Genomic DNA, 288,358 nt, shown 5'->3' on the forward strand with positions numbered 1-288,358 from the left:
TTACATCTAAGTGCTGGATATGATCTGGGTTTAGCAACATTACGATGGATGAGCTGCGGTATCTGCGTGGGTTTCCTCCGGGTGCTCCGGTTTCCTCCCACAGTCCAAAGATATGCAGGTCAGGTGAATTGGCCATGCTAAATTGCCTGTAGTATTAGGTAAGGGGTAAATGTAGGGGTATGGGTCGGTTACGCTTAGGCGGGTCGGTGTGGACTTGTTGGGCCGAAGGGCCTGTTTCCACACTGTAATGTAATCTAAAAAAAATCTAATCTTACAATCTTAATACACGCCAACATATATATATATATATACATATATAAATATATATATATATATATATATATATAACATTGTGTATAACCATGCAAACAAGATCTACGATGGTCTGCCTTCTTATCGTCTTCTAGCAAGTGAATTGCTGACATCCAGATACTTGAAATAATAGACAACTTGACTATTTGTGTTATTAGGTGTGGTTAATACTGGGGCGATGGTTACCACCGCTTGCCGGCGCTTTCTGACAATCTGTCGTTCACTGAAACGTCTTGCCTTACTTCAGTAATTCAGTGAATGCAGCAGCCACATTGCGAAAATGTGATGCGAATTCCGAATAAAATCCACTTAATAATACGAGCGATAGCATTGCTTTTCTCGTCGATGGCATGGGAACTTTCCGACTCAGCTTTGTTTTTACATTCCGTGGGGGCAATTGTCTATGTCCAATAATATTACCCACGAAGTTGACTTCCTGGTAAAGTTTGGTAAAGTTAATGATAGCCAGTTTTATCACCAAGCCTGCCTCCCGAAGTCGTTTGAAGAATTCTGATACAGTTGGCAAATGTTTTTTCCATGTGCACCTAAAAATCACCAGGTCATAAATATTTACTGTGCAATTTGGTATGCCAGAAACGATTTTGTTGGTTAGTCATCGAAATGTGGCTGTGCATTATTCATAACAAATGGTTTGACTTTAAACTGAGACAGTCCATTTTGTCTGAGGAAAGCCTATACTATATTCGCTATTTTGGACAATAGTACCTGCCAGTATCCTCTGAGCAAATCCAAACAGAAATATCAATTGCTTGTTTAATCTGTCCAACATAGTCTTCCACATGTGTAAGCGTATCTGAATTAAACTTTGGTACTTCATTCACTTTTAAATAGTTCATTCATAAGCTTGATATGCATCTGAATTTGACACCATTACTATGAGTGAGATCCAGTCATAGTAACCCATTTTGACTATACCGTCTTGGTGCGTGCATTCAAACGTCTTAAAACTTTGCCAACATTAGAGGATTATACCGATAAGGATGTTGCTGCATCGGAACAGCATCTCTGATATCGACATCAGGCATAATTAGGTCAAATTTTCCAGCTTTGTTCTAACTGTCTCGCTTTGTAACAGTAACACACACAGGGTAAGCCGCCTGCTCAATTTAAACCAGCAACACGGAGAAGGTTTAACTCTTGCACTAATCTGTGAAAATTACAGAGTTCAACAACTATTTAAAGTAAGAATTCACATCTTTATTCCTTGTGGTTGAACAGAGAATACTTACCTAACAACTATTCACAACTCAACCCTCTAACCTATCTTTTACCTTGCCCTTCTACATTACTAATCTTGATAAACCCCCACGATTAAGATTTACCAATAGTTCAGGTTTTCAAAACTAGCCATCGATCTTCTTTTCTTCTTCGGGATTTCTGTCTCACAGGTCACTTTTCGATAAAGATACCTTTAAAAGAGCGATTATCGGGCTGCCTGCAGATGCTGATGGCGCGACAGTTCTCCTCCCAACTGTGCAATTTTGCCCGGTCTTACACCTCCAAACCATCTGATTGTGTCACTGGCTTTTCAGATTGCCAATATACTAAATTTAGATTCAGTTGGAGTTTCTTTTTTTTGTGGGGTGTATAATTTAAAATGATTGATCTAACTCAAGTCTATTTGGTCGTTTCCAGACAGCCAGCTACACAGTTACTGAACCACATGTTACATTATATCTTGTTCAGGAGTTTTTGTGTTGTCAGGTTCTTTGAACTCTCTTAAAGATACAGTAAACCCACATCTTCATACCGATGGCTATAAGTGCATGAGGTCTTTTGGATTTTCCACGAGAATGTAACTCAAAAAACTATCCCACGTTTTGACATCTTCCCCATTCAGTAACCTAACTTGGGGAGAGTCCAGTTCAGAATGTTCTGAACTTGGTTCTTCCTTCTGTTTTGCAATCAATAACACATTCTCCCCTAGTATTCCTACCCTGTGAAAATACTTCTCTGCTTATTAACACGATACACTCTGTGATCCTTCTTTCTGTCTGCATTTCTTATCAACTTGTACAGCTCACAATATACTTTCGATTTGATAAGGTCGAGTAATCCTTGGTTTTAAAGGTTCACCTGCCACTGGAAGTAACACGAACACTTGGTCTCCAATTGCAAAATTGCAGGGTTTTCGTTTTCGTGTCTGCTTCCTGCATGGTATGCTGTAAAAGTTTTAAATATTGTGTAGCCACTGCTCTATTTAAGTGTGCCCGAATATTTGATACATAGCCCTCAAATGTGGTCTCTGAATTATGTCTTCGAGTTTCACCAGACTCAATGTTATTTTTCCTCTCCCTTCATGAAAGAAAATGATTTCAAGCGGACAGAATGTGTTCAATTCATTTCATGCATCTCTGTTCACAAAACTACAAATGAAGTTACTTCATCACAATCATCTGATGAGTCTTCAATGTCAGCTCTGAACATGGTGTTTAATGTCTGACGCCACCTTTCCAGCCCTCTATGCAACTTTGTATGGGGCACACTGCATTTGAATTGTTTTATTCCTGAGCTGCCCGTAATATCCTTGAGTAATTTTGGTGCAAAGTGTGAACCTTGCTCTCTTTGTGAGTTCAGTTGAGCTGGGATATTGCGTAAAGAAGTGGCGCCTGCAAATCGCGTGGATACATCCACTTATGTTAACACATATTGATTCCCACTTTTTGTTTTACGTAGGCGATCCTACAAAATCAATTAAGATTCTTGTCAGACGTCCCTCAAATGCAGGAATAGTTATAAAGATGCGAATTTTTCTACTACCCGTGGTTTTCCAATTACTTTACAGGTATGACATGACTGTCAAAATTCAATTACATTCTTGGATGGTCCAAGCCAGTAAAAATGTTTTTATACATCAGTTTGAATTTTTCTTGCTCCTAAATAACATCGTAGTAATTCACGTGTTACCTGCAACACCTCCTTTCTAAAACTCACTGGCAATATAACTTGATGCACTTCAGACCATCTCTATCTGACTGAATAAGTGATGGCCTCCAATTTGTTGTTAAGGTACCACTTTTAAGAATGCACCACACGGAGATGCATCTAGAGTCTTCTTTGATTATACTTTTCGATCAATTCCTTCTGTTTCTCACCTTTCAGCTGTATCTCGATTAATTTTCCAGAGCTGAAGATCTTTCCTTTATCACCCATTTACTCCTACTTTCTTTCAAACGTCGAATCAAACAGGATATCTGCAAAATCCATTTGAAGGTCCTCATCTGTTCTCTTTGCTCTCTCCTTTTTCAACTTGTAATATCTTGTTACCACACAGTCAGCAAAAATCCTGGGCTGTGCTTGGAGAAATACTTCAACATCCGCTATCCCTTGGTCCAGGAACACCCCGCACACGATTGGGATACCACCCACGAACTCCAGCTCGTCCGTGGCTTTTGTTTCATCGGCCCAAAACACCACATCTTCACAATGGACATCTAGTTCCTGTAGACCTCTACCCATCACGGTAAAGGCCTGCAAGCCCTCCGTTTCCTTCCCTGCCGCTAACCCAACCAGTACCCCAATACCACCATGATACATTCATTCGATTGGCTGAACTCGTCCGCACCATCAACAATTTCTCATCCTAATTCTTCCACTTCCATTAGGCCAAATGGGTAGCCATGGCCCTACCTATACCTATCTCTTCGTCGGATATGTAGATCAGCCATTCTTCGGCAGTTACACTGGCATAATTCCCCATCTTTTTCCCACTGAAATCGATGAGTGGATCAGCGCAAACTCGTTCTCCCACGAGGCGGTTGACCAGTACATCAACTTCACAACCATTTTCCTCCTTGAACTCAAGTTCATCTGAACCAGCTCGGATACAGCCCTCCTCAACCTGAACCTCTCCGTAATCAATCCAGCAACTGACACAACACGGACATCTAATTCAAAACTGCGAACTCCCACAGCTACGTGGAGTACCCCTGCTCCCTTCTGCAATAACACTGTCCCTTTCTGATTCCTCTGTCTCCACCGCATCTGCTCCCACGGGGATCAATTCTACTCCAACGTATCCCAGACGTCCTCGTATCCCGAGTACCACAATTTCCTCTCTGACGGTTTTAATAATGCCCTCCAACGCATCTCCTTCACTTGCTGCACCTCCACCATTGAACTCCACTCCACCAACCACAGCAAGCATAGGACAGTCTTGGATACCTACCCACGTCCACACCCTACACATTCCTAATGAACGGCTTATACCCGAAAGTGGATTCTCCTGTTACTCGGCTGCTGCCTGACCTGCTGTACTTTTCCAGCGCCACACTTTTCGACTCTGATTTTCACCATTTGCAATCCTCATTTTCTCCTGATGTAAACAACTGTCTATTAAACCAGAGTAGCCAGCATTCCTAACTATGAACTAGCTATATGAGTAGCTATGACAGATTGTGTTCCTGGAACTGAGAATTTGTACCGTTTTTCTACCACGACTTCTCCACTCTTCACTTGACACTTTTGCCTCAATATATGTAATTGAACACTTCTTCTCTCACATTGAGTTCCCATGACTCTCATATAATCCGATAACTATTCTTCAGAGGTACGAAGGTTCTGATTTTTGATCATCAAAGATTGTGAGGATCCTGTATACCTTCATATTGTAACTTCTTTACCTGCTGCTACTATGCGAGTAAGTTTTAACTTGGCAGGTATATAGTTTGAAAAGATCTGACACTTCCTACTGATCCAAGCTAAAACTGGCTTGTACATTCTGGTGTAGGCGTTTATCCTCCACTTTGTCTTTCTTTATCACATCGACAAAATTCACTGTCTTACATTGTTTCCTACCTCTGGCTTCCCATGTTTTTTTCTGACCCACTAACATTGTTATTAACGTGTCCTACTTCAGTGCAGTGTAAATACGGGAGTTTTCCAACTTCTCTTTCAGTTTGAAGCTATTCCTTCATCCTGATTATGCTCACCGAGTTCCAAACTTTCCTTGCCACGCCAGATTTTCTCTTTTCATAATGTCTGTCCCTTATGGATTGAAATTGATGTCAGAAACCCAACTTTGATTTCTGAACCAATTCATAATTATCGATCATTTCGGCTGTGAATCTTGCCGTTTTATCTCTGTGCTCTTCCACATGAGTACTCCATACTCTTCTCCAACATAAACATTCCTCCCAGTTTTTTCACTTATCAAAATTACTTTATTTGACCCTTTCGAACTCAATGTCGTTTGCCTCGTTAGCTTCATGAAACGCGGGCACAAGCTCAGGTGCAGTTAAGATGGGTTTGTTCACCTCCTCATATGCACCAAATACACTGCATGAGTGATGCAAATTTCTCACTCGCTTTAAGTACCAGTTTTGTTTTGTTGAAGCAGCAGCGTTGGAACACATATACTGAAAGTAACATTAACACTTGATCTCTGTGAGCAAAATTATGAGTTTTATTTTGATTTCGAGGGTCATAGATTCAAAGAGACGCCCGTCGAGGAGGCAGACACTTTCACGCGAACTTTTTCATCCACGCTTGCACCATTTCCCAGCAAATGGCCCATATCCTTCTTAACATTCCTGTAATGCTTTTGCCCAAACGTCTTTTAAATGTTGTGAACATACTCGCTTCAGCAACGTCGTCTGGTAGCTCATTCCATATCCGTACCATATTCTAAGTAAAGAAGTTCTCCTTCAGTTCCTCTTCCTTTCTTTCTCCTCTAACATTGAACTGATGACTTCCCACGCTCACTTCTGGAACTCTGCGAAAACAAATGTGTGCATTCAAACTATCCATTCTTCATGGTCTCTCAAACGTCCTTAAGATCCCCCCTCAGTCACCTACACTCGAAAGAAAAATCCAACCCTGTCCATCCTGTCCATAGAGCTCAGACACCTGAGTTCCGGCAACAAACCATTTATTTCAGCGTTCTTTCCAGGTAAATAATATTCCTCCGATAGCAAGATGACCAAAATTCATTGCAATACTCCAAGTGCTGCCTCACCAACGTCCTGTACAACTGCAACATAATCTCCCAACCTCTATTCTGAATGCCCTGTCTGACGAATGCCAGTGTAGCAAAAGCCTTCTTCAATGCCCTCTCTACCTGAGAATCTGAACAAACATATTCTTTCTGTTCGCCTCCACTCCTAAAGTCCTACAACACACTATTCACTATAGGACAGCTACCTTGAATCGAATTTCCAAAATGCAAAACCTTCCACTTATCTATACTAAACTTCCTTTGACTTTTCTTGGCTTACTGCTCCAGCTGATCAAGATCCTAGTGCAATTTTTGATTACCTTCCTTTAGTTCCACTGTGACACTTATTTCGTGAGATCTGTAAATTTTCTATTCACGCCTTGTACGTTTTCCTTCCAATTCATATGAATAGCAAACAATAATGGGACCAACAACGAGGCGTACTCTGAGGCACTCCACTCGTCACAGGCCGCCAGTTTGAAAAGTATCCCTTCACTATTAACCTGAGTTTGCTAACATAAAGTCAATTGTGCATCCAATGTATCATCTCCGCCCCCATTTCATATGAACTCGCATTCCAGATCAACCGAGCATGTGCAACATTATCAAAATCCCTACCGGTTACGTGTACCAACCTGCCCTCATCCAGCTTCCTATTACTTCATTAAAAACCTTGATCAAATTTGTTGCCCTGATCTCCCACGCTTAAAACCATGCTAACCATTTCTAATCAAACCTTATTTTACCAAATGCATGTACGTCTTATCTCTCAGATTCTTCTCAAGTATTTCACTTACCACAGATGTTAGGCTTACAAGTCTATCATTCCCATTACCTTTTTTCATGTTGTATCTCTTGAATATGATCACAATATCGCTATACTTACTTTTTTTCTTGGAACCTCACCAGTGCCTAACGATGAGGGGATTATGGCGGCCAGGGGATCTATGTCGCCTCTTACTGTGTTCTTCGATATATATGGTCAAAACTCTATGCATTCTCAGACATCTAACATCCGCTCGACTGTGATATGAACTGTTCAAAATATCACAACTGACTTCCCCAAGTTCCCAAGTCTTAATGACATTCTCCACGAAAAACACAAAGGTGAAGTTCACATCGCGCACATGTCCTGCATTTCTACACATATGTCCACTTTGGACCTTCAGTACTCCTACTCTCTCCATATGTTCCTTCCCCTTTAATCTCCATAAAGGTCATACTTGAATGCAACCTACTAATCGTCCCAGCTATGTATGTCTCTTCTTCAGTCAACTACTGAATCCCTGTGTACCTCCAGGAAAACTCTTGATCCCAGCTGTCTGTGGCTGCGCTATACATTGCTCGTTTTTCTGATCAAAGCATCAAGATTTCTTCATATTCAGTTTGTATACTGCAGAATATCTTGCCTTTCAAACTCTATCTTGAACTCGACATATCCAGCTAATTCACGTTTCTGGGCCTTCCACTTGCTGGAGGTCATTTTATTTGGAAACAAACTTCTCTGATCAAGAGGCTTCCTGTTTCCTCATAGAATGTGTTTTTTTTTAATGTTGACTAGTAAACGCTCCCGTTCAATTTAACCGTTCCCTAAACTTTGCCGCAGTTGTGCAACCCCATTTTTCCACTTTCTCCACTAACCTTTCATCCCGTTGGCAATCAAGAAATCGCCTATCCCTACATAAGTAATACACTCAGTACCGTGTCCCCCACAGCCTTCCATGGCAATGGTTTCCACAGATTGCCCACTCTTCGGCTGAAGATGTTACTCCTGATTTGCATTTAAATGATATTCCCTTTACACTACGGCTGTGCCCTCGGGCCCTCCTCTCTCCAGCCAATGGAACCAATTTCCCAACGTCCACATTGTCAAGGCCGTGCAGAATTCTGTAAGTTTCAAACCGAGCCTCCCATCATCCTTCTAAACTCCATCAAACGTAGTCCCAGAGTCCTCAAATGTTCATCACATGTAAAGCCTTCCAGTCCTGGGATTACTCTCCTGAACAACGTCTTGATCCACTCTCGGGCCAATATGTCGTTTCTCAGAGATGCGCCCCCAGATTGCTAACAGCAGCCTAACGTGGTTTTATTGAAGCCTTATAAAGCCTCAGAAGTACATTCCTGTTTTTATAGTCTCGTCTCTCGAGATGAATGAATGTATTATATTTGCCTTCCTACCTCGACAAACTTGCAAATGTTAAATAACAGGACATTTTCTCATCCAATTTCTGAATTATCTGGCCATTTCGAAAATACTCCACGCATGTATTCTACCTATCAAAGTGCAAGACCTAACACTTTCCCATATTGCATTTCAAATGCCAATTCTTCTCCCACTCTATTAACCTGTAACGTTTTCTTGCAGCCTCCCTGCCTCCTTAATACTAACTGCTCTTAGATCCACCTTTACATCAGCTGCAAACTTAGCCAGAATCCCCTCTGTTCCTTCATCCAGATCATTAATGTGTAAAGAGACAACGTGTTGACCCAATACTGACCCCTGTGGTACACTACTTGGTAGTGTCTTCCTTCCTGTGAATGGCCATTTTATTCACAGTTTCTACCGTCTGCCTTACTAACAATCTTCGATCGATGTTCGCACGTTGCCTGTAATACAGAGCAGCCTCCTGTGCAGCACCATAACAAAGGCCTTCTGGAAGTCCAGGTAGATGGCATCCAATTCCTCTCCTTGGTCTCACCATTTGTTACTTCCTCAAAGAATACTTATAGATTTGTCAGTTATGACCTCCCCTTAATGTGCATTTCCCTATGTTACCATGCACTTCTACGTATCCAGAAATTTGAATTTTCATAATAAACCCCAAAAGCATAACAACGACTGAGTCAGGCTCAACGGACTAAAAAATCCCAATTCTTTTGCTTACTCCCTTCTGAAACAAGGAGATTTTTAAATCGTCTGAGACCATTGGGGCGGCACGTGGCTCAGTGTTTAGCACTAATGCCTAGGTTCGATTCCAGCCTCAGTCTACTGTGTGGAGTTCGCACCTTCTCCCCGGGTCTGCGTGGGTTTCCTCCAGGAACTCCGGTTCCCACTTCCAGTCAAAAGATGCGCAGGTCAGGTGAACAGGCCATGGTAAATTGCACATAGTGTACGGTGCATTAGTCAGAGGGAAATGGGTCTGGCTGAGTTACTCATCAGATGGTCGGTAGGGACTGGTTGGGCCGAAGGGCCTGCTTTCACACTTCAGGGAATCTCATCTAATCCCCCTGACTCCAGTGATACCAAATGATTGGAATTAAAGCTTCCGCTGTCTCTCAAGATATCTCATTCTGAGCTGTGTGCCGAGTGGATCCGGCTCTGCGCGATCCACCGATTTTCAGACCTTTCAATTTTGCTAGCAGCTTCTTCAACGGTGCTGGTAATCATTCCCATCTTTTCTCCCCACCCCACCTCAACCGACCCTCTTGGATTTCTGTGATATAACATATCTCTTCCACTGTGCAAAATGATTAATTGTGCTTATTCATTTCCTTAGTTTTTTTCCCCATTAATCCTCAATCATCTTCCTGTGATCCACGAACAATCTTTGCCTCCCTCTTGCCCATTATATATCCAAAGAGACACCTGCAATCTTTCCTAATATTACTCTCAAGCTTACACTCATATTTAATGTCTCCACCTTTATTTCTTTCTTCAGTGTCCTGTGTTGGTCTTTTTCCACTGTCCAAATCCAAGTCTTGCCAATAGCAGTCGCCAAATCATTTGCTTTGTCTGTTGCTTGTGAGCTGTCCCTGAATTCCCTCGTCAAATATTTGCATCATCCTCCCTTTAGTCTACTTGTTTGTCTCGGATGGAGTTTTGCTGTTTCTCTCTCAATTCTACGGGGAGCTCCTGTCATTGCTGTTCAAAAGTCACTCCTTGTGGTTTCATCTTCCAGTCAATTATTGCCAGCTCCACTATCGTGCAACTGTACTTGCCTTCTTTCGACTGTTATACTGTTAGCTCAGAATCCATGTTCTCCCTCAAGATTGCATTCTACGTTCCAGCATGTCATGGTCACTGATCTAGGAATTTCTTTAACTTTAGCACCCTTATAAAATCTCTGTCACTGCAAAACAGTAAATAATAAACTGCCTCTTCTGCATGGGATCCACCAAAAGATGCTGAAAGAAAACGTCTCACAGACGTTCCACAACTAAATTTTGATGCGATCCACGACCAATCTGATTTTGCCATTCTATCTGAACATTGAATTCAATCATTATTACTGTAATCTTGCCTGACTTGCCCAACCCTTCTGTCTCTTGGTTTATCGTATGCCCAAACTCCTGACTATGATTTGGAGCTCTGTAGATTACTACCAGACTAGTTTTGTTTAACTTTTCCGTATCCTCCACACACAGATTCTACATCACCTGACCTTACTTCATATACTGTTATAGATTTACCTTCATTTTTACAAAGAACACAACCCCACCTACTCTGCCCACCTGTCTGATTTTTTTTGTGGAACGTTACCCACAGATAATTTGTCACTTGTCCCGACTCCCTTTCAGCCACGTCTCTGTAACCGCCCATGCCTGCCAGTTTTGTTTCACGCCACAAACTCATTTACCTTATTTCGTATATGGCATGATTTCGGAAATCACACCTTTAGTTCTGTATTGATCGTACCTGTTCTGATTGTTATTCGTTAATCAAATTTGTTTAAAGTATAGTTTCTAACCCATTCCAAACACTTTGCACTATTTTGTGTGCTGTAAAATTTAATCAACCCTCCTGAGTTGTCCCGTATTTTCTCTTTTTTTCATACATGTCAATGTCGTTGAATTCAAAACCACAGATCTAAACTGCAGATTCGCTACCATTTGGGCATTACACGTTTTAGAGTTTTTCTCTGCCCTTCTGCTCATTTATTAGGTTACACTCCTGTTGATCACCCGAATTACCTTTTCCGCTGGAACACTGGCACCAACGCGATTTAGGTATCAGTACAGATCCCTTCTGTTCCAATACTAATGGCAGTGCCCCAGTTTGCAAGTCGTAACAACTTGACATACTATGATGGGTTACTTGACCAATCTGTAAAGATAACCTGGCTCTCAGACTTGCAGCTATGGTGGAAAAATATTGCTTGATATAGAGACTTAGATGGTGTGATTTCGTTTGATTAATTATAGAAAGTGTATCTTATCCAGTTTTACCAAGACAGCTGAAATGTTGAAGAAACATCACGAAGAAAAATAACTTGCATCATAAGGTGGAAATATTACGGTAACAGGTATTGATCCTCATCGTTCCACTGGGTCACTGGTGTTATGGTCCTCCGTGAAACACGAGATTGTGGGTGCGTTATTGCCTTTTGCTATGATCCTTTCAGGTAGTCCAAGGACCGTTGGTTCTATGAAGAATCGTTTGACTTAAATAAAATTAGGAATGGCAAGAAATTACTCAGGAAAGTGTTGTTGGTCCAACTGGGACAAATGCTATAAGATGCATTGTTTCATTAAATGGTTACACGTTGCTGAACGTCATGAATGTAAAAATGCCCTCGCAAATATAAACAAGCAAAGAATCCAATGAATTCAGAAACCACCTTTATTTGCCTCGATGGGGCTGTATTCTCAGAATGAATATAGGCAGGACACAATTCAGGAGAATATCCTCCTGATTACCGCCGAGCAACAACAGTTCCCCCCTCCCCCCACCAGTACCACCGCAACTCGAGTAAAACTTCGCAGTGACGGGAATTCGTGCAGATTACTGGCATGCCAATATCCTCACCTGATTCTACCCACCCCATTATGAGGAGAAAGCGAGGTCTGCAGATGCTGGAGATCAGAGCCGGAGATGTGTTGCTGGAAAAGCGCAGCAGGTCAGGCAGCATCCAGGGAACAGGAGAATCGACGTTTCGGGCATAAGCCCTTCTTCAGGAATGAGGAAAGTTTGTCCAGCAGGCTAAGATAAAAGGTAGGGAGGAGGGACTTGGGGGAGGGGCGTCGGAAATGTGATAGGTGGAAAGAGGTCAAGGTGAGGGTGATAGGTCAGACTGGGGTGGGGGCGGAGAGGTCGGGAAGAAGATCTCAGGTTAGGAAGGCGGTGCTGAATTTGATGGATTTGACTGAGACAGGGTGGGGGGAGGGGAAATGAGGAAACTGGTGAAATCCGAGTTCATCCCTTGTGGTTGGAGGGTTCCTAGCCGGAAGATGAGGCGTTCTTCCTCCAACCGTCGTTTTGTTGTGGTCTGACGATGGAGGAGTCCAAAGACCTGCATATCCTTGGTGGAGTGGGAGGGGGAATTGAAATGTTGATCTACAGGGTGGTTGGGTTGGTTGGTCCGGGTGTCCCAGAGGTGTTCTCTGAAACGCTCCGCAAGTAGCCGGCCTGTCTCCCCGATATAGAGGAGGCCACATCGGGTGCAGAGGATGAAATAGATGATATGTGTGGAGGTGCAGGTGAATCTGTGGCGGATATGGAAGTTTCCTTTGGGGCCTTGGAGGGAGGTGAGGGGGGAGGTGTGGGCGCAGGTCTTGCACCTCCAGCGGTTACAGGGAAAGGTGCCGGGAGTGGAGGTTGAGTTGGTTGGGGGTGTGGATCTGACGAGGGAGTCACGGAGGGAGTGGTCTTTACGGAATGCTGATAGGGGAGGGGAGGGAAATAAAGCCTTGGTGGTGGGGTCCGTTTGGAGGTAGCGGAAATGACGGCGGATGATGCGCTGTACATGGAGATTGGTGGGGTGGTAGGTGAGGACCAGTGGGGTTCTGTCCTGGTGGCAGTTGGAGGGGCGGGGTTCAAGGGCGGAGGAGCGGGAAGTGGAAGAGATGCGGTGGAGGGCATCGTCGACCACGTCGGGGGGAAATTGCGGTCCTTGAAGAAGGAGGCCATCTGGGTTGTGCGTTTTTGGAACTAGTCCTCCTGGGAGCAGATGCGGCGGAGTCGAAGGAATTGGGAGAATGGGATGGCGTTTTTACAGGGGGCAGGATGGGAGGAGGTGTAGTCCAGGTAGCTGTGGGAGTCGGTCAGTTTGTAGTAGATGTCCGTGTTGATTCGGTCGCCTGAGATAGAAATAGAAAGGTCAAGGAAGGGGAGGGAGGAATCTGAGACTGTCCAGGTGAATTTGAGGTCGGGGTGGAAGGTGTTGGTGAAATGGGCCCCAGCTTGGGCCCCAGCTATGCCTGCCTCTTCGTAGGATATGTGGAACAATCCATCTTCCGCAACTACACTGGCCCCAGCCCCCACCTTTTCCTCCGCTACATCGATGACTGTATCGGCGCCGCGTCGTGCTCCCACGAGGAAGTTGAACAGTTCATCCACTTCACCAACACCTTCCACCCCGACCTCAAATTCACCTGGACAGTCTCAGATTCCTCCCTCCCCTTCCTTGACCTTTCTATTTCTATCTCAGGCGACCGAATCAACACGGACATCTACTACAAACTGACCGACTCCCACAGCTACCTGGACTACACCTCCTCCCATCCTGCCCCCTGTAAAAACGCCATCCCATTCTCCCAATTCCTTCGACTCCGCCGCATCTGCTCCCAGGAGGACTAGTTCCAAAAACGCACAACCCAGATGGCCTCCTTCTTCAAGGACCGCAATTTCCCCCCGACGTGGTCGACGATGCCCTCCACCGCATCTCGTCCACTTCCCGCTCCTCCGCCCTTGAACCCCGCCCCTCCAACCGCCACCAGGACAGAACCCCACTGGTCATCACCTACCACCCCACCAATCTCCATGTACAGCGCATCATCCGCCGTCATTTCCGCTACCTCCAAACGGACCCCACCACCAAGGATATATTTCCCTCCCCTCCCCTATCAGCATTCCGTAAAGACCACTCCCTCCGTGACTCCCTCGTCAGATCCACACCCCCCACCAACTCAATCTCCACTCCCGGCACCTTCCCCTGCAACCGCAGGAGGTGCAAGACTTGCGCCCACACCTCCCCCCTCACCTCCCTCCAACGCCCCAAAGGAAACTTCCATATCCGCCACAGATTCACCTGCACCTCCACACATATCATCTATTGCATCCTCTGCACCCGATGTGGCCTCCTCTATATTGGGGAGACAGGCCGGCTACTTGCGGAGCGTTTCAGAGAACACCTCTGGGACACCCGGACCAACCAACCCAACCACCCTGTAGCTCAACATTTAAATTCCCCCTCCCACTCCACCAAGGATATGCAGGTCTTTGGACTCCTCCATCGTCAGACCACAACAAAACGACGGTTGGAGGAAGAACGCCTCATCTTCCGGCTAGGAACCCTCCAACCACAAGGGATGAACTCGGATTTCACCAGTTTCCTTATTTCCCCTCCCCCACCCTGTCTCAGTCAAATCCATCAAATTCAGCACCGCCTTCCTAACCTGAGATCTTCTTCCCGACCTCTCCGCCCCCACCCCAGTCTGACCTATCACCCTCACCTTGACCTCTTTCCACCTATCACATTTCCGACGCCCCTCCCCCAAGTCCCTCCTCCCTACCTTTTATCTTAGCCTGCTGGACAAACTTTCCTCATTCCTGAAGAAGGGCGTATGCCCGAAACGTCGATTCTCCTGTTCCCTGGATGCTGCCTGACCTGCTGCGCTTTTCCAGCAACACATCTCCACCCTATTATGAGGCAGACTAGCCTTCAGGTTTAAATGCGTCCCCTGGATATAGCATCTGGGTCGCTCACCGCCACCACTAATGCTAATGAAACTTTTAATTTCACTTATCTTGCCACATGTGTGCCCGGATCCTGATCGATGACATAGCTAACCTGAAGCCTAGATCCCCTCTGAGTTTCAAAACATGATTAATGAGGCTCCTGACCCATTGAGGAAGCCTGCGCCTTCAATAACTGGCTTGTCCATACCTGCCAAATTTAGAGACATCCTTACACGGGTATATTCTTCTTCTGCTCAAAGTTACATATTGCAATGCAATGGTGGCTTCTAAGGATTCTTGTCTCAGTCCCGGACATGGAAAATATTTATTGGATAGAGGAACCCAAAAACGAAGAGTGTGGTCAGGGAAACATCGCCAGAAAGGGTGGCCCCGCAATCAAGCTGTGCAGGCCACATAAAATGGGGTTAGGCAGCATCGTGTTTTTGGGGCGATCACTCGATGCCTTCATAAGAAAGGAGAATGTCTTACTGATTACGTCCACTATATTAAGGACCCATTCAACTTAACAACATAGAACATAAAACAGTATAGCACAAAACAGACACTTCACCTTTGCTGTAGTGCTGGCATTCAGTTCTGCACAAAAAAAAACAGATGAACCTACTTACCCTTTATTATACTAAATTCCATGTGCCTATCCAAGAGTAGGTTAAATGCACCTCGCCTATCTAATTCTACAACCACTGCTGGCAATGCATTCCCAAGTCTCTGGCTTTCCACTCTGTCTATGCCTCTCCTCATCTTTTACACCTCTATCAATTCATCTTTCATCCTTCTTCGCTCCAATGAAAAAAGGCGAAACTCACTCAATCTTTATTGGTAAGACATGCCCTCCAGTCCAGGCAGTATCCTGGTAAAGCTTGCTTGCAACCTCTCTAAAACTTCGACAAATTTGCTATTATGAGGCGAACAGAACTGGACACAATATTCCAGGTGTGGTCTAACTCGGACTCGAAAGAGTTTCTGCATAACCTTGTGAATCTTGAAGCCAATTCCCCCTGTTAATGAAAGCCAACACAGCATACGTCTTAGTAACAAACCAATCAACTTGCGTGGCAACTCTGACAGATCTGTGGACAGGGAATACACGATTCCTCTGTTCCTCCACGTTGCAAGGAATCCTGCCTGAAAACCTATAATTTTTACATTCACTTTCAAGCTTCCAAAGTGAATGACTTCACATTCTTCCAGGTTGAACACCATCTGCCACTTGTCCGCCCCGTTCTGCATCTTGCCAATGTCTCATTGTGACCACAGCAGCCCTTCACTATGTCTACTACTCTGCCAAACTTCGTGACATCAGCAAGCGTACTATCCAATCCTTTCACTTCCTCATTTGAATCATTTATAACAATCACAAAGAACAAAGGCCCCAGAACCAGTTTCTGCAGAACTTAGTTCGAGGCTGAACACTTTCCATCTACCACCACCATCTGTCTTCTGTTGACTAGCCAATTCTCGACCCAGCCAATTACGTTGCGCTGCATCCATGCCTCATTACTTACTGAATGAGCAAACGTCGCGGAACTTCATATTAGACCACCAGCACGACTCTAATTTCATCAACGTATTTTGTCACATCCTCAAATTTTTCAAGAAGGATTGTGAGGCATGACCTACTCCTGCTCATGATGCCTATCTCTAACCAATCTGAGGTTCTCCAAGTTATCGTAAATCTGTCTCTCGGAACTGTCTCCAATAATTTGAACACCACAGTCATAACATTTACTGGTCTATAATTATCAGCATTATCATTTTACCCTTGTTGAACATGGGAATGGTGTTTGCAACCGACAAGCATTTGGCACTACGCCATTGGACAGCGAGGATTCGAAGATTTGTGCCAAAGGCCCAATCTCTTCCCTCACTTCCCTTAGAAACCTCGGGTATATCCCGTCCGGTGGAGGGGATTTGTCTATCCTCGATATTTTCGAAATTTGCTGCACATCTTTCTTCCTAAAATCAATATTTTATTTCATGCAAGACTATTTCAAGCTCTCCTCACAAAAGTGAATGTCCCACTAAGTAATGAATAGTGAAGCAAATTATTCACTAATGTCTAATACTACATCTTCCGACTCCACGTGAAAGCTCCCTTGCTGTCGGAATCATTCGTGGGAGTTCCCCTGGGAACAAAACAAACATTGTATTGAGCGCCAGCTCGCTCCGGTTTTCAAAATTATCCATCTCATCTGGCATAGTCAGAATTGCAGGGCTGTTTTTAAATCTCTCATTTATGTGGACTGACATGGTGGATTTAATCAGGTGTCTTAGGGTCTGAATGCCAGTTTCTCCAACATACCCAATCTTGTCAGGAAGGCACCAAAAGTATTGCCCACACCAATTGGATGGGTTGGCAGTGGATGGTTTAGTCAAAGGATAATAAAGATTTCATTCGCTGTGATCAGAAGGATCATTGGGCAAGAGATTGTTGAGTGCAGTTGGCTGCTCCCCCCTGAAAAGGGCAGGTGTGTGGCCTTGCATTATGAGTGCCAAGAGTACCTGTCAGCTATGTAATGACGGAACAATGGAATATGTCTTAACACTCATCATAGTTTTATGTAAGATACCTTTACACCGAAACTCAAGATTTCCTTCACCTGTTTGCTCACCCTGGTGGGCAAGTCTTCTCCTCCTGGACCCAATATACCGGCCACTACAGCGGACAGCTGGAACTGACAACTGGAAGTGGAAGAGACAAACCAATATAAATGCCGGAGGAAACATCACAGAAGCGCTTCACAGGAGGCTCCCAAGCACTGAGGATGTCACCTAGACAGGCGACGAAACGTCTGCAACACAAATTCCCAGCTCGCCGAACAGAACCACAACATCTTCCACTCCTATTTGAATTGTTGGCATTCCCAAGAATTGGGCAAATTAGAAATAGTGTTGGAAATTGTCGACAATGATAGCACTGAAGGCCTGACCGAGAGCAATACTGAGCACGTCGAATATAGAACAGTTGTCCCTGTAAACCGCTTGGCCTTCGGTTTTCTAATATCGCAGAGGGGTGTGTGACATTTGTGCTGTTATTGTTGCCGAATGCTGTACCCGCTATCAGATAATTCAGAAAATCTATCCGATTTCGTGAATCACAGAAATTACGAAATTACGCTCTTGTTTTAATTCAGGATGGCTTTTGAACTCGCCTGGCTGGATAAAAGGGGAACTTCCACTCATTGGGATCGTCACCTTTGCTATCATATTCCGGATACTTTACATCCTACCGAGAATTACAGGCTGTTGTTGTGCGCAGTTTGTTCCTCCCACATTTTTTAGTCCAAATCCAGTGATCATCTACTGGACCCGACACCATCACGATTCCTACGATGAGAAAATATATATAAGTATGCTCCATTTTCCAGAAGGAAATGCGCTCCGTTTATTGGATGAATCGGTATTGTAAACTTAGATTTTGATCTGGAAGGTCAACAAGGAAGGTATTGTGGAAGCAGTAAGAAATTGACAGACTGCTGCATTATCGGACACTTGACCAAGATGGTAGGTAACCCGGCTCTCAGAATTGCAGCTGTCATTGAAACGTAATTCTGGAGATAAAGACTGACGTTGTGTCATATTATTTGACGAATTATGGAGAGTGCATCTTACACTCCTAATCTATCTGTCCTTGAGAAAAATCCAGTTTAAAAAGAGAAATAGCACTGTGCTTTTGGTTATGTTGAATTATTGCATTCTACATTACTTGAGTGCGGAATGTAATCTAAGTAAAGCAAGCAACGTTTTATGCATCATTGTATAAACATAGGCTGAGTGTTCAACTCGAGAAATTGTAGTAAGACAGTGAAGCCTGTGGCAGCCTTTCACGAAAAAAAAAGAGGTTTCTTGAAACAAGTCTCAAAATTTGAGACGATCTAATTTCCTCGACTCCCATAATAAGGAACCTCTCGTTCCTGCCTCACTTCTTGACAGCACACCCAAACCAAACCATAATTCATAAACCAGTCCATAATATTCAGCCATTTTAACTGCTGATGCTGCCGTTGTCACTCTTCTCTTCCTCGTGAGTTCTCACTGCCTCTAGAAGTAAAAATTTCAATGGCTCCGAAACCGTCGGCTCCCTTAAGAGTTACATATATGAATTTGTTTAATGTCTGTACTCATCTGTCAGCAATGTTTTGTTTGTTCCTTTCACATTCTATGTATGTTTAACCTGGTCCCTCCTTGGATTCAGATATGGTCTCTTCTATTTCTGCCACCAGCTCATGTGCATTTAAGAGAGCTTCCTTCACTTCAACAGACTCTCAAGATACTCCTGTAATAACACCATATGAGTTCGACCTACCAGTTCTGATTGGATCGACGAACCACCATAGTCACTGGCCACTGTGCTGTTTTAGTCGTTTTCTCAAATTAAATGAACAAGACTTCTGCTTCCTTTCTATCAAATTCAGACAATGCTTGGATATATATATTAGACCGATTCCAACCAGGCCTTTCACTACGCTGGGTTTGCTCATCCACACTCTCTTCCTCACGATGTGTACCCTACAATCTTTTAAGCCAATTCCTTAATTTCAAGGTCTCTCTATTTCTACCTTTCATCTCTCTGTTTTTCATCCTTCACAAGTTTTACCTCTTTCTTCAGCTCAGTCTTTCATCTTATTGTCTTTATGGTCGGCTTTTAACCGTAACTGAAATTGCATCATTTCATTTTCGTCTTTATGTTGCCTCGTCTGCAATTGAATTCTTGCCGTTTCCAAAGATTTAGTTGACGTTACCAGCAAATTTAACAAACAAGTTATTTTTATTATCACTTATCTTTTTTCTCATAGACGAAGCTGCGTCTACTGCATCCTTGTGCAGAGAATTCCAATGATTCACTACTCTCCCCTAAACTTGAGGCCATGTATCGAGTTCTAGTCTCACCCACCAGCGGAAACAATTTTCTTGCCTTACTCTTAACGATCCCTACCATAACTTTATATGTTTCTGTATGGTCCCATCTATTCCATTTAAATTAGAGCGAGTACTGCCTAAGGCGGCTCAAACTTCCCTGATAGGGTGACCCTCTGATCTCAGGAATCAGTCTGGTGAACCTCCTTTGAAAAGCCTCCAAGGCCAATATGTCCTTCCTCAAATAATGAGACCAGAACTGCAGAAAATATTGAGAGTGCGGCCTCACCATCTCTGTGTGCAACTGCAGCAGAAACTCCCTCTAGCAACGAAGCCAATATTCCCTTTATCTTCCTGATTACCTGTTGTATCTGCGAATCAGCTTTTAGGGATTCATGTACAATCACCTCTAAGTCGCTGTGCACAGCAGTATGCTTCAATCGTTCATAATTTAAATAATGCGCTGGCTTACTATCATTACTTTCAAAGTGAACAACGTTACTTTCACCAATATTGCACTCCACATGCTAAACCCTAGCCCAGTCACTAAATCAAAATCTCTCTGCAGCCCCACCACATCCTCTGCACAGTTTGTTATTCCACTCAATTTAGTTTCATTTGCAAAATTGGATACGTTGCACTCGATATCCACTTCCACATAATTTATATATACAATGAACAGGTTTGGTCTGACCATTGATTCCTGCGACACACTGGTGAACACTGATCTCCAATCAGTGAAACAAACATTTCCTGCACCCCTATGCTCTCTATTGATTGACAAGTCTTCCATCCATGCTTGTAAATTCCCCACAACTCCATGCATTCATATCTTATGAATGGGTATTTTATGCAGCATCTTATCAAACGCCGTGTGTATATCCAAGGTGACAACATCCAACTGGTCTCCCTCACCCACCGTCTTTGTTACATCCTTAAAGAACTTCCAGTAGACTTGTCATGAACGACCTTCCCTTCTTGTATTGATGCTCCGTTCTGCCTGATGGACCCTTTTTTCCAGATGTCTCACTATTGCCTGTTAAAAAATGCACTCCAACATTTTCCCAACTACAAATAGGTAGGAGGTTTAGCTCAGATGGTTAGAGAGTGCTGTAATAACGCCAAGGTCGTAGTTTCACTCCTCACACTGACCAGGTGTGTGTTTGGGATTTGCAAGTCATGGGTTCACACTTGCAGGGTATGTGTTTGAGGAAGCACGGTCACGCGGTCGTTAGCAATGCTGCCGCACAAAACCAGGGACCCGGATTCGATTCCATACTCGGACTATCTGCGTGCAGTTTGCACATTCTCACCGTGCCTACGTGGGCTTCATCTGGGTTCCCTGGTTTTCTTCCAGAATTCCAAAAGGTACAGGTTAGGTGAATTAGCCAAGCTGAATTGTCCATAGTGTTCAAGGATGTGTAGATTAGATGCATTAGTCAGGGGTAAAAATCAGGCAATAGGGTAAGGCAATGGAGCTGCGTGGGTTTCCCTTCAGAGGGTCCGAGTGGACGTGTTGGCCCTAAGTGTCTGTTTACACACTGTCGAGATTCTAAGTTCTAAAATGCTAATCTAACTGCCTTTAATTTACCTGCCTTTTACCTACTGACTTTTTTAAACAGCAACATGCCATTCATTGTCTTCCAGTCTACCGCACGCAGCCAGTGAATCCGGCAAATTAACATTAACGCTTCAATTACATTTCCGCCATTCCTTTCAGCAACCTGGATGGATTCTAGTGGACTTAACGATCGTTCGACCCTCAGGTTTGCTGAACTTTACTCCTATAGTGAGAACATTTGAATTGATAACCTGATTTCCCATCATATCCTTAACATCATTCTTTGACATGTGAGACATATTCTCCACTGTGAAGACTGACAGAAAATAGTTATTCAAGGCCTTGCCCGTTTCATCGTTGCCCAAAGTTAATTCCCCTTTCGCATCCTTCAATGGTCCGAACTCTACATTAGCCAGTCTTTTATGTTTTCATAATTACAAAAACGTTTCCTACCTGATTATTTACACTGTGTTAGTTCGCATTTATTGACTATCTTTCATTTCTTTATTGCTTGGTTCGTGTTTTTATTTTGTTGCTTTTTAATTTATTTTAACTAATCTTCCCGTTTCCTACGATAGTACTCTTGGCTACTTTGTAAGCCTGAGCTGTTAGTTGGCTGCCTTCTTTTAAATCCATGTTTAGAACATAGATTATAGAGTAGTACACCACAGTACAAGCCTTTCTGCCCTTGATGTTGTGCCAATATTTTATCCTGCTCTAAGTTCAAACTAACCTGGCTTTTATTGGTAGAGGAATTGAGTTCCGGAGTCCTGATGTCATGATGCAGTTGTATAAAACTCTGGTGCGGCCGCATCTGGAATATTGTGTGCAGTTTTGGTCGCCATACTATAGGAAGGATGTGGAGGCACTGGAACGGGTGCAGAGGAGGTTTACCAGGATGTTGCCTGGTATGGAAGGAAGATCGTATGAGGAAAGACTGAGACACTTGGGGCTGTTTTCATTAGAGAAAAGAAGGTTTAGGGGTGACTTGATTGAGGTGTACAAGATGATTAGGGGGTTAGATAGGGTTGACAGTGTGAACCTTTTCCCGCGTATGGAGTCGGGTATTACAAGGGGGCATAGCTTTAAATTAAGGGGGGGGTAGATATAGGACTGAAGTTAGGGGTAGGTTCTTCACTCAGCGAGTCGTAAGTTCATGGAATGCCCTGCCAGCAGCAGTGGTGGACTCTCCCTCTTTATGGGCATTTAAGCGGGCATTGGATAGGTATATGGAGGATAGTGGGTTAGTATAGGTTAGGTGGGCTTGGATCGGCGCAACATCGAGGGCCAAAGGGCCTGTACTGCGCTGTATTCTTCTATGTTCTATGTTCTAACCTACTGTGACAATGATGCACATCTGACAAAGTTATGCTGTCCTTGGCTTTTTTTATTTCAGAGAGGTTGGAAAAGGCACATACTCAGAAGCATCCAAGTTTGAAAGATTTTTGAACCAAATTGGTTATCGCACAGAAATTCTGCCTCATGGCAAATGGTTATCAAGATTAGAAAAGAACACTTCTACAATGAAAGACGGGCGTCCATTTCTCCCAGCTCAGCATTTTTCTCAGGTTTTATTTATTTTTGTCAAAATGGCGATTCACTGAAAGCAGTCGAGCGGGCAGATTTTGCAAACTGATGGACCCAAATATGTTGGTTATTGCTGAATATTTCTCTGACATCTCTCCTGTAATACCCTGCACTCCATTGCACCTTTTGTAACAATGACTATGTATGGGGATTGTTGCAATTACTTTTGCCATCGTCATTAAGTTGAGGTGGTCTGTTGGGTTTTTGGATAGTGTCTCATTCGGTAACGTTCTAAATAAATATGGTTTTGTTTCAAACTAAGTGGTTCAATCATCTGTATTACTCCTGCAATATCTGTGTTACACCCACTTAAAACAACGAGCAAAGTTACGGTCTGGGCTTATTTATTGAAATGTTTCAATGCGGTCTGTTCTGGTCCGAAACACTACATACTGGACATTTTACGATTATCCATACGCCTGTGCAAAATTGCTCCAATGTCCCGAATGTACCTGACTCGACTGCCACTGCTGGTAGTGCATTTTACGCATCCACCACACTCTGTGTAAAGAACCAATATCTGATGTCTATCCAATACCATTTTCCCAATCAACTTTAAATTATGCCAACTTGTGATTACCATTTTCGAACTGGGAAAGTGAATATCTCTGACTATTCACTCGGTTTATGAAGGTCATCATCTTGTCCATCTCTCTCAAACGTTTCTCCTAATACATGCCCTCCATTCCAGGGAGCATCCAGGTAAATCTCCTCTGCACTCTATCTTAAGTTTCCACATCCTTCCTATGATGAGGAGACCATAACTGAACACATTTTGCAAGTATAGACTAACCAGAGTTTTATAGAGCTACAGCATAGCATTGCGGCTCTTAAACTTAATCCCTCGGCTAAAGAAACCAACGCACCATATGCCTTTTAACAACCCCATCAGTTTGGATGGAAACGTTGCGGGACCGATAGATGTGGACCCCAAGATTCATCTTCTCCTCCACACAGCCAAGAATCTAAGATTCAACCCTGTAAGCTACATTCCAGTTCGACCTTTCAAAATGAACCACTTCACATGTTTCCAAGTTAAACACCATCTTCCACTTCTCAACAACATCTGCATTCTGTCAATGTCCTGTTGCAATCTGTAACAGCACTCCACATTCACAACGCCAGCAACTTTAATGTCATCCTCAAAATTACTCATGCACCCTTCCATTTACTCATTCAAGACATTTATACAAATCACAAAAAACAGAGGTCCCAGAACCGATCTCTTTGAAACACCAAAGATCACCGTGTACATGGCTGAATACTCAACATCCATAGAATATAGAAGACATAGCTGTCTTCTATGTCCCAGTCAATTTTGCACCCCGACAGCTATTGCCTCCAAACATTCTCATTGAGCCTACCATGAGGAACCTCATTAACTATGTGGCTGAATTGTAGATGCATCACAGACACTGCTCGACATTTGTCATTGTGTTTTGTTGCATACTCAAAGAATAAACTTGCGAGGAATGACGTGCCCATCAGAAGGGCATGCAAACTATGTCCACTCATAAACCCTGCCTCTCAGAATCCTCTCCTACAATATTGCCAGCAGATATGAAAGGCAAGCAGGCCTGCAATACACAATGTTATCCATAATCATTTTCTTGAATAAGAGAATATCATTTCCGCCCTCCAAACTTCTGATAATGCACCAGTGGATTGTGAGGACGCAAAGACCTTCGCCAAGTGTGCAACACGGTCTTCCATAACATTCCGTAGAAAACATTTATATCTGCCATCTGGCCCAGGTAACTTATCTGTCCTCAACAATCCAAGGCTGACCCATCCTCCCCTTGCTGTCCTTATTTCTAACAGGAGTACACTTTCCTTCAGCGCTGTGAAAAGATCTTATTGTATGTCCTCAACTGTTACTCAAATCTACTACAACATAACTTGTGTCCCTCGTGCAATTTGACCAGATCCTTCCTCATCCCATTATAGTATCCCATTATAGTATCCCATTATAACATCCTGGTTTTTAGTGATATTATTTCAATGCCTATTTGTGTCCGAAGTTCGACCATATTGTGAGCACCCTTTCCGAGAGGGTTCCTAAATACAATATCATTCTCTTTTCCTGTCTGGTTACAGAGGACCAGATCTAAGATTTCACGCTCTCTTGAAGGTTGGGTAACATGCTGTTCAAGATTGTTATCATGGATTTGTTACTTTCACTCGTCTTAATACTGCCTCAACAGACCTGATTTGGCCAATCAGTGTACATGTTGAACACCTGCATGACTGTTGCCGTTCCATTCATATTTGCGTCAGTTACTTCTTGATTGATTGCCTGTGCCATTATTGGGTCGGCGGCAGAATCATCCTAAGGTGACTTCTTTCATTTACTATTCCTGATCTCCACCCAAATGGATTCAACATATTTCTCATACATCTGTGTCGTCTCTCCCTTTTGCCCGAATCCCATTCTTAATTAAGGGTGTGACACCATCTGCCATTGTCCTGTCTGTCTTTGCTGATTACAAGATACCCTTGGATATTTAGTTCCTAGCCATCATCTTGCTGCAACCACGTTTCTGTAATGGTAATCCTTTGTAGCGACTTGCACAAGTTCATTGAATTTATTTCGAATACTACGGGCATTCTGAATGCTGCCGTTTTACTTATTGTTGCTGTCGAATCTAGCTATTCCAGTCTTTGGAACCATTTTGTCGCCCAATTTTACTTTTATTTCTTTTCTTACTTTTGCTTTGGTCTCAGCATTGCTTTCTTCTTCCTTTCTGCGTGGACTCACATAGTTTTACCATTTTTGACGAACCTTCTTCAAAGTATTTCTGTTTGTTACATCTGCCATCCAACCAAACGAGGAATCTTCTCACCTGATGCTATGTTTCACAAACACCCTCGCCCCGGCCAACCTCGTTTCAAGCTTCCTCAGCAGCTCCAGAAAACCTCCCGGCAAGCATACTCGTCCCCTTCGAGTTCAGGTCCAACCCAACTCTTCCGTCCATTTTAAAGTTTCCTCAGAAGAGAACGTAATGTTGCACAAATCGGAAATCCTGTCCCGCACTCCGCATCAACTCTTCAGCCGAGCATTTGCCTGCCAAATCTTCTTATTCTTTCCCTCACTGGCATGTGCCATAGCGAGAACACCAGCGTTTACTATTCTTGTGGTGCTTCTTTTTCGCCTCCTTCCAAACTCCTTAAATTCAGTTGCCATGACGTCATTCATTTTCCTAATTGTGTCACCTTAACCATGACTTCTTGCTGCTCACGCTCCCCCGACACAGAAATGCAACAAGCTGTGCCTGCCTATTTTGATGCCTCTGTCAATGACACAGTCCATCACTTTGCTGAGAATAACTTTTGCCGAATGAGAGATTTGATGTCGCTGGATAGGATAGTTATTTTGCCTTGTGTTATTCAAAAGAGGCCACATGCGGTATAATTCCCAGATTGTCATGTCGCTGCCAGTGATGCGCGGTGTATGACGTGTGTGCTTTTCCATCTTACATGCAATAACTTTGCATATTTGATACTGGAGACCGTGCAGTGATGGCAAATTTTCTAGTCGGATCACCAAATGCATGATGATTGGCTGGTGGAAGCTCGGACTATCTCTGCACTGTCAATACACGACCAGCAAACTCATGTTCTGTGGATTCACCATAGAATCTTATAATGGTTATCATATTCAAATAGTTTAATGAAAAGATGAAACATCTACTTTACTGACATTCTTTCGGGAAGAAAATCTATGGCCCGTATCTGATCAAATTTTTCATTTGTCATGTGACTAATTTCTAAATGCCCTGCAGGGCAGAAAGGAATGGGAAACGAATGTTGCTTCTGGCAGCAATGACTGCATGTCATGAATAACTGCTGTCGATATTATTATGGACCACGCCAGAACTTGTCAAAATATTTTAAGAAGGTGGACTACACAATAAACTTATTTTTTTTGTAAATGCAGATGCAGAGTGGATTATCCAGCACTGATGCAGCTGGTGAAACCACAGAGCTTTAAACAAAATGGAATTTATTAAACCACTATGAATGAAACAGGAACACAAGAAAGCATGATTGCGTATAACTTACTGAAAACTTAATTAACACGATTTCACAACTTAATAAAACTGTTCCGTTCTCTGCAACATCCCATGATCATACATCATGTAAAAGTATAATGCAAGCATAAGCGGTATCAGAGACATTTTTCTGACAAGACCACGGTTGAAACGAGAAACACATTTTTCAATGTGGCTGCTTCTCTCAGTCCCAGTAGATTTGTCGCTCTTCCTACAACTTTGGATGGAACGCAATGGATTTAGATTGTTTTGTTTGGAAGCTGTCCATAGCTTCCTTGAATAATTCTGATGTACGTTTGTCCCCAGATCGGACTGATTCGCCGTGGATAATCAATACTGTATTTAAAAAGAGTAACTCTTAAGCAATCTTTTGAGCTGTGACTTTGCATAATGGAAGAGCCTCTTTAAATCTAGTGGGCAAATACCATATAGTTAAGAAATACTGATTTTCCACTTTCTAATTCAGGGAGGAGTCCTACGCAATCAATTAAGACACTTGTGAAATATTACTGAAATGCAGGAATGGGTAGTCAAAGAGCAAGCTTCATTACTCTCTGCGGTTTTCAATTAACTGCTACGAGTAACATGTCTGGCAAAATTCAATTATATCCTTGAGCAGTCTGTGCCAGTAAAAATGATCTTGCATTTTATCTTAAGAGTTTTGAACCCGTAAATGACCTGCTATTTGGAGTCCGTGCACTATCCAAAGCAACTTCTTCCGATAACACACTGGTATATAACTGCATGAACTTCCACTCATTACTCAATTGTCCGAACATGTGATGGACTCAATTTCATCACTAAGACATCACAGAACACGGAACATAGAAAATAGAGCATTGCAGTTCTGTACAGGCCTTTTGGCCCTCCATGTTGCATCGACCAGTGGAACTAATCTGAAGCCTGTATATCCTATACTATCCCATTTTATCGATATGTTTTTCCAATGACCATTTAAATGTCCTTAAAGTCGGCGATACTTCTACTGTTGTAGGCAGTATGCTCCACATCGCTATTACTCTCTGAGTAAAGAAACTACCTCTGGCATCTTTCCTATATCTATCATCCCTCAATTTAAAGCTTCGTCCCTTCGTCCGAACTATCACCACCTGAGGACTGGGAATTATACTGCCAATCCAGGACAATCGGCACCACTGCCTTTCCGACCCCCCTCTTGACGTAAAAATAAATGACAAAATAAACTTGTGAAAGAGGCAATATCGTCACAGTATCAAGCGATGGATCTTATGCTTTTGTGAGCTGAACGCCAACGGAACAAAACTTTCTCGCCCAGGATTTTGTACACTCAATCTGTCCGGAAGAATTTTTGTGAAGGTGGTTTCAATGGAGATGGAATCACGTGTTAGTAAAAGGATTGGCTTTGTTCGTTCATCAGAAGTCCCCAGCTGCACCGTCCCCAAGAACCCAAGGTCTCTAAACAGGCTAGATCTCAGCCTCCACTGAGCGACCCAGATGATAAAACAGCATTGATGACAAAGGTAATTGTGGCATTAACAATTGCTAAAACCACAACACAGATAGAATCCATGATGTGCACTGTGGAGTCAAACAGTAACACACTCAAACTGACACAGGTATATGCACTCACATTCACATAAACACAAACTCAACTCCATTGACACACATACAAACAGACAGTAATGCCAGCACTCACTGCACTCACTGACTGACACATATGCATGCAGACACACACACACACAACACAAACATACACATAGTTACAGTGAGATACCCCCTCATGCGCAAAGAGACATTAACTGCAATAATATTAATTCAACACAGTGAGAAAGCAGATACTGGGACATCAGCTAATATTCAGCTGCTGAATGGTGTCTGTCAATGGAACGACTACTGTGGAGGCCAACTAATGTTTGGAAACACAGCAATATGCAACACGTTTATTGCCTATATAAATAAAATGACTACAGTAGTACTATATGTAATGTGAGATAACTCATATATGAACACTCAGCAGTGTGCAAAATGTACATTGACTGCAGTAGTACAATGTCTCGTGCGGGACTACTGAAATTTGCATGCTTAGCACATTAGAAACAGTGTACTGTGTACAGGCAGGCAATGGCTATTGTGGGAGACTGATACGTGCACATTCAGTTGTTCAACCCCAGTATTTAAAACATGAGCGCATGTGAAATACTGCATCATTTCCGGTCTTTGCATGAAAACAACGTAGCCTTTCTTGAGCGCTGAAAGATTAGATACAGCCTTATAGCCGGCGAGGTCCTTTTTCGAGGTGAATGTTTAACAAACCAATTTACTATCCAAAATGATCCGCGATTAGTACCCCACACATCATTGAACGTACAACGTAGCATGTTCAATATTGAATATTGAACATTACAGTGCAGTACAGACCCTTCGTCCATCGATGTTGTGCTGACCAGTGAAACCATTCGAAAGCCGATCGAACCTATACTATTTCATGATCATTCATGTGATTATCTAATTACCATTTCAATCCACATAACATTGCCGAGTCCATTACTGTTGCAGACAGGTCTTTCCACATCCTTGCTACTCTCTGAGTAAATAAATTGCTTGTCACAACTGTCCTATATCTATCACACCTTAATGTAAAGCTATGTCACCTCTTGCTAGCTATCACCATCCAAGGAAGAAAGGCTCTCACCCTCTCTAATGCTCTGATCATCTTGTATGCCTCTATGAAGTTACCTCTTATCCCCCTTCTCGCGAACAAAAACAGCCTCACGTCTCTCACCCTTTTCTTCTAAGACTTTACTAAGATACTAGGCAACATCCTGCTAAATCTCCTCTGCACGCCTTTCCAAAGTTTCCACAGACTTCCAATCATATGGCCGCACCAGAGTTTTGTACAGCTGAAACAACACCGCATAGCTCCAAAACTCAAATCGTCTGCGAATAAAATCTGAAAAACTAAACGTTTTCTGAAACAACCCTATCAACCTGAGTTAAAGTCATGGCTGCAGATGCTGGAGGACAGAGTCGAAAAGTGTGGCGCTGGAAAAGTACAGCCCATTAGGCAACATCCGAGGCTTAGGAAAAGCCCTGCAGCAGAAGAGACATTCCTGATGAAAGACTTATTTCCGAAGCGTCAATTCTCCTGTTCATTGAAAGCTGCCGAACAGGCTGTGACTTCCCAGCACCACATCTATCAGCCTTTGTGGCAAATTACAGGGATGCATTCACATCGACCCAGAGACCTCTGTGCTCATGCACACTGCCCAGAGTCTTACCCTGAGCCCAGTATGCTATATGTCTGTTCCTCGATCCAATATGCGTCACCTCACAATTTTCCACATTATACTCCTTTTGCCACCTCTCAGTCCAGTTCTCCAACTTTCTTATGTCCCACTGTCACCTGCAAAATCCTTCTACACTGTCCACAGCTCCACCTAGTTTAGGGTCATCGGCAAATGTTCTTACACATCGTTCGTTCATCGCACTTATCCAGGTCAGTTATAAATATGAAAATCAGTAGTGGTCCAAAATCAGATCCTTGCGGTGCATCATTACGAACGGAAATCCAGGCTCATGGAAAGATGAAACGTGAAGGCGCAGTAGTGCGCCTGAGTGTTACAAGCTAGCCAGGTAGGACCTTAAGAGGGAACTAGGAAGAACCAGAAGGGGACATCGAGATATTATCTGCTACAAACCGCTACATCATCCTCAATCCCATGCCTCTGCATTTTCTACAATGGCCCACCACAGGGAATCTTATCAAAAGCTTTACTGAAATCCACATATAGTACATCAACAGTTTTATCTTCATCCATCAGTTTCGTCACCTTCTCAAAAAACGCACTAAAGTTTGTGATGGTCGACCTACCCCTCAAAAAACCGTGTTGAATAGTCCTCATCAAATTATTACGTTCGAGGATATTATAAATCCTATCTCTCACAATACCACCGAAAACGTTCCAACAAGAATAGTAATGCTCACTGGTCGATTATTACCAGGGTTGTGTCAATTCCCCGACTTGAACAAGGGAACCACATTTGCTATCCTCCAATCTTCTTGCACTCTTCGTACAGACAATGGCGACATAAACATAAATATCAATGACAAATGATATGCTACCTCCTCACTAGGGTCCCAGATAATCCCAGGATAAATCCCATCCGACCCAGTTGACTTTCCTATTTTCATACTTGTGACAATTGATAACACCGTCTGCTGAAGAAGTTCAATGCCGTCTATTCTCGTATCTTGTGTCTCAGTGTTCCCCTCGACAGCATTGCATTATTCCTCTGTCATTTAGCGCTTTTTCTATCTGTTCAGATTCCACCCAAAACTTCCCACTATTTTACTTGATTGGCCCTAATCTGAACTTTTCATTTTTTTATTACTGTTTATACCGATAGAAAGTTTTCGGATTTCCATTGATTTTATCGGCCGAAAATTTCTCATGTCCCCTCCTGCTTCTACGTAGATTCTCTCGAGGTCACTGCATGCTAACTTGTAACTCTCAAGTGTCCTAACTGAGCCTTCACATCTCATCTTTAAAGAGTCTCGTTCTTACACTTGACAAGCGATTCAACTTCTTTTGTAAACCACAGTTTCCTCACTTGACCACTTCCTCTCTGCCTGACCGATGCATACTTATCAAGGTGACACTATTGCTTTTCCTTGAATAAGCTCAACATTTCAATTGTGCCTATCCCCTGCAGTTTACGTCCCCAACCTATAGTCACTAAATCTTGCCTAAACACATCATAGTTGCTTTTCCCCCAGCTATAACTCTTGCTTTTCAGTACATACCCGTCCCTTCCCATCGTTAAAGTAAACGTCACTGAATTGTGGTCACTTACACCAAAGTGCACACCTCACTTCGTATCTAACACCCGGCCTGGTTCATTATCCAGTACCAAAATCACTATGCACTCGCCTTTTGTTGGCTGCATCATTAAACCCTCCTGTTCAAATTGGGAAAACTGACCCATCAAAAGTACTCCAACTAAAGCGTTTCCAGTCAATATTTGGAAAACTATAGTCTCTCATGACAATTACCCTGTTACTTTCGCTCCTGCCCAGATTAATTTTTACAATCCTTTCTGCTACATCTCTGAAACTTTTCCGAGGCCGACAGAAAACATCCAAGAGTACAAAAACTGATCCATCTAAACTCGTCGAACTATAGTAGTCCCAGTCAATGTTGGGAAATTTATGGGCTCCCATAAACTACCCTGTTCCTGTCGCTCCAATCCAGAATCGTCTTCGTTATCCTTCCCTCTGCATCTCCGGAACTGATTGTACAACTACAGAAAACACCCAATAGGGTGACCACTCATTTTCTGTTCCGAAACTCAGCCTGTACTACCTCAATAGACGAGTCCTCAGCACCATTCTTTCTGCCAGAGTAAAACTGTCCTTGACTAACAATGCCACACCGCTCCTCTTTTACCACTTTTACTGATTTACTGAATCGTCTGAACCACGTACTCTGTTCCAGCTCTATACATGTCACCGAGATGGCCACAACATCGAAGTCCCAGAAAACAACCAAATTTCTCAAGTTAACCACATTTATTCAGGATGCTTCTAGCATCCCGGAACAAGGTGGGAGAACCAAATCCTGAAACGAAAGTGTTTCAGTTAATAGTTTCCATATCCAGTTTTTTAGCTTGATCTGATCACTGAGGAGAAATTCGTCTCCAATTCATCGTCATCACCGTGTTGCTCTTAAAGATTTTACAGTAACAGGCAAACCCCTGAGGGATGCTGTGATGCAAGGGAATTGCATCAGTCGTTAATCCAGGAGGACTGGATTCATAGCTTAACTCTGCTCGTCAGACCTCGGAAGCACAAAGCCAACATGATAAGTTTGGCAATTGTTCGTTTTCTTTTCAGAATTAAGAACGGTTGCTGTTTGCTGGAGCCATCAGTGGCACGGAGAAAATGAGATATAGTCTGTGTTTAAACTCATTGAAATTTTGCAGGGAATGTTGCGGTCGTTACTTTGAAAGTGACTGGGAGTTTATGCCGAAACCATCGCTTGTCTTTTCCCGATGGTTATGATGGGACCTGACTTGTCTTTTACATGTCTGCTTTCAACAGTGAATGGCATGATTAACCGAGCTTTAAGCACGTCACACGAGAGATCTGACCTGATTAGCTGATCGGAAATCTGTCCGAGATTTGAACAAAAAAACAGTGCAAATCGAGAAAAAAAAGTTAATCGATGATTAACTAATTACCAATTTAATTAACTAAGTAGAGACGGCTGTGCAGGCCATGTACTGTCACTGTGTGATGTAGGAGATGGCTGATCACATTTCGATTTGCATTGACCACATCTGCAAAATTGTTCTTTGTTTGAAGAAGTCTGGTTCATTTGATAAGCTGGAATCTGAGCTTCAAACGCTGCAGCATATCCAGGATCTGAATAAGCACCTGGACACTTTGTTTTAGGAGGCGGTCATACCTGGTAGATGAACTTTCACAAACTCTGTCGGAAGCCAGGAACAGTAAAGTGTGGCTGCAAGTGAGGCAGGTAGTGGGCTTCATTTAGAGGAATCCAGCTATAAGTATAAGAATTTAAGGATCAGGCAGGGCTCTAAAGAGTTGCAAGGCAGCCAGAACTGAACTGAAACCTGGACTCAAGACTGTTGGAACAGGAATAAGAAAGCTTTAGTGGGAAGCATTGGGGAAATCCCTAAAGCATTCTATACGTATGCGAAGAGCAGGAAAATGTCCGGATTGAGTATAGAACCAAACACAGTCAGTGGAGGAAACTTGTGCCTGTAGTTGGAGGAGGTAGGGGAGGTATGTAATGAATATTTTTCTTCAGTATTCATTGCTCAGGCGAACCTTGATGTTTTTGAGGACAGCGTAGAACAGGCTGACATGCTCGAACAAGTTGATTATATGAGTAACAATGTGCTTAAAAATGTAAAAGAAGCAAAAGAATAAAGGGAAATGGCAGTGTGGAGTTCCCTGGGCCATTTGAGATAAACCCAAAGGTTACTACCGGAAGGAAGGGTCGAGATTGTTGCACCGTTGGCGATGATTTTTGCATTCTTACAATCACCTGGAGTTGTGCCAGATCAGTAGAAGCTGAAAAAATTCATACCTTTGATTAAGAAAGGGAATATGGATAATCTTGAGAATTATGACTCCAGTCGATGAAATGTTGGAATGGATTCTGTGAGAAAATATGTATCATCATTTGGAAACCCATAGTTTGATTAGAGATTGTCAGTAGGCTTTGTGAGGGGCATATTATGTCTCATAAGCCTTATTGAATTCTGTGAGGATGTCACAAAACACACTGACGAACGTGAAATCGTCGACGTGGTGCAAATTGATTTTATTAATGCTATTGATAGGTTTTCTCATGGTAGGCTCATTCAGCAGATGAGGAGATACAGGGGAGTATGGCTGTCTGGATACAGACTTGACTGACCCATAGAAGATATAGTGTGGTTGTAGATGGAAATCATTCAGACTGGAACCCAGTGAACATAGGTGTTCCATCGGGTTTCGATCCACGTCCTCTGACTTTTGTGATGTTTATACATGAATGACGAGGTGGCAGGATGGGGCGAGTAATTTTGCCGATGGCATGAAGATTTTGAAGTGGTGGATCGTGAGGAGGGAATTTGTTGGGTGTAACAGGACCTTGACATAATAAAGACCTGGGGTGAGAAGTGACAGATTGACTTCAAGCTGTAAAAGTGTGAAGTCGTTCATTTTGGAAATTCGAAATTTAATGCAAAATACGGGGTTGAGGCAGGAAAATGGCAGTGTGGAGGAACATAGAGATTTTGGTGTCCACGTTCATGGATTGTTCAAAGTCGCCACCCTTGTTGATGGGCTTGTTCAGAAGGCGCATTGTGTACTTTCTTTCAATATCGGTATTATGTTTTAAAGCTTTGAGTTTATGCTCCAGCTGTATAGTACACTATGAAGACCACACTTCGAATATTGTGGTCAGTTCTGGTCTCCTTATTACAGGAAAAATGTGGAAGCTTCAGAGAGAGCACAGAGGAGATTTGCCAGGATGATGCTGAGACTGGATGGCATGTCTTATGAATAAAGTTTGAGGGGGATATGACTTTTCTCATTGGAGTAAAGAAAGATGAGAGGTGATTTGATAGAGGCGTACAGAGTGATGAGAAGCATAGATAGAGTGAATAGGTAGAAATATATTCAAAGGGCAGAAATACTTATCCCAAGTGGGTATAATTTTAAGGTGATTGGAAGAAGGTTCAGAGTAGACACCAGAGGTCAGTTCTTTTCACAGAGTGTAGTGAGTGCGCGGAATGCACTGCCAACGTTGATGGTAGATTCAGATGCATGAGGGACATGTAATAGTCTGTTGGATAGGCGCATGGATGATCGTAAAATAAAGGCAATATCGGTTAGTTTGATCTCAGAAAAGGAAAGAAGTTCGGCACAGCTTCGAGAGCTAAATGGCTGACTTTGCTGAACAGTTCTGTGTTCTATATTCCATGTTCAGCTGTTAACGTTGTCCAAAGGTATTCGTACCTATTCTTTACAATAGACAATAGACAATAAACAATAGGTGCAGGAGTAGGCCATTCTGCCCTTCCAGCCTGCACCACCATTCAATATGATCATGGCTGATCATCCTTGATCAGCATCCTGTTCCTGCCTTATGTCCATAGTCCTTGATTCCACTATCCTTGAGAGCTCTATCCAACTCTTTCTTAAATGAATCCAGAGACTGGGCCTCAACTGCCCTCTGGGGTAGACCATTCCATACAGCCACCACTCTCTGGGTGAAGAAGTTTCTCCTCATCTGTGTCCTAAATGGTCTACCCCGTATTTTTAAGCTGTGTCCTCTGGTTCAGCACTCACCCATCAGCGGAAACATGTTTCCTGCCTCCACAGTGTCCAATTCTTTAATTATCTTATATGCCTCAATCATATCCCCTCTGAGTCTTCTAAACACAAGGGTACACAAGCCCAGTCGCTCCAGTCTTTCAGTATAAGGTAATCCCGCCATTCCAGGAATTGACCTCGTGAACCTACGCTCAATAGCTAGAATGTTTTTCCTCAAATTTGGAGACCAGAACTGCACACAGTACTCCAGGTGTGGTGTCACCAGGGCCCTGTACAGCTGCAGAAGAACGTCTTTGCTTCTATACTCAATCCCTCTTGTTATGAAGGCCAGCATGCTATTAGCCTTCTTCGCTAACTACTCTACCTGCCTGCGTACCTTCATTGACTGGTGTACAAGAACACCCAGATCTTTCTGTACTGCCCCTTTACCTAAATTGATTCCATTTAGGTAGTAATCTGCCTTCCTGTTCTTGCCACCAAAGTGGATAACCATACATTTATCCACATTAAACTGCATTTGCCATGCATCTGACGACTCACCTAACTTGTCCAGATCACCCTGTAATGTCATAACATCCGCATCACATTTCACCCTGCCATCCAGCTTAGTATAATCAGCAAATGTGCTAATGTTATTACTAATACCATCTTCTATATCATTAACATACATTGTAAAAAGCTGCGGTCTCAGTCCTGATCCCTGCGGTACCCCACTGGTCACTGCCTGCCATTCCGAAATGGGGCTGTTTATCACTACTCATTGTTTCCTATCTTTCTTTCTTGTTGTAATGAACTGATCCTGCAACCTCTGCATGATACACAGAAATATCCGCCATTGTTCCTCCACTGTCATCCCTGCTACGGTATTGCACCATTGTACTTTGGCCACCTCCTCCCTCACAGCTCCATAGCTCCCTTTATTCAACTGAAAAATTGTCACTTCCGATTGTACCCTCTCCCTCTCAAATTGCAGATTGAAGATTATTGTATTATGGTCACGACTTCCCAATGGCTCCTTCACTTCGAGGTCCCTGACCAATTCTGGTTCGTTGCACATTACCAGATCCAGAATAGTCTTCTCCCTGGTCGGCTCCAGCACCAGCTGTTATAAGAATCCATCTCTGAGGCACTCCACAAAGTCTCTTTCTTGAGGTCCAATACCATCCTGATTCTCCCAGTCTACCTGCATGTTGAAATCCCCCATAACAACTGTCGTAACATCTTTGTGACACGCCAATTTCAGCTCCTGAATTAACTTACATCCGGCATCCAGACTGCTGCTTGGGGGCCTGTAGATAACTCCCAATAGAGTCTTTTTACCCTTCGTATCTCTCAGCTCTATCCACACTGACACACCCACTCAAATAACATTCACTTACCTTCCCGACCGGCTTTGCGCTCTGCCTTCACTTCCGCCCAGCTCCCGCCCCTCTCTGATGCGAAAAGACCGCTGGCGTCGAGGTAACTTCTTAAATAACAATCACTTACCTTCCCCACCGGGAAGGTCTGTATGACCAGAACAATCACTTACCCTCCCGACCGGCTTTGTCTTTGTCAGTATGAGTAGACAAGATGCAGGATGGATGAGCCAGTGGAGTATGGCACAGTCGGATAGGATGCCATTCAACTTGGGGGAGTATAAAGACAAGTGGAAAGATTTGAATTATAAAATACAAGCAGGTTTGCTGATGACACTAAAATAGGCGGTATGGTGGAGAGCGAGGAACGTAATCAGGAATTGCTCCTGGATCTTGATCAGCTGGAGAAGTGCGCCGAGAAATGAATAATGGAGTTTAATGTCAATAAATGTGGCTTGTCGTGAGTGTGAGGTCTTGCATTTTGGAAAGTCAAATCATGATTGGACTGTCATGTGAATGGCAGGGCCTTATGGAGTGTACAGCACTAGAGGGATTTAGAGTTCTGGTTCACAGTTCTCTGAAAGTGGAGTCAAAGGTAGACAGGGCAATGAAGAAGACTTTTAAGACAATATCCTTCGTCAGGCAGGGCATTCAGTATTGGCGTTGGGGAGTTTTGCAGTTATATAGTACGTTGATGAATCTAAAACTGAAGTATGGTGATCATTTTTGGTCATCTTCTGTGGGATCGGCGTTGTGAAACTGGAAAGAGTGCAGTAGCAATTTTCGGGAATGTTGCCTGGACTCAATGGTCTGGTGTATCGGAACACGCGAGGACTTTTTTTCTTCAGAGTATCGGAGAATGTTGGGGTATCATACGCATGTGAAAAAATCATAAGCTGCATGGAGCTGATGGATGCACTCAGTCTTTCTTGCGGGGTTCGGGAATTGAGGACGAGATGGCATGTTATTTCCCCAGTTTGTGGGGAAATAATAAAAAGGAAACCTGAGGAGCAACCGTTTCACACGGATGGTGATACACATGTGGAATGAGCTGCCACAGAAGTAGTTGAGGCGGGTACTTTAAAAATATTTTTTAAATCATTTGTACAAATATATGGAAAGAAGTGAATAGAAAGATATGGGTGAAGTGTCGGGGTCAGCGTAGAGAGATATTTTGATTAGCATGGACTCTTTTCGGCCAACGGGCTCGTCTCCACATTGTAGGACTCTATGATTCTATGACTTTATGATAGTTGCAGGGGATTCCAAATTAAGAGGAATGATAGTACCCTTTGTTAGCAGTATTGAGAGTCCCGCGTGCTGTGTTGCTATTCCGATGCCAGTGTGCGGGACATCATCGACTGCCTCGGAAGGATATTGGACAGGAAGGGTAACGATCCAATTTTACCACTTTTACTGATTTACTGAATCGTCTGAACCACGTACTCTGTTCCAGCTCTATACATGTCACCGAGATGGCCACAACATCGAAGTCCCAGAAAACAACCAAATTTCTCAAGTTAACCACATTTATTCAGGATGCTTCTAGCATCCCGGAACAAGGTGGGAGAACCAAATCCTGAAACGAAAGTGTTTCAGTTAATAGTTTCCATATCCAGTTTTTTAGCTTGATCTGATCACTGAGGAGAAATTCGTCTCCAATTCATCGTCATCACCGTGTTGCTCTTAAAGATTTTACAGTAACAGGCAAACCCCTGAGGGATGCTGTGATGCAAGGGAATTGCATCAGTCGTTAATCCAGGAGGACTGGATTCATAGCTTAACTCTGCTCGTCAGACCTCGGAAGCACAAAGCCAACATGATAAGTTTGGCAATTGTTCGTTTTCTTTTCAGAATTAAGAACGGTTGCTGTTTTGGACAGGAAGGGTAACGATCCAATTTTCATGGTCCATGTCTATGCAAATAACAACGGCAAGACTAGGAAAAAGGATCTGTTCAGACATTATCAGGAGGGAAGAACCAATTTAAAGAACAGATCCTCAATGGGCATAATTTCTGGATTCCTGACCAAGTCATTCGCAACTTGGCGTAGAGATAGGAGAATAAGGGAAGTAACATGCCGCCAATAGAGCAGAGCAGCAAAGAGGGCTGCCTTTTCATGAGGCAGTTGCATCAGTATTGGAAAAAGAGGGATCTTTACCATTGGGACTTTGAAGACCAGAACTGATTTGGAGCAAGGGTTCTGGCGAAAAAGGTTAATCGGGTGGTCAACAGTACATCAAACTAGTAATTCGTGCAAAGAGGAAAACTCCAAGAAGTCTAATAAGCAATGCGGTGAAAATCTGCAGGTAAACATCGATAAGGCTCGTTTCTGCATTGAAAAGAATATGACAAACATGAAAAGAAAGGATAGCTCAGTAAAACTTATTTAAGTCTCCAGTACAAAATATAGTGCAAAATATTTGCAACATGAAGAAAAAACTACTCAGTAACAGGTACAGCAAACGTTCATTGCGAAGGAAAAGACGCATACTAAATGGAGGATGAGACAACTATGGCTGACCATGGAAGTGAGGCACAGCAGAAAAGTAAAGGAGAAAGCATATCATCTGGCAAAGTGGAGTAGGAAATCAACGGAATGGGAAGCCGACAATGATTAACATCGGACAATGAACTAAGAAATAAGATGGTGGAAAATTAAATATAAGCAAGACTATAGTATTAAGGAAGATTTCAAGAGTTGCTGTCGATATTAAAGGAAAGAAAATGATTGGCAAAAGCTGGAATACAATGTGTAAAATTGGTAATGGGGCGCAAAGAAAAGGCTGAAGTAGTTAATGAGTAGTTTGTGTCGGTCTTCACGGTGAGAGACACAAGTAATATCCAAAGGAATCGCGAGACCTAATGGTCAGAAATGAGTACGGCGTCCATTGTAAAGCAGAAGAGGCCAGAACAACTGAATGGTCTGAAAGTTAATACATCAACTCAGTCAGATGGGCTACACTCTCAAGTTCTGGCAGAGATAACTGAGGAGATAGTGGACGATACAGTAAAGAAACTTTTGGTTTCACTGGGGACATGGTGGAGGATCCCAGAGGTCTGGAAAATTGCTAATGTAATTCCCCCCAACCAAATAGAAGAATAGACTTCGGCAAAAGATTGTAAATTACAGGCCGATTAGATAACTGTAGTCATTGTTAACATTGTTAACAGTTCATTGCGAAGGATGAGATTTCTGATTACTTGGAAATGCTTAGTAAAATATGGCAATTTTAACAATGGTTTCATCAAAGTAAAGTCATGCTTGACAAAACTGTTAGAATTCTTTAAACTGGCAACGAGCAGGTTATATCAACGAGTGGCAATAAACGTGAGCTGTCTAGACTTATGCAAAGACATTTGATAAAGTGTTACACAGGAGGCTGCTGAGTAATATGGCGTTACGAGCATGGACACATGCCTGGCTGCCTCTCAGAAGTCAAAGAGTGGAGATAAGAATGTACAAATCACAGAACACCAAGCTATAGTCTAACAGGCTTATTTGGAAGCGCTAGCTCTGGTTGTGCTGCTCCTTCTTCAGATGATTCTGGAGAATATGATTGCATGACATAGAATTTAAAGAAAAACATTACAGTGTGATGTAACTGAAATTATATATTGAAAAAGACCTGGAATATTTGTTAAGTCTCTCATCTTTTAGAATGATCATGTCGGTTTCAATTCGTTCATGTGTAAATCGCAAAACGATTTTTTTTTTAAAAGTTACCTTCCCAAGTGTACAATAACAATTGGTGTCATGTCGGCCCAGATAATGTATTGAAGGTGTTAGCTCCCTTTGAGTCTGTCTCCAATCGAAAAATAACGGATTTACAGAATTTTACATGGATTCATGCAGTTTTAGAACAAAGTAAAATGTAATTCTGCAAGTACAAATTCAATCCACAAACTTATATGTGTATATGTGCATGCAGCTGTATGTGGAGTGAAGGCTGGGGCTGACTATGAGTGTCTGTGTGAGAGTATGTGCACGTGTGTAACTGTGGGTGCAAAGGTGTTTAAGACTGTGAGAGGGCGTGTGTCGGAGTGTAGACGTGAGTATATGAGAGAGAGACTGAGTGTCTGTGTGTGTGTGTGTGTGTGTGTGTGTCTGTCTGTCTGTGTATAGAGTGCAATGGGGGCACCTGTCGTGTGTCATGAACTCAAGGTCCCGGTTGAGGCCATCCCCATTGGTACCAAATTTGCCTATCAGCTTCTGCTCAGCCACTTTTCGTTATTGCCATGCCGAAGTCCGCCTTGGAGGATGGTCACCCGAAGTTCCGAGGTCGAATGTCCCGGACTGCTGAAGTGTTCTACGACTGGGAGGGAACACTCCTGTCTGTTGGTTGTTCTGCGGTGTACATTCAGATGTTGTAGTAGCCTTTGTTTGGTCTCCTCAATGTACCATACCTCAGAGCATCCTTCCTGCAGCGTATGAGACAGACAACGTTGGATGAGTGACGTGATTACCTGCCACGTTGATGGTTAGAGGTGTCCCCACGCGTAATGGTGGTATCTGTGTGGGCATTCTGACATGTGACAGGCATCTACCGTGACAGGGTTGTATGGTATTGTCCTGAAAGCCGTGTGGTTTGATAAGAACAATGATCTGTTTGAGGTTTGGTGGCTGTGCAAACGCGAGAAGAAGAAGTATGGGGACTGTCTTGGCGAGGTGCTTCATTCTCATTGATAATGTGTTGCAGGCTGCAAAGAACATGGCGTAGTTTTCAGCTCTTGCGTGTTACTGGACAACAATCGGTACCCTGACAGTTGCAGATTGTGTTTGTCTCCTGAGGAGGTCATTACGGTTCCTTTATGTAGGACGTCGTACCTGGTGGTCCATGAGTTGAACATCGTACCCCGTTCTTATGAAAGCATTTCCTGAATATTTACGAGTGCCCATACTATACTATTCTTTGAAAAGGTGACGAAGGAGGTTGATGAGGGGAAAGCGGTAGATGTGGTATATATGGATTTTATTAAGGCATTTGATAAGGTTCCCCAAGGTAGGCTACTGCAGAAAATACGGAGATATGGCATTGAGGGTGAGTTGGAGGTTTGGATAAGGAATTGGCTGGATGGAAGAAGACAGAGGGTAGTAGTTGATGGCAAAGTTTCTTCATGGAGTGCCGTCACTAGCGGTGTTCCGCAAGGATCTGTTTTGGGACCATTGCTGTTTGTCATTTTTATAAATGACCTGGAAGAGGGGTTAGAAGGTTGGGTGAGCAAGTTTGCGGATGATACGAAAGTCGGAGGAGTTGTTGACAGTTAGGAAGGATGTGGCAGGTTACAGCAGGATATAGAGAAGCTGCAGAGCTGGGCAGAAAGGTGGCAAATGGAATTCAATGTAGCTAAGTGTGAGGTGATTCACTTTGGGAAGAATAACAAAAAGATGGGGTACTGGGCTAATGGTCGGATACTTGGTAGTGTGGATGAGCAGAGGGATCTTGGTGTCCATGTACACAGATCTCTGAACGTTGCCACCCAGGTAAATAGTGCGGTGAGGAAGGCATACGGCGTACTGGCTTTTATTGGTGGAGGAATTGAGTTCCGGAGTCCTGAGGTCATGATGCAGTTGTATAAGACTCTGGTGCGGCCGCATCTGGAATATTGTGTGCAGTTTTGGTCGCCATACTATAGGAAGGATGTGGAGGCACTGGAACGGGTGCAGAGGAGTTTTACCAGGATGTTGCCTGGTATGGAAGGAAGATCGTATGAGGAAAGACTTAGGGCTGTTTTCATTAGAGAAAAGAAGGTTTAGGGGTGACTTGATTGAGGTGTACAAGATGATTAGGGGGTTAGATAGGGTTGACAGTGTGAACCTTTTCCCGCGTATGGAGTCGGGTATTACAAGGCGGCATAGCTTTAAATTAAGGGGGGGTAGATATAGGACTGAAGTTAGGGGTAGGTTCTTCACTCAGCGAGTTGTAAGTTCATGGAATGCTCTGCCAGTAGCAGTGGTGGACTCTCCCTCTTTATGGGCATTTAAGTGGGCATTGGATAGGTATATGGAGGATAGTGGGTTAGTATAGGTTAGGTGGGCTTGGATCGGCGCAACATCGAGGGCCAAAGGGCCTGTACTGCGCTGTATTGTTCTATGTTCTATGTTCTATGTTCTATACATACGCACAGACAGACAGACGCACACACTCAGACCATTATAATACATGCACACATGCACTCGCACACATGAAATCTCACAGACTTAAACCACTTTACAATCACAGACATATACACACCCTCTCGCAAACACTCATAACCCTCCAGCACTCCCTGCCCACACACACCACATGCACACATACACACATATATTTGTGAGTTGACTTTGTACTATCAGAATTACATTTTATTTTGCTTATAAACTGCATGAATCCCTGTAAAATACTGTAAAATCTTTTCTTTAGGTTATAATCAATATGGCCATTGTGGCAGAGCTGAAACATTCAATACATTATCTGGGCCGATCTGACATCATTTGTTGCCGTTCAATTTAGAAAGTAACATTTAAAAAAAAAACGTTTTGAGGTTTACATGTGAAAGAACTGAAATAAACATGTTCATTCTGAAAGATGAGCGTATTAACAGAAAAATCCAAGTTTTTTTAAATATATATTTTCAGTTACATCACGCTGTAAACGTTTACTATAAATTCTGTGTCATAAATTCTTATTGTCCACAATCACTTGATAAAGGAGCAGCGCTCGAAAGCGAGTGCTTCAAAATAAACCTGTTGGACAATACCCTGATGTTGTGTGATTTTTATCTTTGTACACCCCAGTCTAACACCAGCATCTCCAAATCATGTCAAAAAATGGCCGTTCTCAGGATGGAAGTCAGTGACAGATGGTACTCACAAGTGATCGTGTTGGCACCATAACTTCTCCCTTTAATTACTGATGATCTGGATGAAGGAACTGTGGGTCGTCGGCTACATCGCAGATGATACAAGTGGAGGGACCAGTTGTACTGTTATGTCTGGAAGGCCACAGAAATATTTGCACAGATTGTGAGAATGGGCTAAGAATTGGCAAATGAAACACAATGCGGGAAACTGTGAAGCCATGCACTTTCCGAGAAGGAATAGAAGAATGGACTATTTTCAAAACGGTCAGAAAATTCAGAAATCAGGCGAAAAGTGTCTTGGACGTCCTCATCCAGGATTCTCTCAAGGTAAAATTGCAGGTTGTGTGTGTAATTAGGATGGCAAATGCAATGTTGCAAATCATCTCGAGAGGACGAGAAGAGAAATGTTGGCATGCACTTCGGATGATTTTTAAGGTTCTGGTCAAACCACAATGAGTGTATTGTGAGTAAATTAGAGCTCATACATCAGAAACAGGCCCAGGGGATGCACACGAGAATAATGCCAGAAATGAAACGTGTCACATGTGAGGGAAGATGAGTGACAATGGAATTGTACTCTGTGGATTATAGAGTACTGAGGGGTGATCGGACTGAAACGGACAGAACAATGAACAGCCAGGACAGAATGGAGGTTGTGATAATGCTTCCATTCACAATGAGCCGAGGGCACAACTTGAGAGTAAAGGTAAGACTCTTTAGAACGGAGATAAGAGGAATGTTCTTCAACCACCGTCTGGTAAATCTGTGCAATTCATTGCCACAAAAGATTGTGGAGGGCACGTATTTAAGATAGGCACAGATGAGATCTTGATTGCCAGGGGGGTCAATGTTTCCGTGGAGAAACCTGGAAAATGGTGTCTAAAACTCAAATGGACATGATCGAATGCAGAGCAGACTTGATGGGTCAAAAAGCATTATTTTTGCTCGTGTGGTCTTATGGACTTCGCATGGTTGTTTACCGTTAACCAACATAACACCGATTGGCCTCATATTCCAAGTCACTATCCTCTCAGTTCCCGATCGGTGTCTATCTCCGGGTAAAAGAATATCTTGCAAACTCAGACATTTCTTGGAACCAAGCCTTCAGATTTGCCGTCCCACTACCTCAGTGCTCGACCAGACCAGCCAATAATTTCCAGCGAACTCTGGGAGATAACGGTATGCAAATTAGCAGTATTGTCTTTCCTATTAAAGCACTCACATCACACATGATTCATGACATGTTTGCTCAACACTTTGAGACCGCCAAGAATTCTGGAGAGTGCTATCGATTGTTTACTTTATTTCTTCACCTTTTCGGATCTGTCACCTTTTCAGCAGCCCACTCTGCTTTCCCCCCGCTGGCCTCTGTCTGTACATCTTGAACTCGCTGCCTCGACCTGATCGCGTGCTCTCTCTCTCTCTCTCTATCTCTCTCCCTCTCTGTCTCTCTCCATTTCTACTTACACAGTAATTCCACAAAGTTTTATTTTCTATTTGTCCAATGAAATGGCATAAATCTGAAAATGTTTGTATCAAAACTGCTCAGAGTGTTCATGATATGGCCTCACCAGTAAATTGTAAGTTTGCAGTAAGACTTTCCAATTCTTATACTCCAAGGAGAAGGCAACGAGCTGGTTTTAATAACGGTGAACAGAGCCGAAGATAATGTTATGGGGCTGCAGGTTCGTTTCCCAACGTAGCATACGGAGGAACTTGAATTCAGTAAGAAACACACCTGGAATTCAGAATACCATGATGACTATGAATTCATTGCCGATTGTTGAAAACAAACCATCTGATTCACTAACCTTCTGCATGGTAGGAAATCTGCCGTCCTCACCTGGTGTAACATAAATGTAACTCCACACAGAACAATTTGAGTAACTGTCAATTGACCTCTGAAATGGCCTTACAAGCCATACTGGTGTACCAATTGCTACAAATTCTAAAACAATTGAAATTGAAAGAATCATTTGTCATCGACCAATGCACTTTTAAAAACAAACACCGAAGCAACCCTGTCGACATTGCAAAGTCCTCCAAAAACTAGTGCCAAAGTTGGGAGAACTGCTTCACAGATTCTTTTTCAGCAACAGTCTGACATAGTTGTATACAGGCAACGTCTCAGATACCATCATTACCGTCCCTATATATGTCCTGTCTCACTGGCAGAACAGACCCTGCAAAGGTGGCGGCACTTTGTTACACGGTAGAGCGCGAAATGTCTTGTGAGTCGTCAATTTTGGCTCTGAACCGCGTGAAAACGCATGGTTTTAAGGTGAGCAAGGCAAAGCAACCTCCTCCTGATTACTATGTATTGTTGCCCCTCAGCTGAACAATCGTAATCATCCATGATGAACAACACTCGGTCGAAGCACTGCGGATGGCAAAGGCACGAAACATACTCTTGGTGTGGGATTTCAATATCCGTCACCCGCAGTGGCTCGTCAGGGTTGAAATGGACAGAACTGTTTAATTGCTTGACTGGGTCTGTGGCAGATGATGAGGTAAAAAAAGAGGTAAAAACAGACTTGTACTCACCCTCATCAACCTGGCAGCTGGAGCTGCAACTGTCCTTAATAGTATCGGGAAGAGTGACTACCGCACCTTTTTGTGGAGATGAAATCCGAACTTCACGTTAGGACTAGCCTCCACCGTGTTGTGTGACACTAATATCGTGATAAAGTGACGAAATTCGAGCAAATCCAGCAACTCATAACTAAGTATCCATGAGGAGCTTTGGGTTATCAACAGGAACATAAATGTACTTCAGCACAATCTGGATCATCATGGCCCAGAATATCCCACACTCAGTCAAAGCCATCAAGCCAGGAGATAAACCCTGGTTCAATGAGGTCATGAACCAGGTCATGAAAAGCACTCGAGGTCATGTCATGAACAGCAACAGTCATACTTCAAGATAAGGTGCAAACGGAGTAAAGATACTAAACAGGACTGCTTCTATTCCAAACTGCATACATCGGAGTGATAGACCTTAGCGATCCCACGACCCATCAGATCAGATCTAAAATGTGCAGTCCTGCCACATCATGTCATGAATGGAGATGGACGATGAAGCAACTCGTTGGAGTAGAAGGCTTCGTAAATATGCCCATTCACAATGACGTAAGAATGCCCGATATCAGAGTAAAGCACACGTTTCAAGCATTTCCATCAATTCTCAGCTTGAAGTGCCAAATGGATGATCCATCCAGAATCTCGTCCAGTGGTCTCCAGGATTATAGGTATCATCCGTCAGCCAATTCAGTTCACTCCAGAGAATGAATACTCCAAAGGCTACTAGCGCTGATAACTATCCAAAAATAGTACTGACGAATTGCATTCCAGAACTTTCAGCTCTCTGAGCCAGGCCATTCCCATACAATGAGAATGCTAGCTTCGAGCAAACAATGTGCCTAATTACCCCAGTAACTTTTGTTTATATAATACAAATCATGGAAAATCCAATGTGGCCATTTACGGCCGCATTATTCTATTTTTGATCATCAGTAACGTGATGAAAGGTGTCATTAATATTCCAACAGACAGTACCTGCTCAACAAATCCTGCTTGGTGACGCTGAGTTTGGATTCCACCAGGATCAGTTAGCTCTTGGCATCATTACAGGCTGGCTCAAAGTCGGGCAAGACAACTGATTTCCAGAGGGGAGATGGGAGTGACAACCTTTGATGTCAAGGCTGCATTTGATTGAGTATCTCATCAAGAGGACCTGGCAAAAATGGAATCAAATGGAATCCAGTGAAACATCTCTGATGGTTAGAGTTATTCGTGTGACTGAGGAAACTGTTCGTGATTGTTGCAGGTCAGTCATCTCAGCTCCAGGACACCTCTGCAGTAATGTGCAAGATAGTGCCCTGTGCCCAACCATCTTCTGGTGCGTAATCAATGTCCTTGCCTGCAGCACAATGTCACATTTGGAATATTCACCAATGAATGCACGATATTCAGCACCGTTCAGATACTGAAGGAGTCCAAATACAACAAGGACAAGAAAATAATTGGGTTTAGGGTGAGAAGTCATAAATATCATTTGCACTACACAAATGCCAAGGTTCGAACCATCACCAATCAGAGACAACCCAACAAAGCCCATTTGTGCTCAATGGTGTTAATATCACTGAATCACCGACTGTCAACATCCTGAGGTTATCACTGACCAGAACCAGAAATTGACACACCACTTAAACAATTTCTGCCTGGATAGATGCAGCTCTCAAAACACGCAAAATGCTTGACAATTTCAGGACAAAGCAGGACGCTTAATTGGCACTATATCCAAATTCACTCCCTTCACCAACGGATCTCATCAGCAGCAGTGTGCAATTTCAGCAAAGACACTGTAGAAATTCACCAAATATCCTCAGACCGCACCATCCAAACACATGGGCACAACCATCGAGTGGAACAAGGGAGGCAGATATATGAGAACACCGCGACTTCTAAGTTTCTACCGGAGCCACTAACCATTCTGAATTGGAAGTATTGTGCCGTTCCTTCATTTGGACCCGAGCCATGTACAATCTACATTAACGATTTCAATACAGAAATAGAAGGGTCTATAGACAAATTTGCAGACAACACAAAAATGGGCGGAATAATAAATTGCAAGGAGGAAATAAAACCTTACAAATGAATATAGTTAGATGAGGAGAGTGGGCCAAAATGTTGTCGATGAAGTTTAGCGTGAATAAGTGCGGGGTCATGAATTTGGGTCGAAAATTGTTAAGGCGAGTTATTATTGTTGGATCATAATTTCTTCCCCATGGCATGGTGGTTCAACGCATAGCAGAAATCCAGCGGTTAAAGAGGAAAGCTCACCACCATCTTCTCACGATTAATTAATGACGTGCAATAAATTCTGTCGATCCCACGATGTAGCATCTTCCCAATGAATAATGTAAAAAGAAAAACTCTAAAGAACACCTTGCGTTCTTTTGTCCTGCTGCATTCTGTGCTTCGTGCACATGTAAAACAGTGTCCTGGTGTTGCAGCTTTCTCCATTTAAATAACATTTTGTTGTTTCGTTCTCCCTTCGAAAATGAACAACTTCACATTATCCCATATTTTTCACCATTTACCTTTTTTTGCCCACTCATCTGAAATATCAGTATCTTTCTATAGCCTGCTTCTGTCCCTTGCATAAATTGCATTTTAACCGGTTTGGTCGTCTACAATTCAGGTGACAGAACGTTAACTTTCTTGCCCCAAGTTATTAATATCATGCAGGTACTATCTTCTGAAGCTAATCCCTCGCCTGTGGTGTGATACATTTTGGTTAAACCACTATCAGCTGTCTGCCAATAGTTAAACATTTCTTATGAGCCGCTGACGTTTTCTTCACTGTTTGGCTCTGAAACGGAGCCAGTCGCCATCCTTCCTGGTATTCTTTCACAAGCTGCTTGGAAACTGTGTGGTCATTGTAAACTTTATTGCTGGAACAGCACAGCAGGTCAGGCAGCATCCAGGGAACAGGAGATTCGACGTTTCGGGCACAGGCCCTTCTTCAGGGCCTGTGCCCGAAGAAGGGCCTGTGCCCGAAACGTCGAATCTCCTGTTCCCTGGATGCTGCCTGACCTGCTGTGCTGTTCCAGCAATAAAGTTTCAACTTTGATCTCCAGCATCTGCAGACCTCACTTTCTCCTTGGTCATTGTAAACCAACAGCTTACTCACTGTCTGAGTTGCAGCAAACGTTTGAAGGCTATCGGTATGGAAGCCTTCATTGCAAGAGGTTTGAAGTTCAGAAGAGCCTGTGTAAGAGTACCGCTTCAGTACTGTGTGTAGTTCTGGTCTCTTTACCTCAAATAGTAGATTTTCAGCAGAGCTGGAATGCCCATTGAGAGGGTTATGTCAATGAAATGATGGTTGACGTGATCATCCTCACGACTGTTTTCTTGCCGTTTTCCCATACCATTCCTGATTAAAAATCTCTGAATTACAGCGTTAAGTGAACCTAAGGTCCACAGCCTCTGGCTGTAAATGACTCTGAGGATTTGCTGCCACCTGAGAGAAGAAAACACCTTTCATCTCTGCATGAAATGGGCAACCCCTTATTCTGAGATGTTATCCTGTGGTCGCAGAGTTTCTGACAAAAGGAAACAGCCTATCGTCATCTGCGTTGTCAAGTCCGCTGAGAATCTGGTATATTTCAATGTAGTTGCCTCTCGTTCTATGAAACGTCAATGAGTACAGACCAACAACTAAACCATTCCACATCAGATAGTCCCTCCTTACTTGTGATTAGTTTAGGAAACCTTTTCATGAGCATGGTGGGCAAGTAGGATCAGAGTGCTTGGGTGAAGTCCAGAGTATGCTCCACCCCTCAGCTACAGTCAGTCTGTACAGGAACCAGTTCTCCAAGTGGGACGTGTCTTGAAGACCTTCTGCGTAGCTTTTCAGGGCTCTGCAAGAGGCAACAACTGTCGATCAGTTCACTAAAGATTTGAATCAGTCATGATGCCCCTGAGAACCGTTCTGGTGGAACTGCATAAAGCATTGCTCAGGTGACAGGCTGAGTGGAGAGCGCAGTTCTGGAATCCACGTTTTAGGAGGGGTGTGATAAAACTACGATGTAACTTGAAGGTGGGAATCAGGTAGTGGTTGATAGAGCAGATTAGCCGTCGCGTTGCCTGAATTTAAGAGTTTCTGGTGTGAACAGAACTTGAAAAAACTGAATATGTTTTCACTGAAGAAATCATCTTGAGTGATGACATGATAGTGGTCTATAAAAGATGAAAACAATTGACAGGTCGCAGAAACAACTGTTCTGCCTTTTTGTGCGATCAAAGACAGGGGATATAGATTTACAGTAAAGGGTAAACGATTTAGAGGGGACGAGGAATTTGATTTTAGCTCAATAGGTGGTGAGATTCTGGAACTGTGAGGGTGGTGAATATAAGGTCCATAACATCCAAAAAGTATTGAGAAGACAGTACAGAGATGCATCTTGGATCCAAGTCCGTTGCTCTCTGAAAGTACCGTGGGAAAAGCCTAGCACCATACGTTACGAAGAATGTTTTGATCCTAGACGGCATTCAGTGCAAATTTACAATGACGATACTTGAATTTTGGATGTTTACACACTGAGGAGAGACGAGAGCAATTGGGCCTTATTACTCTCAAAATTACAAATTTAACGCTAAATGTTGGGCTCAGCCAGTGACGCCCACGTGGTAGTCTAAGAGTCAGGGGTAGGCCATTCAGGAGAGATGATAGAGAACAATTCTGCAGACAAAGAGTATTCGAGATTTGGGACTCTCTTCCTCAAACAGCAGTGGATGCTAATGCAAGTTTTAAATTTATACCTGAAAGAGACATGCTTATAAAATTTACCAAGGGTATCAAGGATATGTGCCCAGGGCAGGCAAATGTAGTTATCCACATATCAGCCACGATATTGTTGAGTGGCTGACAGGGGTCGACTGGTTGAATAACCACTTCCTGTTCCTAAGAAGAACTGATTTTTGATCTCTGTCATTTCATTCAATAGTGAGGTCAGTGTCTCTCTTACGTTTATGATCCATTTAAACTTAGGTTCCAGCTGTCGTCAGTCTCAGTTAGTAAGCTACATCTTAATAGAACCTGAAGTGCAGCCAGTCGCTATTGTGTCAATAATTAATAATACCGCAGTAATCTATGAGCTCATAAGAAGTGGAACTTTGTTCGAATCTAAACATTCTCACTCTCAGAATCACAACAGAGATGTGGATGACAGTGGTGTTGCTGCTTGGAGCTCTGGTGTTGATGGAAGCTAATGTTATTGGTACGTACATTTGTTAACCTTGCATGTAGAGGTTTGTGCATCTTCCGTCGGCAAACAGAGGAACCACGGGTTGGAACAATGGCCGCTGTGGTCATAAAGATTTTGCTTCTGTTCGGTTGGATCATGTGTGTTCCTTCCACCTGCCCATACAGTTTCCATAATTACGGAAAAGAAGCATTATTCCACTCAGAAAGTTACTGATTGTAATTCGCAGGCTGTTTTAACATTATGCCCATGCATTCTTTCTCATTGCAATCATTATTGGCCACGGAGCTGTTCCCTGCCATACTGCATCGACATACTGCTCTTCAGTAACAGCGAGTTCTTGTACACACACAGTGTCCCTTTCTCTGAGCTGGGAAGATCTTTATTCAGGTCCTACTGGATCCACGGGTGAACAATAGCTTCGCTGAAGAGGCTGATTCCAATGCAGCTTCGCCAAAATTTGTGACATATTCATGGTAACATTCAAAGAGATTGTTGGATAAAAGTCAGGAGGTAATCTAAAAGTCTCCAAGGCTCCTGTTATAACGCAGCTAGAATAGTGTGAACAATTTTTGTTCCCTTAGTGAAGGAAATGTAAATTGCATTTGGTGGCAGTCCATTGAGAGTTCATTCAGCTGTAATCATTTGTGGAGGGATTGTTTTGTGATGAGGCGTTGATCATGTTGGGCCTGCGCTGAGTGCAGTGCAGAGGAACGAGAAGCGACCTTATTGAAACATTTAATATTTTTAGTCGATTTGACAACGTGGCTGAAGAGCTGTCAGTACCCCTTCTTGGAAAGTTTCAGAACAGAGGGCATCATTACTTAATGAGGTGCCACCAATTAAACACAGAAATGTGAAGAAATGTATTCCCTCAGAGGGGAGTGAACCAGCGGCTTTGGCTGAAGGGTGGGAGTTTGTGAGTTATGGAGCACTCGATCACAGAATCAGAGCCTCTGAGAAACAGCACTTTGAAATCTACAACAACCCCATTAACCAAGGTCTGGCATGTAGCCCGAATGTTAAAATTCTGCAAGTGTTCATCCACGTCTTAGAACGTAAAACATAGAGCAGGTCAGCACAGCACAGTACAGACACTTCGGCCCTCGAATGTGTGCCGACCTTTTATTCTACTCTAATATCAGTCTAAACTACATACTTCATTGTAGTATCGCACATGTGTGTATCCAAGAGTCGCTAAAGTGTCCCTTAAGTATTTCGTTCTTTTGCAACTGAAGGCAGTAAATTCAACGCACCCATCACTCTCTTTCTGAAAAGGTTTTGAGGGTTCCTGCATCAAATATCCTACCAGACAATACATTGCAGGAACCCACTTCCTTCTGGATGATACAATTTACCCTCAAATCTGTTCTAAACATCGTGACGTTCACATGAAAATCGTGCTCCCTCTTGCATTAGCACTTTGACTTCGCCACTGCTTTCTATTCAACTTGTCCATACCATTCATTATCTTAAATAAATCATACAGACACCATCTCAACCCTCCATTCTCAATCGAAAACAACTAGAGCTGCTCAACATCTCTTCAAAAGGTAAATGCGTCATTGCAGGCTATGTCTTAGTGAATATCCTCTGCACCCTCTACAGTCCAATCACAGCTTTTCGGTGGAGAGCAGGACTCCGTCCAATACTCCACCCGGCGTGTCACCAAAGTAATGGTAATCGGCAAAAGAACCTCATTGCTCTTAAAATATACGACACTATTGATAAAGCCAAGTTGCCCCTTTGCATTCTTCGCTCCCCTATTATTCATTCCTACCACATTCAGGGATCTGTGGACAAGCAGATTAATATCCCTGTGCCTCTCTCAGCTTCCTAGTGACCCGCCTTTCCTTGGGTGCTCCCTTGTCTTGCTCCTGCTTCCAACGCGCATCACCTTACACTTCAGGTTTAAATATGACCTGTCACTGATCTGCTCATTTGAAAAAAAATATATATCCGCCTGTAATCGAAAGTATATTGTGTCTGACTGGTAAAATCAATGCATCTTTTATCTTTTTAAATTCTTTATTCTAGTTCCTATCGATTTATGTGATGGGGGCGGAAGGTTCTGCAGTAGACTACAATGTGAGGAACGAAAGGCAAAGTTGGTAGAAGGGAAATGCCCGTCCATGCGATGGTGTTGTTTACCTCTCTGACATCAAAGATGAAATGCCAACGCTGGAAAGCATCTGAGTTTCCGACTGGAGAGATCTGTCATTTCAGGCTCCATTTGATTGTGCTAATCCATTGAGACTGACACTCTGTTTTCTCAGCAATGTGAATAAAATTGTGTGAACATGAGAAGCATTGATTGTCTAGGTCTCATTTCACATTCAGATCCGTGTCTTCAAAAAAGTGACAGAGAGGAAGTTCAGAAAACAAACAACATAGATTGATTGCATTTTGCTTGGAGAAGCCTAGCTGCTCTGCTGGCCTTTGGTTCTGCCCAAAGTGGAGGACAGTGCAATGTTCTGGTGTGGAGGTTCTGTAGAGTGAGTAAAGAGATTTAACAGAGTGTCATCTGGATGGCAGAATATCATCAATCATGAGAGATCGCATAATGCTAGATTGTTTTTGCTGGGGTTTTGGAGGCTCATGGACGACCTGAGCAGTGTATATACAATTATGAGAGGCATGTATAAGCTATCTCGTCAGCGCCTTTTCTCCAGGTTGGAATGATGACATACTAGTGTTCTTCGGTCTAAGTTAAGAGGAGAAAGGTCTAAAAGGAAATAGTGAGGATAACATTTTCGCAGTCGGTGCTGGGCGTCTCGATGACACTGCCAAGTGAGACGGTGGAAATGGTTACTCACAGCAAAGTTGAAAAACATTTGCACATAGACAGAGAATACAGGGAGTCAGACCATGAGCAGAGTATATCCAATTATGAGAGGCATGTAAAAGTTATCTCGTCAGCGCCTTTTCTCCAGTTTTGAAAATATGAAATACTAGCGTGCTTAGGTCCAACGTGAGAGGGGAAAGGTCTCAAGGAAAATAGCGAGGAAATCATTCTCGCAGTCGATGTTTGGCGTCTGGATGACACTGCCATGGGAGATGGTGGAAATGCTTACTTACAGCAAAGGTGATATACATTTATACATAGTCAGAGAATACAGGTTGACAGGCAATGTCTAAACAGATCGGCAATGTACCATGACATTGCGTTTCTGAGAGACATGTTGGGCAGATGTGCTTCGTCTTGTGCTGTACTGTTCGAGTTTTTATTGAAGAATGTTTTTTTTAATGCAGAGAGGTTGGATATGCTCTGCTTGTTTTCTTTGGAGAACTGGAGGTAGGGGAGAGACTCAGGAGGTGAAAAGACTATGAGGGTCACGGGTTCAAGAGTGTGTTGCTGGAAAAGCACAGCAGGTCAGACAGCATCCGAGGAGCAGAAGAATCGACATTTCGTGCATAAGACCTTCATCACACTCTAACGTCTGACCTTCAGCATCTGCAGTCCTTATTTTCTCCTTATGAGGGAAACTGACAGAGTTAACATAAAACCCCTGCTCCACCCCAGATGAAAGGTTAATACCGTGTCACTACATTTCGGAATTGATGGGGAGAATGTTTAAATAAGAGGTGAATAGAAACATTTTCCAACAGAGGGTTTTGGGCATCCACAATGCATTGCCCGGTTGGTAGCTGAGGCGGTTAACCTGACAAACTTTTAAACGCCTTTGGATTAACCCCTTGAAATACCCTAATATTCAAAGCCGTGTGCGAACGTGTGGGGCAATGGGAATCCAGTGTAGAATTCAAGAATCATTTCACGCAGTAGACTTTCCAATAACCTTGTACTTTATGATTCTGTTCTCAAACACACTCAAACTTCAGCCTGCAGCCAGTCACTGGTTCGTTCTGCAGGCTTCATGGCAGAGGTGGGTGTAGGTGGGGCAGTGAGGGTTTGAGTGGGGATGGTGTCGAAGAGGCAGCTTTCTTTTCAACTCGAAGGGCACTTTGGGTGGAACAGTGGGAATTACCGTGGCCTCATGTTCTCAGCTCAAAGACTGGATGGAAATTGGGACTTACAGCGGGATAGAGCAGGAAACAAACAAAAAAAAACATTGCTTGTTGGCCAGCCACCTACACTGGGCTTATTTCATTACAATCCACATTGTTCAAGCAGGGAGTGAAATTCAACAATACATGGCTTTCATTAGGAGGTGAACAAACCAGTGAGTTGGCAGGATACACTAAAGTATCTCCCTGTCGCAAACACCATGTATTGGTAATAGAGGCCAGCAGACATTCTCCTTGAAATCATCTGAACACCCGAACACAGAACAAGAATAGTCCACTTAGCCCTTCGTGTCCAATCTGCCTGAAACCATCCACACTCAGTAAGATCATTTTTTTTTTTCAATTTTATCCTCAAATCTGCATTCGTGCCTTACATCTGGTCATCTTTGATTGTCTCAATCCTCAGGAATCTATCAACATCTGCCGTAACAAAAAACGTTTGCAAAGACTGTCTTTCGAGGAAGACATTTCCAAAGACTCACAACCCTCTGATTTAGAGAGAAACAAGTATCCTCATCTCTCTTTTACAATCTCTTCTTTATTTTTAACCAATAGGACCCCATGTTTCTGGAATCTGAACTATGTATTCACAACGTGGGTGAGAATATGAAACATATGATTATTAAATTGGCAGATGGCTTGAAATATCGTATTGTGGTTGATAGTGAGGATCAGATGTAACCAATTTCAAACAGAGGCGAAGAGGGATTTCTTTTCTTATAAGTTAGTTTATCTGTGGAATTATTCCCCGCAGTAGGCTGTTAAAATTGCATCCTTAAGAAAATTCAAAGTTCAGATAGATCGATTTTTAACCAGTAAAAAGGGAGGAACGTGAATTTGAGGACGATCAGGTCATTCACGATCTAATGAATGTTTCAAAAGTCTGGAAACACCGTGTGGCCTTATATTGCGCCTACATATGATGGTGTTAAGAAGGCAGATTGAAAAGGCTGACGAGGAATAACACATTTTGGCCAGAATGTAGATAATACTAAGAAGTAGGACAGTGCCTGTTCTCATCCAGATAGACTCAGGTATCCGAAGTCAGACAGTCGCCATTTTATATTTGCTCCAGTTACTTACATAACTACTCATTTCACCTTGGGTTTTGTAAAGTTTCCAGTTCAATAGCCTGCTTTTCTAGACTAACTAGGTTTCTTGTTGAAGGAAATGCCGAAGACGATTGCTTTGCATTCATTAGGAGATTTCCTGATATTTCAAACTGATTTTCGAAAAACACCGTTCATCCTTCAGGACAGGAGAGTAGTGATTAGTTAGAAGGGATTCGTCGGAGTATTCCTGTTGACCATGAACGTATTGATGCAGATTGATAGTTAATGGCCAGACCAGGTTACATTAAAACTGGCAATATATAGCTGATTGGTCCATTATTTCTTTGAATAAAGGATCTAATACTGCAGATTAACAGTTAACTACCAGGTTTGGCTACATTTGAACTGGGCATTGTGCTTCTGGTTTGTAAGGTCGATCCAATGGGAAGTGCACCTGTGGATGCAGCATGACATTTAAGTCTATGGATTTGTTACACGTAAATTGCAAACTATGACTCAGAGTGGTCAGGGTGATTCGTGTGAATTTTCGCCCATATTTGCAGATTGACCGTTATCTGCCACTCTTTGTCGAAAATTACACCAGACGGTGTGAATCTGATAGATGAGGAGGTTCGGTTCCATAGGGAAAATATCCATCAATATAGGCTGACAATAAATAGCAAATACCGTTTAAATACAAACCAGTTAGTGGGAATCTGGTTGGGCTGAGAAATAAACCAGTGAATGTCCATCGCTGACTTTTGCTGTAGTTGCTCAGGAGATTGAAGTTGAGAACGAATGTCGTCAGCATTCCCTGAGGTTTTGAGGTGATATAATCAGGCAAATACTCTCCTTTAGATTCACGACCTATAGTCTTTAATTCTAAATACATGCCGCTTTGCTGCAGTATGCCCCGTTTAGGTGCTGTTTTTCGACGAGACCAGGTTTATTTCGCTAAAACCTCAATACAGAATCAGGCCTTTCTCCCAGTTTCACAAACACATCCATTAGGGATTTTGTAGGAAATGGATGAATTTCGCCACAACGTCCAGCTAGCTGTGAAGGAAAATGATGTAAATGTCTGTTTTTCTTCCATCCAGTCCTGCAACCTTTGTTTTCCTCCATGTGCGGGTGGAGGTGGGAGATGGGAGTGGGGTGCAGTCATGCATTGTGACCACAGTACGTTAGAAGTCCACAGGTGAGGATTATTGGCACAAGGTTTATCAGAAAGACATACGTACGTATTGTGAACTTAAAATATTTTATTCATAGATAATATCTAATAAGACTTACAGTTTCAATTCTTTTTTGTTACACTGATAACAATATATTGGATAATCACTACAGTGCCGAAAGTGGCTATTCAGCATTAAACCTCTGCAGAGCAAAACACGCCCTCACCCTATCATCGCGTTTCTATAGCTAATCCATCAAGCCTGAACGTCCCAGTCCCTGTACGAAATGTTTACCATGGCAAATCCACCTGACCTGCACATCTGTGAACTGTGGATGAAAACCAGAGCAGATACAGAGGGAATATGCAAACTCCAAACAGGCAGAGGTGTGATGGTGTGGTCGAACCTCAGACTCTGTCGCTGTGAGCTAACCACTGAGTCACTATTTCATTTAAAATTATGTTCCAAACAAATGACCCAAAATTATTAAAAAGAAATAGAGAGTGACTATGTATTTTGCCTGGTGGATTGACAAGCTTGCAGTGTGCAGCTTGCAAATAAATGTTTCTGAGACGCGATGCAAGTATAGACCATTTCTGTCATTCTCCAGGTTGGTTTCTGATGTGTAATAGAGTGGACCAAATAAATTCTGATCGCAGGATCAACTCGTGAACAAGGGTCTCATCAGATGAACAAGTATGCACTGCAGTACACTCTATGATTTACATTCATGCAGGAACAAAGTAATTGTTTACATCAAGGATAACATGTTACACCACTTGGCTGTAAGTCATTTCCTGGAACAATGCCCCCCCAAACAATTGATTAGGTACATTTTTGAGAATACATTGATTCATTCTGGAGTCCATCCCTGTGTGAAATGTCCACATCCTTGCTTTCTGCAATGACTTGTTGTTTTTGCTGGTTCACCATCACTTTCACCTTTTATCGATTTGTGGCCTTTTGTTGCCAGAGGCTGAAACTTAAGTACTGATTAGGCTTCGCAGTGTCGGTGTGGACTTGTTCGATCGAATGGTCTGTTTCCACTCGAAAGGGATGGCAAAAACAACAAAAAGAAAACCGGTGACTGCATTTCTGGGAAAAGTGACTGCACTGAACTGTTTAACCAGCATTTTCCGGTATATCATGCATGAAAGCCCCTACACTTGAGCTTACACAGCATCTATTCACAGCAAAAATTCTCCACTACTTGATATTTGTGAGTCTGTTTGTTGTATATATATATGTGTGTGTGTGTGTGTGTGTGTGTGTGTGTGTGTGTGTGTGTGTGTGTGTGTGTGTGTGTGTGTGTGTGTGTGTGTGTGTGTGTGTGTGTGTGTGTGTGTGTGTGTGTGTTTGTGTGTGTGTTTGTGTGTGTGTGTGTGTGTGTGTGTGTGGATGGGTGGGTGTGTTTTTCGGTGTGTGTGTGTATCTCTGTTATTTAAATGCATCTCTGTGTTATTAGATCTGCAATAAATGGGACATAGGTTTCGGATGCATCAGTTAAAACTTAATGAATCAAAAGCTTCTGATTGTCTAAGCATCAAGTTATTACAGAGATAGATTGTACAAATTAGCACGAGTTTCATGCGCCAATGAACTTCATTTTATTGAAAATATCGAATTCTTGCCTGACAATATGCGGGGGAACATTGAGTATCTGTGTTTCTGTCCTCATATGCGTGTGCTTGTGGATGTTTCTAGTTCTGTTATTGTATGCATTTACATTTGTGTCTGCACATCTCTGATTATCTGTGTCTGTGTTTCTGTTTGGGATCAAGTCTGTGTCTCCGTTTTTGTTGGAATGCTGCTGAATGACTAGCTCTGCCTGCACTGGGACAAACCTGGAACAAATTACTTGAAAGGATCGGAGTGTGTGTGTGTGTCCATCTCACTTCCTCTCTCTGTTCCTCTTCTATTCTATTCCAATTTTGCAAGTTGAACAACTGAAAGGAATTTCTGTTTTCTCCCAAATAAAATGAGCTGTCTGTCCAATGACATGCACTGCTTACCTCCCTTCGTCAATGCATAAACAGAGAATTTTATTTTGGAGAAGGCATAAATTCATTTGAATGGCACAGCTTGCAAAATTGGAAAAGAATAGATTGGAATGGAAGTGAACAGCCTTTAATGTCACAATAACTCAATGCAAACAATGGAAATTGTATTTGCCACTAATTACAGAACCGACTTTTATACAATAGTCCAACACCACAGTCTCTTTCGTTACTAGATTAAGACAATAGAGAAATGAAATAGCCAGCATTTCAGAAAATCGTTCAGTACAGTCGAACACGGTGGCACTTAGCTTCCAGTCAAAACTGGGTCCTGGCTCCACATTGCACCACTAAAATCCCAGACTAGGAAGACGCTGCAGCAGGTGTGAAGGTCGTCACGCACACTAGGTGACCGCTGCAGGAGGCTGTTAGGTCTGATCGGGAGGCCGCTAAGCCACTCCAGGAGATCGCCACACGTGGGGACACTTTGAAAAAGGCTGATGCTGGAGGCCAAAAGATTGCTACGCCACGCAGGAAGAGAGACCACTGCGCTAGCCTGTGAGTCATCACTGCAGGGGTTGTCAGAGATATGTGATCGCCTTCAGCAACGATGAATCGTCAGAAGCCACAAGCTGAGGACAGTTGCTCAAAAAGGGCCAAGGAACGTCACGCCCCACCAGAGCTCGCCAGAGGCTGGAGTCGTCCGAGGAGGTCAGGAATTAACTGGTAAAAATAAGAAGAAGGAGATGGAAAAGGAAAAGAATTAAAAAAACACGAGTTGAATGAGAAAGATAAGAGGTACCGGCAAATAAGAACAGCAAAAAAAGCAGACGAGTGCCAGTTGATAATTCCTATCCTGCCGACATCTTGCAACATGACAGTCTTTCGTACTTCATGGTTCATGGAATATCTTTGGAATCTCAGAACAATTTTCTCCAATCTACTGTGATGTTGTCTTTGTGATATGGGCAGACCGAAATGAGCATTATAATCAAAGGGAATAAATCGTGTAATTAATTGTTATCTGATGGAACGTTGTCTTAATATCGACAATATTGATGATTTATTCGATGTGACTTTGCATATTCTTTTCCGGCTGCATCCCCAATGGATACCTGACTTTAATAAGAAAAAACGTTTCATGATTTAGTTGTTTAATTACTGCACACATTCTTATATTAATGGCATAACCCAGACTAAGTTCAGACATCAGTGGAAAGCGTGCTGAACTATCGTTTTCATCAAATAGTTAAATTCATTGAACAGTGATAAAACCAATATATTTACTGTGATCGAAACTCGAAGTGCCTCATGTGTTTCATCTCATATTATCACAACAGGAAACAATTCCCCTCCCAATCACTGGTTGCATATTCCATCGCTCTGCACTTATTTCTGTGTGAAGTGTCCACTGTAATAGGTCACAGCTTAGAAGGTCGCAGCATGTGTCCCAGTGGTCCTCTACATTGTGCTTGTCTCTCCGCATGTTCGTTCATTACTACGTTGGATTGTTTGCTCAATGTAATGTGCACTGCTCACAGGAAATGCCCCTTTGACGGTCGCGATGAACTCCCTCACTGAGGCACCGCTGTTCATGTTATGGCAAGCACATGTTGGAGTGATGTAAGGAAGCAACTTCCAGAGGTTTGTCCCATTAATGTGCAAGAGTAGTGATGTAGTCCGAACACTTGAGGTATTGTGGATGGAGGTGAGCTTCACGATATGACTGCATCTACTGCCTCTGTTATTCTCGTTTGCATAAATGTTGGCTTTCGAAATTGCTGCCAAAGAAGCACTTGAGAGTAGCAGCAGTGTGTATCGTACGTGATGTTGTTTGATGGAAGTGGTTGAAACTTTATTGCTGGAACAGCACAGCAGGTCAGGCAGCATCCAGGGAACAGGAGATTCGACGTTTCGGGCACAGGCCCTTCTTCAGGAATGAGCAAAGAGTGTTCAGCAGGAGAAGATAAAAGGTAGGGAGGAGGAACTTGGAGGAGGGGCGTTGGAAATGTGATAGGTGGAAAGAGGTCAAGGTGAGGGTGATAGGTCGGAGAAGGATGGAGGCGGAGAGGTCTATAAGAAGACTGCAGGTCAGGAAGGCGGTGCCGGGCTGGAGGGATTCGGCTGAGACAAGGTGGGGGGAGGGGGGATGAAGAAACTGGTGAAGTCCAAGTTCATCCCCTGTGGTTGGAGGGTTCCCAGTCGGAAGATAAGACGCTCCTCCTCCGACCGTCGCGTTGTTGTGGTTTGGCGGTGGATGAGTCCAATGACCTGCATATCCTCGGTGGAGTGGGAGGGGGAGTTGAAATGCTGTGCTACAGGGTGGTTGGGTTGGTTCGTCCAGGTGGCCCAGAGTGCTCTCTGAATCGCTCCGCAAGTAGGCGGCCTGTCTCCCCAATATAGAGGAGGCCACACCGGCTGCAGCGGATGCAGTAGATGATGTGGGTGGAGGTGCAGGTGAATCTGTGGCGGATATGGAAGTTTCCTTTGGGGCCTTGGAGAGAAGTGAGGGGGGAGGTGTGGGCGCAAGTGTTGCACCTCCTGCGGTTGCAAGGGAAGGTGCCGGGAGTGGAGGTTGGGTCGGGGGGGGGTGTGGATCTGACAAGGGAGTCGCGGAGGGAGTGGTCTCTACGGAAAGCTGATAGGGGAGGGGAGGGCAATATATCCTTGGTGGTGGGGTCTGTTTGGAGGTGGCGGAAGTGACGGCGGATGATGCGCTGTACATGGAGATTGGTGGGGTGGTAGGTGACGACCAGTGGGGTTCTGTCCTGGTGGCGGTTGGAGGGGCGGGGCTCAAGGGCGGAGGAGCGGGAAGTGGAGGAGATGCGGTGGAGGGCACCGTCGACCACGTCGGGGGGAATTTGCGGTCCTTGAAGAAGGAGGCCATCTGTGTTGTCCTTGAAGAAGGAGGCCATCTGTGTTGTCCTTGAAGAAGGAGGCCATCTGTGTTGTCCACTTTGATGGAAGTGGAGTGAGTCAATGTTGAATGTTGTCGCTGCATTTTTATTCAAACGGCCAACAGTCTCCGGGGAGAGCCATTGTTGATGGTATAGAATTCACAGCCTCTGACCTCCTGATGTTGCACCAGCATGAACAACGTTATTCAGATTCAGATGAATGAACGCCGACTGGATGTTAATAGGGCAGCATTCAGCAATGGGAACATCATTGACCATCAAGATGGTTATACGGCAGGAGTGGCTTGTTTCGTTCAGTTGTATTTAGGATTTTACTGATAACTATGTGACATTGATTACCTTCGTTCCTCGTCAGCACAAGAGTGTCTTCTCTGCATCTTGTTGCATTTTGACCGATAATGGTTCCAAGATCAAAGGTCCATGCTGAACTCAGCGCTCTGAAGTTGTCCTGTCCGGTCACCAGTCACCATCGAACGAGAGACACATGAGGAACGTTATAAAGAATGAGCTGACCGCGTATATGATCCTGAATTTTACTCCTACCTGTGCGGAAATACGTGCATTCTGAAATTACGATTGTCAAATTGCCATCACTTTAATTCATTAACTGCAGTGAAATAACGTGCTGAGAATTACCTGGCAACCTCACCCCAGTATACGTTCTCTGAAATACCTCTCATGTATGATGAATTTCATTGAATAACTGGACGTCGAAGTACAGAACGTGTACTCACTGTTCATTTTGCAACAAGGAAGCAAAGATGAAGAGCAGTTCTTCTACCATTTTCCACTCATCCTGACCAGGATGTTCGTCGGATGAAAAACAACAGAATGAAGACATAAAGCAACTAAGGTTTAATTTCGCAAAAGCACGCACTTAAATGTCTGAATGATGTCGTTAGGATCATCGGAACGGTTCGACAGGCAGTTTTCAGACAGATATTTGAACTGATTGTTGACCTCGAGTTCATTGTTGCATCAGCAAGTGATAGGTCGACGCGTAACAGGAATTTGAGTAGCAAAAGCAGTACTTACATTATTCTACTTAGTCACAATAAGATGACTGGAACATGCCGACTATTTACAGGATCTGAGAGAGTATTCTGTTGATAACAATTGCAGACGAAATTTAAGCACTAATCCACCTTGCTAATTCTGAAGTTAGTTCACTCACGCAGACCAAATATTACTGGAGTCGAAAATTAAATGTTCCTAACAAGTCAAACATTCATCAGTGTACAGAAAAGACTGACAGTACAATGATTGAAGTGGCGAAGTTTTTTTAAGAAGACTGTGGTTAATCTCCAATTTGCCGAAATGAAATATTGCTCTGTCGTTCTGTAATCATTTGGTCCTCTCGCCCACTTTGGAATCACTCGGCTTCGCTTTGAATGAACGATTGAGTTTTTCGACACAGTAAGGGTAAAAATGCCCAGCAGCGTGAGACACAAGGCCAGGCAGGATACTGACTGGTTGCACTTCGTAAACACGGAATAACACAACAGCAGCTCATAAAGCATGTGGAACCATAGGACGACAACGAGTGATTGTCATTACAATTCAAGTGATGGGAGAGCTTGAAAAGGTAGGACATCGACGGTACTAACAGTTGAAGGAAAGCAAGGTAATGAGAAGGATAGAAACAATTGTTGAGAAGATTTGTAGCTCAGGCTTATGATAAGTGTGTACGTTAGCAAGCTGAGCCTGAAGGTTTGTTTTCAGACGCTTCGTCACCATGCCAGATCACGTCACCTTTGGAGTCTCCATTGAAACGCTTGTGGCATGTCCCGCTTCTCTTTTGAAAGGTTTTAGTTTCTTGACGAGGGTGATTTCATTCCAGGTTCGTTTTTTTCCAAGGGAACGTATGTAGGATCTGAATCCATGTGTTTATTAATGGAGTCCTGGAGAGAATGTCATGCCTCTAAGAATTCCCGTGTGAGTCTTTGTTTCGCCTCTCCTAGGATGTGCGTGTTGTCTTTCTTATTCTGTATCGCTGAAGACCAGTGATAGTGAATTGTGTCTTTTCATGGCCAGTTGGTGTTCATTTATCATGGTGGCATGCTTCCTGCCGGATTATCCGATGTAGTGTTGTTTTTAACAATTCTTGCACGATATGTTGTAAATGACGTTAGTTTTGCTGTTGGTATCTCAAAGGATAAAAGCAGTTTGTAGAGCGATATTGGGAAAATAAAAAGTTAGTCAACGGTGCGTAAAATAGGAAGAAGTGAAGTTGTTCATTTTGGAAAGATAAACAAATGAACAGAATATATTTTAAATGGATAAATTTGCAATTCAAAGGAGTCGGATGAACTAGTGCATGGGACACAGGAAACAAGCACCATGGGCAAAAGTTCATCGGAAACGTTAAATGAATCTGACCTTGATTTCAAGGTGGTTGGAATATAAGCTTAGCGAATTCTTACTGCACTTTTAAAAGGTGCTAGTAGGACCACATCTGGAGTACAGAGGGCAAGTTGGGGCTTCTTATTGAAGGAAAGCATTCAATTAATTATAGGGGGATTAGAAGATGTTCCTTATGATGATTTGGGGTCTCGAGGATTTGTCTTATGATCAAAGGTTAATCAGGCTGTGAATTTGCCCACTGACATATAGAAGAACAAGAGGTGTTCTCACTTGAGATTACAGGATTCTTAAGGGGGTTTGACAGGGCAATTGCTGACAGTATATTTCCACTCATGGACGAGTCAATGACCGAAAACTCAAAATAAAGTGGTGACATTTGAAAACTGAGATGAGGAGAATGTGAGTTGTGGTGTCAGACATTGTTTACATACAGGGTTGAGATAGATCATAATCATTCTGAGAATTAAGAGTGTTAGAGAAAATATAGAAAAGCGTATATGAAGAAGTTTGGAACGGCTCTGGCCCTGTTGAATTTCAGAACAATGGTGAGGTCTCCACAGGCGTGCTTTTCGCCCTATATGCTGTGGTGTTTCCCTCGGTTGGTACAAACATACCGTGGCGTGTACTGTCTCCAGTAATACAGTGTGGGACTGCCAATATTTGGACAGTCAGCATAAGCAACTTGTGCATTATCTACATGTATATTGTAACACAATGTTGGCAGTGGATTACTCTTAAACTGTGTAGCAACTGATATTTGGGCGTGCAGCGTTCTGGACAATCCACATTGTCAAACGGAAATAACAAGGAAACTACTTGGGACTCTTGTGCTGATATGGAACTGTCTCCATCTTTCATCCAGCTGGTCATCTCCTCATCAGTCTAATTATAAAATCGTCACAAATACATTTGCTGAGAAATAAATACGGTTCTTGTTTGTTCAAGCCGGCATATGCATGGGGGAATGCAACAACAGTCTGTATTTAAACAGACTGCAGCGATTGGTGCATTTGGATCTTTGAAAGAATTGGGAAATCATACCTGCCCTATCGCTTTTATTTTCCAGCTGTTACGATTGTGGCGTTTCTCTTCTATTGCATATCTACTTCTAACGCTGCATGGCATAACTGGTTCAGCTACCAACTCCCCTTCTCACCATATTTTCCAGTTCAGCAATGTTGAAAGCGACTTTCCTCATTCCCCAACTCAGCCATCTCCCAGTTCCCTTACGTTTACTTATACTAGCGACTAACCATATTATTCGTAAATATGTCTTAGCATCACACCTCAAGATTTTCTGAGCAGATACGTAATGTTTAAATACCAGTCAATCACACTGTAGACATTGCTCTACTTTAGACAGTACACAAACTGCACAATATCAAATACAGGTGATTCCACACAGCAGTTATTTTATCACTGTCGGTTTTGTTTTATTGTAGAGAACACATAGTCGACACACAGATGACTGTAATCTGTCCCCGGCAATAGATATTGTATTACGTAGGCATTATCTTACTATAGTTAGTATACACAGTTCAAAACAATGAACCTTCGCATATATAGTCGCCTTCACAGGTATGATATGAATGTCGACAATGCACACTGGCACACAGCTGAATGTCTATGCATCAGCCAATTCACACAATGCTTTTACAGTGCACAATACATTGGGTGAATTGTGCCCGTATATTAATGTTGAGTGCCCGTATATTAATGATTCTACAAGATAGATACGTTACTGTAGTTGTTCACTTTTTGTGTTTGATTTATTTGTGATTCTGCAAATGAGTGCGTGAGTGCAAGTTAATGTTCGTGTGGGTGCGTTTATGTCTGTAAAAGTGAGTGTTTGTGTATGATACTCTGCGTATGTGTGACTGTGTGTGCATGCCCCTGCCTGTAAGCGTGTTTTTATGTGTATCTGTATATGTGAGTGAGTGCAAGTTTATGTGTGTGTGCATGTTCCTGTATGTCAATACCATTGTATGTGAGTGTTAACGTGTCAAAGTACAGGTGCATGTCTCCGTGAAAGAGTGCATGTCAGTGCATGTGTTCATTTGTATATTTGCATCTGAATGTGAGTGAGTGTGAGTGGCTGTGTATCTGTGTACGTGTGTGTGAGAGAGAGAGAAAGTGAGAGAGAGAGGCAGATCGTGAGTGTTTCTGTTTATTTACATAGAGCCAAGCAGAGGAAGAATATTGTCTGCAATGGTGCCTGTATCTGTGCAGGAATTGACATTGTCTTGATTTTAAACAGCTTTAAATCAATTTGTTAATCAGATCCTTTTCCGCATTGGCAGATAACCAATGAATGAAAAAAAAACAATGACCAGAAACCCAGCACGTAGTGTCCACCGATAGATTTGGCGGCATGAAACACATTTGCTGAATAATATTGTGATGTACTGTATAAATCTCAGTCTCGTTAAAACAAACTTCCCGACTTTCCTCATGTAATTATTTTCACGAAAGCATAGGCTCTTTTGTGCAAAAGACTTTAAGCAGAGTTTCGAAAAATTCCAGAGGAGATGGCTTTAGCTTATGAAGTTGGACCGCACCATTTCGGCCTTCACTCACTCTGGACTAAAGAAGAAGAGCTATTACACATCTATAAGATTCCGAAGAGATTGACAAAGTGCGTTTTGAGAAGTCGTTTCCTTGTGTGGGGAAATTTGACGTGTCAGTGATATGGCATCTGACGTGGATCTGTTGGCCCGATAGGCAGATTCGAGTGGGACAAGAGTAGTGGAGAGGCTGGAGTTGATTAATGCCATAACCAGCACTTCAAAGCATTTCAAGACGACTGACGTTAGGGCCAGTGGGCGGCAGTCATTGAGACATGTTGCGTAAGGCTTCTTAAGCACAAGGATGTTGTTGTCCATCTTTAAACAGGCAGGGACAGTGGCCTGCTTCAGGGAAAGATTGACGATACCCGAGAAGACCTCTGCCAGTTTATCTGTGTATGCTCTGAGTGCGCGGCCTAGTACTCCATCTGGTCCCATCTCTTAACTTGATTTCAAACACAGGAAAAATGATCCGGCCTCTGCTGTATTGACTGTTGGGATAGGTTCGTCAGGACTTTTCGGAATTGGCACAGAGAGAGAGAGAGACAGAGAGAAAGAAAGAGAGAGAGCGAGAAAGGGATATATATATATATATATATATATATAGCCAGAAAGAAAGTAGAGATAGAAAGAATGAAAACGCAAAGAACGATAGACGGAGAAAGGCAGAGAGGGGCAGAAGGACATGGGTTTTGTAGGGAGAAGCTAGCATGGAGAAATACAACAGATAGAGAGATAGAGGGAGAAAGACACACGGTGAGAGGAAGAGAATGAGTCCGTGTCAAAGAGAAACAGACAGACTGAGAGGGAAAGCAGACAAATTGAGAAAGACACTTCGAGTTGGGGAGCACACATGGACCTGTAATTAAATACTCCTGGGTTCAAGGTGTTCATCAACGATTGTGAATGGAGGAAAGGAGGCGAGGTGGCAATTTTAGTGAAAGAGGGAGTTTTATTTCTCGGGACAAAGGATGATCCAGAGTGATTTTCCTTGTTGTTTATTTTCCTTGCTTTATTTATTTTTGCACATTCGTTTGCCGTTTCAAATATTTCCTTAGTAGCACTTACCGCAGTGGGAAGTTGAGCTCAGTGTGGAACATAGGCATCGTCAAGATGAGTCCAAAATGCAGTCATGGCAGCACTGGCATCGAGTGGCGAGGTGTGTTATTGGAAAGTGGCAGTGATGTTGATCTGTCCAACCCAGTCAGCAGCTTTTGCGATGCTAGCATTGATGTGCCCAGTGCAGAACTCATAGCTGGGACGAATGACAAATGTTTGCTTCAATCATGGAGATGTTAATGTTGTTAGGGCAGAGAATGGCGACATGATTTTTGTCGCAGGCCCCGATAAGTAGACCCAGAGAAGAATTTCAGGGCGTTGTGAGATGGTGCTACAGAGTGCACAAGCTGTGTGGCGATGTTGTTGAGTCTAGTGTAAATAGCATGAATGAGCTTGACCCAGGATTCATGGCAGTGCGAAACAATAATTACCCAGCATTAATTGGGAAAACCATATTGTAAAGGGCAGAGAGAGGCAAGTGTCCTTCAATTGCATTTAGCATAAATTTCTGCGTCAATATGTGCCCAGTACAAATGGAAGTGATATGCCGTAGATCTGATTCTTTGAAATGTGGTGATCTTAACGGATCAAGTGAAGCATATTTGGCAGATGATGATCACTTTATTGCAAGTTTGAGAATGAAGGTGTAGAAGAACAGTGCTCAATCAATCGTAATGTTTGGCGGAGAGAGATCTTCAATGTAACAAGAACAGAGAAAAAGCCAGAAAGACGGCAATAACAATTTCTTTGGTGAGATCAGAAGTAAATAATGTGCGACATTCCAAGTGGAGATGATCTCTGCGCGAACAAGTCTCTTTTCCATACTCTGGAAAGGTAGGACAAACAAAGACACAGCAACTTGTTTGACAAAGGAGCTAAACGAAAACTAAAAAGATGTTTTGATGGCAGGAATGTGACATGACAAAGCCATATCTTGGCGGCACGATGACTAAGTAATTAGCACACTACCCTCACAGCGTCAAGGTCTAGGATTCGTTCCACCCTCGAGTGAGAGTTGTGTTGAGTTTGAAAATTCTCTCCGTGTTGGCTGATGTTTCCACCCACAGTTCAAAGATGGGCAAGTTGGGTGAATTGGCCGTGTTAAATTTTCTCGTAGTGTCAAGGGATGTGTGGATTGGATATGGAAAATGCAGAGTTGCGTTAATGGGGCTGGTCTGGTTGGGCTGCACCTCCGTGTGTTGGTGCAGACTCCATGGGCTGAATGGCCTGTTTCAACAATGCCGGGATTTGATGATCTGTGACAGGCATCGAAAAACAACGGAAGGCAAACGATGACAGGGAAAGGGAGAAAGCATAGTACAGAAGCAAAGAAGTATTCTAAGAAAAGTGTGACAGCTGAAATCAAAGGATGCGCCGAAGTGCTTAATACATACATAAATAGTCTCACAAAGTGATAATTCAAACGGTAGGCATAATGGGCAAATGAAAAACACATGGAAACAGAGAGCAGGCAATTTTTTAAAGATGCGGTGAGAGCATGGGAGAAAAGGTGTTCGTGAAACTAGCAGAAAACGCCAAGCTCGGCAGTGATAAATGTAGAGAGTAACACACAAGCAGGTTGCAGATGCACAGAGATAGGTTGAGTGAGTGGGCAAAGCCCGACAGCTGAAGCACAACATGGGAAAGGGGAAATGTTCACTTTAGGCATACAGATGGTGCGGCCTTTATCTCGCGATGAAATGCCTTCATTGTGTTCATATTGTGTTCATCTTGATCTTCTCATGGTTTTTCCCAGCCTGTGCTATCCCTTTCCGAACTGAAAAATTAAGGTACAGCAATCTCAAATCCCAGCGATGTTGTGCTGCTAATGTGCGGTCCCAGTCCCTTCTGCTTCAGGGATATCCGCTTTCTCTCTCGTTCTCTCTCCCTCTCCCTCCCCGCTTCTCGACCTCTCTCGTTGCCTGTCTCTCTCCAACCACTGCAGGTTTTACGATCATCCCCTTCCTGATATTCGTGAACACATTAAAAACAAGAATCTATCACAAGCGATCCTCGCTTTTTCAGACCCAGACTTTGAAGTACCCACAGCATTATGTCTTACTTTTGTGAAGAGAATGTTTTTTGGGGGGGAGAGGTGGGGATGATGCGGTAGATCAAACACCTGCCCCTGTATCTCAATAATCCTGTTTAAGACATACTGCGTATTCATTGTGCAGTATGTTAATTTACATGTTATCCACTTTCTTAACTCTTACTCTGAGAGGACCAATATATTACTGCTTCCTGAGGCAGTGTTATCGGCCCCTGCATTATTCAGTGCATTTTTTAAATCTCCGAGTGTTCCTCCGAGTTCCCACGCTCCTGACCAGGCCGTTAAAACCTGCCCAGTGGTAGGAACATATCATCTGCCCATGCAATCTAATCCAAACTCTATCGATGTGTATCACCTGGGAGCTGTGAAGTTCACGTGAGTCGCATCACTGTTGCGATTACCACTTCATTCTCAAAGCAATCCATGCCGCAGCACTATTGTAAACGTGCATTACGCCTCGTTACATTTCTTCCTTCAAATGTGAACCATAGCCCCTCACCAATATTCACTGTTAAATTCTAAAACTTCTGGAACAGATACATTGTTATCAAATAATGGCAAACGTGTCTGAAACAAACAAACAACGGTTTGCGATGAGAAGAGCGTCATTGAGATGATATCTGAATTAATATTTTCATCTAAGCTTGGTGCAATTATGTGATATACCACCTAAGAGCGTGTTGGAGCCACGTATTCTCAAAATATTTAAGAGGCACTTGGATGACAACGTTACAAAACAGGGAACCATAGTCTCTTTACCAAATACAGGAATTCCTGCAGTTTGATGTTTGTTTGTTGGCTAAGATATGCTGGGCTAAATGTTCTGTTTCTCTGCTGTATGATCTTCTGCCTACATGTTGTGTGCAAAACAGTATAACATTTCAATTAGATTAAGAAGATCATGCCCCCCTTCCACATCCTGTCTCCCGGAGTATGCTGGATGGTCTGCACATCCTTGGTTTATGTCACCCATGATCTGCCTAAGTGGTGCAGTTCTGCAAAACCACCTCTGACTTAAATTAACAAAAACAAATTGAGAATGACAAAATTGGAAGGCTTTTGAGAGCTTCGTTCCTTTGTTCAATAATTTGTTTGCAGATCATAGAATCGCCACTGTACGGAAACCAGCCCTTCAGCACAGCAGGTTCAAAGTGGACCTATTCCGCTATTACTATGCATTTAGTCCTGGGAAGTGCATCTAATCTACAAATTCCTGCATACGAGTTGTAATTTAGCATGGCCAATTGACCTGACATGCACGTCGTTGCATTGTGGGAGGAAACTGGAGCGAACCCATGACGGCACGGGTAGAACACACAAATTCGACACAGGCAGTCACTTGATGATGGAATTACACTCGGATTCTTGGCGATGTGAGGAGGCAGTACTAACCACTGAGCCATTGTGTCGCCCTACCTGAATGGAGACAGTGAATGCTCCCCCAGTGCTCCGGGCACTAGGGATGTTGATTTGAAAGATGTTAGCTAAACCTGTTTGTTCAGGGACTGCAATTAATGCCAGTCTCTATGGACCACGTTGTGTCGCCAGAGATATCTCCAGTTCTCTTCATAAAGGGAGACATTACAAAGTGTGATCTCATGGAATTAGAGAGAGGCCTCAGCTGAGACCGGCACAGGGTTTGACGTGTCTAAGGGGGAGACGAGCAACCTCAATTTGAGAAGGGCATACTTGACCATTATAGCAATGGAATGGATTCCAGATTCAGCAGATTGGAGATTCACAAATATAAGCTGGAAAGCCTCTTCGCATTTTTCCTTTTACATTAGAAATCAACATTTGATGCTGGTCTACGATCGAATACGACATGTACTCCTGCTGTTTGAGCACATCTACTACCCATTCCTTGCAGTCGTGGGTGTCTTTGGTAAGTATTTCTATTTAGTGAATTCAATCCATCAACCGGAGATGGAGGTGGGGTCTCTTTCAAATGAAAAGAGATCCAGCAGTTTAGAATGTTATGCTGACTGCGTGCTGAACTTGATGGGCTTGGCTGACTGGACAAATGCTTTTGCATTCAGCGTGATATTAGCAGCGATATTCCATTCCTGGATCTAATGGTCAGTCCAGCTCACACTCCTTGTAATTGAAATATAACTAAGAGCAACATGGGTTTCTGCATGGCTATGAAACCTCATTTCGCGGAATGTGATAATGTGCAGATTATCCATATCACTATCATCCTGATCTCTGTCACAATTTTTGATAAACCCTTCCTCCAACGTCACCTTTAGGCTGTTGTTTTCCAGGCATCAGCTGCCTTTGTCTTTCTCGAAGGGTTTCGAAGATGCTGTCTGAGTGATTTGCTGTAAGATTCCCAGCGTCGAGTAACTCATGTATTTATGAGATTCGAGCAGATTAGTGTTAATGACAAGTCAATCTGAACATTGCAGCCAGTCATCAGCACGAACAATGAATATATCAATCAATGATCAGGAGTCACTGTCGAGAACATCTCAATTATAACTCCCTCAAACATCTGTCATCGCTCCAAAACTGCTCTGAGGGTTCTCTGATGTTTCCTCTTCTGCTCAGTCCACTCAGAAACAAGATGTTTCTTCCATTGGAGTAGAAAACTCACAAGGCAATCAACAGCCTCCTCACAACAATAACAATGATATAAAACGAAATTGTCAGCGGAACGCTGTGCCAAAAACGGGAGTGTGGACCTCTCATGTTCCCAAACCAGCTGCCTTTCTCGAAACATTTCTGCTTTCGTCTCAAAATTCCAGCCTTCATTGTTTTCATTTTACAGTCACAGAGTTTGACCTGGATAAAGGAGAAAGTTAAAAGCGAAACACATGTCACACGAATAGCTGATGGGAGATTTTCATTTATTCGGAAGAAAACACAACTTCAAGACAAAGCTCGTATCCGAAGGAATTTCCAACAATCAGTGGTGAAGTATTGAAGCGCCAAAGGGGACTTGTTGGGTTGAGAGGTGAAATCATATTCCCTCATTTTAACATTCGATTCAAAGTAGGGATCTTAACCATGTGAAATGGAGACATTCAAGAGAGCTTGCCGGGAGCAGGGACAAGTTAACGGCGAAAGAAAATTTGCAGACTTGGTAAAGAGACGACAATCCAGGAATTGCAACCCGAACACCGCGAGTGGCAGACGATCAGCGGAGGTGTGTCAGCACTAAAGCGACGCTAGCTATCTCGGATTTGCCGTTCTGCCAACATCCAGTCATAAATAATGGCGGACAATGAAACTAGGAAATGAGGGACGGTGTTTGACCAATCCGCCCGTCTTCTGCAAACCGACATGTTATCAAAGAAAGAACCCTAAGTATTAATTAGTTTTATTTCAGTCAGAGGCATCTTACGGTTTTATCACCTTTGCATCCTTTCAGTCTACTTGCCATACGTCGCAAATCTATCTCGGCTTTAGGAATGAATGCATGGGCGTCAAGAATTGGATGCTTCGCTGATGATGCTGTTTCAACACAAGGAATACACCGGCGTCTACGTTCCTGTCATATATTCTCCCGTTAAAATAAACCATCAGGAAGTTCTGAAAATCTGGCAGAATCTGTGGCGAGAGAACAAAAAGAAAAGTTCACACATAATGCTCATTCTGCGATACAATCTTAGACAGTGACACACCCACAAACGAACCTCACCGCCATCCCTTACTCCCCGTTCTGAACTCCTGCAATAATCCTTCCCACTTTTGCCCTCCTGAGTCACGTTTCGAATCTAGAATGGCTCTTCTACATGAGAGCATCTTTGGTAAGAGGAAAACGGTTAAACTTTGTAGCTTAATATGACTTAAATATGCACAAGTACTTCCGAGCGCACATGTTTCATCGCAAGAATTTTCCCAGTCACACAACCCTCTGAGAGTAACAGTTCATCCTCATTTCAATCTTAAATGGGTGCCGCTTCGTACTGAGTGTGTTCCTTTTCTGTTGTGAAAAGCAATGCGTGCTTTTCACCTGATTGTAACTTCCAGATTTTGTTTTCTTTCTGACAGTTAACGCAGTGGCGATTGCAATCTTCCCTCGAGCTAATTGCGGTGTATCCAAATGTGTATCTTTGTATCTGTTGGACATGGCAGTGGCGGATCTATTGGTCAATATCCTTGACCTTACCCTGAGGCACATTCCAATTGTTTATAAGACATATTTTCAGTTCGTGAAGTCTATTCCTGTGTGCAATGTCCATGCCATTCTTGTGAATTCAGCTACAGAGTGTTCTGTGTGGTTTACTGTTGCTTTCACAATTGATCGATTTGTGGCCATCACCTGCCAGAAACGCAAATACTGCAATGTGAAAATGTCATCTGTGATATTGGGAACAGTTACAGTTCTGAGCTGTTTAAAGAATATGTTTTGGTATTTTATGTTATCAGGTCAATATCGGTTAAAAAATATTCCTTGGTTTTGTCAGGCAAGATTGAATATTGTATTATCTCAGTGCTGGGCAACAGTTGAAATCATTCATTATCTTCTAACCCCATGTTTGGCAATACTTTTGACCGTGCTGTTTAATGGTTTATGTGTCAGACATATCCTAATTGCCAAAAGTGCCCGCGTCAGATTGCAGACTCTGAGAAAGGGGATGCATGCCACTGACCCGAAAATAGAAAGTCGAAGAAAATCTATAATTTTGCTGTTTCTCATTTCGACGAACTTTATCATGTCGTGGGCCGTCATTACACTGTATGTAATATGGAGAAGAGTGCGGCGGATTGTGCAGACGCGAATTTTCCTGCATTATTTTGTACAGGAAATTGGATATATTTGCCAACTCACCAGTTGCTGCACAAATATTTGTATTTATACTGTGACATTGAACAAGTTCAGGCACCAGATGAAGGCTGTGTTGAAACGTCCATTTACACTTATTAAAATTAAGCAAAGAAACGCATTTTCAAAAAATACATACATATCATGGATATTAAACGAAAGATCCGCTACTGCCATGTCCAACAGATACGTGTCACAAATTTGAATAGACCACACTTAGCTTGATTCGTGATTGCATTCGTCAACACATTAACTGTGAGAAAAGAAACAAATCGTGGAAATTAAACATTAGTTGAAGAGCACACATTCTACGAGACAGTCCCAATTCAGCATCACTGCAATTCATATTCCCATGAGGCCAGAAACAGAGGTTGAATTAATCAAGGAGCGTACATTTGCATATGACAAGCAGAAACAGTATGTCAGTCTGCTCTATCTCCGAGGGTCATTGATGCAAACATCGTGGTGTCACTTTGCTCTCTCTCCAGAGTCAGTGATGCGTACAGATTGGGGTCAGTCTGATCTCTCTCAGGATTTAGTAACACCCACATATTCGTACCAGGCTGCTTTTTTCATCGGGGACAGTAAGACATGTCTAATGGGGTTAGTTTGCTGTATCCCCAACATTAGTCATACACACAATCGGATCAAATAACCTTCGGCCCGGTATCGGCGATACATTTGCGGTTCTGTAAAATTTCACTCACAACATATCACGGATGCACATGCATAATGCTGGGATCAGAGAGCATGGATTGGCCTGGACTTATTTCCCTGCAGTGCTGGAAGCAGATACGTGACATTATAGATGTTTAGTAAATGTTGAGGGGAATCGTGAGGAAGTTACTCTGGCAGTTATGTAGTTAACATAGTGTTGCAAAGTATGACCTGGCTCATTTTACACGGCGCCAGTAACAGATAATGGTAGTGCATTGTGATAGGTTAGGTAAATAACTGGGAGATAAGCTAATGCTGAAGATGATGGTGTTGTAATGTGATAAATTAAGTGTGATGAAAGGAATCAGTGTGGTAGTCGGTAATTAGTTTAGAAAGATAAAGCAAGCCAGCATTATTGGTTATCATAATGATATCCGATAAGCACGGGAAGAAAAACTGCATAAGTTGCAGGAGAACAATGGACCTGTAGTGAGCCAGTGAAGCCATTTTTGCTGGCTCACACAACTTTGAGTTTGCAAGATTAAAGTTTAATTTGGTGAAGTCTTTCGGCATATCCAGGTTTTATTTTATAAGCATGGAGTGATTTTTCCACAATAAATTTGGAACCCCTGACGGGACCGGAAAGAGACTTTTTCTTCTGAAAAGAAGCTGCAGCTGGCCACTTCCCAATTGAAGCAGGATCACCCCAGGTCTAGTCAGAATAAAAGAGAGAAAGAGCAAGCGTTTCACTGATATATTTGACTGTATTCTGTCGAACAAGGGAGGTCCTTGGGGACGCAGAATTGCAAAGAAAGCTGCTAGTGGGCTGTCCGATTTTTTAAAAATCAGAAGATGGATGGTAAATTAAAATTTGAGAAGACGCAGGTTATTGTTCAGGGAAAATGAGCATGGGGTTGAGTAGTATAGAAAAAACTGACTCAGACAAAATTCCAAGCAGTGCATTTAATATTCTGTGGACACTGTCCAGTCTTTATGGATATAGGTATTGATTTTTTTTCATTTTTATTTCTCATGGTTTATTGATCAGAGTCTGAACTGGCAAAAAATTGTAAGGTTCATTTTATTGTTGGTGTTATTGAAAATTCCACGTTGTGTTAATAAGTCCCTGACGTTGTCATTTCAGGAGTCCTGAGCGGTTTTCGCCAGTTGCATATCAGTCTGCACAGGCAGTGCTTGTGTAGTGTTGTACGTTTTCCGCAATTTTGAAACTGAAAGCCAGCAGATTGGTAGTTGTTGTTTGAAAGTAAAACAGTAGAGAATAGTCAAAATGCTAAAGTGTTACTGGACTGCTGAATGACAAAGAAATGGCCTGCTAGATAATTAGATGGTACTTTTAGAAATAAATGAAGTATCTGTTTCGCCTTGGCTCTGAGAGAGAGAGAGCGAAAGATGTTGGCTCAGTGCTGAGCTCGTGGTTGCTTGCACGTAAGTTCTGATTGTCTGTTTCTGTGATCTGGTCTGTATGCATCCTTTCCCGTTAGTGTTTAAATGTTTATGTTTTGTTTCCCTGAAACGTGAGATCCAGTGATGCTTTATATTACACTGTCGGAATTTAAGCATTTATTTTTAGAGAGTTTATTTCAAATCACCATAAACAATTCGTGCAGCCTTCACATGCAGTCGATGCATAGTTTAGGCAGGACGAACGAAGATGGATTGTTTTTACTAATTTGTTGAGACTGAGGAGGCTCGGGAACTGTTGAATTGGTAAGGGCTGCTTGCGACTTGTATAAATAGAAAGTATTTATATTGTTGACATGAGCTCGCTGATTGTAAAGTACAGGCGAGTGACTTGTGATAGCAAAGATAATACATTAGCTGGACTGAAATATATGTCAGGATGAATAAAGGGAACCGCAATTTAAATGTGGGTAAGACAATTCCAGTAGAAAATAACGATATCGTTAACGTTTCTGAAAAATTGGAAAGAATAACTCAGGATTTATTGACCAAATGGCCGATATCAATACGTGTGATGCATGGAGGGATTGATTGCGAATTATAGGCCTGAGGATACTTCTAAAAAGAGATTATTTGGTGATGCTGGTGTTGGACTGGGATGTACAAAGTTAAAAATCACACAACACCAGGTTATCGTCCAACACGTTTCATTGGAAGCACACGAGCAGTCGGAGCGACGCTCCTTCATCACGTGATTGTGGAGGGCTGGATCATAACACAGAATTTATAGCAAAAATTTGCAGTGTGATGTAACTGAAATTATACATTGAAAAATTGATTGCCTGTTAAGCCTTTCATCTGTTAGAACACAGTGATAGTTTCACTTCTTTCATGTGTAAATCATAAAACCTAGTTTTTTGAAGTTGCATTCTCGGGTTAGCTGTTAACAATGGTGATAGCTAGACAATATGTTGAAGGTGTTAGACTCCTGTGCTCTCTGTCAATGTCCTGATATTTAGATTGATTCTAATCTAAAAACTGAGATTACAGAGTTTTACATAAATTCATGCAGTTTTTGAGCTCAGAGTTCTACATGAATGTATGCAGTTTTTGAGCAAAGTGCAATGTAACTCTGCAAGTACAAATTCACCACACAAAATATGTGTGCATGTGGGTCTTTGTCTGTGTGTCTGTCTGTCTGTCTGGGGTGGGGATTGTGAGTGTGAGAAAGTGTGTGTGTGTGTGCGTAGTGAGTGCAGAGTGTCTTAAGTCTGTGAGGGGGTGCATGTGTGAGTGTTGGAGTGTGTGTGTCTATAAGGGTGCGTGGCTGAGGCATATTAGTCGAGAGAGGGAGCTTTTGTTTACGAAAGGATTTCAATCTCTTATCAATAGGTAGAAGGCTTATATTAGAATGTAAGTTGAAGGCTCGTTTAGGGCTCTTGAGAGTTACAAGGCAAAGACCTGAAGAGAGAAGAACAGCCAGGAGGCAACATGAGCATTCGTTGACAAATATAATCAAGTGAAATCTTAAATCTTTCTACAGATATATCAGCAATAGGAAAATAATCAGACAATAATTCGGGCCAATCGAGGATAATCGTGGGAAGTTGTGCGTGGAGTGTGAAGAGAGTGGTGACGCGCTAAATGCATGCTTCTCTTCAGCATTCACATTGGAAAAAGGCAATGTTTTCGACAGTGGAAGATGACAGACAGAGTAAGTGGAAAAAGAGGGGGAGAGAGAGATTAGAAATCGCGTGGGAAGGGAGGGTGTGAGAAAGAGAGAGAGTGCCAAGGGAGATGGGATAGAGAGCGAGAAGGAGTATGAGTGGAGAGAGTAAGGATGGATGGGGACAGACGGCGGGATGTGAGGGCGTGTAAGAGAAAAAAGGAAGGAATGGCGAGAGAGAGTTGGAAGGGAAGGGATGGGAGAGAATGCAAAGGGGAGAGAAAGAATGTAGAGGTGAGAGAGGAAGAGGGAATTGAGGGGAGAGTGTCGGAAGGGAAGGGGAGGGAGAAACTGGCAAAAGTGACTCCAGACAGAGAATGGTAAGACAGTGGGAAGGCACGTAGGACAGATGTAATCGGAAAGACAGATTGCAAATGTAGCGTTGAGAGAGGGGTATATGAGAGGGGAGATAATGTGGATTGTGTGGGGGTGAGTGAGAGAGAGAGGCAGAGTCAGTGGGAAAGGGAGAGAACGAGAGCGGGAAGAGTGAAGAGAGAGAGAGTGGTAAGCGGGAGAGGGAGATAGTACGAAGGAAGGGTTGGAGAGAGAGTGGGAGTGGAGGAGAGAGAGAGTTAGAAGAGGGCAGAGTGAGAAAAGGAAGAGGAGAGCGAATGAGGAGGGAGCAGATGAGAGTGGAAACGCAGAGAACGGGGAGAGAGACTGGGAACGGATAGGTAGAGAGAGGGAGAAGAGAGGATGAAGAGATAGTGTGCAGCGAGGGGAGCGGGAGATTGTGCGAAGGGGAGACAGAGTGAAAATGTTGGGGTGATAGAGAAGGTGCAAAGTACCGGGGTAGAGAGAGTTGAAAGAGAGGGGAGTGGGGGTAGTGTGAAAAAGGGGAGTCAGAGAGTGCGAAGGGAGGGTGATTGAGAAAATGGAAAGTATTGGGGTGGAGAGGGTTGAAAGGGAGAGTTGGGCGAGTGAAAGTGGTAAGAGAGGGGGCTGAAGACCGTGGGAAGGAGGGCGAAGAGGGTTAGATGGAGAGGAGAGAGACTTTGACGTTAGTGAGATTGATGGAGTTGGAAGGAATTTGGAGAGAAAATGTGTGGTATGCTAAAGGAGAGAGAGTGAGCAGGATGAGGGGATGGTGAGAGTGGGTAGGGGGGGAAGTCTTCCTGGGAAGGGAAGATAGACCATGGGAAGGATTAAGAGATTGGAAGATTGGTCAGGGAGGTGGAGAGACAAATAGAGGAAAGGGTGGGATGGAGAGAGAGAGAAAGTGGGAATGGAGGCATGTATGGAAGTTATTATGGCAGTGATATAGTTAACTCAGTGTTGCATTGTATGCCAGGGATCATGTTACTGGGCTCCAGTAGTGCATTGTGAGAGGTTAGTAAAGACACTGGGCGTTGACCTAATACTGGTGACGATGATGTTGTAATATGATTGGTTAAGTGTGATGGAAGGAACCAGTGTGGCAGATGATGATTAGTTGGAAAGACAAAGCAAGCCAGCTTGATTGGCTATGCTCATGTTTCCTCAAAACGCGGGACCAACTGGACGAGAACAAAGAAACTGTCGGCAGTCAGGGAAGACATTTTGATGGCTACCACAGCTTTGATTTTGCAAGATTAAAGTTTAATTTCATGAAGGACTTTTCTGCGTCTCCTGATATTTTTTTTTCATAGAACATGGAGTGATTCTTCCAAAACACTGCCTTCCATTCCACTCTGTCTCCCATTCACTTCCGACTCTGACACCATTTCCTTCCCACAGTCTACCCTCCCTTCCCAATCTCTCCCCTTCCGTTCCAATTTCTCGCTCGCCAACTGCTTTCTCACTGTCTTTCCCTGCACCCTTCCCACACTCTCTCTCCCTGTCTCCATTCATACCCTCTCTTCCCCTCCCTTTCCAAACACTTTCTCCGTTCCTTCTTTCTCACCTACTCTACGCCCGGCCTTCCCACATTCCCCCATCTCATTCAATACCCCTCCTTTCCATTTCTCACTCTCCCACCTCTCTTTCAACTCTCAGCACAGGAGCAGTGAGGGCCAGGATTGGGGAGGGGGCCTCTGTGATCTTCCCTAACCCGTCTCCAGCTATAAAATCAGGAGAAAGAACTACTTCCACAAACACATCACTGATAGCATTTGAGACACCAGCAACCCCACAAGCCTCATTTACAGACTACCCAAGGCCTCAGAAAGTAGTAACGGGCACAACACTGTCTTCCAACCGTCGCAGCCTCGCGTCAGCCCTGCCACACCTCAACCGTGGAGTCTATCTGAGCCTGCGGAAGCACAACGGCAAATTAACTGAGATGTCATCACCCGAATCGACATATCATTTGAACGGCAGCAGGTGACGCCCTGGTTACCATAAAGCGACCCTCTCCACTCGGCTCATTTCACTTTCTCCTGGAAACTCGTACAGATACCTGACCTCCAGGTCCAATAGGCCCCTTCCAGTTACCAAACACTGGCTGCGAACGCCCCCGCATTTACCATCCTCTCTGTTCTTACTGAAACATCAAAATCCATGAAACTTCAAAAACCATTATTGTCCCTGCTGTACCCATGACTCCGAATTGGCCACAAAATCAAAGTCCTAGGTACCAACCAATGTCGCAGATTCATCGGTCTTACTGCAGATGTTCCTGGCGTTGAAATAGACCCACTTCAAATCACCTCCCTGCTTGGCAGTGTACTCTTGCGACCTTGAAACCTCATTTCTGAACGCATTACTCTCAACCTCCTGGACTCTGGAACTACATTTTTTCCCACCCCCTACTGAATTATGCCTTAGATATTAGCACTCAGGCATACACTCAGTTTTAGGTGGGTTTATGCTTTCTGATGCAATTGCTTCAGTTGTCAGTCAGTTAACTTCTCAACGATAAAATAACCATGCTGTCCATCAATGTTTCTGTCTGTCTTTGATTATTCTATTTCAACTTTATTTTCTATAGTCTTCTACTTCTCCTCGTATTTCAACTTGTGACTTTATCATCTCGTTACCATGCAGTCAGGACATATCCCAGGATATTCTTCCTGTCATGCCATAGGTGTCTCATTTTCCATTTTTTTAACCACAGTAGGCTGCGCTTCAAACAATGGCCCAGATACATCATTACCAAGGACAGATTGCATTCCTGGAACCGAGAGTTTTTCCAGTACTCCATCCAGCACTTCACTTTTCGCTGGAATCTCTAATCTCATTCTACATACTTGTTCACGTCTTGCCTTACTATGATTAACATGTATCAGCATTTTCTCCGGCTAAAATCTTTACATGTCTTTTCATCTCTCAATATCAAAGATTGACACGATCCCGCATCTCTTAATATTGTAAGCTCTTCACATGCTGCTTCTGGCCTGAACGAGTAAAGCCTTTGCAGTAAATAGTTTTAGAAGATATGGCACATACTCCACAACCAACTTCCAACCACTTTGTGTATCGAGCTCTGAGTTTTAGCCTCCGCTGCGATTTCCTTTACCAAACAAACAAAATTCACCAGCTTAGCCTATTTTACGATACCTGTCTTCCCAGTTCTTCTTCTAACCCAACAACACATGGAGTGAAACACGGAGACAGTTAACACCTCTTTCCCCTTCAAGCGTTTTTTTCCCACCCTGTTTTAAGCTATCTTTCTGTTCACCATCGAGATCTGCAATTGAGTTACCACGTGAGGATTTCTGGTTTCCCAAATTCTGCTCGTTCACGGAGTGAAATTGACTCAAAGCCAAACATTGATTTATGAATCAACTCGTAATCATCGGCCATTTCAGCTGCGAAGCTTGCTGTTTTAACTCTCCGCTCTTCCATGAGTTCTTGCATCGCTAGGAAGTGAATTTCTGAAATACGCTCTCCTTTTAAGCCGAAGTTCATGTTCAAGTCTCTTTTTCTTCTTCCCTTTTTTTTCTGTCTCACTTTCATTTTGTTCTGCTCTAGCGAATCTGACATTTTCGTTTGTTTTGCGAGGGCGATTCTTGTTTTTTTTCTATGTCTCTGCACTATTTCAATTGTAATTGAAACTGTTTCATTTATTTTTTTCTTTCTTCCTCTTTTGCCACGAATTCAAGCTGCTTATTTTAATTGTAGTTAGCCATTTCAAAGCGTTCTGATGACGTTTCTTGCATATTTAAATGCTGGGCTACTGCTGTAATTACTTCTCCTTTTCTCAAGGATGTAGTTAACTCCACCTCTCCCTTGTCCGCCAAACCCAGCAGTTATATGTTGTTCACAGTTTGTGACGCCTGCAACGTCACTTTTGCCAACCAAGAAGCTCTTAGTGATTGAAAGCGCCGTTAGTACTCCTAGCAATGTTTGAACTAACAGAATGCAGCATCCAGAACAAAATACAGCAACATTTACCACTATTTGCCTTTGAGTCCTACAAACTCATCCCACATCGGATGCGTCAACTAATCCATCCCAGAGCCCTCACTTCCTTGTCACCAGGCAGGACTCCTAAAAATAAGGTTGCCAGAGATGCCAACTTTTTTGTATTTTGTAAAAACGATGCAGAGTGGACATTACAGGAATGATGCAGGTGTTCAATCCATTCAACATTACGCAAAACAGAATTGATTTTGTCACTATGAATGAAACAGGACCAAAAGAAAACAACATTTCAAATTATTTATTTGAAAAGGAAACAACGGTATTGCAACTAAATGAAGCTGATCCAATCCCTGCAACATCTCATAAACACATCCCTTGGCAAAAGGTATCGTCAAACACAATGTCGTATAAGCAGGCACGTTTTTGTTGCAAAATGTCAGGCAAGACCTCTGTTGAAGCATGGAACCTGTTTGTCAGGTGCCTCGCTAGGCCCCTGCTATTTTTGACTGCTTGCTGGAAAACTCATCCGACTGGGAAGAAAATACTGATTTAGGAGGAATTGGGAACTCCTCTTCCATTGTCTCAACGTAACCATTTCAGGCCAATTGGCACCTCTGCCTTTACAACACTGCTTGAAATAAAAAAAAAGGACTGATGAACTTGTCAAAAGGGCAGTGTCCTCACAATATTAAACTATGGATTTTATCCTCTTGTCAGCCGACAGTCAGCATAATAACACCTTTTTGGCCAGGATTGATTGCACTCAATCTGCCTCTCAGAATATTTACAAACGCTGTATTAGGAGTGAAGGAATCACATGTTAGAAAATGGCTTGGTTTCATTAGTTCATCAGCAGTGTCTGGTTGCACCATCCCCAATAACCCATAAGCTGAAAACAGGACAGATCTTATCCTCCGATGCATTGCGAGTGATCCAGATTATGAAAATGCATTCATTGATAACGGAGATAATTCCGACGTTAACAATTGCAAAAAGCACAACACAGATAGAATTCAAGAGGTGCACTATGGAGGAAAAGAGTAACACAACGCAAACACACACAGGCATATGCGCTCATATTCACATAAACACAAACTTAAACCCACGGGCACACATGCAAACAGACAAGAATGCCAGCAGAACCACGAAAACGACTGCACATACTGACCTGCATATGCACGCATACAGATCTACACACACACGCGCACACACATGCACACACACACACTTAAACACATATGCTCAAGCACACATTCATAAACAGAAATAACACAGGCAGACTCATACAGCCAGGCATGTACTTTCACTCAGGTCTGCAGTGACAGACAGCACACACATACACTCACAGTGTTACTGATATATTAACCCTCATGCACAAAGCGACATGGTCCACATTAATATTAGTTTGCCACTGTGAGAAATCAGATAATGTGGCATTAGGTAATACTCAGCTGCATGCTGTCGATTAATAGAATGGCTACCGTGCAGGTCTGCTCATTATTGTATACTCAGCATTATGCAATATTTGAAATAAAATCTCTCCAGTAATACATTTTTAGTGTCAGGTAACTAATATATGGACACTCAGCAGTATACAAAAGGTGTATCGTCTACAGTAATACAATGCATCTTGTGGTACAACTGAAATTTGTATGCTTAGCATTGTGAAAACAGGGTAATTTACACAAGCAGACAATGGCGAATGTGGGAGACTGCTACATGAATATTCAATTGTGAAACCTGTGTATTTAAAACATGAGCGCACAATGAAATACTGGATCAATTCCAGTCATTGCAGGGAAACAATATAGCCTTTGTTGAGCTCGGAAAGACTGAAAAGCCTTGGAACCGGCGAACCTCATGTTAGAGGTCGTATATTTCACAGACCGATCAACTAGCCAAAAAAGATCAATGATTGTTACCACGCCACCGCCCGCCCCCCACCAACCCCACATCACCGAACATAAAACATAGAACGTTGTACATAGAACATAGAACATTACAGCGCAGTTGAGGCACTTCAGCCGTCGATGTTGTGCGACCTGTGAAACCAAACAAAAGTCCACCTAGCCTGCAATATTCCATTGTCATTCATATGTTTACCTATTTACCATTTATGTACACTTCATGTCGGCGAGTTGCAGGCAAGTCATTACACGCCCTTACTATTCTCTGAATAAATACACTTCCTCTCACACCTGTCCAATATCAATCAGAGCTCAAATTAAAGTTGTGTCACCTCGTCCTAGCCATCACATTCCAAGGAAAGAACGTTCTCAACGTCCACCCTATCCATCCCTGAACATCTGGTAGGTCTCTATGAAGTCGCCTCTTATCCTTTGTTGTCTCTGACGAAAAGAGTCTCATGTCTCTCAGCTTTTCCTTATAAGACATTCCCTCAAATACTCAGTAACATCCTGGTAAATCTCCTCTGCACCACGTTCCCATTTTTCCACATCCTTCCCAAAATGCGGCCGCACCAGAGTTTTGTACAACTGCAACAGGACATCATTGCTCAGATACTCAAACGCTCGACGAATAAAACTTAAGACATCGTACGCCTACTTTAACAAACTTATCAACCTGAGTTAAAGTCATGACTGCAGATTCTGGAAATGTGTGGTAGTGGAAAAGCACAGCTGGTCAGGCAACATCCAAGGTGCAAGAAGAGTCAACGTTTTGGGCAGAAGCCCGGTATCAGCAGCGTTATTACTGATGAAAGCCTTCTGCCATAAATGTAAATTCTCCTATTCCTCAAAAGCTATCGAACCGGCTGTGACTTTCCAGAACCACGCCTATGAAACTGTGTAGCAACTTTCAGAAATCTATTTGCATGGACATCGAGACGTCTCTGATCATTCACACTACCCAGGGTATTACCATTATCCCAGTCCGCCCCATTCCTGTATCTCGTTTTAATGTAAAAGTTTCCACATTATACTCCATTTGCCACCTCTCAGTCCAGCTTTCCAACTTCTCTATGTCCCTCTATCACCAGCAACGTCCTTCCACACTGTCAACATCTCGACCGAGTTTAGGATTATCGGCAAGTTTACTAACCCATCCTGCTTCCCCCCGATCCAGGTCATCCAGAAAATCAGCAGTCTTCCTCAAGCAGGTACTTGTGGTACACCAGTACGAATTGAACTCAATGGTTCTCGAAACATGAGAAACATGAGAAGGCTCAGGTCGGACGCTGAAGCGTTACTAGTTCACAGGAAGGAGCAAATGAGAGAGCTAAGAAGAGCCAGTAGGGGAGATGAGATGTCTTTTTATCATTGAGACAATGTCTGAATCAAACCGCAAAACCACCTTTAATCCCATGCCTCTGTATTTTCTGCAATAGCCTACTATGGAGAATCTTATCAACGCTCTACTGAAATCCATGTACACCACATCAACGGTTTTATCCTCATCCATCAGTTTTATCACCTTTTGAAAGTTCTCAAAAAGGTTTGTGAGGAATGACGAACCCTTCTCAAAACCGTGTTGACGATATGGTCACAGAAATTTGAGGGTGCATAAATGAGGATCAGTGGTCGGCACAACATCGTGGGCTGAAGGGCCTGTTCTGTGCTGTACTGTTCTATGTTCTATCCCTAATCAAATAAATAGTTTCCAGATTATTATAAGTCCAATCCGATCACAGCCTTTGCACAAGAGAAGAAAGATTTCCTGGTCCATAATTGCCAGTGTTGTATCTAAACACCTTCTTGATCACAGGAACAACATTTGCTATCCTGTAGTCTTCTGGCACTATTCCCATAGATAATGACAACATAGAGATCAAAGCCAAATGTTATGTGTTCTCCTCATTAGCTTTCCAGCAAATCTTTGGATAAATTTCATCCGACCCAGTTGACTTACCAATGTTCTCACTTTAGAGAATTGCTCGCACCTCCTCCTGCAGAAGCTTTATCTCATCTCTTCTCATACACTGTGTCCCACTATTCCCGTCGACAACATTGTCTTATTCCTGTTTGGACTCCATGCAAAACGTCCCACTACTTTCCTTGATTGCCCCTAATCTTACCTTGTTATTCTTTTAGTACTGGCATAACGATAGAAAACTTTCAGGTTTCCATTAATCTTCCCTGCCAAAACGTTCTCATGTCCCCTCCTGGCTTTTCTAAGTTCTTTCTTTCGGTTACTCCGGGCTAACTTGTAACTCACAAACCCTCTTACTGAGCTTTCTCATCTTTACATGAGCCTCATTTTTACACTTGACAAGAGATTCAAATTCTTTTGTAAACCATGGTCTCCTCACTCAACCACATCTCCTCTGCCTGACAGGTATATATTTATCAAGGAGACGCGGTTGCTTGAATAAGCTTCACATTTCAACTGTGCCTATCTTCTGCAGTTTCCTTCCACATGCTATGCTTCCTAAATCTCGCCTCATCACATCAGAATTGATTTTCCCCCAGCGAAACCTCTTGTCCTGCAGTACATACGTTTCCCTTCACATTGCTAAAATAAATGTCATTGAATTCTCCACCATTTCATCAAAGTGCACTCCTACCTTCAAATCTAAGACCTGGCCTGGTTCATTATCAGTACCAAGTCTAATTGGACCCGTCTCTTGTTGTGCGATTTACAGACTGTGTCATTAAACACTCCTGCACAACTTGAAAAAAAACTGACCAATCTAAGGTATTCCAAATGAAGCGTTTCCAGTCAACATTTGGAAATCTGACGTCCCCCATGGTAATTACTTTGTTACTTTCGCTCCGACCCAGAATAATCTTTGCAATCCTTTATTCTACATCTCTGGTACTTTTGGAGGCGTATAGAAATCTCCGAAGAGGCGAAAATCTCCTTTACTGTTTTTAAAAATATCAGTCCATACTACCTCTGGAGACGAGTCCTCAGCAAACGTTATTTCTGCCGCTGTAATGCTGTCCTTGACTAACAATGCAACGGCTTCCCTTCCTTTACCACATTCTCTGATCTTCTGGAACATCTAAAAAACGAAACTTGTGGCAATTCCTGTCCCTTCTCTCTCCGTGTCGCCGAAATAGCCACAACATCGAAGTCCCAGGAGCCAACCAAATGCTGCAAGTTCACCAACTTTCGTCCCTGCTATCCTGGAATGCGGTGGGTGAACCACTTCCTCGAATGGAAGTGTTTCTGTCAATTATTTCCATCTCCTGGATTTCAGCCTGATCTGATCACTGAGGCGAAAAGAATCTCCTGTTGGTTGTCATCGCTGTGTTACTCTGAGGACTGGATTCAGACCCCTGGGTTCAAAGCCAACATTATTAAGTTTGCAATGTTTTGCTCCGAATTAAGTATGTTTGCTATTTACTGGAGCCATCATTGGCATGGAGTAAAGGAGGTACAGTCTGTCTTTAACTATACGAATTCTGCAGGGAATGATGCATTCGTTACTTTGAAAGAGACCAGGAGATTATGCCGTAACCATCATTCGTCTTTTCTCGAAAGGTCCGATCGGACTTTACTTGTCGATTACATGTCTGCCTCTAACTTTGAATGACATGGTTAACTGAGCTCCTCTGTCGCCACGGGACAGTTCTGGTCTGATCGGCTGATAGGAAATCTGTCAGATATTTGAAAGAAAAGACTCCAAACCCAGAAAAAATAATGAATTGGCGATTAAGTATTTAATAACTGAATTAACTAAGTAGAGACAGATGGGCAGACTATGTGCTGTCACTATGTGTTGTGGGAGATAGCTGATCACATTGCGAACTGCAGTAATCACATCTGCACAAGTGCTGTTTGTTCGAAGAACTCCGCTTCAGATTTGATGAACTAGAGTCTCAGCTTCAAACCCTGCGGCACAGCTGGAAGGTGAAGAAGGACCTGAACACGTTGTTCAGGCAATTGACATACCTGGTAAATGAAGTATCACAAATTATGTCAGTTGCCAGGAACAGCATAGAGTGGCTGCAAGTGAGGCAGGTAAAGTGATTCAAGTCGAGGAGCGTTAGCTCTAAGTTTAAGGAGTCAAGGATCAGGCAATGTTCTCCGGGTTACAATGTAGCCAAAAAGGAGCTGAAGAATGGATTCAGGAATGTAAGAAGGAAGCATGAAAAAACTGAAGTGGGAAGGATCGAGGAGTACCCTAAAGCATTCCCCACGCATGTGACGAACAAGATAATGCCCAGAGTGAGCGGAGGACGGTTCAGAGACAGTGGATGGAATTTGTGACTAGAGTTTGAGGAGGTAGTGCATATACTTAATGAATATTATACTTCAGTATTCACTGCAGAGAGGGATCTTGACGTTTTAGAGAATAATGTGAAACAGGCTGATGTTTTCGAAACATTTGGTGATGAGAGGGAGGATGTGCTAAACAATTTACAAACATAAGGATAGATTAGGAACGTGGTCGAGAAGGGGTACACCCAAGGATTTACAGGTAGACAGGGAGGAGATTGCTGCGCCTTTGACGATTAACGTTGCCTTCTTACAATCCACTCAGTTGTGCCAGATGAGGGAAAGCTCGAAAATTGTATTCCCCTGTGCAACAACGTAAATATGGGTAATCGTTCGTCTGTCGAGGGTGAATTATTTGAGAGGATACTGTGAGACGGGATTTATCATTTCGTGGAAAACCATAGTTTGATCAGAGATTGTGAGCAATCTTTTTCAGGGGCAGATCATGCCTCACCAGCCTTATTGAATTCTGTGAGGATGTGACAAAATATATTGATGAACATAGAGTAGGGGATGCAGTGTATTTGGATTTTAGTAAGGCGTTTGATAAGGTTTTCCATAGTAGGCTCATTCAGAAAATGAGAAGGCATGAGATACAGGGAAATATGGCTGTCTGGATACAGAACTGACTGAACTATAGAAGACAGAGTATGATTGTAGATGGAAACCATTCAGCCTGGAACTCGTTGACCATTGGTGCTCTGCAGTGGTTGGTCTTCGCCCTCTGCTCTTTGTGATGTTTATACATGACTTCACCGAGTAAGTGGTAGTGTGGGCGAGTACATTTGCCGATAGAACGATTGTTTTTGAAGTGGTGTATTGCGTGGAGGGAATTTGTTGGTTGCAACGGGATATTGACGAAATGCAGAGTTGGGCTGATTAGTGACAAATCGAGATCAAACTGTAAAAGTGTGAAGAAATTCATTTTGGAAACGCAAATTTGAATACATTATATAAAATTAAAGGCAGGAGTCTTGGCAGCGTTGAGGAACAGAGAAATTTTGGTGACCATGTTCAAAGATACATCAAAGGTGCCACTCAAGTTGATGGGGTTGTGAAGAAGGGATCTGGTGTACTATCTTTCATGATCGGGGTATTGTGTTTTAGAGCCTTGAGATTATGCTGCAGCTGTATAGAGCCCTGGTAAGAGGATATTTGGAATGTTGTGTTTAATTCCGGTCACCTCATTACAGACAGAACATCGAAACTTTAGAGAGGGCGCAAAAAGAGATTTACCACGATGCTGCCCGGACTGGAGGGCTTGTCTTATGAATAAAATTTGAGTGGGTTGTGGATTTTCTGTTTGGAGCGAAGAATGGTGAGAGGTGACCTGCTTGAGATGTAAAAGATGAAGAGAGGCATAGAGAGAGTGAACAGTCAGAGAGAGTTTCCTAAGGCAGAAATGCTTATAGCAAGTGGCACGATTTTAAGCTGATTGGAGGAAGGTTTAGAGTAGATGACAGAGGTCGTTTATTTGCTGAAAGAGTAGTGAGTGCGTGGAATACACTGCCAGCGTAGTTGGTAGTGCCAGATACATTGGTGACATTTAAGCGACTGCTGGATCGATACATGGTTGGAAGTAAATTGAAGATTATGTCGATTAGTTTGACCTTATAATAGGATAAAAAGTCGGCACAACACCGAGTGCCCAACGTCCTGTGCTCTGCTGCACAGTTCTGTGTTCTATGTTCCATGTTCAGCTCTTGACCTTGTCCAAAAGTTATGGGATACGTGTTCCCCACCTGGTACAGAAGAAACGATGCAGGATGGATGTGCCAGCAGAGGATGGCACAGTAAGAAAGGAGGGCATTCAAATGGGGCGAAGCAGAAAGGCAAGTGGAATGGTTTAGATCAGAAAATACAAGAACGTTTACAGATGACACGAAAATAGGCAGCATCGTGAAGAGTGTGGAAGGTTACCAGGAATCGCTGCAGGAACTTGACTAGCTCAGGAAATGAGGTGAGAGATGGAAAATGGAATTCAATGTCAGTAAGTGTGAGGTCTTGCATTTTAGAAAGTCAAATCATAGTTGGGCTTTCATGGTGAATGACATGGCCTTATAGAATGTACTGGAACAGGAGGGATCTTGGAGTTCAGGTTCACATTCTGTGAAAGTGGAGTCACACGTTGACAGGACAGTTAAGAAAGCTTTTGATACACATACCTTCATGTGTGAAGGCATTCCTTTTCTGAGTAAGGAAGATTGGTTGCAGGTTTGCGGCACACTGGTGAGTCGGCATTTGCAGTATGTTGTTCACTTTTTGTCATTTTGTTATAGAAACGATGTTATAAAACTGGAAAAAGTGAAGAATTAATTTGCGAGCATGCTGCCTAGAATCACTGGTCTAGGTTATGGGGAAAAAAAGCTGGGACGTTTATTTTTCCTTCAGAGCGTAGGGGAGTGTGGGCGTATCACATACATGTGAAAAATAAATCATAAGAGGCAGGGAGCGGGTGAATGCACTCAATCTTTTACGCTTGGTTTGGGAATCGAGGACCAGAGGGCATATGCTTAAGGTTAGAGTGGAAAGAATATAAGGGGACCTGAGAAGAAACGTTTTATGCATGAGTGGTAGTGCACTTGTGGAATGATGAGCCAGGGGAAGAATTTGAAGCGGGTACATTACCAACATTTAAAACGCTTTTGGACAAATACATGGAAATGAAGTGAATATGAAGTTGTGGGCCAAAGGCCTTGTCTCCATGCTGTAAGACTCCATGAGTCTCTGACCTTTTGGCAGTTTTAGGACCTTCTAAATTAGAGGGAGCGATAGTATCCTTAGGTAAACTGTATGTAGAGTCACGCATTGCTTTTCTGATGCCAGGCAGCGGGACATTCTCGACAGGCTAGGAAGGATATTGGAGAGGAAGGGTAAGGATCCAGTTGTTGTGATCCTCGTCTGTGTAAATAACATTGGCAAGACTAGGAAAGAGGGACCTGTTCAGCCATTATCAGGTGCTTGGAACCATAAAAAAGAATAAATCTTCAACATGCATAATTCTGGACATCTACCGAGGTTATTCACTTTTGGCGCATAGACACTAGAATAAGAGCAGTAAAATGGCGCCAATAAAGCAGAGCAGGAGAGAGAGTACCTTTTCATAAGGCACTGACATCAGCATTGGAACAGAGGGATCGATACCTTTAGGACTTTCTCCAGCAAAGTTTAGTTGGGGCAAATGTTCTGGCGAAAAGTGTAAATTCGGATAATCAACAAGATTTCAGACTCGAAAGGGGCGCAAAGAGGCAATCTCAAAAAAGTCTAATAACCAATCGGATGCAAAGCTGCAGGTAAACAGCTGTGAGCGAATTGAATAGAAAGGAGAAATCTGGAAAGCTTCTTAAAGTCTCCAGTACGCAATGTATTGCAGAATATTTGTATTAGATATTTTATAAAACCTCAAAAGCACTGGAGAATTGAATAACAATGAGAAGATAGATGGCCAATATACGATTGAAGGTGTTTAACCTGAATGTATGCAGGATAAGAAAGGTAAGAAAACGAGGTCGAGCGAGTGACTGAAATGTCAGTGGGAGAGCACTTTGGGTCCAGTGACGAAAACTGCCTTAGTTTTAACATAACTATGTAAACACGATAGGGAGGGTTTAAGATTGGAGGATACTATAGTATACCTTCATCCCCATGCCCTCCAACTTGCTGAAAAATGCACTCACCATTGAAACCCTCCTGATGTCTTCACATTTATCAGTCTCTAAAACCATCCCTGTTGGTGTAATCTTCTCGAGTCCTTACGACATTCGCGATCTGTGAATACACATTAAATTCTTACAATCTTCCCGACCTGTGTAAAGTTATTCAGTTTCTGTTTACCTGGCTATCAGCATGACTGCTTCCAGGACAATATATCTGTCTGTAAACAGCTCCCTGTAGTCAATGCTATGTTCATAAGTGACTTGTCTCTCACAACCTTCTATTAGACAGTATCCTCCTCCAGTGTCAATAAGCCTCCCCATCCCTGTCATATCGTCTAGCATGGACAACACTCACTCTCAATGAAATATCTTCCAGTACATAAAATCATCTTTATCTCTAACCTTCTCCAAATCCATGCCACCCATTCCTATCCGTGTAACACTCTCCAGTTCATACCATACTCCCCATCTCTGTAATATTCTCCAGTCTATACCATTCTTTCTATCCCCGTAACATTCTCCAGTTCATACCACTCTGCCTATATCTGTAATGAACTCCAGTCGATACCATCTGCCCTGTACCTGTGACATTCTACAGTCCATAACAGCCTCCATATTGCTTCAAAATTTCCCAGATACGTCCTCCATTCCTCTGGAATTTTCCACACTCTACTCAATGTAGTCACTCTAAAGATCCATAGCCCGATACTCATCCATATGTCTGCAATCTAATCAAGGGCACTCTATCTGTGGAACTTTCTCCAGTGCATAAAATGTTTTCTCCAGTTAACATTATCTCGCATTTGCAACTGTCCTTAATCCTGCAATGTCCCCCAGCCCCTGATAACCTCCCTATCTGTAACCTCTACCCGACAGCATCCCTACCTTTATTTGCTGCTCCAATCCCTCCAGCCGCCCATGCGGTCTTATCCCACAAAATGACATCTCTTCCAACATTGAAAACTTCCCTGTCCCCGTTAGCTTCGCCTGCTCAGACAGAGCTTCCTGTCTGTATGAACGCCTGTAGTTCATCAGTCCACACTTTCTATGAAATCTGCAAATGCCTCTGCAGCCCTCCTAAGATCTGTAACATCTTCCTCAAACCTCACTCTCTGTAACTGCTACAGAAGCTATGTCACTACTCACCTATTAGGACTACTCCACTCCCTACAGGCTCTGCCAGACTCTGCCATCGACTCCTTCCCTCAATCCCTTCCCAGGCCCTGAAAGTTTCCCCATATTCAGTAGATTCTTCCAGCCACAACTGGCCCAAACTCTGTTTGCTCCTGCACTCAGGACAATCCTCCCAGTCGCACAAACATGCTCTCCTTTTGTATTTCTGATACTTTCCTTCTGTGTTCCGTATTACTGTCCCTAAATATATCCCTCCACGTGTAAACATTTCCAAACCTTCCCCATCCGTATAAACTCCCACCGCTCCAACATCACTTCTTATCTGTGTAACCTCATTCAGTCCTGAAACGTGCTAAAATGTGAAGACCGTACAACCCTCTCTAACTGTATATTTCTTTCAGGTCCCTGCAGAACTTTGATCTGTAGATACCAACTCCAATGTCTGTGGCTATCGAAATCCCGTTCCTGCAAGATCCACTATCTATGTAAAGTCTTCCCATCACTGTCAAACTCCCGGTCAATGTAAGACCCACCAGTCTCTCCATCCAAGTAATCATCATCACAAACGTTTCCAGCTATTACACCTCTATCTGTGTAAATGTCACTGTTTTCTACAACCCACCTTCCCACAGGAGCCTCCACCAGTTTGTGCGATGCATCCTATCTGTATAAGTAACTCCAGCCCTTATTCCTGTTCCTATGTCTCTAAACTCTGGCTGATAATCAAGCCTGCCCATGTGTTTAACATCCAGAACCTCTGCATCCGATATCAGCAAATGCAATCAAGTTGTCAATGTACAGGGTGTACTGTGAGGTACCAACACTGAACGCTTGTTGAGATTCACTTGTCACCGCCTGACGCCTGTATACCCACTCTCTGTCTTTGACAATGTCAAGCATGCTGTTATGAAAGCTAGATTTCAGTTGATAAACACTGTTGGATTTGTTTTTTTCTCTCTGGCCATGAACAGCAGAGTAGTTAAAAGGGATGAATTGTTTACTGGGGTTATCAGAATCTTTTCAATAAGGTGCCACTGAAGAGCTGGATAAGAAAAATTCACACGTGAGGGAATGTTCTCGTATGGATGGAGAATTCATTAACAGACAGGAAGAGAACGGGAATAAATGGATTAATGCTTGATACCTAACTATTGTCAAATGCAATTTATCAAAGAAAAATTATTTTTGATACATTTGAATTGTATTTGTTGGTGTGTATATGAATGGCAGAGTAGGTAAGGGTAGGCGAGGGGAGTGGTGGTAGAGAGATATGGGTTATTTCAAATGCCTTCGGATAACTTTCCTGAAGAGCAAAACAGTAACTCAGGATAGAATAGGGTCCCCTAAAGATCAATGACGTCGCCTATGTGTAGAACCAGAGGAGACGTGTGGGATATTAAACAAAAACCTGCTAGTATTGACTATGAAGAAAGACATGGAAGCTCGGGAACTTGGGGAAACAAAATGTGATGTCTCTGAAAGAATTCAGAGCACAGGAGAGAAAGCGTTCGAATCTTAAAACGAATGAAGATAGATCGAACCTCAGCAGCTTATCACGTGCTTCCCAGTATGTCGTGGAATGTTAGGGAAGAGATTGCAGTGGCCAGGACAGAGATATTCGTATTATCAACAGAAACGATGATGTGGCAGAAGACTGGAGGTTAGCTAATGCTGTTCCATCATTAAAGGGCTGCAGAGACATACAGGGAACTACAGACCAGTGAGACAAGTGATAGGTAAGTTGTTGGAGGACATTCTGTTAGAATGGAGAAACGTGTATTTGGAAAGACAAGAGCTGATTGAAGATAGTCAGCATAGCTTCATGAGGGGAACACCGTGCCTCACAAAACTGATTGAGGTCAAAATCACATAAGACCAGTTTATAGTAGAGCGGGTTTATTTGGAAGTATAAAGAAATCCGTTGGACTATAATTGTATGTTGTGTGATTTTCAAGCTTGTCCATCCCCGTATAATAGCGGCACCTCCACGTCAAACCTGATTGACTCTTTGCGGAGGTGGGGAAGAGACAGGTCAAGGTAAATCAGTCAACGTTGTCTATATGGACTTCAGAAAGGCCTTTGAGAAATTTCCGTATAGTAGGCCAGGCCATAATTTCATTTCAATGTCAAACGGAATGGGATAAAGGAGAGACTATTCGACTGGATATAAAATTGACTTTATGGTAGGAGACAGAGGGTGGTGAGAGACGTCTATATTTTCTAACTGGAGGCATATGGCCATCGGTGTACTGGGCTCACTCCTTATTATTTGGATAAGTTATTTGGATGAGAATATTGGTACGTAGTTTTGTGGGTGACACGAAAATAGGTGGTTAAGTGGAAAGTGAAAAGGTTATCCATGCAATAGGATTAAAAGTACTTCTGCGTCTCTGGGCTGAGGAACAGTAGATGGAGTTTAATTCGTTAAATGTGATGTCTTGCATTTTGGAAAGCCAAACGTTGGTGCGAATTCTCCAGTTAATGTTGGGGCCCTGGATGGTGTTATCAAACAGAAACTGAAGGATGCACGTGCACAATTCTTTGAAAGTGGCGGCACTTTTCTTTATTGGTCAGAGCTTTGAGTGTAGGAGTTGGGAAGCATGTTGTGGTTGTACAAGGTATTGGTGGGGCCACGATGAAACAATTGTTGATCAGTAGGAAGACCTCATATGGTTCACTTATGTCCATTAGGGAAAAAAAAAAACATCTGATATTCTAACCTTTGTCTAGCCTACATGTGACTCCATACCTAATGTAATGTGGCTGACTATGTCCTGCCCTATGGGCATTTACCAGACGGGCAAAGAATTCTAGTACAATCAGTGACACCCACATCCCATGAATGAATCAATAAAATATATATTTCCTTTCATACCTCTGTAAACACCTCCAGCTGCAGCAATTTGTTCTAGCTGTGTAACACCGTTCAGGCCCTGGGCACTCTCTGTAACAGTCTCACCACCTCCAGCACAGTCAACACTCCCTGTTTCTCTCATGCCAATAAATTCTGATAATGAGTCCTCTTCCTGCTGTCCTCCTACTGCTATGAGATCCTTTTCAATCCTTTTACACTTCGTTTCGTCAGATTCACTTCAAAATTGTTCATAGCTTCTGATGACCTTCGATGCATCATAATCTGATATGATGCATTTCGTCCTGAGTGAGGTTTTGACTGATGCAATCGAATGCCCTTGTGTTCAATTTTTTACACTGTTACAGTAAATGTATTCCAGTGTTTACTTCCAGACACACATTTGAGCCTGTTTAACCTGTTCTGATCTCAAATTCATGTAATTGGCTTTTTTTTTATAGCTGCAGTTTGCCCGTTTGTGTTTCACTTTAAAACTTTATTATTTTAAATTTCACTTTATCACAGTTCCCGATCGATCTGTCCGTGTGACATCACGCATTCACACATGTTCATCACAGAGTGGTCGATCTGAAATAGTTTCGTCCCGTGTTGGTTCCATAATGTGTTATTGAAATAAACACTGACAAGAAAACATTTTCTGAGCTCCTATTCCAAAATCACTCTTGCAAGTTTCATTTTCCCAGATTATACGACGATTGAAATCTCCCAAATTGTAAAATGTCTTTGTTAAAAAAATTCAATTCATGTTTCCTGCAGTCGTGAGCAATGAAATGTTGTTAAGAGGCATAAAACTGTTCTCCTGCTTGCATTTTTTGGCACGTATTACACACAGTTTGCATTCAGACTGATTCAGCCACATACTCTGAGGTCAAATGCTTTCTCTATTCCGCCTTTGTTAGCTTTTACTGTCAGGGTTATCCATTATGCTTTCCCATTCTGCCTGAGCCCTTCATAATGCTGTGTATCGTTGAATATTTACGTTCCCCCTTTTGTGCACCCTGTGACCACGTATCACTGGTGACTACATCGCTCATTTATCTCTGTATCACATATCCCTGTACCTTATTGCAGAGACTTTGTTCGCTTCAAAAGAGAACATTTAATAGACTTTTTCCCACAATTTCCTGCTACAAACCTCTTTCCTGACGTACAGCTTGTATTCAACAACATACCCGTGCTGTCCCCATGCTTCCCCTTTTCTCTTTGGAAGTGGAAATTTCCTTTCATCTGAACCATGTCCCTGCATACTCTCTGCCAAATGAAAACCTTGTCCATAAACCTACCGAAATGATTGGCCAGGGCACGAGTCTCAGACAGTAGTTCCATTAGGGCCCAATGTAATAAGACTTCTTTTAATTCATTCATGGGATGAAACAGCCTCTGCTTGGCCAGCATTTCTTGCCCACCCCAAGCTCCTCTTGAACTGAGTGCCTTATTAATCAATTTCAGCGACCAATTGAGAATCAATCACTTTGCTGTGGATGTGAAGGCACTCTTTGGTTCACCAGGTGAGGATGGCAGATTTCCTTCCCTAAATATATGAATATCTCCAATGGACTTTTCATAACATCAGTAATTGTTTAACTTCAGTTGCAGCATGTTAATTTCATATATCTTTTCCGAACATGCAACTCACACTCACCAATTTGCAATGGTGGGATTCGAAGACTGGCAGGGTTTCACCTAGTGATGATAATGCCACTAGGCCATCATGTCACCTGTGCACAGGTTTCCCATTCCTGAGCACAGATACCGGGCCACCCTGAATAAAAACCCCTTCTTCCTACACAATTGCTTGATGCCAGAGTCTTCGTGCACTCTGATGACATCACTCAAAAACTCTCCATGTGATATCCCTCACTGTGTGGGTCTAATTGCTGCCTCTGTCAGCCCATTGCGCAGCTGCATCCGAACCAGAGCCAAAAGAAGTTTCTACTCCAGAGAGATGAGGCAGCACAGACGAGGTATGGATACTGGTATTTTCAAGATAACTATGGCAAATAGTACCATTCTGCATGTGTAATCGTCAAGCTAATTTCTTAGTTTGTTTTACTTCTCTGTCTCTCGCGGGTTCTCAGGAAGTTCCGAACTCAATACACCTCCCAAATGCTAGGTGTCTCGTCCATTATCTCTTTGCAGATGGTTGGTCAGCCAGAGAGACCAAGAGAAGGCAGTTCTGGGGCCTTCAATAAATTCTGCAGCGAGGTATGATCACTCACAGTGCACAGAACAGAGACCTATGGGTTGACTCCAAATATCGGTGAACAAGACCTGACACAGATAAAGTGCTGGAGGGGAGCACAGTACCGACACACCACAGGCTCAATTATCACCCCTACGTTAACTTAGGTAGTACTAAGACAGCAGAGGGAAGTTCACAGTTATCAATCGAGGCCTGTGCTGTTTAACAAGCATTACTGCAACAGGTGTGAACGTCGGCCTCCGAGAAGAGAGTAGTAATGCTATCCGTGATCTTTTCGTTCTGTGCTTCTTCTCCAACACCGTATCTATTGCATGTCTTGTGGACCAGTATCTTGAATCATTCTAACCTCAATAACAGTTCCTGTCTTAGCAATCTCCTTCTCCTCCTCCGCATCCCTCCACGAATTTGAAACGTTCTCCAATCCAGACTAAGAGTCCTATCTCTATGACATGCTTCAGTCTCTGCAACATAGTCTCCTCTTCCAGTAACTGGAGACATCGAATCAAGCTATACGGAATCAGACACTTAAGCCCATCTCATCAATGCTGACCCGGTTTTACAAACCGAACACGTTGCATTTGCCTGCGTTTGGCCCACGTCCCTTCAAGTCCTTTCCTCTCCATAGAACCTATCCAAATGTCTCTTGCATGCAGCAATTTTACTTGTTCCGATGATGTGCTCTGTCACTTTGTTCCATATATGCACCGTCCGCTGTGGAAAATGTTGCCCTCAGCTCCGTTGTTAAATTGTTGCTCTATCACTTCATGGTTGTACCCTCCAATTTTGGCCTCACATAAGCTTGGCTAATCACGTAACTTATGTCCCACTTTTTTTTATAAACCTTTATAATGTCACGCCGAAACCTCCTATGTATAAGTGACAGATTGAAGGTAATGTTACTCATATCTTCAACTCAATGCTCTGACCAATGAAGGTAAGTGTGCCAAAAGCCGCTTTCACCACTCTGTCCATCTCTGATGCCACTTCCAAGGAACATTGTAGCTGCACCCCTTAGTCTACCTCTCTGTTCGACAACAGTGCCTAAGACCCTTCCAAAAACTGTGTCATTCCTCCCTAGTTTGTCTTAACAAAATACAACATCTGAATTAAACTCCGTCTTTCATTCCTTGGCACACTGGTCCAGCTGATCAAGATTGTCTTCGATAATCGTATTCACTACACACTATACCACTAATTTTGTTATCTACAAACTTAATAACATTGGCTCCTATATTCTCAACAAAATCATTTATGCAAATGACGCACATCAATGGACACAGCACCGATCCTTATGACATACCGCTGGTCACAGGCCTCCAGTCTGAACAACTACCCTCGACCACCAACCTTTGTTCTTCTTCTATCAAGCCAATTTTGTAGCTGGTTGACAAGCTCTCCTTGATCCCATGTGATCTCATCTTACTAACCAGAATATCAGGCTAAACCATGTTTAAGGCTCTGCTGAAGTCAATAAAGACAACATCTGTTCATCTCTTCAACAAATGCAATCAAGTTTGTGAGACTTGTCTGTGTGCACACAAAGCCATGTTGATTGTCTTCAACAATCCTTGTCTTTTCAAAAATCTGTACCTCCTGTCTGGCAGAATCGATTACACAACTGTGTGTAAAATGATGCTGGCAAGAATCAACAAGCGATATTTAGCGGATTTCTTTTCAACACAGAGAACAAAAACAAGTAAGGAACATAAAAGGCAAACAATAGAATCCACATGTAGCTGTAGAAGGTTTGTATATGGTTCTGAGTTTAAAGAGAAACTTAGAGGAAACTCAACGGTGTAGGATACCGCGATGAAGCTGGAAGAATTGCCAGAAAAGCCCATCAGACCCTTCTTGATGTTACTACATTTACGAATATGAGATCTGGTCATCGAGACACGATTGTAATGTTCGCAAGATTTGGGAAACCTTGAGACAAGAGTAATTGTGATATCAGTCACTAAGTAAAATGAACACATTTAAGTGTTTGGAAACTGAATGCAGTCGGACGCCTGGAAAAACGAAAGTAGAAAACAACTGGAAAAACGTAAACCCGGATTCAGGAGAAACAACCAGCGCCATTGAAATGTCTTTGGCAAACTGGATTCAGAAAAATCCCAAACTTTTTTTTAATTAAAAGGGTAGCCGGGAAAACTGTAGGTGGACAGAAGGGTAAAGGAGGGAATTTATGTGTGGAGCTGGTGGAAGATGGGTGAAGTCCTAAACGAGGACTTTGCATTTGTATTCACAAAGAAGAAGTGCATGGTGGATGGTGTGCCAAAGGAAGGATTCCAGAGCATTTCAAAGTTAAAAAAAAATAAGTAGGATGTGCTGGGTGTGTGGAAAAGCATTAAAGGAGACAAGCTTCCAGGATATGATGGGAAAATCCCAGAATACTGCGGGAGGCGAAGGAGTAAATATCTGGGTCGTTGTGATCACTCTTTGTATGCTCTTCAGTCACAAGAAGGGTTCCAGGGTACTGGAGAATAGCTAATGTCGTCCCTTGTTAAAAAAGGCAGCAGGATTAATCGTAAAATTTCATACCGTGAGTCTTACGTCAGCGGCAGGGAAAACATCAGAGATTCTCAGAAATATGACTGACGCACATTCAGAAAATGTGAACTTATTAAGAAAAGGCAACATGGCTTTGAAGTGGGATGATCGCGCCTCACCAACAGGATTGAATTTTTGAGAATGTCACAAAGATGATAGATGAGAGCATGGGGCTGAACTTTGGACACATGTCCCTTTACCATGACTTTCATATGGTTCCGTATGGAAAATATACAGAAGGTGAGGAAATATAGGATCAGCGGTCAGTCGAGAAGATGGATAGATAACTGCTCGGACAGAGTAGTGGTGGAATGGAGTTTTTATGAGTGGAGATGTGTGAATAGATTGGGGAAGTTATGGATCATGAGGATGATTATCATGGGATGCAACAGAATACAGATATGCTGGAGAACTGGATGGAGAAAAGGCAGATGTAATGTTATCTGCACAATTGCGAGGTGATGCAGCTTAGAAGGTCTGCTGCAGGAGAGAAATATATAGTTAATGAAAAAACTATTTTCTGCATCAGCATCTGAAGGGATCTCAGGGTACGGTACCATAGTTCCCTGAAAGTGATAACATGGGTAGATAAGGTTTTTATGAAGACTTATGAGAAACGTGCAGACATCAATCAGAGCATACAATACAAAAATTGACAAGTTATGTTGCATCTATAACTAGTTGGAACACTGTATACATTATTGGTTGCCAAACCAGTAGAACGATGTGGGGGTGTTAGAGAGGGTATGGAAACGTTTACCAGGATGTTGTCTCCATTGACGAGCATTATCCATAAGGATAAATTGGACAAATTTGGTTTGTTTTCACTTGGACATCAGTGGCTGAGCGGCTGCCGGATCAGCACTTACAATATTATCATCGTCATAGATAGAATGATAGTTGAAGGCTTTTTTTTTCAACAGAGTAGGACATCAGTTACTTAGGACGAAAGATATTCGTTAGAAGAGGAACGTTTGAAAGAGATACCATAGGCATTTTTTTGCCTTTTCATACATCATGTGAAAGTGCATCGAATGCACTGATAGTGGAGAAGAAGTTGAAATAGCAAATTTTCAGAGGTATGTTGATACAGAGATAAGTAGGCAGGGAATAGAACTACATCGAAGTGTGGAAGCTAACGCTTTCTTTTTTTAACTTCGGAAAGACAACATGTAATATTGCAGGCTTATTGGGTTGAAAGGTCTGCTCCTGAGTTATTCTGTTTTTAAACACAAGATTTTAAAAGAGAGTGGCGAGATGTTGACTGAATTATTATTGAGGATCAACAGTCCCATTAACGTCGCTCTCTCCTCATCAATTTGCAACTTCATGTCGTCCTTCCCACTGTGGGGAAAATCAATATTGAAAATTGCACATGTAATTCAGTGTCGGTAACTGGTGACTCCATCTCATCCCTCGAACCTGCGACGCCATCCTTTTAGAGGATACTGCACAGACGGAATATGCATGTACTTCACGTCCTCCAATACTGGCATCGGTCACATGCCAGCCTCACAGGCCATCACAGCACATTTCCAACCCACTGAGAGTACGCTTCAGTATTTCAGTGCTGCAGAGGGCACCGGCTCCTCTCATTGCAATGTGACTGCAAGAACTCCGTGCTCAGAGACAAACCCTCTCGGCGTTTATCCAGAATGACTTTGAGCTATCTCTGAACTTCACGGAATTATTGCTTTGCCTTACCCTGCTTTTCACAGAATTTCTCCTCAGCCTGAGCTAATCAACTCACACAACCGCTGTATTGTCTTGTTGCTGAGCATTTCCACAAAACAATGAAGTTTGATATCATTGCCCACAGACAGTTACGTTGCCCAGCACAACGACTCAAGGGGAGTCTCAGATGCCAGTTCAGCAGCTGGACAAGGTCCATCGCCCTCTCGGGGGTGTTAAGGTCTGGATCCTTCCCCTGTTCGTGGGTGAGGCGCTAAATGTTGGGATGTCCTCTAACTATGTTGTGTCTTTCTGCCCTCATGTGGGATGGTACCTTCTGGAATCTGATAATTACCAGATGTATTAGGGAGATGTAAATGGTTAGTACAACTGTTAGACGGGGAGAACATGAGGCTTAGTGGGAGGTGGGTGCAGTATCAGAAATACAGTGAGGGCGAGGTTACAAAGTGGATTGTGGCACTTCATCTGGTAGTTAGAGAATGTCCCTGACTTCTTTCCTACACTGCTGGGCATTCAGACAAAAGGCTGGCATATCACAGACCCAGAGGTCAGCCACGGACCAAACTGGCAGGGTCTGGTGCTATGGTCACCACAGCCACATCTGAACGAGGATAATGTCCCTCTCCTGCACAATGCGTTCCACCAGACCCTCAGGGGCTTATCCACAAAGGGGACCAGGACAGTTTCAGATTGACAATCATAAGTTGTAAAGACATTCTAAAGATGGCACTGTAACAGGGCTGCTGGTCTATTGTGGGATACCCAGGCAATGATAGTTGTTACACGAAAGGGAAAATAATCGGATTAGTGTGAGATGAGAGGAATACTTTGCGGGCAGAGAAGGTAGTTCTTGAGGCAGATAGTTGTGGAGGGAAACCCTCATGAAACTCGACTAAAATGAGAATTGACCAAATCATAAGGTGGTTTTGGCCCCTGTCTGTCTGGAACACAATTTGGAGGTGTTATACGTGTAGTGCAAAATATTGGGAATTATGAACTTATGGAGAGGGAAATTATACAGGAGCTACACATCTTTAACAGGGGCTAACACAATATTCCAGGCTGTTAAAAGAAGCCGAGGAAAAATCCCCTGCCTTATGCTGACTATTAGCAATCAATCCTCAATGGATACAGGGATCGTGGTGGAGGATTAGAGAATGGCTGTCACTGCAACTTTGTTTAATGTGGAACAAGGCGCTGACTAAAACTTTCGAGGCTGAAATTCTGAGACAGAGGAAAAACGGTCACTGAGGAAGTCTCAGGGACTCTGGAAAAGTCGGACTGGACATGTTCAAGGACGTTTGCATGTAATTAAACCGACTCTAATGGATTGATAAGCAACTTGCAACTTCACGCGACTAACTTTTATTTGACAAGAGATCACAGTCTGTAGGGTGTAGGTGAATGGAGCAAACAACCAAGAGATATGTAAGACAAGGCATGTGGGGACATCAATAATAGAGAGAAACACACAATAAATGCGAATTATGGTCAGGTCCCTGAAGGTAGCTGGACACATCAAAAATTTCGTTAAGGCAGCAAATGACATGATTTCTTCTGTCAAGCAAAATGCCGAACGTAAGAGCAGGAAGCCGATGCCGGAACTGTAGAAGTGATGATCTCAGAAACAGATTGTGTTCTGTGTGCAGTTCTGGTCACCCCATCACATGGAAGGATGGAATTGGAATGGAGAGAAGACAGTGAAGATCCGTTCCCCTTTGAAAGTGAAAGTGCGGTTCAGAGGAAAGATTGGAACAGAGGTTGCTGAGAGGTGATTTGATTGGGCTGCACATGTTGTAACGGACCTGGATCGAGAGGGAGAGAACATCTTGTTCCTGATGGAGAGATTAATTACCAGCAGCGAATATTTAATATAATTGCTCGAAATAGTAGAGAAATGATTCCGAAAGTTGTCACTTCACACAGAGTATGGCAAGGATCTGGAAGTCACGCATGGAAGTGGAGTAGAGGCAGAAAGTATAAACCCATTTTTTTAAGGTAGCTGGATCTGCGCATGAATTCCTATTGTCTCCTGGTAGTCAGAATAAGGGCTTTAAAAATATACTGCAGCCAGTGTACGCAGGGAACTCTGTCGTTATTTTCTGAAGTTTTGAATGGTTACCAATATCAGATAGGATCAATGTGCAGGGATGAGGGGAGAAGGCAGGGAGGAGCAGTGAGTAATTTGATTAGCGACAATATAATACTGATCCCAACCTTTATACATAATGCTAATTTAGTGAGTTTGTCTACTTATCCTTCCTTTATAATTGGTGAAAATCCTTGACTACGTGGTTCTCTGTCTTGGTCACACGACAGCCACATCTCCAGAACGAAAGCAATATCTGACCTGATTCGTACTATTTGAAGCTGTCATTTCATTTGACACGGTGAACTGTTAAGAAGGAATTCAGGGACGGCAGCAAGTGCTAGAGACCAGGATGGCTGGAGATCGCAGAAGAGGTTACATAGATAGGAAGGTGTATGAATGCTGGGGCAGATTGCCGGGATATGGTTTGTTCTAGGGGCTGAACGAGATTGCGAAGACAGAAATAGCTTTTGTTTTTGATTGAAGTGAAAATGGAGCGAGACCAACCATATCAATATCTGGACACAAATGACCGGGAGAGAAAAAAGGTTGCACGAAACCTGATGAAAATGATTCCGAGACAATGCAGCTCATGATTTAGTTCCCTGTGTCTGTCTGCAACTGAAATAAACATTCATCCACTGTGTCTACAAACTGCCAGTTTCTGTATCATCCTTTGTGTTCCATAACCATTCCAACGATTGTAAATCTACAGTTTCCACAAAAATTCCTGACTTCGGTAAATTTCTCCATGCACTATGAAGCGCACTGCTTCGATAACCCCTTCCTCCTTTAGTGGAAGCCCACAGACATAAGGCGGATCTATTTTTTGGAAGCAGTTAGAGATTACTAAGAGAGTTCTGGGTGGAGGAGGATGAGATCGAGAGTTTGCCGAAAACAGAGAAAGATAAAAGCTTGTGTTATCCCTACAGAAGATTGACAAGAGGAGATCCTACTGAAAAGGATTTGAGAGAGAATGCTGGAGAAACTGGAGGAGATTTCAGTGACTAGGAGATTTGTAAGTATTAATGAATTTTATTAATACTTGGAGTGGCTCTGTAGTGATTGGAATGAATTCCGTCAGGCAAACCTCATTAACATGTATTTCCTGATGACACTGCTAACGTGGTAACGTGTGGGAATCAGGGCGAACAAAAATAAACAGGAGCGTCAGGGGCTCTGTTCAATATTGGAGCAGGCTCTGAATAAGCTTGGGTCAGTGCCATGTACTATGCATGAAGGTGATTTGGTAAGGAGATACTGACCTCCGTGGAGTTATTTCAGTTTTAACATTTGGTAGACATTACGGAGAAAGAGAGGCCTGGCCATGTTTCCACACATCAGGATGGATTTAGAATCTGGAGGTTGCAGAGATAATGAGCTGTGAAGGAGCAGAAATTGGTTACAGAATCTGGAGCGCTGCAGGGACGAGAGGACATTACACAGCTGGTTGGCCATTGTGGTAAATTACACAACAGGGACATTTGAGGGGATTGCAGCAAACAAAACCGATGGGAAGAGTTGTAGGTGCTGGAGAAAGTTGAAGATATAATGAATACTGCACTTGCCCGAGGTATTTAAGGAGATATGCGACATGTCAGGTCAAAAGGGAGTTAGTAACGGTGATTGTTTTGTGGATTGGAGGAAATTGCAAAGCTTAGGTTTCGATGGATCAGAGTAGTCGCAGAGAAGGGGAGAGCTATAAATACTTAGGGAATATTTTGTAGACAGTGAGGATAACAGGATTTGTAAGTGGTCCCCAGAGGAAAAAAGGTTATATGGCTTGGATGAGTTGCAGAGATAAAGAGCAACGCACTTGCTGATGTCGGTTGCCGAGATTAGAATGCATCACACATATCGATGAGTTTCAAGAGACAGGACATTATTGGATTTGGAAGACTCTCATGACATCATACTGAACTACACAGTGGCACAGAAGGATGTCATTTGGCCGAGCTTGTTTACACCAGCTCGTCAAAAGAACTCATTTCTCAGTAATGATTTCCTATGTCCCCCATATCCTTACATATTTCTTTTTGCATCAATAATCATCTAATCCTCTCTAGAGTGCTTCCATTGAACATGCATCTATAAAATATCCAAGTATATCTGAGCTCCTCGTAGATAACGATTTCCAGTTATGAATCCTGTTTTCATTTTCGACCGAGCCTGACTCCATCTTTTTGCACGCTCAGTATTGGGTGCCCACACACGGTTGTGGGGCAGCCCTCTGTTGGCTTTCCGTTTAGTTGAAAAATGTGGTGCTGGAAAAACGCAGCAGGCCAGACTGCATCCGAGGAGCAGGAGAATCGACGTTTCGGGCATAAGCCCTTCTTCAGCAATCTCATTCCTGAAGAAGGGCTTATGCCGGAAACGTCGATTCCAGCACCGCATTTTTCAACACTGTCCTCGAGCATCTGCAGTCCTCACTTGCTCCTGGCTTTCCGTTTACCCATATATCTACCCTCTTTTCCTCTTGGTTCCCAATTTTGTTCTCTAACTGACACCGATTCTATGGTTGTTCTTCTTCATCCTGGAAATGTTGGGTTTGGTTATCCTGCCTTTCCTATTTGAGGGATCAATCCTCGACTGAAACCAAACCACCTCCTCTTTGAAGGGATCCCATTGTTCAGTGTTTTCTTTATCTGACCAACTCGGTGTTCTAGTCAAACCTTCCCAGCTCCATACTTGTCTCATTGAAGGCCGCTATCAGTCAAATAATATTTCCTAGTCTCAATTAATACTTATTATTGTCGACCAACATCCTGAACTTTAGAATAAAATAATTGCTGTACACGAAAACGTTCCCCTACTAACACTGAACCCACTTGAACCACCTCTTTCCCAAGGACCAGGTCCAATAGTACGTGCTCTCTTCGACTGTGCACATACTCCTTCAGTGAGCACTCCTTCATGCAATTCAAGAACACTCGCCTCTCATGACACTGCACCACAAGCATCCAGTGTAGATCTGGATAACTTATGTTTCTGAACATAACTGCTCTGTAGGATTATCATCATTGCTGTGGTTCTGTTCGCCGAGCTGGAAGTTTTTGTTGCAAACGTTTCGTCCCCTGTCTAGGTGACATCCTCAGTGCTTGGGAGCCTCCTGTGAAGCGCTTCTGTGGTGTTTCCTCCGGCATTTATAGTGGCCTGTCCCTGCCGCTTCCGGTTGTCAGTTTCAGCTGTCCGCTGTAGTGGCCGTTATATTGGGTCCAGGTCGATGTGGTTGTTGATGGAGTTTGTGGATGAGTGCCATGCTTCTAGGAATTCCCTGGCTGTTCTTTGTTTGGCTTGCCCTATAATGGTAGTGTTGTCCCAGTCGAATTCGTGTTGCTTGTCGTCTGCGTGTGTGGCTACTAGGGATAGCTGGTCATGTCGTTTCGTGGCTAGTTGGTGTTCATCGATGCGGATCGTTAGCTGTCTTCCTGTTTGTCCTATATAGTGTTTTGTGCAGTCCTTGCATGGTATTTTGGACACTACGTTAGTTTTGTTCATGTTGGGTATCGACTGGGACAACACTACCATTGTAGGGCAAGCCAAACAAAGAACAGCCAGGGAATTCCTAGAAGCATGGCACTCATCCACAAACTCCATCAACAAATACATCGACCTGGACCCAATATACCGGCCACTACAGCGGACAGCTGAGACTGACAACCGGAAGTGGCAGGGACAGGCCACTATAAATGCCGGAGGAAACACCACAGAAGCGCTTCACAGGAGGGCCCCAAGCACTGAGGATGTCACCTAGGCAGGGGACGAAATCTTTGCAACAAAAACTTCCAGCTCGGCAAACAGAACCACAGCAACGAGCACCCGAGCTACAAATCTTCTCACAAACTTTGATTATCATCATTCTCAAATGCCCCTACATGTTTCTTTTCTCCATCTTTTTCAATGGTTGGTGACCTACGCTCTGTACCTCACAGTGCAATTGTTCACTTATTGTTCTGTAACTCCAACCAAATTCCTTCAGTGCTTGGACTCCTTATCTGATGCTAGTCTAAACCAATACTGCTACCCGTCGTCATTTTTCTATCGTTTCAGAACACTTTATACCCAACAATATTAAACACCAAGTGCAGCCGATCCTTGAGCCAGCTCTCAATTATTAGTACATCAGATTTCCACTCAACAATCTGCATCTATAACTCTCAAAACTTAGCGTATTCAAGTACCTAAGATGTAGACTTTATTTCATACCCCATCTGCCACTGTTAAACCTGATTTTATAAATTAGTACCAGCTGCATCTCCAGGTATTGGTTGTATCCTGTTCGCGTCATCTACTTTCTTTTTTGGATCCCATTTCCACGCTAAGATATTTTCAATCCCTCCCAAATACTCCACAGGGAAATCAGTCCCAGCTCGGTCACCTGTTACCATGTTGGCTCTGACTTTCGTTCATCCTCTTGTTTCTGAGCTCAACTCTTCTGTCAGAAGCTGAACAAAATACATTTGCTAATTTATAGCAATCTACAGGCATTTGCAAATGATGGTGTATTATCAGCAACTGAACTTTCAGCTTTTTTTTGTGACGCCTCTTTGTCACGCCTCAATCTCAGTGCGGCCAGCTCCAAGCAGCAGAAAGGTGTCTCTGTGACTCCCAGGTGCGTATAATCCACCAGCTCCCTCACCACTCGACTTCCTCGCAGGGTCACCGTCTCTGTGACTCCCAAGTACGATTGGGCTCCGATCCTCATTACTGATTAATATCCTCCCACCTTGCTGCCTCTATAACTACTATTCGTGAGTTAGCTTCAAGGTCCTGCCCTACGTTGCTCCCTCACATTTGCACTCACTCTGTGACTAGTTACTGATGGAAACCTCCTGCTCTGCTGCTTCTCCAACTCCAAGTCCCAGTAGGCCCTCATACTCGCTTCTGATTTATATTCTCTTCCTCAGTGCTTCTCGTTCTCAGCTTCTCTGTTTTTTGTGATTCCCATTAATGGTCGGCCGCAAGCATTAGATGAGATTTATAATGTCTCATTCCCACCTGCTTCCTCGCAGGATCACCGTTGTGCCTGGAAGACAATGCAAAAGAGGAGGAACGCTGTGGACAGAGGTTGTTACAATGATTAAACGGGTATTGAATGGGAAATGGTTATCTGGAGAAAAAGACTTGTCGTGCCTAAAGCAAGTTACTTAATGATACAGGGAGAGTTCCAGGCACTGCTGAATACAAAATAAATAGAGAGATGGTGGCTTGTTGGTGATGGAACTTTGCAGAATCTAAAATCTTTTCACGAGCTGCTGACAGAGAAATGAAGACATCAACAAATGTAAAGTTACAGCCAGGGAGTGTTGCTGCTTCTGGAGATTGTTGGATGTTAGTGGCAAGACTTGCAATATTTTGTGGTATATATAGATATTTGGAGCACTGATGTTGTTCAAGTGCCCTCAGGATATGAGGAGCATAGGGAGGGTGAAAAAGTGCCAATTTACCAAATCCAGCCACTGTAATTAATGGAGATTTGAGGACGGGAACTTCTAGTTTTATTGTTTAAAGTAAAATGGAGGGCTACAGACACTGAGGTGTTACAAATTTAGAAAAGAAGAGGTTATGGCTGTTCAGAAGTTGAAACAAGAATAATAAATAATTTGTGCGATCAACAGCACAGAAGGAAATAGGGGAGGTGAGATATTGTGAGGAACGATAAGAGTTGCAGGTGGAGAGGTTGTCACATATAAAGGGAGAACTGTATTGTCTGCATGCAGTTACAGATGTGAGGAGTGTTGTAACGCCTGCTGGAGGGTACACAGATAACAATAGTTCAAACAGTGGTGCAGTGGCTCAAGAAGGGAGGTCAACACCAATTTCTCAGGGACTACTCAAAATCAATAATAAACGCTGACCGAGCCAGCAATTGCCATGTTCATGAATGAGTGAATGAATTAATGAGTGGATGAATGAATTAATAAGTGAAAAAAAGGATCGGAAAGCAGCGCTAAGTTCACTCAGGAAGGCCCTTTCAACAGCTGTTCACAAACTCGGGACAAATATAACTGGGAAGGGCAGGGGTTAGAAGTGCACGGGAACACCAGCATTTCCAAGGTCCTCTCAAAGCTACGCTCCATCCTCTCAGCAATGTGTCTCTCCCGACATCAAAGGACTGCAATGGTCCAGAAAGGCAGCTCAGCACCACCACCTCCACGTAAATAGAGATGGAAAAGAAATTATGGTCTAGCTGGAGATGGCCACATCCCATCAATGAATATTAGAAAAAAAAGGAAACTGACGGGCTGGTCCTGTCCCCTTTGATTCCTCCAAACAAATCGCACCCCCATGTAATTTTGTATCACAGACAAATGTGGAACATTAGATTTTGGCCATCCACCAAATCAATTTGAGAATAGATAGGGATCAAACACTAATCCGTTCCCAGTTAGTTTTTTGGCTCTGAAGGAATTCTCAATCCATGCCAGCATGATCCCTCCAATCACACATGGGCCATTTTTGCTTATTCAGTAGGACCTTGTTGAAAAGTTTCTGAAAATCCCAAAGGGCCGTTCCTTTCTTTTATCTCGTATACTGGCCACAGACGGTTAAAAAAAAGAAACAAATCCAAAGCGTTTGTAAAATGAAATTTCACTTACAGAACAGCATGCTTGGCATTGTCAGAAGACAACGAGTGGGTATAAAGGAGTCAGCCAGTGACAGTTGGAGCTCCACAGAGGTCAATGCTGTGACGGCACTGTACACGCTATACGTTAACAGACTGGACAAAGGGTGTGAAGGGAAACGGGAAACAGGGTTCCAAGAAAGATCCAAGGTGTGAAATGCTTGTCACATGTGGAGCAGTTGAAGACTCTGGGTCTGTACTCGTTGAAGTTTAGGAGACGGCGGCAAAGCATCCTTCAACCTCACAGAATACTGAGGGGCCTGACTAGAGTGAATTTGGTGAAGTTGTTTCCACTATCAGGAAACACTAGGGCCTTAAGGGCACAATTTCAGCGTGAAGAGAGAGCCATTTAATATGGAGATGTGGAGGAATTTATTCAGGCAGAGGGTGATGAATCTGTGGAACTCACTGCCTTAGGCGGCTGTGGAGGAGAAACAATTCAATGTATTTAACTCAGCGATAGACAGGCTCTTGATGAGTCAGGGGACCATGGTTACAGGGGATAGGTGAAAGAACGGGGTTTGGAAATGATTCAGCCATAATCAAGTGGTGGAGCAGACTCGATGCTCGTTTGTGCTTCATTATTTGAAGATCTCATGGACTGTGTTTACTACATTGGTTTCGAAGTGTGCAGTTATCATTTATGCAACATCGTTTATCAAGCATTCCAACACTTTGTTGCTTATTAATGTCACCTCTTGGTTTCAGATCGACTGCAGAAAGCTGCACCACAGAGGAACTTGTGAATCCTTGTGTATAAATATCAGAAAGATAGCATATAGGGTCAGCAGGTCAGAGAGAAGTTAAAGGGAACCCTGGCATTGATTTCAAAGATAATGGAGAATAAAAATAGCGATGCTTTCCAACAATAATGGAGGGCTCCAGCCAGCCCACCCTAAGAATACCTGACGAAGTTTGGTCCTCTATCTCGAGGGGAAATGTTCTTGCATTGGAGGCAGTCCAGAGAAGATTCAACAGACTGATCTGCAAAATGAAAAGAGGTGGATAAGATTGAAATTGAACTGACGAGAACTTAGACACAGAGGCAAATTTATTGATACACTGATGATTTGTCGGTGTTCGTACAGGTCAGTAATGAGATATTGGTTCCCCTGAACAAGGATCTATAACCGGTGAGAATGGGGAATGCAGAAACGAGAGAAGCCTGCAGAGAAAACCCGGGTTGTAGAGACCGGAAGATGCCACAGAATTCGGCTGGTCTGACAGCACTGATGGTGGTTAGAGAACAGATAAGTTCTCGGAATAAAAGTTACAGCGAAAAAGAGGATGACAGAGGCTGGAGATTACACCATTGGGTGGTAACTGGAAGTGCTGGTGTTTACTGAGATAGGTAGGTTCGAAGGGACTGGATCAGTTCACAGAGACAGGGAGAATTGTCGGGATTGAAGGAAACAGACAAAATGAGAATTGTATGGCTGCATGAGCTTCAAGATAAAATTCACACGATACCAGGTTATAGTCCAACTAGTTTATTTGGAAGCACTAGCTTTCGGAGCGCTGCTCCTCCACCAGTTAGTTCAGTCACAACTACCTGAGGCAGGAGCAGTACGCTGTAATCTAGTGCTGACAAATAAATATGTTGCATTACGACCTAATTTTGTCTGCTTTTTAACTTTATCCACCCCAGTCCATCACCAGCTACTCCAGACCATGGATCTCGAAGAATTAGTGAAAGTTGTGAAGGCAGGTTTGCAGCATTCTCATCAGGTACACAGAGATGTGGAGTGCTGCTCTGGAGGCGGTTACAGAAATTGAGAGCGTTTCAGATGCTGGAAGACATCATAAAGACTGTACTATTTGAGGAGGTTACAGGGGCAGAGTGCATTTACGAGTTGGAGGCTGCTACAGGTGCGAAAATGCTACAACGGATCAATAGACTAATATGGACCAGGAGGATTGGAATGTCTGGTGATAGCAAACGAGATTTGCAGAAATTGAGCAATATTACAGAGACATGTGAGCTAGAAGAGTTATAACATGAGACGAACTGTTGTTTGTGGATTCAAGGAAGATGCAGAGAGATCTGAAGGGATTGAAGGTGATAAAAAAAGGACGTAAGGCTTCTCAGGGTAGGACCGAGATGGTTCACACAGACAGCGAATATTTTATGAAATGGTGCAATTTACATAAACAAGAGAGTTGTATAGAGGAGCTAACGGAAGTATGGACATCTGTCGTGAATATAGATATTTGCTTATATCGGATTCTTTGGTTCTGGATGTTATATAAATGGGATAGCTGGAGAGTCTACTACATTTCTCGCATTAAAACAAATGCAGCTGAGTCCACCTGTCCCTTTGATTTCAACATCTGCTCCCTGCCTACTCTTCCCCTTAGTCACGCTGAGATCATTATTTAGTTTGGTATAGGCTTTAGTTACTACATCCTTCCTTTCCACTAACCTCCTCATTTGGTTCCAACAGCCCTGCCACATTAGCTTAAACACTCTCAACAGCGTTCCTAACAGCACCCCAAGGACACTGGTTCCAGTCCTGCTCAAGAGTAGATCGTCGAATTTTTAGTAGACCCACCTCCCCCTGAACAGGTCCCAATGTCCCAAAAATCTTAACGCCTCCCTGTTGCAGCATCTCTCAAATCACTCGTTCATCCTCCAATCTTTCATTTCTGCTCTGACTAGCAAGTGACACTGCTGGCAAACCTGACATTACTATCTGTGAGGTCCTACTTTTTAACTCGTTTCGTAACTCCCTTATTTCTGCTTGTAGGACTCATTCCGATTTTTACCGACAGGATTGATGCTGTTATGTACCACGACAGCCGGCTGCTCCCCCTCCCCCTTCGAAAGGTACTGCAGAAGATCTGAGACATCTCTGACCCGTATACCCGAGAGGAAACATAATATGCTTGAGTTTAGTTTTCGATCACACAACGGTCTGTCTGCTCCCCTTGCGTGACGTAAGGCAGTCAGTGAAAGGCCGGTGAATCTCTGGCTCATGGGCCATACACCCTGTATCCTCCAGCCCTCTGGTGTTGGGGTATGGACTTGGCAAAGAGCAGGAAAATACACGGAGGGAGACAACAAGGCATTTATATACGGTATGGGGGAGAATGAAAATGTAATGGGGCCACGAGAATCTGAAAGGCTGAAATATTTTGTGAGGGGCAAAAAGTTTTGAAGTGAAAATCAGGGTAGGAAATATTTCAAGGGGGTGCAAACGTTTACAAGTAGCAATATTTGAGGAGTCTCAAAGTGAGTAGCTTGCAAAATTGGAACAGAGGGCATACATTTGGAACTATATTTGGGAGGAAACTGAAATGTGGAAACGTGATATTTCAGAGAAAGATATTTGTCAGGTGGGGGCAACGTATGTGTGCGTGGGGAATGGAATATATGAGGGGGGCCATTGTTCTGGGGGCACAAGATTTGATTTGGTGTACAATACTGTGAACAGGTAAAATTGAGGACCACCTTTGGGGGAGTAAAGAAAGGAGAAGCTGAGAGGCAGTGAAAAGGATTGGTAGACACACACACACACACACACACAGACAAAGCTGCAGTGTCAAACCAGCTACAATACAATCAGGCATGGGAACAGATTCTTCTGCATCCAGGCGACACAGATTTATCCCACAATGGAACACAGTAATTTGACACAGACCAACTCAAGATGTAAGTGTAGGTGCAGTAAAGACAATGAGTTTACTTTTAATGTGTTTCTGACGGTGAACCTCAATCCATTTCACGATTTGACATCAATGGATGACATGGACCTGTTGTCCGAGTGGATGTTTGTTTATTCTACAAATAATCATGAGCTTATTAAACGCATTCACCTCCATCTCGAGCAAGAAGCATCGCAACCGTGTCCCACATTTCCATCGACATTTCATCTGGAAAAGCTGAGAGTTATTCGATTGACACAAACTGTACTGAAGATACTAAAACTCAGGTCATTGTCAGTTACTGAACATAGTCACTGTTTGTGTGTGTCAGTGTGTTTTTACTTGTGTATATTTCTGTGTGTTTGTATATCAGTACATCTCTGGTCTAAACCTAAATGCAACGGTACCTGCTGGAAGGAAGGTTGAATGAATGGATGAATTAAAAAAATTATGGATCAGTGCGGAGAGTGTCTCTAACCTTCTTTCAGTACAAGTGTTAAAATGCAGCGCTCTGCTGACATGCCAACGTTACGACACAAGCGGCAGATTCTCTTGGTGAGGGAGTTAATGCATCAAGCCCTGTGAATCCCCGACGTTGCACGGTTGTATCCTTCTGCAGACAATGTCTTTGGAGACACAGACAGCTTTTTTTCCAATCAATTTTGTCAGAGAAATAAGCAGAAGGAGACAAAAATGGGAGCAGGAGAGCAACGGTTATTGTGAGAGTGGGAAGTAGATATGGAGCAAGACAGACAAAGGAAGAGAAATGAAATTTGCTGAGGCTAGGTCAGAGTGGGTATCCCAGAGGTGAAAGGAAGGACAGAATGTCTGAAAGCCAACTTCTGAACTCGGCCCCTGCCTCCTCATTTCCTCTTCCCTGAGGATCAGGACTTGGGCTGAATCTGCCTCTCTGCAGCTCAGCTTCTTCAACACGAAGACAAACAACAATTGAATGCATCCTACTGCTTGGCACTTTTTAATGAGCACTTTTGTATTTAGAAATTAAGTGATTAACACAGTCATCGAGATGGTGATTTTTCTTACTGACTCCTCAGTTGAGAGAAACAATGCATTGTGTCCCTGTAACCTCCTGTGGGATATGGTTAGAGAAATTGGCACTACCCTAAGTCTTTTACCATGACGACAGGGTGATTCACCGCTGAAAAACTGAATTGAAATGATAACATTGCGAATGGATTGATTAACAGTTGGATTTGATTGTTTGATGAACTTGGGTAAAAGGATATTTCAGGACATGCTTCAGCTGCTGCCTGAACTTAGTCTGGGTCACAGAATAAATCGCAGTGTTTGTGCAGCAACTGAGGAGCTGCAGCATGTATCCCAATTTCTGTACATACCAATCTAAATGCATAGAAGTATACCCAATATTCCACATTCGGTGCCAAATAGAATAGACCATTAACGTTGACCATAACAGGATGAAATTGGCCGAGATCACAAACAGTAAAGTAATGGATTTTTTTCGATTTTGCATTTCTGTGTCGCACTGACCATGCCCATTGCTGTGAGCCCGGAGTCTCCTACGGGTTCTGCTGGTCACTAAAACGTGTCTGACTGTGAACACATTGAGCATCAGAATCAGGAGAAATGGGAGACCCGGGGTTAAAACGTTGTGGAGGAACTCGATTGTGACCCATCCGCGTGAGAAACCAACATAGTGCATTTCATCACAAAACCATGGATAGTTCCTCAGTCGATACCGAGCCGTGAGCATAAAATACCAGAAAATGTTCTTTAAACAGCTCAGCACAGTCACTGTTCCCAGAACACCAGCCACCATTTTCTCAATGCAGTATTTTCTTTTCAGTTTCTGGCAACAAATGGCCACAAATCGATCAAAGGTAAAAGCGACGGTGAACCAGACAGAACAGTCAGTGGCTGCATAAAGCAGGACGGCGTGGATATTACACACGGGGATGGATAACAGGAAATGAAACTGTTCCCAGTAAACAATTGGAATGTGTCTCAATATCAGATCGAGGATAATAACCAGTAGGTCCGCCATTGCCATGGCCCCCAGGTAACGTATGACACATGGAGACAATCCACAATCTTTACAAAGCAGGACGTAGACCGTCACTACATTGACTGTGGGGAAGGAAAATAAACAAGTTATACATCAGCCAGAAGGCAAACCGACCAGTTTAATTGAAGACAGATTGAGTCTCTGAAATGTGTTTTTGTATTCAGAGAATTATTTAAATAATTGAAACTGAAATAAGAAATGGGAAGTTCCGAACCACTGACAAAAATGTGACATAAAACACAAGATACCCCCCTTCCCTAAATCCACAGACATAAATCCATAAGGATAGATGTTTCCAAAGCAATCCCACACAATTCATCACTCGAGAGCAGTCACAGATCACGTCTTTACATTTCCTAATTTGGCGGGTGAAAACGATTCTCTTCCCATTCCTTGAAGACAAACGAAAGTTGAAATTTCTATCTTTTAGTCTCAATTGTTGTCGATCCACTGTCATGAAGAAATGTAAACGCAGAGAAGACATATTCACAATATTAACGGCCTGAAGGGACTTCGAAGCAATCTGATCTTCTCTAAGAAACATGGAAGGAAAAAAACAGTAGGAGACCATCCATCCACTCCAGCCTGCTTCACCATTCAGCACTAACTGCGTTGATCATCCAGTTCAAAAGCCTAATCCTGTTGTCTGTCCAGATCATTGATTCCATTTGTCCCCAGTACTGTATATATCCGCCTTGTGAATGCATTCAATGTCTTAGAATCAATTACTTGCTAATTAATTCCACAGGGTTATCACTCCTTAGGTTAAGGAATATCACCGTATCTCCGGCCGAAATGGTCCACCCCGAATGCACATATTGTGATCCCTGTTTCTGGAGGCATAAACCATTGGGAATCTTCTCCGTGCATCAACCCTGTCTCGTCCGGTGAGAAATTTATAATTCTACAAATCATCGTCATTAGTCTGAACTCCATAGAAAACAATACACAACTACTCAATCTCTGCTCACCCCTCAGTCCTGCCACCTCTGGAATCAGCCTGATAAAACTTCGCTGCAGTCCATCGAGAGCCAGTGTATCCTTCCTCAGAAAAGGAAACCAAATCTGCACACCATATTCTCGGTTTGACCTGAACAAGGTCCTGTGTAAGTGCACGAACATATCCCGACTCGTGTACATGAAACTCTGGCATTGAAGGTCAACATAACATTTCCCTTCTTTATTGCCTAATGCACCTGCATGCTTATCTTCCTCGACTGGTTCACAAGGACACCTAAGTCCCACTGCACTCACCCCTTTCCCAATTTACAGCCGTTCAGGTCGTAAACTGCGTTCTTGTTTTTGCTTCTAAAGTAAATAACCTCACGTTTATTCAAATTATATTGCATCTGCCCTTGATTTGCCAACTCACCCAAACTGACCAGCTCATGTTGAAGTATCTCTGCATCCGCGTAACAGCTCGTCCTTCCATCCAACTTGAAGTGGTCGACAACTTTTAAGATGTGACATTCAGTTCCCTGATCAAAATCGTTGATATCGTCGGCAGAGGTGAACGTGAGGACTGCAGACGTTGGAGATCAGAATCAAACCGTGTTGCTTTTGGAGCGCACAGCAGATCAGGCAACATCCAAAAGCAGGAGAACTGACGTTTTGTATATAAGCCCTTCATCATTTGTCATGAATGTATGTTCTGAGTAGCTGGCGTTCTCGCAGGAATACCTGTGTAGTCCACTTGTTACTGCCCGCCTTGTTGAATTAAAAAAAACATTAATTCCTTCTCGGTGTTTTCTCTTTGCCAATCAGTTTCATCTGCACCTCAATACACTTCCCCAAAACACATGCGCTATATCTTACACAATCATCTCCATTGCGGGACTTTGCCTGAAAGTCCAAATATACCAAACCGACTGACTCCCTTGTATCAACTGAATCCCTTCCCTCGGGATCGTATCTTTTGTTCAATTATCTGACCCTTGACTGTAACCAAGTAATGTCAGTTATAGACTGTTCTGGGACTGTAGGGTACAGAATATAATAGAGTCATGAAGATCCACATTACAAAGGCCCTTCTGCCCATTACGTTTGGTTTGATCCACTCAGCCTCACGGTGGAAATAACTCCATAACTCAACTGTCACTTTGCGCACAAAATCAACAACATTAAGCGAATGCCTTGATCATTTGATGTCATATCACCTTTTAAAGTCAAACAGATGCCATTCTGTTTTTTTCGAAGGTTGCCTCCGCTTTCAAAATTTAAAGTGTTCTGCATATTGAGTTCTCAATATCAGCCACCCTGTAGCCATGTCTTTCGGATGTCATTAAATCATATCCATTCCCTCAATATATGCATTGAATTCTCAATTTATTTTGAGAGTACAACGCACATTCAGATGCAATGCCTTTCATTTCTATTTTCAAGCTAATATATCTGCTCCATTGTTACCTTCATTCCTCACTTGTTTTCTTAAACTCGCCCCTCACCCGAGTTGTGGTAACCTCAGTTTAAATCACCGCGAGTGGTCTCTCTCGAATAAGACAGCAGTCCCGTGGTCCTCTGATTTTATGACCACTTTACCACTGTGAACGTGTTGTAGCTGCTTTGTGTATTGTAATTTCATTTTCCATTGTGTCCTTGAGGGTTGTGGTCATAGACAGATACATTCCCCATCCCCCACAATGCACATTCATGCCCACTCCTCCGACAAATCTTACATTGTTGCTTTTATGAACCGATCTGTCTGTGACTCCAAAATATTCACTGTCTCTCCCTCCAATGCTCTTGAGGGAAGACAATTCTCAAGACACAAAACACACTAAAAAAGAAAGTAAATGTCATCAGCTCAGGAATAAATTGAAGATGATTCAAAAAGAAATAAAATTAAATTGAATACGCCGACTCGCTGAACTTTCAATCTAATGTGTCGGAAGGACATATTGCATTGAATGCTCCCGCTAGTTGAACTTCTGTCATTTGTTTTAAAAAGATATGTTGCTGCAGCTGTGCCCAGACTGACTGAGAATGTACCGGAAGAACTGTGTGGAAGCAGTGATTTTTTTTTTGACTCCTTACTTGAGAACGGTTATGATTACATTTGAAATCGTTTACAAATGTTTCACTTCAGTTTTTCACAGGATGAAGTGTTTATATTTTGAGGTTTGACTGCTTATCCTTGAAATGAGAGGTGATACCATTTAATAAGGCTAGATCTTGAGTATAGTGGATAAGGAGGACAGTCAATGGATGCGTGTATCGTCCAAAACTGTTGCCATTATGATTTCCACCTGTTGTGGAAACTTACTTCAGGCAGAAGTCATTTTTTGTTGTTGTCTAAAGTAATTTACCTTCATTGTTCCTGTCACTGAACCTGACTCTGCCTGAGACCTTCATCATTGGCGATATCACTAACCTGGTTACATAGCTACGGAGAAGGAGACAACTCGGCAAAATGGGATATTTAATTGGGGAAGAGGAAAGTATGATGCGATTACACATGAGTTAGGAAGCATGGATTGGGAGCAATTGTTCCATGGTAAAGGCACTATAGACATGTGAAGACTGTTTAAGGAACAGTTGTTGCAAGTGATGAATAAATATGTCCCTCTGAGACAGGCAAGAAGTGGTAGATAAAGGAACCTTGGATGACGAGAGCGGTGGAGCTTCTCGTCAAAAGGAAAAAGGTAGCTTACATAAGGTGGAGGAAGCTATGGTCAAGCTCAGCTCTCGTGGATTACAGGCAGGCGAGGAAGGAGCTCAAAAATGGTCTGAGGAGAGCCAGGAGGGGGCACGAGAAAGGCTTGGCAGAACGGATTAGAGAGAACACAAAGGCATTTTACAGTGATGTGAGGAATAAGAGAATGGTCAAAGAAAGTGTAGAGCCGATCAGGGATAGCATAGGGAATTTGTGTGTGGAGTCTGAGGAGGTAGGGGAAGCCCTAAATGAGTTTTTTGCTTCTGTCTTTACGAAAGAAATGAACTTTGTCGTGAATGAAACCTTTGAAGAGCAGGTGTGCATGCTGGAATGGATAGAGATAGAGGAAGCTGATGTGCTGAAAGTTTTGTCAAACATTAAGATTGACAAGTCGCCAGGCCTGGACCAGATTTGTACTCGGCTGCTTTGGGAAACGAAAAATGCGATTGCTTCGCCACTTGCGAAGATAATGTGGAGTTGTACCTGAGGACTGGAGAGAGGCAAATGTAATTCTTCTCTTCAAGAAATAAAATAGGGAAATCCCCGGCAGTTACAGACCAGTAAGTCTCACGTCTGTCGTCTGCAAGGTGTTAGAAAGGAGTCTGAGGGATAGGACTTATGACCATTTGGAAGAGCATGGCTTGATTAAATGCAGTCAACTCGGCTTTGTGAGAGGCAGGTCATGCCTCACAAACATTATCGAGTTCTTTGAGGATGTGACTAGAAAGGTTGATGAGGGTCGAACTGTGGACGTGGTGTATATCGACTTCAGCATGGCATTTGATAAGTTTCCCCATGGTAGGCTCATTCAGAAGGTCATGAGGAATGGGATTCAGCGAAACTTGGCTGTCTGGAAACAGAATTGGCTGGCCAACAAAAGACAGCGAATGGTAGTAGAAGAAAAATATTCTGCCTGGAAGTCTGTGGTGAGTGGTGTTCCACAGGGCTCTGTTTCTGGGCCGCGACTGTTTGTCATTGTTATTAATGACTTGGATGAGGGGATTGAAGGATGGGTCAGCAAGTTTGCAGACGACACAAAGGTTGGAGGTGTCGTTGACAGTATAGAGGGCTGTCTTAGACTGCAGCAGGAACATTGGCAGTATGCAGAGATGGGCTGAGAGGTGACAGATGGAGTTCAACCTGGACAAATGCGAGGTGATGCATTTTGGCTGGTCGAATTTGAAAACTGAGTACAGGATAGGATTCTTGGCAGTGTGGAGGAACAGAGAGATCTTGGTGTGCAGGTACATAGTTCCCTTAAAATGGCCCCCAAGTGGGCAGGGTTGTTAAGAAAGTATATGGTGTTTTGGCTTTAAGTAACAGGGGGATTGAGTTTAAGAGTCGTGAGATCTTGTTGCAGCTCTATAAAACTTTGGTTAGACCGCACTTGGAATACTGCGTCCAGTTCTGGTCGCCCTATTTTCGGAAAGATGTGGATGCTTTGGAGAGGGTTCAGAGGAGGTTTACCAGGATGCCGCCTGGACTGGAGGGTTTAACTTATGAAGAGAGGTTGACTGAGCTCGGACTTTTTTCTTTGGATAAAACGAGGAGGAGAGTGGACCTAACTGAGGTATACAAGATAATGAGAGGCATAGAAAATGTCGATAGCTAGACACTATTTCCCATGGCAGAAATGACTAACACAAGGGGTCATAGTTTTAAGCTTGTTGGAGGAAAGTATAGAGGGGATGTCAGAGGCGGGTTCTTTGCACAGAGAGTTGTGAGAGCATGGAATGCGTGGCCAGCAGCAGTTGTGGAAGCAAGGTCATTGGGGACATTTAAGAGACTACTGGACATGCATACGTTCACAGACATTTGAGGGTGCATACATGAGGATCAGTGGTCGGCACAACATCGTTGGCTAAAGGGCCTGTTCTGTGCTGTACAGTTACATGTTTTTTTTTAGATTAGATTAGATTAGATTACTTACAGTGTGGAAACAGGCCCTTCGGCCCAACAAGTCCACACTGCCCCGCCGAAGCGCAACCCACCCATACCCCTACTTTTACCCCTTTAACCTAACACTACGGGCAATTTAGCATGGCCAATTCACCTGATCCGCACTTTTTTTTTTGGATTGTGGGAGGAAACCGGAGCACCCGGAGGAAACCCACGCAGACACGGGGAGAATGTGCAAACTCCACACAGTCAGTCGCCTGAGTCGGGAATTGAACCCGGGTCTCTGGCGCTGTGAGGTAGCAGTGCTAACCACTGTGCCACCGTGCCGCCCACCTGTTCTGTGTTCTATTTCGAATCCGTAGTGACCCTGTCGATGAGTGGGGTTGGAAAAGGAAATATGTGCCCCTCCAACCTCACTCAGAACAAAGATGTGGAGAAATTCACAAAATAGCACAATTTAAAAAGAGGAATTGATAATTTTTGTGTTGGCTGGATATTTGAATTACATACTTTTTTTCTTCATTCACAGGATCAGGTTAGAGTTGTCCAGGAAACGTTTATTGTCCATAGTGTAAATAAGAGTGATCCAACTTTTTTTTTTTGGCTAGTCACAAAAGGCACAAGGGTATTAGGCAACTGCCTCGGAGTGTACCAGATGATCTGAGGTTGATTAAGGAGGAAGGGCCAGATCTGCTTTTAAAAAAAAACATATGCAAGGAAAAAAATTCTTCATATAGGCCAGGAGTAGCAAGAAGAGAATTTACATTATTAAGGACACAGGGTCCTCTTAGTCTGCAATGCTCAAGGGTGAGAGATGTAGACTCTTAAAGGACTATTACCAGAAAAGGTAATGATAGCAGGAATTCATGGTGAGACAAAAAGTGCTCAGTTATGTAAAGTGTTGCAAAAGAGTCCAGAGAAGAGTGCAGAATTTTATTGTAGCAGTAGTGGACAAACTCTCAGTTCCAGTAATGCAATTTGTCCTTGCAAATGATATAACTAATTCACTCGTAGGCGTGCTGCCTACGCTTGTTGGAAAGCCATTGGAGACGCAGACCAATGAAGAAATGAGCGATGTTTGACAGGGAAATTTCCGAGATAGTGTGATCACACAGGCACAAGTTGAAGCAGGACAGATCAAAAGGCACAGGCAAGAAAGCTGGCATAACGTTATTCGAGACATTTTTTCGATCAGAGAAGTGGGACAGAGCAGGAGCAAATAGGTAAACATGAAAGTATTTTTAGCTCTGCTACGCTTATTGAGTTGTAGCAGAAAGATGACAAGTTAAAACAGTTACATCAAAAAAGCATATACAGAGAAGGGGATTGAATGTATTTTATTACTTCACAAATGATGTCTTAATGAGGAAATGGAGACCCCATCACACATTCAAGTAGATTAGAGAAAGGGCAGAGATTCATCAACGTGTTTTGCCAGTAGCTTATAGAAAGGAGGTTCTGCGAGTGGCGCATGCGCTAACTCTTGGAGGTCATTTTGGCGTGACGAAAACACAGGCGAAAATTTAAAGACATTTTTACTAGAATGAACTATACAAGGATGTCAGTGAATTTTATCAGACTCGTCATACATGTCAACTACTCGTAAAACCATAGGCAGTAATAAAATCTGCACCTTCAATACGTATGCCTGCATTCAAGGAACCTTTCACCAGAATCTTGATTGCATCGGTCCCCTACTCAAACAAAAAATGTTAATAAGCATTTACTAACAGTAATGAATGTTTCGACGAGATTTCCTGAGGCAATCCCATTACTCAATATCAGAGCTTAAAGGGTTGTAGAAGAATGACTTATTTCTGTTTGATAAACAGGGACTACCAAAATAGAAACAGTCAGAACAAGCATCAAACTTCATACCCAAAGCATTCAAGGAGATTATGGATAACATGGAAATAAAGCAACTCAAATTTACTGCTAACCATCGGAATCGCAGGGAGCGCCAGAGAGATGGCAACAAACACTAAAGTCCATGTTGAGAGCTTATCGTCAGGATTATCCAGATGATTAGGATACGGCAGTTCCGCTTGCATCGCTTCCGATCAGTGATGCACTGAATGAACTAACGAAATTAGGTACACTTGATTATTTTTTGTACATGAAGTAAGAGGACGGTTAAAATTGATTCAGAAGACGTTAATCATTCAGAATTCAGAGACCACCCATTAGGACTATGTGTCAAATTTTAGAGAAAGTATTCCGTCGAGAGAGTTGGCTGGACAGCATTTAAAAGCATCACAACATACAATGAAACAGGAAGCGGATCAGAAATCACAAATTCACAATTTCGCAATTGGATCAACGTATCGATGTTACTTTCAGTAACAGGTGAGCTTTCAAAAGCAAGGTTTCATGGACCGTATCAAATTGAGCAGATATTCAGTGAGATGAACTATGTGGTAAGGACCACAGCACAAAGGGAAGAACCAAAGTCAAAGGATACTGAATTGGGCAGTCGTCAAATCAAATCGGACAATGAGAATGGTGTCAAAAACTGTGATAAGTTATTGAGTTACGTTCCACAAGAAAATCGAAATAACCTGAAAGATATTTTGCTATCACATGGGGAGCTATGTGGAAATAAACTGTGTAGTACTAACGTAATTGTGCAGGTTGTAGATGTAGGGGATGTGTTCTAATTAAGCAAAATGCTTGTAAGCACAACCCTCTAAAGTTGGTATAAGTTCAGAAGGAGATAGAGTGCATGCTCCAAGATGGCGTAATCGAAGTGAGTTGCAGTGACTGGAGCGCAACCATAGTCATGTTCGCAAAGCCAGGTGGTACCCAACCGTTATGTGTGGACTATCGCAATGTCAACGCCGTTACAATGACTGCTGCATATTCAATTCCACGGTTGGAGGACCGTATCGAAAAAGCGGGACAAGCAACTTCAATTTCGAAGTTTAACTTGCACAGGGACTAATTGCAAGTGACTCTTTTAGAGAGAGAAAAGGCAATTTCGGTTTTTATAACACCAAATGGACTACATCAGTTCAACGCCATGCCATTTGGCATGAAGTACGATTCTGCCACCTTTCAGAGACTAACTAAAATAAGGTCATTGCGGGATTTTCCAACTGTGTGGTCAAAAATCCCACATGGGATTTTTTAGTCACGCGTGGAAGGAACATTTACAGCATGTAGTGGGCTTATTCGTTCCACTTTGGAAGGCAGGCTTGGTGGTCAGGGTAGCTAAAAGTGAATTCGCGAAAACGCAAGACACCTTCCAGGGCCATGTTATTGGACATGGATAAATGGCACCACGTCATGCGAAAACGAAAATAATTGGAGAATTTCCCACATGCTCGACAAAACACAGCTGTACTACGGTTCCTGGGATTGATTGAATGTTTCCACAACTTTGTGATGAACTTTAGCAGTGTGGCTGCTCCAATCACCGAATTGTTAAGAAAGGGCAATAAGGTTCTGTGGGCAGCCGGCTGTAAAAGGCATTTTATCGCCGAAACACTGTGATAACCACTGCGCCAATATTAGCCAAACTGCATTTCACGAAACATTTTAACGTGGGTATCAATGCCAGTGATGTAGATGTGAGTGCGATGCTCCTGCAGGAGGATGACGAGGGAATAGGAAGACCAACGAGTATTTCACCAGGAAGTAGAACGTCCTTCAACAGAAATATTCAACGGTGGAGAAACCGACTTTAAACTTGGTGTTGGCATTACAACAATTCAGTGCTAATATTACCAGCAAAAAATCTGAGACAATCATAAACACTGATGATAATTCATTGACATGTGTGGAAACATTTAAGGGCACAAATGCCAGACTGCTGCTGCAGCCATTCAATTTGACAATTGAGCATGTGGCAAGTGCTGAAAACGTGATTGCTGATACGTTATTGAGACGCGAATGGCATATCGAGGCGTTCGGTGGTGGGTGTGCCACGGCCTAAATTTGCATGTGGTTGTGCAGGTTTGCATGTTTACAGTTAGTATATTTCATATGTCTGTTTAGATGACAAACCGGATTTTTGAAGGGTTATAAAAATGAATGCACCATTTTTTTATTGAAGGTTATTTTCTTTACAGGGGAGGTGTCACAAAGCTGATTCCCTTTTTCTAAAAGCTGTTCTTTTTCACAACGATACTATGCCTTTGTTTTTTTTTTCAAAGTGTTCATGAACGCTCCTGGGTCCGATTAGATTAGTGTGGTTCAGAAATTAAAGGTTATTGAGAGGCATTTTTGTTTATATGTCAACAGATGAGGCTTCAGGCCAAATTGTTCATGTTTTCGAAGTGTCCTGTACAATGAAAGTGGAGCTGTCAGCTCTCTAGCGGAGTAGATCAGTGCAAGACAGAATTATTTGAGAGTTCAACAGTGAGCTGTGCGAAAACAGACTTTTTCTCTCTTTCTGCCCTTCTAACTTCGAACCGTAAGCATGTATTCCATTTTTTTAAACCGTTGTTTAAGGAAGTTTGCTTATTCGGACTGTTGCATACAATCAGAAGTGCAGAATTTCGTTTCGTTTGGATATAATGAGTTGTGTAGTTTTTAAAAATTCTGTTGTTTGAATTTCATTGTGTAATTTCCTGAATAAATGTTTTCTCTGTTTTAAAACCAGGTAGTCAAACTAGCCAGCTTCCCTGGGTAATTTTCACAGTGCAGTGCCGGAAAAATAATTGCTAAATTATGGTCTGGATTGCCTGTTCAAGAACGTTTTGAGTGGTCTGGCCTGGTCCATAACGGGACCTTCAGATATAACTGATCAATATCTCGCGCTTTTGCTCCTTCCTTTCTTGCCAGAAGAACGAGAGAGATCGCCACTTTCTGACGTCGTACAGCACTAGTTGCCACAATCAAAGAATCATCCTCTACCACCTCCACAATCTCCAACAGGACAGTACCATCAAATACAGCTTACCGTCCCCTCCACTGTCAGCATTTAACAGGGACCGTTCCCTCTGTGACACCTTCCATCACCCCGAACACTTTCGCGTTCCCTCATGGCACTTCCCCATGATGCATAAGCTGCAACACTTGTCTACTCGTATTTTTACTCCTCACTGTCCGAGGCCCCCATCACACTTTACAGTCGAAACAGGATTTGACTTGTATTCTTTCAATCCAGTCTCATATCCTTGTCGCTGACAATGCAGTCTCTTTTCCATTGGTGAGACGAAACACAGACTGCTTTCACGTACAATTCCACTCCGTCTAGGAATAACCCTGACCTTCGACTTGATTCTCATTTCAAGAACACACACAACTTTAACGCTCACGTTTCGGTCCTGGGATGCTGTAATGTTTCGATGAATCATAACCCAAGCTCCAGTTCAACCGCACTTTACACTTTGGTACTACACAGCCTGTCGGAGTTAATATACAATTGGATAACTTCACAGCGTGACCCACTATGACTGTTCTCCAGTTTTCAGTATTCCCCCTCCTGGTCTCCCTATGACCATGTTTTGTTCGTATCTTGTTAATTCAGCACTCAATGAGAGAATCTAATTCCCCCTGAATTTAAACACATTTTGCATTTAATTCTCTTTTACCACAGTTTAAACCACATTTGTTTTGTGTATTGGGTCTTCACATCCTTTGTTTCCGGTCACACTCCTCCACCATTGTCAAAGGAATATGAAAGCAAATTCCAAACATTTTCAATTCTGAATAAGTGTCACACTGGACTTGAAAGATTTACTCTGTTTCTGATCTCTACTGTTAGTACCAGACCTGCTAAATATCTCCATAAATGAATAATCATCGAATTTATTTTCAGTAAAACAATGAACTGTGGGTTATGGAATCTCAAAGAAAAATAGAAATTGCTGAACAAACAAAAAGCTTTGATAAATGATCGCTAAACTCGAAAGATTAACTCTGCTTTCACTTTGTAGATATTGCCAGATCTGTTTAGTTTCTCCAGCAATGTCAGTTCCTGAAATGGTTCCAAAGACATGTGTCAAAGCTGCTCAAACACCGCGCCAAAGTAGGAGCACCATGCATTGGGAAGTGAAAGATAACACAATGTGCATAAATTCAATGGTTCTGGCACTACATAAGCCGGGTGTCACTGACACTACATAGCTCTTTATCATAGTCATGGAGAGAAACAGAGGGAAACACGTTTACCTTAAACACAGATGATGGCACTACTGGTGGGAACAGGTTTAGATGGACTCGTTAAAGGGTTTTACAGAATCCATATACCAATTGTTATAATTGAACGTCAGAAAAATATAAGATAGAAACGGCAGTAATCCATGTGGTCCATCGATTTTGCCTCCCACTTCAGGATAATGATGTCGGATTCTTTGTCTTCACACCATAAACCTGTTCTGTCTTAATTTAGTTAATGTCTAGAAATCTTTATATTCCATGCCTTGTCTTACACAGCCTTATGTGGTATGGAATTCCAAGGTTCACCAGTTGCTGAGTGCAGGCATTTATTCCCGATTCAATGCAGAGTGGCCTGTCTGTGCCTAAACCAGTGAGCCCTTGGTTTAGATGTTCCAGCCAGGGGAATTATCATCCCTCTTTTGAATCTGTCTCACCCTGTCAGAGTTTAATATATTTCACTAAGATCTCCGCTCATTTTCCTAAACTCCTTGGAATAAAGGCCCAATCGACCCAAACTCTGCTTCCACAACAAGCTGGTCATCGCAGAGATCCGTCTTGTCACCTGAGTAGAGAGAAACATTGAAGTGTGTCTCTGTACCCCAGGATGGAGTAAGGTTGGACAAACCAGCACTACCTTCATTTGGTTACCACAGCAACACGCTGCAAGAAACATGTTCAAGGAAGTCCGAAGTAAAATAGTCCATTATGATTTTGCTTTCATAAATGCGTTAGTATTCTCCCCAATTTTGCTTTGATTTTTTAAATATTAAAAGAAGCATCCGTTATAATAGATTTCAACAGATTCACTACTGCAAACGACAAGTAAACTGGTCTTTATTCATCATTCTCAATTTTCTTTCTTTCTTTAATCATCTGTGTTTTTTTACACAGAAAGGTTTCCTCAGTTCGCACAATGCATATGTAAATAACACAATGATCGCCATTGCAATCAGCATGTATATTGCTTCTTCCTCTGACATCATAGTACGACAAACATCGTGTCTGTCAGATTTTTCAATGCTCAATCCTCAGCTGTGTTTTCAAATCCGATCTCGTTGTTAATATGGGTGATTTTAGTCTTTAATTATGGAAGTCCCATAGTTATTTTATACTCAGGATTTCCTGGATTTTCCTCCATGAAAGCAGACTTAAAGTGAATGTTTGGTTTGCTTGCAGTTTCTCTGTTCTCAACAATAAATTATCCTGTCTGCACATTCAGTTCCACAATTGATTTCATTTTCCTTTCAAATATCAGTAGAAACTTTTCGGCAGTTTTTTTATGTTTCTTGTTAGTTTGCATTCATGTTCTCTTTTCGGTTTTCTTCCACGTGTCTTGGTCCTCCTTTGCTCTGTCCAAAATTTCTGAATCCACTGGCTGACCACAATATCTGCATTTTCTGCGCCACTTCATTTGATCTAATACAATTTCCAACTTGTACTCCTAACCATCGTTGATTCACTTCACCCGTTTATATTTGCACCTTGGAGTTACATATGGGTATGATATGCTTCACAGTGTTTCTTTCGTAAGAGCCATTGCTTGTCATCCATTAAATATTATCATGTGCTTTTCCAATTGTTACCACACGGGCACACCGCCGACTTAGTTTAAACCAACAACACAGAAAATATTTATCAGTAATCAGTGAAAATGTGAGAGGGAAAGAATTATTTAAAGTAGTTTAAACATGTATTTATTCATGTATAACAGGGAATAATTAGCTAGCAATTATTTGTGACTCCTTCCTCGAGCCTATCTTTCTTTCCTTTCTGTAATGCTATTCAAATAAAACACCGTGATTAAGATTTCCAAAAAAAAAAAATCAAAGCTAAGTACTTGTCTAATCTTGCTCTATCTTGCTATGTAGATCTTCTTCTTCTTGGGGATTTCTGTTAAGAAGGCATTGGTATATTAAGGTATCTTGAATAAAGCTATGCTTCCAAAAGTCCTTTCCCGCTGGTAACTTGGCAAGTCTCTCTTATCTGTTCATGTTTTCTTGGTTTTATCCCCCAAAGCATTGGTTTGTGTCATTGGATTTTGATGTTGTCAATAAACTAAATTGACATTTGATTGAAGTGCCGGACTTTTGGGATGTATAATTCAAACTGATTGGCTGAATTCGAATTTGTTTTTGTCTTCAAGCAACTAGCGACTCTCGCCGCTGGACAAAATTTTACATTGTATCATGTTCAGAGCATTTGCTGCTGTCAGGTAGTTCAGCTAGGTTTTAACTGTATAAATGTGTTGTACCCATTATACCTTCATAACACAATTCACTGAAGGCAACTTGCCTCCCACGATTACAAGAAAAATAGAATTTTGTCTCAAAATTACAGCTCGGTCTTTTTTTCCAGGAAGTTCTGTTCCTTCTCCGTCGATTCATTTGTCAGGAATGTCAGGATTGCCTTCTCTGTCGAGTCCTCTGTGCAGAATATCTTCTCCGTCATTGGTACCATTGTTATGTAGATTATGCTTTCTTTCATACATCGATGAGGCTGTGAGATCCAACGATTCTCTCTTGAGAGCTGAGAGACGTTAGCTCTAGCAGATGACATCATGCTCTGTGGCCTTTGCTCAACTGCCCCCTTCTTTTATATCCTTTAAATCAGTATTTCTCACAATAGAATGGTTCTCACGTTGTCAACATTACTAGAATTATATTTAATAATTTTGGGCATCTCAGTGCCTGGTGCACTGCATCTATATGGAAAAGCTTTTTATCTTCATAAAAGAAAAACATCTGCTGCATGGCCTGCTAACTGCATGGCCTTTTGATACAAGTTATTCATTTCGGGCACTCTGTGATCCGGCAGACGTTCAAGCTGCAAGTCACAGACATCAATCTTAAGTGTACGATCACGGGGAAAAAAAGCCCAGCTGATCCAGGGAGCACATAATAAGTTTCTCCTTAGCATTTTACAATTTTACAAACACAAAATTCTAAATTTGTGCTTCCATATCTACAATTACTTTATCCAATTTGGCAAAACCTCCCCCTTTGAAAATAAAATGAACCATCATCATGAAAAGATGTTCATTTTTAAAATTCTAACTCTATTATATTACTGGATTCACAGCTCATTAGAGTAAAATTATACATTTTATGACAATTCTGCTTATGTATATGGTTTAACATTACCGTTTCTATCCTCTATAGACAAATTTTCTTTTAAACTTGCAAGAAAGCAAATATGATGATACTTCCGTGACCCAGAACATGTACAATCCATGAATTAAATGCTTGTAACATGACACTATAACAAAACACTCTTGTGTCCCTGTCCTTAAGTCTTTTCAGAAATGTTGAATGATTGTAATCAGCATTTTCAATAATCTCATGCATTGTTTGCAATGTAAAAATCAATATGTTGTGAGACCATTTGCAAACTCAGTAATTCCTCTCAAAAGGTTGTTTTTGTTTTAAGTAACCGATTGGCCTTTCAATTCCACAATCATCCCCCTGTAACAATACCATTCCATCACCTACATCACATGAGTCAATGACGATTTTGAAGGGATTCAAATAATTTGGCGTGACTGAAACTGATGCGATAGTTAACACTGTTTTTTATATTATCAAGTGCCTCCTAGCATTGTGCTTTTCATCGAATTTTTTATTCTTTAACAAATCCGTCGACGGTGCCACTGCAATACTAACTTTTGGCTAAAAATTCACCTGTATAATTCGCTCAGTCCTAAATAAAATAGCATTTCCTTGTCGAATATTCTCATGGAAATTTTTTGATGGTCTTCTATCCGAATCTCTGTTGTACCCTCAGAATGTCACTTCCACCTACGCAAATATATGTTTTCCAAACTGTATGATGTACTTTGACTCCGTAGGCTCTCAAAAACCGCTGGCTAATGCTACATGTGATCTTATTACGAATGCCTGAAGATCACAAAGTGATCTGTTTCGAGTGAAAATTAGCTAATTCTGCAACAATTCAGTTCATATGCCTTTGAAAAGTGACTGGTGCATTTTTCATTCTAAAGCCTATTACTTTGAATTGAAATAGGGTATTTTGGATTATAAAAGCAGACATTTCTTTGGATCTTCACGACAAATGTAATTCCCAGTAACGGTGAAGTTAGTCCAACTCGGTGATATAACAGGCTATTCTGACTTTTTCTATACGCTGCTCCTGCCTTGGAATTGGGTATGAGTCAAATTTATTTGCAGCATTGACTTTCGGATAATCTGACAGAATCGTTGACTGTAATCAAGTTTTGGAACCAAAACGATTGGCTAACTCCACTCACTTTGCCCAGTCACGACGATGTCTTCTTGCAGCATCGCTTCTCCTTGTTTCAAAATCTGTGCTACTTAGAGTAAATTAAGCCTGCCGGGGTGTTGCTTTATCGGAGAAGCATTTTCTGCGTCAATCTCATGTAGTATGGCATTAGTGCTCCCCAATGCATTGTTATGTGAGTTCTCACAGCACTGAAAATGTCCTTCAATGCAGTTCTCTGTTCGTAGGACAGATAGCTCACGAACCTATCCCATTCATTCAGAACTTTCTTATTACTCAATTTATTCTAAGGTGCAACAAATTTCAAATCATCTGGATTTGATTACACTATCTGAATGGCAGGAATCAATTCCGATTTTTCTGATTCTTTTTCCCTATCATTGTATTGTTTCAGCATGCTCGCATGTCATACCTAAATTTTTCTTCCTTATCTGGTATTTTCACAAAACAATTCATTGATTTCACTTCCTCTCAATCTGATAGTGAACAATGCAAAATGCTTAAAAGACATTTCTTACCACTGGCAGCAGCACCAATTTGCACCCCTATGCACAAACATACATTTTAAAAAAATGTCTTGTGTGCTTCTTTGCTTCATTGGGTGCTGTGTCACCTTCAAATGCTGTCTATGTAATTTGCTTACTCTATTTTATGTTTATCTCACGTCAGATATATAATCGGTGACTTCATTCATATTGGACACATTAACTTTGCAACTGTTAATTTTTTACGCCCTGTTCCTTTGTGTCCGAATAGCAATTGAAATGAAATAATATGAGTAGATGCATTTGGAACATCTCTCACAGAAAATCTTATTAATGCGGTACCTTTATCCAAATCATGTGGGAACTCTGGGAAATAAGTGCTCAGCATTGTGTTTCAGGCATGATGACAACTTTCTCATGCTCCCTGGTATTCAGCATGCTATGTACGTGATGTAAAGTTTCTGAATCCAAAACTATTCATGACCTTCTTAATCAATTTGGCAGTAAGATTGAACCCTTGGTTCTGACTGAATCACCCTGTGGAATCCATAACGGGGAAATAAAGCAAAAAAAAAGTCCTCCACAACATTCTTTGCTTTGACATTCCATAATGATATCGCTTCCGGAAACCCAATAGGCACATCCATTATGTTTCGTGAACAATAGTTCCCACTTTGGTTTCAGAAAATGTACCGACACAATAAATTATAACCCGTGCTAATAGGTTCTTCAAATGTGAGAATTAGCAACAACAACACTGTTTTATCACTTCCTGTGACTTTCCTGCCATCTGATAGGTATGACAGGTATGACAAAACTCATCCACATCTTTAAATAACGCAGGCCAATAAAAATGCTTCTGTTTCTTATCCTGAATCTTCAGAATGCTGGATGACCTCCTTTACGTAACTGATGTGCTACTGTTATGACGTTGAATGCTGGCACTATACTTTTAAGAGAGAGGGAAAGCTGTTCTGCACTGACAGCTGATAAGAACAGTGTCAGAGTGTACTGGAAATTGAAAATACGTAACATTGGCTGTGAAATCGGTGCCTGAGGTGTTTGCTATTTTGACAACAATTCAATTTTTGCCAGTCAGGTGAAATTATGCAACAGGAAAGTCAAAGCTTTTAGAATTTAATGTTCAGCCAACAATGAGCTAATGACATGATCCGATGTTGGGTATGTACAAATGGAAGTAATTTTTAAAATCAGACAGAGCAAATGCCATCAGAGAGAGACCCACGGCATTCAAACACTGTGTGTCAAAGATATTCGCAGTAAAAGAAAGAAGATAAACCACGGAGACCGTCAGCCGAAAGAAGAAAGACACCAAAGACGACAGGCGCTTTATGTTTTGAAATTAAGTGGATGTAATTTTAATAAATGTCATATTGGAGCCGCACATTGTTACAGAGCTGGAGGCATAAAATAAACTGTTAAGAGAAAGTGGTCTTAGATAAATGAAGGTTGTTTTTTAATGTTCAATTTTAGAGGTAAATAAAAATAAATTGATATTATTTTATTTAAATAGCAGAATTTCCCTGCCACTCATACTTAACGAGGCGGGTTGAGGATTTCTGGGTGTTTGCTTTATGAAAGAGAAGCGTTTACTGCCAGGTCGTGACAGTTTGGGATCAACTGGGATTTGGACAGTTTAAGACAGGTCATCTCTGAGATTTGAACAGACTTGAACAGATGTAGGAGATGAAAGATCCCAGCAGATTTAAACACTTGCCGCTTAGCGTCCTAGGTCTTTAAATAAAACATAGGTGAGATAATTCGTTTAATTTTGATCACTTGGGATCTGTTAAATTAAAAGTGAGAGAAGTGAATCTTAACATTACGAAGGAGGTTATGGGGTTTGAAGATTTTTCCCAAATTCACCAAGGAACTTTAGGAAGTCAGAGAAAAGGTATTCTTTTAGATTGAGTAAATCGGTTAGAATTGGGTTTAATCAGGGAAAAAGGAAAACCGAAATTGTAACGGAGTTTGTCAAGCACTTATGTGAATCAGAAAAATAGACAAGTGCAACAAAGTTAGAAAGTCTTACATTGCAAGTGAGTCAAATGGAGCCAAATGGAGTTAGAAAATAACGAAAGAGAGCAAGTTAAAGCGAAAGAGAAGAAAGACGGAGAGGAAAAGGAAAGAGGGAGAGAGGAGTTTAGCTCAACAAAACTAGAGAGAAGAAAAAGAAAGAGAATGAGAATTCGAACTTCAAAAGTTGCAATTTCGACAGGAACGTCAAGTTAACAGAATTCTGATGAAGAGAGGAGGCAGTGGTGTTAAAATATTGTCACATCTTGATGTGGACAATATCGCAGAGTTCCTTATTTCATTTGAATAATTGACGAAGAAGATGGAATGGTCACAGAACCTGTAACAATGCTATGTTGGTGGGCAGATACACTGAGAGATTTGCAGCGCTGTCAGATGAGGGGTCAGGAGATTATGCGGATGAAAAAGAGGCGATTTTGAGTCATTATTAGTTTATACCAGGAGCGAATAGACAGCGGTCAGAAACATAAAGAAGGAACCAGGTCAGATGGTTGAGTTCGAAAGATTTAAACCTAGTAATTTTGCGAGATAAGTGCGGGCCTCCATAATTGTTAATAATTATGAGGCTTTGAGAGAGGGTATTCTGTTGGAGCAATTTACAAACTCACTTTCCGAGTTGATAAGAATTCATGTTGATCAACAGAACGTTCAAGAATGGAGAAGAACAGGAGAGATCAAACCTGAATATACAACAAGAATAAGTCGAAATGTGGCTACGAGCAAAAATCTCATCCTGTGAGGGATAGAAATTGGGAGAAGGGGTGATCCTACACTACAAAACAAAGAGTAGACCACACTGGGAATACTTTACCACAGGTGAAAAAAGAACCCCAAAAGGTTAAAAAGGAGCTCAAAGACCTCAGGTATTACCATTATGATAAGGTGGACACAGTGCTGGTTGTTGAAGGACGGCACTGTCGGGAAATATATTCTAAAAGCAGCGAAGCAAGTGGTATTACTGAAAGTAGGAAAGGAAATCCCAAGAAAGGTCAGAGAGCTGGAGTAGAGTGCGCAGCATTGGTAGTGACGTCATATTGAGTTTTGCACGATCTCTATAACAGACTTCATCTCTGTGGGTACTCAGGAAGAACAAGATAGAATGGGAAAAAAAATTTCGGGAGATACGGGATCTAATCAACCTTTAATAGTAACAGATGAATGTATTAGTACTCTTTCTGACATGCTATCCGAGAGAGTGGAAATTTGTGGACGAGATGGCCAGATCATTAGCATTGCCTGTGTGAGATCAGGTTTGAGAACCAAACCAAGACTGGGAAGTGACACTGGGAGTGATTAACTGAATGTCAGATCCAGGGATGCAGTTCGTTCTTGGAAACGTTTTAGCAGGATCCAAGGTGGGAATGATGTCCCTTGTTATTGGGAAGCGAAAGAAGACCAGGGAACTGAGGACGAAAAAGAAAAGTAGACTGAAACTTTTCAAGGGTGTGTTGCAACAAGATCCCACTCGCCTTTGTCACTGCAAGATGCAAAAATCTAAAAAGAAAGTTGAACGAGTTGAGTTTTAGTTTGCGAACACCCTGTTTGGCATTACGGCGCAGGAAAAAAACAAAACAAGCAGTCACTCAGGCAGAAGTATTTAGTTCTGAAAGACGAATGGGCTTACAGAGGAAAGGCAATAAAGTTTTATATATATAGATATATATATATATATATATATATATACATGTTTCTATACACATATACAAACACACACACACATACCTAATGTAATAAAGAATCCGAATGTACACCTGACAATAATTACCTTAAAGATAAAATCCTATGATGAAAACGATGACCATGACAGTTTATTCCAGAGGAGAAATTTACACAAGTGAACCAGACTATGCAGCCACGAGCATAACAGCCAGGACAAATTACGGGTAGCAAATGAATTACAAGTTGGAGGTCACCTAAGTGAAGAGAAGACGCGGGCCAAAGTACAAAAGTAAATCTATTGGCCTAGATTGTACAAGGATGTGGTTAATTCATTATGTACGTGCCAAATGTAAGGCGGGGAAGTTTTAAAACGAACATTTTTTGTTGCCAATTCCCACATTCGATGAACCTTTCACACCGGTTACGATTGATTGTTTGAGTCCCCTTCATTAAATTGGAAGTGGGAACCAATACTTGCTAACCCTAATAGATGTGTCTAACAGATTTCCGGAGGAAACTTCATGGCAAGTTATTAAGGCAACAAGTGTGTTCGAGGTGTTAGTAGCTTTCTGTACGTGGTATGGACGACCCAGAGAGATACAGTCAGACCAAGTTTCAAAGTTGTACTTCTCGGCTGTTTAACGATGTCATGGACAGCTGAAGCATACAGCACTTTAAGTCAAATGGGCGCCATGCTGAATCTCACGGAGCTTTGGAAAGGTGACATCAGACACTGAAGACCATTTTAAACGTGCACTGCATGATGACCTAATGTTTGGGATAAAGGTATCCCATTTTTACTTTTTCTCATGTCAGATGCCCAAATGAATGTACTCAGTTCACTCCGTTTGAGGTAATGTTCGGATATGAAGTGAGAGGGCAATTGACATTAATTAAAGATAAATTGTCAAGACCAGATCGGAGATGTCACTGTTGGATTATGCAACTGAGGTGAGGGAGAGATTAAATTTAGTAGATGAGTTAGCTGAGCTGCTCCTAAAAAGGGCACAGCATAGAATGGATATAGAAGGCAGATAAAAACTCTGAAATTCGCTATATGCCCCGTGGGGATTACGCATTAGTATTATTACAAGTATACGAGATCCCTTCAAAGACAGGATTCGTGGTCTCTCTCAAACTGAGGAATAGGTAAAGCAGGTCAACAATCTGGTAAAGATGTGGGTTAGAAAGAAACTGCGTCAGGTATGCCACTTGAATATTTTGAAACTTTACTATAAACGTACGAGAGAACTGGAGAAAAAGTTGCTAGTTCCTGTTCCACAGAGTGAGGAATCAAATCCAGATGTCTGGGAGTTTGATGTCACTCAAAATAGTTAAACAAAGAGGTAGTCCTTTCTGAATGGAATAAGTTATTGAACTATCTGTCTCAGGAGCAAAGAACCCATGTGAAAGTTTTCTTGCAGTAGTATGAGGACATTTGTAGGAATAAAATGGCAATGGCTAATACTACTGTACATGGGTGGAATTGTTGTTCCAATAATACAGCACACTTACAAACATTATCCTTTCAGTAGCACACAGGAGTAAGTGGATGCGATGCTCAATGAAGATATCAAACCAAGTCAGAGATTATGCTGTTCGATGATCATATTAATTACGAAATCTAATGGGAACCAACGATTTTGTGCAAACGATTTGAATGTCAACGCCGTAACAGAGTCTGACTCATGTCCTTTACCAGTCGTAGACTCTATGTATAACGTTGGACAAGCCAACTGGGCTTACTGTGTAGTTATTGCCAGGTACCTTTACCACAAAAAGCTAAATTAGTTTCTGCGTTTGTTACCACAAATGGTCTATAGAAATTCAAAGTGATGCCGTTTTGAATGCAGAACGCATCAGTCACACGCCAAAGACTCATGAACAAATTTGTGGCTGGTTTAACAAATTGTGCAATTTATCTGGACGGTGTAATGATGTTTAGCGAGTCTGAGCTCTTTGAACGATTAAGACAAGCACAACTGTTAATAAATTTAAGGTAAACTGAATTTGCGAAGGCAGAGGTGATGTTCTTGTTGCATAACATCGCTCGTGGAAGCTTTTCTCAAATGAACACAAAAACGTATGAGTATCGTGGAAGAGGACCTTCAATTTTTGGAATGAAGCGGACTCTACCAGAATTGTTTTCCAAACGTCAGCAGTCTGGTGGAACCTCGAACAGATTTACGAAAGAAGAACACAAAATTTCGGATATAAAACAATCCGAGGAGGCACGTGAGAACTTAAATGCAGTATTTGCCACTATACCAGTTATAGTTACACCAAAGTGTTTGAAACACTTCAAAGTTGCAATCAGTGTTTGCGATATAGAAGGTGGAGCTGTAGTGCTACAGCAAGGTGATGATGGAATTCAACAGCCAATTGGTTAATTGTCAGGGAAACTCAACACCCACCAGAGGAAAATATCTACCTTACAAAAAAAAGGATTATTGAGTTTGGTAATGACGATTCTACTTATTAATAATTATGTGATGAACAATCTATCAGAGACAGTTCTGTACATAGACCATAAACCACTTATATTCTTGGAATAATTTAAAGACAAAGTATAAGACTATTTCGGTGAAGTTTTAGGTTACAAATTTTAATTCACAAATTGTACATTGGTCGTAAAAATGTTATAGTAGATGCAGGTGCGTTATTGTGGATTTAACGGACAAATATAGATAACATTGAACAGATTGCAATTACATATAGAAACATACATGTGATTAATTATTATGAACCCTGATTAATGAACTCTGTATTTCATTGTCATGGGATGAAGAGTTAGAGACTAAAAATGAAGCCAGCTTTCATTATGATGGTCATTTGTTTTTCTTAATTGGGGATGTATTATGAATTTGGACACGTATACTGTCCCTCAGAGAGACAGTGAATGCTGTTTTCCTCTAACAGCATACAAGAGCAGTGTCAGCATGCACTGGAAAATTTAAAAATATGTAACTATAAGTTGTGAAAAAGATTGCTGAGTCAGTTGCTGTTTTGACAATACTTCTAATTTAACCAATCAGTTCAAAGTATGGTCCAGATACAAAAAAAAAACAATTGAGTGTGAATTTATTCTTTTGCAAACATCGAACCAATGAGTCAATCTGATGTTGGGGTTAGAAGAAAGACAGCATTTTGAGAATGAGATGGAACAGCTGCCAGCGACAGAGAGACATAAGACACTGGAATAGCTCGATCAAATGTACTTTTCATGTGAAACATATTCGCAGTGAAAGAAAAAAGGAGGTATTCAGCCAGAAGACGAGACACCGAAGATGACAGCGGCTCTGTGGTTTTGAAATGAAGTCGATGTAATTAAAATAAATGTTTTATTGGAAAAGTATATTATATTGTCGGAAGCAGGTAATAAGCTGTTAAGAGAAAGGGGGCATTAGAGTTGTGAATACTTGTTGCTTTGTGTTCCCTTTTCGAGAGAAATAATAAAATGGTATTTTTGTACATACTGGGAGCTCTCTGTCACTTATATTTTAACAGATTACGGGGCGAGAGGAGGTTTTCTGAGTGTTTGATTTATTTAAAAGAAGTGTTCGTCGCTGTGATGAAACAGGAACCAATGAAAGTTCCTGTCTTGCGTCTAACATCAACACAATCTGGTGAACTTTGCTCATTTCTCATCTGCACTAATCTGCTAAGATCTACATTTCCTTTGGAAGGCTTTATCCTTGATAACATAATACTCTGGAATGCACTATGATTCCTCTCCAATTAGACTTTATGATATGGCTCCTTAATTGTCTTTATTCTTTGGGTTGTAACTCTGTTCATCTTTCAGAACCAAACACTTCTGCGTGATCCTCTACCTGCTTTTCCTTTACCATATCATCTAAGCAGAATGTCAGCTAACGAGAATTTAACTGCTTCATTTTTCTCTTTTGATCTCTGTTCATGTTTTAATTTATGGTTGTGAGATCTTGTCGCCAAACAGACTGAAAAATATCTAGTGTTTTATTTTTGTAACTCCTCAGTTCCCTGGTTTTCTTTTTAGTCTTCCACAACAGTGGGCATCACTCCCACCTTGCCTCGTAATCTGCTGTATCATTTCCAAGTATAAACTGGCTTCCTGGAATAGCCACGTTTCCATCAATCGCACTATCATTAAATCTCACTCAGTGTAGATTTAACTTATATTAAGCAGGGGAACACTACTTCCCTCTCTCCATTTATTTTTAACAGATTGCCACTCTCTCCGGCAATGTTTCAGAAGGAGTGCAAATACTTTTAATTTCTTGCTATTAGAGACTAAATAGCTTCCATATCTCTCAAGATTTTAAACTATTTTCCTACAGCCCTTGTTCTGCCTGAGTAAATCTTAAGTACGCAGGTGAAGTCTTTGAAAATATCGGGCGCTATCTTACTGTCCAATCCTTGACTAGCTTCTTGCCTTCTCTTGGGACTACCTTGGCCGCCTTAACGAATATGACTGTTTTCGACACTTTTACCATATTAGTTGCTCCCTGTGTCTTTCTTAAACCACTACCACTGTGACTTTGTGTGTGCCACCGTATTGCAGTTACAACATGAGATCTTCCAACTCTTTACCATCCTGTTTGCTTTCATTTTTGTCAAATGTAGCCAACTGTTCCCAGAGTGATATGATTTTGCTTTTCTTTGAAAGATGTCTTTGCCGCCCAATTTTTATTCCTAATGGAATGGAATTGCTGTCAGACGTTAGATTTCGATTTCGACACTAATGCCTATTCGCCCACAATCTCTGCAGCTCTTCTCGTCGTTTTAATTTCCTGTTCCTTAGTATGAGTTCTTATCACTTCGGCAAGTAGGCTTCTCAACACTTCCAGCAGAAGAATGCTACTCAAAGACTCATATATCTTTTTCCAACTCTATTGCTCTCATCCATCCACCAAAGTTGCTCTGTTTTATTCTTTCAAATTTGATATATGGTGGCACACTAGTTAGCACTGCTGCCACACAGCGCCAGAGACCCGGGTTCAATTCTCCGCCCTCAGGCGACTCTGTGTGCGGTTTGCACGTTCTCCCCGTGTCTGCGTGAGTTTCCTCCTGGTGCTCCGGTTTCCTCCCACTGTCCAAAAATGTGCAGATTGGGCGAATTGGCCATGCTGATTTGACCGTAGTGTTCGGTGACGAGGTAAATGTAGCTGAATGGGTTTGGGTGGGTTGCCTTTCGGCAGATCGGTGTGGACTTGTTGGGCTGAAGGGCCTGTTTCCACACTGTAAGTAATCTAAAAAAAAAGTCTGACGTTGCTCCTTTCTTATCTTTCTGAACCGTTGTCTATATGCTTCTGATAAAATTCGTAGTCACTCAAATATTGTTTTTTACTTCTTCATAATTTCCTGTCACCTCCTCTGACAGCGCTGCAAACACCCACATGTTCTCTGGCCAGCTCAGATGAGTACGAGTTTATCAAAGGAAAGTAAAAAAAGGCTTACACATCTTTTCCATCGACTATTGGTAATATTCAGACGCATTTGCATATATCCTTGCGAGGTTTTTCGCGACATTATTTTTGCTAATCGTCATTTCACTCCTGTGCTTTTACTTCTGTCATGTGAAGTATATTTGCTTCAAGTTCGAGGTTCATCATTTCCGCCAGATCATTTTTCCTCTCTTTATCTTCTAACTCCAAACACATCATTTGCAATTCATTTTTCCAAACTCCACTCCAGTTAACATTTTCTCTGATGTACACAATGCTTGTCAAATGTTGTTACAATTACAGCTTTCCTGTTATCCCCAGATAAACCCAATTTTAGCCTATTTGCTAATTCTAAAAGTGTAACCGTTTTCTGACGTTTTAAACTGTCTTGTCAAATTTGCGAAGCATCTTCGACGTCCAGAACCACTTCGGCAATGTTAAGAAGAATTTCCTCACATTTGATTTAACCAACAACAAGTGTCTGAACCTAAACAGGTCTTCTAATGTTCACATAAGTTTTACTTAGAAACATCTAACACTTGTCCAGTTAAAACTGCTGGGACCTTTGATTCCCTCAAAATGTTCAAATCTGTTCAAATCCTGAAATTGAGCCACCATTCTCCCATAAAGTGGAGGTTGATCCCACCCCACTTCCGGGAACTGAAACAACCACAGAGAAACACCTCATGCTCTAATCGGTACAAAGAGTGTGAAAAGTTGTGTAACCCGCTTCTCAGCAATTTATATACTTAAATATAATAAACTCAACAAGTAACACTTTATGTAACTCCAAAGTGAACAAATTAAATTAACTGACATCAATCCGAATAAATCCCATCTAACTATTAACTATTTTTGAATTAAAAAAAGTCAAATGCTACCCTTATCTTATAAATAAAAGTCCTACTCGTATAAAGGAAATACGATTTAGTCCCTCGAGATTACAGCAAGATTATATGCCTTCTGGAATGTCCTGTGCCTTCTCTGTCCATTCGAACTTCAGGAATGCGTTCTCCATCGTTTACTCTATCCGGAATGCCTTCTCAATCTTTGGTCCCGTTGTTATTTAGGTGCTTTCTCGAATGCATAGTTGGGGATGTGAAAGGCAGTGATTCTCTTGAGAGAGCTGAGGGCCGTTAGTTCTGGAGGAAGGCAGTTTTCTCTGCAGCCATTGTCCAACTGCGCCATTTTTTTTACCCGTGATGGTGGATCAACATTTCTTACAATACACTTGCTCCTATGTTGTCAAAACCGTCAGATTGAAATTTCCTAGTTCCCTCGTAACTGGGTACTTGTCTCAAATTGATTGTTTAACTTCAAAAACCCGCATTCCTCAATTAAAGACAAAGTGATGCTCGGCCTGCCAACTGTACAGCATTTCGAAACAAATGTTTCAGTTTGGGCTCTCTGTGTACAGGCAAACCTTCAAGCTGCTACTCACAAACATTCATTTCAAATGTCTGAGCACAGAAAACCTCAGCAACCTTTAAAGAGAACGGACAATTACTTTCCCACCCCCAGCATTTTACAATTTTACGAGAACCAAGTTCTAACTTCCTGCCTCCAAATCTGCAATTATTCTCTACAAGCTCACCACACACAAAAAAAGAAAGTGGACGAGCAGATCGTGAACCTCCTACTCAAGTATGAACATGTCATGCAGGCCATCTAGAAGATAATATCGGACGCCAGGAGGACATTCAGACGAACGAGTTTGTAACCAGGAACCCAACGATTTCAGTCATTCACTGAGGCCTCTTACACAACAATCGGAGGAGACCTTTTAATGCCATGTGTCCGTAACACAGGTATTGGAAGGGAATGTAGAATAACCTAGAATACTAAAATTCACTGGGTAATATATAATATTGAGTAACCTCTTGGGCTTTAAGAGTAAATAACAGAACATTTACAAAGTTAAACCTCAAGCCATTCGAGCCAACATCGTTTATGAAGCTCGTGATCGTTAAAGATGTGACAAGCAAGGTGGATAATGGCTATCATGGAGATGTAATATATGTGGTCCTTCAGAAGGCATTATTAGGTTATTGCAGATTATTTAAGAGTAATCCATAACACAATAGCACATTAGGTCAGCAGTAATCTATTTGCTTCGATAGAGAATTGACGAATAAATCACGTACAGAGAAATGGAATAAATGTATCATTTGGTCCTTGGCAAAAAAACAACATATCGGGTGTCAAAAAGTTCGGTCCTCCGATCAGAAGTATTTGTTTTCTATATCATTCCTTGGTTCAGGGGATAGAAATCGCTATAGCGAATAATGTGGTAGAAAAGTAAGTTAAATGAAGATTAGGGCGGCACGGTGGCACAGTGGTTAGCAGTGCTGCCTCACAGCGCCAGAGACCCGGGTTCAATTCCCGCCTGAGGCGACAGTCTGTGTGGAGTTTGCACATTCTCCCCGTGTCTGCGTGGGTTTCCTCCGGGTGCTCCGGTGTCCTCCCACAGTCCAAAGATATGCAGCTCAGGTGAATTGGCCATGCTAAATTGCCCGTAGTGATAGGTAAGGGTTTAAATGTATGGGTGGGTTGCGCTTCGGCGGGTCGGTGTGGATTTGTTGGGCCGAAGGGCCTGTTTCCACACTATAATGTAATCTAATCATGTAAGAAATATACAAATGGACATGGATAAGTTAGTTGAATGACTCCAACATTTGGCATATGAAATTTAAGGTGGATAAATATATGGTTATTTATATTAGTTAGAGTAACAGAAAGGCACCCTATTATCTAAATGGGGAGAAAACGCAGTTTGCTTAGTGCAGAGGTATGTAGGTGTCCTCGTGAATATCGAAATTAAACTAGCAGGCCAGTACAGCAAATAATTAAAAAGCCAAGTACAATTCAAGCAGTTATTTCTAAAATGATCGCATATACAAATAGAGATGTGTTGCTGCAACTATGCAAAGCATTATTGACACTGCAACTGGAGCACTGTTTTGGTGCCCTGACTTGAGGCGAGATGTAGTTGCTTTGCAGGCAGTTCAGAAGAGCTTCACGAGATTTAATCCAGAGATAGGAGCTTATTGTAAGAAGGCAGAATGGGAGGAGATCTCACTGAGGTCTGTAAGATGTTAATGGTGATGGCCAATGTCGATGTGGAGTCAATATTCCCACACGTGAAGCAGTTTCGAACAAGAGATCACAGTTTTAGGATAAGGTCAGCACTAATTTTTAACGCGAGGAGCAGAACTTACTTCACTGTCCAGAATGCTTTGAATGCAGGAGCATTGAGCAAATGAAGGGGATGGAGAGCAGACAGGAAAGCGGAACAGAGACCGAGATAACATCAGCCATGGTATTATTAAATGGTGGAACACAGCCAAGGAGCTGAATTGCCGACTGACGTTACTTGTTTTTATTCAGTCCTTCGAATGTGCTACACAAGAAGGGAGGAAGAATGGTTATCAAACAGGAAGCAGACACTTGGGAGAAATCAGTCTGTTCCTTTACAATAATACTGAAGGGGATAATTGTGTTACTGATCACATGCTCAGCTGAGAGGGACAAACACAGGCTTTCAGGAGACAGGCACAGACCAGGTTTTAAAGATATGTGTCAACCACATGCTCCTGTCAAACACGGAGCACTACATGAGACACACCAAGAAATGAACAACAGCTCGACACACTGTATTGTTTCTGAACATTACAATGTCGGCACTCGATACACATGGGGGCCAAAAATCCAAGGCAACGCAATAATACAGAGGGACAGAGAGGTTCACATTAAAGATAACAACAGACAATTAATTAACTGAGACCATATTGTGGAAGTATTGTGGAAAAAAATGGGTGGGGGGGGGGGGTTGGGGTGGGAGCTTTGGATCTAAGTGGAGGAGTGTGACCTTGGAAGGTCAAAATTTCAAGAATGAGAATGTTGAATAAAGACATTGTTCGACCAGCTGGAATGGTTCCTGACATCAAATTCTGAATCTGCCTCACAGTACCAGCCCAGACATCATAAAATGGGAGAACATGACAGACAAGGGCATAGAGCTGTGCAGACGATGCCAGTGTACTTTGTGCTTTGCTGTGCTGTGCAGGCTATGCTGGTAAACTGAACTATCTGCCCAGGATGGGGACGACTGCAAACCTTTATCATTATATTAGTATCATACATGCACGGGATTCGTGTTTGACAGCGTGAAATGTCCAGTCGAAGCTGCGAGTGACAGTAAATGACGCAATCTCTGTATCTGCGGTGCATCAGTCCAAATCAAGTGGTAGAGGGTGTTATGTGTGTGTGTGTGTGTCAGGAAGAAGGTGGATGGGGTTTCAGATGTGAAAATAATTGTTTGACAGAGAGCACACATGGAGGAAAGGTAAGTATTAACCATTTGCAGTGTTTTGTGGTAATTGACAGAGAGAGACATTGAGAGATGTTTCTTACACGGATCTGATGATGTGCTTGAGAATATTAAAATAAAGGCATTGCCATTCCCAATAACAACATAGATCAGTGCACACATGAATGACGAATGAATGCGATTTTCGTGTGAGTTTGGATGCAAGATCCAGAGTATGATTTAATCCTGCAGGTTTGAAGCTGGGAGTGTCAGCAGCAGTATATTGACATCATTCAGGCTTCATTTCATAGCCCAAGACTGATATAGCAGTTTGGATAATCCAGTGAAGAATATTCTGGAAGTTTTAATTGTTAATTATAGGAACGGTCAGGTTCTGGTGTCAGAGATCAGCTCATGGGCAGTGGGATAAATATTGCTTTAATTCATCTGGTTCAGCCTCAGATATTAGTCAGGGATGGGAAGCAATCAGAGGATGAAAATGGATTATGTAACAAGAGCAGAGGAAGTGATCTTCATGCTGCCAATATTTTAAAAATAAGGGTAGATGATTCACAGCTGAAACTAACTAGGTCAATTCAAAGACCAACGAGGGACACTGCCAGAAACAAAGATGAAGAGACTGGATGGACTTACGCAGTTAGAAGCAGTTTCTGGAGTGAACATCTACATACATTGTCTCAAAACGAATAATGACACGGTCAAAGAGAGCAAAGTATATGAAAAGCACAGCATACTGTCGTACATGGTTTACAGAAATAATAACTGGACAGTGAGACTTACCAGGGATACCAACAATAGCCATGATCGGATAATAAAAATATTGAATAATGTAAAGAATAGTGTCGATACGAGATGAAACTGACAACCAACAAAAATATTTGGAGAGATGCAAAACATAATAGGATAAACTCCTGTCCATTTTCGCAGTATTCCAGTCTATTGTCCTCAGATTCTGGTCTATCGTTTGGACATTCCAATCTGTTGTTCTCAGATTCTTATTTCTACTCCGCCTCTGTCTAGAGGTGTTGATGCCTGTCAGTGCTGCCGATGCTGCTGCCGCTAATATTATGGGATAACACATTGAACGAAGGTCATTTATCATTGAAACTGGAAACCCTCCAGTGGGAACATTTGAATCCAAGGAGACAGTTATTAATCACAGTCACTAAACAAACATATTCAGTTAACTTGTTCCTACTATTACTTTTCATATCACAATGAAATAGAGCATTTACTCGGTTAGGATGGATAGATGAGGATTGCAAATGGATGGACCAACTAATATTTCAATCTTTTTTACTCTTTCTTCCGTGTCATGTCAGAACACTGCGAAGGTTTTTTTTTTGTTCCACCTTGTTTATAAAAAGAGACAGGGATAAAGTAACTGAACAGCGACATAAAATGTGGTGGGAAGTTTTTACAGATCATAACCCAGGATAACAAAACGTATTGCTCATTGATACTGTGTAATGTTACTCCAATTGTTCAGTGCCCTGTTATCAAACCCTTTAATAACCTTGAGACACCATTAAGAGCTTTGAGACTGCTTCGTTGGTACAGGAGGAAGGCAATCTCTCCCTTCTACCTCTTATCGATAGAAAGCAGGAGTCCATTCACCCCACATTTGACTATTATCTCTTGAAAAAAATGAAAGCTGAATTGTTGGCACATTTTGCAAAATGAAATCATTAAAAACATAGAGAAGTGGTACCGCAACATTATGAGCTGTAGCTGAGAGGGTACCTGGAGTACATTGTGTTGTTTTTGTTTCAGGAAATGGGAAGGGAGGGAATTCCAACACATATGGTTTGAAACATGCTCACAATCCACGGGCTGCTGTGTCACGTAATGTCTGAGGCCTGTTACACAGGGCGAGGTAGAGGCCATTCAGCTTCCGGAGCCTGTAAGAGTGGGACAGGAGGAATCCATTCAGTCTCTTCAGTCTGTTACACAGTAGCAGAAATGGCGACTCACTCCTGATCAGTATGGTACAATGGGAAAGAAAATAAATTGGCTTATTGCAAACAGATGTGTATGAATCATTTACATCAGTGGGCTATTCAACACTGCTCCCTCAATCAAAAACATCTGTGTATGACTCTTCATCCAATTTTACTGAGCTTCCCCTCTCCGCACCTCTGGATATGATGCAGAACAAGATGATGTAACTACAGTCAACATGACTACTCCAGAATGGATCACCAAAGCCTCTAGTCTTCTCACTGTCCACAGCAGCTTAGAACACAACCTCCAGAAAACAATCCCAACATTTCCACTTAAGTCTCCAATCCAATAATTATGTCAATCGCCTCTCACTTCCAGATTGAAAGATTAGTCTCAATCATTAACATTCAAGAGAATGTCTGACGTAACTGAAGACATGATATGCAGAGTGTGGCACACACAGGCGTTCACTGAAAAGGCAGAGAACAAGTTTCAGTGGCGTGGCTCACAGATGCTGACAGCCCCATATCAAACAAGGACAACACACACCACACTGGGACGTGCACGAAGGGCAGTCTACGCTTTTCTCTTATTGTTTCTGAGATTCTTCACAATGGAATCCGATGGTCCATGGCGAGCAACACCAAAGGATAGAGAAATATACAAGCCAGTTATTAATATTAAAACCTGACAATCAGTGAATTGACAATAAGTTCCAGAAATATGGGTGTAGACGGGGGGTGGGACTCGCTGGAGGTTTCAGAATTTGGAGGTCCAATCAGAAGAATGAGAGTATGAAATAAAGACATTGCCAAATCATCTGAAATGATAAGTTATATCACAGTCTCAAACCACCTCATAGAACCATCCCAGGCACCTTAAACCAGATTGGTTATCTGTTCTACATGGAGCTCTGTGGATACCAGGCTAGTGTCCTGCGCAAAACAGCATGGTAAGATTCCAGAGTGTAACGCTGTGCTGATGAGAGTAGTGCATTTATACACCAACCCGGAATAAATATCTGACCATCATGGGGAATTGTGAAACATCACCGCGTTACATTGATCGATAAGACATGATTAAGTGTCTCTCTTGCGCAGGATGTTATGTAGACGACACCAGTGCATTGATCCTTAAACCAGACGAGATTTCCCTCCACCATGTGGAGCTGTGTGGAATACACCAAAGCATTGCTTGGTAACGCTGCGTTACACCAGTGTCCAGCTTGTGAAAAGTTGCAGCCCTTGCTGTTCTTGGCAGGATGTGCTTCTCCCAACCATTTCCAGCTCCGTTTCTCCATTGGGTTATGATAAGGGGTATTGTGGGTGTGAAAAATCACTGCCAGAGTGAGATATCCGGGAAATTAGTTCAATTACCAAGAAATTGGAGGGATTTGGCTTCTAGATAGAAAGGGGGAGACTGAGAGAGAATCTCATAAAAGGATGTGTTTACAGTTTAAGGAATAATGAAATGAAAATATTCTGATAGCATCTTGCAACACGGGCCAGTATTTCCAGGAATAATGGTTGAATGGATTATTGTGTGAGTCTAAATGATGGAGAGATTTGGGTGAACATTTGTTCAGCAGTTTTGTAACTTGGAGTGGGCTCAGCAGACTTGTCGCGTCACAGGGCTCAATCTGACAATATTTTGTCTCAGTGTCATTTCCATTGAATGTAACAGAAGAATAATTAGCACAAGGCCGAGCTAGTTTCCTTGTGTCTTCTTATCGAACTCACCTCATTAACTATTCCCTACTCGAAGATGTCCCTCTCATTCAGTGCCAGCCCAATTCTCCCACCCATCATGATTGGGGCTACTCACCATCGCCCGGATGCCCACAGATATTCTGTGATCCCCGGGAGTATAGCTATCTTTAAAAGGCAAATGGACGCACGGTTGAGCTTTCTCAGTTCGGAGCTGCCCTACAGGAGCATGACAGATAAAGAGCAATTGCACCACGATTTGTCTACAGGTGCACTGCTCCCGGTGTAAGGGCAATTACAGAAGATGAGAATTATTTTGCAGAGGGGGCATCTCGAACAGAACTACCGAGCACGGTGGCAGCTCACCATTCAGCTCAGTGCAGTGTCTGTGGTCTGAGAAAATCTCCAGCAATACAGGACACGTATCCAGAAACTTCTCCACTCTGCCAGGATAAGTGTCACCGTATTCTCACTGCTCCCTCGCACTCACTGCGTATCTGTTATAGCACCGACACACGAATAATGATCATGCTCCACCACTTTCACTACTGCATGCAGGAACCTTCAGGCTCCCTCTCTCACCTCCAAAAAACCCACAAACTGACAATTGCATTAATGAAATACTGTCAGCTGAATCACTCCGGGCACCTTACCATTTCCCACTCACCTTCATTAGCACCAGCAACAGGAACACCAACTCCCACCCTCACTCCCTACCTCCGTTTCTCCAATTTCAGAAGAAACAGCCTGTAATACAACAGAAAGGGACACGCCGAGTAGTGGAGTGCCCGATATCCGTTCCCTCAACCCCTTTCCCCGGCCATTTGGGGAGGAATCTGGCACAAGCTGGAAAGATGGGGACCACTTGTGTGGGGATTCTGAAATATCCACGTTCCCCCAACCGAGTAATGAGCAATGTTTTGTGAAGTATAAGTCTCACTTTAAACTCACTGTCAGTTCCATTTCCCACTGGCAGAACACAGAAGCCGGATCCGTGATGCCATCTCCCTTTTGTGTCGAGCTGCAAAAATGGTTTTTTTACGGTCGGGGTGGGCAGGATGGTGGGCTCACAACACATCGCCTCCAGCACATACCAAGACGCCAGCAAAGTTGATCCCTCCAACATATTCTCCTGCGAACAGCTCAGATTCTGAAACGAATCTGCGAAATTTACTGCTGTCCCCACTTTCCCTAACTTCAATAATATGGAATCATATACACCCAGCACCTTCTGCTCCTGCAGTCCTTTCATAAATATGCAGCCTATTTTGTATTATCTTTCAATATTCTTCCTACTACAGTGCGTCACCTCTCACTGCTCTGCATTGATCCTCATCTGTCACAAACCTGTGCACTTTCGCTGTCCTGGAATTCCACGCTATTATTGTAAGTTTACCTCACTGAACATTGCAAGTTACAGTAATTGCAATAAAATTCATCTCATCTCCTTTCACAATAGCTGACGTGGGGTTGCTGGGATATAATTGCAAGGGAACGACTCTTTAACATATAAACTGTGTGCCTGGAACACTGCCAAAAGGGAAATCTTTTCCACATTGCAGACATTTTTTCACATGAACATTTTCCACTCTGACGGCCTCAGTACATCAACTATCCTCTCCACGCCAACCGTGTGTGTGTGTGCATGTATATGTGTGTGTGGTGCCTGTACGTGTGTGTCACTGACCTGTTCGAATTCCACATTATCCTCCACGCACTTGACAATGTTTCCAGGTGTTGTGTGTGCAAATATTGAAATTGTACTCGTCAGAATCGACACAAAAATCCTGACACACTTACGACTGTAAGCAATTGCAATGCTGACACAATCCTCAAGGAGAGACTGAAATATTTATACACACCAGACACAGCGAGTGAAATATTAACGACCTCACATGGAGCAAGAGAAATACTGACAGATTTTCCATGTCTGTATTCATGCCAGAGTCTTATCGTGTGGCTCTGACTGGGGTTCGTCTGGCCGTCTCTGCGATGTTTAAAGTGAAGCAATATCCCTCTGACACGAGATGCGAGTAAGAGTCACGCGACCCTAAATGTTTATTTTCATTTCTCACCACAGGTGGTGCCAGACCTCCCGAGCTTTTTCTTGTTGTCACTCTGTGATGGCGTACACTGCCCCCACCCTAAACACACACACACACACGGTGCGAAGATGACTGTGAGGACTTTCGTTGTATCGAATCCCTTAGAGAGCAATATGCTCATGTTCAGAAAGCCCAAACCTCGACAGCCTTGGTTAATGATAAGAGATAAAATTGTAAAAGTTATCTAAGAGATAAGTTTATTCAGACAGCGGGTCTTGCATGTATCGAATGAGCTGTCAGAAGAAGTGGTGGAGGCTGGTACAACACGATATTTAAAAGGAAACTGATGTGCATATGAATTAATAGTGTTTAGACGGACATGTGCCAAATCCTGGGAAATGTGACTAGATTAGTTTAGGATTTCTGGTTGGCATAAAAGATTAGGAATGAAAGGTGGCTTTCCATGTTGCACACCTTCATGTCTCTACATAAGCATTTACCTTAAGCATTTACAAAAAAAAATCTTTCATATTATTATGTATCCCTTGTCTTGAAATTCTCCACCCATGGGAAAAGGCACATGCAAAGATCCATGCCGTTACTGCTAATACTGCTCTCTCCGCTTCCCCTTTCCGTTTCAACAGACCCCATAACCCTCTCCAGGACACCTACAAATTCTGACCTGGCTTTTCAAAAAGGGCCTGAGCATGGGTTGCCTTGTGGGACAGTAAGGGGCCGGGGAGGGTTGTGGACGACAATAGGGAGGAGAGGCTGTAAATAATCAGCTGCTTTGTATCACTTAACGGTTTTGGGCAGAGGGGAGATACACGTTAAAGCCAGAAATTGTGAGTGGCATTTGGGGCCAGAAATTATATTCGATCTTCGTCACCGGTGCTTAGTACTAATATTTATTCGAGATCCTTCTGAGCGCAGAGTGAGACGGCCGGATTTAGTTTACTTAATATTGCAGAATACAGTTAATATCTATTTAGGTTGAAAATCGTAACCAAGCAATTAACGACGTTCATAGTTTATCTTGGTGGCAGAGCATGTGCAACATCCTACAGTTGACGCGAATCCCTTGCATTTGTTTAATAATGAAACATGTCACCTGTGTAGTTAAGTAAAATCAATCAGATTTTGAAAAATCCAAACTGAGCTTACAGATTTCCTTAAAATGTGACACAAGGTTTGGGCATATTTAAGATCTTGTGTAATGTGCAGCGCCCCTGCCATTGAGCTATAGATCTGGAAGTTGTGGTGGTGCCCAGACCTCTGGGCTCAATGTCACGGAGGTCGGTCACAGTATGATAGAACAGGTTGCTGAACAAATACACAGAAATATTACTTTGTAGCTTTATGGGCTGTTGGTATGTGGTGGTAGTGTCCTACCTCTGGGCCTAAAGGCCCAGATCCAAATCTCAAAGAGGCGTTTCATAACATGTCTGAACAAGTTGATTTAAAATGTTTTAGAATTGTGAGTTGATGGAGAAGGAAGAGGTGTCGGTATTCACTTGGAGAATTTAGGTCCGGGATGATTGAAAGCACAGCCATTCGTGTTTATTAGCGTCAAATTGAACCTTCGAGAGGGGCATGAATAGGATGAGCAGTCAATATATTTTTCCCAAGGGTTCGGGAGCCCAAAACTAGATTGCCGAGTTTTCAGGTGAGAAAGGACAGATTTCAAAAAAACATAACAGAGAACCTTCTCACATAGAACGTGGTGCGTGAATTGATTGAGCTGCCAGGGGATGTGTTGAAGTCTGGTGTAGTGACGAAGTTTAAATAGGGCATCTGGATAGGTTGCTAAATAGGAATGATTCAGACGATATGGAACAAATGCTGGAAAATAGGATTAGATTAATTCACAATGCCTGGTTGCATGGAATATTTGGCCTGTTTCCATGCTGGGTAAAAACAAGGACTGCAGATACTGGGAACCAGATTCCAGATTAGAGTCGTGCTGGAAAAGCACAGCAGTTCAGGCAGCATCCGAGGAGCAGGAAAATCGCCATTTCGGGCAAAAGCCTTTCATTGGGAATAGAGCCAGAGTGCCTGCAGGGTGGAGAGATATCTCTCCACCCTGCAGGGACTCTGACTCTCTTCCTGATGAAGGGCTTTAGACCAAAACGTCGATTTTCCTAATTCCATGCTATTCAACCGTAAGGTTCATTGATTTAATTGATTAAGCTCTCTGTGTAATCTTCTCTGTTCACAATATAACCAATCTTCGTCTCATGTGCAAACCAAATAACGGCGCCTTCTAAATTCTCATCTGTATCATTTATTGAATGACAAACAATAATGGATCCAGCACAGATCCCTGAGGAAAACCGCTGATCAAAATCCTCCATTCCGAAACACAGCCCTCCTTGGCAATATTATCTGAAGCCAGTAGACATACACTCGCATGCCCACACACATTCATGCACATGCACGTGCATACACGCACACGTTCATGCAAGGAGAAGGCAGATTAGGATGAAAAAGATGGGAGCCACGATTGAATAGCAGAGTGGTGTCGATTGGGCCAAATCGCATAATACTGCTCAAATTTCATACTTCCTATGGCATGTATAAATTTGTGTGTGCGTGCGTTTGTGTGTTTATGTCTGTTTGTATTTGTATTTTTGTGTTTGTGTATATATTTTAATATGTCTATGTGCTTGGGTGTATCTGTGAGTGTGCTTTGAGTATGTTTGCATGTGAATGTGTGTGTGTGTCTCTCTCTGCATGTGTCTGCGAGTGTGTTTGTGTGCGTGTGGTTTCATGCACATGTGTTTGTGTGCGTGTTTATTTGTGTGTCTGTGTGAGTTTGACTAAGACTGTGTGTCCGTATTTGAGTGTGAGTCTCTGTTTTTGTGTGCTTCTCAGTGTTTTCAGAAATGGGAATATCAATGCACATAACTGCAATTTTCAACCCGTTTGTCATTCATCTTTGCATCATAGTATAAATAACTTTGTTCAGCTCATAAACGTGTTATTTTAAAATATTAAGGGAATCTGTCCGACTTGTTGCTAAAACCGACCGTGATAAAGTCTGACACCAAGATCATCGGCCATATTACCATTGTATGGGAAATGCCCAACTGCCTGGACTATCTCCTACCCAAGATCTACAAGCTTGATGACTCCGGCTGAGGCATCGTCTTGGCCTACACCTGCCCCACCAAACTCATCTGCACATACCTCGATACTGTTCTATGCCCCCAGGCTCGGATCTCTCCACATATGTTCAGGACACCAAACACGCACACGATCTCCACCACGACTTTCGTTTCCCTGGCTCCAAACGCCTCATGTTCACCATGGACGTTCAGTCTCCACAGACAACAATTTGCCATGACCAGGGTCTCCAAGCCCTTCGTTTCTTCCTCTCCCTCCGTCCCCACCAGTACCTTTACACTGACACGTTCATGCGTTTGGCTGAAATGGTCCTTACTCTTAATAATTTCTCCTTTGAATCCTCCAACTTTCTCCAGACGAAGGTGATAGCTATGGGCACCCGCAATGGTCCCAGCAACGCTTGTATCTTTGTGGGTTATGTTGAACAATCCACCTGACGGAGTTAGCCTGGCACCATTCCCCACGTCTTCCTCTAATACTGTGATGACTGCATCAGCGCCTCCTCGTGCTCGGAGAGGAGGTTGGAAGTTCATCAACTTCAAAACACATTCGACCTAAAATTTACCTGGATCATCTCAGGCACTTTCCTCCCCTTCCTGGACATCCATCTCCATTAACAGTGACCGACATAACACTGACATCTTGTACAAACCCACCACCTACAACTATCTGGACTACGGCTCCTCCCATCCTGCCTCCTGTAAAGATGCTATCCCTTATTCCCAATTCCTCCACCTCCGCCGCATCTGATCACACAACGACCAGTCCCATCACAGAACACACCAAATGGCCTCTTTCTTTCAAGTGGGCAATTTCCCCTCCCACGTGATTGATGATGCCCTCCAGTACATCTCATCCACTCCCGCACCCCCGCTGTCGAAAACCATTCCTCCAAGCGCAACAAGGACAGAAGCCCCCGATCCTCATCCTCCACCCTAACAACGCAACCACCTCCGTACATATCACGCCATCTTCCTCCAAGTAAAAACGGATAAGATTGCAGGGGAATAGGACTCGGTGCGATAGTCTTCGGAGAGTTGGTGTGGACTTGTTGGACCGAATGACCTGCTTCCACATTATAAGAATTCTATGACTCTATGACTGTAAGTAGCAGAGGTCGTTAACTCCAGTTGCGTTTGAGAGTGGTTGTTGTTTGATCTCAGCCTGAAGACACAGAGAGAGAGGGGCTATTCTCAATTCAACAAGAAGTTTATATTATAGTTTATTTGAAAAAAAACTTGATAAAAATTGATTGAAATTAATATCTTTCCCAATCGGCCATTCTCAAATTTGTACAGAAGCTGGAAGAGTTCTTTGTGAGAAACAGCAATGTACTTTATTGGTAAATAATGCAACGCAGCTGGGCAGAATTAAGGCTGTCAGAAGCTTTGTCGGTCCCAAGCGCTGTTGGGGAGTTATCTGGCAGGTATCATTTCAATTTGGTTGCGCCTGGGGCTGTTCATAGAGATGTCCATTATTGACTGCATTTTTATTGGTATGAATGTTCACATTAGGGGAATGTGTCTAACAATGGGTACCAATGTTGCATCAACTACTGTAAGGCGGATGGAAATAAAATGTTGTATTTCACTTGGGAACCCAGAACATTATTGACTATACTGGCCCCCAAGTAAGAGGAAAACCGCACCCCAATACAACAGCTTTGGGGTAGTTTCTGGCCTCTAACATACGTGTTAATAGAGCACAGAATGAGTGAAGGAAAACGGGGCTTACGATTCCTCTTTGACATTTCTGCCTACAACAGATACTTCTTGGTTTTGGTTTTCAGTTTCTCGAGTGTTACTGAAGATGCACTCATCCAGGCAAATGAATACATTGGATTAACAACATGTGAAATCAAAAAAGTAAATATTATTAATTCAGTATAACGTTGGATCAATGAAAACGCCTGGAGTTTCTGGACAGCATAGAAGTGCAACTGAGTGTCGTGGGGAAATGACTGAATTCTCTCCGAATCTGATTTACACAGGAGATCTGTCCATTCATAAAATCAAGTGAGACTCAGTCCATTTTTTATCGGCCTTTTATAGCTCATCTCCTTATCGAACCTTAGATTAGATTACATTACAGTGTGGAAACAAGCCCTTCAGCCCAACAAGTCCGCACCCACCCACGCCCCTACATTTACCCCATACCTAACACAACGGGCAATTCACTTGACCTGCATATCGTTGAACTATGAGAGGAAACCGGAGCACCCTACGCAGACACGGGGAGAATGTGCAAACTCCACACAGTCAGTCGTCTGAGGGGGGGGGGATTGAACCCGGGTCTCTGGCGCTGTGAAGCAGCAGTGCGAGCCACTGTGCTACCATGCCGCCCACGAACATGTGTTATGAGAATGGTGAAGGGATATTTCAGCATATTTTTTAATTGATTTCGGAACAGAGACTGTGTCACAGCATAAATAAGAGTGTTAGTGCAGCAGCTCAAAACCTACAGCATGAAAACTATTTTATTTACAAGGCTAGGTATCCTAAATGATACATCACTGACTAAATGCATTCACTTCCACAGTGAATACGTCACTAAAGTGGACAAGAAAAAATATAAAATTAGCAGAGAGCACAAAGAGTAAAATGACAGATTTCTTCGACAATCCATTTATGGATCTGTGTGAGTCTCCCCACTTCTGTGGGCCTGGAGTCTCCTGTGGGCTCAACTAGCTGTCAAAATGTGTCTGACGGTGAAAGTGTTCAGAAGCAGAATCAAGTCAAATGGAACATATGGGATCAGAATGTAATGCAGATAATCCATTATTGTTCAGAACAATGTCTTGACAGTGGCAGCTTCCATGCCACAAAACCAGCGAGCCGTCTGAAGAGTACACGTGCTTTTATACATGATGTACCAGACAATGTTCTTCAAGCAGCTCGGTGCAGTCAGCGTTCACAAAACCCAAGATGCTGCCATCTTGCTGCAGTGGTAGTATGGCCGAGCAGTCTAAGGCGCTGGATTTAAGTTCCAGTCTTTTCAGAGACGTGGGTTCGAATCCCACTACTACCAACTTGCTTCTTCTGTACGTATGATGCTCTGCAGAGGTTTGGCGTGCTCATGATGGGTTGAATGGCCTGTTACAGCACTCTCGGATTATATGATCCTCTGGGGTCACTTAAGAATTCAGAATAAAAACAGTCCTGTAAATACTCAGTGTGTATCTACAAATATTTGCCATATCCTTATGTAGATATTCCTCAGCTCTGGAACTTCTAACATATTGGTTTCACAGTGCACTCACCCTGTAAAGGCACAGAGAGCTCAGGACTGAGTTGAGGAGAGGTAAATTATATTTCCACATACTTTGCTGAATTTTGATCTGAAATTTCTACGTTAATCACAACGTTCCCTGATGTCTATTCTTATAAAAATTGAGAGAAATGGGTGCTGTTGAATAGTAATTTTAGTGAAATAATTACGCTGACTCTGAGCAACAGGCTCTTCAATGGGAAATGGCACCGAAAACAGTTCGGGATTCAAAAGGAAATATCATATGTAGAGAAGTTAAATATGATTAACAAACAGTTTAACTCACCTCAGCGCCTCTGGGAGAATTGACGGGAATAGATCCCAGTTTCCATCTTCTGACCCACATCAACAAAGTATGGTCTATATCTCAGATAAACCAGGTTTCTATTGCAAAGTTTAAATTTCACGAATCCTTGCAGTTGATTGTCAAATAACTTCAATGGGTGCATTTCCGAAGATTCTCACAGATGAATTTAAAGTTCATCAAACTCCTGGCAGCTAACTGGCAATTTGGACCAATGCATGTATTGTCAAAGGAAGACGCTGATCTGTCAGATTCACATTGTCCAGTTTAAATGCATTAAGCCTGATATATAAATCACAATCTGCATCCTTGGTTGCGTTTCCCACAGGCGTGTACTGATAAATGAGGTACACAGCTCTTAGTTTAAACGTAACCTTTGGTGTCATTCCGCATCAATAATTTTATTTTCGACAGGCGCACCCAGATTAATCAGTGACCATGAACTAACTAATCCCTGATCGGCTGTCATGCAGAATAAACGTGATTTTCCCAACTCAGTTTATGTTCGTGCGAAATGGCCTGATGAGCGCAAGGCAAAACATCTTCGAGAAAATCCGAATTTCCTTTCAACGAGAAGCCTGGTGAGACTGCATAGCAGGTTACTACACGGCAATTCCTGGAGCAACCAGGAGTTAATGGAGACGTAAGGAAAATCAGTGGAGGAAAGTCATGATAGTGACTATTCAGATTCTAATACCCCAGCTCGTGTTGATGAGAACAGGATCTGTATTAAGGTTCATTGTGTCCAAAATCTGTTATTTTCCTGACTTTCACCAAAATCGGCTTCTTACAATCATAAGATGTAGGAGCAGAATAAGGTCACTCGGTCTGTCTAGACTGTTCCACCATTCAGTGAGATTGTGTTTTATCGAAACATCCACAAAATCACTTTATTGCCCTATTCCAAAAGCCCTCGATTCTTTTCCTGATTAAAAGTCTGTCTATCCCAGCTTTGAATACACTTGATGACTCAATCGAAGCAGCCTTCTGCAGTGAAGAATTCGACAGAATCGCGAGCCTATGAGAGAAACTATTTCTCCTTATCTCTGCCTGAAATGCATAACGCCTTCTAGTAAGACTATGCCCGACGGCACGAGCCTGTCCCACACACTCTCCACATGTAGCCTGTCATTTCAGCTAAGAATCTTGAAAACTTCATTAAAGTTGACACCCATTATTCTATATTTTCACTAGTACAAAACCAAACTACCCAACCAATTCTATGAGGAAATATCCTCTTGTTGTTGAGTATCTTGTGGAGACATTTCCCTATCGAATGATGACACTGATATTGATGATGTTTTCTTAAAGTTTGGGAGTAGGGAGAAAGCAAGTACCAAATAACAAACGAAAATGCAGAGGTGAAAGATTCAACATGTTATCATGTAGAGAGCTGTCCTGATCTGAAGCTTCCTCGCTGAAATTGAATATGACACAATCTCTTCCAATATTCAATCCTTGAGATGGAAAGGAAGAAATCATAGATATTTTTGTGTCCAATAAAAGGGAAATGGAAATGGAGGGATGAAAATTTCATATATCCATCAGGTACTTGATGAGCTGAATGGCAGACATCAGCACCGTCGTATGAAGTGAGTCTGCGAGCAATAGGAAAAGCGTATATGAGAGAGAATCAGAAAAAAATGGCACAATTAATACAGATGGTGAGACACGGAGAGAGTGTCAGAATGGAGATGGGAGAAAGGGATATGGATTTGAAAAACGAAAATTAACAGCAATTTGTGAAAAGAGCTGGATCCTGGTGTTGAGCGGATTTTATGATGATTGAAGGTGTCGAACGCAGTGATGAGAATTTTATATTCGAGACCTCACGTGGACGCCACCTCATGACCTCGCGAGGACAGGAGTCATATGGTGACAGGACTTGATATACTGATGAGTGAAATGAATGTTCTCTGTTTTCCAAAGATTTGAAAAAGGATTGGAGTTGCACACTGACACATACCTTCAAATCGAACATCAAATAATTCGCAATTTCCAGTGGAGAAAGAGCAGAGAACATTGGAGAGACCCTCGCTAATTATCGATATTTCTGATGGATCTGAGTGTGAGGTGAGAACTGAACTTTGAACAGCTACCTGTATTAAAAACAAGTAAAACCCACAAGGATTTGTATCACTGACAAATGACCTGGAAGATAATGGAAATCGATTACAAATCTGGGGAATGTTATGGATGATTGAACATTGAATCTTTCTATCGTCTGCATAATCAGGTAGTTGCTTGTTGATTTTGCTAATCAAGGTAGGTCAGATGCTGACCAACCAACACAGATAATATTGATTAAAATAAAAAAAGGAGAAAAGACCGCCTGCCTGGTTTTGGCAGAACTTAAGTGATTTTTGGAATCGTTTGGACTGGATGATATGTTTTAATCTGTCTCGTTTATTGTCCACTTCAACAACTGTTGAACCTTCTGACAAAAGTAGTAAAAATATTCTTGGCGAAGTGCACTGAAAAAGTATGCAATCACCCGTGACATACAAATTATAGATGTCGCTTTAGTTTTACGTGCAATTTATTATGCTAAGAACTCATGGAATCCATTGTTTGAACCTGATTAAACGAACTCGCAAATTACAATTCTTTCATTTTCTTTGCAATTCTTCTCTCCACTCTGTGTATCTGTCTGAGAATGAGTGGATATCATCATCAAGAGATTTTGCGATTAATATGATTAATTAATAGTCATTAATTAGATTATCATGCTCTTTATCATTGCCTTACCGAAGGCAAGTGATAGATTTGGTTTAGTTTGTTATTCCTGTTTGAAGAATGTGTGAGTCTGTACATTTGAAGAACAGTAATACGGAAATCTATGTAACTACATTTTGCAGATTTACATAAATATTTCGAAAGAGCACAAAACCCAGCAGTAGTGTATAGTAAGTGAAAAGCGCATTCTTGCAGTAGAGCTTGTATTCCAGATTCAAACCCTGATTGAGACACTTTCCTGCGACCCAAACAATAGCCAGAATGGGATAGTAAAACATTTCCAGAATCCGAACAGATCAATAGATCCACGATTCCAAATTCATCCATTTATCGTTCTCATAAATATAACTAACCGCAGAGGAAAATCATTTTCTCAATGTTAGAACGCTGGGAAATGTTGATCCCAACTCCTTATCCATTTCCGTTATAATCTCTGAGATTACAATCAAACCCTCTGTTTTGAGCTGCGGGTTCCTATAAATTTTGAATCCGACACAGCATTCTCCCTTAAACTATGAAAGGATATATTGGGTGGTAAATCCTTATTAAGAGAAACAGGGAATTAACCAGTGACACAATCAGATTTCTGAAGGCTTCAAATAGGTGTTTACTCAGATGGAATTTCCACTCGCTGATTTTTAAACAACAGTAAAAAAAAAATTCTGCCTTAAAGTCTAAAAGATTTACAGAAATGATCTTGAGGAAGGTATAGGTAATTTGATTATTAAGTTTGCAGATGAAATTAAGGTTGGTGGAGCAGCTGTTAGTGAAGATATTTGTCAGAGAATGCTGCTGAACTTAGATACGTTGGAGATTTCGGAGGAGAAATGACAAATGGCGTTCAAACTGGACAATTGCCAGATGATACATTTTGGAAGATCCAGTTCGAGAGTGAAATATACGTTAAATTGAAAATCCCTGGGGAAAATTGATGCATCGAGAGATCTGGGTGCTCAGGTCCAATGTATTCTGTAGGTGGCAACACAGTTTGATGGAATGGCCAAAAAGGCATACGACATATTTCCCTTCATTGGACGTGGCATTCAGTACAAGAATTGACAGGGCATGTACTGTCATATACGACTTTGGAGAGGCCACATATGCTTTACTCTGTACAGTTCTGATCACCTCATTACCAAGAGGTTATGGCTGGTTGGAGACGCCAGGATATTGCCTGGTATGGATGAAGCCAGCATTGAATAGCGGTTGAGTACATTGCGATTACTTTCATTAAAAAGACGAATGTTGAGGGGGGTATGTGATTGAGGCCTACACAATCAGGAGAGGTACTGACAGGGTGGATTGCAAGAAATCCTTTCCCAGAGTGGGTGGCCCAATTATTAGGGGTGACGAGTTCAAGGTAAGAGAGGACATACTTCAGGGCAATACATGTGGAAATTTTATTACGCAGAGGGTGGTGGGTCCCAGAAAATTGTTGCCAGAGGATGTGGTAGAAGCAGGCATGACAGAATTATTTAAGATGGATCTAGACAGATGCATGAATGGCAAGGGAGCTGAGGGATACAGATCCTTCGAAATTAGGCGACAGATTTTGCCAAAGAATCTCGTTCAGTGCAGGCTTAGAGAGGCGAATGGCCTGATCCTGTGTTGTAGTTTTCTTTGTTATGTGTTCTTATTCCTGAAGATGTGGACCAAGGGGTAGAAGCTGCAATAAAAATTCATTAGCTAGAGAGGTCAAAATGTGATTGCTCAATCGATATGTTTCATTAGATATTCGCAGCTCATTCACTTTGAGGGGTGTTTTACTGTTAACTGATCTACAATGAACATTTGTGACAATTCCACATACACCGCCTTCAAAGGTGATGCCTGAGGATTACACATCAGCGCTGGAGCCTACGATAAAGCACTGTGCACGATATTCAGAATTAGTGTCTCGAGTCCTTTGGTGCCAATATAACTGTTTTCTGTCGAATCCCTTCACATCAGATAATGTTCACAAGCTTCTGAAGACATTGAGTGTAATAATTTCCATTCGATCTTGGAGTATCCCCATCTTCAACACAAAACCTCTGCGTGTGTGTGACGAGGACACTCTGTGTTATCTACGCACGGACACGAGCAGAGATGTAACAATATGCGAAAAACATCGTGTCAGTTCTGTTGGAATAAAGCAAATGAAAATAATAAGCTCATCTGATCAGTTCCCAATTTTCCCTCAGCCATCTGCCTTCCTCAGCAAAGAGACAGGCAATGTCATAAGCCAATTGATCCATGCAATGTCGGATGTTAGGTGTTCGGTGTGGTATTCACATGGAGCAATCAAATTCAGATCTGCGTTTAGACCTGTCCAGAAGTTGAAATGAATTGCATTGGCGAGGTGAGGTGAGAGGGAATGCCTTTGATGGAAACTCCACGTTTGTCTCAGAGTGACATCAGGCATAACATAGAATCATCGAATCCCTACTGAGTAGAAACAGGCCCTTTGGCCTAAAAGATCGACATCGACCCGCCGAGGAATAACCCATGCAAATCCATTTCCCAGTCCGATCACTCGACATTTACTTCTGACTAATGGACATAACCTCCTGACATTGCCAGTCAATGGAAAAATAGGACAGACATTTCACTGATTGGAATTTGAAACAATATGCTCACGCTTGTTGGAGGCCAATCATCTCTCACCATAGACATTTCACCAGAAAATGAAAAGCAAGGAAACCTCGGGCAGGAGGAGGCCAACTGAAACGTCTATACTGTTTCATGACTCAATATGACCATGGCTGATAATCCAGCTGAATCCCCTGTTCCCACTTCCTCATCCAAAACCTTTTTATTCCATCTTCCCAACAAATGATATCAAACCCCTATTTTAAAACATGTTCGATGGGCTGGTGGAAGAAGTACACAAGTTAACGGCAGCAGACACTTAACGAGCACAGAGACAATGCTCCAAACCTCGTTCCTCTGTTTGCCAATGGAAAGATGTATAAACATCTGCAGTGAACATTAACAGATAAAAGAACTACTTATGGGGCTTCCACTAACAGCAAAACTCCAAGCAGCAAAGCAGCACCTCGCACATCGGCGCTGTAGTTCTGATGGGTAATGGAAAGACAAGAACACAGATCCTCTTTTTATATGCTCACAGATATTAACCATTGGCACAGTGCTGACTTCTTCACTTTGCGTTCTTTCAAGATGTCGATTCATAATTGAGATGGACAGGAGCTGGAATCAAAGAATAAATGTGTCTCCCAAGCGTTTACATCAGACATTGAACACAGATACTGGACTGAGAAAAGACTGAATGAATTAAGATCAAAATCATTTCTTTATTGGAACGGGGAGGGTGTTCAGCCCCTCAATCCAGCTCAGTTCCTCAATAAGAATATGGCTTATCTGTGGGATAACTCTATCCCCTTGCTTTGGACTCACGTCATTTATGTCCTTCCTGAATTAAAAATACTCTATGTCCAATTTAAATTTAACAACCGATTGCCATTTCTTTAAGGGAATTTGAGCCGACATTAATATTTGTGTATAGAAGGTTTTTTTTTTCGATTATCTCTCCTGAATTCCTTAATTCTTAGAATTGGCCTTAATTCTTAGACTTTGATGTGGGCGTCACTGGCTGTCACCAGCAGCTATTGATAGTCCCTAGTTGTCTTTGTGAAGGTGGTGGCGAACCACCTTCTTGAACAGAAGTAATTCTCGTGCTGCAGATAAACCGATAATGTCCTTACAGAGACAATTCCAGGATCTTGTCACTGCTCATTTTTGACTTCAGTTTCACTCAGTGGAAATACTATGAGTTTATCGATCCTATCTCTCCCTCTTACTATCAAGAAGAATTTCGTTATATCACCCCTTAACCTTCTAAATTCCGAGTTCATAGATTTATTTGCGGGCTGATGTGTTTTTCTGCCGACGTTTTGTCACGTCGTAAGTGTACCTGCAGTGAAGCTTTCGTGGTTTGTCATGCCTGCTGTTTCTGTGTGTCAGTTTTCTAGTACTTCCGGTTCTGCATCTGAAATGTTTGTCCACGTGATCCAGTTCAATGCGTTGATTGATAGAGTTCCGGTCTGAATTGCATTGCAGGTTTCATGGAACTCTTTTGCGGGTCTCTGCGTTGCTTGTGCTTGGATGGTTAGGTTGTCCCAATTGAATTTGTGTCCGCCTTTGTCTGTAGGGCTGGACATGTGACAGTATTGGTCGTATCTGGCGGCACGTCTATACCAGAGTTAACAGAGCACTAAAACTTCACCCGAGGCGCACTAATGATCTTACCTGGCAGGAAAGCACATCAGCTCAGCGAATGAATCTGCAAACTCACAAACAATACGACAAACAATTCTTCAAAAATATTTATTTCATTCTCCAGAAAACAAGCACTGTTTGTCTAACCTTTCCTCAGGATATAACCTCTAAAGTCCTGATATCATCCTTGTGAACGTGCACAACATTCACTTCAAGAGCAAAATATTCTTCCAAAGGTGCGGGGCCCAGCTTTGCTGACTGCACTTTCAGGGTGCTAATGACTTGGACCACTAGGTCCCTCCGTATAATACTGTCTGAAAACTTTTTCAATGCTATGAGGATTTATGCCTCGACTATCCTTACGTGCTGCCTGGATTGCTGTGTTTTTCCAGCCTTCTGTCCGTGCATTTTGGATCAGGCCATCTTCAGATTTTTTTTTGTCTCTCGACCATCCGGACAGGCAGTGACTTGCACATTCCCAGCATGCTCTGGCTAAAAAAAATCGATATAGTCTCTAAGTTCTCCCATTCCCTGTAAATATATGCTGCCCGTCATTGAGCGCTGCATCAAGGGGATCGTTTCTTCTTATCTTTCCTTTCTATTTCTCTAATCATATATACACGTCACTCAAGTGTCCTCCCAATTTCCTCTATTCAAAGAAAAACAACTTCAGTCTACTAAATCTCACTTCATTACTAAATCTCTTCAGCACAGGCAGCATGCTTGTCGTCGTTCCCCAACAGTATGCTATCTCTAGTGCTATTGCATTGCTCCTATCGTATGCATTCCAGAAGAGCACTCAGTACTCTTCCTGTGACGTGAGCAATGTTTTACAATGTTCCAGCGAAATAGTTCTCGACCGATTTAGATAACTGCTCAACCCAACTGCTCAACCCTGTACGTACAGTCTGTGAATCAGATGGAGCCCTGATCAGTTTAATAGAAGCTCCGTCAAAAATTGTTCTTTCTACTTGGAGACCATATTCGGGGAAGGCCTATCAATGCCTGAGGGATGGATTTTATTCCTGATTTCACCGCTAGCTTTGAGCCTAATTTCCAATCTTGCTTATGCAAAGACTCACCAGGTTCATTTAAGGGACGGGGGACTGTACCATAACGAGCGTTTGAGTAGATTGAACCTGTACTCACTGGAGTTTAGACGAGGTAACTCTATTCAAATACACACGATTGTTCAGGAACTTGTCAGGGGAACTGAGGGGATGTCATTTTCTTTGTGGGAGTGAATCTAGGCCGGGAGTGCTTGATCTCCTCCCAAGGATATACCCACAGACATGAGAAGGACATTCGTTTCTCAGAGGATAACGAATGGAATTTTTTGTCGCAGACGGAGTGGATGATGGGTCTATTCAAGGCTGTGATTGAGAAAGTTTTAATCAGGAACCGAATTGATGATATGGGCATGAAAAGAGAACTGATGATGATCAGATCGGCCGTGATCATATTAAGTCGCGGAGCAGTCTTGATAGGCAGTGTGATTATGGTGAGAATGTCGTATTTGGGAGTACAGATAATACTCCAGGTGTGGTCTCCCTCACACCACTCGTAATGTTAATGAGTCATCGCTCTAGCTGAATTCCCACCCTACTGAAATAAAGGCTGATATACCATGTGCCTTACTCATGGCTTGCTGCAAAAGCACACAGTGAGAAAACTGGCGATTCACAATGAGGATACTGATTGCAAAAAGCTTTGAGGAAGAGATTTGGACAGGATGGCGACTGGCGCCGCTTCGAAGGCAAACAGTGAAGTGAAGAAAACAAAAGCAGATCAACTGAAATGTTTAACCATTGGGATAAAACTGGTGGAGGTTTAACCAGAAGATCACCACTCCTCAGGACATGGGAGAGCTTGAGGAAGTCGGATCTGTGCGGTATTTCTGAGTTGCAGGAAGGATGTGAACGTTCTGTCACCAGAATTGTAGAGGAAATAGGGATCCAAGTTTAGACAGAGGAATTGTCAGTTTCAGTCAGTGGTGTGCGGGTGCTAGGGGGAGGAGAGAAGTAGAAAATGGTGCAGAATGGTGAAGCTTCGTGACATTTTTTATTTACAAGGGTTGGAAAATTTACACTATAGAGAAAGACTGAATAGGCCTGGGCTGAGGTGTGACCTTGCAGAGGTTTGTGGAATCATGCGGGACAGAGAATCATAGAATCACAGAATCCCAACAGAATTCAAACAGACCCTTCAGCCTAAGAAGTCCCAACCGACCCTCCAAAGAATGTCAAATGCAAACGCATTCCCTACCCTATTATTCAATAATTGCCCGTCAATAATGTACCCAACCTTCACACCTCTGAACATTGTGGGCAATTTACCATGGCCAATTGATCTAACCTGCACATCTTTGGATTGTGGGAGGAAAGCAGCGCAACGGGAGGAAATTCACGCAGACATGGGATATGTTGGCAAGGACTTTCCACTGAGTTGTGGAGTAAGATTAGGATGAGAGGGGAAATATTTAAAAGGTAACTAAGGGGCATATTTGTCACAGAAAGGGTGGTGCGTGCATGGAAAGAGCTGCCAGAGAAGTCGTGGAAACGGATACGATTGCAACATTTTGAACACCCATGTGTGAGCATATGAACAGCGGGTCAGGGGCTAAGAACTTACAAAGGGGAAGAGATTAATTTCCAATGTTTCAGTAGCGAGAGTCGAGAAAGCACGAGCCAGACAGAGCCGGGAAGCTAAGACTGAATATTAAATAATTACTTCGTGAATCGTTGGAGCACAATCTGAAGAGCAGCGGAAGCAGACACGTCGACTGCTCAGCAAATGAATTAATATTTTCGAACAATAGCTAAATCTGGAGCACGACACGCATAGTGTCTGGCACCCGTCCTCCTCTCTATCCAATAAATGAAGATGCTATGTGGAGGGTTGGTGAGGTAAGGTTGCATTTTTATTACTCTCTTTTGACAAATTAGAGCATAGGTGATGTAGGCGAGGGCATTTCAATGCTCTTCCTGCCGAATGTGGGAAGGAAGAGTCACCACTAGTGTCCCTGCTGAATTCCCTGCGAGACGTGCCCCCAAATCTAGCTCCTCACAGACCACATTAGGGAACTGGATCTGCAGGGGCACCAATATCCCTGGCAGGAGATCAACAAGAAATCTTCAGAAGGTTTTAAATTCGTTTGCCAGAGGGATGTGAAACGCATCAAAGATCAGAGGACAGAGTAACTGGTGAAATGGCAGATGCAGCTCACAGAGAGACAGTGTAGAAGGATAGACAATTGTTAGGGCAAAGTTACAGTCAGCGTGATGATTTGAACTGTGTCTATTTTAACAAAAGAAGATTCAGAATGTGAGTGGTGAATTTAGAGCACTTATCGGTACTTGGAGCTATGATGCTGTGGCCCTTACGTTGACTTATATATCAGCAACAATAATGGTTTTTGAATATTCCAGGGTTGTTTCTTCAAAAGGAATAAAGAGGGGGGCAAATCAGGTGGGGAAGCGGCATTTCTAATGAAGGGAATATCACAGCTGCAGAAAGCAGCTCTTTTGGTTGTCAAGGAGGGTTTGTCTGCTGAGGCAGTATGGGTGGAATTCATAAAAAGGAAAGGAGCAGTCACTTTATTGGGAGTTTGCTGTCGACCTCCAAATAAAGCAGAGACAGGGAGGAGCAGATTGGGAGACAGGTTTTGGAAAGATGTAGAAGTAACAGAAGTGTTGTTATGAGTGACGTCAACTTCCCTAATATTGATTGGAGCCTCCTTAGTGCAAATACTTTGGATGGAGCTAATTTGGTCAGGTGTGTCCAGGAAGGATTCCGGGCTCAGTGTGCAGAAAGGTCGACTAGAGGGTAGGCCATATTGCATTTGATGCTTGGTAACGAACCAGGTCATGCGTCAGATCGATCGGTGGGGCAGAATTTCAGTGATAGTCATTACAACTCCTGATCTTTACCATAGTCATTGACAAGGATAGGAGGAGACGGTATGGGAAAGTATTTAATTGGGGGATGGGGAATTGCCATACTCTTCGTAGGAGCTGTGGAACATAACTTGGAAAAAAATATTCTCGGAGAGATTCACGACAGAAATGTGAAGATTGTTTAGTGAGCACTTGCTGCTAGTGCTAAATTGTTTTGTCCCAGTGAAGCAAGGAAGGGATGGTGGGGGGAAAAAACCATGGATGACAAGAGATGTGGAACATTTAGTTAAGAGGAAGAAGGAAGCTTACATAAGGTTCAGGAAGAAAGAAATAGACAGAGCTCTAGAGGGTTAGAAGATGCCCAGGAAGGAACTGAAGAATGCATTCAGGAAACAGGGCATGAAAAATCCTTGACGGGTACGATTAAGGAAAACTCTAAAGTGCTCTACACTTATGTAAGGAACAAAAGGAGAGTCAGAGTGAGTGTAGGGCTGATCAGGGATAACTGAGGGAACCCGGGCCTGGATTTGGAGGATTTGGGAGTGATCTTCAATTAATACATTGCTTCAGTATTCACGACTAAGAGGGAATTGTAGTGTGTAAGGACTGCATAAAACAGGTTGATATGCTCGAAGATATTGATGTTAAGAAGCAGGATGTGCTGGAAATTTTGAAATGCATGAGGAGAGATAGGTCTGCTAGCTAGATGGCATATACCCAAACTACGGAATGTGACGGAAAAGATCGAAAGCAGACTGTTGGGACGTTGTTTCGCCGGATTGGACTTATCCTGCCTTTTGTGTACAGGGCATAGTGTCCACTTTGTCGAGTGCATGCCGGCATTGTAACTGTACAGGAGCAGCTTGGCGAGGAAAGCTGCAAGTTCGGGAACACAAGTTTTCAGTATTATTGCCGGATTTTTTTCTGAGCACGTGGACTTTGCAGTATTCAGTACCTCCAAATATTCTTGGTATCACGTGGATAGAATATAATTGGTTGAAGAATCGTTTCTATCATGTTGAGGACAATTGGAGGAGGCCGAGATGAATCATCCATTCTGCACTTCTGGGTAAAGTTTGCTGCGAAATCTTCAGCCTTATCTTTGGAACCTATGGACTGAACTGTACCATAATTAAGAATGGGGATATCTGAAGAGCCGCCTCCTTCAGTGAGTTGTTTAACCACCATTCAACACCAGTCACAACTGGATATGCAGAACTGCAATTCTGCAGTTGTGGGATCGTTTGGTACTGTCTAGCAATAATTGCTTATGTTGCTTGGCATGCATGTAGGCATATTTGTAGGCTTTACAAGCTTGACACCTCATCTTCAGTCGTGCAGCTTTCTGCTCCTGACATGCATTCCTGAAGTCTTCATTGATCCTGGACTGATTCCTCAGAATGAATGGTAATGGCTGCTTGGCGAAAATGCCGGTCCATGAGGTGACAGGTTTTACTGGAGCATAATTGTTCTGCTGTTGTTGGCCGACAGTGCTTTGCAGATTCTGAGTCTTGAATTGACAGATATTTCTTAAGTCTGTCCCATTTCACATGGTGATAGTGGCAAACAGCACAATTGAGGTTATCTTCAAAGTGATGCTTGTTCTGATCAGATATGGGAGATGAAAAGAACCCTCATTTGTCAACAATGGGGATATTTCCATGGCATCAAAAGAGACTTCAGTAGCTAGCCCATTGTTGTTACATCTTTGAGATTAACCCAGTGGGTTAGTACAAGCTGGAGGCTGATCTCTCCTCAGGGAGACCAGTGCAGTCTGAATTCTGGGGATTGACACAATTCACAGAGATCTTTCCATCTCAGGGTTATGATGGGAAAAGATGTCACTGATCACTTTGGACAGGCGATTGGTCAGTTATGTATTTATCCCTAACACGCACCTCACCAGCCACAACACTCCACGCAGTCTCTCAAAGATGAACAAAGTCTGCGTTGCCTTACAGTTCACTCAGGAAAGTGCCCAGCATCTCATTGTGCACGCATGTGTTCGCTGGAACACACAAGCTGCAAACTGTTGGCTGTCAAAATATCAGGTGGTATGTTTTATAGGCGCTGTTTTTCTATGGATATGGATGCACAATGTCGATTGTCCAAACAGTGTCCAACACTGTCGACGTTGGCTTGCCAGAGACAGCACACAATTTCCAATTTGCGGAATGTCCTAATAGCAGTTGCCAATCAGTTCAGACATTGAATTAATGCATTTTTTTTCTTTTTGTACACTGTAACAGGTTGTGCACTTATAGCGACTGACAGGGCGATGTTACCGGGCAGGCGCCAGGCTTGAGGTGTTCATGTTGCCCAGAGAAACATAGTTTCTTCCTTTCAGCTGTTCGGAACGTTTCTGCCTAAACGTTCACATCCATAAGTTGATCTGTCAACTGGTGACAATGTCAGTTGTTGGCAGGCAGAATGTTATACTCACCAAGCTTAGTAAACGGAATCTCCATTTCAGCATAGAGCCCATCCCAGAAATTCTGCATATTTTGTCCCCTAGCAATATGTCTGAAGACATCAGCTGCTGTGTGAACAACCCTTACCATAAACACCGAGTTAAAAGCTTTTAAAGTGTGGAGTCATTCTTGCCACAGTCCTGATTTTCTTAACCAAGCTTTTCTTTTCATTTGACTCCACAATCAAAAATTGCAGCAAAATAAAATAAACAATCATCTTTTCGAAAGCGAGAGAATGAACGAACGAAATGAATGCAATAATGAACAGATTCTGAGAGCAGAAAAAGAGAGAATGAGTGATATGGAGAGCAAGATAAAAAGAAACTCGGTAGAAATGAGGCACAGAAAAAACAGATACTGGGAATGAGAGAGATATAAAAGAACGAGATAGTCAGAGAGAGAGAGATGGAGAAACTGGAGGGTGGACAAAAAGAAATTTTGTGGGGAGACAGAGAAAAACATACAGAGAGATGAAGCAAGAACAGAGTCAGAGCAAGAAACTGATTGATTGTGATAGGACAATAGACAGAGTGAGGGAGAAAGACCAACAATTTGAGAAAGAGATAAATTTAGATGGAGCAGACATATAAATAGAAGTGCAAGGAAGAGCAAACCGGCTATTGAATTTTGCTCGTTACAAAATGTCCAGCAAAGATAGTCAATGGAGGAAAGGAGGAGAGTTAACAGTCATAATAAAGAATGGCATTTCGTGCTGGGAGGAAAGGAAGTTTCAGACTGTTCAAGGACGGAAGTAATTTGAGAAGCTCGAAGGAACAAGAAATAAACAATGATAGTTTCGTGATTTGTAGATGCCAGTATTGGACTAGGATGTATAATGTCAAAAATCACACATCACTAAGTTACAGTCCGAGAGGTTTATTATGATTCACTCTGATAACTATTGCTTCCAAATAAACCTATTGGATGATAACCTGGTGTTGTGTGATTTTTAACTTTATAGTTTTACTTAAAAGAAAAACAGGAGTAGGCCCTTTGGTCTGTCGAGACTGCTCCACCATTCAGTAAGCTCATGGCTGATCTGCCTATCATATCAGCTCCTTCTTCCTTCAGAACACTTAATTCCTCTTCCCTGAGAAAAAACTCACCCAACTGTGTCTTGAACATATTTAAAGAAGCTGCCTCTACTGCCTCTTGCTTTCGAGTATTGCATGGGATCACTACTCTCTGGTAAAAGCATTTACTCCTCATCTCTGCTTTATGTCTGCTCCCCCTAATCTTGAAGGCCATGTCCCCGAGTCTTAATCTCATCCAACAGTGCAAACAACTCGCCTGTTTCTATCTTATTTTCTACTTCAGTAATATTGTATGTCTCGATAAGAATGCCTCCCATTGTTCTAAATTCTCGAGAGAATACTCCAAGTGGCTCAACCTCTGCTCAGGGGGAGGCAATGCAGAAGAGGCTCATTCTATGCCAGATATCCTTCGTCTAGTAAGAAGTCCAGATTTGCACATAATATGCAGCTGCCCCCTCAGCAATAACATTAACAATTACAGCAGAACCTCCTTGCCAATTAAACTCGTCCACACAATTGTAGAAAGGATGCAGAGGAAAGTAAATAAAGAGGCCGGCAGGGGGATTAGAAAAAGATCCCGACGATATAAAGTTGTAATTATGTGCACAATTATTGCCCACTCCAGAAATAAAGGGTGCGTTGTAATATTTGGTTTTGGATTTGTTTGACCAAGTGAATCAAATGTGATCACATTTAGGAGATAGTGATTATTGCATTGGGAGGTTCAGGCTGAAAGCGTCAATGCCCGTTTGAGAATATGACTTATTCGAGAGATGTCTTGAATGGGACAGGAACAGAGGTGGAGCGGGAAAATTGCAACGAGTGTTTCATAGTCCATTCTAAAAGAAAGCAATGGGCTATATTTAAAAACAGGATGATATATAAGTCGAATCAAGACTCACTTACTTAAGCTGAAAGTATAAGACAAACTAATGAAGGGTGCCTGCGTTGAGAAGGGAAAAAGAAATGTGCAGGGATGACAATTGTTCCACAGGAAATACAAATGAAAACTAAGTGGAAGACAGACGATTCAAGGTAATTGACAAAAACAAAATCAAGAAATGACGGGGAAGTATGAGAAAAGACTCGCAGCTAACAGACTGTGCCCTAAAATATTCCAAATGCACAGAAACAGTGAAAAATTGCAAACAGACAAACAGAGATAATTAGAGACAGAAACACCTGGAAACAGAAAACAGACTTGTTTCTAATCATGGACATCGATGATGGGAAAGACCATGTAGCAGTAAACTTCGCAGGAGACACCATGATAGGCAAGGATAGCTGTTGTGAAAAATACACAACGAGGTTGTAGGTTCACAAAGGTAGTTTGAACGAATGGGTAAAAATCCAGCAGCTGGATCATAAGGTGGCAAAATGTCAAGTTGATCAGCTCAGTAAATAATGTTAATAATAAGTTCAAATAATATCACAAGAAATAGCTACTGCAAACTTCAGAGTTGCAGAGGGATTTACATGTTCAGGTGCAAGAATAACAAGGTGTTAATGCATAAACATACAGAAAAAGAAGGAAGCTGATTGAGTGGTTTCCGTTTTGATAATAAAGGTTAAATATAAATCTAATGCTTCAGTTATGCAGGGTGCTGGAGAGACACACAGCCGTTTCTCTGATTGATCCCTAGAACGAGTAGGCTGCTTGATTAGAAAGTTCCGACATATTGGGTGTGCTCCCACAATAGTTGTGAAGAGTAACGGGATTGGGTTTGAAGTGATCGACGTATGCATACTCCGAACTGTCTGAACAACGCAAGCGTTGGTAGGGTAGACTCCTTGTTTGGGTCAGCCGAGACTAAGAGGAGCAGTCATTTAAAATTGGTGGCGTGGAAGAGTCACCTTTTCAGGGCCGAGATGAGAATTCTCTGTCTTTGTCTGGCTGTCTGTCTCTCAGTTGCTCCTGCGAGTGTATACTGGCAACAAATTCTCTGCAGAAATTCCTTCATGGTTCATTACAAAGCACGCGAGCATTTCAATGTATGAGGACAAGGACAGCGGAAAATTAGATAAACAGGCAGATAATTGAATAATACAAAGAAGGCTCAGGCAAATGACATTCGTTGTATGGTGACGTTATGTTTGGCAGAGAGGTGTTGAACTGAAGGGCCTGTGACTGTGCCGTACATTTCCATATTCTACAAGATCTACAATGGCTCAACACTGAAGCATTGCATTTATGTTTAACCTTTATCATCATAACGGAAACCACTCAATCAGCCTCGTTTTTCTCAATGTTTATCATAAACCCAACTTGGAAATATGCCACCTTCCTTCAACGTCAATATCCTGGAATTCCCTTCCGAATGCCATGGTGGGCCTAATTACAAACATGAACAGTAGCAACTCAAGAGAGTACATCACTCTCCGCCATCACAAGGGGTCAAACTGAGGAGAGTAACAATTTTTGGCAAAGCCCCCGTCCCACGAGTGAATCAAAAGAAGAATAACGAAATTGAGCTAAACGTTGCAATGCGTCAGGAAAGCTGTTTCTCTTCGACTTATTGCCCAAAGCCACAGGTGCTTTACTGAGTCTGTAGTCAATTTTGAGTTCTTCTAGGTGCAGTCTTTCCTGACTGTGGGCTGAGGTGACATAATCTCTTTTTGTTTCCAGCAAAGCAGTGGTCGAGCGCAATGCAACAGCTTTTGATGTGTAACTCGTGAATCTGAGTGCAACTGGTTTGTAGCAGCAAGATGTCAACGAGACACTGCCGTTTAGATTCATGGAGTCATGCAGCATATAAACAGACTCTCCATTTCAGCTGATCCATGTGATGCAAGTTTCCAAAACTAAACTAGTCTCGTTTGGTTGTGTTTAGTTCTCGTCACTTCCAAAAATTTGTATTCCTGTTTTTCTCCAAATACATTTTAGATATTGAAAAACCCTGCATCTACGATTTCCTCTGCCGGATCATTGCACAAAGAATTACTCCCTTTTAAATCTTACTTCGCGCACAGTAAATTTCTGTCATTTAGTTTAATGTGTCCAAAAATAGGAAAATGACATTTGTGATTCAGCTTGTATCTCCACATTGTGATTTTATAACTCTCTGTAAGGTCGACCTTCTGACTCCTGCATTTCAGTGGGAAATTGTCACATCATCCAGCCTCCTCCTTTAACTCAAAGCCTCCAATCCTGAAAAAGTCCTTGTCAATCATTTCTGCATGCTCTTCAATTTAATAAAATCCTTTCTATGACAGGGCGATCGGAACTGTACTTGGTACTCCAAATGTGGCCTCGTCAACGTTCTCTCCAACCGCAACATGACGTTCTACACTCCATTGTCAGACCAATGAACTCAAGCCTTTCGAACGCTTTCTCCAACACCCTGTCGACCTGAGACGCATGAACTATGCATCTGAACGCTTAGATCTCTCTGCTCGATGGCACTTCCAGGGCCCCTGCCATTAGATGCATTCGTCTTCCTTTTCTTGCCTCATCAAAGTGCAATACCTCAAGTTTAGCGTCATAGACTCATTTGGCCCACATGCCTCTAAATCCTTCCTGTTCATATCCCCATTCAGATGTCTTTCAGTGCTATCATTGCACCAACCTCCATCACATCCTCATGCATGCGCCATACTCTGCATGGAACAGTTGACCCTTAGGTCCACTTTAAATATTTGCCTTTTCAGTTTAAACCTATACCCTCTAGTTTCGTATATCCGCTACCCTGGGGAAACAGCACTGACTCTTCGGCCGACCCATGCCACTTATGATTTTAGAAGGTGAATGAAACCCTCAGTCTGATGCTCCGGTGATAATGTTCCAAGCCTATTTAGCCTCTCCATACAGATGAAACCCTCCAAAACTGGCAGTATTCTTACAAATACTTTCTGAATTCTTTTCAAGTTTAAAAACTTCATTTCAATAGCCAGGAGTCCGGAATTGAATGTAGAATTGCAGAAGTCGCCTCAGGAATGCAAAATATAGCAGGAACATGGCCTCCCATCTCCTGTACTCAATGCACTGACCATTAAAGGCAAGCGGACCAAACGCCTTTTTCACTTCTTCATTACATTCGTTTCCGCCTTCATAGAGCTAAGAGTTGCAGTCCAAGAGTCCTTTGTTGGGCAATACTCCCCAGGATCTGATCTTTAAGTGTAAAAGTCCTACCCGGATTTGGTCTCTCAAAATGTAGAACTTCACAATTACCTGTGTTGAACTCCATCTTCCACTGCTCAGCACGTGGGGGAAAATTGAGATTGATACATTTGTCATCATATCATATTTTCCTCACTGTCGAGTACACCAAATAAAGTTGATGTCATCTGCAAATTTGCGAAACATGCTTCTTATATTCTTATATTCTTATACAAATGAAGGACAACAGTGGAGCAAAAAAAAACCCTTTGGAGAACTGCTACTCACAGGCCTCCAGTCTGACAATCAACCCTAATTTTGTATCTAATAGGCGGGGTCTCCATGAAACCGACGACATCGAACTTCACTAATCAATCTGACATGCAGAAACGTGTCAAAGCCTTTACTAAGGTCCATGTAGACAACCTAACTTCCACGTCCACAATGAAATCTGCAAGGGTGAAGCAGAAATAAGATGAGGAAATGAGGCAAACTTTCATGTAATGAGTTTTATTCAGAATGGTCAGGAAGCCACGTGCACACGTTGTCTGCACAAGGTATTTTTGTGACTTTCACAAGCTGAAAATAAAAAAAATATAGCGAAAGCTTACCTCTGGTCAGGCCTTGCGTTGACAAGGCTTGCATTGACAGCAAACATACCCGGCTGGTCAATGGGCATTCTGACAAAACGACACAGGGACGGGTTCCAGGGATGCTCGGTCTGATGCAATCAAACCCTGGTTTCTGTAGAACACAGCTGCAATTTGCGCATCAGCAGGCAGTCGGGACAGCCCACTGAAGTAGCTCTTGAAATACATCTTTCAATGAAGTTTCCGAGACACTCATGAATGGGATGAGGGAGAGAATTGCACAAACCTAGCCCAGACAGTTGTATGCCTACAAATACATGGCTACTACTCAGTAAGTCTTGAACTGCAGATGAAATCAAGTATTAGGTTATTACAAATACTCTGAAGGTACGTTGGTTTAGAGGTTAGCATGCTGCCTCAGGGCCAAGTTCAACTTCATATTCCACTGGCTGGGTGCGTAGATTTCCAGGTTTCCACTGCGACTGCGTTGATTTCAGTTGCGTCCTTCGGTTTCCTCCCACAGAGCAAAGATGTGCAAGTTTGCTGCACTGCACGTGGTGAGTGTAGGGTTCAGAGGATCTGGTGTGACTCAGAGTAGGATGCTGTTTGGAAGGGCGCTGCGGACCTGTCAGACCAAATGGCCAATTTTCACAGTGCAGGCATTCTGCGTTTGGACTGGAGCAAATTACAAGGATAGGAAGGACAAAGGGAGCAGATGAAATTGCAAAAGATCGTATGAGTACGAGAAGATGGCTCAGAGGTACGCCACGTGGATGGGACATGTGAAGCTACTCCTTTGTAAATATTTATAGTTCTTATAAATATATTTATCAAACTCGTTTAGAAATGTTAGGGCACATCTGAGGCGGGCAGCACTTGAAAACAAGTGTTCTTGTCCAGAAGTATTGAAACGCTCACCTCATCACTGGCATATTTGGAATTAAGTATTTTTTTAAAACTAGCAATCCAAGCTTCCTTTGGGTAATCACACAAAGTTAAATTATTTCCAATTTGAGTCAGCAAGCTCTCCACGTCACCAAGATTTTTTTTGTTACAGAACTAAGAAATACTGATGGAGTATTAGGAACATACGAACAGCAATATGCAGTTCAGTCCCTCCAGCTGAATCCACATTTCAGTGAGATCATGCAGCTATCACTCAATATCGTTTTGCCTTTTGCACATATCCATTACTATGTTTGCTTTACAAAAAAAATATTTGATTTTTTTTTTGTAAAATTAACAACTGATACAGAATCCATTGCCATTTGTGGACAAGTGTCCCTCCCTACACCACACTCCATGTGTAGAAAAGCAGAGAGCAGCGTTGATTAATTGATTGGAAGATTTGCTGACTCCGTATAGGTTGTATCTTGAGACACTTGTGCCCCCTCTCTTATTCCTTCATCACTCCTTGTGGATTCTGTCAGCACACCGACCCCAAGGAGAATGTGCAAACTTTCCACATCCTGATCTCTCTCCTCCTCGGGATTGTAGTGAACTGGCTGGTGAGCAGACACTCACTAAATTGTCAACCAATGTACTGTATAGTTAATAATCATCCGCAGGCCAGATATTGTCCTCACAACAGACAGTTAAAAGGAGCAAAGCATTAATGGAATCAAAGACTGGCTGTCTCCCGTACTGCTTCTCATGAATCAGACAGACGACAAATGTCTGTGCAATTTCCTTCTATCTTTCCCAACCTGTCTCACATATCTCTCTTTGAGAGACGTGCTCTATTTTCAATGGAACTAGGTATTGGCATTCGAACCTTCTGAGACAAGTTTAAGATTTTCAAACTTGCGGTTCCCACCTGGCTACTTAAGCCTTCTAGTCACTGTTGCTCTGCTGGGTCGACAGTTTGCTGTCTTGCTGACGAGATTAATTAGACAATAAGGCACCATTGCCAATGGTAGATGTATCAACGACGATTGGGTGTGGATTTAAAGGAAGAGGTTGAGAGAGGAAATGACAAATGTAAACCCCTGAAAGAAATTTGTCAATCTGCGTTGGTCGTCTAATCTGACGTTCTTGCGCAGCTCTAGCTGCGAAAGAAAATCCATGTTTGTTTGTAGGTTTCCATGAGCACGTAAGGAATGGGACCAGGATCAGGCCCCTGGAGACTGCTCCGCCATTCAACATTATCATGTCTGATCCGACATTCCTCACGTCTGTACATCTACGCTTTCACGGTAACTCTTAATTTGATATCGTGATCAAGAATATTCAACGCTGTCTTAAATCTACACAATCATTCTACGCACATTGCTCTCTGGCAAGGAGAGCCAAAGATTTTCAGTTCTCTGAGAGAAACCATTTCTCCTTATCTCCTTATCAACCTTGTGCCCATTTCTTCTGAATGTATGCCCTCGACTCTCCCAGGATAGAAACATAAATTGTGCTATCAAGCGTGTTTAGAATCCAGCAGGGCAAGCACCTGAAGGAGAAGGAATTATAGTGCAATGACAAAGAAGAACAGATTTGCTGCGAAAATTCAGCGGGTCTGGGAGCATTTGTGGGGAGAAAGCACAGTTCTCACGTTAGCTCTTTAAGCCTTCCTCATTAATTTTACAAATTTTTGCCAGCAATATATGTTTTTGTTTGCAGTTTTCAAACATCAATAATTCGATGGGTTGGAGGACTGTTCAATTTCAAATAAAGCTCGGTTGCAGACCTTGGAAAATTGATACGCTTGATATTTCACAATACCATAGGAAAAGGTCAATGACAGTTCAGTTAAAGAATTGCCGCTCCGTGCTTATGAGTTGTCACCTCACTGCTCTGTTACAGGCATATTCAGATTGTAGTGGCTCACAAAGGTTTGATAATTGATTACAAGAGGATACAGATCTTCCTCCAATACATAGTTAATTATATCAACAAGGGCTAACAATGCTACTGGTTTGACAGCACCGAATATTTCAATAACCACTCACATCCCGTGCACAGTATGTCATGATCTGTGTTCATCAATACCAAGCTTTCGGTTGAATATTGTCTGCAGGGGCATTGATTTTGCTTAGGTTACCCGGAGAGATGGAAAGCCTTCAGGACACATGCAGTTGGGTGTGGAGGTGAAGTGTTGTCCAGTCAGTGAGAATATCCTATGACCAGGTCGTTCATTTAACGTATTTCGACCAATAAGGAAATGGCTTGTTCACAGTCAATTCATTAGTATATCTTGAATCATCACTGATATTGTCAGTATGTCCCCTCTTAGCTCGGGGAAATGGCTTCTGTAATCAAAATGGTTTGCCATTCTTTGAAATATGTTGTTTTTTATATATATAATCTTGCTTGCAGAGTAATGATTTTGAATTTAAGTGAAGAATAAACAAGATGAGATTCGTGTTGCACCTCCATCAATGTAATTTGCAAATTAAGCTGCATGTCTCCCGATGATAAATCACCTGCAATCTTGTCTGGTGTTGTTATTATTGTACCGGCAACATCAGGTGTCCAACTGGTAAAGCCCTAAATACCATTCCACATCCTCATTCCTTTAGTCTCGGTCACCTTAGCCGCTGTTGGAGAGAATATGGGTGAGAGCCGAGTGCAAACCATCGTCCCACTCGCAACTCCATTTTTCCCGGAACAGAGGATGCTGCTTTCCTTGATCATGCATTGTCCTCCCATTTTCCTTTCTGGGTGAAGATAAGAATGCATCGAACTACCCCTGATTTCATGAATGACGCGGTGTCTTCAGAATCATCACGTCTCCTTGCTAAATGCTGTCTGAATACGTTGTTCTCAAACATTAACCTGTGACATGTGCTCACGGAAACTTGTCTACATGAGTGGGTTGACTACTCCAATTCAAGAACCAGAAGAAGGTATCTCCGCACATCTTACCGAATAACACCCCGTCTACGCTCCCAACCTAAACCGATGTCTTCTAGTTCTAGACTCTCCGACCCCAGGGAAAACATTTTGTCTATTTATCCTATCCATGCCCCTCCTCATTTTGTAAACCCGTATAAGGTCAGCCTTCAGCCTCCGTCGCTCCAGGGAAAACAGCCTCAGCCTGTTCAGCTTCTCCCTATTGCTCAAATCAGCCAACACTAGCAACATCCTTATAAATCTTTTCTGAACCATTTCAAGTTCTACAACATCTTTCCGAGTGGAAGGAGACCAGTCTGTTGTTACCCACCCTGTCATTTTCCTCTCACGATGTTTTAGGGCTCAATCAAGTCCTCTCTCAAACTCCTTCATTGTCGTGAAAATTGTCCTAACCGAAACAACCTCTCATCAAAGCTGGCACTCTCCATAACAGGCAATATCCTGGTGAACTTTCTCTGCACCCTTTCAAAGCATCCACGTCCTTTTCGTAATGTGGCAACCAGAACTGTACGCAGTATTCCAAATGTGGCCGAAACAGAGTCATACACAACTGTAACATGACGGGCCAAATTTTGTAAAATACCCCTTCCGATGAAGGAAAGCATTCCGTATACCTTCTAAATGACTCGACTGACCTCTGTTGGAACGTTCAGGGAACTATGGACCTGAAACCCCTGGTCGCTGTGTACATCAATTTTACACAGGACTTTTCCATTTGCACTATTGTTCGCTCTTGAGTTGGATCTCCCAAAATACATCACCTCATACGTGTCCAAATTGAACTCCATCTTCCATGTCTCTGCCCAACTCTCCAATGTATGTATGTTCTGCTCTATTTTCTGGTAGTCCCGTTCACTATCTGTGACTCCAACAATCTTACTTTCATCTGAAAACTTGCTCATTTGGCAAACTTCGATTCGTCTAAATAATTTATGTATATCACAAACAACAGTGGTCCGAGTACAGCTCCTTGTTGAATACCACAAATCTCCATTTTGAGAAGCTTCCTTCCACGACTACTCTCTGTCTCCTGTTTTCCAACCAGTTCTCTGTCCATCCATCTAGAACACCATAGACCCCTAAGACTTCAATTTCTTCATAAACCTACCATGGGGAACCTTAACAAACGCCTTTCTAAATGCACATATATGACATCCACATCCCTTCCTTCATCAATTAACTTTGTCAGCTCTTCAAAGACTTCTATTAGGTTTCTAAGGCATAACCGTATTGCACAAAAACATGCTGCTTATCACTAATAACTTCATCTTTTTCAAAAATGGGCATATATTTGCTGAAAGGTGCAAAAGAGAAGCGAAGGAATTCGGGGAAGGTGAGTCTGACCGTTGAAAAGACTTACCTCAGGCGACGGGGCCTCCATTTGCCTAGAGGTGCGAGGGGGGAGCGAATGAATTCTGAGAAGTTTTAAAGACAGGATACATGGAATCTATCAGGAAGGTTTCTCACGCGATGGAAGTGTGTCTGCTTTAATGCAAGGAGTATCCGAAAGAAGAGTGACCAATTTAGAGCCTTGATCAGTTCTCGGTGCTACGATATTGTGGCTATAGCAGAGATTTAGGTTTCACAGTGGCAGGAATGGTTGCTTGATATTCCAGGGTTTAGAGCGTTTAGAAATAACAGGGAGGGTGGCAAAAGAGGAGGCGGTGGAACATTGCTAATCAGAGAGTGCATCACAGCTACAGAAATGGAATTTGTTGAGTAAGATTTGCCTACTGAGTCAGTATAGCTGGAAGTTCGGAACAGCAAGGGACCAGCCACCGCTTTGGGGGCTTTCTACAAACCATTTAATAGCAGTAGAGCGATTGAAGATCTCATAGGCGAGCAGATTCTGGAAAAATGCAAAGGTTATAGAGTTATTGTTTTGTGTGATTTTAACTTTCCCAATTTCCACTGGAATCTCCTAAGTGCAGATGGTTTAAATGGAGCTGTTTTTGTCAGGTGAGTTTAGGAGGGTTTCCTTAGTCAGTATGCAGCCTCAGAGAGAAGATAATAAGATTCCATGGGAGTCAAAGCATGTTGAACACAAAATTGTCTGTGAGAGGGATGGCAGGGGGATGCATTCATTGTTGGAGATCTTGCTGAGCAGTGTACAAATTTAGGATTTGAATGGAACTAAAATGTCAGAAGTCCACAGCTGAGATAAAATTTGGTAGGTAGTTAACAGTCAAGAGTACAACAGTGGCACAATGTTTAGCACCACTGTTTCACAGCGCAAGAACCCAGTTTCTATTCCAGTAGTTGCCCGACTGCCTGTGTGGATATCACACATTTTCCTCGTGTCTGCAAATGTTCCACTGGGTGGACTTGTTTCCTCTCACAGACCAAATATGGGGTATTTCGGGTGGCTTGCCGTGCCAAATACCCCGCCGTTTCAGGGATGTGCAGGCGAGGTGGATTATCCGCGGCAAAAGCACGTTTACTGGTGTGGAGTGAGTCAGGGTGGGATGTTCTTAACAAGGTCAGTACAAATTTGATAAGTGGAATGGCCTTTTTTGCACAGTCGGAATTCGGTGAGGTTGGCTCGAAATTGCAGGCAGATATCACCGTGTTGATTACGTGGCAAATATAAGACATCGGGGAAAGAATGTGATAGGCTCGATTCATGACGAGCTCACAAGACAAATGATGATATCATATCGGTGGGACGCTGGGAAGTCTGGAAATAGCTGACAACGAAACAATGTATTCGCAAAAAAAGTCGCTCGCAAATTTGTTCATGACTATTCAACCATGACTATGATTCAACTGCCAGAATTTGAATCCTAACACTAACTCAAACATTTTAATATACACGGGTCTCTGAAGATAACTAGTTATGTACATGAGATGGATTTTATAAGGCATATGGAATACTTCACGTTATTAAAGAAACAATTACTACATGAAATAGACAGAATCGTGGACAGTGAGGAATGGTATCAGACATTGCAGTAGGACTTTGATCAGGTCGAGAAATGGGAAAAATAGTTTAATACAGATTAGAGTGCGGTCTTTCATTTTGGAAGTCAAATCAAGGTAGGAGTTTCATGGTAAATGATCAGGCCTGAAGGAGTTGGAGTTCAGGAGCACAATTCCGTGAATGTGGAATCACAGATGAACAGAATAGTGAAGAAGGCTTTTTGCACGTTGGCCTTCATCAGTCAGGGCATCGAGGATAGAAGTTGGGATGTTATGTTGCAGCTGGGCAGGACGTTGGTGAGGCTGCACTTGGAGTATTGTCCTTCAATTTGCTCAACTTGCTATAGAAATGTTGCTTTGAAACCGGAGAGAGTTCAAAAGGTATTTGCAAGAATGTTGCGCGGAGTCAACGCTCGAAGTTATGGGGAGAGGTAGGACAAGTCAGGATGTTTTCTTGAGAGCGTAGGAGACAACAGGGGCCTCATAGGGTTAGAAAAGATAATGAGAGAAATGTTAGCTTTAAGGTCTTCAGTCTTTTTGTCAGGGTTCGTGAATCATGGAGGGTCGGCATCAGTTAGCGTTTAGAGGGGAAAGTATAAAAGGGAACCTGAGGTGCAAACGTTTGCAGAGGGGGCTGTACGCATATGGAATAAACAGCGATCAGACGTGCTTAAGGCGGGTACACTAGCAAGATTTAAAAGGAATTTGGACAAACACTTTGGATTGGTAAGATTTAGAATGATATGGGCCAAGTACAAAGAAATATAGTTAGCTTGGATGAGCATTTGGTTAGCATCCATCGGTTTGGGCCAAAGGACCTGTCTCTGTGCTGTAGGAAATATGAATCTGTCTCTCCAAGAGACAGCAACCATTCTTAATTCTGATTAAAATAGTGCCCTCATTTTAAATTTTGATTCGTGCTGCCCAGGTATGAAGAGGAAATTTGAGAGATTAATCCGGATCTCCTGAATCAAAGAGAGGACTCTTGCATTGCACCACTTGAGTCACCAGGAACTTGACAATTATTGTGACGTCATTACAAGTAAACCAGTGTGTGACCATCGGCTGCAGACTAATCTCAACACAGGATTGCAAGAACAGGCAAAACTCCCTATGGATGGCACAATTGACAGAAATACCTACATTTTGGGTATGTGACGAGGAACAATCTCGAACCATTTTGGACAGTCAACCTGTCCGCTAAATATTCGCCAGTCACACGGACCTCACTGGCCACAAGGCTCCATTCAGTCTGTCAGAGTTCAACAATTTTTTATTGTCTCACAGTAAAGACAAAAACAAATCCAGAATCTCTTTGTGAGCTTGTGTTTTCAACATACAAACTGCACACTGCTGCAATTATCTACTTTCCTACTGTTGCGAGGCTGAGTAGAGTACTTGTGGATTGGTAGGCAGGAGGTTAGAATTTAGTGTTTGCATAATGCTGGCAGGAAAGCATTGCTTATTTGCTTTCACAGATGATATGCTTTTTCTGTGCTTACAGATTTAAAATGGATATCTGCGGGCAGTAGCCTGAGAGCGTGTAACTACACAGAGAAAACTAGAATTGCAACGTATGTATTAAAAAGGCCGTACAGTAAACAGGACAATCAACAGTTTTTAACAAGGCGACAGGTTTTGAATTTAGCCAATCATTTTGAACCAGGCACTTAGATTCCAAAATCCGGTACATTTATGCCTGCTGGTTTTGACAACACAGGATCAAAACTATTTTTAAAATTATTGGTATGTCATCACGTGTATAAAACGATGGGAACAGTTGGGCAAAGACCCCTGAGCTAGCTGTCAGGCACTAGATATAACGGTCATCAGCTCCAGATAGAAAATGTCTAGCTCTCACAGATCCTCCATAACTGAGAGGAAGCCTCATCTAATGCCAACTGTAACAGCATCGCAACTATCTAATATTCCTGAACTTAGACTCAACACAAAAAGCAAACAGTATTCTGGAAGACTAAATTTTGGGAGAATAAGTTCAAATTTTCTTTATGAGATGGGAACTGTATTTATTGGAACAGCTTGACAAAATTATCTTGTTTTATTCGGGATTATTTAGTTTGTTGATGGTTCAGTTAGTTTGCTCACTGTTAGAATCTGACAAATGAATTGTTACTTTTTTTAAAGTGAGTGCCAAGAATTTCTTTTAGTTGACCAGAAGAAGTTGATGAAAAGCAGTTGTCGTTACTTACCATACCGTGTACGTTGCAGTACTGTAGACGTTGCATGTCAGTAGTAATACTGCTACACAATTCTAAGTCCAAGTATCAGTTGTCCTACATTGTAGCCATTATATTGCTGTCGATAGTATGCAAGAGCAGTCTGCTGAGTGTTCAAGTATCAGTCGACATGGTCGTCCTATTTCATACAATATTTCTACTTCCCTCTTATTGTCTCTGGCTTCCAGTATAATGGAGGTGTAGTCAGGTTTCTGAGCCCAGGGCCGTCTATGACATCGGTTTTGCTCTCAAGTCTTTGCATTTCTCTCCTCTCTTTGTCTTTTTATAATCTTCTAATGTCTTTTCCTTGCCTTTGGGTGAAGAGCTCTGACACAGCGATAGCATTTGTGGCGGAAAGTAGGTCCAGAAGCGTGGAATTGTGCAGTCTCAGCAGACCGGACTGGTGATGGTAGCTTTCGCATTGAAGAAACAGTCTGAACGCAGATTCCTGGAGGCGGTGGCAGAGGCGAGTTTGGCGGCCTCATCCGCTGCATGACAGACGGATGCCCGAAATGGTGTTGCAGAAATATAGAGGATAACAGCAGGAGGAGGCTACTCAGCCCTTCGAGCCTGCACTCAAATTAATTACGACCATGGATGATCGTCCAACTCAATAGCCTCATCCGGTTTTTCCCGTTCACAACAGGATTGTCATGCATAATTTTCCCTTCGTAAATCCATGTTTACTCTGTCTGATCCAACCACTGCATTCGAAATTCTCCTGGCGGAGTTTGTGCCCGTTTTGAACCTGTCAGCACAGATTGGGTCTACATTGGTAAAGCCCAGCGTGGACTCATAGTCGCAACTGCTTTGGTGGAGGCAAGATTGAGTGGAAGAGCTGTGACGTTCGTTCCAGTTGCGGCGGCAGGGAAGCCCTCATGCGTGGCCACAAGGAGCCCATGATGGAGCAGTAAAGTTGGACACTTTCTTTAGTCCAAAGTGGTGCAGGTCAGGTGAATTGACCATGGGCTTTACTCAGAGTGGTAAGTGTATGGAATGCTTCATCTGCAACGGCAGTAGATTCGCCAACTGTAAGTACACTTAAGTCGTCATTGGACAAGCATATGGACGTACATGGAACATTGTATGTTCGATGGGCTTCAGATTGGTATGACAGGTCGGCGCGACATCAAGAGCCGAAGGGCCTGTACTGCGCTGTAATGTTCTATCTATGAATAAGTTGCCCATAGTGTTCAGGCATGTGTAGATTAACTGCAATTATCCGCGAAATATAGGGTCATGGGATAATAGGTCTGTGTTGGATATTCTCCAGAGTGTCGGGGTGGACTTGTTGGTCACAATCGCCTGTTCCATCAGTGCAGGGGTTCTCTCACTCCTGTCAGGTTTTTTCTTCATTTTTCTGCCTTCTATTCGAAGTTATCATTTATGGTAATTTGCTTCAAGATAGCACTCGAGAGTGACGACCATATAAAATATTTTTATTGACATTTGGTAATGATAGCTGCGTGACAATAAATAATACAATGAATAATTAAACAGTTTTTGGTTGGCATTTCCACCTCTAAATCTTCCTGTTAGTTTCAAAACAATTCCTACTGCCTCACGATCATTTCATTTCAGATGCTATTCGAATGTCCAGATCGTGCTGTTGGTTTAAACAGTACTACCACTTCCACATGTTCCAAATATTTTGGAAAGAGTTCCTCATTCAGCATTTCTCTATTGTTTCGGCGATTATCAAACAGCTACATGTTCCAGGTTATTTTGGACACGATTCGCACTTGCACATATTCACTGTCACTTTCAACACAATTTGTATTTCCATGCGTCCCTGTCTTTTCAGAAAACATTCCTGCTTTCATACGTCCCTGTTTGTAAACGACTATTGCCACTTACACAAATTGTCTGTTAGTTTAAGTAGCACCCCACTATCACACGTTCTCTGTCATTTAATACAGCATTCCCAGTTCCTTATGTTGTTGTTATTTTGACTGTATTGGAGAGAGATTTTAAAGAGCATTCTTGTGTCTTGTGTTTAGAATTCGATCTTTATTCAGAGCTCCTTATCAACCCAATCTGAGAAAGGTCATTGAAATCACAATGTAATGCACTTTTCGCACTCCCTCATCACCAAGAAAGGAGGGGATATTTACACATATCCCATTAAAATGATTGCATGCAACATTGATATCAGCGATTGAGAATTCTCTTTCTACAGTTGAGTCCCATAACAGACATTTGCCAGCTGCATTGTACCTGAGTGGGTGATGTTTGTCACTTTATGCAGCTTTGATTGATCATTTTCCCGAAGAGATTCATTCACATTGCAGTACATACAATACTTCCATGTCTAAAGCAAAGAATGTGCATGCTGGAGATCTGAAATCAAAATTCTTCTGATGAAAACTCGCCAGAATTGAGATATTAACTGCTTTCTTTCTGCAGATGTTGTGAGACTTGCTGAGTTTCATCAACAATTTCAATCGTTGCAAGTCTAGTTATCTGCTTATTTCATGCACGTACCTTGTACTGCAGCTCTGACCTCGATACAACAATCCCACAAACATTTGCTTCTCTTTGCCTTTTCTGAGCTCCACTCAAACTGATACTGTAATGGCAGAATCGGCCAGGATGTTCAGTTCGGGCAATCTCGATGATGAGATTTTCTCACTTCTTGTTCGTTCTTTTGAAGGAGAATGGTGAAGTTCTCATCTGGCCACTCCTTGCCCTCACTGAGTGGAGAGGACAATGATCTCCTACTATGCTGTACATTCCACCGGAAGCTGACACTGTTAAGGCTAGGCTATCTCCCAGGTAGATTGTTCAGAAGGCATATGGTGTATTAGTGTGTATTAGTAGACGGATTAAGTTTCGTTTCGACGAGTTCACGCTTCATCTGTACAAGACACTGGTAAAGCCCTTATTGCAGCATTGCATACAGTTCTGTTCTCCACATTACAGGAAGGACGTGAATATCTGGAAAGATTTCAGAGCAGATTACGAGGATGCTGCGTGTTATGGAAGGATGGTCTGACGTGGAAAGCTTGACGGAACTGTGGTTGTTTTCCTTTGCAAGATGGAAGTTAATAGGTGAATTGATCGAAACGTATAAAATAATCAGAGGGTCAGATAGGGTGGGCATTGAGAGAGTTTTTTTCCTTGGATGGTGAAGGCTAACATGAGAGGAAGTAGCTTTAAATTGAGAGCTGATTGATTTAGGACAGCTATCGGGGTAGTTTCTTTATTCAGAGCGTGGTAGGGGCGCAGAAGGCCCTGCCTGCAGCAGTCGTAGATTTTTCGATGTTAAGGACATTCAAATAGGCATTGGACAAACATATGGAAAATAGTGAAATAGTGTAGGTTAGATGGGCATCAGAATAATATCTCAGGTAGGCACAAAATTGATGGCCGAAGGGCCTTTATTGCTCTGGAACATTTTCTGTTCTTTGTTCTGTGTATGGATTTTCTTCTGTCAGATGGTATGGACCTGGAATATTTCACTAAGTTAGTTGGTAACGCTGTTTAATGACGTCTATTCAAGACTGAGACATACCTTTTTAAATCAGTATGGGATTCAAGGGGTATAGGAATGAGGTAAGAAGGCAATACTAAGGAGTATTGGGTAAGACAGGTTTTCATTTACTTACGGAGCAGAGTCGTTACGATAAGTGGCCTAGTTTCATTCTGGGTCATATGGTTTTAGGTTCAAAAGATATGCCTGTATGGAGATGTGTGATCTGCTGTGTCCTGTTTGGACGGTTTAAACCACGAGTCTGAGTCCTACGTTGCAGGACATCAACTCTGGAGGAGAGATCAACCTGGTAATTAAGGTACAAAGGGTAGGAGCAAAAGGGCTGATTTCCCTGCTGGTCGCCGGGCACTGTTCTTAATCTCGTCATGGTTCTGGTCCGAAAATTTTAACATATTCTCCCATTATTTCCCACCTAATCAGTCCTCCCGCATTCACCATCTCAGGAGCGACCCATGTTCGAATGACACGAACATTATTTCAGTTGTATAATATACTTTTAAATTGCCGAAATGAAGAGGGTGAACTTAAGGCATATGCACTGGGTCATCTTTGCTTGAGATCACCGCAGCCTGTGGCAGTGACCGAGGCATTTTTCAGCCAAACGTGATTATGAGAGTAAGGCTAGCAAGGTTGCAACTGGTGCCCGGGCCTTGCAATCACTGTTTGGAATGACGCAGTTGCAAATAATTGCTGACATTGCAATCACATAATTCCTTTGACTGGAGACGTTAGTTTGTAAGAAATGCAGATACTTATGCATCATTTCAAAAAAGCGAGGTGCATTACATTCGGCAGAGATGAACACAGATAGTGGAAATTTCTTCATTCATATTAACAGAAATTAACAAGAAGTAAACTGAATGCAGAATCCTCAATCAATTGTACTTCACTTGAAACAGTCCATGTAGAAATCCATCACTGTCGACCTAACTTCCTGCTAAAAGTTACCCATCATATATTTTCCACCGATTACCGAATCAATTCTCATCATCTCAAGTAAGTCATTCAATTTTCTGCATTCACTGACTTATTCTGTTGTGGTTTCACGATCACTGCCGCATACAACTAAGAATGCAACACTCACACAAGTTTCCATTGTTCCGTGTACAAACCAGATTAAAGCTTAATGGTCTCTATTTCAATACCTCACATAATTCCCAAACAACAGGATAATGTCAACGACTGCTGAATGCTTTCAAATTTACATTATCTTACTGACGTGGAATTACGCTTGTCCAGGACATTGTGCACATGCTACGTACAGCATCGTTCTTTCTTGGCAGCTTTGAAATTCACAAACCTGACTAATGTTTCATGAGTTGTCATTGGCTTTTACATATAAAGCAATAAAACCATGCTCGTTTAATCATACGTCTTGAGAATTATGTTATGATTTCATCTGCATCACTCTGCCAAATCCATTTATTTCAAACAAAATTAATTTTATATGTTGTTCCCTGATTGCAGACTCACGGGCACTGGCTAGTGTGTGTGGGGGGGTGGGGGGTGGGGGTGGGGTAGTGGGGTGGGAGGACGTGTTATGGCCGTGATTGAGTTACATCGAGGGGCTGGACAGGCTGGGATATTTTTCACTAGTGCACTAATGCAAAAGGAGAAAGAATTAGAAGGAATCTGAAGGGCAAACGTTTCGTACAAACTGCGGTTCGTATGTCGAATAAACTCCCAGAGGAACTACTAGAAGCAGGCACAGCTACATTTAAAAGGCAGAGGCACAAGTGCATAAAAAGAAAAGATGAGGAGGAAGATGGAAATAATGCTGGCAAAAGGGGCTAGTTCAGTTTCAGAAACGTGGTCGGCATGTACACCTTTGATGAAAGTTTCTGTTCTGTGCTGTATACCTTCATGGATGAGCTGACATCACATCAAAATATCTTGAGCATGAATGAATGATTCGATACTCTGAGCAAATCCGACATTGCAGAAATTTTACTTAACTACTCACATACAATAGCGTCCTTAGTGGTTAGCACTGTTGCCTCCCAGCACCAAAGACACGGGTTCAACTCTATTATTGTATGATGGCCTGTATGGAATTTTCACTTTCTTCCCGTGTTGTCATGGGATTCCTCCCGATGGTACAGTTTCCCCCGGCATTCTAAAAATATGCAGTTTATTTGGATTATCTTTTCCAAATTGCGTCATAGCGTCCAGAGATGTGCAGGCTGGTGGATTAGCCGTGCGAAGTGCCCAGTTATTTGTATGGTGTGGGTGTGCAGAGGAGACGGAGGTTGGAGAGAGTTGTGAGGAAGCGAGTACTCCATGTGGGGTTGCGAGGATGGAGAACCTCTGTTGCACACTCTTTGGAAGTTTGGTGTAGATACAATGGGCTGAATGACTTATTTCTGTACTGTAGGGAATCCATGATTACTCTGTGAAATCATAAATCTTCTGACCTTCATATGATTGGAATCTTAAGTAATCTTCAGTTCTCTGCCTTAAGACAAAAACGGAGGGCCACAGCATTTATCTGGCTTAGTTCTGCTTTAACTGTGCACATTTACAAATAAGTACCAGCATGCACTGCCAGTCATGAATATCTACACGAATCTCAACAAGAATCGGTTTCTTCTGCCATCTCTCTCTCAAAGCAAATCTAGTGGCAATGGTGATGCTATCTCAGGGAAATTGGGGAAGCTCCAGCTGCTCCATACGTTATGTGGTTGCCATGGTAATGGTGTATGTACTGACAATTTTCACTAAAGTCATGCTGAACAGAGACAATAGTTATTAATTCACAATACCTTTTTTAATTGACCTCTTTGCTACTACCTGGTTCGCATTGTGATAGACTGATCCTCGGATGCTGCCTGACTTGTGGTACTATTCCAGCACCAAACTCACGACTCTGATCTCCAGCATGTGTAGTCCTCACTTTCTCCGAATGGACTTTTCAATCTGCGTCTCCATCACCTTCATTTTTATTTGATATCTTGCAAGACGCTGATATCTAAATATTGCACCCAAATACCGTATATTGCAATATACGGTATTTTTCTTGGTTTAAGAAACATTCTCATCTTCTTTTGATTTAAGCTCAATCTGATAAATAACAATGTTCGACTGGAGTGTTGTATCGGTGAAGCTATTTTCTACCTAGGATGGGATGGATTTAAATGTTGGATAAAGCTTCAATGACATTCTTAAGATGGGCTTTAATTATGTTGTTGAACGTCCCCTTAGACACATTTTAGTGTGCTATTCTAGTTGGTAAGGAACTGGCTGGTCAGAGAAAGGGTCAGATCAAAATGACTCATAGTTGGAAATCAGACAGAAGTCTGTGATTATACTCTACACCATATTGTGCAGTTTTATGCTGCCGTGGCTTGTCTATATTCTGTTTGCTTTTAGTGTAAATAAAACTTAAATGATGAATATGACTACATTTTTGCATAAATACTGACGAACTTATTCTCCTGTACAGACACATTAATTTGTGCTGCAACTCAATGGAAGTTCAGAGTGCAGTTGAAGACGATTGCGAAATATCCGGTTGCATCAAATATAAAAACTACTTTCCACTGCAAACAACTGAGAACTGCCGAAAAGTGAAGAGCAAACGGAAAGAGTGGATCCATAGAGCATCGTTAGGAAAGAGAATAGAGAAGGAATGATGACCGATTAACACGAAGGCTCACAGGAAATACATTCGCAGCTAGCGTCGGATTCAACAAAGTAACAGTGGCATCAGATCAAATATAAACTTTATGGCGGCCTGGAAGAAATAAGCAGGTTGAACTCGAAACGAAACTTAGGCGCAAAATAAATTCACTATGAACTTTGAAGTGGTGAGTACTATTAGGACAGGTAGATTTTCACAAGCCAAAAAAAAGAAGGACAAGATCAAGAGCCGATATCGATCTACAAAATCAATAGAAATGTTTGTTCGAGGGAAGAATTTGGCATACATAGAAATTAGAAATCAAAATTGTGTGCCTGCAGGATATTTCATGACAAAGAATGGAGTCAAACTCTGACAGAAAGGGCTCGGTGATTCAACAACAATAACAACAAAAAAGGAATTTAAACATACAATCTCGAGATTTCCGCATTTCAGAAAAAAAATGTCATTTATCAGCAACTGATTTGGCAGCTCTCAACTTCCAAATTTCAGTGCAATTCAAATACAGCATTGTTGTTGTTGTTTCAGAGTTACGCCACTCTGCTCACCGTGTTTGCTGCAGCTATCTGAATGGTCATTATGACACAGTATCATACTTACCAACAACTGCCAGTCTCCCAGCACTGTCCTACATCTCAGCCGCTTTATCCTCGACCACAACTTCTTCACCTTTGACAACTAGTTCTTCATCTGGACACATTGAACTGCCATGGGGACTAGATTTGCACCCCAGTATGCCAACATCTTCATGCACAGGTTAGTACAAGACTTCTTCTCTACTCAGGGCCTCCAACTAACATTATACACCAGGACCATTGACGACAATTTATTCCTCTGGACCTATGGTAAGGAGTCATCGATAAAACTACACAATGATGTCCACAAGTTTCATCCCACCATCAAACTCACCATGGGCTACTCTCTACTATCTGTCTCATTCTTGGACAGATGCATCTCCATCAAGGTTGGACAACTCAGCACCACACTCTAACTCAAACCCACAGACAAACTCACAATGCTGCACTTCTCCAGCTTCCACTTAAAATATATTAAAACAGCCATCCCCTATGGAAAAGCACTGTGCGTACACCGAATCTGTTCAGATGAAGAATAACGTCTGGGCATCTGGAAGTACTCAGGGATGCCCTCATAATAACGGGGTACGATGCTCAACTCGTCGACCGCCAGTTCCGACGTGCCATAGCAAAGAACCGTAATGACCTCCTCAGGGGACAGACACGTGCTGCAACTGACATGGTACTCTTCGCTCTCCAGTATTTCCCAGGAGCCGAGAAACTACGCCATGTTCTTCGTGACCCGCAACATATTATCAATGTGAATGAACACCTCGCCAAGACCTTTCCCACAGCTCCACTGATCGCCTTCAAAGAGCCGCCAAACCTCAAACAGATCACCGCCCGGCGTGCAGTGAAACTCCATACAACCTTGTGACAGTAGACACTGCAAGACGTGTCAGACTGTGGACATACATACCATCATTACACGTGGAGACACCTCCCATTTACTTGGAAGGTACTTTTGCGATTCAGCCAACGTTGTCTACCTCATACGTTGCAGGCAAGGATACCCTGAGGCATGAAACATTGGTGAAACCGAACAAAGGCTATGGCACTGTATGAATGTGCACCAGACAGGAGTGTTCACTCCCAGTTGGAGAACACTTCAGCGGTCCAGGACATTCGACCTCGGACATTCGGGTGCCCATCCTCCAAGGCGGACTTCGAGACAGCCAGCAGCAAAAAGTGGCAGAGGACAGGCTGATAGCTAAGATCGGTACCCAAAGGGAGGGCCTCAACAGGGACCTTGGCTTCACATCACTCTACAGGTGACCACCATTGCACGATACACACAGCGACACTCCTATGCACAGTCACGCACACAGACACTCACACACAGTCCGACAGACACACACTCCCACACTCACACATTTCATCCTCTCACAGATTTGGACCACTTTACACTCATACACACACATATGCACGCACTCTCACAGGCACTCACAAACACCCACCCGAGACACAAACACACACACAGGCACTCCTATGCACAGACATGTACACAGACACTCACACACTCGTACAGACACACACACACCCACATGCATCCGCTCACAGACTTAGAAACTTTACACTCACACACGCATATACACTCTCTCATACAGACACGCAAATCCCGCACCCTCGATACGCACACAGTCCTACAGACACACACACTCCAACTCTCACTCACACATGCACCGTCTCACAGACTGAGATCACTTTACACTTACACACACATATATACACACTCTCTCACAGCCACGCACAAACACCCACCCCAGACACGCACACACACATAAACACGCACACACACACACAAAACCGACATGCACACATACACATATACGTATGTGGGGTGAATTTGTACTTGCAGAGTAACATCGTACTTTGCTCAAAAACTGCATGAATCCATGTAAGAATCTGTTAACTCACTTTTTAGATTAGAATCAGTTTAAACATTTTGGTACAGACAGGGAACACAGGGGGCTAACACCTTCAATATCGAAACATCTTATCTGCGCTGACACCAATTGTTTCAGTTAACCTGAGTATGTAATTTTATTTTTTTTGATTTACACATGAAAGAAGTGAAAAACATGGTCATTCTAACAGATGAGAGACTTAGCAAACAATCAAGGTAATTTTCAATGTACAATTTCTGTTACATCACACCGTAAACGTTTGCGATAAATTCTGTGTCTTACAATTGTGTACTCCACAAACACCTGGTGAAGGCGTGGCGCTCCTAAAGCTAGTGCTTCCAATTAAACCTGTTGGACTATAACCTGGTGTTGTGTGATTTTTAACTTTGTACACCCTCGTCCAACACCAGCATATCCAAATAATGGCTGACACAGCAATTAGCTATCTTTCGCCAGAAACCTACATCGTGTATAAGGGCCTAAATATATTATTGAAGCAGCTTTGATTACTGAAGAAGGAAACTCATCCAGGGACAGATTCATTGCAAATCTACACAATGAATTAACTTATAAAACACGTAGTCAGTAAAGGAGCGTATGTTCAGTCTGTTGGAGAATTCCCAAACTGATTCAACGGTTGCATAATAATATTTGGGAATTGTTTTGCAGTGGGAATTGTGTACAATGGGGGAGCATGTGATTCACTTCGCTTTTCCCGGAAAAGATAAAATGTTCAGATAGAGAGGCTGGTGTAGAAAACCCCCCCTCTTAGAACCAAGTTCTTGTGAGTACAGGTGGAGGAGATTTCAGCAATTGCACATGGTGGTGGAAAAAAAATCCATGTGGCTGATATTTAACTTTCTATAGTTTAGGCCCTATTATCAAGTGTGTGGGATCTCTGCAAGGCTGAAGTGCCAAGATGACTGTGTCTCTGAGTCATGCAAGATAGGAATCTACAAATAGAGACATACTGGAACTCTGTTGTCATTGAACTTGGAGTTCCCATGCTGATGTTATGTGGAAGAAAGAACAAAATCCGCCATTGTCAGGTGCAGCTCCCTGAACTGTTGCCGCGAGCATCTCTTCTCACAAATACTGAGCAGGATCTGCTCAGACTTTCTAATATTTCTACATTTTGCCATTCCCTAGTATTCTTATTTTATTGCATTCTATAGCCCTCTAAAAGTTTTTGTAACTGTGAACTGACTGGGCTAGACCTAAGTTGTGATTTTAAATTAGATTGTCTCATGTAATATCAATCGTGTTCTAAAAAATTCCGTCAGAAATGCTGTTACATCTTTGTAAAAACCTGGTGGACTAAATTTACAACCGTTTAACAAGGAAAAATGTCCTTTACTCTTTCTTGAAATTTCTGCTGCATCACGCTGATATTTTCAACAATAGAATAGATTTATCCACACAAACTAAGTGCAAACTGGCTTGTTTCCATAATACTGAAATCAAATGTAAACTTGAACAACTCTGTCAGAGTCCTTCCCTCCGGCCAATAAATGCCCTCGCAGTCCATAACAATGAAGATTGCAAAGTAGTGAAGTGCATGCACACATTAATTGATGACGTAGATCGGGCCCATTTGCGAAAGACAGGGATGGACCCAAGGTCTGGGGAGACTTTGTTCAATGAAGCACAAGTTTTAATATCGTTTAATAATGTTTTCCATTCGATGTCTGACCGTTTTTACAATCTAACAGGAGAGATTAAGACCTTCATTCAACGGATTTTGTTTGGCATTTGTGCAAACTGTCTTGTGTGTTGATAAGTTCAGCATTTCTGTCAATCTCAGGTAGTGCAAGCGAATATAGAGTTCCTTCTGCATTATCCAGCGTCTTCTTCTGTACTTGACTAAGAATTCTCCCCGCCTCTCACTGTCACATTCATCAATGTCTTGGAGTTTGGGATTCTTTTTCTGTACATGCACTGATTGCGGAATTCATTCTGCCTCTGAATCTTACCGGCTGTCAGTGCGTATGATCGAGTTTATTTCAAAGTCTCTGATATTGTACGCGAGGTTGAGATTCACTCAGCAGTCAGGTCCCTGTTATTCCTTGCACGCCTGATGGATTATGTCTACTTATTTAATTTTTATTTAGGATGGGACTTGGAATTCTTTCTCCAATACTTTAATACAAATAAAAGAAGTGAAGAATCAGAATTTGGGTCTGATAGTGACAGGATAATGAATGGTTACCATCTAAAAGTAAACAAGAAGAAAGAAAATGGAAGCAGACGTTATAATTGGTTTAATCTGTCATGTCCCTGTCACTGTTTACAAGATACTCCATAACTGTCAGATTATGCGTGAATTCTGCCCGATATCTCAACATTAACTCGAAATAGCGGTGACCTCTCGGTTCAATATCATCTTGCTCCATCAATTGGTCGTGAATTCAAGTGATCAGTTCATTGCATTTACAGAAGTTCCGATTCAGGCAAGTGTGAAAACGCTCACGGAGATGTCCTCTGGAATTTGAAGCGGCGTGACTTTCCTCTCAAGCTATTGTTTTGAGTTGCGATCCCTGATTCAAACAGAAACTTCCCGTGTCTGTCGACAGTGGGCAATCGCTGTGGGCATGACCAGTCTCCTCAACTTGACCGATTTCCAGATCATAATGTCATTCCAATGTCGTGTTTTCATTGTTTAAATGAAATCATTTCACTTGCCTGTCCAGGGAATTGAATCTTAGATGACCATCTTACAGACCAGGTTCCTAACCACTCTGGGAACAAGAAGCATTCTTTTCAAATCTGGCGTAAAGGACAAATAAAGAATTGCCTACTTGGAAGTGAAGGTGTGTTCCAGTCTCTTCAGGAATATAAAACGACCTGTGGGACTGAGGGGCTGCGGACACACTTCAGTTCTCTCGGAATGAGTCTGGAAAGCTGGCAGGGAACCGTACTCTGTGTTCAGTGATTTCACTTCAATTCCTGTCTGCAATTTATCAGGCTTACTAAGCCAAGACAGACAAGTCTGTCGAATTGCAGAAACACTCTCGAGCTTTAATATACTCCAATCTACATCACATGATATTACTTTATCAGCTTGTGTGTGGGGGCATGGGCAGGTCTGACAGTCTGTTTCGTATTTAATGCGATGATATGCCGCCTTTTGGGGGTTTCTGAAACTACTGCACAGCCAGCGGCAGATGTCTTCGGAAAACATAAGGAATTTAGTCAGGAACACATGTACACAAACATAAAGATCACACAATTATGCACACACACACAGACCTGCACACACACACAGACACAGACACACACAGGCACACACACACACACACACACACACACACGAGAAGTAAGGTGTAAGGTCGGAGACACCGCAGTCTGCAACATGTCCATGAGCTGAAGTGCTTATTCTCCTTCTGCACGAAGCAAATAATTTGTCTTTGGGCATCGCTCGTAACATCGTGCATTTATCCGGCGAAAGCATGCAGGCATTTTGCGTGATGCCTTTTTTTGAGAAGCTGAGATGAATTTCTTGCAATTTCTGAAAACTTGTAATGTTTTCTGATGAACTATAACGGATTTTAAGCGAGACATCAGCGAAAACTCCTGGTCGGGACACAATGGTAGAGAAGGCTCAGCATTGTCCATGTCCGTCTTATTCTGTTAATACTCTCTTGGATTATATTGCAAAGGACAGACATAACTGCTTTCTGTCAACTAAAGCTTTTTTATTGAAGAATGAAGGAATCGTGAAAACAGAGAAATTCCCAGTCTTTCGTGAATTCTTCTTATCGTGTAATATCATGGGGGCTCAGCAGAGGGCATCATTGTATCATTTCCAACACAACAGTGACAAACAGAGAGAGAAAGAGAGAGAGAGACAAGAGAGAGAGAGGGGGAGAGAGAGAGACTTGGACCAGCACGTCAATGGATTAATCCCCAAAACAACAGTGATGTGCCTCAGGAATCAGTGCTGGGCCCATTTCTCTTTTTTGTCAATATCAATGATTCGGGTGAGAATATATTAGGCATGACTAATAAGTCCGCTCATCACTCTCTTGTCAAGAGGAAGAAAAAGACTTATGTTTCAATGATATGTGAATGCTCAGTTCGGGCACTTGAGATTAAAAAATAGTTAAAAAATGAACTAAAGAAAGAGGCGAAAAGAGCCAGGAGGAGACATGAGAAGTTGTTGGCGGATATAGTCAAAGAAAACCCTAAGGCTTTCTCTCAGTATACGAGGAATAAAAGAATGACGGGAATAAGACTTGAGCCAATCAAGAACAGTAGTGGGAAGTCCAAGGACGCACAGGAAGCGCTAAATGAATATTTTCTGTCAGTATTCACACCAGACAAAGATAATGTTATCGAGGAGAATACTGAGACAGAGTCTACGAGACAGAATAAATTAAGGTTCACAAGGAGGACATGTTAGCAATCCTAGAAAATGTAAAAATAGATAAGTGCGCTCGGCCGGATGGGATTTATCCTAGGAATCATTGGGAAGTCAGGAACGAGATTGGCTTTAATCTTTGTGTCATCATTTTCCACAGGAATAGTGCCAGAAAATTGGAGACTAGAAAATGTTCTTCCCCTGTTGAAGGAGGGGAGTAGAGACAACCCTGGGAATGAGAGACCAGTGAGCTTGACTTCGGTTGTGGTTAATTTGTTGGAAAAGGTTATAAGAGAGAGGATCCAAAATGAATAAGCTGATTAGGGATAGTCAACACGGCTTTGCCTCACAAATCTGACTGAATTCTTTGAGAATGTAACAAAATAGGTGGGATGAGGGAAACGCGATCAATGTGGTGCATATAAATTGCAATAATCGTTTAATCAGGTGCCCCACCGTAGGCGATTGTGCAAATACAGAGGAATGTGATTGGGAGTGATTCAACGGTCTGGATCAGTTATTGGCTAGCTGAAAGAAGACAGAGAGTGGAGGTTGATGGGAATTGTTCATCCTGGAGTTCACTTATGAGCGGTATACCTCAAGGATCTGTTTTACGTCCGCTGCTGCTTGTCGTTTTATAAACGATCTGCATGACGGCCAGGAAGGATGGGTTGTTACATATGCTAATGACACTAACTTTGGAAGTAACGTGGATAGTGCAAAAGGATTTAAGAGACTATCAGGTCTGCTGCCTAGATGGGCTGAGAGTTGGCAAATGGGTTTTAATGTGGAAAAGTGTCAGGTGTTTAACAAGGCACAAGTGAATAGTGTCAAACCCGCCTGTCTGGAGTTTTGCAGCTGCTATTACACTCAAGAATCTCGACGGTATCCATGACTTTAAAGCACATTTGGTTCGCAAAACATCGGCATATATCCACTCTCTCGGCCACCAAGGCTTCGGAGCAGTGTGTACCATCTACAAGACGCACTGTAAAAATTTAGCATAAGTTCTTAGTTAGCACCTTCGAAACTCATGTTCCTTTACATCGAGAAGCACAAGGGCAGCAGACGGATTTTAGCACTAACCCCTGTACTTTCCCCTCCAAGCCACTCACCATATTGGCTTGGAAATATATCACCATTTATTCAGGGCTCTCGATCAAAATTGTGGAAGTCCTTCCCTGATGGACTTACTGGTCAACCCTGAGCACATGGACTGCATTATTTCAAGAAAGCAGCTCACTGCCACTTTCTCACGGGACCAACTACGGAGAGCAATACCTGCTGTCTGACAACGCCTTTCAAATCCCATGAATGAATCGGATGAAGTGTGAGTGAAACATATCGATTGTTCCTTCACTGTCATCAAAAAAAATCCCATACCTGCCTCCCTGCTATTTTATTGCTGGTCTGTCTGCGATACACGGACTGAGGCAGTTTGAGAAGGAGTTCAGCCCCACTCTCCTCAAGGGTTACAACTGGGGATTGGGAAAACAACGGCAGAACTGTCAATATCGCAGACCAATATCCTGCGAATGAAAAGTAATGAAGGGTGAGGGAATACAATGGCGCTGTGGTTTCAGACGGCCCTGTGCGTCGGATGTCCTTTTGCCCTCCCCCACTCTGTCTTGCTCCAATTACGAGAACTGACTGTTAAACAGTTAACTTTATGCAAGCATTTAAACTGATTGTAAGAAACAAGGATCTTGACGATGGCAGATGAGCGTATAATCAACAAACAGACCACACTAAGCTTCTCTCTCTCTATCTCTGATGTTTATTTTCTGTTCACATTTTATTCTTATCTCCCTCTCTCGCTCTCTCTCTCTCTCTCCCCGCATCAATCTCTCAGTCTCAATTACGATCTTGACCGCCGCTATTTTTATTCCCTCGCCGCCGTCATTCAATACCTGTTTTGGTCTTTCTCTGAAGTTTTTATTCAAACACTCTCACAATGATTACTCAATGTCAATTTTTTTTCAATTATTTTTCCATGTACGTCTCCCTCTCTCGCATTCTCCTCTTCCTGTTTTTTTTTAAACCTCTTCACCTTCTTTCGCTGTCCCTCATTGCTCTCTTTCTCAAGCACAATTCTCTCTCTATTCCGCATTACACGACAACGCCTATCCCTTTTTCACTCAGTCCTTCATTATTCTTGCTTCTCTATTTCGCTTTCTAATCCCTTTTATCTTTATTCTTACTTCCTCATTACTCTCTCTCTAACACCTTAACCTTCTGTCTCTTTGTCCTTCATTCCTTTCTCCATCTCATTTTTTCTGTAATACTTTTATTTATTGCATTTCTTGTCGCTTCCCATCTCTCCTCTTCTTTTCTCAAACTCCATAACGCTTCTCCCTTAGTCCCTCATTACTCACTCGACCTTTATTTCGCACTCTCACTCTGACTTTTACCCCTTCTTCTGGATGTCTTAACATTCTCTTTGGTTCCACTTTGCGATGCAGTGTGAACCTCCAAGCCTAGCGGGATCGAAATCAGCCGCACACCTGGCTGGAAATGGTGAATGCTGTCTTCACTTTGTCAAAAATCCTTCACATCAGTTCCTGATGGATGCATCAACCTGTGGCTATTTACTTACCTTTCAGCCTCCTGCTATCAGTGTTCGCCTCATCAAAATTCCACGTTCCGGGGAGCAAGAGCACAGCTTTCATTAACACCTACAAACATCCGCGATATCCCAGTGAGATCGATGAATAACAAGAGTTGCATGCAGCGATTCAGAGACTCTGTCGTGAATAGTCTCTGAAATTCTTGTCAAGGCGCAGCACCATCCGTACTTCTCTGCGAGCTCTCGACTTCTTAAAGTGACAGTTCACAAACACAGAACAGGCGAATTTGCCTCACTGTGCAATGGTACGGATCAAGTGCTCTGATCAGAAGTGTTAAAAGCCTACCTAGAACTCTCCCCTCCCTCCAAGCTAGCCACTCTGAATTCAAGTCCCATCTTGGGCTTTAGATTTGTTCTTTTCCTTTTGTTACGGGCAGGATATGATTTCACTAGACAGTGGGCTCAGTAGAATAATGTCTCCAGCGTGATCAGGTTCTGCAATGCAGAGAAGCTAGAGAAACTCGGTTTGTTTTGTGAGAAGCAGAGACGGTCGAGTGAGGGCAAGAGAGAGATACATGAGTGGCATGTACAACACGAGAAAACATCTAATTTCCTGATCCGACCCTTTAATATCAAGAGGCCACCATTTTAAAGTGAAAGGCAGGGGTACAGAGGGGAGTTCAAAAAATATTTTCACCCACAGGTTGGTGATTATTCTCCAAATCCCTGCCTGGGTTGATAATTGAGAAGGGAAGCATCACTCATGGAAAGTGTACTTATATGAGCCACTTGACACGACTGAAAATTCATGTCTCTAGGTCAAGTGGGAAAACGGGTCTGCTGGAAGTCGTATTTTCTTTTGAAAGGGCAATGCGCCAAAGGGTCTCTGCTATAATATTATATATTCCTCTTTAACCCCCTCTAAATGTTATCGCTGCTTACAGCAACAATTACCATTGGAGCTCTTCCAGTTTCTTCATGGCACAGGGGAAATCCCGGGCAACGGCAGCAGCACTCGACTCCTGCCACGATTTTGTGTGTGTCCAGTATTCACTGGTAAATACTCCCTTCAGGATTTTGTGGCACAGTGTTAACGTTATCTCACCCAGCGGTCTAGGCTGACACTTTGTGTACAAAAATCAGATCAAATCTCAGGCAGGCACGAAGTTAGAGCAGAAGGAATAGGTGCAGAATCACGTCATTAGCCCACTGGGTATTCCCCACCACTCGATTGATTAAAGTCATATTTGAATTTTAAGCAATATGGAAATAATAGCGTCTCGAACCTGTTCACTGTGGGTCTTTTAAAAAAAGAGTCCATCTGGCTCAGGTCAGGGAATGAAGTGTGCAGTAATCACGCAGTCCGGGCCTCACATGACTCTCGTACCACAGCAGGGATCGACATTCAACCGCCCAATATGAGTAATAGCCTGTTTTCTTGTTAAGTCGATTAATCTGTACTACCTTATGAATCTAAATATCCAAATATTTTGACTCTATCGACCCTTTTATACTACCTTCCATCCTCTTCCGACGGGCAGAAGACTTAAAAGTTTTCATTCACGTGGCAACAGATTCAAGAACAACTTTTTACACTTCAATATCAGACCTCTGAGCAGACCTTTGAAATTCTCATCTTAATTTTCCTCTGCAGCTTCTCTGAAGCTGTAACATTGAAATCTGCACTCTGTTATGTTACTGTACTGTACTTTGATGGTATGACCTTCCTGCATGGCACAGAAAATAACACTTTTCACTGTATAACAATGCATGCATGAGGCAATGCACCTAAATCTAATCTAAATTTGTGCTGAGTGTATTGGATGATATTGTCAATGTTTAATGATTTGCTGTTACTTCCTTTATAATAGAATCGAACATGCTAACAATGGTAGAAGTTACGCTGACTATAGTTGTGTTATATTTGTCTCCATATCTTCTCATATAATGATGCCTGTAGTTTTTTTTCCAATTTTCTGGAAGAAATGGATGATAAGGAACCTAAGACCATAAGACAAATAAGCAGAAATTCAGATAATCGATTCTGCTCTGCCATTCAATCATGGCTGGTAAGTTTCTCAAAAAGTCTCTCGCCTTCTCCCAGTAAGACTTCACCCCATTCACCATGAAGAACCTTAGATTAGATTAGATTACTTACAGTGTGGAAACAGGCCCTTCGGCCCAATAAGTCCACACCGACCCGCCGAAGCATAACCCACCCATTCCCGTACATTTACCCCTTATTACCTAACACTACAGGCAATTTAGCATGGCCAATTCACCTGACCTGCACATCTTTGGACTGTGGGAGGAAACCGGAGCACCCGGAGGAAACCCACGCAGACACGGGGAGAATGTGCAAACTCCACACAGTCAGTCGCCTGAGTCGGGAATTGAACCTGGGTCTCTGACGCTGTGAGGCAGCAGTGCTAACCACTGTGCCACCGTGCCGCCCACTGTGCCACCGTGCCGCCCACTATCAATCTCTTTCTCAAATATATTCAATGACCTGGAATTCGCAGGCTTCTGTTGCAGTAATTTCCATAAATTCACAATGCTGTGGCTTAAGAAATGTTTTATTATCTCCGCGGTAAAGAGTCTTCCCTTTACTCAAAGCCTTTGCATTCGGGCTCTGTTCTCTCCTGCAAATGAAAACATCTCCCAACATCCACTATATCTCGGCCGTTCAGTATTCTTTACGTTTCAATGAGATCGCCCCCCTCCCATCCTTCTACAATATACAGACCTACAGTCCGAACACGTTCCCCACATGTTAATCCTTTCATTCCTGAGATTATTGTCATGACCCTCCTCAACACATTCTTCCTGACATACGGGACGAAAATTGCTCACAATAGTCAAAATGAGGTCCAATCTGACTGGAGTCTTATAAAGCCTCAGAAGTGAATCCCTGCTTTTTGTCTTCTCACTGCCACCTTTCTTGTTGACAATCTTAATCCTGTCAATCCCTTATTGCTGACATACTAACGAGAGGAAACAGAATATTGTTCCTTCCTCCGTTAACAGACATCAAATGATGTACCCAGTCAAAGCCGTCCACATGCTATGACACTTTTCTTTCAGTTTCTGAAACGTTCAACTTATGTTGCCAGTGTTATTTCATCTTGTCAAATATTTACCAGATTCATGGAACAGACTGATTGTCCGTTGCCTTTCTGTCTGCTTGGAACTAAGTTATTAAGCTTTTCACGAATGTTCCATCCTCCTTTAACAAACATTAAATTATGTACCCAGTCAAAGCCGTCAACATGCTATGACACTTTTATTTCAGTTTCTGAAACGTTCAACTTATGTTTCGAGTATGTTATTTCATCTTTTCAAATATTTACCAGGTTCATGGAACAGATTGATTGTCGGTTGCCATTCTGTCTGCTTGGAACTAAGTTATTAAGCTTTTCACGAATGAATCACAGCGTTATTCGTTTCACGGAGAAACAGAGAAACTATGAACAGGAATAAACCATTCAACCATTCGACACTGCTGCACCATTCAATGTGACCTTGGCTGATAGTTCAAAACCATCTCTGTTACTGCTTTACCCCTGCACACTTTGATCAATTGAGCTCCAAGAACATTTCTAAATACATTCAAACAAAAAAGAAATAATGTTTTCTCCTTGACTGCTTTCAGTGACAGGTAATTCCACAGTCTCCCCACTCACTTGGTCAGGAAGGTTTCTGTGCGTCAGTCCTAAACGGCCTATCTTGTTTGCCTTAGACTGAGACGCCACATGGTCCAGAAGTCCTCTAGTTATCGGGAAAATGCTTTTCTGCTTTCAATCAACATCGTCTTATTAGAATTAATTAGGTTCAGGACACTGAGAACCCTCAAGCCTCGTTCTGACATCCAAAGTGGTCATGACCTGATTTTCTGAGAATACCCACTATCTGCCCCAAAATGACCGAGCCACATTGAACATAGCCAATAGGATCACATCTTTCTTCATAGAACAGTCCCACCAACTCTGGAATCAGTTTGGTACACCTTTCATGAACTGACTCCATGAACATTCTTCCTCAGATGAGGTATTCAAAACAGGTGAAATAAAGAAGGTAACATTATGCTATATTATATTACCTTGTCTTACATTATGTCATGTCATATTACATTATACGATTTTATATCATTATATTATATCAGGGCGAGTCTTGAGAACGTTTGGCAACTCAGGGTGACTTTCTAGATGTTGGTTTGCTCGCTGAGCTGGGAGGTTCTTTTCAGACGTTTCATTACCATACTAGGTTTCATCTTCAGGGAGCCTCCGAATCAAGAGTCATTCAGAGGCTCACGAAAGATATTACCTAGTATGATGACGAAAGTCTGAAAATGCACCTTGCAGCTCAGCGTGCAAACCAACATCGATATTGTATCATTATATTTTGCTATTATATTATATTACATTATAAAATATTATGTCAGCTGCAAGAATCTTGACTTCACATCAAATTCGTTCATTCATCAGCACAATAGCTCAGTAGTTAGCATTACTGTCTGACAGCACCAGGACACAGACTTGATTTCACGAATGCACAACTGGCTGTGTGGAGTTTTCGCATTCACCTCATGACTGTTTGCTTTCCTCTGATTTCTCTGGTTCCCTCCCACACTTTGAAGATGTGCAGCATCGTTGGATTAGCCATGGGGAATCCAAGTTTAAAGGGAGAGGATGAGGTTACCGTCTAATCGGGATGTCCTTGAGAGGGTCGACATGGACTCGATGGCCCAACATTACATTATTTTTGTATGCACTGTCGTTTACTTATCACCTATTGAACACAACAATTAGGTCACCCCTTGATCTTCTAAATTCAAGAGAATGCGGGCCTCCTGATAAAACAACTCATGAAATTCATACATCATTCTTGTCGGCCCACAATTTTCTTGCTCTAATGTCAATATCACCGTTCTGAGATCCGGTTCGCATATCTGCTCACAGTAGTCCAAATCGCGTGTTAGCAGAGTGTTGTGAATTCGCAGCAGAACCTTTGTGCCCTCATGCTCCAGTCCCAGAGTTGAAGCCAGCATTGTTTCTGCTGCCTTGATTATTTTCTCCAAAATGCCCCTATCAATCCTGTTTACATTCATTCACTCCTTTGTAGAATCTGTGTTATCGATCTAAAAACCCTGGTCACAAAACGAGTGACATATCTTCTTGTAATAAGTAACACATCAGATTGATTTAGGGAACAAACAAAACATGCTAAGCTTCTCCAGACTTTCGACTTAAAACCATATGAGATGTAGATTCGAATGGTATCAAGACTGAAGGACAAATTTGAATTTATTAAAATTGTGGAAGGAATAGTTGCTTCATGGTAATCTACTGAAGGTCATTGTGGAAAACTTCCTCAGACTCGCCGAGTACGCTTGAGGGACGGATATCTGTCAGCAATTGACTCCAGACCTGCAGCATTGTGTTTACTACCCACTATACAATCTCCTCAAGTGACGCCCGTCTCCCAGCACTGCAATTACCACTGACGTTCCGTGTCTGTATACGCCACTACACACCCACAACATTGTGGTTACCAATACTACTTTCTCCTTTTGCATGTGACTCCAGACACACAGCGGCACTGATGTTGCTTTCTTTCTCTGGAGCATCAGAAGCTTCGCCGGAACCTGACAGAAGTTTATAAAAACATGAAAGGCATGGGTATGGTGAATAGTTCATGACTTGCCGCCAGGTTATTGGAGTCCAAAACTATATGGCATGCTTTTCAGTGTGAGGGGATAGACATAAAATGGGCAGTTCCTTTTTCACTCACAGTGTAGTGCAACCATGAAATGAACTGGCGGAGCAAGTGTTGGAGTCTGCTACAATTACTACAAGTAAAAGACATCTGAGTGAGATTTTAAATAAGAAAGGTCTGGAGGGATATGAACCAAATATTGGTACATGTAATTAGATAAATTTAGGATATCTGTTCGTCATGGCTGAATAAAGGTTCTGTTTCTTTGTTGCACGTTTCTATGAACGATGACTGCAGGCCGACGTCAATATGGGTACTACTGATCTACTCTGTCTCAACATCTCCTTCCAGAACAATGGCACAATGATTTCCCCTGACCTGTTTTCACTCTGCAATTGACTCCAAACCAAAAGCACTATGGTTATCAGTCAACTGCACAATCTATATGTGACTCCAGATCCATACACTCTGTGTATCACTAATCTGCTCTATCACAAATATGACTCCAGACCAACAGCATTGTCAATATATTGATCTTCCCTGTATCATCATGAGACTCCAGACCCACAGCACGCTGATTACCACTGAACTGCTCAGTCCTGGTATCCAGACCCACGGCATCGTCGTTATCACTATGTGCTTTGTATCTGTGTCTCTGAACCCACAGCACTGTGGGTGCCACTGTTCGACTCTGGCTCTACATGTGACACCAGAAAGAGTGCATAGTTGTTATTTATGAAATGCTCTGTCTCTAAATGCGAGTCAAGTCACACCGCACTGTGGTTTCCAGTGGCTTGCTCCTTCTCTACGTACAAGCCCCAAAACACAGCTCTTTGGTTACCACTCATCTGCACTGTATCTGCATTTGAATCAGATCCACAGCAATGTGGTCAGTACACACCGGCGCTGTCTGTACAGGTGACTTCAGACTCACAGTACTGTAGTTATGATTGACCTGCTCTGTGACTACAGGGCCATAGCACTGAGTGCACTATTGACCAACTCTGTCTCAATAAGTAACATAGGGAAACAAAACTATGCTTAGATATGATCGCCTCTGTTTCTGCACGTGACTCCAGACGCTGAACACGGTGATTACCACTCTCTCAAGTTGTTTCCATACGTGACTCCACACCCACAGCACTGTGGCTACCATTGACCTGTTCTCTCTCTCCATTTGACAACCGACCCACAGCACTCTGGTTAACACTGACCTGCTGTGAATTTAAACGTGAGTCCAACCCACAGAACTGCAGTTACGACTCGTCTGATCTGTCTCTGCATGTAACTCGAGACCCACAGCTCTGTGGGTACCACAAAGGATTTATAAGGATATCATCTCGTTTGGCGGGTTTGCCGTTGAGGATGAGACTCAAGAGGCTGATTCTTCGTTTTCCCTGGAGCTGATGGGTGCCCTTATAAATTTTTAAAACATCATGATGGGCATGGATAGGGTGAAAACTGTTGTCTTTTTCTCCACGATAGTGGAGACCAAAGGAAACAGCCTCTGTTTCAGGCTGAGAGGGGAACGATTTAAACGAGACCTGAGGGGCAACTTCCTTTCGCCAAGAGGATGGCACATGCATGAAATGAACTGGCAGAGGAAGTGCAAAATACTGCAACAATTATAATACTTAAAAGGCACCTGGTTGTGGATTTTAATAGGAAGCAATTAGAGTGATATGAAGTAAATGCTGCCAAATGGGGTTCGATATTTTTCGGATATCTTTTCGGCATGGCCGAGTTGGAGCAAAAGTTCTGTTTTTTAACTGTGTCATTCTATGACGCTAGACACACAGCACTGTGCGTACAAATGGCATACTCTGTCTCTACATCTGACTCCAGAACCATACCACCTTATTTTCCCCTGACTTGCTGGTCCCTACATGTGACTCCAGACCAACACGACTGAGTGTTGCACTGATCTGCTCTGTCCGTAAATTTGATTCGATCCACTGCACTGTTGTTACCACTGATACAGGACACAGAACTGCACATCACACTAATGGGCCCATCAGCCCATAATGTTGTGCCAAACATGACACTAAGCAGAACTAATCCCTTCTGTCTAAACTTGCTTCATATCCCTCAATTCCTTGCATATTCATGTGCTTACCTAAACGACCCCTAAGTGCCCGAATCGTTACTGCCTCCACCACTATACCTGCCTGTGCATTCCAAATTCCTATCACATTCTGTTTTACAAACCTGCCCATCACGTCTCCTATGAACGTTCAAGTTTCTTATTTTATTTTAATCTCTCGGTCTCTGCAAATTTTTATCAATGTGAACTGACTGGACTAGCCCTCAGTTCTGATTGTGAATTACATTGTCTCATGTAATATCAGCCACGTTCTAAGAAATGCATCAGAAATGTTGTTACATCTCTGAAAAAAACCTGGTGGACTAAATTTGCAAACATTTAAGAAGGGAAACAGTCCTTTACAGTTTGTTGAAATTTCTGCTGCTTGACTCTGCTACTTTCAGCAATAGAATAGATATATCCACACAGACTAAGGTCAAACTGTCTTGTTTCTGTAATACTGAAATCAAATGTAAACTTGAACAATTCTGTCAGAGTCCTAAATTCCGGGCAATAAATGTCCTCGCAGTCCTTAACAATGCAGATTACAAAGTAGAGAAGCGCATGCACATATTAATTGATGATGTAAATCGGGCCCTTTTGTCAAAGACAGGGATGGCCAAAGCTCTCTGGGATACTTTGTACAGTCAAGGACAAGTTGTAATATAGTTAAATACTGTTTTCACTTCGATGTCTGAACTCGATTACAATCGAATAGTCGAGAGTCAGACATTAATTTTATGGATTTTATTTGGCATTCGTGTAAACTGTCTTGTGCATTGACAAGTTCAGCAGGTTGTGCCCATTTCTGTCTATCTCAGGTAGTACAAGTGAATATAGAATTCCTCCTGTATTATCCAGTGCCTGCTTCTGTCCTTAACTAAGGATTTCTCCCCGCCTCTCACTGTCAGATTCATGAATGCCTAGGAGTGTGGGATTCTGTTTCTGGACATGCACTCATTACGGCATTCATTCTGTCTCTGAATCTTACCGGCTGTCAGTGCGTATGATAGAGTTTATTTCAAAGTCTCTGGTATTGTACACGAGATTGAGATTCGCTCATTGGATTTCCTGAAATTCCGATTCAGGCAAGTGGGACAACGCTCATGGAGATGTCCTCTGGAATTTGAAGCGGCGTACACTTCCTCTCAGGCTGTTGTTTCGGCCTGCTCTGTCTGATTCAAACAGAAACTTCCAGTGTCTGTCGCCAATGGGCAATCGTTGTGGGCAAGATTTCCTGATCAAAATTTAATTCCAAAGTCGCTGTTTTCATTGTTTAAATGAAATAATTTCACTTGCCTGTTCAGGGAATTGAATCTTAGATTACCACCTTACAGATCGGGTTACTAACCATTATAAGAACGAGAAACATTCTTTTCAATCCTGGCGTTTATGTCACATATCGAATCGCCTACTTGGAAATGAAGGTGTGGTCCAGTCTCTTCAGCAATGTAACATGACCTGTAGGACTGAGGTGCTGCGAACACATTTCAGTTCTCTAGGAATGAGTCTGGAAGGCTGACAGGGAACAGTTCTCTGTGTTCAGTGATTTCGCTTCAATTCCTGTCTGCAATTTATCAGGCTTTCTACGCCAAGATTGACAAGTTTGTCGAATTGCAGAAACTCTGTCGAGCTTTAATTTACTCCGATCTATATCACACGATATTACTTTATCAGCGTGCGTGTCGGGGAATGGGCAGGTCTGACTGTGTGGTGTTTCAAGCGATGAAATCACTCCATTTGGGTGTTTCTGAAACCACTGCACAGCCTGCGGCAGACATCATAAAAAAAACATAAGGGATTCAGTCAGAAAGACAAGTGCGCCAAAACAAACATCACAGAATTATAAACACACACACACACACAAAACACACAGACACATACATACACGCACGCACACCCTCACAAATACACACACAGGCGCCAACACACAGACAAAGATATGCACATACATTCACCAACACACACACATACATATATACACACAAGCACACATAGGCACACACACACGAGAAGTAAGGTGCAAGGACGGAGACACCACAGTCTGAAACATGCCCTTGAGCTGAAGTGCTTATACTCCTTCTGCATTAAGTAAATGATTTGTCCTTGGGCATCATTCGTAACACCATGCATTTACCCTGCAACTACATGCAAGCATTTCTGCTTGACGCCTATTTTGGAAAAGTTGAGATGAATTTTATTACCATTTCAGTAACTTGCAATGTTTTCTGATGGACTCTCACAGGTTTTAAGCGAGATATCATTGAAATATCCTGGAGGGGACACAATGATGAGGGACGGTCATCATTGCCCATGTCCATCTTAATCTGTTAATACTCTCTGATGATATTGCGAAGGACAGTTTGAATTGATTTCTGTCAACAAAAATAATTCATTGGATGAATGAGGCAACCGTGAAAACTGAACAATTCCCACTCTTTGTTGAATTCTTCTTATCGTGCAATGGCATGTGAGCTCAGCAGAGGGCATCATTGCATGGTTTCCAATACAACAGTAACAAACAGGGAGAGAGAGAGACTTGGACCCACACGTCAATGGATTAATCCTCAAAGCAACAGTGAGGTGCCTCAGAGAATGGTGCTGGACCCATTACTCTTTGTTATCAATATCAATTATTTGGATGCGAATGTGTACGACATGATTAATAAGTTCGCTCATGACTGTCTTATCAAGAGGAAGAAAAAGAATTACGTTGCAATGTGATGTGAATGATCAGTTCAGGCACTTGTGATTTCCAAATTAGCAAAGCAAGAACTAAAGGAATAGATTAGAAGAGCCAGGAGGGGACACGAGATGTCGTTGGCGGATATTATCAAAGATAAACCGAAAGCTCTCTCTCGTTATCCGAGGAATAAAAGAATGACGAGCGTGAGACTAGGGCCAAACAAGAATAGTACTGGGAAGTTCAGCGTGAATTCCAACGAGATAGGGGAAGCGCTAAATGAATTTTTTTGACAGTATTCACACCAGACAAAGATGATGTTATTGAGGAGAATACTGCTACAGAGTCTCTGAGTCTGGATAAATTAAGGTTCACAAGGAGGAGGTGTTAGCAATTCTCGCAAATGTAAAAATAGATAAGTTCGCTGGGCCGGATGAGATTTATCATAGGAATCATTGGGAAGGCAGGAAGGAGATTGGCTTTCATCTTTATGTCATCATTTTCCACAGGAACAGTGCCAGAAGATTGGAGGATAGAAAATGTTTTCCCCTGTTCAAGAAGGGGAGTAGAGACTACTCTGGGAATGAGAGACCAGTGAACCTGACTTCGGTTGTGGTTAATGTGATGGAAAAGGTTATAAGAAAGAGGATCATCTGGAAAGGAATAAGCTGAATAGGGATAGTCAACAGGGCTTTGTGAAAGATAGGCCGTGCCTCACAAACCTGATTGAGTTCTTTCAGAAGGCAACAAAATCGGTGCATGAGGGGAAAGCGGTCAGTGTGGTGCATATGAATATAAATAAGTCGTTTAATCAGGTGCCCTACCGTCGGCTATTGTCCAAAGTACAGAGGCATGTGATTGGGAGTGATTTAGCGGTCTGGATCTGAAATTGGCTGACTGAAAGAAGACAGAGGGTGGAGATTGATGGGAATTGTTCATCCTGGAGTTCATTTACCCGCGATATACATGAAGGATCTGTTTTATGTCCACTGCTGCTTGTCATTTTATAAACGACCTGCATTACGGCCCAGAAGAATGGATTGTTAAAACTGCTAAGGACTCTACCTTCCGTAGAGTTGTGGATAGTGGAAAAGAATGTTGTTGGTTTAAGAGGATCTCAGGTCCGCTACCTCGCTGGGCTGAGAGTTGCAAATGGATTTAATGAGGAAAATTTTCGGGTGTTTAAGTTTGGAAGGAGCAACAGCAATGCAGAGTTCTCAGCTTATGGTAGAATAGATGAGCAGAGACATCTCGACATCCATGCACATAGATCCGTGAAAGTCGACACACACGCTGATGCAGTTGTTTAGAAGGCATATGGATTGTTAGATTTTATTAGTAGAGGGATTGAGTTTCAGAACCATGAGGCCGTGCTGCAGCTCTACAAAACCCTTTTGCAGCCGCACTTGGATTATTATGGATAGTTCTGGTCACTGCATTATTGGAAAGATATAGAAGCTTGGGAACGGTTTCAGAGGAGATTTCCAAGGATGCTGCCTGGTATGGAGGGAAGGTATTACGAGAAATGTCTGAGGGACTTGAGGCTGTTTTCGCTGGTGAGCTGAATTGAGGGGGACTTGGTCGAGACTTATAAGATGATCAGAGAGTTGGATCGGGTGCACAGCGAGTGCTTTTTTTCCCTCAGACGGTGTTGGCTAGCACGAGGGGGCATTGCTTTAAAATGAAGATTGACAGATATAGGACAGATACCCAAGTTAGTTTCTTTATTCCGATAGTAGTAGGGGCGTGGAATGCCATGCCTGCAACAGTAGTGGACTCGCCAAATTTAAGGGCATTTAAATTGTAATTGCGTTTTCATATGGACAAAAATGGAATATTGGAGGTTAGATGGTTTTCAGATGAGCTTCACAGGTCGGCACAACATTGACGGCCGAAAGGCCTGTACTGTTCTATGTTCAAAGTTTTGTGACACTCAAAAAATGTATGGTGGACGTTGAGGAAGATTGTCAGAAATGGAAGCAGCACTTTGATATCTTGGGAAGTGGGCCGAGAAATGGCAAATGATAGTTAATATAGATAAGTGTGTGGTCTTGCATTTTGGAAAGTCAAATAAAGGTCTGTGTTTCATGGTGAATAGTCGGGCTTTAAGGAGCGGATTGCCACAGAGGGACTTTGGATTTCAGGTGCACAGTTCTCTGAAAGTGGAGTCACAGGTAGCCAGGGCAGTGCAGAGGGCTTTTGGAACACGCGCCTTCATTAGTCAGGGCATTGATTATTGAACTAGGTAAAAACAATGACCGCAGATGCTGGAAACCAGATTCTGGATTAGTGGTGCTGGAAGAGCACAACAGTTCAGGCAGCATCCGAGGAGCCGTAAAATGGACATTTCGGGCAAAAGTCCTTCAACAGGAATACCACACACTTATCTATATTAACTATCATTTGCCATTTCTCGGCCCACTTCCCAAGATATCAAAGTGCTGCTTCCATTTCTGACAATCTTCCTCAACGTCCACCATACAGAAACGTCGATTTTACTGCTCCTCGGATGCGGCCTGAACTGCTGTGCTCGTCCAGCAACACTAATCCAGGACATTGATTATTGAAGTTGAGAAGTTATGTTTCACAGGACATTGGTGAAGATGCACTTGGAGTATTGTGTTCGGTTTTGGTCACCTTGCTGCAGGAAGGATGTCATTAATCTGGAAAGAATGCATCAAAACTTTACAAGGATGCTGCCAGGTCTCAGTGGTCTGTGTTATAGGGACACGTTGGACAAGCCAGGTATTATTTTCATTCGCGTTTAGGAGACTGAGTGTGTGTCTAATAGGTCATGTGAGGCATGGATAGCGTGAATGCAAGCAATCCTTTTCTCAGGGTTTGTGAATCGAGGAAATGAAGACTCAAATTTAATGTTAGAGGGGAAATAATAAAATGGAAACTGAGGTAAACCGTTCTTACGCATAGAATTGGTTGCATATGGAATGAGCTGTCAGTGGACGTGATTGGATAAATTAACAACGTTTAAAAGTCATTTGTACAAATACATGGATGGAAAAGGATTAGGAGTATATGGGCCAGGATTGAAGGGAATGGAGTTAGCGTGGATAGACATTTTTGTTCGGCATGGATCCGTTTGGATCAAAGGGCATGCCTGCATGCTTTAGGACTCTATGACTCGATTACAGAAAACCCATTGAATAGAGGTGCACAATAAAACAAAATCATCGATACACACAGGAATGCACTGAGCCACAGAGACTGAATCGCAGACATCAAGGCACACAGAAACACAGACAAAGAAACATGCATAGAACCATAAATGCATACAGAAAGATAAACACAGAGACTGAAACACACACACACACAAAAACACACCACACGCCCCCGACACGCACGTGAAATGGAAGGTTCACGGAAATAGCCACATATGCAAACGTACACAACACAATCACATAGGGACAGATAGGCATACATATCAACATTTACAATAACAAATAATACTTAAGGAATTCCAAACACACACACACACACACATATGGACGTTCACACACACAGACAGTCACGGACACAGCCAGGTCGTGCACAAATGCTTTGCAGATTCAGAATAAAGTGGAAACATGTAGCTTTGTTGTCTTTACTTGGAATCAAAAGTAGGAGGTGATGCTGACGCACTGCTGACACTGCCCATCAGCTCAACTCCCCCACACTCACCCATTCATACAGAGGTTTTCATCAACACAATTCCCTTTCAGGTTATCTTTTCATGCCTTTACCACTTATGCCCACTCATAATCTTCCGACTTGGCCTCCTTCTCACTCCTTCAGTCATTGTCGCCGCTTGAACTTCAATGGTGTTACCATAACTGAATTACTCCCTGCCAACCTTCAACGTTCTAAAGGTTAACATTACGAGAGAATGTAAACATAGCCCCTTGATGTTCAATCGAGGCATCATTATTGTCCACCTCGCTCGCCCCAACCCCCGAACCTCAGGCGTCATCTAGTTACATTGAGTTCCTTCAAATTGAACCAAAATCTAAATTAGAGCAGCTCGCTAAATATACTGTCTAAATAGCGATTCAGAGTTTAGGAATTCTGCTGCGCCTTTCTCAGCTCCTTACCCTCCACCTCCTCATCTCCACCTCCACTCCCCAGAAAATTGTTTCATCATCGACAAGGCACAAGTGAATAGGTTCAAACCCACCTGCATGTATTTTTGAAGCTGCAATTACACTCAAGAATCTTGACTGAATCCATGACAATAAAGCTCACTTGATTCGCAAAACATCTACACATATCCACTCTGTCGGCCAATAATGCTCAGTAGCAATGTGTACCATATACAAGACGCACTCTATAAATTTACTAAAATTCCTTAGTTCGCATCTTCGAAACCCACGTTCATTTCCATCGAGAAGCACAAGGGCAGCAATAGTCCTGATATTGATTGGGAAAGCTATAGCTCAAGTTCGTTAGATGGGTCAGTGTTTGTTCAATGTGTGCAGGAGAGTTTCCTGACACAATATGTAGACAGGCCAACAAGAGGTGAGGCCATACTGGATTTGGTTCTGGGTAACGAACCAGGCCAGGTGTTAGAATTAGAGGTAGGTGAGCACTTTGGGGATAGTGACCATAATTCGGTGATTTTTACTCTCGTGATGGAGAGGGATAAGTGTGTACTACAGGGCAAGAGTTATAGCTGGGGTCAGGGAAATTATGATGCGGTGAGGCATGACTTAGGATGTGTGGCCTGGAAAAGTAGACTCCAAGGCAAGAGTGTAAATGATATGTGGAGCTTGTTCAAGGAGCAACTATTGAGTGTCCTTGATAATTATGTACCTGTCAGGCAGGGAGGAAAGGGTCGTGCGAGGGAGCCGTGGTTTAATAAGGAATTGGAATCCCTTGTTAAATGGAAGAGGGCGGCCTATCTCAAGATGAGACGTGAAGGTTCAATTGGGGCGATTGAGAGTTATAGGGTAGCCAGGAAGGACCTGAAGAGAGAGTTAAGAGCAGCAAGGAGGGGACATGAAAGGTCCTTAGTCGGTAGGATTAGGGAAAACCCTAAGGCTTTCTATAGGTATGTTAGGAATAAAAGAATGACTAGGGTAGGAATAGGTCCAGTCAAGGATACTAGTGGGAAGTTGCGTGTGGAGGCGGAAGAGATTGGGGAGACACTGAATGAATACTTTTCTTCAGTATTTACTCAGGAACAGGACATTGTCGTCGATGTGAATACTGAGTCACAAATAAGTAGAATGGATGGCTTTGAGGTATGTAGAGAAGAGGTGTTGGAAATCCTGGAAAAGGTGAAAATAGATAAGTCCCCTGGGCCTGATGGCATTTATCCTAGGATTCTCTGGGAAGCAAGGGAGGAGATTGCAGAGCCATTGGCCTTGATTTTTATGTCCTCTTTGTCTACAGGAGTAGTGCCAGAAGACTGGAGGATAGCAAATGTGGTTCCCTTGTTCAAAAAGGGGAGTAGGGATAACCCTAGTAACTATAGGCCGGTGAGTCTCACTTCTGTTGTGGGCAAAGTCTTAGAGAGAATTGTAAGGGATAGGATTTATGCACATCTGGATAGGAATAATGTGATCAAGGATAGTCAGCATGGTTTTGTGAAGGGCAGGTCGTGCCTCACAAACCTTATTGAATTCTTTGAAAAGGTGACGAAGGAGGTTGATGAGGGGAAAGTGGTAGATGTGGTATATATGGATTTTAGTAAGGCGTTTGATAAGGTTCCCCATGGTAGGCTACTGCAGAAAATACGGAGATATGGCATTGAGGGTGAGTTGGAGGTTTGGATTAGGAATTGGCTGGATGGAAGAAGACAGAGGGTAGTAGTTGATGGCAAAGTTTCTTCATGGAGTGCCGTCACTAGCGGTGTTCCGCAAGGATCTGTTTTGGGACCATTGCTGTTTGTCATTTTTATAAATGACCTGGAAGAGGGGTTAGAAGGTTGGGTGAGCAAGTTTGCGGATGATACGAAAGTCGGAGGAGTTGTTGACAGTGAGGAAGGATGTGGCAGGTTACAGCAGGATATAGAGAAGCTGCAGAGCTGGGCAGAAAGGTGGCAAATGGAATTCAATGTAGCTAAATGTGAGGTGATTCACTTTGGGAAGAATAACAAAAAGATGGGGTACTGGGCTAATGGTCGGATACTTGGTAGTGTGGATGAGCAGAGGGATCTTGGTGTCCATGTACACAGATCTCTGAAAGTTGCCACCCAGGTAAATAGTGCGGTGAGGAAGGCATATGGCGTACTGGCTTTTATTGGTAGAGGAATTGAGTTCCGGAGTCCTGAGGTCATGATGCAGTTGTATAAAACTCTGGTGCGGCCGCATCTGGAATATTGTGTGCAGTTTTGGTCGCCATACTATAGGAAGGATGTGGAGGCACTGGAACGGGTGCAGAGGAGGTTTACCAGGATGTTGCCTGGTATGGAAGGAAGATCGTATGAGGATAGACTGAGACACTTGGGGCTATTTTCATTAGAGAAAAGAAGGTTTAGGGGTGACTTGATTGAGGTGTACAAGATGATTAGGGTGTTAGATAGGGTTGACAGTGTGAACCTTTTCCCGCGTATGGAGTCGGGTATTACAAGGGGGCATAGCTTTAAATTAAGGGGGGGTAGATATAGGACTGATGTTAGGGGTAGGTTCTTCACTCAGCGAGTCGTAAGTTCTTGGAATGCCCTGCCAGCAGCAGTGGTGGACTCTCCCTCTTTATGGGCATTTAAGCGGGCATTGGATAGGTATATGGAGGATAGTGGGTTAGTATAGGTTAGGTGGGCTTGGATCGGCGCAACATCGAGGGCCAAAGGGCCTGTACTGCGCTGTATTGTTCTATGTTCAGCAGATGGATTTGATCACTAACCCCTGCACTTTCCCCTCCAAGCCACTCAGCATATTGACTTGAAATATATCACCATTTATTCAGTGCCGCTCGATTAAAATTGTGGAAGTCCTTCCCTGATGGAATCACTGATCTACACTGAGTACATAGACTGCATTATTTCAAGAAAGCAGCTCACTGCCACTTTCTCACGGGGCCAAGTACAGAGAGCAGTGACTGCTGTCTGACAACACCTTCCAAATTCCATGAATGAATCGGATGAAGTGTAAGTGAAATATATCGATGGTTCATTCGCTGTCACTCAGACAAAATCCCATTTTATTGCTGGTCTGTCTGCGGTACGCGGACTGAGGCAGTCTGAGAAGGAGTTCAGCCCCACTCTCCTCAAGGGGTACAACTGGGGATTGGCAACAAACGGCGGAACGGTCAATATCGCAGACCAATGTCCTGCGAATGAAAAGGAATGAAGGGTGAGTGAATACAATGGCGCTGTGGTTTCACACGGACCTGTAGGTTGGATGTCCTTCTGTCCTCCCCGAAACTTTCTTGCTCCAATCTCGAGAACTGACTGTGAAACTGCTAACTTTATGCAAGCATTTAGACATGACTGTAAGAAGCAAGGATCCTGAAGATGGCAGAAGAACGTAAATCAACAAACAGATCACATGAAGTTTCTCTCTCTCTCTATCTGTGAGTTGATTTTCTGTTCACATTTTATTCTTATCTCTCTCTCTCTCCCCCATCAATCTCTCAGTCTCAATTACTATCGCGACCGCCGCTATTTTTGTTCCCTCGCTGTTGTCATTCAATACCTGTTTTCCTCTTTTTCTTACGTTATTATTCAAACACTCTCAAAATCATGACTCAATATCAATTTTTTTACAATTCTTTTTTTTACATGCAGATTTCCCTCTCTCTCATTATTCTCTGCCTGTTTTTTTTAAATCTCTCAAACCTTTTCACCGTCTTTCTCTGGACCTGATTATTCTCTTACTCAACCACAATTCTCTCTCTGTTGTCCATTATACAGCAACGCCTATCTCTGTTTTCTCTCAGCTTTTCATTATTCTACCTTGTCTATTTCGCTTTCTAACCCCTTTTATCTACATTCTGCCTTCCTCATTACTCTCTCTCAAACACTAAACTATCTGTCTCTTTGTCCATCATTCCTGTCTCCATCTCCATTTTTCTCTGTAATACATTTATTTATTGCATTTCTTGTCGCTTCCCTTCTCTCCTCTTCCTTTCTCAATCTCCATTATCCTTCTCTCTTACTCGCTCATTACTCACTCAACCTTTATTTCGCACTCTCACTCTGTCTTTTACCCCTTCTTCTGGATGTCTTAACTTTCCTCTTTGGTTCTACTTTGCGATGCAGTGTGTATCTCCAATTCCAGCAGGATCGGAATCAGCAGCAGGCCTGGCTGGAAATGATGAATACTGTCTTCACTTTGTCAAGAATCCTTCACATCAGTTACTGATGGATGCATCCACCTGTGGCTAATTACTTACCTTTCAGCCTCCTGCTATCAGTGTTCGCTTCCGCAAAAGGGCACGTTCCGAGGAGGAAGAGCACAGCTTTCATTAACACCTACAAAACGTCCACAATATCCCAGTGAGTTACATTCAGCGGTTCGGAGACTCTGTCGTGAATAATCTCTGAAATTCTCGGCAAGAAGCAGCACCATCCGCACTTCTCTGCGAGCTCTCGACTTGTTAAATGACAGTTCACAAACAGAAAACAGACGAATTCGCATCAGTGGGCAATGGTTAGGCTCAGTGCGGTGAACTCAAGTACCTTGAAAAGAAGTGTTAAAAGCCTACCTGCAACACTCCCCTCCCTCCAATCTAACCACTCCGGATTCAAGTGCAATCTTCTTTGCCATTTGTTCTTTTTCAATTGTTACGGGCAGGATATGATTTCACCAGAGAGTGGGCTCAGTCGAGAAAATTCTCCAGCGTGATCAGGTTCTGCAATGCAGAGTGCTGGAGAAGCTCTGTTTGTTTTATGAGAAGCAGAGAAGGTCGAGTGAGGGCAAGAGCGAGATTCATGAGCGGCATGGACAAGATGAGAAAACAGCTGGTCTCCTTATCCGAACGTTTAATAGCATTCGGCCACCATTTTAAAGTGAAAGGCAATGGTTCAGAGGGGAGTTCAAAATATGTTTTCACCCACAGGCTGGTGGTGAGTCTGCAATGCCCTGCCTGGTGTGATAATTAGGAAGGGAAGCATCACTAATGGAAAGTGTACTTATATAAGCCACTTGACACGTGTGAAAATTCATGTCTCTAGGTCAAGTGGGAAAGGGGGTCTGCTGGAGTTCGTATTTTGTTTTGGAAGGACAATGTGCCAAAGGGTCCCTGCTGTATATTATATATTGCTCTTTAACTCTCTCAAGATGCTATCGTTGCTTACACGATTACCGTTGGAGCTCTTCCAGTTTCTTTATGGCACAGGGGAAATCCCGGACAACGGCAGCAGTACTCGACTCCTGGCACGGTTTTGTGTGTGTTCAGTATTCATTGATACGTGCTCCCCTCAGAAGGTTGTGGCGCAGTGTCAGCGTTACTTCTCCCAGCTGTCCAGGCAGATACTTTGGGTACAAAAATCGGATCAAATCTCAGGCAGGCACGAAGTTAGAGCAGAAAAGGTAGGTACAGAATTAGGTCATTAGCCCACTGGGTATTCTCCACCATTCGATTGATTCGCGTCATATTTGAATTTTAAGCAAATTGGAAATAATAGCTGCTCAAACCTGTTCATAATGGGTCTTTTTTCAAATAATGTCCATCTGGCTCACGTCATTGAATTAAGCCTGCAGTCATCACGCAGTCTGGGCCACACATGACTGCAGTACCACAGCAGAGATCGACTTTGAACTGCTCAATCTGAGCAATAGTCTGTTTTCTTGTTCAGTCGATTATTCTGGAATAATTTAGCAATATAAATACCCAAATATTTTGACTCTATTGCCCAGGTTATACTGCCTTCCATCCTCTTCCGACGGTCAGAATATTTAAATGTTTAATTCACGTGCCAACAGATTCAAGAACAACGTTTTACACTTTACTTACAGACCTCGAAGCAGGCCTCTGAAGTTATCATGCTAATTTTTCTCTGCTGCTTGTCTGAAGCTGTAACTTTGAAATCTGCACTCTGTTATGTTACTGTACTGTTCTTTGATGGTATGACCTTTCTGTATGGCACGGAAAACAACACTTTTCACTGTATAACAATACATGTGCCATTACCAATAAATCTACTCTAAATTTGTCCTGACTGTGTTGGATGATATTGTCAATGTTTAAAGTATTTGCTGTTACTTTCTTTGTAATAGAATCTAACATGTTAAAAAATGACAGAATTTAAACTAACTAGCCTTGTGTTATATTTGTGTCTGTATCTTCTCATATAATGTAATTTTTCCAATTTTCTGGAAGAAATGGATGATAAGGAACATAAGACCACAAGACAAATAAGGAGAAATTGAAACCATCGAGACTGCTCTGCTATTCAATCATGGCTGGTAAGGTTCTCAAAAAATCTCTCGACTTCTCCCAGTAATTCTTGATCCCATTAACAATGGCGAACCTCTTTCTTAAATATACTCAACGACCTGAACTTCGCAGGCTCCTGATGCAATGAATTCCACAGATTCACAATGATGTGGCTAATGAAATCTTTTATTAGCTCCGCGGTAAAGGGTCTTCACTTCACTCGAAGTCTGGTCTCTCCTGCAAATGAAAACATCTCCCAAAATGCACTCTTTTTCGGCCATTCAGTATTCTATACGTTTCAATGAGATCTCCCCCCCTCACCCCCACAACCCCCCACATCACTCTACACTATGTAGACCTACAGTCCCAACACGTTCTCCACATGTTAATCCTTTCATTCCTGAGATAATTGTTCTTGACATACGGGACCAAAATTGCTCACAATAGTAAAAATGTGGTCTAATCTGACTGGGGCCTTATAAAGCCTCAGAAGTGCATCCCTGCTTTTTTCTTCTCACTCCCACCTCTCTTACTGACAATCTTAAACGTGTCAATCCCTTCTTGCTGACATACTAACAAGACGATTCAGAATATTGTTCCTTCCTCCGTTAACAGACGTTAAATGATGTACCTCGTCAAAGCTGTCCACATGCTATGTCACTTTTTATTAGTTTCTGAAACTTTTACCTTATGTTGCCAGTATACTATTTCATCTTGTCAAATATTTACCAATTTCATGGAACAGATTGAATGTCGATTGCCATTCTGTCTGCTTGGAACTAAGTTATTCAGCTTTTCACGAATGAATCACAGCATTATTCGTTTCACGGAGAAACATAGAAACTATGAGCAGGAATAAACCATTCAACCGTTCGAGACTGCTAAACCATTCAATGTGAACTTGGCTGATCGTTAAACACAATCCCTGTTACTGCTTTATCCCCGTACAATATGATCAATTGAGCTCCAAGAACCATATCAAGATATTTTCAAACAAAAAGATCAATGTTTTCTCCTTCACTGCTATCAGCCGTAGATAATTCCACAGTCTCCCCACTCACTTGCCCAGGAAATTTCCCGTGCCTCAGTCGAAAATGGCCTTACTTGTTTGCCTTAGACTGAGACCCCATTTGGTTCAGAAGTCTTTTGGTTATCGGGAACATCCTTTTCTGCTTTCAACCAACATAGTCTTATGAGAATTTATTAGATTCAGGACATTGAGTGCCTTGGAGCCTCGTTCTGCAATCCAATGATGTCATGATCTGATTTTCTGAGAATTCCCACTCTCTGCCGCTTAAGTCCGAGCCACAGAGAAGATTATCCAAACTGATCACATCGTTCTTCATAGAACAGTCCCACCAACTCAGGAATCAGTTTGGTGCACCTTTAATTAACTGACTCCATGAACATTCTTCCTCAGATGAGGAGGTCAAAACTGGAGAAATAAAGAAGGTAACATTATGTTATACTATATTACCTTGTCTTACATTATGTCATGTCATAATACATTATGCTATATGACATCATTAAATTGTATCAGTCTTGAGAATGTTTGTAGCTCAGGTTGACATTCTGGATATCGGTTTGCTCGCTGAGCTGGAAGGTTCTTTTCAGACGTTTCGCCATCATGCTAGGTAACATTTTCATCGAGCCTCCGAATCAAGAATCATTCAGAGGCTCACTGAAGATATTACCTAGCATGGTGACGAAACATCTGGATACGAATCTTCCAGCTCAGAGAGCAAACCGACATCCGTATTATATCATTATATTTTGTCATTGTATTATATTATAATATATCATGTCAGCCGCAAGAATATTGACGTCACCTCAAATTCGTTCATAACGCAGCACAATAGCTCAGTAGGTAGCATTACTGTCTCACACCACCAGGACAGAGACTTGATTTCACGAATGTACAACTGGCTGTGTGGAGTTTTCGAAATCACCTCATGACTGATTGCTTTCCTCTGAATTCCCTGGTTCCCTCCCACATTTTGGAGATGGGCTGCATTGTTGGATGAGCCATTGGGAATCCAAGTGTAAAGGGGGAGGATGAAGATGTCGTCTGGTCCGGATGTACTTCAGAGGGTCGTAATCGACTTAATGGACCTACATCACAGTATTTTTGTGTACACTGCCGTTTACTGATCACCCATTGAACACATCAATTATGTCACCCCTTGACCTTCTAAATTCAAGAGAATGCAGGCCTCCTGATAATGTAACCCATGAAGTGCTGACGTCATTCTTGTCGCATGCAATTTACTTGCTCCAATGTCAATATCACATTTCTGGAGATCCGGTTCACATATCTGCTCACAGTAGTCCAAATCGTGCGTCAGCAGAGCTTTGTGAAATCGAACCAGAACTTCTGTGCCCTCATTTTCTCGTCCCAAGATTTGAAGCCAGCATTTCTTTTCCTGCCTTGATTATTTTCTGCAAAATGCCCCTATCAATCCAGTTTACATTTTTCACTCCCTTGTAGAATCTGTGTTATTGGTCTAAAACCTCTGGTGTGAAAACGAGTGACATGTCTTCTTGTAATATTATGATGTGGGGAACAAACAAAACGTGCTGAGCTCCTCCAGACGTTTCACTGAAAACCGTATGAGTTGGATATTCGAATGGCATTGAGACAGAAGGACAAATTTGAATTCATTAAAATTGTGGAAGGAATAGTTGCTTAATGGTAATCTCCTGAAGGTCATTGTGGAAAACTTCCTCCGAATCCACGAATAACTCTGAGGGACGGATATCTGTCAGCAATTGACTCCAGGACGACAGCATTTTGTTTACTACCCCCTATTGTGTCCCCACAAGTGACGCCTGCCTCCCAGCACTGTGATTACCGCTGACGTTCTGACTGTATACGCGCCTACACACCCACAACATTGTGGTTACCAATACTACGCGTTCCCTTTGTATATGACTCCAGACACACAGCGGCACTGATGTTGCTTTATTCTCTGGAGTGTCAGAGGCTTCGGGGCAAGCTTACAGAAGCTTTTAAAAACATGAGAGGCATGGGTATGGTGAATAGTCCATGTCTTTACCCCAGGTTATTGGAGTTCAAACCTATATGGCATGTTTTTCACTCACAGTGTGGTGCGACCATGAAATGAATTGGCGGAGCAATTGTAACTGCTACAATTACAACATTTAAAAGACTTCTGAGTGAGATTTTAAATAAGAGGGGTTTAGAGGGATATGGATCAAATATTGGCACATGTGATTCGAGACATTTCTTCAGCCAGAGAGTGGTGGGCCTGTGGAATTCATTGCCACGGAGTGCAGTGGAAACCGGGACGCTAAATGTCTTCAAGGCCGAGATTGATAGATTCTTGTTGTCTAGAGGAATTAAGGGCTACGGGGAGAACGCTGGTAAGTGGAGCTGAAATGCGCATCAGCCATGATTGAATGGCGGAGTGGACTCGATGGGCCGAATGGCCTTACTTCCACTCCTATGTCTTATGGTCTTATGATAAATTTAGGCTATCTGGTCGTCATGGGTGACGAAAGGTTCTGTTTCTATGTTGTATATTTCTATGAACGATTACTGCAGATCCACGTCACTATGGGTACTACTGATCTACTCTGTCTCAACATCTCCTTCCAGAATAACGGCACAATGATTTCCCCTGACCTGTTTTCACTCTGCATTTGTCTCCAAACCAAAAGCACTGTGGTTATCAGTCAACTGCACAATCTGTACGTGACTCCAGATCCATAACACTCTGTTTATCACTAATCTGCTCTATCACTAATTGGAATTCAGACCAACATCTCTGTCAATCTGCTGATCTTCCCAATCTCTTAATGTGACTCCAGACCCACAGCCCGGTGACTACCACTGAACTGCTCAGTACGTGACTCCAGACCCACGGCATCGTCGTTACCACTATGCAATTTGTCTCTGTATCTCTGAACCCACAGCACTGTGGGTACCACTGTTCGACTCTGGCTCTACATGTGACACCAGAGGAGAGCATAATTGTTATTTCTGAACTGCTCTGTCTATAAATGTCAGTCAAGCCACACCACAATGTGATTTCCAGTGAGCTGCTCCTTCTCTACGTATAAGTCCCAACACATAGTGCTTTGGTTACCACTCACCTGCACTGTACCTGCATTTGACTCAGACCCACAGTAATGTGGTCAGTACCCACCCGCGCTGTCTGCACATTTTACTTCAGACTGACAGCACTGTGGTTGTGACTGACCTGCTCTGGGACTACAGGGCCATAGCACTGAGTGCACTATTGACCAACTCTGTCACAGTAAGTAAAACAGTGGGAAAAATTGCTTCGAAATGATCTACTCTGTTTCTGCACGTGACTCCAGAAGCTGAACACGGTGATTACCACCGACTTAAGTTGTCTCAATACGTGACTCCAGCCCTACAGCACTGTGGCTACCATTAACCCACTGTGAATCTACACGTGACTCCAGTCCACAGAACTGCATTAACTACTCGTCTGATCTGTCTCTGGAAATAACTCCAAACCCACAGCCCTGTGATTACCATAAAAGATTTATAAGTCCATCTTTTGGCGGGTTTGCCGTTAAGCATTAGTCTCAAGAGGCTGATTCTTCCTGTTCCCTGGAGCTGATGGGTGACCTTATAAAAGACTAAAATATCATGATGGGCATGGATAGGGTGCGAAGTGTTTGCCTTTTCTCCACGGTAGGCGAGATCAAAGGAAAGAGTCTCTGTTTCAGGCTGAGAGGGGAACGGTTTAAGCGAGACCTGAGGGCCTAATGTGATTCGATAAATTTCGGATGTCTTTTCGGCATTGTCAAGTTGGAGCAAAGGTTCTGTTTTTTAACTGTATCATCCTATGACGCTAGACCCACAGCACTGTGAGCACCAATGGCATACTCTGTCTCTATATCTGACTCTAGAACAATACCACCATATTTTCCCCGACCTGCTCGTCATTACATGTGACTCCAGACCAACACGACTGAGTGTTGCTCTGATCTGCTCTGTCTGTAAATTTGTTTCTATCCGCTGCACTGTTTTTACCACTGATACAGGACACAGAACTGCACAGCACACTAATGGGCCCATCAGCCTATAATGTTGTGCTGAACATGACACCAAGCGGAACTAATCCCTTATGTCTGTCCTTGCTTCATATCTCTCCATTCCTTACATATTCATGTGCTTATCTAAACGTCCCCTAAGTACCCTAACCGCTACTGCCTCCACCACCATCCCTGCCAGTACATTTCAAAGTCCTACCACATTCTGTTTTGCAAACATGCCCACCACGTATCCTGTGAACGTCACATTGACCTTCTGCTTCTTAGCATCGAGCTTTTCTATTCTGGGGAAAAGATTCTGTGTGTTCACCCCATCTCGTCATCTCATATTTTTACAGATATCTATCTCGTCCCTTCTCAGTCTCTTCTCTTGAAGAGAAATCAATCTGAGATTTTGCTCACCTCTCCTTATCGCTGAAACGTTGTAATCCAAGCAATATCTTGGTAAATCTCATCTGCACCCTCGCCAAAGCAACCAAATCCTTCGTGTAATGTGGCGACCACAATTGAACGTGGAACTCTAAGTGTGGTCTCACCAAAGTCCTAGAAAGCTGCAACATGACATATTGAACTTTGAACTCATTTCCCTGACCAATCAAGGCAAGACACCATATGACTAATTTACCACCTATCTACTTGCATGGCCACTTTCAGGGAGCAAATATCTTGAATCCCAACTTCCTTCTATACATCAATGCTGTTCTGCGTGCTGCTATTAACTACATGCTTTTCCATAAGGTTTGATCTCCCAAATTGCCACACCTCATTCTCATCCAGATTTAACCAAGTCTGCCATTCCTCTGCCAATATTTTCAACTGGTATATATCCCCAGTATCCTTTTACAAAATTCTGTACTATCCACAACTTCACCAATCTTTGTATCGTGTGCAAACGCACTCACCTACTCATGCACATTTTAATCTAATTCATTTACATAAAACAGAAAATGATACAGGTCCTAGTACGGATCTTTTGAGAAAACCATTAGTCACGGTCCTCCAGCCAGAAAGGCACATTCCACCATTACTCTCTGCCTTCTACGGACAACCCAATTGTCAATCCAAGCGGCAAAGTCTTTGTGGAAACCATTTATCTTAATTTTCAGAATGATTCTTCAATGTAGGTTCTTGTCAAAAGCCTTACTGAAGGGCGGCACGGTGGCACAGTGGTTAGCACTGCTGCCTCACAGCGCCAGAGACCCGGGTTCAATTCCCGCCTCAGGCGACTGACTGTGTGGAGTTTGCATGTTCTCCCCGTGTCTGCGTGGGTTTCCTCCGGGTGCTCCGGTTTCCTCCCACAGTCCAAAGAGGTGCAGGGCCAGGTGAATTGGCCATACTAAATTGCCCGTAGTGTTAGGTAAGGGGTAAATGTAGGGGTATGGGTGGGTTTCGCTTCGGCAGGTCGGTGTGAACTTTTTGGGCCGAAGGGCCTGTTTCCACACTGTAATGTAATCTAATCTAAAGTCCATGTAAGCAACTCCTCTGGTTTACACGTATCAATCACCTTTGAGACCTCGTCAGAAACATCAATTAAGTTAGTGAGACATGATCTGCAATGCACAAAGTTATGTTGACTGTGCCTAATTATATCATGCGTTTCCACACGTGCGTAAATCCTATTCGTAAGATTTCACTCCAATAGTTTCCCACCACTGATGTGAGATTTATTGGCTGATAGTTTCCTGGATTATCCCTACTTTTCTTCTTGAATAAGGGAAAACATAGCCTACTCACGAATCCTCCGGAATCTCTTCAGTGGTTCGAGAGGACCACTTTCTTGATCAAAGTATGAGCGATCGCCTCATTTGCCTCCCTCAATAAACTGGAGTTGCTCTCATCAGACCTTGGGAAGCTGTCTGCATTAATACTCTTCAAGGGATCCAATGCCACCACTTTCTTGTTCTTTAATGTTCTAACCTATAAGCATGCTCCACACATATCTCACTATCCTCCATGTAGTTTTACGGAGAGAATGGTGATGCAAATTATTCACTTTGGAACTCAAACATCCTCTGCCTCCAAGCATAAGTGCCATCCTGTATACTTGAGTGGTCCTACTTTCTCCCAAGTTATACTTCTGTTCTTAATATATGTATAGAACGCTTTCGGATTCTCTTTAACTTGAATTGTCAAGGACATTTCATGGCCCCTTCTAGCTCTCTTGTTCCCCGCTTGAGTACTTACCTGCTTTCCAAAAAATATTCACTGGCCCGTACAATTTTAGCTTCCTAAAACTTACACATGCATTTTTTTCTCTTTTGATGAAATTCACAGCTACCCTCATTTTCATATGTCGTTTACCTTGCTACCTTTGTCCGTCCACCTTACTGGAACATGTCGATCCGGAACTCTCCACACCAGATCTTCACAAATTCCCACATGTTTAAATGTCGCCTTGCCTGATAGCTGCATCTCCCGATTAAAGCTCCTTAGCTCCTGTCTCATGCTAATGTAAATTGCCTTCCACCATTTTTTTACCTAATCGAAACTCTTGACTTCTCCCTGTTCATCGCTATCTTAAAACTGAACGAGCTGTGATGACTGTTTTCAAAAGGCTCTCCCACTGAAAGTTCAGTCACTTGACCAGGCTCATTAGCCAATACAAGTAACACTATGGCCCCTCTGCCAGTTGGGCTATCCACATACTGTTTCAAGAAATACACCTACATGCATTTAAGGAAGTCCACTCTGTTTCCCTGTCTTGCTGTAAGGGAGTCCCAATGAACATTGGGGAAGTTAAAGTCACCCGTTATGAAAATTCTTTTGTTATCGAATCTTTCCATAATCGGCCACATATTTGTTCCCATTTGCTGCTGGAGTTCCTACGTTAGAATCCTGGCAGATTATTTGCACCCACCTCATTTTTCAGCTCTAGCCCTCTTGCCTCAATGGATGTGCCCTTCTGCATTTCCTCTCAGATTGATGATGTAACATTCTGTCTGATTAGTAATACAACTCCTCCATTTTTTTTACCTCCTTCTCTATCTCGTCTCAACCAACGAAATCCTGGAGACTTTCCAGTCCCTCTCTCAACCAAGTCTCTGCAGTGGGCACAACATCTTAGTCTTACGTACTGATCAAGGCTCTACGCTCATTTGTCTTACCGGTAATACTCCTTGTATTGATGTAAACACACGTTAGACCATGAGTGCTGTTGTGTTCATTCACCCCTCTCTGCTTGTCCTTTCTTTCTGATTCACTGATCTTAGCATCTGCCTTCCCGTCAATCTCTCCACTTGTTGTTCTGCTTCTGTAATTGCATCCCCTGCCACTCTAGTTTGAGCCCTCCCATGTAGTACGAGCGAAAGTTGCAGCGAGGATATTGGTTGATCTCCACTTTCGGAGCAATCAGTGCCTCTTTTACAGTTCATCCTGGCAGCAGAAGAGCTTCCACTGATCCAAGATCAAAAAAAGCCATGCCTCTTGCATCAGTTTCTTCTCCATGTATTCATCTCCCCTATCTTTCTATTCCTTGCGACACCAATACTTGAATCTGGCAGCTAATCAGAGATTAATATTGTTGGCGTCCTGCTCTTCAGCCTTTTTCTAACTCCCTCTCCTCATTCTGCCGGATCTGTCGTGTCTCCTTGTATAACCCCAGGTCCACAACCGCTGAACTGCACTGTTTCTACATGGTTCTGAACAACAGCATTATGCTCAACCCTAATCTGGTCCATCTGTTTACACTCTGTTTACCATTGACCTCCTTTGTATCTGCATGTGGATCCATTCCCAGAGCATTTAAATTAATATTATCCAGAACCACGGCGCTGTCGTTACCGTTGACATGGACTTTCCCTGCAATTGAATACAGACCCTCAATACTATAGTTCCCAGTGACCTGCTCTGTTTCTACAGGTGACTCCAGACTCACATTACCGTGGTTAACACTGACCTGTTTCATTTCCAACAGTTACTCCATTTGCATAACACTGTTATTACTGCTGTTCTTCTGTGCCTATACATCTGCGGCCAGACATATGGTATTATGACTAACACTAACTTGTACTGTCTTCACAAGTTCATCCACACCCACAACCTTATCATTATCACCGACTTACACTGCCACTACTTTTGTGATGATTGAAGAAGTGACGCGAACGGTGTTCTCTCGATAGTATACTAGCAAGCAGCGCACAGTTTCTCTCCTGCTACTTCCCAGTGCGCCTCCAAACTCCCCTCCAGTCCTGGAGCTAGCAGAGTAACGTATTGGAAATGGGAAAACAGCCCACTGAATGGAACATCACGCTCCCCTTCCCCAAAGAGAATACTGGATAACGAGACAATTACATTGTCTGCGGGCTGCTGTTGGTGTCTGTTCGATCAGAGATTCAGAAAGGCTAGGAGATTACTTTCAACGCCGTTCTAGATCTTATGATTTTCAATTCCCAATTGTGTCCCCCCATTGGACTGAGGAGAGCAGCTGCTTTCTGTTGACTCTTTCTTGCTCCTAAGAAACCTCTTCACATGAAACAGGCCTGCCCACTATTGTCTCTGATCCAATGAAATCAATCCGTTTATATCCCGCCTCTCACCGAAACTAAAATGCTCAATTGAAGAGAGAAGCGAACAGCACAGGAACAAACACTTTTGCAATATGTCTGTGAAGCCAAGTGTACTATTCCAAACTAATCCTATCTGCCTTCACATCGTCCATAACGCTGTACACATTGCCTGTTCTTCCATCTATCTAATTGCCTGACAATTTTGCTATTCTATCCAAGTCCACCACCTTTTTGGCAATCCTTTCCAGACATTTACAACTCTCTCTGTTAAACAAAAACTGTGTCATGCTTATCATTTTAACATGTCCACTCACCTCAAACCATTGCCTAATAAATTTCTAACCTGGGCAAAAAAGTCCGAAAAGGTAATCTATCCAAGCCCCTCATCGTTTTATATACTTCCTTCAAATCGCCTCTCAGCTCCAAAACGCGAGCACGAACAATCCAAATTTTGTCAAAGGTCTGTTGGTAACCAATCGTCTCTGATCCAAGTACCATCTTTGTAAACCTCTTTCCCTGCCTCTCTAAAGCATTTACAACCTTCCTATTGTGTGGGGACCTGAACTGCAAACGATCCTCCAGTTGTGGCCACACCAAAGACCCACATGTCAGCTAAGCTACAACAGTGTAAAGATTATCAATGCACAATACCCATTTTCTGACAACTTCCTTCCTTCCTGACATTGTGTTAAGACATTGATATCAAAGTGAAGTGAGACATGGAAAATCAATGTTTGCACAATCACCCAGTTTTATTCACGGAGTTTAGAAAGCAGTGGGCCAGTGATCGTTCAGTTGAAACAATAACATGAAGCCTGAATTGATGGGATGACAGAACTCTCCAATCAGAAACACAGATGTTTTCCAGTGTCCCATGCTTTTCTTTCCTTCTTCGATTTCACAAACGTACGCAACACACTTGTAAGATGGGGCATAGTCCTTCAACCCTCGTTGAAATACCCTTCTCACATGGTACGCTGCTGCAGTAACTCCCTTCCAAAATACATGAAAATATTGGCGCTAGGAGAGAGAATAAAAAGAAAAACAAAGATTCGTTGATGTTCACAGTCAGATGCGATAGGACATCCACCTGCCACCTGATTCAGATACACAATGCCAGAACAATGCAGATTTCACCCTTGCTGTTCTAACCAGACATTCTTGGAGTTATAAGGGTGCATATTGCTTGAACTGTGTTCCAATAATTGTTCGTGCAGACCAGAACTGTGTGCAGTTCTCCACATCCAGCCTCATATTGGTACAGTCTACTGACAACTGAGAAGTGCGTTCTCACTGTGAGGCATTGGGGTGAGGAATTGTGATGTACTCAAGCAGCTTCCCTTCAGGGAGTGAAAATGCATCGACAATTTTGGCGAGCGTAAGAATGGAACGATCCCAAAGTCAATAACTCTGTAACTTATTTACCCAGAGAGGTGCTGGGATTTGGAATGCGTTGCCTTGGAGTGTGGCAGAGGCTGATTCCACAGCAGGTTTCAAAAGTGAGCTGGATGTGGAGTTCAATGGAATGAATTTAGAGGGGGTATCAAAATAATACTGGTGAATGGGGCTAGATGGACAGCACTTTCCAGCATCAGGACATACACGATTGTAAGAATGTCCTATTTGAACTGTACAATTCTATGATGATTATGTGACAGAGAACTCAACAGGTCTCGATAAGGAAGGATGCTTCAAGACCGGGATTAAATGAGATTGGTATCTGTGAGTAGGTCCACGACCTCAGAGAACAGACGTCTTGAGTCATGATCAATGATGCCAGCTCACTAATAAAGCGTCGAGAACAGAATGCCCACTTGGAGAAACTCAGATTCCACGACGTTTTTCAACCTGCATCCATTTGCAGACACTGGACAAGAAATTGGATGTGCAGAAGGCGGCCGTTTAGCCAGTCAAACTTGCTCTTCGATTTGATGATATGTCAGTGCTGATATTTGACTGGGGTGGACATTTTTTTATATAAAATCGCACGAAATCAATTTATAGTTTATTTTAAAGTGCAACCGGGGTGTGCTGCTCCTTTGTTGCATATCTCATCGAGTAGGATTATAGGACACAGTAGCATTTAGAGCAAAATATCAAAATGTCATACACATATGCAATATATTAAACAAACAGAGATTGCTGTTCAGTCTTTTGTATTTTAGAATGGGGTTACAGGTTCAGATTCCATAATATGGAAATCCCAGAACTTCTTTCAAGTTGTATTCCCGAGATAATTAAAGGTTGTTTTTAAAAAAGAAATCACCCCATCGATTGTTGTATGTTTCTGTGTGCATCTGAGGGAGCGAGGTCGTGAGAGAGAGAGTGTGTATGCATGTATGTGTGGGTGGGAGAGAGGGGGAGTAGTGTATATCTGTGTATTTGCACATGTGTGTCTGAAAAAGCGTGTGTATCTGCAAGAAGGACTGTGTAAGTATGTTCGAATGTAAAACAGTGTGTGCATCTGGTGTCATGACTGAGCTGATCATCTCCACTTCCCTTTCCTACAACTCCTGGATAATTGCTCGATTCCCATCCTGACTGAAAATCTGTCAACATCCCCCATAAACGGACTTAATGAAAATGCACTCCATGCTGAAGACTTTCAATGCCCTTCAAAAGAAGATGACCTTCTTCGATGCCGACTTAAATGGGCTACACTTTATCCAGAGTTGATGCACTCTGCTCAACAATTCTTGAACAATGGTAAACAACATCTCCTGTTCTCCACTGAATATTATTTCTAAGAGTCTTTCATGTTTCAGGAAGCTGAGATCTCATTCTTCTCAACTCCCACCAATATTATCCTGTCCTACTCAATCTCTCCATAGCTGATGTCAGTTCCGTGATCTTCTCTGGACTGCCTCAAATTCTGCTCCGACTGGAAACAAAGAAATGGTTGAGGAGCTTAATGAAATAATTTGCATCAGTCTTTGCTGTGAAAAGAGCGACTAACATCGTTGGGGGGTGGGGGTGGACAGCAGAAATTAGGACGTGGCCAGCAACAAGGAGAAGGTGTTGAAAAAAACGGAACATCTGGAAATGTGCCAATTACCTGATATAGATGGGCTACGTCCGACGGTTCAGAAGCAGATAATTGAAGAGATAGTGGAGCCTTCAATAGTGATCTTCGTGGTGTCACTAAATTCCCGGGGACTCCTAGAAAAGTGGAAGCTTACTAATGTTAAACCCCTATTTCAAAAGGGAATAGGGAGAAAGACAGGAAATTACAGAATGAAAAGCCTGACTTCAGTCAATGGTCAGATTTTAGAATCCATTGTGAAGGACGGGAATTCTGAATACTTAGAAATGCATCGTAAAACAGGGCAAACTCAGTATTGTTTTATCAAGGGGATTTTTAATTTTTTTGTGGGGGCATAGAGAAGGTTAGACCAAGGAGAGCCAATCGATGTTGTCTCTCTCCACTTCCAGAAGGTTTTTGATAAGATGCCGAAGGAAACAACATAGTAGGAAACGGCAGGATGTTGTCAAACGCCAGGGACTAGCATGTATAGAAGATTGACTGTCTGGCAGAACGCAGAGAGTAGGATAAAAACAGAAAGGAAACCCGTGCCCAGTGGCTGTCCACAAAGCTCAGTGTTGGGTCGACAGCTTTTCACTTCATATATTAACGATCAACATGAAAGAACTAAGAGCATTGTGGCTAAGTTTGCAGATGAGACAATGATAAGTTGCGGGGCTGGTAAAATTGAGGAGACATGGGGGCTTCAAACAGGTTTAGAGATTAGGAGAGCAGGTCGAAGTATGGAGTATTTTATAAATGGGGAGAAAATTCAGAAATCTGACGTTCAAAGGGACTTAGAGTCCTGGTCTATGATCCTCTTCAGGTAAACGTGCAAGTTGAGTCGGTAATCAGAAACGCAAAAAGAATGTTGTCAAGCATCTCGAAAGACGAGAACAAAGACGCACGGATGTACAACTTAGGCACTGTAAATCTGGTCATTCCACAGTTGGAGTATTGTGCACAGGTTTGGATCTCATACCTCAGGAATGATGTATTGGCTCTGCAGTGGTCTGTAAGGTGTTCACAAGTGTCATTCGAGGAATGAAAGACTTTATATTTAAGGAAGATTTGCGTACTCTGGGACTGAACTCGATGGAGTTCAGAACAATCACTTTTACCTGTCTGAAACTTTCAGAATACTGAAAGTCCTGGACAAAGTGGAATTTGGAAGGGTTTTCCATTGGCAGAAAAAAATGAGGAATCGAGGAGTCAGCCTTTGAGTGTAGGGAAGAAATCTTAGTATGGAGACAAACAGAAACATTTCAAGATAAGGAGTGTGAATCTATGGGATACATTGCCACAGAGCCAGGTCATTTAGTACATATAAGATTGACATAGTTAGTTTCTTTGTTGCGAAGGTGATCAAAATTTACAGGACGAAAGCGGGGAAATGGGGTTGAAAACTCTACCAACCGTGTTTGATTGGCAGAACACACTCGCCGGGCGAAATAGCATAATTTCTGTGGTCTTCCAATCTTATGATCTTTCCTCAGATAAGATGCCCACCGTTACTTATAGTATTCCGCGAGTGCTTTGACGAGTGTCTTGTTCAGTCTTAGCAAAATTTCTTTCTCTTCCAAGATGACAAAAGCAGTATGTTCTGACGGAATAGAAACACATGAGACAAACAGATGGCAGCATACATCGGAAGAACTCAACAGTTACTGTTCCAAGCCATGCTTCCCATGTTTGCCAAAACGGAGATTAAAAAACCTCTGCAACTAAGACAAAAAGTAAAACTTACCAATTGTGGTGGCTTCCATCTCTACCAGGGTTCCAAGTAGGAATAACAGTGTCGCCCACATCATCGTTGTGGTTATGAGAGAAGAAACGAACATCCTCTCTTTATGGGTTCACAGCTTACACAGGTGGTATCAATTATTGATGCAATGGCGACTGGCTGCACTTTACGTTCTAATAAGGTGTAGATCACTAACTCAGAGTGACAGTAACTGGAATGAAAAATTGGAAATATTTCCTTAACGCTTACATCAGAAAGCGAGCAGAGTTAAGGGCCCGAGTAATGAGTGAACTATCGAGGATTTAAGTCAATATTTTTACAATTATGTAGGTACAGGAATAGGCGATTTGGCACATTGCGTCTGTTCAGCTACTCAGGAAGATCATGTTGAATCTGTAAGACAACTCCATATGCAAGGCTTGGGACCATATTCCTTGATCCTCTGCCACAATGAAAATGATCAATCGCACATTTAAACGCAACAATTGAATTAGCATCGCTAAGCATTTGAGGCTGTGAGTTCCAAACCTCCAGAACTGTTTTAGTGTAGAAGTGCATTCTGTCATCTTTCCTGCATTGCCTGACCCTCGTTCTCAGACTATGATGTGGACATCTCTGGTTGGGGCAAAACACAGAATTCTCAACCCGTGTGGTCTCTGTGAGGATGTGGTGGTGAACTGCCTTCTTGATCCGCAGTAATCCATACGTTGCAGTTTACCCACAATGACCCGAGGGCGCGAATTCCATGATTTTGTACCAACACATATTTGAATTCAACGTCAACCTGTGCACATTGACTGTTCTTATATATCGTATCTTTCCCTGTTAGTAATCCGAACCTTCGATTACATCTCCCAATAACCTTCCAGAGTCTGTGAGATTTCAAGTCTAAATAAAGAACATAGAACAGTTCAAAACGCTAAAGGATTTGGTTCTCGGTGTTGTGCCAGCCTTTTATCCTACTCTAACATCAGGCAAACCGACATACCTTTCATTGCACTAATAGAATTAATATCCCCACTGTGTGGAAACAAATCATTTGGCCAACAGGTCCACATTGGTCCTCTAAAGAATATCTCACCCAAACCCATGGCCCCATACCTATGAATCTACATTTCCCCTGCTTAGATTACCTGGCCTACACATCCCTGACCACTCATGGCAATTTAACATGGCCAATTCACCTAACCTGCACATATTTGTGGCTCTGAAAGGAAACCAGAGCACCAGGAGTGCAAGCACGCAGAAAAGGGGAAAACGTGCAAACTCCACATAGGCATTCCAGTGAGGATGGTATCGAACACGGGTCAGTGGTGCTGTGTAGCAGAAGCGCTAACCACTGAGCGAACGTGACGATGGACTAGTGGCTTAAAAACATATCTGATTCTATTACCACTGTTGACAGTATATTCCACACACCCACCACTGCCTGTGTAAACAAACCAGCTCTCTCCTCTTCTCTGACCATTCCTCCAATGAGCTTAACTATTCCCCCTCGTGATAGACATTAACGCTATGGGCAAAAATCTGTTTATCGATTCTATCTATGATTCTCAACATACTGTGCAAGAAGATCAAATCACTTGTCATACGTCATCGCTCAAATGAGAAACGTCATTACTTGCCTCAACCTTCCTTCATAAGATATGCCCTCCAGTCCAGGCAATATCCTGGGAAGACCTCTCTGCACTTTCTGTCAATCTTTCTTTTAATGAGGCGAACAAACTGAATGCAATGTCTCAAGTGTGGTCTTACCAAGGGTCTATAGAGCTGCAGTATAACCGCGCAGCTGTTAAACTCAATCTCCATGCTAATAAACGTGAACACATCGTAACCTCCTTAACAAAACTATTAACTTGTATGGCAACTTTGGTGGATCTATGGACATGGTTCCCTCTGTTACTCCGCATTGCCAGGAATTCTGTACGTTGTGATAACATTCGACCTACCAAAGTGAATCACATCACACTTTTGCAGGTTGAACTTCACCTCCCCCTTATCAGCCAATGTCTCCATCCTTGCAATGTCCGGTTGCAATCGACAATGGTCCCCATACTATCCAGAACACCACCAAACGTCATGCCATTGGTAAACGTATGAACCCACCTTCAATTCCTCACTAAAGTCATTGATAAAAATCACGAAGAGCAGAGGTCCCAGAACTTACCCCTGCGGAACACCACTGGTCACCGAAATCCAGGCTGTAAACTGTCCAATTACTATCATTCTCCATTTTCTATGTGCCAGCCAATTCTATATCTGGACATCCAGTCTTCTCTTTATCCCGATCCTCCTTATTTTCTGAATAAGCCTAAAATGGAGAACTTTATCAAACGCCTTGTGAAATTCCACCACACCTACTGCTCGACCTTTATTAACATGTGTTGTCAAATCCTCAAAGAATTCAATAAGATTTGTGAGGTGACATTTGCCACACTCCAACGATGTGGCACTAAAGCAGCACACAGTAATGACGCAAAGATCATGGCCAGAGGCAAACTCTTGCATGGCTTCCTGTAATATCCTAGAGTACATTCTGTTATCCAAAGGGATTTATGTATTCTTGTATTTTTCAAAATATTCAACACAATCTCCTTCCTAACACCAACGGCTCGATTATATCAATCTACTTCATGATATCACCAGAAACGTTAAGGGCGCCATCTGTTGTGAATACTGAATCAAGATATTTATAAATGACTTCCTCTGAGTCCAGTCGCAAGTTCCCTCCACAAGCACTGATCGGCCCCAACTCACAGTGGCCATCCTCTTGTCCCTTAAATAATGAGTAGAGTGCTTTCGAGTTCCCCTTAATACTAGGCTCTATTGCTTTTTATGGCCCCATCTAGCTCTCCTAAGTCCACTCTTCAGGTCTTTGTAAACTTCTGAAACTCGATCTGATCCTTGCTGGCTCAACCTTAAGTAAATCTCCTTCTCCCTCAGGACAAGGCGTCCCATTATCCTTGTCACACAAGGTTCTTTCAACCTAACATCCCTTCCTTGTCACAATTGCACAAACCTATCCAGCGCTATTAGCTGGAGCTTCCGAAGTAACCTTCGCGTTTCTGTCGTGCATTTTCCTGTGAGCATCTATTCCCATTTAGGAGCCTCAATTGCAGCCTGATAGAATTGTAATCCCCCCTCCTCCAATTTCATACCTTCTCAAACCGTTTGTTCCTACATTCTCCACGAGAAACGTAAACGTCTGGGAGTTGTGATCACTGTCGCTGATAAGCACTCCCACTTGCGACCTGAAAACCTGGTGTGTCTCATTGCCAGACACCAAGTCCAATGTGGCCTCCCCTCTTGCCGACCTATCCACAATTTGAGTTAGGAATGCTGTCTGAATACACCCCACAAAAACTGCTCCATCCAAGCTGTTTGAAATAAATAAATTCCAATCAATATTATGGATCTTAAAGTCACCCACGATAACAATCCTGCTACTTCTGCACCTTTCCAAAATCTGACTCCCAGTGTCTTCCTCCGTGCCTCTTTTGCTATTGGGGTGACTGCAGAAAACTCCCAATAAAATGACTGCTCTTTTGCTGTTTCTGACTTCCAACCAGACTGACTCTGGAGACAAACCCTCCTCCACGATCTTCCTTTCTGCAGCTGTGATATTATCGCTGATTAGCAATGCCACTCCCCACCTCCTTTACAAAAAACGTCCATTCTGGTTTGAAACGTCTAAACCCAGGAACATCCAATACCACTCCTGCCTTTTGATATCCAAGTCTCTGTAATGACCACAACATGACTGGTCGAAGTATTGATCTACATTCTGAGTTGCTTACTTTTATTCTTGATACTTGTATTAAAATAGCCACAATTAAACCCATCACAATGACTGCACCTTTGCCCCATCAAGTGCTAGCCCCTTCTCAGAAATCCTCTGCAGGATGCGTCTAGCGCTACAAGCCCTACGGCACCATTTGTCCCAAGCCCCCTACCTATCTAGTTTGAACCCTGCCAAAGAACTCCAGCAAAACTCACGGAGAGGATATTATTGTCCCTCCAGTTCAGGTGCATCCGCACTTCTTTTACAGGTCCCATCTCTCCAGAATGTATCCAATAGGATTCGGAAATTGCTGAATGGAGTCTACTCCGCCATTTAATCCTGGACAATAAGTTTCTCATTTTCATTTTTCCGCTTACCCCCCGTAATGTCTGATCATATGATAATCAAAAATCTATCTATCTCAGTCTTAAATGTTCTCAACGACCTGACTTCAAGAACCGTCTGTGGCAGTGAATTCCATAGATTCATCAATCTCTGACTGAAGAAATTTCTCCTTGTCTCGGTTTCTAAAGGGCTTCTCTTTACTTTCAGGGCGTCTTTTCGGGATTTATTCGCTCGTACAAATGGATACATCTTTAAAGTATGCAGTCTGCCCTGGCCATTCAATATTCCACGTCTGCACTTTTGGGAATCTGAATGTAATTCTTCATCAAGCCACCTCTTTGGCATCCTGTGCCATTGGGAAAAATTATCATCAGCTTGACCCAGTAAAATGTAAAGTGAAATTTGGACAGAGTCTCTGAGACGCCTCGGTATTTTTATGGAGCAAGCCCGTGAAATAGCAGAATGTGAGTATGGATGCGAATGATTTAAAAAAACTCACGAATTTGACCTGTCCTGTTCCATATTCATAGGAACGAGGGACCTGTCATTGTCTTATTGTTGGTCTGTTCTGTTCAGAACAACTCAGCTCCAGGGAGTTAGGGCGGACCTTGTCCTGAATCGCTCCTTACAATACCTGGCATGTCAGCCAGGAATATATGTCATAGGACAAAAAAAGTCAGAGAAAGTATTGTGTGGAGCAGCATCCGGAAACAAAAAGTTCAAATCGATGTTCAGAGAGTCGACAATTCAACCAGGCAACTGTAGTTAGAGAATGAAAGACACACACACACAGACTCTCTCTCTCTCTCACACACACACACACACGCGCGCACATACACACACACGTGCACACAGATTGAGTGAAATAGAGGCTTCGTTTGAGCGGCAAACAGATGGATGAAGAGAGTGTGATCGAGGCAGAGAGGCACGGACAGTGAAACAGGAAGCACGACAGGCAGAAAGAAATGTAGGATGTTTGGCAGAGAAACAAGCGAGAGGGTAAGAGTCAGGAACTCACAGGAAGTCACAGATAAAAGAGAGGAAGGGACAGTGAGAGGCGGAATCTGAAAGGGAGTGAATCAGATTGTTCCACAACCAGTGAGAGTGAGACGAGAGAGAGTGAGTGAGAGAGTGTGCGTCACACTGGCAAGCAACAGTGAGAGAGATGAAAGAACGATGTATGCATATATCGAAATAGACATAGAAGCAGGCATAGTGTGATTGACAGAAAGAATGACAAAGAGACAGAGTGAAAGGTAAAGAGACAATGAATGATATATGGGCGAGATGCAAAAAAGTGTGAGAGAAATGACGGAGTGACAGGCAGTGACATAGCAACGGAGGAAGATACAGCAGCACAGATTCCACGTTTTAAAAGGTCTTCCATTTAGTCTCAGGCTGTGCCTTCGGATCCTATTCTCCCCTGTCAATGGAAACATCGTCCCAATATCACTTGGTCCAGTTCATTTAGTTTCAGCTTATAGACCGCCGGGATTCTAAATATAAATCTTGGAATAGCCATCTCTCTGACAGCTTGTGGAATTACGGAAAGTGAACAGCAATTTGACCGAGTGAAGGAGGTAATGAAATTTGGCCAGAATCTCTGAAATGCAGATGCAGTGAGGTGGTGCAACCCCGGGATTTGTCGGAATGCGAGAACGGACTTTAATGATTTGAAGCGGTCACGGATTCAGCTTGTCGAGTACCATACAACCAGGAACGTATTGTTATGGATCTGTTGGGTTCAGAGCAACTCAGCTCTAGGGATTTAGGGCAGACCTTGTACACAATCGGTACTCAAAACATCTGCTGGCTTAACAGCATCACCCAAGACAAACCCTCAAACACAGCCCGTTCACTTTGGAGTAACGAAGGGGAGGCAGTGGATTTCACCTGGAGTGTGTCAGGAAAGTATACCATTGTAAACAGAAGTTGGAGAAGATGCAATGGGAGCAAAATTCCGAATCTGAAGCTAAAATCGTTGTGAAGAGAATCGACACAGAAACCAGAAATCGAAAATGAGTGTGTGAGCAAAACAGACAGAGGCAAATCAGAGATTGAGAGCAAGAGTGTTTGTGTTTGAACGACAGAGAGAGGAATGGAGAGAGAGTGAGAGAGGGGAGAGGGACGGACAGTGAAACATGCAGCTCGACAGCTAATGACAGAAAGGCAGAATGTTTGAGAATAAGAAAGGAGAAGGGAACAGTGAGAGACAAAGAATGTCACAGATACAAGTGAGGCAGTGGGAGTGAGAGACGGAAAATGAAAGACACTGAGTCAGATTGTTGCATAGTGAGTGAGACTAAGACGAAACAAAACAAGTGAGACAGTGTAAGAGTGACAAGTGACGCAAAGAGATGAGACAATGAGAGAGGTAAATTTAAATCAATATAGAACCAGCCATAGTGTGATTGACAGAAATAATGACAGCGAGACAGAATGGACGACAAATAGAGATTGAGCAATATATCAATGGAGAATGTATGAAATAAAGTGTGAGAGACACGAGGGAGTGAAAGACAGACAGCGAGGGACATAGAATCAGAGTAAGATATAAATTGGGGAGGTGAGAGAGTGAGTGGGACAATAGAATAACAAAAACGGTGATAATTATGAGAATGTATGGGACAGAGAAACACAGGTACAGGCTAACAATAAAAGAGATAAGCAGAGCGACAGAGTGAGCAATAAAAATGGAGACAACAGATGAGAGAAAGACAGACTGTGGGAGGAACGAGAGTGATAGAGTGAGAGAGAAATAGAAGTAGAGTGAGAACATGAGAACAAGACAGAAATAAACTTAGAAACAGAAAGAGACTTCGGGAATCTTTGCCGATATTCACAATCCGAGTTTTCCTGCTCTTTTCCAGTTATCACGTTGCAGGATTCGGCGTCTCACTTGTCTCTTAACGTGGGGCTGTTGGAATCAATTTCCATGAAACTCTATTGTAAACGGTGTCAGATTCGCTCTGCCCACTGTCCTTTTCCGGCTGGGAGGAGCCGTCGAGAAGAAGAAAGGAGTATTATTCCTACTTCTTGGGTTCCCGGCTGTGTCTGCAATCGGGCCATCACCTTGCCATGGACTTATTTAATCCTCAAAGGTTAGCCGCCACCACATTGGGGCGTGTGGGTGGGCCTTTTCGAAAGGCTGGACTTCACAGTGAAAAACACTAAACGCTGTCCAAGGAGATGATGGCTGAGCCTGATCCCAACCATCACTCCACACAGCGCTACTGGTCCCGGTAATTCCCCATTCCCCAGCAGTTCGACGAATGACATTGCCTTCTCTGTTATTTTCAAAATGCAGCTTGCTGTTCGTTTTCCCTTCGAGAGAAAGGAAGGCAAAGACAATGGCAGGGAAAGAGATATATCCACAAACACACATACACCCACATAGAGAGGGACCCGACAACACGTTCCATAGGAGCGCAAATAGACCAATCGGCCCCTCACACCTTTTCCGCGCCTCAACATGAACATGACTGGTGCTCTCCTTGATGGCCAGGCAAACAAACAGACAGACTGATAGACAGACAGAGAGAAACACACACTGACAGAGAGAGAGAGAGAGAGAGAGACCCAGAACTACAAAAACTAGGACCCGGTGTCATCTCATTGCCGCCCCAATCTGCTGGTAAATGATCCTCGAACTCAATGTCATATTCCCACTTGATGCCTTTAAAATAATACAAAAATCTTTATTTTTCTTGAAATATTGTGGCGCCAACAATGATATCTGTAACATTCCAGTCTCACTCGTGTGTGTTGTCAGACCCTGGAGTTCAGGCAGCTCCCTTCTGTATAGGTAGGAAAAATTAAATTAGATATACGCATGTAGGTTGGGGAACAAAGCAAGTGAGAGCGAGAGGTTTGTCAGAAGATCTGTGGAGCAGCTTAGAGGATTATTTTCTGGGTGTGGTTGTCGATTCCCAATTGCACGCATCCTCACTCTGTTCTACTCCAAAAATAAACAATTTCAGAGTCAAAAACATTTCACGCACATCTGTTTGGGAAGAATAATGTTGCAAGTGCCCGCCCTCCAAATCCCGTTCGCTGATACTCGTGGCTGTCAGGTGAGACATGTCCTTCGCTTAAATATCTGTTGCCGTGAGGTGGTGTGCGAGTGAAATTAGATTTGATTCCCCACAGTGTGGAAACAGGCCTTTTTAGTCCGAGAAGCCCAAACCGACCATCCAAGGGTAACTGTGCCTGTGTCGGTTAAATGAAGGTGATCCAATGACCTCCCGCAGTCCAAAGATATGCAAGTTGGGTTGGTTGGTCATGTTCAATTGCCCGAACTGTCCACGGATGTGCAAACATGGCGGGTTAGCGATGAGCAATATGCCAAGGGTTATGCTAGCGGATTGTGAGCATTATAGGGTCGGTGTGGGTGCTATGGGCCGAATTGGGATCCCAATGGTGATGTTATGAAAAATCTGGGGAGAATCAGAGAAACAGGGAAAAAGAGGGAGAAACAGAGAGAAAATTTATGGGCACAAACGGAAGGCAAATGCAAAGAGTGAGAAATTACAGCAGGAGGAAAAAGGGGAAGGGAAACGGGGAGACACAGCGAATCAGGCACCGAAGGAAATAATGAGAGAGGGAGAGAAACAGGTGATGGAACGAGACTGGGGTGAAACAAAGGGAAATAAATAGCTGAGAAAAGAAAGAGTGCAAAATGCAAAGGGAGCAGTAGACCAGGTTAAATAAGGCGTGAGAATCAAGGAGAGGTGAAAGGATGGAGAATCACAAAGAAAGAAACAGAAGTGATAAAGAAAAACCGAGGAGGAACGTTAGGAACAGAGAAATACCGAAATGGAAAGAGAGCTGGAATGTTGGGGGAAACTTAGACAAGGAAACCTGAAGTGGTAGGTGGGTAGCAAGAGTGCAGAAATGAAGAGATAGACACCGCTTGGGACAGTAATGCAGGGGGCAGTGACATTGTTTGGGTAGATAATAAGAGAAAATTAGGTCTGCAGATGCTGGAGATTAGAGACGGAAATGTGTTGCTGGAGAAGCGCAGCAGGTCAGGCAGCATCTAGGGAACAGGAGAATCGACGTTTCGGGCATTAGCCCGAAGAAGTAGCACTTCCCGAAGAAGGGCTAATGCCCGAAACGTCGATTCTCCTGTTCCCTAGATGCTGCCTGACCTGCTGCGCTTCTCCAGCAACACATTTCCGTCTCTGGGTAGATAATAATACAGCTCCATGATGGCAATGTGTCCCTCCCATTTTGGACCACTCTATTTCTCCTGTCGTAGTGTGCACAAACTAATCCCAGTTAAAAAATCACAGAAGTCCAAGATGTGGTAATTAATGCAGTGAGCATTACTCCCATGTTTTAGAAAGCAGTTGGTCATTGGATGGTTAACTTTGAGAATAAAGCAGAAACTGATTGATAAAAATGTCAGCGAGCATTAGTCGGAAGTCAGATGAATCTTACAATTGGAAACACCCCGTTTTTATCTAGAACAGAGAACATAGAACAATACAGCACAGAACAGGGCCGTTGGCCCACGATGTTGTGCCGAACATTTGTCCTAGCTTAAGCACCCATCCAAGTACCTATCCAATTGTCGCTTAAAGGTCACCAAAGACTCTGACTCTACCAATCCCACAGGCAGCGCATTCCATGCCCCCACCACTCTCTGGGTAAAGAACCCATCCCTGACATCTCCCCTATACCTTCCACTCTTCACCTTAAATTTATGTCCCCTTGTAACACTCTGTTGCACCCGGGGAAAAAGTTTCTGACTGTCTATTCTATCTACTCCTCTGATCATCTTATAAACCTCTATCAAGTCACCCCTCATCCTTCGCCTTTCCAACGAGAAAAGGTCTAGCACTCTCAACCTATCCTCTTACGACCTATTCTCCATTCCAGGCAACATCCTGGTAAATCTTCTCTGCACCCTCTCCAAAGCGTCCACATCTTTCGTAAAGTGAGGCGACCAGAACTGCACACTGTACTCCAAATGTGGCCTAACCAAAGTCCTGTATAGTTGCAACATCACTTCACGACTCTTGAATTCAATCCCTCTGCTAATGAACGCTAATACACCATAGGCCTTCTTACAAGCTCTATCCACCTGAGTGGCAACTTTCAAAGATCTATAAACATAGACCCCAAGATTCTGCTGTTCCTCCACCTCACTAAGAACCCTACCGTTAACCCTGTATTCCGCATTCTTATTTGTCTTTCCAAAATGGACAACCTCACACATGGCAAGGTTGAACTCCATCTGCCACTCCTCAGCCCAGCTCTGCATCATATCTAAGTCTCTTTGCAGCCGACAACAGCCCTCCTCACTATCCACAACTCCACCAATCTTCGTATCATCTGCAAATTTACTAACCCACCCTTCGACTCCCTCATCCAAGTCATTAATAAAAATTACAAACAGCAGAGGACCCAGAACTGATCCCTGCGGAACTCCACTTGTAACTGGGCTACAGGCTGAATATTTGCCATTTACCACCACTCTCTGACTTCGACTAGTTTCCTATCCAATTGGCCAAATTTCCCTCTATCCCATGCCTCCTGACTTTCCGCATTAGCCTACCACGGGAAACCTTATCAAATGTCTTACTAAAATCCATGTATACGACATCCACTGCTCTACCCTCATCCACATGCTTGGTCACCTCCTCAAAGAATTCAATAAGACTTGTAAGGCAAGACCTAACCTTCGCAAATCCGTGCTGGCTGTCCCTAATCAAGCAGTGTCTTTCCAGATACTCATAAATCCTACCCCTCAGTACCCTTTTCATTACTTTGCCTACCACCGAAGTAAGACTAACTGGCCTGTAATTCCCGGGGTTATCCCTATTCCCTTTTTTGAACAGGGGCACAACATTCGCCACGCTCCAGTCCCCTGCTACCACCCCCGTTGACAGTGAAGACGAAAAGATCATTGCCAACGGTACTGCAATTTCCTCTCTTGCTTCCCTATTATAATAATATATAAAATGTATTATAATAAAGCAGCAGATGCCATTGAAGGAACATCTCCTACTACAGGCAATCTCATTTGCATGACTGTCTTCTGTGCAGATCCCTCCTTCCCACTCACGTTCTAGCTCATTAACTGCGAAAAGAAAATGAGGTCTCAATTAATAAAATGTTCAATACATTGTGGCACCAAAACAGCATCACACTGAGCATAATGGAGATCAGAACTGTGCGCCATACTACGGTGCTCCTAGTATGGTCTAACAGAGGTTTGTTATTATTGGAGCAGTGTACATTACTTCCAGTGTGGTCTAACTTGGAGACATGGAGAATCGAACCATGCACAGTGATGGGAATTAGGTGTAACTTCGAGGTAGTTCAGGCAAGTATATTAACAGCATTTAAAAGGCATTTGGGAAAATACTTGAATCCGAAAGCCTTAGGAGGATATGAGCGACGTGCTGGGAAATCGGGTTGGCAAAGGTGGACATGTTTACCAAAATGGACCAGCTTGAGCGAAAGGTCTGCTTTTATGCTGCAGGCTAATTGGACACCATCTGTGCTAATCAATATTTCTGAAGATTGAGCACTTACAGATGTACCAGGAAAAAATAAACACGACATCCAGATGAAGGCTGCAAGGATCACTAGCGATCGTTTCCCTAGTTTGCACTGAGTTCCTCAGAGGAACTATCAAATGAGTCGAGCATGCACACCCTTTCGACGAGATTTCAAATGATTCTCCAGTGAATAGTCCCACAGGCTCGTGCGGATTGGGTTAAAACCGTGGTCATGTGAATGGAACAGTCATGTGAATTGATTACTCTTCACTGCTTGAAGAATCTGTCCGCATTACTGTGAAACATTCAGTTGACTATGTCATAAATAGTTACACCTGCCCACACAATATCTTATTTCTTCCGGATTGGCCCACGCCTATTGATGCAGTAACAGCGTTCTTACTGCTGTCTTTGCCCTGTCAGTAGCAAAGCGAGCACAGCTCTTCCATTTACGAACATTCTGATGCGTGTGGTAGCTTTTCGTGTTCAAATTGGTTGCCGTGAGCGGTCGCACTTTGTAAACAGTTTTGCAGCTCATTGGCGTTGGAGATACATAATTCAGTGAAGGCTGTTTTTGGTATTCCTGCCTTTATTGGTTATTGCTTTCAAGACAGGAGTTGGAGCTCATGTCGTGTCTGTGCAGGACATTGATTAGACCACTTTTGGGATTTTGTGTGCAATTCTGTTCTCTAAGCTATAGGAAGGATCTTGTGAAAGTTAGAAGGGTTCAGAAAAATATTACGAGGATGTTGCCAGAGTTGAAGGATTTGAGGCTGAGATAGAGGAAGAGGCTGATTAGGCTGGGGCTATTTTTTCCGGCAGAGTCTGGAGCTAAGTGATGAACTTAAAGCGGTCTATAAAATCATGAGGGTCAAGAAGAGAGTAAATAGACATTTTTGTTTCTCTGGAATAGAGAGTCCAAGCAAAAAGGCAGAGGCTTAGCATGAGATGGGAAATATGTAAAAAGGACCAAAGGGGCAATTCCTTCACACATAGATTGTGAATTATTGGAATGAGCTGCCTGAGGAAGTGGTGCAGGTTTATAATCGTGTAACATTTAAAAGTCTTCTGGATGGGTATGTGAATAATAAATGTTCTGAAGAGTGAGGGACAAACAAAAAGTGAAATTGATGGAGACCTCTGCAGGTCTGGCACCATCTGTGAAGAGAAAACAGAGTTTACATTTCATGTTGCGGTACACAGGCATGACGTCCCTTCACATTCAATGCACAATAGCACTAATGTTTACCAACTACAAAAGGCACTGCTTAACTTCTCCAAAGATCCGCAGATGCAATTTCCAAAACAATGACCACTTACCCCTGGAAGGATAAGTGCTGCAGATATATGTGAACATTACACTCTGCATGTCCCCAATCCAAACCACTCACAATCCTGACGTTGAAATATTTTGCCCGTTCCTGCATGGTCAAGATCTGGAAATTCCTTTTGGAACGGCACTATGGAATTTGCCTACAACACATGAAACATAATAATTCAAAAAGGCACTACTTTCTGAAGTTGCAGTTGCGTATGGTGATAAATATCAAATCCTGGAGTGAATAAAATAAAAGAAACATTTTAACATCTGGAGCAGTTGAAGCTGTCAGGGAGAAAGAGGGAGACATGTTGCGAGACATTGAAAGATGGGCAAGCAGAGAGAGAATTAATGCATGAAACCTCAGGATAGACATAGGGAAATACAATCAAGTAATGGATGAAAATACGGTCATGATGGCATAATCTGTTCCACTGATGCCATTCTGTGTGTAAATATTAGGTGCCCACCGAAAGAAACACGGAATATCAGAAAAAGGATCCGATTGCAACTTGAATCCAAGGTGAAGACTGCCTCGTGTGGTTTGCTTTTGAGAAACATGTTCGAGCTCCGACATCCAGACTCTGCAAGTGACATCTGATGGAACAACCTCTTCCCGTAACTCCTTCCTTCATCTAACAGCCCAACCCAAATTGAGTGTTAGAAGCTAATTTTGAAATGCATAAAATCAGGGAGATCAGGTTGAATACACAGAGTTTGGGCTCAGCCACATTGAACATTAGATTTTGACGGAATGTGTGTTTCTGATCTTGATGGGCAACGCACATAGTTCCTTGTCCTCAGGGTCTAGGAATTGGTCAGTGAATGACTGATGGCTCTCTTTGGGGACCAACATCTTTGAGTGAGCATTGTGAATGGGGTCAGAAAAGCACAAAGTGAAACATGTAGACCTGCATATATCTTTGGGAACATAGCTTCACAGTTGAGAGTGACAACATTTGCCATTCTCTCTTGCAGCCTCAATGAAGCCTCTCCCTTCTGGCTTTGATGGAAGGAGGAACAGGAATCCAGAGTACCATTCCCACTATTCTCAGCGTTTGGAATAGAGACTGGCTCGTCACCTGGCCCCAGGGACTTTCGCATTGCTCTTATGGACTGACACACAAGCTGAAAGATAGAACCCTTTCACAGACGCGTGGAATTGTGGGAAGAGCGATTGCTGTTTCCCTCTTCATTGTACAATGATCCTCCGTCGGCTGAATATATTAGGACATACCGCTACAATCAGTAAAATTTGAAACCGGGCCTTCTGTCTCAGAGATTAACAAAATGGGAAGTCGCGAGTGGAAATCGGCAGGCCTTTCAGCACCTGCAAACAGACAACTCCCAGTGTCTGCATGTGTTTTCTCCGAGTTCTCTGGTTTCCTCGTACAGTCCAAAGGTATGCAGGCAAGGAGAAGTGACCATGCTAAAATGCCCATATTTTTCATGAACGTGTAGTTTAGGTGTATTGGACAGGGAAAGAGTAGTGCTGCAGGGTAGGGGAATAGTTCGAGATGGGATGGTTTCCGGAGGCTCTGATTGAGTCCGTTGGATCTAATGGCCTGTTTCCACACTGTCAGGGTAGGGTTTTAGATAGGGTCGACAGTGAGAATCTTTTTCCACGTATGGAGTCAGCTATTACAAGGGGGCATAGCTTTAAATTAAGGGGGGGGGGGGGGTAGGTATAGGACAGATGTTAGGGGTAGGTTCTTTACTCAGCGAGTCGTGAGTTCATGGAATGCCCTGCCAGTAGCAGTGGTGGACTCTCCCTCATTATGGCATTTAAGCGGGCATTGGATAGGCATATGGAGGATAGTGGGCTAGTGTAGGTTAGGTGGGCTTGGATTGGCGAAACATCGAGGGCCGAAGGGCCTGTACTGCGCTGTATTCTTCTATGTTCTATGTTCTATGATTCTATGAAATCAGAGTGAATGTTTCGGAGCCACATACAAAAGCATCTGTTCACAACACCACGGAAGCTCTGCAAAAAAAAAAAAATATATATACCATGTTAATGATGAACTGCAGAGATTCATCACACCTCCTTGGCGATCTCTTCACAAAGTCCATATAAGATGAATTTGCACAGGTCTGTCAGGAGTGGACTGAGAGGATTATGCATGAGGGATATGCTACAACGTTATTTAAGAGATTGTGATTTTGTTAAACCCCATTAGCGCCACATGAATTCCAGGATTGGAACTTACTGATCGGTGCAGGCTCTGCTCGATTTGGCTCAATGACTGTACCCAACAACAGAAATGTGTCCTCAGTGTGAAGGCAACATTGCATCTTTTCTCAGGACTGAGTCGCCTTTATTCCTACCAATGATTATCTGGATAAATGTATTCGAGGAAGGAAGATTTGAAAGATGGAAGGCAAGGACATTATTTCCCTTTCTGTGGTTTCCCTCACGAGGAACTGTAGGAAAGACTTTGACACTCAAACCTAAATCAATTTGAATAGGCATCGGAGAAGCCAAGGCTTTTAAGGTGAAGACGATTAAGGTCCGAAAGCCAGAATGATTTAGGATTTCTGGCGGCTTTCAAAGAGTGCATTACTGTTGTTTAATGTTGTAGAAGACAAGACGGTCCGCTGAAAAGGGTGGTAGGTGCAAACCAACATGACGATTCCTTTACCGAGTCTTCCAACATGGCAGGGCCTCCTTCGGAATGGTGACAAATGGTTGTGGCCGAACGATATGACTCTGTGAGGATGGTGCTGTTGGAATAGTTCTGCTTGTTTTACGACCTCCCCCCAACGCCCCCCATCAAATGATGGAAAAACTACAGCATAGACAACAGGCAAGGCAACTAGTTTTTTTTGATTTATACAATTCAGAAAGCGGTAAGTCAAGTGTCATTGGATCCACACAATGGCACACAGTCGATCAACAGAAATCAGCTGGCGCCTCACACGCTCCTCACATTCGATTTTTTTTTGCTTCACATCCGGTTTGACCTGCAGCAGTCGTTCTCGACCAGATAAGCGTCACTTTGTCGAATTTCATGCGGAATATAACGGGATTCCATGCAAATTCCATTTTTGAGTTCACAAGGTGGTATGGGGACTGTAAGACAAAAAGGAACTGTTCAATGAAAACGTCGCCAGGAGAATTAACCAAGTAGTCAAGCGAGCAGAACTGTATCCATTGCTGCTGGTGTGGTCTAATCGAAGCAGGTCGACACCAAAACTGCACAATCTTCCTAGTGTAGACTTACCAAGGGATGTAAAGAGGAAAACAGTGCCCAGTGCACTCAATACTGTCTCATTAAGGAATGTAAAGAGTAAAAGTATCAATATACTCCAATTGTGGAACTGAGAGAAGTGTGTGTTCTGTCCAACAAATGTCATCGAACTGAGAGATGTGGAGACGACAATTATGTACAGTGTGGTCTTACAAACGGAGTTGAAACTATCGCTATATACAACGGACAAAGTGAAGTTTAACTAAAGGTTTATGGGGAGAAAGTGAGGTCTGCAGATGCTGGAGATCAAAGTTGAAACTTTATTGCTGGAACAGCACAGCAGGTCAGGCAGCATCCAGGGAACAGGAGATTCGACGTTTCGGGCACAGGCCCTTCTTCAGGTTTCTGGGGACAAGTATGGTGTACACAGCTCCCTGGGGGATTAAGGAAGGTACACAGTGACCAGAAACGAGCACAGTTCTCCTACTGCGACTTAGTCGAGCCACATGCAGTCCAATGCTATGCATAGTTTTCTCAGTGTTATCTAACTGAGGGATAAGGAAATTCGGATTCACAGATTTCTCATGTCGTCTTACCAAAGAGGATCGAGGCCATCCCTAAGCACAGTGTTTCAAGTAGTGTCCTGTCAGGAGACATGTGGACCAGAACTGAGCATAATGCTTCCCGTATGATTTTTCAATGGTTATGTAGACCAACAGTGTTTTCTTTCATACAGAAAGATTTTAAAAAACAAGGATATATGAAATCAGATTCCCAGACAGTTTTGTATCGTGTTTCATTTTAAGTTATGTTTTAGAGAATAAACTGTGTTCCTACGGAGTACATTCCACAGCTCGGGGCTCAGGCAGTTGAATACAATCCAAACAATGATCTCTAATTTTTTCATAATTAAAATAGCATGGGGATCCTGAAGTGTTGTCGCGACGAAAGGATATTGCAGGGATCGGGAGTAGCAGGTCAAAAATGGATTTGAAAGTATGTCCTGTTCAACGTGGAAACCAGGCTGCTTAGAACAGTTCTTGTTGCATAGTTTTGAGGGCAGATAATTAGCAAATTGAATTGAACAGTTCTTCCAAAATTCTCCAAAATGAGATGTTAACTTTTCATTCAGAACTGGCAGGAATGGGATTGTGGCTGCTTGAAAGAAAGCAAAATAGATGTCAAAATTCAATTCCAAAACAGCACACGATTGTGGAGCTGATGGTGATAACATCCGTTTTGACATAATTGTACTTACAAACAAAAAAATCTCTGGATTCTCCATCCACAGTAATGGGCTCGACAAGCACCAAGACGATGAGCAGGAAAACCGATGATTTCATCTTTCTCTGTAGATGCCCGGAAGAAGGAGACTATTCATAGCCAATGAGAAACTATTCTGTAGTTAATAATCACAGATCAACGTTGAGGATTGGATCCACGTTGTGCTCATCATAATGACATTTCACTAACTAAGAGCAAATGTAACTCGAATCCTAACCCTACCTCGAACAAATGGTTAACATATGCACGGGTCCTTGAAGATAACAGCTCTGGTACATAAGATTGATTTTAGAAGACGCATTGGAAATTTGTTTTTAGAAGGCATTTTGGGTAACTTGACATTATTAACTGAAACATGTCGTACATGAAATAGACGGAATCATGGACAGTTAAGAAGATGATCATAAATTGCAGAAGAACCTTAATCAGGCTGAGAAATAACAAAGAGCAGTTAGTATGGATAAGAGTGAGGCCTTGCATTTTGTAAAGTCAAATCAAGATTTTATTTTCATGGTGAAAGTTAAGGCCTTTAGGAGGGTGCAGGAACGGAGTGCCCTTGGAGTTCAGGGGCACAGTTCTCTGAAAGTGGAGTCACAGGTCGACAGACCAGTGAATAATCTTTTCACACACTGGCCTTCATCAGACAGGACGTTGAGTACTGAAATTGAGAAGTTGCTTTGCAGTCGTACAGGACGGTGGCGACGTTGCATCTTGGAGCACTGTGCTCAGTTGTGCTCAGCGTGCTATAGGACATTTGTTATTAAACTGGGAAGAGTTCAGAATGTGTATACATGCATGTTGCGAAGACTCGACTTTCAAAGTTATAGGGAGAGGTTGGGCAAGATAGAACATTTTCTTCATAGCAGAGGAGACTGAGGAGGGATCTCATCGGATTGGATTAGATCATGATAAGCAAGGACAGATTTTCCCGGTGTTGGTGAATCAAGGACAAGAGGGCATCATTTAAACATTAGATGGGAATGAATAAAAGGGAACACGAAGAGCAATTTTTCTATGCAGAGGCAGGTCGACATATGGAATTACCAGCGAGCAGAACTGGTTCAGCCGAGTACACTAGCAACATTCAAAAATGCATTTGGACAAATACATTGGATCGGAAAGGTTTAGAAGGATATGGGCCAAGTGCAGGGAAATGGGGTTAGTATGGGTGACCTTTTAGTCGACATTGATCATTTTGGTTGAAAGGGCCTGTCTCCGTGCTGCAGGACTCTATGAATCTATAACTCTGAAAGAACAGTCAATCTTAATTTTGATGAAAACACTGCCCTTATTTTAAAGGTGGTTTCGTGCTTCCTAGGTATGATAAAGAAATTTCGAAGATGAACCTGGATCTCCTGAAACAAAGAGAGAACACTTCCATTGCACCACATGAGCCCTCCGTAACTGGACTTTTATTGTGTAGAATCAATGTGTGAGAATCAGCTGCAGACTAAACTCAGAACACGAACAGAAAAGCAGCCCAAACGCCTGGTGGATGGCAAAATTGACAGAAATACTTACATTTCAGTGATGTGAAGTGAAGCAGTCTCTGACCATTTTGAACAGTTCATCTCTCTGTTAAATATTCGCCACTGACACGGACTTCACGGGCCACAAGGCTCCGTTCAGTCTGAGAGTGAAACAAACTTTACATTGTCACACAGTAAAGACTAGAAATGATCCAGCATCTCTTTGTAAGCTTGTGTGTTCAATGTTCGGACTGTATTCTGCTGCAATTAAATGCGGTCGAAGTGTTGTGAAACTGAAAAGGTAACTTTTGGATTGTGAGGCAGGAAGTCAGAATTTGGTGTTTGCACAATGCTGGCATGAAAGCATTGCATGTCCGCTTTTGTAGATTGTGTGCATTTTCTGTCCTTAGAGATTTAGAATGTATATCAGTGAGCAGTCGCCTGAAAGTTTGCACGTACACAGAAAGCACCCGAATTGAAATGTGTATCAAAAGGCCGTACAGGCAGCAGGACAATCAGCAGGGTTTTTTTTTTTTACCAAGACGACAGGCGTTTGAATTTAGACAATCAATTTGAACCAAGCACTTAGTTTCCTGAATCCGATAAATTTAAGCCTGATGGTTCTGACAACACAGGACCAATCCGGTATTAAAAATTATTGATATCTCACTAATGGTATAAAACGAAGGGGGCAGTTGGGCAAAGGCCTCAGAGCTGGCTACCATCTTCCAGAACTAACGGTCGTCAGCTTCCGACAGAAAATGTCTAGCCCTCACGGTTCTCTATGACTGAGGTGAAACACCATCGAAATACCAACGAGAACAGCGACACACCTAGAGAATAATGCTGATGTAGAATCAACAGAGAAGGCAAAAAACCACCGTGGAAGACATGTAACTTGGTTATAATGTGGTAGACTAAATTCTAGCTTTTCGGAAAGTGGTGGGACCTGTATCTATTGGAACAGCACGCCAAACAAATCTTGTCAGGTTTCTTTAGGAATCTTTTATTAGATATTATTTTGTAATTAGAAGGGGTTTATTCAGTTTGTTAATAGTTCACTTAGTTTATTTACTGTTAGAGTTAGATAACTGAATTGGTACTGGGTGATTTATAAACTAGTGTTAAGGATTTATTTTGCTTCACCATAAGAATTTGATGAAATGCAGTTGACACAACTTCTCACGCTGTGTACATTGCAGTGCTGTAGACATTGCATCACGTACATAGTGCAGAGTCTGCACAATTCTGAGAGTCCAGGTATCAGTTTTCCTCCATATTAGACATTATATTGCTGTCGATGGCATGCAAGTGCAGACTGCTGAGTGTTCAAATATCAGTTCATATGGTCGTGCAATGTTATAGAGTATTCCTACTTCCACGTATTTCCTGTCATTGTCCCTGGTATCCGCTAAAATTGAGTTGGATTTGGGCTTCTGAGTTTTGGGTCGTCTGCCCAATCCGCTTTTATTTTCGTTTCTTTACATTTCTCTTCTCCCGTTGTCTTTTTATCATCTTCTATTTCCTTTAATTGACTTTCAGTGAAGAGCTCTGTGGCGATAAATGGGCCCAGCAGCGCAGACTGGTGACCGTGGCTTCTGCATTGTCGAAACAGTCTGAACGCAGATTCCTTGAGGCTGTGGTCGAGGCGTGTTTGGGCCTCGTACGACACCTGGCGGCCTCAGCCTGGGCTACATAGCCGACGGATGTCCGAAACCATCTTTGAGAAGCACCTACGGCAAGAGCAGGAGGAATGTATTCGACCTTTTGAGCCTGCTGCATAATTCATCATGACCATGGCTGATTGCCCAAATCAACAGCCTCATCCTGATTTCTCCCCAAAATCAACAGATTTGTGAAGCATAATTTCCCCTTCATAAATCCGTGTTGAATCTGTCTGATCCAGCCGCTGGTTTCTAAATGCTCATAGTGACGGCAGTTTGCCAGATGCTGCACCCGTCAGCACCAGTGGTGTCTGTATTGGTGAGGTCCAGCGAGGACTCATAGTGGCAACGGCAAGTTGGCGCCTCATATTGCTGTTATTTTCTACTGTTTTGGATAGGTTTTCAAGAGGCCTCCTGTGTCATGTGTATAGACAACGATCTTTGTTCAGAGCTCCTTATCGATTCATACTACTAAAGATTATTAGATAAGTTAGGATTTCATTTATTAACTGAGCAGAGTCATTGGGTCAAATGGCCTTCTTCTCATTCTAAGTCTTATGGTGTAAAGATATGCCTGTACAGAGATGTGTGATCTGCTGTCTAGTATTTGGATTGTTCATTGAAAGGACAGATCTGAGTCGTGTAGAGGAGCTCATCAATTCGAGATCAACCAGGAAATCAAGGTTTAAAGGGCCAGAACGAGGTGAAAAGGGAAACAATAAAGTGACATTAAAGCATTCCAATTCTGATCCAGAAATGTCGAATTACGGAGCAAAGAGTTTATATTTGACTACTCTGAGTTTGTCGACTGTCACTAATTGTTCTCTTGGTCGCAGGGCATTGCTCTGATTCCCCTCAGGGGTCTGAGTCCCGACAGTGCCATCTCTTCTGCCACAAGTTCCCAACTTGTCAATCCAAACGTATCTCGTCTATAGCGGCTGCCATGTTAGAGTGACATGAGTATCATTTTTATTGCAAAATATATCTCTGAATTGCTGAATTGAAGAACGTGTAATTTCGATTCGAGAAACCAACGGAAAGTCTCAGCAGGTCGAAGACAAACACGTAAAATAAAGTAAGAAGCTCGGCGAAAGGCTGGGAATATCCCAGAGTTCACTGTGATCTGAGTCAGAGACAGAGGTATTTTTTTCAGCCAGGTGTGATTGTGGCAGCAAAGCCAGCACGGTTCCATCTGCTGGAGAGGCGTCACAATCACTGCTTGGAATGGCACAGCAGCAAATTATTGCAGATGCTGGATTCATTAGTTTGTGCAGAGACGTTCGTCTTCAAAAAGTTCAAACACGGATGCATCATGAAAAAAGAAATCGAGGGTCATTAGAATATGCAAAAATGAGCAGAGATGATTGCAATTTCTTCATTCATATTTATGGAATTTAATAGAAAATAAACTGAATGTGGAAGTCGTATGAGATTCAGTCAATTGCACATCACATGCCTCCATCCGCATGGCAATCCATCAATGCGTTCCTCAGGACCTGCTCTAATTTGCCCATCATGTATTCTCCACATTATCAAAGCAGTTTTCATCGTTCACGAGTAAATCAATCAATTTTCTATACTGACTGACTTATTTATGCCATTTAACGATGACTGCCAAATGAAACTTAGAATGCAGCACATTCAGAACTTTTCATTGTTCTGTGTACAAACCTTATTATACATTATTCGTCTCAATTTGAACACCACACATAATTCCGAAACAACAGAATAATGTCAACGCCCGCTCAATGGTTTTGAATCCACATTATTTTGCTGATGTTAAAATACGCTTGTACAGGACATGTACACCCATTAAATACATCATCATCGTTTATTGGCAGCTTTGAAAATCACAAATCTGACAAACAATCCATGAGTTGTCATTGATTTATTCAGAAGGATGAACAAAACCATGCTCGTTTAATGATGCTTCTGGAGAAATATGTTTCGGTCACCTTTACGCCATTCTGCCAAAGGCATTCATTTTAACTTTTTTTTTGTAATGTGATTCCTTTATTCCAAAACTCACACGGACTGGTCCAAGGCTATTATGAAACTAGAGACGGTGCAGAAAAGATTTGCAACATATTCTCCCCAAACGTTTCTGGGATATGGGGAGGCGGGCAGACAGTGGTGTGACTGTGGTTGAGTTATACAGAGAGGCTGGATAGGCTGGGATAATTTTAACTGGAGCCCAGGATGTTGGTGAATAACAAAGGTCTTTTGCCAAGGAAAGGGAATCACCAAGCAAGAAGGCATAATTTTAAGGCGAAACGGGGAAGATTTCCAAGGGACCTGGCGGGAAATCTTTTCGTACAGACTGTCGTTTTTATGCGGAATACGCTGACACATAAAGTGATAGATGCAGGTCCAGCGACAACATTTTTGAAGGCATTTAAATAGATGCATAAATAAGAAAGTGTTAGAGGGATACAACACAAATGTATATAAATGGGATTAGCTTAGTTTTAGAACATTCGTCGGTAATGACACATTAACCAAACAGCCTGTTTCTGTGCTGTAAACTTGTGTCATGCCAAAACATCTTGAGAAAGAGGGAATGATTCGATACTCTGAGCAATTACAAACTGCATAAATTTTACCCAACTACTTACATTCAATGATATCCTTAGGTGTTAGCCCTGCTGCCTCACATCACCAAACTCCCGGGTTCGACCACAGACTTGGGTGATTGCCTATATGAAATTTGTACAATTGCCCCGTGTATTCGTGGGATACATCCGGGGACACCAGTTTACTCCGGCAGTCTAATGTTCAGCAGTTTTTGTGAATTAGTCAGGCTATATTGCTTTCTCGTGTCCAGAGATGTGCAGTCTAGTGAATTAGTCATGTGAAGTGTATACTTATGGATACGGGGTCGGGGATGGAGGTGAGAGGTGTGGAGTATCCCATGTGGGGTTGTGAGAATGGGGTCCTCAGAGAAGGATACTGTTTGGAAGTTCGTTGCAGACACATGGCGCCAAATGGCTGATTTCGGCACTGTCGAGAATCTATGATTATTCTCTGAAATCATGAATATTCTGACCTTCATATGCCTGGAATCTTCAGTAATTCTCAGTTCTGTGCCTTAAGCTAAAAAGTGAGGGCCACAGCATTCAGCTGCTTTGAGTTACTGGCTTAGTTCTGCTTCAGCTGTGCACATTTACAAATGAATCCCAGCATGCACCGCCAGGCAGGAATACGCGCAGGAATCTAAATAAGATTCGGTACATTCTACCATCTCTCTCTCAAAGCAAGCCAAGGGCTAATGGTAATTTCATTGCAGAGAAATCTAGGAAGCTCCAGCTGTACTACTCGTTACCTGGTGGCCATGGTTAATGGTTTATGTACTGCCGATTATCACTGAGGTCAGGTAGAACCGAATCAATAATTAATAATTCAATTTACCTCGTTTGGAACTGACCTGTGTGCCTAAAGTTTGCTAAATCCTGCTTCACATTGCAATAGTCTGTCCCTCGGATGCTGCCTGACCTGCTATGTGATTTTCCAGCACCACGCTCTCGCCTCTGACCTGCGACATCTGCAGAACTCACTTTCTCCTAATAGACTGCTCAGTGCGGTTCACCATCACTTTTACATCTGTTCGACATGTTGCAAGACGATGCAATCTAGATATTTCAATATACAGTCGTTTTCTTGTTTTCAGAAATATCCCCATTTTCTTTCGACTTGAGTCTCTCCTGGGAAATAACAATGTTGACTAGAATGTTCTGATAAGCAACAATATTTTACTGTACCTGGATGTATTGGATTTACAATTTTGGATCAGGCTTTAACGACATTGCTAACATTCGCTTTAATTTTGTTTTTCAATATTCTCCCAGCCACATTTTCGTGGCTATTTGAGTCCGCAATTGACTGACGAGTTAGAGCAAGGCAAGGGACAGAACCAAAATTACTCAGAGCTGGAAAGCAGGCAGCTGTCTGTGATTGTACTCCACACCATATCGTACCGTTTTATGTTGCCGTGGCTTGTGCATATTTTCTTGACTTTTAATGTGAAGAACCACTTATGTTGATTATGATTATGATTATGATTATATATTTGGGAAAGTTGTGTATATTTTGTCGAACTTATATTGTTGCACAAACACATTAGTATGTGATGCTACTCAATGCAAATTCTGAGAGCAATTGAGGATTATTGCCAAATATCGGTTACATCAATTATAAGACTAATTTCTACAGAAAGCATCTGAGAGCTGCCTAAAAGTGAATAGCAAATAGAACGAGTGGATCCACGGACCATCTTTGACATAGAGAACTAGAAGGAATGATTGACCAATTTACACAAAGGAGTGGAGTAAATACTTGCACAGCTGCCGTCTGACCAAGCAAATAGCCAGATCAAACATAAACATTACGGAGGACTTAACTCATTACTAAAAATAGCAGAAGAATAAACTCACTATGAATTTTGATGCGGAGAGTGAGGAAGACAGGTAGATATTCACAAGCCAGAAACAGAAGGATAAGGTCAAGAGCCGTCACCGCACTACAAAGACAATTGAAATGTTCGTACGAGAAAACAACGTGTATCCATAGAAATTAGAAATGAAAAATTGTGTGGCCGCAGGATATTTCATGACAGATCATGAAGTCAGACTCTGATAGAAAGACCTGAGTGACACAACAAAAAGTTTATCAAAGAAGTCTGCAGATTTCTCGATTCGAGGTGAAAAATAATCACATTTGCCAACAGGTGATTAGGCAGCCTCGATTAGCTCATCTCAGAGGCATTCAATTCCAGCCTTCTTGTTGTTGTGTCATCTTTACGCCATTTGCAAACCATGTTTGCAGGAGATATCTAAATGGCTATCATAACACACGATCATGCAATTTTCCTTTACACTATTTTATGAAATATTGTTTCCTCTTCAATTATTATTCGTTGCATTTTTGACTGCATCAGCTGCACATGTGTCAACTATAATGTCAGACCATGAACTCGCCAGCCAGCATTCTCACTACTGGAAGAACACGATTCCCACGGTTGCTTCTGTTATAAAACATCCTATATTGGTACACTCTCATTAATCTGTATTTCTATGACATTTATATTACCGAATCTCTCACAATCAACATTGTGGTGTTGATCATTGCCCGTAGCTACAATAACAGACTGGATATCTGGGCCTTTGTGGCGGATAACCCATCACCACTGTCCAAAATATATATCCACTACATTCAAGGCAGTTGTTCGAAATGTAGTGAAATACTCTCAAATTTGCTTGGATGAAGGCAGATAAAATAATACTTTAGATTGGCTGAGAATTGGCAGATGGAGATTAATTTCAATAAATGAGAATTGCTGCATTTTGGGAAATCAAATCTGAGCAGGACTTATGTACTTAATGGCAAGGTTATTGAACAGAGAGACTTTGGAGAGGAGGTTCAAGCTCCTTGAAACTGGAGTCGCGCGTAGATATAAGAAGGAATTTGTTATGCTTGCCTTTATTGGTTAGAGTATTGAGTACGGCAGTTCGTGGGTGATGTTGTGGCTGGGCAGGACATTGGTTCGGGCACTTTCGGAATATTGTGTACAATTCTGGACTCCTTCTTTTTGGAAGCATATTGTGTAATTTGAATGGGTTCAGAAAAGATTTACAAGGATGTTGCCAGTATGGAAGGATTTGATCGAAAAGGTGTGGCTGAAAAAGCTAAGGCTGCTTTCCAAGGAGCGTCGGAGGCTGAGGGGTGATCTTATAGAGGTTTATAAAATATTGAGGGGCATAGATAGGACAAATAAACAAAGGCTTGTCCCAGGGTGGAGGAGTCCACAACTGGACGGCATTGGTTTCAGGTGAGAGTGGAAATATATTTAAAAAACCTAATGGGCGACCTTTTCAAACAGAGGCTGGTACGTGTATGGCATGAGCTGCCAGAGGAAGTACTGGATGTTAGACTGCTATATTTAAAAGGCATCTAGATAGCTATAAAATGCGAAAAATTTGGAGGCATACGGGTTTGGTACCGGCAGGAGGCACGAGGTTGGTTGGGGATATCAGGTCAGCATGGGCGACTTGGACCAAAGACTCTGAATCCGTGCTGTGCATCTCTGTGCCTATGCAGCAGGTATCACCTGATGAATTTGATGTCAAGTTCAATTGCAGAAAAAGAGCCAAATTCTGACGAAAATTAAACAAACCTAAGTCGTCTCAGAAAAGACCTATTGATACAGCAGTTATTTATCGGACCCCAGAAACCTGGCTCCTGAATCAGGGCCTCAAGAGTGTCTTGAAAAGGTTTGATTACTGTGGAAGGAAGTTCATCGAGAGAGTGAGTCGTTGCAAATCGAGACAAGGAAGTAAATCCTAAACCACGTGGTCAGAAAGAAAAGTTATGTTCAGTCTGCTGGAGCTTTCTCTAAACTGATTTTGCACTTGAATAATGATATTTGGGAATTGTTCCGCAGTGGGAGTTGTGTAGAATGCAGGAGGACGTGATTCACTTAGTATTTCCCGCAATAAAAAATGTGTGCTGAGTGGAGAATTTGGCACAGTATTCTCCTTTCCTGGAACCAGGCTTTCGTGATTGAAGGCATCGAAAATCAGCAATTGCACATTTTGGTGAGAAAAAATACAGGACGGAGAGGTTTTCGATTTCTACAGATTAGATCCTTGCATTTGGGATAACTGCAAGGCTGAAGCGCCAAGCAGACTGTGTATTACAGTCATGCAAGATAGGAATCCAGGAAGAGATACATGATGTACTCTGTTGTCATTGAACTTCGAGTTGCCATGCTGATGTTCTGAGGCAAAAGCTTCAAAATACACCATTCCCAGGTGCAGCTCCAAAGCATCCCATCTCCACAAGTACTGCAGGTTCTGCTCAGACTCTCTAACATATCGACCTTTACCATTCTATTGTATTCTTCTTTTATTGTTGTCCATTGCCCTCGTAAAAAAAATAATATCTGTGAACTGATTGGGCAAACCCTCAATTTTGATTGTGAATTCCATTATTTCAGGTAATGTTATCATTGTTCTGAGTAATTCTTCAAAATGTTGTTTAATATTTGTTTAAAAGCTGGTGGACTAAGTTGAACAAATGCTTAACAAGTTAAAAATGTCCTTTAGTGTTTAGAATCATGGAGTCATAGAGATGTAAGAGCATAGAAACAGAACTTTCCATGAAACCCGTCCATGCCGACAAGATATCACAACCCAATCTAGTCCCACCTGCCAGCAACCAGCCAATATCCCTCCAAACACTTCATATTCATATACCCATCCAAATGCCTCTTAAATGTTGCAATTGTACCAGCAACCTCCACTTCCTCTGACAGCTCATTCCATTCATGTATCACCGTCAGCTTGAAAAACTGCCCCGTACATTTCTTTTATATCTTTCTCCTGTTACTATAAACCTATACCCTCTAGTTCTGGACTCGGCGACCCCAGGGAAAAGACTTTGTCTATTTAGCCTACCTATTCGGCTCATAATTTTGTAAACCTCTGTAAGGTCACCTCTCAGCTTCCGACGCTTGAGTGAAAACAATGTTCAGCCCCTCCTTATAGCTCAAATCCTCCAAATCTGGCAACATCCTTGTAAATCTTTTCTGAACTCTTTCAAGGTTCACAACGTCTTTCCCATAGGAAGGAGACCGAAATTGCACGCAATATTCCAACAGTAGTTTAAACAATGTCCTGTCCAGTCGCAAACTGACCTCCCAACTCCTGTACTCAGTATGCTGACCAATAAAGGAAAGCAGACCAAACGCCTTCCTCACTATGCTATCTACCTGCGGCTCCACTTTCAAGGAGCTATGAACCTGCTCTTCAAGGTCTCTTTGTTCAGCAACACTCCCGAGGACATTACCATTAAAATGTATAAAGCCTTACTAAGGTTTGCTATCCAAAATGCAACACATCGCATTTATCGATATTAAACGTCATCTGCCACTTCTCAGCCCATTTTCAACTGTAGCACAGTAAATATTGATGCAAAATACTCATTTAGTATCTCCCCTATTTTCTGCGGCTCCACATCAAGGCTGCCTTGCTGATCTTTGAGGGGCCATACTGTCTCCCTCCTTCTCTTTTTGTCCTTGGACAAAGGAGAGTCTTTGGATTCTCCTTAATTCTATTTGCTAAAGCTATCTCAGGTCCCTTTTGCCCTCCTGATTTCCCTCTTAAGCATACTCTTACTTCATTTATACACTTCTAAGGATTCACTTGATGTATCCTGTCAGTACATTACATATGCTTCCCTCTTTTTCTGAATCAAACCCTCAATTTCTTTCGTCATCCAGTTTTCACTTTTCCTACCAGCCTTTCCTTTAACCCTAACAGGAGTTTACTTTCTCAGGATTATCGTTATCTCATTTCTGAAGGCTTCCCGTTTTTCAGCCGTCCCTTTATCTGCGAACATCTGCTCCCAATCAGCTTTCAAAAGTTCTCGCCTAATACCGTCAAAATTGCCCTTTCTCCAATTTAGAACATCAAATTTTAGATCTGGTCTATTCTATTCCATCATTGCTTTAAATTTAATACAATTATGGTCGCTGGCCTCAAGGTGCTCACGCGCTGAGACCTCAGCCAGCTGCCCTGCATTATTTCCCAAACAGAGGTGAAGGTTTGCAACTCCTCTCGTAGGTACAGCCACATACTGAATCAGAAAATTTTCTTGTACACACTTAACAAATTCCTCTCCATCTAAACCCTTAACACTATGGCAGTCCCAGTCTATGCTTGGAAAGTTAAAATCCCCTCCCATAACCACCCTATTATTCTTACAGATAGTTGAGATCTCGTTACAAGTTTGTTTCTCAATTTTGCTCTGACTATTAGGGGATCTATAGTACAATTCCAATAAGGTAATCACCCCTTCCTAATTTCTCAGTTCCACGTAAATAGCTTCCCTGGTTGTATTTCCGGGAATACCCTCCCTCAGCACAGTTGTAATGCTATCCCTTATCAAAAATGCCACTCACCCCCTCTTTTGCCTCGCTTTCTATCCATCTTGTATCCTGCAACATGAAGCTGCAAGTCTTGCCGATCCCTGAGCCATGTTTCTGTAATTGCTGTGATATCCCAGTCCCAATTTCCAAACCGTGTCGTGACTTCATCTGCCTTCCCTGTTCGGCCCCTTGCATTGACATAAATGCACTTTAATTTATTTGTCCTTTATTGTCCCTGCCTGCCTTGACTGTTTGCCTCGCTTCTGTTCTTAATTATACTAGTCTCAGATAGATCTCTTTGCTCCTTATCTCCCTGGGTCCCACGCCCCCACCTTACTAGTTTAAATCCTCCCGAACAGCTCCAGCAAATTTCCCTGGAAGTGTATTAGTCCCCTTCAAATGTAGGTACAATCCGTCATTCTTGAACAGGTCACTTCTACCACAAAAGAGATTTCAATGATCCAAAAATGCGAACCCTTCTCCCATACACCAGCTCCGCAGCCATGCATTTATCTGCTCTATCCTCCTATTCCTGCGCTGAATAGCTCAGAGCACCCGGATTAATCCAGATATTACTACTCTTAAGGACCTCCTTTTTAAAATTCTGCCTAACTTTCTGTAATTTCCCTTCAGAATCTCAACCTTTTAAATTTCTATGTCATTGGTTCCAATGTGGACATTTACTTCTTGCTGGGCCCTCTCCCCCGTGAGAACATTCTGCATCCTCTCTGAGACATCCTTGATCCTGCCACCAGGGAAACAGCACATCATTCTGCTTTATCGCTGCTGGCCACAGAAACGTCTGTCTGGACCTCGGACGAGAGAATCCCCTAACACAATGGATCTCTTGGAACCACACGTACCCCGCGCTGCATTCGAGACTGTCTCAATATCAGAAACGTGGCTGTTCCTGCTACGTTCCCCTGAGAATCCATCACCCCCTAAATTTTCCAAACCAGCATACCTGCTGGAAATGGGTATATCCACAAAAGACTCCTGCACTAGCTGCATATGTTTCTTAACTTTCCTGGAGTTACCCCATCTATGTGACTGCATCTGATGCATCCCCCCTTCCTATAACTGCCATCCATCACATACCGTTTCTGTTGAAAATTCCTCATTCCTTCTAACTGTCTCTCCAACCGATCCATTCGATCTGATAAGATTTGCAGCCAACAGTATTTTCTGGTGCTTTACGCTGATATCTTCGGCAAAAAACGCAAGATTTATGGACATAAATAACGTTCAAAATGCCCTCTGTCTTTCATCCTGAAAGAAATGTAAACTTGTCCAACTCTGTCAGCAATGTGAATTACAGCCAATAAAAGTGTTCACAGTCCTGAACAATGAAGATTGCATATTGAAGAAGTGCATTTATCTGCTCTATCCTCCATATGACTTGATGATATTGGACGGTACAATTTGGGAATGGCAGGGATAGATATGAGCTCGAGGGACACCATGTTCGATAAAACACAATATTTAACATTGTTTAATAATTTGCTGTCTTCGATGTCAGACTGGTTTTACAATCGGGAATTCTTCGTTCAGAGATTAATTAAATGTTCGATGGTTGGCATTTGTGCAAAGTGCCCTGTGGTTGAAAATTACAGCGGTGTGTGCGTATTTGTCTTGATCTCGGATAGTGCCAGTGAATATGGAATTCCTTCTGTATTAAACAACGTCTGGTTCTGTATTTGACCAAGAGATTCTCCCCGTCTCTCACTGTCAGATTCATGAATGTATTGACGGTGGGATTCTGTTGCTGGACATGCACTGATCACGACATTCATTCTGTCTCTGAATCATACTCTCTGTTAGTATGTGTTATGTCGTTCAACTTCTCCTGTCATGTACGCGAGTTCGAGATTCACTCAGCACTCAGGTCACTGTTATTCTTTGCAAGCTTCATGAATTATTTCCATAAGTATAATTTTACTAGATGGGACTTGGAGTTCCATCTTCAATACTTCAACACAAATGGGAGAAGGGAATAAGCAAAATTAGTATCTGTCAATGACAGGAGTCTGCACAGTTACCATGCAAAAGTTAACAAAACTAAAGAAAATAAAGGCAGAGGTTACAATCTGGGTTACTGTGTATTGTCCTCGTCACTGTTTACAAGATACTCAATAACTATCAGATTATGCTTGAATTCTGCCAGATTTCACAACATTAACTCGAAGATGGCTGATGTTACTCGATTCAAAACTATCTTGTTCCAGCAAATGATCCTGGATTAAAGCAGACCAGTTCACTGGATTTGCAGAAATGCCGATTCAGTCCCATTTCCGTGTGAAAACACTGATGAAGCTGTTCACTGGAATTTGAAGAGATGGGAGTTTATTCTCAGGGGATTATTTCCGACTGCAATCTCTGATTCAAATGAAAAATCACCATGTCTGTTTCCGATGTACAATCTTGATGGGCATGACAATTGCCAATAAACGGAATGATTTTCAATTTGAAAATCTAATTCAAGTGTCATGTTTTCATTATTTGAATTAAATCATTAGACAACCCTGCCCAGTGAATTGAATCCTAAACGCCCATGATACAGACGGGGTTACTAACCACTGTGAGAACGAGGAGCAGACAGTGAAGCTCAGATATTTAACTGCACTTGTGGGTCTGATCAGCTGTGTTTGCCTTCAGTTCTGTCGGATTGAGAGTACGAGGATGACAGCGAACTGTGTGCACTGATTTCGCTTCGATTTGTGAATACATTTTGCCAAATTTATTGATACCAGTTTTAGAAGTTTGTTGAATTGCCTAAATTCTCTCGAACTTCAATTCACCCCGAACTAGATGACACCATATTCGATTATCTGCGTGCGTTTGGAAGCATGCGCAGGTCTGAATATCTCTGGGGTGATTAAATGTCTTCCTTTGTGGCCTCCGGAAACCATGCACAGTCAGCAGTAGATTTCATCGAAAATCGTTTGGGATTCAGTCAGACGGGCAGAGAAGGAGGAAAGTAGTTCACAGCATAATACAAAGTGACGGGTCCAACGACACACACACACACACACACACACAAACACACACCAGATTTAAGAAGAATTGTGATTGGACTGACACACCTGAGAGTCGAATGTGCCCATGAGGAGAAATGTTTCTGCTCCTTCTGCAACAAGGAAATAACTTAATTTTGGCCATCATTCGTGACACCGAGTATTTACCTGGAACTATATGCAGGTACCTCTGCGTGAACCCTTTTTTTCAGATGTTGAGATGGCTTTTATTGCACATTACCTCTTTTTAAATCTCCATCATTGATTCGGACGAAAATGTACACGGCATATGTAGTAGTTCGCTCATGCCAATAAAAAAATGGATGAATCGTGGACCGTGAGGACGTTTATCACAATTTGCAGGACCATGTTCAGCGCGGAGGTGGGCCGGAAAATGGCAAACAAAGGTGAATAAGGGTGAGGTGTTGCATTTTAAATTAAACAACGTTCAGGGTTTCATGTTGAATGGTCGGACTTTAAGGAGTGTAGTGCAACAGAGTGAACTTGGAGTTGAGTCACAAGTAGATCTGAAGTGAAGTTAGAGGTGGACAGGGCAGTGAAGAAGGCTTTCAGCGCACTGGCCTTCATCAGTCAAGATATTGAGTATTGAAGTTGGGAAGCTATGTTGCAGTTTTACAGGATGTTGGCGAGGCGGCAGTTGAAGGACTGCGTTCAGTGTTGGCTGCTTTGCTGTAGGTAGGATGGTATTAAACTGGAAAAATGCAGAATAAATTTAGAAGAATGTTGCCCGAATTCAATCGCCTGAGTTTTCGGGAGATTTTGGTCAAGCTAGGGCTTTTTTCATGAGAGTGTAGGACACTGAGGAGTTATCTTGAAGACCACGCGAAGCAGGGATAGCAGGAATGCACTCAGTACTTTTACCAGGTTTTGAGAATCGAGGAATGCAGGGAACCAGTTTAAGGTTCGAGCAGAAAACGGAAAAAGGGAAACTGAGGAGATCTGCTTTTTAGAAAGAGGATTGTACGCACATGAAGTGAGCTGCCAGTGGAAGTGGTTGAAGTGGGCACGTTTCCAACATGGATATGTCATTTGGACAAATACCTGGATAGGAAATTGGAGTGAATGGACCAATTGCAAGAAACTGGGCTCAGCGCAGTTGGATGTTTCATTGCCAAGGACCAGTTTGGATCAAAAGCCCTGTCTCCGTTCTGTAAACTTTCTGTCGCTATGACTCTATTGCAGAGATCCCATGGAATCATAGCTGTGGACAAGCAGATAAGGAAAGAGGCTGATACACCCACACATAAATACACCCCGCTATACATACACACACACACACACAGACACACACACACACACACACACACACACACACACACACACACACACACACACACACACACACACACACACACACACACACACACGTTAAACAACACGTTCCCAGAAACAGCCACATATGAAAGCTTACACAGCACACGCACATACATAAACAGAGGCATACATATTAACATATAGACTAACACATATGGAAAATCACCAACAGACACACACATACACATACACACACATGCATGCCAGGACAACGACAGGGAGTGTGCAAGTAGACGTCAGATTCTGTATATTGTGGATAGATGTGACGTTATCACAATGGTCGCCAATTTAGGCAGGTAGGTCATATGTTAATGGCAGTAAATTTGGAAAACATATGATTCAACAAAAATGTGGTGTCGCTGTTTTCAATATGAGGTTTTTAATTTTTGTGTGGGGTCCGTGTATTCAGTGTGTGGTCCGGGAGTTCCGTGTAAGGGCCACACATTAAGTCCATGTATTCAGTGTGAGGTCCCCGTGTTCAGTGTGAGCAACTGAGAGAGAGTCCTTCCAAAACGGCACATATTGCCCTTCATTACCCCCTATTCCTACTGAAATATTCAGCCAAAATAGATAGAATGCCGATTCTTCAGCTGTATCGCCAGATCTATACCATGAAACATCTGTGAATTTAGACGCAGGTGATCAAGCAATGCAGTTTTATTTGTATCCTGAAACCTGGGGGAGTGGCTTTGGCGGGGGATTGACATACCGCCACATGTGTGTGTGTGTGTGTGTGTCAGTGGTAACGGCACCTGAACCTTTTCAGGAATGCCTGAATTGGGATTAGTCTCTCTTGAAGGTATGGAGACTGTCATATTTGCTAACATCTCTCTGAGACCGAGATTGAACTTTAGAGAAGCATGTCAGACACCAGATGCAGACTGCGTGTCCCAGGTTTGTCCTGGATGAGAAAGAAGTATGGGGCAGTTCCAATCAGGTTGGCATCTTCTATGGAGAAGGCCAGACTCCCTCCAAATATTTTAAGATGATACACCAGAGCAGCACATTCTTTCTTAGGCGAATGGATAGTTGAAATTCCAGGAGTGGTGTAGCTGGTCAAACAGTACGTTTTGAACACTACGTATGAAACAGGAACAGAATGAAAACAGAATTTTGAATAACCCCACGTAGTTGAAAACCCAACCGTCTCTATTGCAAGTTGACGGGGAGCTGTTCCAATTTCCCCAACATCCTAAAAACGCACCACTTACCAAAAGGCAAATTTCAACTCACGTTCATACGTACAGGAGAGATTTCAGAGAGAAATCTGATGATAAGCATCTGTTGAAGAATGGAACAATTTTCTTTTGTAGCTGCTTCTCTGTTACCAGGGTATTTCTCATAACCTGATAAACAATAAACAAACTAGAAATCATCATGAACTGGGAAAACTTGCCAATTCCCTCCTACTATTGAAAGTAGCCCTCTACAGACCACCAGAAACTCTGTCTTCACGATCCCTCTTCAATATAAACACGGACAACGGAACGTTGTTAAAGGACCAGAATGGACACACACGTCAGTATCATTGCTGAAAACTACAAAGGGAAATCGGACTGCTGACACTGTCCATCAGCCCAACAGCCCAAGCCTCAGCCTGTTTGACAGACACTTTCATAAACCCAATTATCTTTCAGGTTATCTTTTCATGCATTCACCGCTTATCCCCCTCATAGCCTTCCGAGTTGGCCCCATTCTCAGTCATAGAGTCATAGAGTCATACAGCATGGAAACAGATCCTTCGGTCCAACCCGTCCATGCCGACCAGATATCCCAACCCAATCCAGTCCCACCTGCCAGCACCCGGCCCATATACCTCCAAACCCTTCCTATTCATATACCCATCCAAATGCCTCTTAAATGTAGCAATTGTACCAGCCTTCAGTACTTGTTGCCACTTGGACTTCAATTGTGTTATCATCACTGATTTGCTCCCTGCCAACATTTAATGTCCTGAAGCTGAGCACTGAGAGAAAATCTAATCATTCCCACTTGACATTCAATGGTGTCTCCATTACTGTACACACCGACAATGACCCATCCGCCACCCTGCCACCAATACACTTCAACTACTAACATCCTGGGTCTGAAAATTGAGCCAGACCTAACCTGGACCTGCCGTATCAATGCAGTGGCTAACGAACGATCCAGAGGTGAGAATCCTGCAGTGACTAATTCAGTTCCTTACTCTCCCTTCCACTCACCTCCAACCTTCGCTACTTGGAAAATCTATCCACCATTGACAAGGCACAACTCAGTAGTGTGAAATGTGTTGCTTGAAAAGCGCAGCAGGTCAGGCAGCATCCAGGGAACAGGAGAATCGACGTTTCAGGCATAAGCCCTTCTTCAGGAAAGAAGGGCTTATGCCCGAAACGTCGATTCTCCTGTTCCCTGGATGCTGCCTGACCTGCTGCGCTTTTCCAGCAACACATTTCCAGCTCTGATCTCCAGCATCTGCAGACCTCACTTTCTCCTCGGTAGTGTGAAACCCATTTGCCTGGATTTTAGAAGCTGCAATTACTCTCAAGAGTCTCGATCCAGTACAAAAAGGCTCACTTGAATGGCAGAGCAACCATTCACATAATAACCGCTTGACCACGAAATCTCAGTGGAAGTGAGTACCTTCTGCAAGATGCACATCACGAATTCACCAGAAGTCCTGATTGAGCACCTTTGTACCCCATGACCATTTCCATCTAGCTGGACAAGGATTGCAGACACATGGGAACACACCCTCTCTAAGCCACTCACAACCGTGACATGGAAATATCTCGCCATTCCTTCACTGTCACATGTCAAAATTCTGGAAGTCCCTCCCATATGGAATTATGTGTCTACACAGAGCACACAGACTTCTTTTATTCAAGAGCACAGCCCACCAGCATAATTCTCTCAAGGGGAACTATGGAGAGCAAAAATGTTGGCCGATCAAGTGGCTCTCATGTCAAGTGAATGAATAGGAATGAAAGGTAAGTGAAATATTTCGAGAGTTCCTTCAATGTCACTGGGTCAAAATCCTCTAAGTGCCTCCTTGACGGCTTATTGTTATTCCCCGTGCAGCACAATGACCACTGCAGTTCAAGAAGGAGTTCAGCCCCTTCTCTTCTCAAGGTGTGCAAATAGGGATGTACACCAAATGACGGACCGGCCAAAGTGCACCACGTCTTGTGAATTAAAAGTAATGAAGGTGAGTGAAGACAATGATGATGTGCTTTCAGGGGATACTGATCTGTGAGATGTCCTTCCTTTCTCCCCCACCATCTGTGATCCTGACGCCATCTGATTGCATCACTATCGCCGAAGGATTTTCCATCACTCTGTCTTTATCCAATTTCCGACCTCACTGTGAAAATGCTATTTCACACAAAGGCTTTGACATGAATGTAAGAAACCAGGATCATTACGACGATTGAGTAATGTACAGTCCTCGAGCTGACATTTGCTGAACTACATCCGAGGATATTAGTAACAAAATAGATCACACGGAGGTTCTCTCTATTTATCTGTGCTGCTGATTTTCTTTTCACACTTTTTAATTTCTCTCTGCTCCCTCATTAATGCCCCTATCGCTATTTCTATCTTGAACGCCGTTATTTTTATTCCCTCATCTATGTCACACAATATATGTTTCACTCTCTCTGTAAAGTCTTCATTCAAACACTCTTTCACTCTCATTGCGCAATCTCCCTTTCTCTAATTCTTTTTCAGCATATATCTTTCATTACTCTTTTTTTCTCCTTTTTTTTCTCTTGAACCCCTTCATATTCTTTCACTGTCTCTTATCAATCATTCTCTCATGCTCACTTCTCTCTTCATTCTCTGCTCCGCATTACACTCTAAGACATTTATCTCCTTTCTCTCTGCCACTCGTTATTCCCCATACCTGCATTTCGCTTTCTAACCCGTTTATTTTCCTTCTGCATAACTCATTATTCTCTCTGTGTCCTTCATTATGGTTTGCACCTCAGTTTCTCTATAATACCCATATTTACCATATTTTGTCTCCTCCACTTCTGCTGTTAATCTTGTAATCTCCATTATTCTTCTCTCTTGCTCCCTTATCACTCCCTCGACCTTTATATCATGCTCTCTCTCTCTCTCTCTCTTTCTGTCATTTAAGGCTCCATCTGGAAGTCTTAACTTTTAGCTTGGCTGCACTTTGTGCCACAGTGACAATCTCCAAACTCAGGAGGATCTAACTCAGCAGCAGGCCTATCCGGACATGGTAAATGCTGTCCTCACTCTGTGAAGGGTCATTCACATCAATTCCTGATGGATGCACTCACCTGTGGCAATTTACTTCGTATTAAACCTCCCACGATCAGTGTTGACCTCCCCAAAGAACACGTGTTGTGAAGAGCAACGGCAGAGCTTATATTATGGTCCAACAAGTTCTGCAGAGTCACAGTGAGATCAATGAAACAAAGGAGCCATGTTCAATGGACTAGGGAGCTCTCTATAGTAAATAACCTCTCAAGCTCTGAGTTGTCGACTTGTTAAAGTGTCCATCCACAGAGAGCAGTCAATGTTGCATCGCCGTCGAAAGTATACTGGGGTGAGATCAAGTACACTGATAAGAAATGTTCAGCTCCCCCCACCCACCGACTGCCACACATGTCCAGACCACCCAAATCACCACCCCCACCCCACCCTCCGACAAGCCAGCCTTTCGGGATTGACGTCCCACCTGTGACTTTTGAATTCCAGTAACAGAGTCAGGAATTTTCTCATGAGTGAGTGTAATACATGCATCTGCCTGCATCAGTGGTGCTAAGATGAAGATGGTCAAGGAGCGTTACCAGACGTAACGATCACCAACAACCTGTCCAGAGCTTCACCATCGATGTTATGGTGAAGAATGCACAAGAATGTCTCTACGGTCTCAGCGGACTATGGAAATTCCTTATGTACATCAAGCAGCTTAGTTTTTATTTCTCGGTGCACCATACAAAGTTCCTGTCTGTGTGTATCAGAACTTCGTATGGCAACTACTGTGGATCAACAGATTTGTCGTCTATCCATTGACTCAGTATATGCTTCCCGCTGCCTCGGGAAAGCAGCCAACAGAATCAAAGATCCCACACCTCACCAGGGTTATACTATCTTTCATCCTCTTTTGACGGGCAGAAGATCTAAATGTTTTAATTCACGTACCAACAGATTCAAGAACAACATTTCACACTCTGATAACAGCCTTTGAAACAAACCTGCGAAAGTCTAATCTTTTTTTTCTCTCTGCTGCGTTTCTGAAGCTATAACAATGTATTCTGCACTCTTTTTTTTATCATAATGTATTGTTATGGTGTGACTTGCCGAGATGGCACACAAAACAACTTTTTCTTTTTCATTTTATATCAGTGCATGTGACAATACCGCTAAATCTACTGTTAATGCGTGCTCATTGTGTTTCGTTATATTCTGAATTTCTAAATGATTTACTGATACATCCTTTGGAAAGATTCTAACGTGTTACGACTGGTAGACGTTAAGCTAACTTTAGTTGTGTTTTACTTGCCTCCAAATCTTTTCGGATAAGGATGTATGCAATTTGCCAATTTTTTGGAGGGAACGATGATAAAGCGCATGAGACCATAAGACAGAGGAGCAGAAATTCAGGTAATTGAGTCTGCTACGGCATTCAATCCCGGCTGGTACGTTTCTCAAAAACTTCCCTCGCCATCTCCTGGTAACCTTAGATTCCCTTCATAATGAGGAACCTACCCCTCTCAGTCCAAAACTGATTGAATTACTTCGTCTACATTACCTTCTGTTGCAATGAATTCCGTCGACTGGACACTCTCTTGCTGAAGATTGTTTTTACTTATCTCTGTTCTTAAAGTTCGGAAAGAGGCTCGAGGGGCTGAGTTGCCTGAGTCTGTAGTATTCTAGCAAGAGTATGTAGTTTAAATGCCGGAAAGCATGTTCTCGATGACCAGAGGAGTTCAAAACCAAGGGGGTCTCATTCTAAGGGATTCAGGACAGGCCATTTAGTACGTAGGTCGGGGAACTTTCCCGAATCAGAGAACGCGGAGACTGTGGAATTATCTGCCACTTAATGCTGTCAAGGCGAAAAATTTGAATTTTGTTTTTCAAAGTAATTAGATATGTCTCCTGGAGCGAAATCGATCAAAGGGTATGGTGAGAAAACAGTAACAGGGGATAGTGTTGGATGATCACCAGATATCACATTGAATGTTATAACAGGCTCGAATGCTTGAATGATCTATCCCTGCTCATAGACTCTGTTTTTCACTATGAAACACATGGTGCTGTGATTCATTCCAGAATAGCTTCATAACTTCGTTTGAAGCCGACAGAATGGCAACCGGCAGTTAATCTGTTCCATGAAGGAGGTAAATATTTTACATCATGAAAGCATGAAACAATCTGTTGGCAACTCAGGTGAAACTTTCAGAAAGGTATAAACAAAATCTTTCACGGTATGTGGGCATCACTGACTGAGTACATCACTTTATGTCTGCTACTGGAGTAAAGAAAAATATTCTATTCCATCTCGTTTGTATATCAGTAATGAGCGGTTCACACTTTCACGATTGTCAACGAAACAGGTGGGAGTGAGGCTAAAAATAAAGGGACACAGTTCTGAGGCTTTATAAGACTCTGGTCTGGCCAGACCACATTTTGATCGTTGTGAGCAAGTTTGGGCCTATATCTCAGGATGGATGTGTTGGTCCGCGAGCGCGTCTGTAGGAGGTTCGTGACAATACTCCCAGGAATGAAAGGCTTATCGCATGAGGAAATGTTTAGGACTGTGGTTCTCGTGGATGAAGGGTGATGAAATTGAAACTTACAGAATACTGACAGGCCTGGATGGAATGGCTGAGGGAAGATGTTCCATTTGGCAGGAAAGGCCAGGATCAGAGGCACAGGCTTCGGTGAAGATTGCGATGGTTGACAGACTTCCAGCCCAACTGCATGCTCTGTGGTGCTGGGGCGTTCGTGGAACAATCATATGCGGGGTGTTTCATTTTGGGTTTCTTGAAAAGCTTCTCTGCTTTTGGTTGCACGTTAGCCCCACGCTGCTTATCTTTGAGCACCCAGTGCCAATAGAGACGGATAGGTCAGAGGAACTCCTTGTGGGTGTGCTACTGGGCCTGTGCAAACTGGTCATAAACATGTCTCGGCAGAGGGCCATGGAGGGGGTCGTTATGGCCGATTGCAGACCCGTCTATTTGGTTACGTTTCAGTCCGGATGTCCCTGAAGAAGGAGCACACGGTGCCTACCAACATCCTCGAGATTTTCAGGGACAGCCGGGAACAGCTGGGAGTGGAGCATGTTATTTCTCCCCTCCTACTCCATTTTGATTTTATCCCTTCTCTCACCTTCATCTTTTTGATCATGGAACATTGCTCTTTGGCGCGAAGGCGCCTTTTTGTCACTGGCCCCTATGGTGCTTCCTTCCTTCCTGCTGGTGGAAAATGAATAAGGGTTTATACACCTGCTGTTTTTAGTTGTGTCTCGCAACTGCATATGCACAACTTGGGTGCTGGGGAAGAACACAAAGAAAACATAAATTCAAACCGATCATTCCTCACTTCGTGCACCAGTCACTCCAGCCTAGGAATCAGTTTCGTCAACCTTTGTTGCACTTTCTAGACAAGGTGGCCAAACTGGAGTAATATATCAAATAACATTGCTTTATATTATATTATAGCATTTTATATTATAAAATATTGTGTTATACCATATCAAGGAATGTTTGCCACATTTCGATTTCCTTCACTGAACAGCACAATGCATCAGTGGTTAGCGTTACCGTCTCACAGCACCAGGACCGAGGCTCCATTCTACAATTACACACTGGCTGTGCAGAGTTTGTACATTCACCTCATCTCTGTTGGGTTTCTTCTGACTTCTATAGTTTTCTCGCACAATCCAAAAATGTCGCAGCTTAGTTACATTATCTGTGGTGAATCAAGGCTAAAAGGGGGAGGATGAGAATGTCATCTGGTCTTGAAGCGCTTCAGGGGGTCGGCATGAACTCGATGGTTCTATCTCATAATATTTTTATATTCACTGCCTTTTACTGGTCATTTATTGACAACATCAATCAGGTCACCGCTTCACCTTCTAAATTCCAGAAAATACAGGTCTCCTCAAAAGCTAACCCACGAAGTCCATGCATCATTCATGTAAACCCATATTTTACTTGATCCAAGGCAAATTAAACATTTCCACGATCTGTTTCTCAGATCTGCTCACAGTCGAGAAATGGGGTGTAAACAGGGTGTTTTGAAATCGTACCACAGCTTCTATGCCGTCATACTCCATTCCCACAAGTTGAACACAATATTCCTTCAACAGCCTTGAACATTTTCAGCAAAATATCGACTTCCAATTGTGTTTGCTTTCATTCATTCCTTTCCACAATCTGTGGTATTGATCTCCTACCCATGTTAAGCAAGCGAGTGACTGCTCCTCTTGTAAAATATCAGATGGAATATTTGATGATGGAAACGAAAAAAACGTGCCAAGCTTACTCCAGAGGCCAGGCTTAAGTTCTTAAAGGATATTGATTGGAATGGCATTGAGGCAGACGGAGGAGTTTGAACTGAGTAACATTCTCGAAGGAGTGATTGGAGCATGGAGATCAACTGACGATCATTGTGGAAATATTCAATGATTCCCCGAATACCCGTGAGTATATATATATTTGTTACCATGTGACTCCAACCGACAACGTTTTGGTAACTAGCCACCTACTCTGTCTCCACAAGTGATGCCTGACTCACGGCACTGTGGGTACTCCTGACCTGCTATGGACTTATTTCAGAATCCACACCCAGTTTACAATGGACTGCTCAGTCTTTGCTTGTGACTCCAGACACAACCACTGAGTGTACCACAGATTTGCTCTGCATCTCCATGTGAGTACACGTCTGCAACCCTCTGCATACCATTGACCTACTGTATCTCAATATGTGACACAAAGCTGTGCTTCCAAAAGATCTGTTCTGTCTCAGCATGTGACCTGAGTTGTACAGCACTTTGGTTACCACCAATGTGCTGTGTCTCCATATCTGCCTCAAGACACAATGCATTATGATTACCAATGACTGGGTCTGTCTCTACTTTTGAATCCAGATTTACAGAACATTGGTTACCACTCACCTCCTTATTCTCTGCACGTGAGTGTATTTCAAAAAACTGTTGTTACCAATGGTCTGCACTGCGTCTTAAGCCAGATCCACCACATCATAGATTCATGAGTGAGGAACCTTGCTCCTTGGGTCCACAAGTCTAGACCGAGCCTCTGAAGAGTAACCCAGCAAGACGCATTCCCCTCCCGTATTAATCCACATTTTCATGAACTAATGAACCTAACCAACATATCCCTTAACACTACTGACAATTTAGCATGGCCAATTCACCTAATCTGCACATCTTCGGATTGTGCGAGGAAACGGGAGCAGCTGGAGAAAACCCAGGCAGAGGCGAGGAGAATGTGTAAACTCTACACAGAAAGTCGCCCAAAGCCGTATTCAAACATTGGTTCCTGGCATTTTGATACGGCAATGCTAACCACTGAGACACCGTGATCTTTGGATATTGCCAAGAATGGTGTTATTGAGCTTTATGGATAGGCTCTGTTGTGTTTTTCTCTGCAGCATCAGAGGCTTAGGGGGAACCTTATCGAAGATTATAAAATTATGACGGGCATGGATAGAGTGAAAAGTCCATAATTTTGCCCCAGAGTCGATGAGTCTAGACGACATGGTTTGAAGTCTGAGATGGAAAAGTTTAAAAGTTTAAAATAGGCAACATTTACCACTCATAGCATCATAGATAGCGTCTTGGATCTATGACACAAGACGCACAGCACTATGGTTACCATTGATTTCCTCCATCTCTGCATCTCTTTGTAGAACACCAGCACAATATTTTCACCTGATCTGCTCTCTCTCTGCATTTGACTTCATACTAAAAACACTGTGGTTATCACTGATCTGCTCAGGCGACGTATGTGAACCCAGATTCACAGCACCTTGTTTCACACTAATCTACCCTACCTCTACCTGTGACTGAGAATATTTACAGCGCTGGTGTTCTGGAGTCATAGATCAGAGAAATATACCGCCCACTCATAGAATCTTTGGTCCAACTCAACCATTCCGCTTCCAATGAATTCCTGTTTAATGCAGTGATGAGCAATGAAATGCTGTTAGGTGGCTAGAAAACTGTTCAGTTGCTTGTTTCCTTGGCAAGTATTAGCCAGAATTTACATTCAGACTGACTCTACTTCATGACCTGAGGCCAAATGCTTTCCCTGTAATGCCTTTGTTATCCATTATTGTTAGCATTGCCCATTTTGCCTGAGTTTCCGCAAGTTTGTGAACCATTGAATATTTTTGTTCGCCCTGTAACCACGTCACTCTTGTATCGAAATCTCTTACAACTGTGACACAAATCCATCTAGCTTATTGCAGAGACTTTGTCCATTCAAATGAAAACATAATTTACTCTTTCCAACAATTTCCTGTCGCAAACTGATTCACTGATGTACAATTTTAGTTAAACTCTGTCCCTTCCTCTTCCTTTCTGCTTGTCTTCAGCACACTCTCATGCTGTTTCGATGCGTCACCTTTTCCCTTTGGATTTGGAAAGCTCCTTTCACCTGAACCCTGTCGCTGAATCCTCGCTGCCTGTTTAAAGCCCTGTCCATAAACCTGCTGACATGACTGGCCAGGACACTGGTCCCAGCATGGTTCCAATGGGACCATCCTAATAGATTATGTATTAAATCCGGTACAGGAAATGGTTGCCTCGGGCTGACCAGCCTTTCGTGACCAGCCTTAGCAGGCCTTGAGCTATTTCAGAGGGTAATTGAGAGGCAAGCACTTTGCTGTGGTATGTCGTGCAGACCATGTGAGAACGGCAGATGTCCTTCAAAAAAGGACAAGTGTTTGGGTATTTTCGACCATAATCAATGGTTTCATACTTAGTTATGGGTTGTTCATTACGACTTTTAAAATTATTGAATTGAAATTTCACCATTTCGGATGGTGGTGTTCAAACCTGTCTCCACTGAATATTAGGCCAGTTTTTAGATACATGCTCTAGCAATACTACCACGAGGCTATCACTTTGCCTGCTCACTGGTTGCTCAATCCTTACCATTTATACCAGTGCATCACGAAGCAAAACCCGTTCTTCTGACACAATTGTGTAATCCTGACATCATCCAGCCCTGTGTGGGTGTAATTGCTGCCTCTATCAGACTCTGTCTCTCACCCTCTCACCCCCTCTCACCGTCTCTCGCTCCCTTACCATTTATCTCTCTCACACACCCTCAGCCCTCTATATCGTTCTCTCTCTCTCGCTCTGTATTGCAGCTACTCCAGGTTCTGAGCTAACTGAATTCTCCACCTCAGAGAGACAAGGAAGCACAGGCCAGGGATGGACTTTGGGATTTTCCAGATCTCTGTGGGACTCCGTGCCATTCTCCATGTGTAACCCTCACTATATCAGTCTAATTTCATATTCTGTCTATCTCTCTGTCACCTGTAGATTCTCAGGAAGGTCCTGACTCAAAAGATTTCCCAGCTGCTGGGTGTCTCGTCCATCACCATATTGAAGATTGTTGGTCAGCCAGAGAGACAAGGGTAAGAGAGATCTGGACCCTTCAATAAATCCTGTGCTGAGGTAAGATTACTCACAGTGCACAGAGCAGAGAGAAATGAGAGGATCCCAAACATCTGTTAACAGAACATGACATAGAAACAGTGCTGGAGGGTGAGCACAGTACAGACACACCCCAGGCTCAATCACCACGTCTACTGTAAGTTCTGTTGTACTAAGACTTATTACTTTGCAACACTGTATCTATGTCTTATATTATGGACCAGTGTCTTCAATAATTTGTAACTCCTATCTCTGTAATCTCCTCCCTTCCTTATAGTCCCTCCACATATTTGAAATGTACTGCATTCCAGACTACTATCCCTATGACTGTAACTTGCTGCAGTGTCGACAACATTCCTTATCTCAGTAGTCTCCTCCTCCAATTACTGGAGATAGAGTCATGCAGCACAGAAACAGAACCTTCGGTCTCGCTAGTCCATGCTGGCCAGAGTCCCTGAACGAGTCGCGTTTACCTGCATTTGACCCATATCCCTTCAAACCTTCTCTCTTCAAGTACCTGACCAAATGATTTTTTGCAGGTTTATCATTGAACATTTTTTACCACTTCCCCTGGAAGCTCATTCCATATCTGCACCATCTTCTGTGTGGAAAATGTTCTCCTATCCCTTTTAAGTCTTTCCTCTCCCATCTCATATTTATGCCCTCTAGAAATCAGAACATGGTAGTGCAGTGCAGGCCCTTCGGCCCTCAATGCTGCGCGAACCGTTGGAACAAATCTGAAGCCCATCTAACGTACACTATTCCATTATTGTCCATATACCTATCCAATGACCATTTAAATGCCCTTAATGTTGGCGCGTCCATTATTGATGCATACCAAGCATTCCAAGCCCCCACTACTCTGAGTACTCTGGCATCTGCCCTATAATTATCACCCCTCACATTAAAGCAATCTCCCCTCGTGCTAGGCATCGCCATCCGCGGGAAAAGGTTCTCACTGTACAACCGATCTAAACCTCTGATTATCTTATATGTCTCAATTAATTCGACTCAAATGCCTCCTCTGTTCCCGCAGCCTTCTCCATGAGACTTTCCCTCCATACCAGTTAACATCCTATTAAATCTCCTCTGAACGCTTTCCAAAGCTTACACATCCTTCCTGTAATGCAGTGACATGAACTGTGCACAGCACTCCAAATGTGGCCGCACCAGCGTTTTTTACAGCTGCCCCATGATCTCACGGTTCTGAAACTCAATCTCTTTACGAATACAAGCTAACAACCTGAATGGCTTCTTAACAAGCTTCTGAACCTGGGTGGCAAATTTCATGGATCTATGTACATGGGCACAGAGATCACTCTGTCCATCTACACTACCAAGAATCTTACCACTATCCCAGTACTCTGTGTTCCTGTTACTCATTCCAAAGTGAATCAACTCACAGTTTTCCGCATTAAACTCAATTTGTGAACGTTCAGCTCTGCAGCTCATCTGTGCCTTTCTGTAACCGACAACATCCCTCGTCACTATCCACAACTCGACTGACTTTAGTGTTATCCGCAAATTTCCTAACCCATCCTTCAATGTCCTTATTCAGGTCATTTATATAAGTGACAAGCAACATTGGACCCAAACCACATCCTGGCAGTACCCACTAGTACTTGAACTCCCATGAGTGTTTCCCATCAAACACTACTCTCTGTCTTCTTTCAGTGAACCAATTTCTGATCCAAACGACTAAATCACCCTCAATCCCATGCGTCCGTAATGTCTGCAATAGCATTCCGTGGTGAACCTTTACATATGCCTTACTGAAATACATATACACCACATCAACTGCTGTACCCTCATCCACCTCTGTGTTCACCTTCTTAAAGAACTCAATAAGGTTTGTGAGGTACGACCTACCCTTCACAAAACCGTGCTGACTATCCCTCATCAACTTATTCATCTCCAGATGATTATAAATCCTATCCCTTACAAGCCTTTCCAAAACTTCACCCAAAATCGGAGTGAGGCTCACAGCTCTCTAATTACCAGGGCTGTCTGTACTTTACTTCTTGGACAAGGGGACAACATTTGCTCTCCTCCAGCCTTCTGACACTATACATGTAGACAATGACGACATTAAGATCAAAGCCAAAGGCTCAGCAATCTCCTTCCTGGCTTCCCAGAGAATCCAAGGATAATTCTCATCTGGCCCAGGGGACTTAGATAGTTTCACACTTTCCAGAATTGCTAACACTCCTCCTTCTGCAGTTCAATCCCATCTAGGTATGGACTGCACCCCCGGGGTAAAGACGTTGTTTAATGAATTTACCTGTGCCCTCATGGTTTTCTAAACCTTTATAAGGTCACCCCTCAACCACCTATGCCCAATGGAAATACGAAGGACAATTATATAAATATCTCTGCTCGTGTCCCTACCACTA

The 288,358-nt window shown here is 42.6% G+C and overlaps 1 non-coding gene across 1 annotated transcript; it reads left to right on the forward strand.

The window, feature by feature from the left end:
• Nucleotides 1–160,161: 160,161 nt before the first annotated feature.
• Nucleotides 160,162–160,243, forward strand: trnal-uaa (transfer RNA leucine (anticodon UAA)). The gene has a single exon. It is a non-coding gene; the product is annotated as a tRNA-Leu (tRNA).
• The last annotated feature ends 128,115 nt before the right edge of the window (nucleotides 160,244–288,358 follow it).

This window comes from Chiloscyllium plagiosum, unplaced genomic scaffold (assembly GCF_037043375.1).
Source record: "Chiloscyllium plagiosum isolate Xiang-an unplaced genomic scaffold, Cpla_swu_hap1 HiC_scaffold_41, whole genome shotgun sequence".
Lineage (NCBI taxonomy): Eukaryota > Metazoa > Chordata > Chondrichthyes > Orectolobiformes > Hemiscylliidae > Chiloscyllium > Chiloscyllium plagiosum.